The 282334-nt window shown below is 37.0% G+C and overlaps 27 protein-coding genes, 1 long non-coding RNA gene and 5 pseudogenes across 54 annotated transcripts in view; 17 read left to right on the top strand and 16 right to left on the bottom strand.

The window, feature by feature from the left end:
• LOC137715165 (uncharacterized protein At4g26450) overlaps positions 1-1715 on the bottom strand; it is a 4475-nt gene extending 2760 nt beyond the window's left edge. Inside the window, exon 1 of the mRNA XM_068454398.2 lies at positions 1-1715. This exon is cut by the window's left edge and continues 915 nt beyond it. Coding sequence (XP_068310499.2) covers positions 1-1010 — 1010 coding nt within the window. The 5' untranslated portion in view covers positions 1011-1715.
• A 5544-nt stretch (positions 1716-7259) lies between these two features.
• Positions 7260-10324, bottom strand: LOC137716413 (FH protein interacting protein FIP2). Its single transcript, XM_068455863.2, is given in 3 exon segments — positions 7260-8072; positions 8074-8235; positions 10177-10324. Coding segments are annotated over 2 exon segments (705 nt in total). The 5' UTR covers positions 8212-8235; positions 10177-10324; the 3' UTR covers positions 7260-7505.
• Positions 10325-20584: 10260 nt separating this feature from the next.
• On the bottom strand, positions 20585-27291 carry LOC137715983 (FH protein interacting protein FIP2). The gene is made up of 3 exons (XM_068455364.2): positions 27153-27291; positions 26989-27065; positions 20585-21433 (listed from the first exon to the last, which is right to left on the bottom strand). The coding sequence occupies exon 3, from the start codon at positions 21366-21368 to the stop codon at positions 20661-20663; it is 708 nt and encodes a 235-aa protein (XP_068311465.2). The 5' UTR covers positions 21369-21433; positions 26989-27065; positions 27153-27291; the 3' UTR covers positions 20585-20660.
• Positions 27292-42847: 15556 nt separating this feature from the next.
• On the top strand, positions 42848-48641 carry LOC137715734 (chloride channel protein CLC-f). The gene is made up of 9 exons (XM_068455077.2): positions 42848-43614; positions 44476-44878; positions 45433-45627; positions 46129-46580; positions 46678-46782; positions 46873-47106; positions 47310-47522; positions 47669-47901; positions 48244-48641. Exons 1-9 carry the CDS (start codon positions 43123-43125, stop codon positions 48314-48316), a joined length of 2400 nt encoding a protein of 799 aa, XP_068311178.2. The 5' UTR covers positions 42848-43122; the 3' UTR covers positions 48317-48641.
• Positions 48642-49182: 541 nt separating this feature from the next.
• On the bottom strand, positions 49183-54176 carry WRKY2 (WRKY DNA-binding protein 2). Of its 4 annotated transcripts, none has more exons than XM_068454401.2 (6): positions 53539-54176; positions 51891-52415; positions 51239-51415; positions 50210-51057; positions 49956-50114; positions 49183-49849 (listed from the first exon to the last, which is right to left on the bottom strand). In XM_068454401.2, exons 2-6 carry the CDS (start codon positions 52335-52337, stop codon positions 49282-49284), a joined length of 2199 nt encoding a protein of 732 aa, XP_068310502.1. In that variant the 5' UTR covers positions 52338-52415; positions 53539-54176; the 3' UTR covers positions 49183-49281. The 4 variants fall into 4 exon arrangements, with proteins under 4 accessions (XP_068310502.1, XP_068310503.1, XP_068310504.1 ...); XM_068454402.2 differs by having other exon boundaries at positions 51891-52422; positions 53539-54160; XM_068454403.2 differs by having other exon boundaries at positions 51891-52422; positions 53380-53548.
• Positions 54177-64773: 10597 nt separating this feature from the next.
• LOC137715638 (serine/threonine-protein kinase BRI1-like 1) lies at positions 64774-69809 on the bottom strand. Its single transcript, XM_088691621.1, has 2 exons — positions 69411-69809; positions 64774-68861 (listed from the first exon to the last, which is right to left on the bottom strand). The coding sequence occupies exon 2, from the start codon at positions 68813-68815 to the stop codon at positions 65189-65191; it is 3627 nt and encodes a 1208-aa protein (XP_088547747.1). The 5' UTR covers positions 68816-68861; positions 69411-69809; the 3' UTR covers positions 64774-65188.
• A 12992-nt stretch (positions 69810-82801) lies between these two features.
• Positions 82802-84824, top strand: LOC148698262 (uncharacterized). Its single transcript, XM_088690413.1, has 3 exons — positions 82802-83290; positions 83512-83577; positions 84440-84824. The coding sequence occupies exons 1-3, from the start codon at positions 82802-82804 to the stop codon at positions 84536-84538; spliced, it is 654 nt and encodes a 217-aa protein (XP_088546539.1). The 3' UTR covers positions 84539-84824.
• A 3081-nt stretch (positions 84825-87905) lies between these two features.
• LOC137716420 (putative 4-hydroxy-4-methyl-2-oxoglutarate aldolase 3) lies at positions 87906-90751 on the top strand. Its single transcript, XM_068455872.2, has 2 exons — positions 87906-88062; positions 90127-90751. Exon 2 carries the CDS (start codon positions 90135-90137, stop codon positions 90633-90635), a length of 501 nt encoding a protein of 166 aa, XP_068311973.2. The 5' UTR covers positions 87906-88062; positions 90127-90134; the 3' UTR covers positions 90636-90751.
• A 968-nt stretch (positions 90752-91719) lies between these two features.
• LOC148698261 (uncharacterized protein At5g19025-like) lies at positions 91720-92570 on the bottom strand (annotated as a pseudogene).
• Positions 92531-98009, bottom strand: LOC137714176 (ABC transporter C family member 10-like; annotated as a pseudogene). Its single transcript, XR_015961040.1, has 11 exons — positions 95942-98009; positions 95527-95847; positions 95359-95445; positions 94690-95280; positions 94427-94591; positions 94012-94306; positions 93714-93928; positions 93308-93613; positions 93137-93200; positions 92816-93055; positions 92531-92751 (listed from the first exon to the last, which is right to left on the bottom strand). The product of XR_015961040.1 is annotated as an ABC transporter C family member 10-like (transcript).
• Positions 98010-101065: 3056 nt separating this feature from the next.
• LOC137714118 (putative 4-hydroxy-4-methyl-2-oxoglutarate aldolase 3 pseudogene) lies at positions 101066-102181 on the top strand (annotated as a pseudogene). The gene has a single exon (XR_015961039.1). The product of XR_015961039.1 is annotated as a putative 4-hydroxy-4-methyl-2-oxoglutarate aldolase 3 pseudogene (transcript).
• A 20718-nt stretch (positions 102182-122899) lies between these two features.
• Positions 122900-126410, bottom strand: LOC137716583 (putative disease resistance protein RGA1). 2 transcript variants are annotated; one of them, XR_015961038.1, is made up of 3 exons: positions 123451-126410; positions 123280-123339; positions 122900-123169 (listed from the first exon to the last, which is right to left on the bottom strand). XR_015961038.1 is itself a non-coding variant. In XM_088691620.1 (2 exons), exons 1-2 carry the CDS (start codon positions 126276-126278, stop codon positions 123133-123135), a joined length of 2865 nt encoding a protein of 954 aa, XP_088547746.1. In that variant the 5' UTR covers positions 126279-126410; the 3' UTR covers positions 122900-123132. The 2 variants fall into 2 exon arrangements, 1 of the variants encoding a protein (XP_088547746.1); XM_088691620.1 differs by lacking the exon at positions 123280-123339.
• A 1197-nt stretch (positions 126411-127607) lies between these two features.
• LOC137715563 (COP9 signalosome complex subunit 6a) lies at positions 127608-131903 on the bottom strand. The gene is made up of 9 exons (XM_068454910.2): positions 130905-131903; positions 130725-130813; positions 130423-130516; positions 129604-129665; positions 129420-129498; positions 129213-129305; positions 128980-129080; positions 128448-128503; positions 127608-127879 (listed from the first exon to the last, which is right to left on the bottom strand). The coding sequence occupies exons 1-9, from the start codon at positions 131242-131244 to the stop codon at positions 127798-127800; spliced, it is 996 nt and encodes a 331-aa protein (XP_068311011.1). The 5' UTR covers positions 131245-131903; the 3' UTR covers positions 127608-127797.
• Positions 131904-132110: 207 nt separating this feature from the next.
• Positions 132111-140966, top strand: LOC137715855 (peroxisome biogenesis protein 5). Of its 4 annotated transcripts, none has more exons than XM_088691619.1 (16): positions 132123-132262; positions 132353-132509; positions 132628-132759; positions 132860-133016; positions 133717-133910; positions 134169-134420; positions 135014-135136; positions 135736-135897; positions 136698-136888; positions 138055-138301; positions 138562-138646; positions 138933-139042; positions 139220-139444; positions 139994-140059; positions 140347-140441; positions 140534-140966. In XM_088691619.1, exons 2-16 carry the CDS (start codon positions 132393-132395, stop codon positions 140610-140612), a joined length of 2235 nt encoding a protein of 744 aa, XP_088547745.1. In that variant the 5' UTR covers positions 132123-132262; positions 132353-132392; the 3' UTR covers positions 140613-140966. The 4 variants fall into 4 exon arrangements, with proteins under 4 accessions (XP_068311307.2, XP_088547745.1, XP_068311306.2 ...); XM_068455205.2 differs by having other exon boundaries at positions 132131-132262; positions 132625-132759; XM_068455206.2 differs by having other exon boundaries at positions 132111-132509.
• Positions 140967-149173: 8207 nt separating this feature from the next.
• On the bottom strand, positions 149174-151366 carry LOC137714861 (scarecrow-like protein 18 pseudogene; annotated as a pseudogene). The gene has a single exon (XR_015960367.1). The product of XR_015960367.1 is annotated as a scarecrow-like protein 18 pseudogene (transcript).
• Positions 151367-170010: 18644 nt separating this feature from the next.
• Positions 170011-174060, bottom strand: LOC137715411 (putative protein phosphatase 2C 6). The gene is made up of 5 exons (XM_068454735.2): positions 173605-174060; positions 172373-172762; positions 171338-171455; positions 171015-171238; positions 170011-170938 (listed from the first exon to the last, which is right to left on the bottom strand). The coding sequence occupies exons 1-5, from the start codon at positions 173884-173886 to the stop codon at positions 170324-170326; spliced, it is 1629 nt and encodes a 542-aa protein (XP_068310836.2). The 5' UTR covers positions 173887-174060; the 3' UTR covers positions 170011-170323.
• A 4767-nt stretch (positions 174061-178827) lies between these two features.
• On the top strand, positions 178828-181715 carry LOC137715040 (CBS domain-containing protein CBSX3, mitochondrial). 4 transcript variants are annotated; one of them, XM_068454255.2, is made up of 7 exons: positions 178828-178967; positions 179628-179672; positions 179935-180203; positions 180306-180387; positions 180968-181041; positions 181181-181241; positions 181359-181715. In XM_068454255.2, the coding sequence occupies exons 3-7, from the start codon at positions 179940-179942 to the stop codon at positions 181499-181501; spliced, it is 624 nt and encodes a 207-aa protein (XP_068310356.1). In that variant the 5' UTR covers positions 178828-178967; positions 179628-179672; positions 179935-179939; the 3' UTR covers positions 181502-181715. The 4 variants fall into 4 exon arrangements, with proteins under 4 accessions (XP_068310356.1, XP_068310354.1, XP_068310355.1 ...); XM_068454253.2 differs by having other exon boundaries at positions 179931-180203; XM_068454254.2 differs by lacking the exon at positions 179628-179672 and having other exon boundaries at positions 178834-178967; positions 179931-180203.
• A 2250-nt stretch (positions 181716-183965) lies between these two features.
• Positions 183966-190801, top strand: LOC137715189 (uncharacterized). Of its 10 annotated transcripts, XR_015961034.1 has the most exons (12): positions 183966-184089; positions 184216-184276; positions 184412-184442; positions 184605-184748; positions 185372-185460; positions 185593-185731; positions 186454-186528; positions 186795-186916; positions 186998-187073; positions 187251-187310; positions 187413-187601; positions 190661-190801. XR_015961034.1 is itself a non-coding variant. In XM_088691615.1 (11 exons), the coding sequence occupies exons 4-11, from the start codon at positions 184635-184637 to the stop codon at positions 187548-187550; spliced, it is 813 nt and encodes a 270-aa protein (XP_088547741.1). In that variant the 5' UTR covers positions 183966-184089; positions 184216-184276; positions 184412-184442; positions 184605-184634; the 3' UTR covers positions 187551-187680. The 10 variants fall into 10 exon arrangements, 9 of the variants coding, with proteins under 9 accessions (XP_088547741.1, XP_068310531.1, XP_088547744.1 ...); XM_088691615.1 differs by lacking the exon at positions 190661-190801 and having other exon boundaries at positions 187413-187680; XM_088691617.1 differs by lacking the exon at positions 190661-190801 and having other exon boundaries at positions 184055-184089; positions 184213-184276; positions 187413-187680.
• Positions 188845-191382, top strand: LOC137715188 (calcium uniporter protein 1, mitochondrial). The gene is made up of 2 exons (XM_068454427.2): positions 188845-189715; positions 190661-191382. The coding sequence occupies exons 1-2, from the start codon at positions 189239-189241 to the stop codon at positions 191144-191146; spliced, it is 963 nt and encodes a 320-aa protein (XP_068310528.2). The 5' UTR covers positions 188845-189238; the 3' UTR covers positions 191147-191382.
• Positions 191383-191691: 309 nt separating this feature from the next.
• LOC137715187 (uncharacterized) lies at positions 191692-199590 on the bottom strand. The gene is made up of 20 exons (XM_068454426.2): positions 199433-199590; positions 199217-199329; positions 199058-199133; positions 198752-198894; positions 198367-198453; positions 197873-197956; positions 197080-197287; positions 196810-196895; positions 196431-196662; positions 196224-196347; positions 195666-195802; positions 194997-195105; positions 194746-194788; positions 194361-194532; positions 194178-194248; positions 193951-194044; positions 192886-193101; positions 192585-192794; positions 192017-192409; positions 191692-191924 (listed from the first exon to the last, which is right to left on the bottom strand). Exons 1-20 carry the CDS (start codon positions 199448-199450, stop codon positions 191799-191801), a joined length of 2742 nt encoding a protein of 913 aa, XP_068310527.1. The 5' UTR covers positions 199451-199590; the 3' UTR covers positions 191692-191798.
• Positions 199591-200092: 502 nt separating this feature from the next.
• On the bottom strand, positions 200093-202235 carry LOC137715644 (bifunctional bis(5'-adenosyl)-triphosphatase/adenylylsulfatase FHIT). 2 transcript variants are annotated; one of them, XM_088691613.1, is made up of 4 exons: positions 202101-202235; positions 201147-201292; positions 200600-200698; positions 200093-200504 (listed from the first exon to the last, which is right to left on the bottom strand). In XM_088691613.1, exons 1-4 carry the CDS (start codon positions 202210-202212, stop codon positions 200391-200393), a joined length of 471 nt encoding a protein of 156 aa, XP_088547739.1. In that variant the 5' UTR covers positions 202213-202235; the 3' UTR covers positions 200093-200390. The 2 variants fall into 2 exon arrangements, with proteins under 2 accessions (XP_088547739.1, XP_088547740.1); XM_088691614.1 differs by having other exon boundaries at positions 201204-201292.
• Positions 202101-204809, top strand: LOC137716016 (protein YCF54, chloroplastic). The gene is made up of 4 exons (XM_068455402.2): positions 202101-202418; positions 203057-203412; positions 203511-203743; positions 204459-204809. The coding sequence occupies exons 2-4, from the start codon at positions 203158-203160 to the stop codon at positions 204652-204654; spliced, it is 684 nt and encodes a 227-aa protein (XP_068311503.2). The 5' UTR covers positions 202101-202418; positions 203057-203157; the 3' UTR covers positions 204655-204809.
• A 661-nt stretch (positions 204810-205470) lies between these two features.
• On the bottom strand, positions 205471-207043 carry LOC137716014 (reticulon-like protein B2). Its single transcript, XM_088691612.1, has 4 exons — positions 206728-207043; positions 206452-206632; positions 205855-205996; positions 205471-205754 (listed from the first exon to the last, which is right to left on the bottom strand). Exons 1-4 carry the CDS (start codon positions 206927-206929, stop codon positions 205620-205622), a joined length of 660 nt encoding a protein of 219 aa, XP_088547738.1. The 5' UTR covers positions 206930-207043; the 3' UTR covers positions 205471-205619.
• Positions 207044-209855: 2812 nt separating this feature from the next.
• LOC148698260 (uncharacterized) lies at positions 209856-210818 on the bottom strand. Its single transcript, XR_015960366.1, has 3 exons — positions 210454-210818; positions 210273-210326; positions 209856-210143 (listed from the first exon to the last, which is right to left on the bottom strand). It is a non-coding gene; the product is annotated as an uncharacterized LOC148698260 (long non-coding RNA).
• Positions 210819-213545: 2727 nt separating this feature from the next.
• Positions 213546-217789, top strand: LOC137715820 (cytochrome P450 714C2). Its single transcript, XM_068455166.2, has 5 exons — positions 213546-214134; positions 215272-215498; positions 215595-215845; positions 216371-216725; positions 217237-217789. The coding sequence occupies exons 1-5, from the start codon at positions 213846-213848 to the stop codon at positions 217660-217662; spliced, it is 1548 nt and encodes a 515-aa protein (XP_068311267.2). The 5' UTR covers positions 213546-213845; the 3' UTR covers positions 217663-217789.
• A 5283-nt stretch (positions 217790-223072) lies between these two features.
• On the top strand, positions 223073-227509 carry LOC137715646 (cytochrome P450 714C2-like). Its single transcript, XM_088691610.1, has 5 exons — positions 223073-223432; positions 224736-224962; positions 225214-225464; positions 226004-226358; positions 226903-227509. Exons 1-5 carry the CDS (start codon positions 223144-223146, stop codon positions 227326-227328), a joined length of 1548 nt encoding a protein of 515 aa, XP_088547736.1. The 5' UTR covers positions 223073-223143; the 3' UTR covers positions 227329-227509.
• A 2818-nt stretch (positions 227510-230327) lies between these two features.
• On the top strand, positions 230328-233340 carry LOC137715680 (cytochrome P450 714C2). Its single transcript, XM_068455013.2, has 5 exons — positions 230328-230827; positions 231173-231399; positions 231561-231811; positions 232014-232368; positions 232667-233340. Exons 1-5 carry the CDS (start codon positions 230542-230544, stop codon positions 233090-233092), a joined length of 1545 nt encoding a protein of 514 aa, XP_068311114.2. The 5' UTR covers positions 230328-230541; the 3' UTR covers positions 233093-233340.
• Positions 233341-238922: 5582 nt separating this feature from the next.
• Positions 238923-242433, top strand: LOC137715679 (cytochrome P450 714C2-like). Its single transcript, XM_088691609.1, has 5 exons — positions 238923-239349; positions 240268-240492; positions 240660-240907; positions 241280-241634; positions 241829-242433. Exons 1-5 carry the CDS (start codon positions 239041-239043, stop codon positions 242252-242254), a joined length of 1563 nt encoding a protein of 520 aa, XP_088547735.1. The 5' UTR covers positions 238923-239040; the 3' UTR covers positions 242255-242433.
• A 5652-nt stretch (positions 242434-248085) lies between these two features.
• Positions 248086-248864, top strand: LOC137714805 (FH protein interacting protein FIP2 pseudogene; annotated as a pseudogene).
• Positions 248865-260931: 12067 nt separating this feature from the next.
• LOC137715866 (Tetratricopeptide repeat (TPR)-like superfamily protein) lies at positions 260932-265826 on the top strand. Of its 2 annotated transcripts, XM_068455217.2 has the most exons (12): positions 260932-261579; positions 261765-261906; positions 261983-262099; positions 262227-262728; positions 262873-262911; positions 263010-263131; positions 263229-263375; positions 263596-263685; positions 263817-263941; positions 264542-264747; positions 265137-265261; positions 265341-265826. In XM_068455217.2, the coding sequence occupies exons 1-12, from the start codon at positions 261215-261217 to the stop codon at positions 265527-265529; spliced, it is 2169 nt and encodes a 722-aa protein (XP_068311318.2). In that variant the 5' UTR covers positions 260932-261214; the 3' UTR covers positions 265530-265826. The 2 variants fall into 2 exon arrangements, with proteins under 2 accessions (XP_068311318.2, XP_088547734.1); XM_088691608.1 differs by lacking the exons at positions 264542-264747; positions 265137-265261; positions 265341-265826 and adding an exon at positions 264325-264535 and having other exon boundaries at positions 260977-261579.
• Positions 265827-265864: 38 nt separating this feature from the next.
• Positions 265865-267685, bottom strand: LOC137715867 (NAD(P)H-quinone oxidoreductase subunit N, chloroplastic). Its single transcript, XM_068455219.2, has 4 exons — positions 266641-267685; positions 266428-266544; positions 266248-266333; positions 265865-266145 (listed from the first exon to the last, which is right to left on the bottom strand). The coding sequence occupies exons 1-4, from the start codon at positions 267070-267072 to the stop codon at positions 266085-266087; spliced, it is 696 nt and encodes a 231-aa protein (XP_068311320.1). The 5' UTR covers positions 267073-267685; the 3' UTR covers positions 265865-266084.
• Positions 267686-267839: 154 nt separating this feature from the next.
• On the top strand, positions 267840-275654 carry LOC137715939 (ABC transporter B family member 25, mitochondrial). Of its 2 annotated transcripts, none has more exons than XM_068455302.2 (18): positions 267840-268655; positions 268792-268853; positions 268985-269028; positions 269223-269325; positions 269496-269603; positions 270232-270315; positions 270408-270468; positions 270986-271131; positions 271284-271400; positions 271761-271846; positions 272193-272281; positions 272568-272623; positions 273173-273253; positions 273393-273458; positions 273561-273653; positions 273936-274000; positions 274113-274248; positions 274889-275654. In XM_068455302.2, exons 1-18 carry the CDS (start codon positions 268049-268051, stop codon positions 275030-275032), a joined length of 2148 nt encoding a protein of 715 aa, XP_068311403.2. In that variant the 5' UTR covers positions 267840-268048; the 3' UTR covers positions 275033-275654. The 2 variants fall into 2 exon arrangements, with proteins under 2 accessions (XP_068311403.2, XP_088547732.1); XM_088691606.1 differs by having other exon boundaries at positions 274113-274317.
• A 335-nt stretch (positions 275655-275989) lies between these two features.
• On the top strand, positions 275990-281982 carry LOC148698259 (uncharacterized). Of its 2 annotated transcripts, XM_088691604.1 has the most exons (10): positions 275990-276141; positions 278226-278449; positions 278680-278788; positions 278871-278937; positions 279062-279107; positions 279197-279295; positions 279505-279573; positions 279671-279908; positions 280049-280176; positions 280487-281982. In XM_088691604.1, the coding sequence occupies exons 2-10, from the start codon at positions 278228-278230 to the stop codon at positions 281744-281746; spliced, it is 2238 nt and encodes a 745-aa protein (XP_088547730.1). In that variant the 5' UTR covers positions 275990-276141; positions 278226-278227; the 3' UTR covers positions 281747-281982. The 2 variants fall into 2 exon arrangements, with proteins under 2 accessions (XP_088547730.1, XP_088547731.1); XM_088691605.1 differs by lacking the exon at positions 275990-276141 and having other exon boundaries at positions 278113-278449.
• Positions 281983-282334: the final 352 nt, after the last annotated feature.

Here is a 282334-nt window from a genome sequence, read left to right as displayed (position 1 = left end):
TTGGCAAATTTGCAGAGTGTCAGCAAATTAGTATCATTCTTTCCTGAAGAATCACCCTCACCCTCAGCCTCCAAAACGCTAAGCTGAATTGGTAAGTTCTCCGATACATTATTTTTTTCGGTTTCATCATTGGTGGTTTGATCCTTAATCTCTATATCAGATACCTTGGTGGTTTCCTGACCAACTTCATCTGTTTCAGTTGGACCATCTATCCAAGCTCCAGAACTTGGCTTTGAACTCATATCCTCATCAGGGTTTTGACCTTTGTCCAAGTTAGATTCTGAATCCACTGCGTCCTCGCTCTTCGGTCCCAACTCGCTTGGACTAGAATTCTGTTGCAATCCATTATTACCAACATCTTTACTGATCTTCTGCTCCTCATGCTGTCCAGATACCGAACCTTCATCACCCTCCATATAAAAGGTAGCCATACTGTGCCTATCAGTGAAGGAGCCACTCCTGCCAGACTCTCGACCCCAATCAGAGCCATAACCGCCCCTATTCGATCCAGTTGCATTTCTCCTCCTTCCCTTGAACTGATTCCTTGCATTGCTGCTGAATTCATCAACACCAAACCTTCCCCTTCTTGACCCTCCATCCGAAACCGAATTCCCCAACCGGGCAAGAGCCGAAGTCCGGCCCTCTTCAGCAATTTGCAACTGATCAGCCTCCTGAAACTCCCCCACTTGCTTCTTGGAGTTCTGCCATTTAGCAGACAGCACATTCGGAGGCAGCAGTCCCTGAGCTACCAAATATTCCGCCGCGAGGCGCCCCGCCTCCATAAAGATGTCGCCCTTGCGAGGTGGAGGAGGTGGTGGTGGTGGAGGAGCTGGTGGGGGTTGAAAAGACTTCGGGCGGCCAAAACCCCGATTGAAGTTGCGGTGTTCCGAGTTGTAAAAGCCATGCCCCCTCATAGAACCCTCTGGGGAGATTCGAGAGTTGGGAACCATGCCCATCCCCATGGAATTGGACCTGTACCCGTTTCCAGGATTCCGATTCCGGGCATGCATATTTTTATTGTGTTTAGACAAATCAAATACAAGTTACTTCTACAAATTAACCTACAGATATTCAGCGCATCGCTGAATTGGAGTTCTTGGAAGTTCCAGTACCTTGCAAATTCACAGAATTGAGCTCAAATGGCGGTTACCCACCAACCACCAACTGTTCATACAAATCGAAACACCCAAAAATCACCTCCCTTTGTTCTGATCCTCCCAAATTTCTCACACCCCAATATTCAGAGATTCAAAATTTACAACAAAAAAAAAAAAAAAACAGATTCGCTCTTTTGGGGAAGAACAGCTGAAATTCTGACCTTTACTTTCTGGAATTTGCGAATTTCGAATTCGATTCATTCCAACCCAGCTCCCAATTTGTGTAATCGGATTTTCAATTTTATTTGAGAACCCTAGCTCCTTCCAATTTTCCTCCCCCTTCTACCAAGAAATGGTGGCCGAGCTTGTTTTTCAGTCAATTTTTTGTGATCAGCAGCTCTGTAATTTTTTTTTTTTTTTGAAACTCAGAAGATTTGATTTTTTTGGTATTTACTTTTTGGGAAGAAGAGGAATAAATAAAGGCATGAAAATGAAATTATACAAAATCAGTAATGGCGTATACGTCACCTCCGCACTACATTCATTTTAAGTAATTTTCAACTCGGAATTTTATAAAATCTTGAGTTTGGTAAAACAAAAATGGCAAAACTACCACTCATAGAGTTAGGATCATCTTAGGGCGATCATTTTGTGAAGAATGTGAACCATCTAGTAATTAGGCCTAATTGAATTATTAGTTCTGTGATGATAGAGTTGTTAGAAGATAATCTTTATGATAAAAAAAATATTAGGATTTAAGTTTTCTAGTGAAGTCTATTAAGATTTAGGTTCAAAATTAAAATTTCTATCAAGACAAATTTTATTTGAACTCATCTAACATCTTTCTACAGCCAACTTACTCTGTTCACCCATATTTTTTTTATTAAAGAATTAATATCTCTTTAAACCCAAATTTATTACCTAAACTATCCTCTCAAATTCAATTCAAAATATAAAATTATCTTTACATCCATTCCCTTTATAAAATAACATCTCTAATTGAAAGTTTTGTTTTTTTTCTTTTCAAAGAGGCGTCCTTTGTCCCCCTATAATTACATATGCTGTATAGGACTAGCATTTCCATGTCTACTTTTTTTTCTTTTGGCTACCACAACCCTATCCAAGAGATCATTCCATAGACTTGAATTTGCCAAGAGAATGTTATGCAAGCTCCAATTCAGTCATTTTTAAATTGAACATATTCATGTACTTTTTAAGAAACTTTGAAGTGACATAGGGCTGTGTGTTTTGCTGCTATGTTAATAAACAAATAAACAAATTCGAGCTATTTCGAATAAAAAAGGTGCAAGACATGCCACCCGCTAGTTCGTGATTAAGGTTGAGCAATCTTTATTTGCACCAAGAATCAAGTTTTATGTCTTTGCAGTACTAATCAAAAGTCCTTGCATTGGTGTTTTAGGGCGTATACAGACGACAGAGAAAAAAAAAATACAATATAATATAGAAAGTATGAAATTTAATCCAAAGAAGAAGCAAACAAACAAAATATCTATAAATCGAGTCATAAACAAACAAAATATCTATAAATCGAGTCATACCTTAGTTGGAGGATTAAGACCATCTCCAAAGGAGTCCAAAGGAGATGTCAAATATGCCAAATAGGATTAAAAGACATTCAAGTGTTCTCCAATGGATGTGTCATATATGATGTGGCACGTGAGTCATTTGATTCCTTGCTTTCTAGGCGCCTTTTTTGACAGCAAACAAATGAGTCAAATATATTTAATTTAATTTTTAATGCATGAGTCCCATTAACAACCATTAGAATACAAACTAAAACTAATTTTGATTATTTTTTCATGGTTAATGTAACTCTAGGTCCAATAAAATAATAAAATAAATATTTGACACATCCATTGGAAAAGAAGAAGATTTAACACTTGTATTCAATTTGCCACATCAATCATCAAATAAAATGTTGACATACCATATTTGATATATCATTTGGAGATGCTCTAAAAAGGATAAACAAATGGCGATGCTAAGGTTTAATTATAGTATGTGGGTCTATTGATAAATTTTCATTATTAATTTCATTTTGTACTTAATAGTAATTATGCAATATAGGGTAAAATAGACAATTAAAATTTAAAACTTAAGTTGGGTGTAGAAAGAGGTTAAATGGGTTTAAATAAAATCTCCCTTCCATCAACTCTCCGTTAATTGCGTCAATTAGGATCTACACCCTAACAATTAATGGGGAGTTCTGTTTTAGTTTAAAATGTGTAGCTCATGTGCTAACAATTAACGGAGCCACACATATTAAGCTAAAACAGAACTCCTCATTAATTGTTAGGGTTTAGATCATAGTTGACGCAATTAACGGAGAGTTGACATAATTTTCAATTTTGAGTCTAAATCCTAACAGATTTCATCACAGGGGCTTAAATTCTAGTTTTTATTTATTTATTTTTATCATAGGGGCTATCTTACAACTACTCTATCACCACGTGACTAATAATCTAATTAGGCATAGTATTTATATCGAGAATTTAGGTATTGTAATTATTAATTTTAATAATTAAAAGGACAATGGAATCACATGTATTATAATATTGTGCTAAAAACATAAGACGACGAAAAATTTACGGTGTCTCAAGTCTCCTTAGCATTTTTCTAATATTAAGCAATATTATTTTATGTCTTTGCGGTAATAAGATCCTCGTAGAGCTGTTCATACAATATACAGTTAAAAATTTTAATAGTCCATATTCATTCTCGAGCACTGGTCATGATACGACGCATTAAATAAAAACAAAATAAAAGACCAAATTACAAAAAAAACAGACGTGAAAGTATTTTATTCTGCAAAACATAATCTACTAATCCTTAAGCCAAATTCCATCCACCAACAGCAGATACATACACCAACCCCTCTGCAATCTTCCACGCAAGATGCCCTAGTGAGATTGAAGTTTTTTACTTGTAGCACCCAGAAAAGAAGCTCCTCGCAGATTCACACCAACAAAAGTATAGATTCAAGCAAATCCGCATTGTCAAATGCAGCAATTCAGCATCCACATGGTTGAAACTAGCACGCTGAAGATTTGCACCTGAGAAACACACGTTTCTCAGACATGCATTGCTGAAGTCAACTACTGACAGATCGAGTTTAGAAAGATTAACCCCTTAAAAATAATGCTTGTTAGCCGAGTGTCGATACCACTTCTTTGAATGTGCCGGAAATGTTCGCCATCCCTATCGATGAAAATATATCCCTTCTCATCCTGGCTCAAAGTCTGTCGACTGCTAAATATTCCAGCAAGCATGGAGTCAAGTTTACTCTGTGTTAGTGTTCCAACGGTGGTGGAAAATGTTCTTCCTCCCACATTTGAGGTAAATTCAACAAAAGTATGACTTGAAACCTTCTACACTACAAAGAACAGCAACAAAAGAAAAGAACCTTTATGCAGCAAAACTAAGGGAGAAATATCAGTATTAAAGATCTCTTACAAAACTAAACCTACAGCACGCACTTGTATTTATACCAAGAACAGGATAATTAAAGACGATTTTATTAAGTAACGCACAGAGAAGCTCAGGGTTAGTGAACATATTAAATACAAGAGCGAAATGCGAAGAGTCGAAAATCGTATGCATTCTCTTGGTTATTGTCAGTAACAACACATGCAAAGGAATGTCAAAGGTCTCAGTAATGCCTACTACCATAATTATTATCATTAGATGAGTTTAAATATTCATATATGTATAATAAATAGACAAAAATCTTAAAATTTAAACTTACCTAATAATAATAAGTAAATTGATTAGTACTACCACCACTTATACCCTATTTTTGCAATCGTTCACCCCAGTTCGGATTGTGTAGTTCACCTTCAAATATAGGGTTGCCACGCACCAAATGCCTTTTCATTTTTTATTTGTTTTGATCAGTCCAATTCAGATCTCTATCTATCGTTGGATCCTTTGCCAAAAAAGTGTTGTCTGCGTCCGAGCCCGCCACGTCATGCTCTGCAATATATCATTCTTTCGTAATGAATATTGTCACTTAACAGAAAAATATCCGAAAACATTCCTGAAATCCTTTCCGCGCTCGACAATCATGTTTAATGAAAATTATAAATAAAAAATTGAAACTTGCAGTTGACATACAAGCTCTTATTCTCTTGACAGCATTATTGATCAGCGGTAAATGTATGACACATATTAACCAAATGCGAGTTAGTGCAGATCTATCAGGAAAAAAAACGTAATGGTAAATGACATTGCTAATTGAAGCTATATTATGAATCTTGGGTACTATTATTATGATAATCCTTTTAATTGCAATGGAACTCAGTTATTTGATGATATATTGGAATTCCTTACGACTCGAACTATCTGTAATAACTCATAAATTGAAAATTAGGTGAAAAGGAAAATCAGAAATCTAAAACTGAAGGGAATGATGAGAGAGAGAGAGAGAGAGAGAGAGAGAGAGAGAGAGAGAGAGATGGGTTCGCCAACTAGGGTTTCACTTGACCAAACTCTACGCAAAACTCTTTATAGCATTCTAATCTCAACTGTGCAGGTTTGACATAACAGTGAAATTATATAGCGCATCTAAGCACCGCACAAGAGCATTTGCGAAATAAAATAAGGAAGAAAAATGCTGACTTTGGGCCGGGGCTAAAACTTTCAAATCATCTTGATTAGGAGGTACAACTATGTAGCATTTATATCGAGAGTTAAGGTTTTGTATTCGTGAGAGTGATAGAGTTAGTGAGTTAATTAGTTAGTTATTAGGATAAAGGAGAATTGGGGATGAACCTGCACCATGGTGCGTAAACATGATTACTTTCTATCACTGCAATAAAGCGTCATATGCAATATTATATACGTTATTAGTATGATCCTTTCAAAGAATTATTGGTAATAACGAACTTGCAAAATAGAGACCAATGCATTGGAGGTACACCTATGTGGTCGGTCACAAATATAGGACATAAATATATCATACATTAGCTTAGGCATCCGAATAGTGGCGGATCCATAGAGGGACCTAGGAGGTCCCAAGACCCCTCAAAGACGCCTGAATGGTTGTTTGAAATTTTTCGGGGACCCCTCGTACTTGGACCAACTTTGTGCAGTTGCAGCAGCGGCGTCATGATGGGGAAGAAGACCGCCCAGAGGAAGAAAGAAAATTTTCCCATTTCAACCTTGGCCCAAAACGCACGTTTGCTTCCATTTTGTTTTAATTTCCCAAGGCCTCCGTCACTCTTCCTGAATCCCCATACCTTACCATCCATTCCCCCAACCAAAACCTGAAACCCCCAATTTTCACATATCCAATCCCCAATTTCCCAATTCTCATAATCCTAAAATCCCACCCAATCTCATATTTTAATTTTACTCCAATATCATATCTCAATTTGTTTTAAATCTCCACACCACCACCATTTGGTTCAAAATTCAAATAAGATTTTTTGGTATTCTAATCTAATCTCCACTAAATTATATTATATATTGATGGAGATTTTATAATCTATTATTGATATATTTTATTTTTGTATACTCATTTAATTATTGGAATTTTGTTTATTGATTCATTGGTATATGTTTTTGTGTTTTTTTTTTTATTAATATGTAGTGTATAGGTAAGAAATATGGAAAAAAAAATTCAAGCCAAAACCAATATCACAATCTATTTGTTTGGATAGTTCAAGTTCAAGACAAAATGAGTGTGATATTCATTTGAATAATCTTGAGAGAGACTCTGGAAAAAGAATTTGAATGAAGGATTATCCTCCTAATATTCAAGATGAGGTTCAAAGATCATATTTGCAAATGGAACATTTTTAGACTATGAAACTTTGTCGTAGATGCTTGAATTAGATTTTATAGCTTGTAATGTTGTTTTATGTATGATTCATCAATAAAGTGTATTATAGTTTAACTTTTAAATGTTATTTTAATCATAAATTTTTTTACCTTTGTTATTGGGACCCCTCAAGTTTAAAATTCTGAATCCGCTACTGCCTCCGAATCTCAGAAACTACCCTACCAAAGAACTACCTTGTAATAACAAACTTGCAATATAGAGACCAATGCATTGAAGGTACAACAATGTGGTCGGTCACAAATATAGGACATAAATAGATCATACATTAGCACAGGCCCTCGAAATATCAAAGATAGCCCTGGCAAAGAACTATGTGTAATAACGAACTTGCAAAATAGAGACCAATGTGGTTGGTCACAAATACAGGACATAAGTCATACATTAACCACTAAATGACTCGAGAGCTATTGAGAAATCAAATCTTGTAGAACCTGAAAGATGAAGTTGGCTTACGCCCTTGCATAATCCATCGGTCGCATTTGTATGTAATGTAAAGAGATTCCCAAAACCATTTCTAACATGATCAACACTGTCGAGGATAACGTTCAGAGCCTACAATATTCGACACCAGATGCCCCAGAGAGATCGTAGAGATCGAAGTTTTTTGCACCCACAAAAGACGCTCCTCGTAGATTTGCTCCATAAAAAGTAGAACCACACAAATTGGCATCGTCAAAAGTAGCACCTTCGGCATCCACATGCTTGAAATTAGTAAACTGAAGATTTGCACCTGAAAAACTCACATTTCTCAAACATGCAGAGCTGAAGTTAACTTCTGACAGGTCCAATTTTGAAAGATTATGGCCAGAAAGATTAACCCCTTGAAAATAATTCTTATTAGACGAGCATCTACACGACTTCTGTGAATGTATGTACTTGATAACGTCGGTGCGTGTAAAATCTGCATCCGACGCAGTATCTTCCTTACTATCAAGGACATCAAGTATTCCATCAACTAAATCAAGTAGTAGATAGTATTTTTCCTCCTTAACAAGTTCTGCATATTGAGAATCTTCTAATTTAGGAATCTCGCCGTCTCTTAACCAATTAAGAATGTGCCGGAAATGTTCGCCATCCCGATCGATGAAAACGTATCCCTTCTTATCTTTTGCGCAAAGTGTGTCGACTGCTGAACATTGCAGCAACCATGGAGTCGGGTTGACGCTGAGTTAGAGTACCAACGGTGGTGCATAACTTCTTTCCTCCCACATTGAGGTGAACCAAGGATGAAGAAGCATTGACCTCTGGCATGGCTTCAAAACTTTGACAGATGAACTGATGCAGGAAATTAAGAGTGAGAATTACAATATCAAAATCCCATACGAAAAATTGAAAAAATAAAAATAAAAATCGCCAAGAGTATAACTTGAAACCTTCTCTGCTGCAAAGAATAACAACAAAAGAAAAAGAAAATTTATGCAGCAACAACTAACGGAGAAATATCTGTACCGGAAAAGGATCTCTTATAAATCTAAACGTATTTATAAGTCGAAAATCGAAGCTCATAGGGTTAGTGATTCAATACAAGGGCGAAATACGAAGAGTCGAAAATCGTATGTATTCCCTCTTGATATGAACCTTTAATTATTTTTGCACTCGTTCACCACTTTGATATGAACATTTAAATGATACGACTTTTTTTTGGAAAATAAATGAAAAGAATACCTACGATTGAAAATATTTTTACCTTATAGCATCTCCGACACAGATTCAGTCACAAGGGCTACTGTTACTCTAAGATTCAGTCATGAAGAATGGTTAACATTAAATGATACACTCTGATCTGATGTCAAGATAGACACCGAAATCGAGATGTGTTGGTCGTCACCCAAAAGGTGACATAACCATAACCTGCATGCATATACATAAGGGAGTAGTCCTGCTCGATGGCAACTGATCATAGCTGTCGCAAGTTTGCCTCAACGTCAATATGATCTCTACCACTAAGTATTGAGGGGCAAAAAAAAAAAAGTGTATATGGACGAAGAATAAAGTTTTTTCAAACATTTTGTTTTCTAAACATATTAACCCTTCGTTTTGAAAACTAAGCATGTCATAGAAATTGAAATAACAATACATGCATATATACTAAATTGATACTTAGTGGTGGTATAACATATAATTCCATATACTAGTTGTAACATCAAATCAGGAGGAAAGAGCAGTTGTGATTTCAACTGGGCAAAAAGCTAACGGAAACGCATAATCTCCTGTCCCAAGGTAATCTCTTTTAAAATGCAATAGCAAAAAAAAAGCTTATAGCTAGAGTGCCTAAGCAAGTAACCCCAGAGTATCATGAACGCAGAGCGCCGACTGTAACAACCGTGATGCTGTTGCGTAGGTATAACATATAATTCCATAAACTAGTGGTAACCAATGTAAGCTGAAAATGTAGTCATACACTAGTTGTAACTAATGTAAGCTGAATAATATAGTCATACACTAGCTGCAAGAGCATCTCTAAAGGAGATGTCAAAAGATAAATGTCAAATTTTAATTTGACAGCTGATGTGGCAATGTCAGATTTTCTCTTTTTCCAACCGATACGTTTTTTTTTGTTATAAATGATATTTGTAGACTCATTTTAAAAAGAAATCAATTAAAATAAATTTTCAAGATTTATAATTGGTGTATTAATCATGTCTACATAATATAATAATTAAAAATGATTTCACATCACGTTTTCTGAAAACTCATATGTCAATCCACGTAGGATTGACATATTGGTTGAAGCTTACTCTTAGTTTCAAATTTGATTACATGACATTCCACTTAGGTTTGACATCAAAGATGATCTAACTAGCGTAACCAATCATGTCATCACCCTTGTTGTATCGGACCGCATTCCCGTAACATTGAAACATATAAACGAATTCAATTATTTTCCAGTCTTCCAAACTAAAAGAGAGACAATCCTTCATACACTTACTCACGTAACTTTCCCAATAAAATCCCATTTAGTTTTTGTTAAACCCAACAAGCATAATATTCACTTCAAGAACGTAAAAATTCAACATTTCAAAACTAACCCACCACAAATCTGCCCCTACTTCGAAAATTAACCAAACACCTCCAATTCCAATTAATTTTCACATGATCTTCAACGAAAACAGTTCACACAAATAACATGGCCTCATAAATTAGACGAGTCGGATTAAAAACAAGAATCTAAATTTAACCCAAATCTTTAATTGACAAATGTAAGGAACCACTTACGTAGAAATGAAGCCGAAGAGAAGAGGATTAAACTTCTCTCTTGGCTTAGGTCGAGTTCCGATGAGTTTGGCCGGACTTGAAGTTTTATCTTTTATGGCGAGATTTGCTCCCTTTCTCGCCCTTCTTCTGCCTTGTGTGGTGGTTTTTTGGGGGAAATCGAGGTTACAAAACGTGTTGGGCTCGACGAGGGCTTAGACTTTGATATAAGACTTGTCGAAAACGGTGACCAAATGAAGGAGATATGCAGATTTGGTTTGGGAGAGCAAAACGGAGAAGGAAATGAAGAAACAGCGGCTGTACTTCTGGGTACAGCTGGTTCTACCCGCAAGGAAGACGAAGATGCAAGTTGATAGGATTTAGAAGGTTTATTCGAAATTACTAAATTACCCTATGATTTGGAAAGTTTAAAAATTTCTCTTTCGAACTCCAAATTTTAATTCGTTTGCACTCATGCATTCATGACGAAAAGTACTACAGGAACAAGTTTACATAATAAGTTATAAGTGTCACACCACGATGGTCAATAAAAGTCAACATTCACCCAATCAAGGGCATTTTGTCATTTATCACATTTGGGATTTAAAATACCCTAAAATTAGGGATGGCTCGCAACGCTAAATGCCTATTAGTCATTATATGTGATGACACAAAAGATAGATGCGTTATATCTAAAATGATGTTGTGACTAAAAGTTTGAATTTCTAGTAATAAGGTGTATTAGAATCAAACCAGCACTATAATACACATGCATGATTACATTTTGGCCACTGCATTAAAGCGTCATTTGCAGTATTGTATACGTTAGTTGTAGAATCCTTCCAAAGACCTACTTGTAATAACGAAGTTGCAAAATAGAGACCAATGAATCAGAGGTACACCATTGTAGTAGGTCACATACATACATCAACCCTTTGCATGTAACATCCCGTCCCAAATTTCATTTTAACGTACGTGTGAATTTACGATTTTACCCCTTAGTTCGTTAAACTTACGGGTAGTTTTGTGTTGTATGGTGTGGTGTGTAGGACCACCCACACTCATACCCTTTCTTTTCTCCCGGGATTCCCTCCCTCTTTCCCTCACTTTCTGTCACTCTGTCTCTCAGTCTCTCTCTCTCTCTCCCCGAGCTCCATTTCCTCTTCTTCTTCATACAAACACACGGACTACACACAAACCCAATCAAATCTTCACCAAACAAGAAACCAATTATACCATTGAACTCGTGAGGTTGTGAGGAGCACAACCATACCAATTCCAGGTAAGAAATCTAACGTTTTCACGTCGTTTCAACAATGGCCGATTTGAAACACTGTTCATGCAAACCTAAACTAGTGTGTTTTTGGAATTTCTAAGCTTGTAGATGTGTTTGTGAGGTCCCAAGGAGCCTCGGAGTGGTTCGTTGGGTGAGTTTGGACGTCGGGATCGTCCTGTGCAAAGTTGGCCGAACTTGGATCGTTGTTGCAGGTAAGATTCCTTGATTTTTAGGCCTTAAAAGTAGTCCAACGTGATTCTACTAGTCCTAAGCTTCATTTTGGTATAAAGAACGTGAAATTTGGTTGAAAAACGAAGGAGAAAACTTAGTTTGAAAATTACCCAGTTTTCCGGCGCCGTCGCCGGCGCCGGAGGCTCGCCGGAGAAGAAAGGGGAATATTCCGTTAAGTCTAACGGAATATTCCTAATGGCAGTGACGGAATCTGGTTAGATTTAACGGAATATTCCGTCAGTTTGACGGAATATTCCTGACGGCGTCTGTTGACACCGTCAGTGTGCAGTGCACGTGGCCGCGCGTGGGGGCGCGTAGGTCCGTGCCTGTTCAGGCGCGTGGGGGCGCGTGCGTGGTCCAAAATTTTTTCTAAAAATATGGGTGTGATCCTGAGGTTGTGTAGGTCACGTTGGTATATTCAATTGTCCAATTTGAGCAATGTATGAGAAGTTATTACGAGAAGTTGCTTAGGTGCTTTTAAATTAACGTTTTCGTAACTTTGTCGCGTTTAGGTGATTCGTATTCCGAGGACGAGCGTACGCACTCGAGGCAGGGGGGCTACGACCCTTCTAATTATCAGTGAGTGGGCTTTTGTTTTCCGTATATACCTATATACATATTAATTCCCAGAAATAGATTAAAAAGAATAATTGTTTTATGCCATACATTTTATTATTAATACTTATGCATCATCACATGCATTAGTAATGGCATACATTTATATATGTGTATTGGTGCTGTGGACGCACAGGTAAGTGCCAGGTAAGTGGTATTTATGTTTGTATGCAATAGTAGTTTGAGATGCTTAGAGAGCTCATAATCTGCACCCCCGGTGTTAGTGCTCCCGCCCAGAGAGGGGCAGAGTCCTTCACGTGATGTTCACCAGCACCACACGCTCGCCTTGGATCCAAGTTAGGTGCAAGCCTTGTCGTGCAGACCACATTAGGTGGTTCCGACTCGTAGGTGACCCGCGATTATTCGCATAGTCTTCACGTGATCGTAGCACTAGAGCGTATATATTACACCCAGTCCTGTCGTACAGACCACGTTAGGTGGTTCCGACTCGTGTGCAGATTCAGATGTTGAGTTGAGATTGGAGCTCTATAGGCAGCGGTACATGTCACGTTAGGTGACTCCCGGCTGCCAGATTTTATGTTATTGATGTGAATTACGCTTGAGCATTTATATTTGATTATGAGATTCTGTTGTGGCATATTCTTAAGCATGAATGGCATATTGTGAGCATGAATGGCATATGGTGGAGCATGATTGACATATCTATACATACGTATATATGTTTATTTTCTGGGAAGTATACAGGTTTTACGGCGAGGGGTTAGAATGTATTTTGCTAAAGAGTTTTCAAAGAACTTTGTTTTTGCCCACTCACGCTTTTGTTTTTGCGCCCCTCCAGGTTCTAGTGGTCTAGCAAGTTCGGTGGTTTATCCCAGAGGGCGTCCCGGCATTTCTGACAGACATTCACCATTGTAGGGTCACCTTCGGGTGTACATATGTCGTATCTTTTCCTTTCGGACTGTTGTAGACTTGCTCTGAATTGTGTCTCACATACACTAGTACTTTGTATGCTATTAGGTTTTTAATTGTTAGTACTTTTATTTTACCTTCTCATTAGCTTCCGCACGCGCACATGGTTACGTCACCTTCGTGTGACGGCCAGCACGCCCTGATCTCGGTCGGGGTGTGTCAGCTTGGTATCAGAGCCTAGGTTTGGCAGTCCTGTGTCTTTGTGAGTATTCTAATAGTTGGTGTCTTCTGTTAGAATCATGCCGCCTCGTCGGGAACCACGTCGCTCAGATGAGTCTAGTTTCCCTGATCTTACTCAGTTGGGGGAAGTGATTGCCACAACCCTTCAAACAGTGATGCGCCCTCCCCAGAGGACTCCTCTGGAAACTATGTATAATTTGAAGTTGGAGAAGTTTAAAGGTAATGAGGGTCACGAAGGCGCAGAACGTTGGTTGGAACACATAGAGAAGACTTTCCGTGTGTTACATAACCAGGGGAACCTTCCTATGGAAAGGTGGGTTGAGACAACCTCTTGGTTTCTGGAGATGGAGTCTGCAGCTTGGTGGGAACAAGAGCTTCGTAGGTTGACTCCAGCTCAGAGGACCGATTGGAATGTTTTCAAGGATGTGTTTCAAAGGAGATTTGTACCCCCTGAGTATATTGACCGTAAGAAACAGGAATTCACTGAGTTGAAACAGCGAAAGATGACGGCTAACGAGTATTATCGTAAGTTCACTGATTTGTCTCGTTACTATCCTGATGTCGCTGGTAATCCGGCGGAGATGCTTCGTCTTTTTCGCTTAGGCACTAGGAAGAGATGGCGTTCTATGGCCACTACTACTCACTGTGAGTCCTACCAGGATTTCTATGAAATACTGTTGAGGATAGAGGACTCTGAGAATATGTCGAGTGACAGTGATGAAAAGAAAGATAACAAAGGAAAAAGTCAAGTGTCGCTTGGGCCTCGCCAAACTCAGAACTTTAAAAGGGGTGGTGCTAGTTCAAGTTCGTCTAGTGGTGGTTTCAGTGCCTCTGGACAAGGACGTGGAGGTAGGTTTTATGGAGGTGCTCGAGGCCAGAGACAAGGTGATGGTGGTCGAAACCGAGTTCCATTTTGCCGTAGATGTAATAACCGACATTTCGGCGAATGCAGGCGTGGCAGCGGTGTTTGTTTCACTTGTGGACAGGCGGGACATATAGCGGTGAATTGTCCCTAGGGTCAGCAGCAGAAGCCGCAGCAGACCTTTATGCCGCCACCTGCACCGATTCGGCAAATCCAAGGTCCGAGTAATTATGGTCAAGCAGGTAGAGGTGGTGCCTATCACTATCAAGGTGATGTTGTTCCCTATGCTCCGGGACCGTATCAGTACCCCCAGGACCTGTATTCACAAGGTGGTTATCCCCCGTATTCCAGCAACTACATGCCGTATCCTCCAGCTCCGACGGGTAGTTCTTAGTGGTACCAAGGAGGACAGTATCAGCAGGGTGAGATTGCCACTAGTAGTGCAGGGTCTTCGAGACAGATGGGTCAGCCCAGTCAGGGGCGTGGAGCTCAAGGTCGCGGTGTTCAAGCGAGCAGAGGTCGGGGTGGACGACAGCAGGGCCAGGGGCGTATTCACAATATTTCCCTGCAGGATGCTCAGAACAACCCGGACTTGATTATGGGTACGTTAAACATTATTGGTTATTTTGCTAGAGTCTTAATTGATTGTGGAGCTACACATTCCGTTATTTCTCATACATTTGCTCAAGTAACGCAACCTCGCCCCACACCTCTAGGGTACGATTTAGAATTCGCTATGCCTAGAGGAGAGAGATGTGTTGTAGATTGTATGTACCCAGGATGTCCAGTGATAGTAGAGGGTGTTGTTATGCCCGCGGATCTTATCCCGTTAGATATTGTCGATTTTGATGTGATTTTGGGCAACGATTGGTTGCACTTCTATCGTGCCAACATTGATTGTTACGGGAAAGTAGTTACGTTTCACCGTCCTGGATTACCTGAGGTTACTTTTGTGGGTGAGCAGAGTGGGGTAAGACATGGTGTTATTTCAGCTTTGCGAGCAAAGAAGTTGTTGTCTAAAGGTTGTCAGGGGTATCTAGCTCATGTGGTGTTAGAAGAGACTGTTCCTAGCAGAATTGAGGATGTGAGAGTGGTTAGACACTTCCCTGATGTTTTTCCTGAAGATTTACCTGGTTTACCCCCAGATCGAGATGTGGATTTCACTATTGAGTTACTTCCAGGTACTAATCCTATTTCATTAACTCCTTATCGTATGGCTCCTGCTGAGTTAAGGGAATTGAAAGTTCAGTTACAGGAATTAGTGGATAAGGGATTTATTCAGCCTAGTATTTCACCTTGGGGCGCTCCAGTGTTGTTTGTGAAAAAGAAAGATGGGACTTTGAGGCTATGTATCGACTACAGGCAATTGAATCGGGTGACGATTAAAAACCGTTATCCATTGCCTCGTATCGATGATTTGTTTGATCAGCTGAGAGGTGTTTGTGTATTTTCTAAAATAGACTTGAGGTCTGGGTACTATCAGCTGAAGATTAGTAGGGATGATGTTCCTAAGACGGCGTTCAGGACTCGTTACGGTCATTACGAGTTTTTGGTTATGCCGTTTGGGTTGACGAATGCACCAGCAGCTTTTATGGATTTGATGAACCGGGTATTCCAGCCTTACTTGGATAGATTTGTCATTGTCTTCATTGACGATATTCTGGTGTATTCTAAGTCCAAAGCAGAGCATGTTCGACATCTTACTTTGGTGTTGAAAAGGTTAAGGGAACACCAATTGTATGCTAAGTTTAGCAAGTGCCAGTTCTGGTTAGATCAAGTTTCATTTTTGGGGCACATCATTTCTGCTCAAGGTATTCTAGTTGATCCTCAAAAGGTTGCAGCTGTGGAGAGTTGGGAGCAACCACGAACCGTCACTGAGGTGAGAAGTTTCATTGGTTTGGCGGGATATTATCGGAGGTTCGTTAAGGATTTTTCGGTGATTGCCTTGCCACTGACGAGGTTAACAAGGAAAGATGTTAAGTTTGAGTGGAATGATAAGTGTGAGCAGAGTTTCCAGCAATTGAAGCATTGTCTCACTCATGCACCTGTTTTGGCACTCCCGGACGATAGTGGTGATTTCGAGGTTTATAGCGATGCTTCCTTGAATGGTCTGGGATGTGTATTGATGCAGCATGGTAGGGTGATTGCTTATGCTTCGCGGCAGTTGAAAACCCATGAGATGAATTACCCTACACATGATTTGGAGTTGGCTGCTATCATCTTTGCGTTAAAGTTGTGGAGACATTATCTTTACGGAGAGAAGTGTAGGATCTTCACAGATCACAAGAGTCTTCAGTATCTCTTCACCCAGAAGGAACTTAATCTTCGTCAACGGAGGTGGTTGGAGTTGCTCAGCGATTACGATTGCATGATTGACTATCATCCTGGTCGTGCGAACGTAGTAGCCGATGCACTTAGCAGGAAGTCACATGGCCGTATCAATGCGTTGTACGCTAGTCGTATTCCTCTTTTGGTGGACTTGCGTGCTACGGGAGTAAGGTTAGAAGCAGAAGATCGAGAAGTGGCATTGCTTGCTAATTTTCAAGTTAGGCCAATCTTAGTTGATCGGGTGCTTGAAGCTCAGGTAGCTGATGAACAGATTCAAGAACTAATTCGAGCTCGAGATCAAGGAAGGAGGCGAGATCTCAGAGTTCGTGATTCTGATGGTATGTTGATGTTAGAGGGTAGAATGTTCGTGCCTAGTAATGTGGAGTTGAAGAAGGAAATTCTTGATGAAGCACATATCTCGGCTTATGCCATGCACCCAGGGGCAACTAAAATGTATCATACCATTCGACCATTTTACTATTGGCCGGGTATAAAAAGGGAGATAGCTGAGTATGTGAGCAGATGTGCTGTTTGTCAGCAGGTTAAAGCAGAAAGAAAGAAACCGTTTGGGTTGTTGCAGCCGCTTCCCGTTCCAGAGTGGAAATGGGAAAATATCACTATGAATTTTGTGTACAAGTTGCCGCGTACACATAATGGCTTTGATGGCATTTGGGTGATCGTTGATCGGCTCACTAAATCGGCGCATTTCATTCCAGTGAGAGAGAAGTACTCTTTGAGCCGGTTAGCGGAATTGTTTATCTCAAAGGTTGTGAAATACCATGGTGTCCCTGTAAGTATCGTCTCAGATCGTGATCCACGGTTCACATCGAAGTTTTGGGTAGCTTTTCAGGAAGCTTTGGGTACGAGACTACTTTACAGTACAGCATATCATCCACAGACGGACGGACAGTCCGAGAGAACTATTCAGACCTTGGAAGATATGCTACGAGCATCAGTGTTACAGTTCAGTGATGCTTGGCACCAGCGGTTAGATTTGATGGAATTTGCTTACAACAACAGTTTCCATTCGAGTATTGGCATGGCGCCATTTGAGGCTTTGTATGGTAGATCTTGTCGCACTCCGTTATGTTGGTCAGAGGTTGGCGAAACAGTCTTAGTAGGTCCGGAGATTGTCGAGGAGACTACTCAAAATGTTCAGGTAATTAGGTCTAACCTGAAAGCAGCTCAGGACAGGCAGAAAAGTTTAGCAGATCGACATGCTACGGACAGAATGTATGAGGTCGGAGATTGGGTATTTCTAAAGCTTTCACCGTGGAGAGGTGTTGTACGGTTTGGAAAGAAAGGGAAGTTGAGTCCCAGGTATATCGGACCGTACATAGTCACAGAAAGAGTTGGGGAGGTAGCTTACAGGTTGGAGTTGCCTTCGGAGTTGGCTAAAGTGCATAACGTTTTTCACGTGTCTATGCTCCGACATTACGTTGCTGATCCATTGCACGTGATACCTCCTCAACCGTTAGAGATAATTCCAGATTTGACGTACGACGAGGAACCGTTAACGATCTTGGATTGGAAAGAAAAGGTTCTGAGGAACAAAACGGTGAATTTGGTGAAAGTCTTGTGGAGGAATCATTCGGTTGAAGAAGCGACATGGGAGACAGAAAATAGGATGAGGGATTTGTATCCTAGATTGTTTTTCGATCACTAGGGGTTAAATGAGGTTGTTTTGAATTTCGGGACGAAATTCTATTAAGGAGGGTAGGTTGTAACATCCCTTCCCAAATTTCATTTTAACGTACGTGTGAATTTACGATTTTACCCCTTAGTTCGTTAAACTTACGGGTAGTTTTGTGTTGTATGGTGTGGTGTGTAGGACCACCCACACTCATACCCTTTCTTTTCTCCCGGGATTCCCTCCCTCTTTCCCTCACTTTCTGTCACTCTGTCTCTCAGCCTCTCTCTCTCTCCCCGAGCTCCATTTCCTCTTCTTCTTCATACAAACACACGGACTACACACAAACCCAATCAAATCTTCACCAAACAAGAAACCAATTATACCATTGAACTCGTGAGGTTGTGAGGAGCACAACCATACCAATTCCAGGTAAGAAATCTAACGTTTTCACGTCGTTTCAACAATGGCCGATTTGAAACATTGTTCATGCAAACCTAAACTAGTGTGTTTTTGGAATTTCTAAGCTTGTAGATGTGTTTGTGAGGTCCCAAGGAGCCTCGGAGTGGTTCGTTGGGTGAGTTTGGACGTCGGGATCGTCCTGTGCAAAGTTGGCCGAACTTGGATCGTTGTTGCAGGTAAGATTCCTTGATTTTTAGGCCTTAAAAGTAGTCCAACGTGATTCTACTAGTCCTAAGCTTCATTTTGGTATAAAGAACGTGAAATTTGGTTGAAAAACGAAGGAGAAAACTTAGTTTGAAAATTACCCAGTTTTCCGGCGCCGTCGCCGGCGCCGGAGGCTCGCCGGAGAAGAAAGGGGAATATTCCGTTAAGTCTAACGGAATATTCCTAATGGCAGTGACGGAATCTGGTTAGATTTAACGGAATATTCCGTCAGTTTGACGGAATATTCCTGACGGCGTCTGTTGACACCGTCAGTGTGCAGTGCACGTGGCCGCGCGTGGGGGCGCGTAGGTCCGTGCCTGTTCAGGCGCGTGGGGGCGCGTGCGTGGTCCAAAATTTTTTCTAAAAATATGGGTGTGATCCTGAGGTTGTGTAGGTCACGTTGGTATATTCAATTGTCCAATTTGAGCAATGTATGAGAAGTTATTACGAGAAGTTGCTTAGGTGCTTTTAAATTAACGTTTTCGTAACTTTGTCGCGTTTAGGTGATTCGTATTCCGAGGACGAGCGTACGCACTCGAGGCAGGGGGGCTACGACCCTTCTAATTATCAGTGAGTGGGCTTTTGTTTTCCGTATATACCTATATACATATTAATTCCCAGAAATAGATTAAAAAGAATAATTGTTTTATGCCATACATTTTATTATTAATACTTATGCATCATCACATGCATTAGTAATGGCATACATTTATATATGTGTATTGGTGCTGTGGACGCACAGGTAAGTGCCAGGTAAGTGGTATTTATGTTTGTATGCAATAGTAGTTTGAGATGCTTAGAGAGCTCATAATCTGCACCCCCGGTGTTAGTGCTCCCGCCCAGAGAGGGGCAGAGTCCTTCACGTGATGTTCACCAGCACCACACGCTCGCCTTGGATCCAAGTTAGGTGCAAGCCTTGTCGTGCAGACCACATTAGGTGGTTCCGACTCGTAGGTGACCCGCGATTATTCGCATAGTCTTCACGTGATCGTAGCACTAGAGCGTATATATTACACCCAGTCCTGTCGTACAGACCACGTTAGGTGGTTCCGACTCGTGTGCAGATTCAGATGTTGAGTTGAGATTGGAGCTCTATAGGCAGCGGTACATGTCACGTTAGGTGACTCCCGGCTGCCAGATTTTATGTTATTGATGTGAATTACGCTTGAGCATTTATATTTGATTATGAGATTCTGTTGTGGCATATTCTTAAGCATGAATGGCATATTGTGAGCATGAATGGCATATGGTGGAGCATGATTGACATATCTATACATACGTATATATGTTCATTTTCTGGGAAGTATACAGGTTTTACGGCGAGTGGTTAGAATGTATTTTGCTAAAGAGTTTTCAAAGAACTTTGTTTTTGCCCACTCACGCTTTTGTTTTTGCGCCCCTCCAGGTTCTAGTGGTCTAGCAAGTTCGGTGGTTTATCCCAGAGGGCGTCCCGGCATTTCTGACAGACATTCACCATTGTAGGGTCACCTTCGGGTGTACATATGTCGTATCTTTTCCTTTCGGACTGTTGTAGACTTGCTCTGAATTGTGTCTCACATACACTAGTACTTTGTATGCTATTAGGTTTTTAATTGTTAGTACTTTTATTTTACCTTCTCATTAGCTTCCGCACGCGCACATGGTTACGTCACCTTCGTGTGACGGCCAGCACGCCCTGATCTCGGTCGAGGTGTGTCATTGCAAGTGGTTTAAATTAAAGAAATAAAAATTAGATTCATATAGCATCCCAAAAGCACTTCTAACATGATCAACATTGTCAAGGATAACTTTCAGTACCTACAATCTTCCACGCAAGATGCCCCAGCGAGATTGTAGTGTTCAACACCCACAAAAGAAGCTCCTCGAAGATTTTCTTCAGAAAAAGTAGAACCAACCAAACATGCATTGTCAAAGGTAGCACCTTCAGCATCAGCGTAGTTGAAATTAGAACATACAATATTTGCACCTGAGAAACACACGTGTCTCAGACATGCATAGCTGAAGTTGACATTGGACAGGTCCAGTTTTGAAAGATTAAGGCCAGAAAGATTAACCCCTCGAAAATAAAGCTTAAATGTGCCATTCTCCAAGCGTGTAGACCACTTCGTTGTTGAATATATGTGGTTGATAACCTCGGCACGGGTAAAATCTGCATCCAACTTCTTATCTTCCTTACTGTTCAGGACATCAAGTATTCCATCAACTAACCCTAGTAGTTGATAGTACTTTGCCTCCTTAACAAGTTCTGCATATTGGGAAGCTTCTAATTTAGGAATCTCACCGTCTCTTAACCAGTTAAGAATGTGCCGAAAATGTTCGCCATCCCTATCGATAAAAACATATCCCTTCTTATTTTGGCACAAAGTGTGTCGACCGCTAAACATTGCAGCAAGCATGGAGTCGGGTTGACGCTGAGTTAGAGTATCGACGGTGGTGGAAAACTTCTTCCCTCCCACATTGAGGTGAACCAAGGATGAAGAATCGCAGTCCTGTGCCATTGCTTGGAAACTTTGAGAGATGAACTGATACAGGAAATCAAGAGTATAACTGGAAAACTTCTCCACTGCAAAGAATAACAACAAAAGAGAGAGAACCATTACGAAGCAACAACTAACAGAGAAATATCAGGACTGGAAAAGGATCTCTTATAAAACTAAACGCATTTATAAGAGTTCAAAATCGAAGCTCATAGGGTTGGTGAACATATTCAATACAAGGGCGAAATACGAAGAGTCGAAAATCGTATGTATTTTCCCTTAGTTATGTCATAACATAATTGGGGAGAAGTTTAAATGTTTAAGCGTCCAACCGATTATGTCTTGACACTTGATGTGCTAGGCCGTGTTTCCAGTGCACTGAAAAATCTTTTGATCTACCCCTCACTTCTAAACCAATTCAATTATCTTCACTCTTTCAAACTAAAAAAAGCCACTGCTCCATGTATTTACTCACGTAACTTCCAAATAAAATCTCATTTAGTTTCTGTTAAACCCAACAAGTATAATAAGAACGAAAAAATTCACCATTTCAAAACCAACCCACCACAAATCTGTTGGAAATTCAAATCAAAACAGGTTGCTATTGTTGAAAATCAATGTCAAAGTTAGGCATGGAAAGTTAGGCAATGTTAGGTATGGTTGAATAAAAATTATTAGGTGCAATTAATGTGTTTTGTGTGGTAATAAATAATCTTAGTTTAATCATTTGGTTTGCTATAAATACCCAAGCTCTCAAGCATTGTAAATCATCCCATCCGAATCCCACTTCCAATTGTGAAGAAGCTTGTAAGCTTTCTTATTCCAACAGTTTGTAAACCTTTTCATATATCAAAGTCCAAGTGTTTTGCCAAAGCTTGTTGCTTCCCTCCTTTCTCTATTTCTTTCTTTGTCCAATTTTATTTGAGAGTGCAAAGTGAAAGAGGTGTGATAGAGTTTGTAAACTTATCACCCACATATTTTGGTATTGAGTTAGTAAACTGTAAAATACCAACAATTGGTATCAGAGCCAGAATACCATTCTGGCAGGTGCAGCAGTTATGGCGTCCAACTTAGTGCAACTCCAAGTTCCCACATTGAAGAAAGAAAATTATGAAAGATGGTGCATCCAATTCAAAGCATTGTTTGGATCACAGGAGCTATGGGAAGTTGTCAGTAGTGGGTATGTTGTACCCACTGCCGAGCAAGAAGCCGTATATACTGCGGATCAAAGGAACACTCTCAAGGACTTACGAAAGAAGGACCAAAAGGCGCTGTATCTTCTATACCAGGGTTTGGAAGATTCAACGTTCGAGAAGGTTGCAGAAGCAACAACGAGCAAGCAAGTATGGGATACACTCAGTACAATCTACAAAGGAGTAGATCGAGTCAAGAAAGTGAGGTTACAATCACTTCGAGCAGATTTTGAAACTGCTCATATGAATGAAGGGGAGAGCATCTCCGACTATCACTCAAGGCTCATTGTGATAGTAAATCAGATGAGGAGAAATGGCGAGAGACTCGATGAAGTACGAGTTGTGGAGAAGATACTCCGGTCACTCACATCTAAGTTTGAGCATGTGGTGACTGCCATTGAGGAATCCAAGGATTTGGAGGTGATGAGCGCAGAAGAGCTACTAGGATCCCTCCTAGTTCACGAGCAACGCATTCAGAAGAATGCAAGCCCCACAACGCTAGAGCAAGCTTTGGAGTCAAAGTTGAATATTGACAAACCAAATAAAGGTCGTGGGCAGTGGAACTAACGTCGTGGGAGCTCATCCAACCGTAGCCGAGGACGAGCCCGAGGAAGAGGTCGAGGCTATGCACAAAATCAAGGTCAGTCTCAGGAGTGGAGATCTACTCGAGGAAAGGCGCATATCCAGTGTCACAACTGTAAGCAATATGGACATTATGCCAATGAATGTTCACATAAAAATGGTGAGCATGTCAACATGGCAGAATCAAGTGGAAATACTGATGAAGAACTTACAGTCTTACTAGCACACCATGATTCCAGTAGCCAACAAGATGTTTGGTATTTGGACTCTGGTGCAAGCAATCACATGTGTGGAAAGAAGGAGTTTTTTGCCGAACTCAAAAAAGGGGCCTATGGATCTGTAAGTCTTGGTGACTCCTCAAAGTTGCCAGTTGAAGGCAAAAGGAAGATCAAGATCATCCAGAAGGATGGAAGAGAAGAATACATCTCCGATATCTACTACATACCAGGTATGAAGAGCAACATTCTGAGCATTGGTCAACTGCTCCAGAAAGGGTACATTATACATATGGAGAACATGCTTCTCACTCTCAGGAATGCAAGGAGAAAGCTTATTGCACGTGTTCGAATGTCAAAGAACCGGATGTTTCCGTTGAATTTGAACACAAAGATTGGAAGCTGCAACATCGGTGTAATGGAAGATGAGTCATGGAAATGGCATCTTCGATTTGGCCATCTTAATTTCAATGGCCTAAAGTTGCTGTCAAGTGGAGGAATGGTTCGTGGTCTACCCCAGATTGAAGCCACACGCCAAGTATGTGAAGGTTGTGTGCTTGGCAAGCAAGCACGACTATCGTTCCCTGTTGGTGATACATGGAGAGCAAAGGCACCACTGCAGTTGGTGCACACAGATATATGTGGTCCATTGGATCCCATGTCTTATGGAGGTAATAGGTATTTTATTACCTTCATTGATGATTTCAGTAGAAAGACTTGGGTCTATTTTCTCAAGGAGAAGTCAGCTGCCCTAAAAATTTTCAAGGAGTTCAAGGCACTCACAGAGGCAGAAAGTAACCACAAGCTTGTGGCTGTGAGATCAGATAGAGGTGGAGAGTACACCTCGAATGCTTTCCAAGCATACTGCAAGGAGCAAGGAATTAGGCATCAACTTACTGCTGCCTATACCCCACAGCAAAATGGGATAGCCGAAAGAAAGAATCGAACCATCCTTGACATGACAAGGTCCATGCTTAAGGAGAAGAATTTGCCAAAAGAGTTATGGGCAGAAGCTGTAGCTTGTTCGATTTATTTGTTGAATCGATGTCCAACAAAGAGTGTCAAGAGGATGACACCACAAGAGGCTTGGAGTGGATACAAGCCGAATGTTACACACCTAAGAATTTTTGGGTGTGTTGCATATGCTCAAGTTCCAGAAGCCAAGAGGAGGAAACTTGATGATAGAGGTGAGAAGTGTGTGTTTGTGGGCTATAGTGAAGAGTCCAAGGCATACAAGCTCTACAACCCACTAACTGGCAAACTAGTGGTTAGTAGAGATGTCATCTTCAGTGAGGAAGAGACATGGACGTGGAACAACAAAGAAGTCAGTAAAGAGAAGATCGTCTCCACTGATTTTGAAGAACCAGAAGTTGTACCACCGATTGAGCAACAGCCTGCTCAAACAATCACAACAACTCCAGTGCACAGAATTGCAAGGAGTGGTCCTACATCTAGTGAGGAAAGCAGCTCCTCAACTCCAGTGAGGTTAAGGAGTCTCACAGAGATTTATGGACAACAAGAAGAAGAAGAAACCAACATTTTCTGCTTGTATGCAGACCACGAGCCTTTCTCATTCAATGAAGCTGTGGAAGAAGATTGTTGGAAGAAAGCCATGGAAGAAGAGATCCATGCCATCGAGAAGAATGACACTTGGGAGCTGACAAAGCTCCCACCAAATCAGAAGGCTATTGGTGTCAAGTGGGTTTACAAGATCAAACGCACTGCAGATGGGAGTATGGATCGATACAAATCAAGGCTTGTAGCAAAGGGCTACAAACAGAAGTATGGAGTGGACTATGATGAAGTCTATGCTCCAGTTGCGAGACTTGACACGGTAAGATTGCTAATCTCTCTTGCCGCACATCATAAATGGAAAATTTATCAACTAGATGTCAAGTCAGCCTTCCTTAATGGAGTACTTGAGGAAGAAGTGTACGTGGAACAACCAGAAGGCTTCCAAGTACAAGGAGAAGAAGATAAGGTGTATCGTTTGAAGAAGGCTTTGTACGGCCTCAAGCAAGCACCACGAGCTTGGAACTCAAGGATCGACAACTACCTTCACCAAAATGGATTTCAGAAATGTCCATACGAGCATTCAGTTTACATGAAGAATGGTGAAAAATGGGAGTTCTTAATTATTTGTCTCTATGTAGATGATTTATTGTTTACAGGAAACAATGAGGCAATGTTCCATGAGTTCAAGCAATCCATGTTCAGTGAATTCGAGATGACTGACAATGGATTAATGTCATACTTTCTTGGCATAGAAGTGAAGCAAGAAAGTGATGGTATCTGCATCTCTCAACAAAGGTACATGAGAGACATATTGAAGAAGTTCAATATGGACAAGTGCAACACTGTCAATACCCCAGTCGCAACTGGATTGAAGCTGTCCAAAGGAGGAGAGGGTGAATTTGTAAACTCAACAGTGTACAAAAGCCTCGTTGGAAGCCTAAGGTACCTTACAATCACAAGACCTGATATAGTTTATGGTGTTGGACTCGTGAGTCGATACATGGAAACACCAAGTGAGTCTCATTGGCTGGCCGCCAAGAGAATTTTGAGGTACATAAGAGGTACTCTAAACTATGGTCTATTTTATAATTTTGGTGAAGATGCAAAATTATTTGGTTATTCAGATAGTGATTGGGGAGGTGACCAAGATGAAAGGAAAAGCACAACTGGCTATGTGTTTTTTCTAGGATCAACAGCTTTCTCATGGACTTCAAAGAAGCAATCAATTGTTGCTTTGTCATCATGTGAAGCCGAGTATGTTGCTGTAGCCTCAACCGTGTGTGAGGCAATTTGGTTAAGAAATCTGTTGAAGTCAGTGTGTCATCCACAAGTGGAATCGACTGTGATTCATGTAGATAACGTGTCTGCAATCAAACTTGCAAAGAATCCTGTTCAACATGGAAGGAGCAAGCACATTGATACCAGGTTCCATTTTCTAAGGGACCATGTGAAGCAAAAGACAATTGAACTTGTCTACTGTCACACCAAGGAACAAGTGGCAGACATCTTCACAAAGCCATTGCCAATTGAAACATTCCGGCTACTGCGTGAAATGCTAGGAATGAAGGCGTTTTGATTTGAGGAGGTGTGTTGGAAATTCAAATCAAAACAGGTTGCTATTGTTGAAAATCAATGTCAAAGTTAGGCATGGAAAGTTAGGCAATGTTAGGTATGGTTGAATAAAAATTATTAGGTGCAATTAATGTGTTTTGTGTGGTAATAAATAATCTTAGTTTAATCATTTGGTTTGCTATAAATACCCAAGCTCTCAAGCATTGTAAATCATCCCATCCGAATCCCACTTCCAATTGTGAAGAAGCTTGTAAGCTTTCTTATTCCAACAGTTTGTAAACCTTTTCATATATCAAAGTCCAAGTGTTTTGCCAAAGCTTGTTGCTTCCCTCCTTTCTCTATTTCTTTCTTTGTCCAATTTTATTTGAGAGTGCAAAGTGAAAGAGGTGTGATAGAGTTTGTAAACTTATCACCCACATATTTTGGTATTGAGTTAGTAAACTGTAAAATACCAACAAAATCTGCCCCTACTTCGAAAATTAACCAAAAAAACAGTTCACACAAATAGCATAGCCTCATAAAATCAAGAGGGAGTTAAATCAAGGTAGGGTTTTAGATTTTTACCCCAATACCTCCAAAACTGGTCTTCGACGCCTAAAATTTACCGCCACGATCTCAGTTCGACGCCATCAGCTCGAAACCTCGACATATATTACACGAATCGGATTACAAACAAGAATATAAAGTTAACCCAAATCTGTATGTGACGAATTCAAGGAACCACTTACATAGAAATGAAGCCCATGAGAAAACGATTAAACTTATCTCTTGGCTTAAGGTTGAATTCCGATGATTTTGGCCGGAATTTGGAGTTTCCCGGCGGGATTTGCTCTCCTTCTCGCCTTTCTTCAGCCTTGTGTGGTGATTTCTCCCAAACACAAATAAAGTGACCATGGGCTAGAATCTGCACTTTCTCTTTCCACTTTCCTTTCCTTCATGCTAAAACATGAAATTTTTAGTTATCACGAGAATATAAATGGTACATCACTTATTTTAATAGGAACGGTAGAAAATTTTATTTTTTAAGTTATTAACCTTTTAACATATATATCTCACAATTTGTATGGTAATACGTAGTAAACCACCTGTATACCGATCACATTGAAAAATCTCTCAACTTCTAAACCAATTCAATTGTCTTCCACTCTTCCAAACTAAAAGAAAGCCACTCCTTCGTATACTTGCACATGTAACATCCAAATAAAATCCCATGTAAAGCATCTCCAAAAGATGTGTCAAATTTTAAACATCAAAATGATATTTAATAGCTTATGTAAAAATTTGACATTTTATATAATATTTTGTTCCACCCAATATGTCAAATAATAATATTATTTATTAAATTTTTTAATCTTTTGTGGGGTTCAATGATTGGCACAACCAATCAAAAACTTGAAAAACACAACAACATTTATTATATATTATATTAATCTATTAAAAAATTATTTAATAAATTGGATATCTGCTGTCAAATTTAACAGTAAAAGGCTTTGCCTTTAATTGACTTAAGGCCACGTAGGAAATTGAAGGCTAAGTTGGAGAGAGTTTACTGTCATTTTTTACTGTTATATGTCTATGTAACTGTTTTGGCATCTCCTTTGGAGATGCTTTAGCTTCTGTTAAACCCAACAAGCATAATATTCACTTTAACAACGAAAGTCAAGCATCCCGCTCGAACGTCAAGAGTTCTGGGTGCAGGTAAAAGGGCTACCTCTTCCTTTCATGACTCGTCAGATGGGTCAATTTATTGGTAATCATATCGGAGATTACGTTGTGACTGATCAAAGTAGGAAGCAAGAGCTAAATGGTAGTATCCTTTGGATTCGTTCGGTGATCGATATTACTAAACCCCTCCGTAGAAGTCTTTTGATTAAGCTAGAGAATGAAGCTGTTGACGTTGCAGTGCGTTATGAAAAGCTTCCTTCCACATGCTTTCTGTGTGGTATGATGGATCATATGGAAGAGCTTTGTGAACTATGTAAAAAGGAGAACGCTGATGATCTTGCTAAGCCTTATGGTCGCTGGTTTCAGGAACATGTAAATGGGGAAGGTTATCGTAAACCACATGGCAAACGGTTTGGTTTGGAAGGTTCCCGACCCTGGAGGATGACGGCACCGTTGGCCGATGATGATGATGGGCTGACAGTTGGGGGGTTATGGAAGATCAGCATGGTGGCGAGAAGGCTAGGGCTGTTCCTAATGGTACGGAGGGAAGTTTGGAAGGAAACAATAATTTGGCTCCGATTGCAGAGGAAAATCAATCCCATATTTCCTTATTGCCTGATTTAAATGAATTACCACTTACAGATGAGATGATGGTTGACCAACAGGATTTGAACGCAATTACTGACGGTCTAATAATTTCTCCGGATCTAGTGACGTCGACTTTTAAAGAAGGGGTTGGTGTTGATGTGCTGACTAGTGATGTGGCCGTTCCGGCTAATTGTACCATCATGTCCCAGCATGTCTCAATGCCAGCTAGACTTAATGTAAATTCTCCGTCAGCTGCTGCTCCTTTTTCTTCGAGCTATGGAAGGTTTGGTTTTGGGGAGATGGAAGGCGGGCGGGCTTTGTCCGCATCTAGCATCATGAAGGACAAACAGATTGTTCTAGAGGGGGTTTTGGAAGATAGGTGGCAACCTCTGTCAGACTGTAGTGCAGCAGTGACGAATCACTGGGAGCTCACTCTGGGGCCGGACCCTTTCAATTTACTGCCAATAATTGAGGGTAATTTTCAGAAAAAGAGGAGGCCACGTAAAATTGTCAAAACCAAGTCGGCGTGAGGATGCATCTTTGGTGTCTAGGTCGAGACCGGCTTTGTTGGAGGCTACCCCAGGAGTTAGGAAAACGGTGTACTCCTGACGATGACGATGACGATGCTCTCCCTACATTTGTTTCAAGGCGCAAATTTGATTCGAATGGAGGTATTAGATCTTCATCGGCGGAGACTGACGAGCGTCAATCCCGCCGGTCTCAATGAGTTGCCTTAGTTGGAACTGCAGGGGGCTTGGGAAGCTCCGTGCAGTTCAGGCACTCCAAAGGTATATATACAGTGAAGATCCCGATATTGTTTTACTGTGCGAAACCAAAAGTAATGGTATAAGCATGGAAAAACATAGATTGAAACTATACTTTGATTTCGTCTTCTCCATTCCGAGTCGGCGACGAGGAGGGGGTTTATGTGTGTTGTGGAAACAGGAGATATTTGAGTCTGCGTTCCTACTGGCAGAATCATATTGATATGGATGTGGGAGGTATTGGTGATGTGAATTATTGGCGTGTGACCTTTCTTATGGCTTTCCGGTGGTTCGTGAGAGAGTTAAAACATGGAGTTTGATGGAAACGTTAGCGCGAAATGGGAATTTGTCGTGGCTCTGTTTGGGAGACTTCAATGAAGTTTTGTTTGAACATGAACAGGAGGGTGGCACAATCCGTTAGATGGAAGGCAAATTGCTGGGTTTCGGGATGCTCTTTTCAGCTTTTGTATTTGGGTTTCGTGGGAAATAAATTTACGTGGTTTAGGACGCGTGATGGCTGAATCAAAGTCAGGCTTGATAGGGCTGTAGCGAATCAATCTTGGATGGATCTTTTTCCAGGTTTTAAGGTTCACCATCTTAAGAAATCAACTTCGAATCATACACCGTTACTTGTTGGGTGGGATGGCAGAATTCGCATGAAAGGTAGGAAGAGCTTTCGTTATGAGAACGTTGGTCTGAGCAAGAGGGATGTCGTGAGGTGGTAAAGAGTGGTTGGGAGATTAATGTAACGGGAGTTTCGATGTTCATAGTGACGGAGATGTAAGAATATGAACATGAGTATTTGGTGAACTAGCATCAGCTATTTGGTCCGATTAATATAAGAAAGCCTTATAGGAAGATGAATGTAAGTTCTTGTTGATAGAGGAATCTGTCATGGAGAAGAACTGATATAGACTAGGAAACATGAGTTGTTTCCTAAGTGGATTGTAATAGGAAATCCTCATTGGATTAGGAGATGTATATATATATATATATGCTGCAATCTCTGCTCTCGGGGACGTGCGCTCAGTAAAGAACTAAGCCCTATTCTTAGTTAGAGCATTAAGAGTTCTGCCAGAGAGGAGAAGAGTTGCAGCATACAGAATCTGGACATCTGCTGCAATGGTATTTACCAATGGAGGTTCATCAGGTTAGTGTGATTATGATTGTTCATGTCTAAACAGTTTTGTGCTTTCTTGATTGTGTTTATTGTGACTTTAATCTGGTTGTTGTTAAGATTGTATATATGGATATTAGTTATAAAGCTTTGATGTGCAATAGACTGTGAAACGAAATCAGAACTTTGAATGTTCATATGGTGATTTCAGGTTCATCGATGTCTGCAATATCAATGAAGACCTTAAACTTAGCAAATATTCCGATCCTTACTGGCGGTAGTAATTACAAGAAGTGGAGGAGGGATATCAACTTGCTATTGACTCTCAATGAGTTTGATATAGCAATTGAAAATCCCAAGCCTGTTATGAGTGATCAAAGCACCAGAGCTGAGAAGTCAGATTCTGAGAGGTGGTCAAGAGCTAATAAGGTAGCACTTTCCATCATAGAAGCTGGAATGACTGACACTATCAGAGGGGGAATTAAGAAACCAGAGCTTGCTGTGGAATATTTGGCTGCAATTGAAATGAAATTTAAGGAGTCCGAGAAGGCAGAAGTAAGCCAGTATATGTCTGTGTTGACTCAGTACAAGATTGAAGGTACTGGTTCAATAAGGGACCATATAATGAAAATGTCAGATGCTGCCGAGAAGCTAAACTCTATGGACATAAACATTGGTGAAAAACAGCTTGTATTCATGATCCTTCAAGCTCTCCCTACCAAGTATAATCAATTAAAGGTCTCTTACAACACTCAGGACAAGAACTGGGGCATAGATGAATTGATTGCACAATGTGTGCAAGAGGAAACTCGGCAGAAGCAAGAGAAAGGCAAGGAGATCGAAGAAGCAAATTATGTGCAATCTGGTCGAGATAAGAGAGCATTCAATAATGGCAGCTCTTCAGGTCCTGGTAAGAATTCTAACAAATTCAATATGTCTGCTAAAGTAAATAACTCCCCTAGAAAATCTATCAACTTTAAACCTAGACCTAAAGATGTGTCTAAACTAAAATGTTTTTGGTGCAAGACTAAAGGGCATTTAAAAGTCAACTGTGAAATTTTCAAAGATTATGTGAAGAGTAAAGAAAAGGAACAAGTACTTGTCTGTGTTGAATCAAACCTTTGTGAAGTACCTGTTGATTCTTGGTGGTTTGACACTGGATGCTCAGTACATATAACTAACTCTTTAAATGGTTTTCAAAAACAAAAGGAAGTTGATGATACTTTATACAATGTTTATGTAGGGGAAGGGACAAGGGTTGCAGTTCATTCGATAGGGATTGTGAATTTAAAGTTAACTTCTGGTTTTGTTTTAAAATTAAAAGATGTGCTCTATGTGCCAAAGATGAGAAGAAACTTAATTTCTGCCTCTAAAATTGTCAAGGACGGTTTTGCTTTCTTTGCTAATGATGAGTGTTTGAAAATCTTTAAAAAGAACTATCTAGATTCTGTTTTAGGTACTGCCTTTCTATTTGACAATCTGTGGAGTTTAGAATGTTCAATAGAGTCAAATAATCACTCAATTTTGAATGTTGGTTTCAAAAGAACGCTAGGAACTGACACTTCTTATATTCTTTGGCATAAAAGGCTAGGGCACATTTCTAAAGAAAGAATAATGAAACTTTCAAAGGCAGAATTGATTCCAAAATTAGATTTTACTTCTGCAAATGAATGTGTTGACTGTTTAAAGGGAAAAATGACTAATTTCAGAAAAATGGATGCTAAGAGAAGTCAAGGGCTATTAGAGATCATACACACTGACATTTGTGGTCCTTTCCCAGTCAAAACAATTTGTGGTCATAGGTATTTTGTCAACTTCATTGATGATTTTTCTAGGCTCGGTTATACTTTTCTTATTACAGAGAAATCAGAAGCCCTTAGTTGTTTTGTCAAATATAGAACAGAAGTAGAAAAACAGTTAGGGAAGGTCATAAAAATTGTTAGATCAGATAGGGGAGGTGAATACTTTGGCAGGTACACTGAATCCGGGCAACAAAAGGGTCAATTTGCGCTCTATCTCGAGAAGAATGGGATTGTGGCGCACTACACCACACCTGGAACGCCTCAACAGAATGGTGTTTCTGAAAGAAGAAACATGACCCTCATTGGTATGGTGAGAAGTATGATGTCAAGATCAAAATTGCCAGGATTCCTGTGGGGAGAGGCTTTGAAAACAGCTAATCATATATTGAATCAAGTTCCAAGCACGGCAGTGTCTACCACACCTTATGAGTTATGGCATGGGAGAGTTCCCAGTTTTACTTATTTTCATGTTTGGGGTTGTAAAGCAGAAGCTAGGTTCTATAATCCTAATGAAAGAAAGCTGGATCCAAGGACTCAGTCATGTTACTTCATTGGTTATCCTGAGAAATCAAAAGGATACAGGTTCTATATCCCTCAAAGTCACACTCGGATCCAGGAAACAAATAATGCAGTTTTTTTGGAGGATCAAGATGTCTCACATTTGTCAAGGGAAACTTTTGTATTTAAAGAGATACATCAAGATGGTGATGACCATGTGGCAATGGACTACACTCAAGTTCCATTGTTTTCTAATCCATTAACGTCTGCTACAGAGGATATGAGTGAAGAATTAGGGGTTCAAGTTGACAACACTGCGGAGGTCGATCAATTAGCACAACCTGAAATATTGACTCCCTTTGAAGAATCACTAGCATCAGTTCCATCTCATATTGAAATCAGAAGATCCACAAGAGCTCGAAAATCCACTGAGACAAGTGATTATGTGTATCTGCAAAAGTGTGAGTTCGACATAGGTGACAGTGATGACCCTCTCATATATACTCAAGCAATTGAAGGTCCTCAATCAGTTCTATGGAATAATGCTATGAATGATGAGTTAGAATCTATGTTCAAAAATCAAGTATGGACACAGGTAGATTCAAACTCTGAAATTCGGCCAATAGGTTGCAAGTGGGTATATAAAACTAAAAGGGATGCTAATGGAAGAATTGAGAGATATAAAGCACGGTTGGTTGCTAAGGGGATTACTCAAAGAGAGGGAATCGACTATAATGACACTTTCTCTCCAGTTTCCTCTAAAGATTCTATGCGAGTTATAATGTCCTTGGCTGCTTATTTTGATCTTGAGTTACATCAAATGGATGTAAAAACAGCTTTTCTTAATGGCGATCTACAAGAAGACATTTATATGAAGCAACCTGTTGGATTTGTTGAAAGGGGGAAGGAAAGTATGGTATGCAAGCTCAATAAGTCAATATACGGCTTAAAACAAGCATCAAGGCAATGGTACATGAAATTCGATCAAATTGTCTCTGCACAAGGTTTTGTAGAAAACAAGTTGGATGATTGCATATATATTAAATTCTCAGGATCCAAATTCATTTTCTTGGTACTTTATGCTGATGACATCCTTCTTGCAAGCTCATGTCCTCAATTGCTTCAAAGTACTAAAAGAATGCTCAGTGACAACTTTGAGATGAAGGACCTTGGTAAAGCACATTATGTATTAGGAATAGAGATTGTTCGAGATAGGCAAAAGAGGCTTCTCGGTTTATCTCAAAAGGCATATATTGACAGAATCTTGATGAGATTTCATATGGAAAGTTGCAATAGTGGTCAAGTTCCGGTCAATAAAGGTGATAAGTTCTCGAAGAGTCAATGTCCAAAAACTGATTTGGAAGCAAAGAGAATGCAAGCTAAACCTTATGCTTCTTTAGTTGGAAGTCTCATGTATGCAACTATATGTACAAGGCCTGATATTGCATTTATTGTTGGCTTGCTAGGCAGATTTCAAGCAAATGCAGGTGAAGCACATTGGGTAGCAGCCAAGAAGGTTCTGCGATACTTGCAGAGAACCAAGAATCATATGTTAGTATATGGTAGAACAAATTCTTTGGAACTTATGGGATATACAGATTCGGATTTGGCTGGAGATGTGGATGATAGGAAGTCAACTGGGGGTTATATCTTCATGCTTAATGGAGGGGCAGTTTCATGGAAAAGTGCAAAACAAACTGTTATAGCTACATCTACTATGGAGGCTGAGTTTATAGCTTGCTTTGAAGGCATGAAGCAAGCAGCATGGTTAAATAATTTCTTAACAGATTTAAAGGTTGTAAACTCGATCCAGAAGCCTATTAAGATGTTTTGTGATAACAACTCGGCTGTATTCTTTGCCAAGAACAATAGGCGTACTTCAGCTTCACGCTTGATGGATGTCAAATTTCTTAAGGTCAGAGAGCAAGTCAAGAAAAGAACTATCGAAGTACAGTACATAAGCACGACAATGATGCTTGCTGATCCGTTAACTAAGGCACTGCCTGTTGGAGAATTTAGAAAGCATGTTTCTTTGATGGGAGTGCTAGAAAGTTTTGATCAGTGGGAGTAATCAAGCATGTTTTGAGGCTTTGTAGTTGCAGTTGTGAAGAATAGATGAATAAGTGCAGCTCTGACAAACTGAGGTTAAGTTATAGCTAGTTTGCTAGTTTAATTTTGTGTTTTAATAAGTGTCTTTGTCTCGAGACTGAATGCTTTAAGTTTTGAAAGTATTGTAGTATTGGGAATAGACTATGTTAGAAGTTTTGATTCATTTGATACTTTGAAAAAACAGTTTGTCTGTTTTAAAGTTTATAGTTAATGAATTTTATTTCAGTCTTTAAAATGTTGCTTTTCAATGAAGATTGTTATGTGTTGTGATCTTTTGAAAAGTGGGAGCATATTCTGGATTTGTATTGTTAATCATGAGTCTTGATTGCAGATTGGATACATGTGAGTCTTGAATCAATGATTGTTTTGAGTAGTAATCTGAGATTCTTGGCTTCTGTGTTTTGAAATGCAATGGGACATTGGTCATGATGATAAAATCTTGAATAAGGCTATGTGATCACTTCTTATAATTGGTGAAGGCTGTGCTCGTTCAATGTCTCATGTTCAAGTGGGAGAATGTAAGAATATGAACATGAGTATTTGGTGAACTAGCATCAGCTATTTGGTCCGATTAATATAAGAAAGCCTTATAGGAAGATGAATGTCAGTTCTTGTTGATAGAGGAATCTGTCATGGAGAAGAACTGATATAGACTAGGAAACATGAGTTGTTTCCTAAGTGGATTGTAATAGGAAATCCTCATTGGATTAGGAGATGTATATATATATATATATATATGCTGCAATCTCTGCTCTCGGGGACGTGCGCTCAGTAAAGAACTAAGCCCTATTCTTAGTTAGAGCATTAAGAGTTCTGCCAGAGAGGAGAAGAGTTGCAGCATACAGAATCTGGACATCTGCTGCAATGGTATTTACCAATGGAGGTTCATCAGGTTAGTGTGATTATGATTGTTCATGTCTAAACAGTTTTGTGCTTTCTTGATTGTGTTCATTGTGACTTTAATCTGGATCTTGGCTATGTCAATCTTACAGGAGAAACTTAAGGCGACAAGGATTCGGTTATCCAAATGGGCTCGAGACAATGCAAGACAGGGGCCAAAAGAGATTGCCTAGGTCGAAGAAAAACTCACGGTTTTGCTTGGGTTACCTTTCACGGAATCGTCGACTGTACAGAAAAAAATATTTGCTAGCTAAGTTAAACTCCCTATTGGAACAAGAGGAAGTTTTCTGGCGCCAGAGATCTAAGGAGAACTGGTTAAAGCTAGGGGATCGTAATACCAGGCATTTCCATCAGAAAGCTACTCGTAGGCACAGGAAAAATTGGATCCACAGGCTAAAGGATGAGAACGGGGATTGGCATGACAACAAACCTGATATGTAACGTGTGGTGGTGGATTATTTCACTAAGTTATTTGATTCAGATGGTGGGGAAAATTTAAATATGGTGTTGGACCACATTACACCCAGAGTTAACGATGTGATGAATGCTGATCTCCTTCGTATTGTCTCCAATGAGGAAGTTAAGGAAGCACTGTTTCAAATGCATCCGACCAAGTCCCCTGGTCCGGATGGCTTGTCTCATGGATTCTACCAGAAACATTGGGATGTGGTAGGCGCTGATGTTTGTGGTGGCGTTCGTTTGATGCTGCAGTCAGGTTGCATGCTCCGCAAAATTAATTGTACACATGTTACCCTGATTCCGAAAGTTTGTGCAATGTCGTTTACAAGATTGTTGCAAAGGTTCTCACAAATAGGCTTTAAGAGTATCATGCCGAAGATTATTCATCCCACTCAGAGTCCTTTCATACCGGGAAGAATAATTTCTGATAATACTTTAGTGGCGGCAGAAATAGCACATCACATGCATAAACGTAGCTCGGGCTGGAACGGAGTTGTGCTTTAAAGCTAGATATTAGTAAGGCATATGATAGGTTGGAATGGAACTTTTTGGAGTCTATAATGAAATGCATGGGTTTCTCTGAGGAGTGGATTCGATTGGCGATGATTTGTGTGTCCACGGTCACTTATTCTTTTAAAGTAAATGGTGAACCAGTGGGTTTTGTTTCTCCTAAACGTGGTATTCAACAAGGAGATCCGCTTTCTCCTTACTTATTTGTGTAGTGTGCCGAAGGTCTCTCGGCGGCCTTATGAAATGCGGAGAAAGGAGGACTTATGAAAGGTGTTGCGATTTGTAAAAACGCTCCAAGTATAAGCCATCTCTTGTTTGCATGTGATAGCTTTCTATTTGCTGGAGGCACTCTGGATGAATGTCAAAATATAAAATCAGTTTTGATGAAGTATGAGCTTGTATCAGGGCAAGCAGTTAATTTTATCTAGAGTTGTGTGGCTTTTAGCCCTAATCTCAGGGAGTGTGATCAACAGCTATTGGCAGATTGCTTGGGTGTTCGAAGGGTGCAGGCCCATGATAGGTATCTCGGGTTACTGGTTTTTGTGGGAAAATCTAAAATGGATGGAAAAACTGCAGGGGTGGCGTGGTGGCATTTTGTGCTGGTTTGATATTGCTGTGCTTTGAAAAAAAACTACTTCTGCTGTGTTGTGAAAATAAGCAGCAGAGTGTTTGGTAAACTTTTTTGTAAAAGTGCTTTTGAAAAAGAAAAGCAGTATTATAGTGTTTAGTAAACTTTTATGTAAAACAGATATTAAAAAAGTCGGTTTTTCAAAGCTGGATTTTGCAGCTTCTTGTTTTTGGTTTTTTTTCACCCAAAACTGTGAAAAAAAACTGAAGCTAAATGTTTTCCAAACACAAAAACAGCTCCAAGCTTTTTTCAGAATCACCTCATTACCAAACCAGGCCTTTGAGTAGTGCAGGGAAAGAATTACTAGTCAAGACCGTGGCTCAGGCATTACTAATGTATACTATGCAGTGCTTCCTTCTTCCAAAATGTTTCTGTGAGGAATTGAACATGATGATAGCCAAGTTTTGGTGGAGCAGAGAACCCGGGAAGCACAAAATTCATTGGGTGAACTGGCGAACCTTATGTAAATCAAAAGAAGAAAGGGGTTTGGGTTTCAGAGATCTCTATGCTTTTAACATCGCTCTTGCGAAACAGGGGTGGAGATTTATCATGCAGCCTCATTCGTTAGCTTTCACTCTTTTCAAAGCACGGTACTTTCCTTCCACAAATTTCTTGAGCGCACCAGTGAAGACAAACGCATCGTTTGTATGGCGTAGTATTGCAGCCACTCGTCCAGTGATCTCTAAAGGTCTACGTTGGCAAGTGGGAGGTGGTTCGTGTGTAAAAATTTGGTGCGATAATTGGTTGCCGAGAGAGAATTATTTCAAAGTTTTCACTCCCCCTCCATTGCTGCCACTACTTGAGGCCACGGTGGAGAGTTTGTTTTTGGATGGGACACGAACTTGGAACAAAAACATGCTTCATCGATTGTTTAGCTTAGAAGAAGTGGGAAGTTATTCAGAGCATCCCTCTCAGTATTCGACGTATGTTTGATAGACAAGTTTGGCATTACGAACGGAATGGTATTTTCTCAGTGAAGAGTGCTTCTTACTTGGCAAGGAGAGAGGTGGATGCTAGAACGTCGGGTTCGAATTCCCAAGATTCGATAATCTGGAAAAGACTATGGAATGCTTGTGTTTCTGGTAAGGTAAAAAAATGTGTTTGGATTCTCTACCGACTATAACAAAACTTGCTACAAAACGTATTGTCTAGGAAACAGAGTGTTTGTTTTGCTCCGGGCAGCCAGAAACTGTCGAGCATGTGTTGAGAGATTGCTCGATGGCTCGAGCAATATGGTTCGCGAGTTTGGGCATTAGAGGCCAAGTGATTCATCAGTATGTTTCAGAGATCGGGTAACTAAGCTTGTTCATGATTCCTCCAAGTTGACTTTTGACTTGGTGTTGACAACTGTATGGAGCCTTTGGAGAGCTCATAATGATCTTTTGTGGAAAGGTACAATCACTCACTTGCGTGATGTGGCTTTGAGAGCCGAGGAATGGATGCTTGCTTTTAGGCAATATCACTCTCCTAGCAAAATGGTATCGATACATACCATACAAAAGTGGTCTCCTCCTGACACAGGTTTCTTGAAGTGTAACTTCAATGGTGCTTGGGATGAGAGATTGAGGAAAGGTGGTGTTGGGGTGATTATTCGCAACTGTAGTGGTGAATTTTTTGCGGGTCTTGCGGCTGTGGAGGAAGATGTCGGTTCGGCTCTACAAGTAGAGCTCTTGGCAGCTCGGTGAGCCTTGCAATTTGCTCATGAAATAGTTTCATGCAGCTCAGGGATCATTTTCGAAGGGATTTCAGCTTGACCCTTGTGGCAATGAATGGGGAGGGCGATGATCACTCCATTTTGGGTCCTATCATCAGTGATAATTATATTCTCCTGCGAGGTTTTGTTCATGCAACGACAAGCTTCATTCGACGTGAGGGGAACAGTGATGCCCATCGTTTGGCTCGGGCGGGTTTGCAAGCAACAGGGGAGTTGATTTGGGTTGAGAACCCTCCTGATATGCTTGCTAATGTCCTGAGGAGAATTCTCAACGCAACCTTAGTTGATGTTGATGTAACTTTAATGCTTTCTGGGGATAGTTAACTATAGTTAAGTTGTTTTGTGCGGGACACTCTTTTTTCTTCAACCGAGTTGAAATTCTTGACAATGTTTTTTATCGAGGCCCTTTTATGCATATTATCCTCTTGCCTTGTATGTTTCCTCCTCGTTAATGAATATCGTACTTCTTTAAAAAAAGAACGAAAAAAAATCAACATTTCAAAACTAACCCACCGCAAATCTGCCCCTACTTCAAAAATTAACCACACACCTTCAATTCCAATTACTTTTCACTTACTCTTCAACGAAAACAGTTCGCACAAATAACATAGCCTCATAAAATCAAGAGGGATTAAAAACAAGAATCTAAAATTAGCGCAAATCTGCAAGTGACAAATTCAAGGAACCACTTACATAGAGATATGAAGATATGAGTTTGGGAGAGCAAAACGGAGAAGGAAATGAAGAAACAGCGACCGTACTTCTGGGTATAGCTGGTCCTACACGCAGGCGCAGGGAAGACGAAGATGCAAGTTGTTTAGCTTCAGAAAGTTTCGAAATTACTAAATTAGAAAATTTATAAATTTCTTATTCCCAACTCCAAATTTTAATCCTTTGAGCTCACGCGTTCATGACGAGGAGTACTACAATAATATGTTTAGAGAATAAGTCATACGTGTCACATTCCGCCAATGAAAACATTCACCCAATCAAGGACATTTTGATCATTTAACACATATTAAAATACTCTAAGATTAAGAACGAGTCGTAACACTAAATGCTTATTAGTCATTGTAGGACTGACACATAAGATATATACTAAAAGAATAATGTGTCTAAAAGTTAGGATTTGGTTTGATATTCTAGTAACAAGGTTTATTGTTTTTTTTTTATTTTTTTTTATTTTTTTTATTTCCTTTCTTGAAGTAACAAGGTTTAGTGTGACTAATACAATTTTCATCAATCAATGTATTTTTTCGATAACTAAATCAATTAGTCACATGATTTTCAATCACTAATCAATTTCAAATCTTTTTTATTGACTAATGTTTTAGTCACATACTTTTAGTCGCAACAAACTCTTATTTTTTGCTAACTAAATTTCTCAATGGAATCAGAGTTGTAGACAATATTGTCTGAATCACTATAAATTATTGTATTTTTATACCGACGTTGCGTGTGATATGATTGATCGTCGCCAAATCATAAAACATCTGAAGTCCACCAGAAAAAGAGAATCTCTCTGGTTTTATTAACAATATGGATAAGATTATAAACCATTGAAAACCTTCGAGGTTTCACAAGATTCCCAAACTTCAATATCAAGAAATGTTCTTGAGTAAAAAGTATGTCTCTCGTACTAGAAATAATAAAAATTCTCTCCCACGATGAGAGTCTTTCTCTCCATCCCCGTGAGAGTTTTTTTAGCCTGTGTACTGAGCCATCTTCAAACTTCATGTTCTTCCCCACCGGCTTTTGCCAAGGCCTGGGTCGGTGGCTCTTGGGTTTAGTTTCCCTGCAATTTTTCCATTGATCGTCTCTGATATGTGCTTAAATTATCAAAATCCTATGCCATCAATTCCATTTTATATTCATCATCTTTCCCATCCTCCACCTCCTTGGCTTTCCTTAAACCCATCTGATTTCAAATCTGCAGCCACTTACCTCAAACACGTTTTGACACGATTATTTCGGGATGTGCATAAAGCTCTGGTGCAGGTGTTCACACCACCACTTCTCGTGGATCGGGAAGTACATTTTGCTCCGACTCGGGTGTTTACACCACCACCTCCCATGGATTTGTCTTCGATGACTTTGTCGCTATGATGCTTTGTGAAGGTTGTTGGAGTCGTCTTTCTGTCATTTTTGAGGAATTGTTTGGCTGGATTTTGGCGTCTGTTGGACTGCAGTTTTTCGGCGATGCATCGGCAACAATCGCAGGGAATTTAGGGTTTTCTGTTTCTTTTGTTGTTTATGGTCTCAAACTTTTGTTTTGGGGGTCCATTCTTTCTTTTGAGCTTTTCTTGTAATTGGACCTCAACCATTTAGTATTCGGTATTAACTCTACCGCTTTTACCAAAAAAAAAAAAAATCAATAACAAGAAATAATAGAAAAGCTTAACCTAAATTAAATAAATAGATGGGAAGCAAGTTATCACATCGCCAGTCAGCCAAATATGGTTCGAACCTACTAGTACAAGGACTTTTTGGGAGCTTTCTCAAAAAGTCCAAAACATTATTTTTCAAGAAATGCCACTAACAAATAGTTTATAGAATACATCTTTTTCTTAAACAAATGATATTTCTACATTAAAGAAAAAGGGATGGACTTAGCCTCATAATGGACTAGCAATCATGTGATTCAAATTCATTTTTGGTAAGAATCGAACATAAACCTCCCACTTAGAAGTGAAGAGGATAAGAGGAATGTGTTGTCTACACACATCTTTTTACTTCTCACATACTCTTTTAATTTATGGACAACGAGTCGAATGAATTAAAGAAAATAAAAGGATACAAAAATTAATAAAGACTTTGTGATAAGTAAAAATGGCGATCTATAAACTCGCAAATTGCCAATTCTCTAAACGTTTTTTTTTCCTGTTCAAACGTCGTTTTCTTCATTTAATTTTACCCCAACACAAGTAGCCCAAATCATGCCCTACATCAAATTGTCACGTGAATAAATAAGTTTTAGTAAAAAAAACTATGAAAGTTTAGAATACACGTAAAGTTTTAAATCAGAATAACTTGAAAATTTCAAATAAAGTTTAATCGAAAATTCAGAATTTTCGAAATCTCAAACATTCTAATTTCATTACATTTTTTTACAATTACTTGACTTCGGTAATTTTTTGAATTTAGAAAACAAATATGTTAATGCATGTATCGAAAGACAAAGTTTAAAAAAAATTCAGTCAAGAATAATAATATGATACTCGCATCACATTTTTCATATCATATTGGTGGTTCTTCTTTAATAGAGATGATATCTATATATATTGGTGGATTTTATTTTTATTAAAAAGATGGTACAAATGTAATAAGTATAACATTACTTTAAGAATAAAAAATAATTCTTTAGTAAAAATCGAACTTACCATTCCAACTTGCAATTAGGAAGATATAATAGATTTTTCTATGTGTTCAAAACACGATCATATATATCATATGAAGAAACATTTAAAAGAAAATTCATATATAGTGTACTACCCGTATTACAACACGTAGAAATCCAACATGATCCTCTTCAGATCCTCTTTATGAGGATCCCAGAGATCTGAAAATCATGTTCGTTAGTCATATATCGTGCGGTCAGTTTTTGTCTAGTATTATTTAGATTCAGTTAAAAATTTTTAAAATAATTTATAACTAAATGTGAATGGTCACGGTTGACGAATCTTCAAATTCTGACTCGAACGGTTGAAAAAAAGTAAAAAAGCGTAGCACCAACGCCTAGCAAAAAACAAGAATGACAAATGAGAAAGGTAAAACTGAGATTGCAAGCTTTTGAAGCAAACAAGGAATGCGTGAGTGAATCAGAACAGGGAGAAGATGGAGAGGAACCAGAGGACTGTTGATTTTGCAGAATTGTAGAGAGAGAAAGCGGGGAGAGAGAGGGGGGATTGGGGTTTTAAGTTGTGGTCGTGGTGTTGGGGAAGAGGATGTCAGGCGAGGAATACAGCGATGAGACTCGTCTGCTGCGATCCTCCAACGACATTATCAAAGACGACAACGCCGGCCTTTCGGCAGAGAAAGACAGCGACTTGGAAGCTCAAGAGGGATTAATAAGCAGCAGGAGAAGCAGTATTAGTCCGACCGGTAGAAGAGGCGGAGTCGGAGGCTTCAAAGATCTGCTGATCAAGCATTTGGACGGCGTAGGAGGGCTTTCCGGCCGCCGTCTCAGTATCAAGCGCGGCCGAGATAATTCCCCAAATCACGGCGGCAGAGAGGTTAGAGAGCAGCGTTCCGCTGTAGATCACCACCACCATCACAATCAGCATCATCAGATTCAGCAGCAACATCATGAGTCTCCGGCCGGAAGCGACGGTAATGACGAGCTTGCCGATAGTGCCCCACCGGAGTGGGCGTTGCTTCTCCTTGGTTGCCTTCTTGGCCTCGCCACGGGTCTCTTTGTTGCCGCATTTAACAAAGGGGTAAGTTTTCGATCCTTCGGAGCCTCCGATCGTGTAATACCATTGATGTTTTGATGATCCAATTGTTGCCCATCATGACAAAACTTGTAAATTTTGTAAAGTTATGCAAAAGATGTGAACTTGTTGCTTAGGTTTTCGATACTAGTTATGGTTTGAAGCATTGTTGCTTAGCTTTTCAGCACTGTATGTTGTGTTCGATTTGTTACGTTTCTTAGAATGCTTTAAAACCTCCAATGCTTGAATCCATTGATGTTTCGGATATCCAATTGCTACCCATCATGAAAAAGCTTCTAATATTTGTAAATTTATGAAAAGATATGAATTTGCTGCTTAGTTTTACAGCACTGGTATTTGTGCTTGACACTTGTTGCGGTTCCTAGAACGCTGATTCTGCACCATTTCCAACCTCTATTCTCAGTTAGAATGTATTATGTTAGATCAAAAGTTGTTATTATTTGTAAACAATGTCAATGGTTTTGATGGGCTTGGTTCTTATGGTTGGCTATAAGGTATAAAAATGTTGTGCTTCTCTGAATGGTTTTTGGCTTGTAGAGTCTGTAAAAGTATATGTGTCAGTTTCAGTTAATTCTATTGTTTAGCTTCTAGAATCTGCCCATTGTGATTAAACTCACAGTGTTTCCAAGTTAAGAAAAAAAGAATGTGTGAACTTGTTGCTTGTTTCTGTGCCAGTGTCTGTATGATGCTTGGTGTGATTGAAAATGGTCTACATTTGGAAATGATACCAATAACAGATAAAAGAGGGTGCTTCTTGGTATGGTTGTTTAACTTGTAGTCTGTATAACAGTGTGTTTGTTTTAGTTTATTCTGTTCACATTGATTGACGCCCTAGTGCTCATCTAGGTACATGTTATACATGAATGGGCCTGGGCTGGTACTCCAAGTGAAGGTGCTGCATGGCTCCGTCTGCAGAGACTAGGCGATACTTGGCATCGAATTCTCCTAATACCGGTCACGGGTGGGGTTATTGTTGGCATGATGCATGGTTTACTTGAAATATTGGACCAGATAAGGCAGTCCAGTTCCTCTCAAAGGCAAGGATTTGATTTACTTGCTGCAGTCTTTCCCTCAATAAAGGCTGTCCAAGCAGCTGTCACTTTAGGTACCGGTTGTTCTTTGGGTCCTGAAGGCCCTAGTGTAGATATTGGAAAATCTTGTGCCAATGGATTCTCATTAATGATGGAAAACAACAGAGAAAGGAAGATTGCCCTTGTTGCAGCAGGTGCAGCGGCTGGAATTTCTTCAGGTACTACCTATATTTTCTTGTCCACAATTTGTTTGCATTTGTTTTTTCAGTTTTTCTTTTTTCGTTTCCTTTGTCTACTAGTGCTTTACGATATTTTACAGGAAACAACCTAATTTAGTATTGTCTTGAACAATTATTATATACTATATTCATAAGAAGAAAAAGAATCTATTCTTTATGACTAACAACTGTGGGAGATTGAAACTTATTTTGAATGTAATTATTTGATGTATAGTTCATTCATTTCTTTTGTTTTGCAACATCCAGCTGTCTTTGAGATCATGAAATACAAATTATGTTGGTAATGAGTGTGCTATTTATTGATGTTAATCTCGGAATTTGTTTGCAAATTAGAGTAACATTTCTGAGGAACTTTACCTTCGATCTGAGATGCACTCATATTTTTTTCATTCACAGTATGTTCATTTGTGTCCCTTAATCACAAATATGAACAAATTTAGTTTTTACTCCTAGCACAGTGAGGAACTTTATGAATTTCTGTTTTTACCAGTGAACAAGTCTGGTAGTAAACTTTTAGGATTTTTTCTCTTCAGGTTTCAATGCGGCAGTTGCTGGTTGTTTCTTTGCTATTGAAACGGTGTTAAGGCCTCTTCGAGCAGAAAACTCACCTCCATTCACAACTGCAATGATTATTTTGGCATCTGTTATATCATCCACTGTATCTAATGTTTTACAAGGGACTCAATCAGCGTTTACAGTGCCTACATATGATCTAAAATCTGCTGCTGGTACTTGATATTCTCCTCTCTTTTTTCTCAAATTACAATTTTTTTTTTCATTTTCTTCAATAAATATAATTGGTAATATTAATTAATTATATGCATGTATAATGTATGTATGTGTTTACCATGTTTTCAATTTATTTAGGCATATATGTATATATACATTTTCTGATTTTATGTGCACTCATGTGAAGTGTTCCTCAAACAACTATGGTTAAAAGTTGTGTGCTTGAGTGTTTGGTGAGATCCTTGTTGGAACGCTTTTGATCTGTTACTGACTTGATGGTGGGGAACAGTCACATTTCATATGATTTTTACCACATTTTCATTCCATCCGTTCCTTTTTTCTATTAATGAATTGTTCAAAGTGCAACTTGGTATGAAAATTTCCTAGGACATCTAAACTGCTGAATTTCTCTCTTGCATGCAATTTTCAATTTTAAGATAAATGATTCCGGTGCATCTGTTCTGAGACTTCTTTTTATATGTTTTGATGTTGCCTTGTAGAACTTCCTCTATACCTGATATTGGGAATGCTATGTGGTGCTGTAAGTGTAGCCTTGACTCGATTGGTTGCTTGGTTCACAAGGTTCTTTGATTTTATCAAGGAAAGATTTGGTCTTCCAGCTGTTGCCTGCCCAGCTTTAGGTGGTTTAGGAGCTGGGATTATTGCTCTTAAGTATCCTGGAATTCTGTACTGGGGTTTTACAAATGTTGAAGAAATTTTGCATACTGGGAATGCTTCGGCTCCTGGAATCTGGCTGTTAACTCAGTTAGCAGCAGCTAAAGTTGTGGCAACAGCTTTATGCAAGGGTTCTGGGTTGGTAGGTGGCCTATACGCACCAAGCTTGATGATTGGTGCTGCTGTTGGTGCTGTATTTGGGGGTTCGGCTGCAGAACTGATAAACTCAGCGATTCCAGGAAATGCTGCTGTTGCCCAACCACAGGCTTATGCACTGGTACAGTTCTTTACAAGGGGCTCATTTTGATTTCTGCAGTGGTAAATATATACTTTAGTCCATTCGATATGACTGAAATAGTTCTAAACTTTGGTAGGTTGGAATGGCTGCTACACTAGCTTCAGTTTGTTCAGTACCATTGACGTCAGTTCTGCTTCTGTTTGAGCTCACAAAAGATTACCGGATATTGCTCCCTCTCATGGTATTCTTCTGCTGATATAATTTCTTAATTCATGTATTTGGTGCACAAGTTTTTAATGCTTGGTGTTAATTTTTTGTTTCGTGCAAGTAGGGGGCTGTTGGATTGGCAATATGGGTGCCCTCTGTGGTAAACCAGGAAAAGGAGACTGAACCTTCTGAAACACGGAATTCAGCAAGAGTTTATTCTTATGTTTCGGCTGATGAAGAAAAAGACGAAGCTAATTGGAGACAACATGATGATGGAGATGATTTGGAACTCTCTGTTATTGGAAACTATTCTGACTCCGAATTAGTTAGTGAAGAATTGCTTCTGGAAGATCTAAAGGTTTCACATTTCTTCTTTAAAGTTGTTTATCAAGAGTTATTTTTCTCACTCACTCACACATGAACTGGCCCTCAATAAGTAATTTAAATTGTTATCGATTAATTTGATTTTGTTTCATTTTCTTTTGCAACTGCAGCATCTCTATTCATTTTTTGCTTTCATTCTACCTGACTTACTCACTTGTTTATCCCTTCTTATGTCAGGTTTCGCGAGCCATGTCAAAGAAATATGTGAAGGTTCCTGTGAGCTTGACTCTGAAAGAGGCAATAAAATGCATGCATGAGAATCATCAGAATTGTGTATTGGTGGTTGATGATGAAGATTTTCTGGAAGGAATATTAACATATGGTGATGTTAGACGGTTTCAATCAAAGAAGTCTAGCGATGCATCAAAGAGCGAATCTAGATTTTTGGATGTATGTGATAACATGCACACGTGTTGTCTTCCATAAGTTCTATTATTAGTTAATCCCTAGTTTCTTTATTTCATAATGTGTTGGTGTGATTTCTACTATAAAAGTTTGTAATCTTCTAATTATATCTGAATTTGGAATCTTTGCAGGCAAATACATGTCTTGTTTCATCTGTTTGTACTCGAGGAATTCGCTATAGAGGACGAGCGCGTGGTTTATGTACCTGTTATCCGGACACAGATTTAGCAATGGCCAAGGAGCTAATGGAGGCCAAGGATATAAGGCAGTTGCCTGTGGTTAAGCGTGTCAGGGAACCACCAAAAGAAATAAAGCGAAGAATTGTTGCTATTCTTCATTACGATTCAATCTTGAACTGCCTCAGGTTTCCATTACATTCTCACTTTACGGTTATATGATATGATACCTTGTTTCCTCTCCTATATTTGATGCCTGTGCTTAAACTACACCAGCACAAACAACCTTACCCTTCACCTCATATATTTTAATCTGATTGTTCTCTTTTACTTTCCACTCTTTCGTCCAAACCGCAAAATACATACCTTAATGGCTGTATTCGAATCCCGCTTCCCCTTTTTTCTTCATCTCCGCTTCGGTGTAACCAGAAATGTGAAATTGCCCATTCATTAGTTACAATTTATGCTTGCACTTGACTAAATTTTGATGCCACAAATTTTCTCATCTGGATGATATTGTGTTTATGCAGAGAGGAGATAAATCACAGGAAAACAGTTCAACATAGAAAAGAGAATCTCCACGAGATTACCAATGGCCTTTAGCTTTTAGTAACAGAGCCGATGCCAGACCTTAGTGTGAGACAGCCAACGTGAAAGAGAAGCTCAAAGCTCCGAGCAAAGTGAGGGAGACCAAAAGTTGATCTGTCAGATTGGTTTTTCCTTTTTCCTTTGCTTTTGTGGAATTTGGCTTCGGAACGAAGTATATATTTCCAGTTCCTTCGTTTGAGGCTTGAAATTTCTTACCGGGTTTTTATTTTTGATACCACATATTCTTTTTGTGTAACCTACTACTTTTGGTCATTGTACATGGAAAACACAAACCTTATAAATGAAATTCATAATGCAAGCTGAATGGTTGGATATGGTACTCCTTTTCTTTGGGAAAAGACCAAAACACCCTCGATGCGCAACGGTCGTCGTTTGTTTTTAAATAAATAATGCTTTTCTCGAAACTGATTTTTCTTCATTTTGTTGAAAGACGTCTCAAGTTTGAAACAATTCACGGTACTTACAAATGCTTAATACTATCACCGTATTACGATTAGATATACTGTAATGACGTGTAAAGAGTGCACATGATTGTTTGAGGAGGATAATACAAAGTACTTGTAAGTAGTGTCCCTAATAGTTGTGTTGTGCACAATATAACTCTAGTGCCCTAGCCCACCTTTTGCAAGGGCACCATCGTCGCACATATGAGACTAGGAGGCTTCTTAAAGACTTGATGGGGAAATTTTGCGGTCTCAAATTCAAAAGGAAATTACCCAAAACCAAAAGAAAATAATAAAAACAAAATATATATAATCTTGTGGTACTTCTCTTTCCAGAGTTAAAACGATCCTGAGTTCGAATTACCCTATCCTGATTGATCAAAAACGAAAATGATAAATAAATGAGTCGAGCTAAAATGGATCATAACCAACATTATATATATGTATATATGAATATAGAGAAAATTAAAGACATCTTTCCTCAAAAGATTAGAGAGTAAAACAAAAGGGGAAATTCTACATCTGTGGTCCAAGAGGAAGCCTACTCATAAGCTGTTGGTATACTGATGAGCCATTGGACATGATTAGTCCTGGTTCTGACATTGGCTCCACTTTTGGTTCTCCTTTTGGTAACATGAATGCCATTTCATTGACCTGATGGCGCTGTTGTGCAAAGTAAGGATGGTGAGAAGGCAGAACCGAAAGTTTCGGTTGGCCAGGACCTAACCCGGCCATTGACAGATTGGCGAAGCCAGGCTGGTTCATCCCGAAAGAGAAAGCGTGTGACGGGCCCATCTGCTGCCTTCCAGGTAGGTTGAATGAACCCATTGATGATGGCCTTTCAAATCTCCCCATGCTGTTGTGAACTTGTGGCTCTGGCCTGTGTGGGTGGGTTTGGATAGTGGAAGCTTGGCCAGGCATGTTGCTGGAAGGGCCGGAATTGACGTGGCTACTGTTTCGAGCAGCAGGAACATCATGATTGTGCTTCCCCTCGTAGGTGGTGATCACCGACTTGAGGTCATGGGATGCTCTCTCCACATGCTTTCTCACAGTGCAGCCAGCATTTGTGCACTTGTAGTAACTCCTGCAAAAAAAAAAAAAAAAAAGAACAAAGGAATTTTGTTTCATCCTCAGGCATGGTAACACAGAACAAACAAAGAAGAATTCAACGGTGATAATAAGGAACAAACCTTGGATTTGGATTTCCTTTCACAACCTTCTGCCCATACTTGCGCCAACGATATCCATCATCAAGGATGTCTACTTCACTGGTTGTCTGGACCACGACTCTAGGCTCGCGAATGGCTCTGGTAGCTCCACTCATTTCTGTTGCATAGGCTTCAATTTTCCTGAAACATCATAAATATAAAGATACTTTTATGGTGACCCCAATGTCTAATACCTTAGATCGTTCACCAAAAGCTAGAAAGAGGTGAGCAGTAACCTTCTTTTCGACTCAGATTCATCTCCTTCACCATCATAGGCCAATGAAACGCTGCCATGTGTCCCCCGATCATCTTCCTCTTCATCATTAGAAAAGGTAGATGATGCGTCCACCACATCACCTGATTTGTGGTGCGTACCATTCTGCGCCTGCATAGAGGATTGGTTGCAGTAGTCAGGGCCCACGGATGCTGACGAAGTCACCTCAAGGTTGTCATGCTTCCAATCGGGACCTCCAACATTCGCCTTTTGTGTATTTGCCCAAATTGAATCACCATCAGCTCCACCTTGTTCAGGGATGTCTGTTCGCATGTCAACAAGTGGGTTGGATGATCCCATGGCAGCTGATCGACGATTGGGAGGAGGTTTAGGGTGGTTATGGGCCCCTTTGTAGATGATCTCTGTTACATGACCCTCTTGAGATCGTTCAACCTTTTTCTTAACCTGACAATTTGGATGTGTGCACTTGTAATAACTCCGTGGATACTCACTACCTTTTACTTGTTTCTGTCCATATTTTCTCCAATTATATCCATCTTCAGATGCTGTACCACCACCAGCAGCCGCCATGGAATCACCACTGCCTCTTTCTTCGTCTGGTTGCTCATCAAGGGGTGGAGAATGTTCAGTACTGCCACCCACCGTATCGAAAGCCCTTGGGTCTGCAGAGATAGTATAAGCTCCATTGTCTTTTTCAGTAGACGTGCGAGAGAAGTCTGCCTGGTGCTGAAGATTGTTTGTATTCTGGTTTTGAACTTTGGTTGGTTCTATACTTTGAGAAGAATTTTCGGACTGGACTGAAACCTCCATGCTGGTAAAGGATTGCTGCTGAAAAGTACCTGAACCCATCTGTATATGGCAGAAAATTACTTACTAACCCATGTGGGAGACGATGAAGAAACATAATGCAATTTTGTCTTAAACAGAATACACTAGGACTCTCCAATAAACACATAAAATAACTAGCATGTGTGCATGCATGAATACTTGTGTGTTTTAAATTGGGGAAAAGAATCGAGAGTAAAATTACTTTTCCAGTCGGACCGAGAAAGAAGGAGCCTGATTCCGCAACAGGCTTGAAAGCGAAGGAAGCATTTATGTCCTCAAAGAAATTATTTTTGTCAGGGCTCTCTGGCATTAATGTGGAACTCCTGCCATGGCCATTTGAGATAAATGGAAATTTTCCGGTTGTTGGAGATGGCTGTGCCTGCAATGAAATCCAGAAGAAAAAAAAAAAAATTCAACATGTGTTGGGATGAACGTCGACAAGACTAAAACTTACTTTTACATTTAATTACAAGTGGAAGAAAACTTTGAAGTAGAGAAATAGCAAATTATCTCTCTAATAACTTTCACCTACACGCCCTATTTTAAACGAAAGCAACCCCGAAGTCAAACCACTTGATACAATGCGATATGAACTTCAACTTTTACACTATTTCTGTACACATGTAAATCATAAACTATCTTATAATTCAAAATTGGACCCAAAAAAATACAAATATTGGTTTTACGACATTTGTCCATGTTCTTACCATCGCATAAACAAATAATATTTCGACAGTTCAATATGTATGCCTCGAACTTGAAATCAATTTTCCGTTTTAGCCCATTAGATGCCCAGGACTTCACCAACTAAACTACAATTAAGCACTACAGATATTTCCAAAGTTGCATCTTACCAAAGAATTTGAAAGGAAAACAGGAGAATCTAGCAGTGTGGTTGGACTGAGACCAGGAGGTATTGTCAGATAAGGAGATCGAATGTCAGAAGTATGTGAAAGATCAGATGATCTAATGCTTTCAGTATTCAGCCGCGGAGCATTAAACCCAGCTCTGGCTGCAATCCTTTCCACAAGCCCTCCGCGTGAGTTTGACTTGTACTCCGGAAATGAACCCACTTCAGTTATATCCTCACCAGAAACATTGCATTGTGACAAATTTTTTCCGTTGTTTTCTCCTTCTCGAGCTCCCAGGAAGAAATCCTCTGTTCTATTGTTGCTGTGAGGTTCCAAGATTGATCTTGAACCAATGTCGTCAACTAACATTGACGAGAAGAAGGCTCTTGGGCTTGGACTTGGAGGCACCCAATCTCCAATTATGGCAATGTTATCATCAATGCCAGCCATCAAGCTTAAGCCGGTTCACTATTATCAGGACACAATAGGGACCACTAACAATCAAGGCGTTGCACCGAGATCCAACTCCTGAAAGCTTAGCAGTGAATGCACAAGAAAGGAAATCCATTTCAGAGCTACATAATACATAAATAGCAGATCAACAATTTTCTTGGGAAAAATCGTTATATCATAAATGCACATTGTTACATGAAGTTCTGTTAGCTTGCACAGAAATATCAGAGGAAAGAAAAAAGCTTCGAGTTTTAGCTTTTTAAACCATACAGCCATCTTGTTTGGTTAAAAATAGCATCTTTTTTTTTTTTTTTTTTTTTTTTTGGAGGTGGTGGAGGGACCGGAGAGGAAATCTAACGACCTGAAAACACAAACCAAGTTCCTTAAAAAACCAATAATTAAACATACAACCTTTTTTTGCTTTTACTTTTAATCAGCTGGGTGTTCTCAGAAGCAAAATCGAAGAAACAGGCATGAACTACGAGGTTTCCCCCGGGCTTCATATCAATTAAGATGTCATCACAAATAATTATCATTATAGTTATGATTGGAAGACATTAACACAATTTTTTTGTTATGATTGGATGATTTTTCAAAAGAAAAGGGAAAGAAATTTAGACAACCATATCCATAAAATTTCCAATCCAGAGTGCAGGTTCAGGTTGTTGCAGGACAAAAACGTTACAAAGTTGGCAAACATACATTTCAAATTTGAAGAATTATGAATACAACCAGTTTGCTAGATCCTGAAATCCATTGAAGATCTAAGCTTCAGAACACTGAAAACTATGAAAACTAAACAACCCATGTTGCAGAATTCAGAGAAAAAAATGGAAAAAGGTAGTGAATTTTGGTAAATTGTGACGAAGCAAAACAAACCCATGTTGCAGAATTCAGAGAAAAAGGGAAGAAAAAGGATATGAATTATGGAAATTTTTGATGAAGCAAAACAAACCCATGTTACAATATTCAAAGATAAATGGGGTCACTATTAATATCATTACCATTATTGATAGAGAACATAAAAAAGGTGAGGTACCTTATGTTTGCAGGGAAGGCATTGATGTCAGAGATACATAAGAATTTCTCAAAATTAAGAGACACAACACTGAAACAGTAATAAAAAGCAAACTGGATGTGGAAGGAGAGAGAGAGAGAGAGACAGAGAGAGAGAGAGAGAATGATTAAAGATGATTACCTGAGTGATTAAGAGTCAAGGCCCAGATGATGTTGAATAAGAGGCCAAAGACCAAAAACTCCTCCTTTGACCACCACCACCACTACCCACTAACCTCCCAACCACCCCTACCCCTCCAAACCCAAAATCTGTAAAAAATCCTTCCCTTCTCTTCAATTCAGAAGAAACCCAGAAAGCAAAACCCAATTCCAAAAAACACCAAAACAACAACCCTTCTTCCTTCCCTATTAAAAATCCTCAAAGCTTCTATCTCTACCTCTCTCTGGGCTACCCCAAATTGCTATAGATATTGATATGATTATGTTCTTTGACAAAATTACAAAAAGCAAAATCAATACTTTATTGTTTTAATTTTTCACATTAAAAAAAGGAGGGATTTGAAAAAAAAAGGAGATGGGGGTGAAGTTTTTGCAATGGTGGTGGACCAGAAAATGGATGGAATCTTTGAAGAAAGAGAGAGAAAACAACAACAGCAACAAAAAAAAAAAAAAAAGTGAACACCACAATCAACAGACACAAAGAAAAAGAAGCTCAAAATCTCAAACCATTTTTTTAAATTTTAATTTTTACATTTACAATTTTTTTTTTTTCACCTTTTGGTTCTCCTTGTTTTACTGTTCTTGTTTTTGAAGATTCCTAATTAGCCTGTGTATTATTCTCTTTTTTGTACTGGTCCTCCCAAAGGACCTGTTTGTCCCTCTGCAACTGTCCAATCACAGGCTGCCACCTGGAATTTGTCATGACATGCAAGGGCATTTTCGTCCTGGTAAAAATTCCATGATTTGAGCATGATGGAAGTAGGGTTAGAGTTGGTGGCAGGCGATTGCAGCCTGCTCGTAATTATTGGGGATTTTATTTTTTTATTTTTATTTATTTTAGTTAAAAATTAATTATTAGAAAATATGTGTAACGCTGGGGTGTCCAGAGTGTTTAGCTGCCTAACACCTGTTTAAGTATCCTTCAAATGTGAAGGGATGTTGTAACTGCCTGTTGCAGATTCGCACTTCAGCTTTTTTCGTAGTAATTAATGTATAATTAATATATTATTGCTATAATTAATAATATAATTATCATTACCTGCTAATATTAGCTTCAATATAGACCAAAAGTAAAAGCATCATGGTTATAACTCATACGTCCAACATGCATAGGTATTTTCTTGTCACTCGCTGTGTTAATATAAGACATTTATGTTGTCGGCCTGTAAATTTGCACATTAACCAATATTCTTAAAACGAGTTTAGGAGGTTTATTCAATCTAGAATACAAGCATGGTTTTATATCGAATATGTATAAGCATATTCGTTGGTCACACTCAACTCTAGTTAACATAAATGATCTTGCAAGATATTTTGATGTTTATTCAATTTGTTCGCGTCATTACATGTCGAATATAGACATCTTCTCATATTGCATTTGTGTTTTCAGATTATGAATCTAAACTGCAATATGATGGAGATTGTCTTACTTAGAGAGATTTATTATAACTATGAGCACAAAACTTGTGTTTATTGGACCACGAGACCACAAGACAAGGTTTGATGTTTATTAAACAAGATAGAAATGTAGTTGTGAACTTCTTAAAAAGAGACAAGCGGTTAAAAGACAATTGCATAGGGATGGTCGGAGCTCTCAAGGATGAAGAATGGTAAATAACATTTGACCCCCAACCCTATCTAACTTTTTGAGAACGATTCAACAACTTACGCAATATAAGTAAAACTGGTAAATGGGTCTTGTTTATCGTGTTCATGTCATATTTGTTGTCTTAACAGTCGTATCGTATCAAATCATTATCTTAACGGGTCGTGTCGTGTTCAACGTGTTATCCTAACGTGTCGTGTCGTGTTAAACTCGCTATCTTAACAGGTTCTTAATAAGTTACCGGATAACGACCCGATTCTTAACGAGTCGTGGCGTTTTTTATCGGGTTAACCGGATCGTGTAAAAAATTACCGTGTCTAATGTATACATTAGTATCGGGTTTTTAATTGGTGATCCAATAATGACTTGACTCGTTAACAGATGACCCGATAACGATCCGACTCGTCAACGGATTTTTAACTAACCTGATGACAACCCAACTCGTTAACAAATGACCTAAAACCTGTTATTTTTGTGTCGTTTTATGTAGAGTTAATAGGTCGTGCAAATTTTTTTTTTTTTATTGAAATGAAATATAAGACCTTTAAGCTAACTTATAATATTTTCAGGCGAAAAAAGGACAAGTTTAGAGTTTTTTTAAATAACAACTAGCATTTGCCTACACACTTTGTGTGTATGAACACATTTGTTTAGAAAATGAGAAGGAGAGAGGAAGAGAGAGAGAACGTGGGGGAAGTGAGAGGTTTTTGTTTTTGGTTATTTATTTATTTATTTTATAATTTTAAATATTAGACATATTTTAACATCACATGTAGGTGATGTAACATCCACATTATCCAGATGAGTGGATCCTCTAAACCTTATATGTACATGCTCACCTCCATATAGCACGAGGCCTTTTGGGAGCTCATTGACTTTGGGTTCCATCAGAACTCTGAAGTTAAGCGAGTTGGGGGCTAAAGCATTCCCAGGATAGGTGACCCACTAGGAAGTTCTCGTGTGAGTTCCTAGAAACAAAACCGTGAAGGCGTGGTCGGGGTCCAAAGCGAACAATATTGTGCTACGGTAGAGTCAAACTTAGGATGTGGTGGAGCTCGGGTCAGGATGTAGGTGAGGCTTCAATAAAAAACAGTAAAATTTAGACCTGTAAAATTACATTATTGCCCATCATTTTTTTTGTGTGATAGAAGATTCAGTTGTCTTTTCATCTCATTTTGATAGATAAAGAGGATTTCATTAATTAATAGAGATTTTTAAATATACAATTTACTCCCCACATGCTTAGGCAATACATATCCATTATAAAATAAGTAGAAACTTAAAACAAAAACCAGATTTTCATTCTCAATACTTTAATAATCCCAACAGTAATTTGCTTGTGAACCAAGGCAAAACAATGAAATAATAAACAGTTGGAATTATCAATGACATATTATCTTTTGGTTAACAAAGGAGGGAATGGAATATTAAGTCTATTCGGCTATCGGTTTTTTTTTTTTTTTTTTTTTAAATTTTTAAGTTAAAGTTTCTATTATACTCTAAAATTTAATGGAAAAAAGGGCGTTAGTGAAAATGAGAAATAGTGCAACACATTGCTAAGATTAAGTTAAACTATGGGTAAAGTTCATAAATTATTCTTATAATTAAGCCAATCTATTTTAATTATAATATTCCCTCATGACTTTATCATCCCTCGCCACTCGACGAATCATAAGAACTTTAGCTTTTAAGTGATATTGCTAAGAATATTTGGCAATAAAATTTTAATTAATTGATTACTTAAGGGGGAGGGGGGGGAGGAGATACATGATTCAGTATATCAAGTATCGTAATACAATTGATCGATTTTTTTGTTTGAGTTTTCAACTAATTGTATTATGATATTTGGTATACTAGGTCGTGTTTTCGGCACATTGAAAAATCTCTTGACAGGAGGAGTGGAACTATCTAAGCACACAGGAAATAGAGGTGAAAGGGTTGGGACCAATATTTAGGGTTTAATTCTATCTAGAGGATTAGCACAAAAATAATGATTGGTTTATAACTAAGTATTGTTGCTAATTTGATTCCAATTTTTGTCGTGCTTATATAGAATAATGATATATTATGAAGAATCTAATTCTAAATCTAATCTGACCATGCAATTTGTTATGTGATCAATATTTAAGGTATGGTTTTTGAGTTGTCCACTTTGCACAAAGTTATTCCAATCACTATAGTTTAATCATTTCAGTAATACTCATGACTCATGATTGTTCAAAAGACTATGGGGAATTACAAAAGAAAATACCAAAAGCTTAATAAACAACAAAAGTAGCAAGGCCATACCGTCAAATCCATTAAAAATTCTCTAAATCCACACATCTCCAATGAAATATGAATAGTGGATCATACTTTGCCCGATTATCTCACCAAAATCATGAATAAAATCTTACGCGTTTTCCTTTTCTCAAGTAATGAAATATTGTAAGATTCTACATCGTCTAGGAGAGTGGATTCTGTAAACTTTATATGTATATTCTCATCTCTACCTAGCACGAGGCCTTTTGAGAACTCATTGGCTTTGGGTTCCGTAGGAACTCTGAAGTTAAGCGAGTACGGGCCAAAGCATTCCCAAGAAGGGTGATCCACTGGGAAGTTCTGCTCATGTGAGTTCCTAGAAACAAAACCGTAAGAACGTGGTCAGGGCCCAAAGCAGACAATATTGTGCTACGGTGGAGTCGAGCCCAGGATGTGACAATTTGGTATCAGAGTCAATCCCTGGCCGGAAGTGTGGATCCTATAAACCTTATATGTTTATTCTCATCTCTACCTAGCACGAGACTTTTTGAAAACTCATTGACTTCGGGTTCCGTAGGAACTCCGAAGTTAAGCGAGTACGGGGTCAGAGCATTCTCAGAATGGGTGACCCACTGGGAAGTTCTACTCGCTTGAGTTTCCAGAAACAAAATCGTGAGGGCGTGGTCAGGGTCCAAATCGGACAATATCGTGCTACGGTGAAGTTGAGCCCGGGATGTGGTGGGGGCCCTGGCCAGGATGTGACAACTAATATGAGGTTTGGTTTGGTTTGATTTGGTTCAGTTCTGTTATAAAATATTACATCAAATCAACAATTGTCAGTCATTTACAATTTAGATCTGATTGTTTATTTCGTACTCTTTTGCCTATGATACAAAATCAAATGAGAGAGAATTTGAACCACGTGAACTAATGCAAGATTAAAATCAAAAGTAATATGGGAAGAAAGTTGAAGTTTTATCATAAAATCAATTAGCAATATGAAGAGCAGTTTAATATCTTCTAAGTCTTCGCAAGGTTTCTCATTTCACCGATGTGAGACTTTTTACTTTACATCCTCACACGCTCACTCACGTGTAAAGAATTTTCAAGCCAAATACGTTGACAACACAAATTGAGTGACGTGGAGCATGTGTGAGTATTGGGTTCATATGATGTGAGACTCTTTCACCTTCACTTTCTCAAACGTCCCCTCACGTATGACGAATTTTTAAGCCAAACACGTAGACAACACAAATTGAGTGACGTGAAGCACATGTGGCCGTTGAGCTTCATACATGGGCCTAGAGGTGGCAAATCAATCAATTGGGTTGTTAATGGGTACCCGTTAAGACCTGTTTAATTTGATATCATCATTATATAAAGGTGAGATTGGTAGTAGTGATAATGGTATAAGGTGAAATCAAACTAAATGAATCTTAATGGGTACCTGTTAACAATTCAATAAGGTGATTTACATCACTATGTGGCCCAACCTGCTTTAATACTATAAAGAAAATTAAGATTTTGCTATAAGACCAATTGACAATATAAATAGTAATACAATCTCTTATAAATCCTTGTAAGATTTTTCTTTCGCGCATATGTTATCCGATCCTCACAATTAGTGATAAGTAGATACGAGAATATAGGATTGAGCCAAAAATTGGCACCAATGGGTCTTAAGAGGAGATTTGGATATATTTTGTTGGGATGTGGTAAGCATATGCCAATTGGAAGGATGAGAATTGACAACAAACCTCCAACAAGACATGCAACACAAAATTGCCAACACAACACGTAAAGAAAATTTAGAAAATTGAGTCTTACAAAAAACAATACATCAATTTTTAAATGGCAAACAAACAGCACCTTGTCGATCCTCATCCTCCGTCAATCTTCCTCCCCCCCTCATGTGACAACATACAGTATATTTATTTATTTAAAAACAAAATTAAATATGTTACATAAAACTTTAAGGACGTGTCCCTATTTTCCCATTTCTACTGAGTCAAAAAGATACTTTGACTGAGTCCTTTTCTCATCAAACTCTCTCTCTCTCTCTCTCTCTCTCTCGTCACACTGCAGTTACCAATTTTTTTTTCCTTTCCGACATCAAACTCTCTTTAGTCCTCCCATGTGGCTTCTCATGGCAACTCTCTTTCTCTCTCGTCATACTTTGACTCGGTCTTTTTTCACATTTCAACTGTTTGCAGATACTCAACTAAGTTCTGAATTTTGTTAGGTATCGTAATGCATCAACGGTTTAAGAGATTTTTTTATGTAAGTAGTGAGATGAGATATCTTAATCATCGTGTGTAAAGTAGAAGTGATAAAGATCACATATGGATATCTTAAGGTTTCTTTTTATTGAGGTATTATACAAGTATGTGATGTTGGTCCCATTTGAGATATTTTTCCATCGAATTAAAATTGCATACATACACATACCTGATCGATTAAGCTTAATATTTGTCGAGAAAGAATCACACATTGATAGAATGAGAGATCTTGCATGAGCTTATAAGTAGAGTTACTTCCCATTGCTAGTTGGTTTTATGATGGAACCTCAACCTTTTATGATATCAGAATAGGTTGTCTCACGCATGAAACCCAACAACCATACATCACCACAAATGTGTTGAGCTACTTCTTATCTTGCCAATTTGTAATCTCAACTTTTTTTGCGGTACATAATCGTAAGTTTCGGACTGATTAACTATGAAGTTAGGTTTGTAATGGTGATTGCACAATTTGGATTATTCAGTCGATATACGCTACAGTTAATAGTCTTTGACTGAATAAGAGAGGTGGACCCATAAGGGGATTCACATCAACCAATCATGAAAATTACGACTCTTTTTGGTGAGGAATTTTGGAGTCTCAAAAATTGAGGTCAAGTATTTGAAAACTGATCACAAAAAGTTAGATATGAAGCATTAGAATTGTTGTTCATCAACATTGCAAGGGCAAGCGAGACGGATTTGCACGTTCTTAGAAATTTTGTTTTTTGTTTTGTTTTGTTTTTTTTCAGCTAAAAATTGTTATCATTTGGTATGAAAGCTCAGCTTGTGAGGATATAGTAACGATACAATCTTTTAGATCTGTGGTCGCTGATATCATTACTTCACTAACGCATACGATTGTCAAATATCACAAAATAGAACCTCTAAACATGAATGTTTGGAAGATAAGATTGCAGTTGCTTCTCAAAAAACAAGATTTTTTTTTTTTGATTCTTGAAAAAAGAGAGCAAATTCATACTTAGGATGGATCATTTAAAAATATCTCTCACGTCTTTATAATACTCATGAAGAGTTTTTCTAATTTGTTATTCTACATTATGCGACCAATCTCTTGGTAATTTTACCTCAATCACTTATGACTTGAAAATTCTTCAAACATAACCTACAAATCCAAATTGACCGACTGTGAAATGTACTTAAATCTTAATTAATTAACCATATTAAGAACTTAAAAGTTCTCTAAAATGCGGTGGGTGGGTGGTTTGGCTTGCATTGGAGTGGAAGGACATGCAAATAAAAAAGACAAGAGTCGTACATAAAGAGTTGCATTTTGATAAACAAATTGAGTGAAATCTTAGGTAACAAACTTGAGTCAGAAATTCAGAAAGTCAGTATTTATTATTGGAGGAAAACCTGTCACAATGCCAGTCTTTTTCTGTACTCACTCACTCAGTAGCCCAGTGGACAGTTGGGAGGAGTGGGGGGACCTTTATTTTGTAAGGATTGAGATCGTCTTCGGATCTCACACTTTGAAATCTATAAATCGAGTAATTTGGATCGTTTAAGATAGAGATATTTGAACGTTGGAGAGAAAGATTATGTGTGAGGTGGACCAATATGATGGGCTAATGGAAACTGCACGATTAAAACTGAACGATTCAAATTACTCAATCTGCGGGCTCCGAAGCATGAGATCCGGAGAGTATATCAATCCACTTTGTAATTCAGTTCCTCCTACCTAGCACTGGGCTGCTTGCAAGTTGCAGTGTCTAGCTTTCTAACTCAGACTATCATGAGATGGGCCTCACTTCGGCTTATTGGCACAGCTTCTTTGGTTTGGCTTTGCCACCGCTAGACCTTCTGAAATGGGATGAGAGGGGGAGAGAAACTTCCACTCACTTTATGAAAGTGGGAGAGAAACTACTCTGCCGTTGCTGCGTGGTTGCGGGCTGTCCGGCCAAAACAGAACGGGTGGGATGAAGAGAAGGGTGTGTCATGTGTGTGTGTGGGGTGGCCCGGGGACGGTTAGGTGGGTGGTCCGGATGGTAGACCCCAATTTTTTCCAAAAGGGCGAAGTTTCAAACTATAGTTATTGAGAAAATCTTATGTGTCTATTTCTTGTTGCGTGAGTAATGTGAGCAAAGAGACATGCATATAGTTAGAAGTGGTGGATTCGTGAATTTGTGGTGATTGACGAAGCGGAAAGGGATTTTTATACAAAAAGTTGTATGAGATATTTCGTCAAATACCTTTAACTCATAATGTTACGGCCAAATTAAATATCTAACTCCAAGTGTACACGATTTTCTCTTGATGTTCAGGATATTTGAAGCTTGTTTTGTGGACTTAAAAACACTATAAAGCTCTTACCCCACTAGAAGAAAAATCTTAAAAATTAAAGGCTTAAAGCACTTGAAGATAAAGGATGGAATCATATATAATACAAGAGGACTAGTTGTTGAGACTAGAGAATTCCCCTTTCAACTTATCCTGCAAGAAAAACAGGCAAGACTCAATGGAAGAGAATCATAACCTTGAGGTTGTTGTTTGGTGGTCCAGTTCACTAAGTAGTCTGACTTTTTAAGTAATTTTCATCATTCAATTATTAGAGTCAATCTTCTCCTTTTGATTTCCGGAACTACTCAGTAATCCCATACTATTGAAGAAAATTACGTAGTTTGATGATCAAAATCCGTGTTTGTAAGTCCACATTTCTCTTACTCTTAAGCAATTGCTACTCTTGAAAAATAAAAAGAAAATAAATACATCAAAGATAGACAAAGTCACTTAACATACACGTGAGCACGTGCCACAAGGCTAATGTTTATAACACTACTTATATGTTATATCAACGTCACTTATGGACTAATTGTGAGAAGCTGTCTTTGGACTAATCGGTAAAGAACCAATTCATGGAACGATAACCATTCATCTGCAGAAAAAAATTCAAAACATCCCCAATGGGCCAGTAGGAAAAACTTCCAAGTGCCCTTCACTTTCGGATGTGGGGCGACTCTCATATCTACTGCCATGCAAAAAGTTTGAATTCCACCTCAAAACTAATTGTCATAGTAGACTAACTTCACAACTTCTTATAAGTCTATGCAAGATTTTCTAACTTTCTGATATAATACAGCTCTCCACTTCCTCACATATAGAAATCACAATGGGAATAAGGTTTGATAAGACAAAGAGTAAATTTAAAACATCAGGCAATAACTTACCATCACAAAACAGAAAACCCTGTTTGAGGTCACCGTTTTTTAAGACTGTGTAATAAAAAACCAAAAGAAGTTCCAACTTGGTCATTTTCAAATGTGCAGGCCGACAAGAAAATCTGCACATAATCCTCAAGAAAATCCAACATTACCGAAAGAAAATGCTGATATTATGGAGGTAATGCAAAAAGCTTCATAAAGTAATCCAAATTCAGCCCTACGATTATTAGCCTAATTAATGACTTGTGTTCATAATTTCAACAGAAGAAAACGAGTCCACATGCTTTGTCATCATCATACAAGACAAATTACTACTAAAAACTTCAAAATCACGAGCAGAGCATCTCCAATGTTACTAGCTAATTTTTTGTTATTGTAACTAATCGGATAATCCAAATGTTAATTTGACTGACCAACATTTCCAACAATACTAGATATTTTAAGTTAACAACTCAAGCTCTTTTTATGCTCTTGAAGCCCACAAACAATGCAATTCATAGTTTGTAATGTTTAGAAAGAGAGAACTTTTTCTCTCCTCTGAGCTAAATTTAGCTAGTTAAGATAGCTAATAATTTAAGTAGTCTGTTGAAATTTGGTTTTTCTCCTTTTATTTATTTATTAAAGTAGCAAAAAAATCTCATTTAGTTAGGCTGTTGGAAGTGCCTTTAATAGGTTCACACTTAAGTTTACTTGCTGACTAAATTTGACCTACACCAATAATGGTCAGCTAAACTTAAATTAGTCCAAACCCCAATTGATAATCTCTCTTCCGAAGATGGGTCATGTGTGCGAACGGCCGTATACGGCATTTTTTCTATGGGGTGGGTGGGACCATATGTCGCTCGGGGTGTCGAGAAAATATATTGTGGTTCCAATTTATGTGTGTGACAGTATGAACACGTGATTTGACGGTTGTTCACCAAATTTAAATGAAAAGAATTTGAACTTGATAACACTAAAATTGCAACAAAAATTAAGAAACATTATATTAAAATGTATTTCAAATAATCAAAATCCTTTCATATCAAATCATCTATTTCCTGAATTTGAAATCATTTCATCCAAATGAAGTCCATGGTAGGCCTCACTATCTCATCATCGTGATCTGCTTTTCAGGATTAATCACCAATAAAACTAGAAACAATGTGGCAAAAGCCTTTTTTAATTTCTTCTACCAGTTAAATTTAGTCAGCCCACTTGCTCAGCTAACATTTCTGTTGAGAGCCGAGACCATTCGACAGCAGGAGAAATTCTAGCGTGCGGCTACCATATGCGGCAACACTCTCACAAAGGGTGGAATCAACGTGAATGTGCTGCCGCAGCCGCACTTCAGAGTTCATGCTGCTGTAGGTTTTGTAACCTCAACATGGGAAATGTTTTGGGCACAACAGACTGCTTTTTACCAGTAGTAATGCAGTAATTTGATGCTTTATCTTGATAGTTGGTGCATACGAAACCATGCATATCTTTCGAATTCAAGGTAAAATTGAAACACGAATTGCTTGCCTCAAAAGTAAATTTTATCCAAAAACATGTTGAACCAATCCATCAGGAGGATTTGAAAGTACATATTTCTTCAGGAGTTGAACAATAACAGTGTTTTCTGAGGCGCAGGTGTCGAGCAAAGCGTTTAGAGTCTCAGAAGGTGAGGCGTAAGCCTTCGGGTTTCTTATTTTTTCTCTAGTTATAATACCACAGAGGCAAAGGATGAGAGGATGAGAGGATGAGAGACTTCACTAGTACAATATCAACATTTTGTAGTCTGCTGTAGTGAGCTCAAAGAATGGTAGTTTAACTCGCGGTTTCGAGGGCCGAAGCAAGACACGATTAAATGATGAACAATGTATGAATTTTTACCTCAAAACTCTTGAAACAAATACAGAAACCTATTTAGAAAACTGCAAATGGTTTGAAATTTTGAATTACTCAAAGACTGCAACTACAACTTTACAAAATCACAGAAACCAATTGTGATGGACAATGGTAAAACAGTAGTTAGCAAAACTGTGAGAGAGGAAGGAACACAAGCCAAATAGAAAGAAACAAAGTCCTTTTCGAAGCCTTGGTTATACACACGATTTTTCGAATGAACGAATATACACTTTACCCCAACTTTGAGCTAACAAAAGACTTCATCATTTACTTTGTTCTCCCTATGCGTTTCTTCTACATCTCTCTCTGATTCACAGTTCTTTTATATACAGCGCGTGCATTGAGAAGGATAGAACCCCGGTCTTCGATTTGGGAAAATTTGATCCTTGGAACCACATCCGGATGCCATATGCTATGAATTAAGTATTTCTTTCATGGTTCTTCGACAACAGTCTCTTTCAGCGAAAAGTCATCAAGGACGTCATTCTGTGAATCAACCTGAAGCTCTTTAAACATAGCCATAACCTGAATCATGGTTGGCCTACGGAATGGCCTGTCATCAAGACACTCAAAGGCAATCCGCAGATACTGGTATAGTTCAGCCTCACCGGATATTTGTGTCAACAACTTGGTGTCCAGTATCTCACTCCATCTCTTCTCTCTCTGAAGCAGCTTTGCCCATCCAACCAGATTGTTGTCATCACCAAACGCTGATGGGTCTACAGGCCTTTTCCCAGAGAGAAGCTCTAGCAGAATAACGCCATAGCTGTAGACATCCCCTTTTGTTGTGCATCGAAAACTCTGGTAGTACTCAGGGGGAACATAACCTGGAGTGCCTGCAAGGGTGCTCACACTGAGATGAGTGTCGAGGGCGTTGACCAATCTTGCCATGCCAAAATCAGATACTCTGGCCTCAAAATTTTCATCCAGAAGAACATTGCTAGACTTCATGTCACGGTGGATAATATGAGGTGAGCAACTATGGTGAAGGAATGCTAGACCTCTTGCGGACCCTATGGCAATCTTCTTTCTTGCTGCCCAATCAAGCCTCAAAACCCCTGCCTTAGACTTGTCATGAAGAACAGCCTCCAGACTTCCCCATTTCATGTACTCATACACAAGAAGTCTCTCCTCACCAATCTTGCAGTACCCCAACAAAGGAACCAGGTTCCGGTGCTTGATTTTCCCAATGGTTTCCATTTCTGCCATAAATTCCCTGTCGCCTTGCCCTGTGACTTGAATAAGCTTCTTAATTGCAACAACACAGCCATCTCCCAGTTTTGCCTTGTAGACCTCGCCAAACCCTCCAGTGCCAATCAAGCTGTCTGCACTGAAACCATTGGTGGCTTCGAGCAGATGGGCGAATGTCAGTTTCCTCAAAGGTTTCTCGAATGTGGCTACGTTGATGCTCAGAGGCTCGGGAACACTGCAAAGTTTCCAGCTGCTGCTGCCGGAAGTTGGAAGGCTTTCAATATATTTATCTCTCTTTTCCTCCTTCTGCTGGCACTTCTTCACCCGATACAGCACTAGCGCTAGTATAAAGATACAGAAGAAAAAGACCGTGATGCCAATTACCATTCCTGAAGCCAAAGAATTCTTTTTCGCTCCATCTTTAGAATCTGATGAGTGCCTTTGAGAGCGACATGCCGCCAAGGGTACCCCACAAAGGCCGGAGTTGTTCTCATATCTGGATGCTGGGAAAGTGGTCAGCTGACCTCCGGAAGGGATGTTACCAGTGAGGTTGTTGTTGGACACATCAAGGTCATTCAGAAAAGAGAGAGTCCCCAACGATCCCGGGACATAACCCTGAAGATTGTTGTGAGAGAGATCAAGGACTCCAACTGCTTTCAATCCTCCAAAGCTATCAGGAATGTTTCCGCCTAGCATGTTGTGTCCTATGTTTAGGACCTGCAAATAGGACAGCGTACCTAAGTTTTCAGGAATGGTTCCGGACAAGGAATTATAAGACAGATCAAGGAAGATCATGCTTCCATTGCTAATGAATGTGTAAACTGTCAATCCAGAGTAAATTCTAGTCGACGAGCACGAGTGAACCATAGGAAACTTTTCTAGTGTCTCTGCCTGGATCCCCTCAAACTCAACTAGTCCTCCTGCACCTCTGCAAGATGTCCCACCCTCATTTCTTACGAATGCAAAATGCTTCCCGGAAACAATCCCGGGACGGACTAGGCCGGCTTGGTTGGAAAGCTCCGGAGGGATAGAACCGCTTAATTCATTGCTGTTTAAATCAAGCCAAATGAGGCTCTCACACTTGCCAAGCTCAGCTGGAATCTGTCCCGAGAGTGAATTGTTGCCCAACTGGAGTATAGCAAGCTTATGGAGGTTCCCAATTCCAGACGGGATATCTCCACTGAGGCGGTTGCTAGATAGTGACACCCAAATCATATTGGTGCAGTTGACAATCGACCGCGGAATGGTTCCAGAGATGAGATTGTTGTTGAGAATCAGAGTTTCCAGGTTTCCTCCGTTGATGCAAATGCCTTCTGGGATTTCGCCGGTGAGGTTGTTTGCCCACATAACCAAGTCAGAGAGCTTCGGCAAGCTCCAAATTTCTGAAGGAATTGGACCACTCAAGTGGTTGAAACTCAGATCAATAGCCTTCAGGTTCTTGCAGTTTCCAAGCTCCGAGGGCACATTCCCGGACAGAACATTGTTAGCTAAAAGCACCTTTTCTAAAACTGAAGCAGCATTGGAGGAGCAAAACCCTGAAGGAATGTTCCCAGTGAAGGCATTCGAACTGAGATCTAGCACTTGAAGTCGCGTGCCATTTGTAAGAGACAGCGGCACAGGACCAGTTATGTTGTTGAATGGCACATAGAGATATCTCAAGCTAGGAAGACGACTTACAACGGTATTGAGGAAATTCCCCGAGAGCTGATTGTGACTGAGATTGAGGCTAACCAGTGAAGTGCAGGACAAAAAACTCGAGGGCAACTCTCCAGAGAGAATGTTATCAGAGATATCGAGTTCCTCAAGAGTCCCACAAGCTTTTCCTAGTTCGGCTGGAATCGCACCAGAAAAATGATTATGACCAAGAAATAGTTGTCTCAATTTCTTCAGATTACCCAACAAAACACCCGGAATTTCATTCTCGAGCTTATTATTCGACAGGTCTAGCGTCTCTAGAGCCTGACAGCTTTCGAAACTCGGAGGAAACTGATCCCCAGAGAGTGCATTATGTGATAGCCTAAGCAAAGTGAGGCTGCTGCACTGCCCGAAATCAAGGGCGGAGAAATTCCCCGAAAGATTGTTGCGTGAGAGATCCAAATACTTGAGAGAAGCTGAAGCCTTTGCAATGAAGCTGTTTGGCAATTCCCCGGAAAAATTGTTGTACGAAAGGTCAATGGTTGATACATTCTTGCAAGACAAGAAAGAATCGCTCAGCTTTCCTGTGAGCTTGTTGTGTGAAACATTGAGCAGGTTCAGATTGTTGCAAGTCAACCAATCCGCATTCGAAATCAGATTGTGAGAGATGTCAAGCTGAAGCAGAGAAGCACCAAACCCTAGACCGCCTCCGGGGATTGAATTTCGCGACAAGTTAGCGAAAACAAGGCGGCCGCAGCCCTGAAGAAACGATCGGACTGGAAGCGGTTGGGAGATGTTGTTGGAGGACAAGTCAACAGTTTCAAGCCTGCATGATGTTAAATTGGACACAGAGAGATCAGCACCAGAGAATGAATTGCCCTGCAGGTGGAGTTGCTGGAGGTTCGGCAGGGCCGCGAGATGCGGAAGGTGGAGGCCGCCAATGAGACCGGCGTTGGAGAGGTTGAGGGAGGTGACTGCGCCGTCAGAGGAGCAGGTGATGCCTTTCCATGAGCAGAGAGGAGTGGAGGAATCAGGTTTCCAATCAGATAAGAAGCCCTGGGGATCAGATACAACAGAGGATTCTTTGAATGCATACAACAGCTCCACCACATCACCGCCGCCGCCGCCACCGCCACCGCCGCTTGAAGACAAAATTCTGGCGCCTGAGGTCAAACTTAGGTGCAGGTGGAAATGAAAAACAAACATCAACAGAAAGCAAAAGAATCCCATCATCCTTTGTCGTGATCTGAACTTCTAATCTCTCTCCAACATCATCAACCTTTCAGAATTTCATGAAAAAAAAAAAAAAATCGGTTTAGCATATGGAGAAAATAAAAAAACTATACAATTTCAAATTTTCAACACCTAAAACTCAACCAGTTTCTTCGTTACAGATCTGAGCTGAAAATCTGAACCCTCCATTTTTTTTCCACACATTTTCTCTAGTGGGGCTTGCTTGGAAGCTGCTTAATGAAAAATTTTAAAATTGGAAAAATAAAATAAAACTCAGAAGAAGAAAAAAATTAAAATAAACAAAAGGGTTGGTGGGATTGGTGGTGGAAATCACCGTCAAGCATAAAAAATATATGAAAGCATCAAACTTTGAAAAAAAAACCCATCAGAAAACACAACAATTAAGACTTAAGAGCTCGAAAATACCATGAAAAAATAACATGAATGAATAATGATAGAGAAAGATGATGATATTAATGGAAAAAAGAAAAGTAGGGCTTCAACTTAAAGGGCAAGTGCTCAGCTATAATGGTCAGTCAAAGATTGTGAAGAAAAGAAAGGAGAGAGAGAGAGTAAGAGAGAGAGAGAGAGATACCTTGGAGCAGACAGAGTCTCTGGGTACGATGTTCAGATATGTCGGGTCTCTGATAAACATCAAACCAAAGTACAGTAGTGGTACATCCTACAGCATTTCAAATGATAAACCTTAATAATAATTTCTTCTGTTTTCTTTTTCTTTGGTGTTTGACTGATGATTTTTAGAACCCAGAAGAAGAAGCAGAAACACCCCAAAAATGTTTTCTGTGAATGTGACACTCAGAAGTGTCATACGATGAACAAAGGATGAATGGTTCTGTTTGGAAGGCGAGAAAAAGAAAAAGAAAAAGAAAAAGAAAGATAAATTGGTTTTGGAAAGGGGAGGGAGGGAGGAAAGGGGGAGAGGGAGGAGTTTTTGATGCTTTGGAGGAGGTAAAGTGAGACAGAAAACAAGAATAGAATACAAGACAAGTTGGTGGGCTTAAGGGGGCAGAGGAGAGAGAAAGTCTAGAGAGAGAGAGAGAGAGAGTAAATTGTGGCAGTAATGCCACCCCAGCATTTTTCTCTAGTTCTGGGTCCAGTCAAACTTTGGATACGGTTCCTCCTCCTCTCTCTCTCTCTGGTGTCAATTTTCTGACAATTTCGGGCCTCTTGGGAGAGTTGGAAAATTGGACGGATTCCCCCGCACGTACGTCTCTAAAATGTGATCGTGATTTTTTTTCCTTTTTTAATGTAGAATTAAATTTGTATGTGCAAATATCTGAATAAATTTATTAATGTTTACAATTATGTTACTTGCCCAAAAGGAAATGTTTGCAAATGTTTGCATATGTAAAGCTTTAGGATAAAGAGTATTAGAGTAATGCTAGCTAGCTTTCTCTTTGTTTTACTTTTTTTTTTAATTATTTATTTTATGTTTTGTTCTTATTCTTATATTGTAATGGAGTAGGTTGATTAAAAATATTTATTTTTGTACAGACGACCGAGTAGATTGAAGTCGATATGGACTAACAAAGACAAAAATGACGCTATGGGGATTCATAGATTTGACGTTTGAGCTCCATGTTGGGTGCATAATACCTTCCCAAAAAAAGCACGACATCCTGGTTGAAACTGTGACATCCCACATCGCACAGAAGAGTGATCCTTATATGTATATTCTCATCTCTACCTAGCACGAGGCCTTTTGGGAGCTCACTGGCTTCGGGTTCCATCGGAACTCCGAAGTTAAGCGAGTAGCGCGCGAGAGCATTCCCAGGATGGGTGACCCATCGGGAAGTTCTCGTGTGAGTTCCTAAAAACAAAATCGTGAGGGCGTGGTTGGGGCCCAAAGCAGACAATATTATGCTACGGTGGAGTCAGGCCCGGGAAGTGGTCCCGCCCGGGCCGTGATGTGACAATTTGGTATCAGAGCCTAACCCTGGCCATGGTGTGCCGACGAGGACGTCGGACCCCTAAGGGGGGTGGATTGTGACATCCCACATCACCCAGGGGAGTGATCCTTATATGTATATTCTCATCTCTACCTAGCACGAGACCTTTTGGGAGCTCACTGGCTTCGGGTTCCATCAGAACTCCGAAGTTAAAGCGAGTAGCGCGCGAGAGCATTCCCAGGATGGGTGATCCATCGGAAAGTTCTTGTGTGAGTTCCTAAAAACAAAATCGTGAGGGCGTGGTTGGGGCCCAAAACGGACAATATCATGTTACAGTGGAGTTGGGCCCAGGAAGTGGTCTCGCCCGGACCGGGATATGACAGAAACTCACTGCTTTGCCGTGATGTATGATAGATTAAAATCATCTGAAATCGTTTAGACTTGTAAGACTGCATTTTAAAGTTTGTAATAAAAATCGAACTTTTCGTTTTACGTCCAATTTACTTCTTTTACATTATGTATGACTTCCCTGGACTTCCCAAGATTCGACTAAAGTCTATTTAAACTTTAAGGCTACTATTATAATCACCATTCAAGAATTATTCAAATAAACCGTTCGGTTTTCTCCCAAAATCTGATGGATTCCAAAACATTGTTCTTCAAGGGCTTATGTTGATATGCATTCTTCACTCGTGTTGCGCCACATTATTCAAGATTATCACTACAAAATATGAAATACAACAAAGTTGGAAAGTGTTTAACCATTTGTTTAACGTTGTGATAACAGCAATAGTCAAAATAGTGAACAGACTTTTTATTTCATAACAGTTACATAAGTTAACCGTTTTTCAGTTGGTTGATTTGTTGGATTGATATATTTACTTGATAACAATTATATGGGTATATAATTTTTTTAGTTTGTCGATTTTTTTTTTTAATGATTAATTGAAACATTCACTTTATCTATTTATTTAGTAACAGTTAGATAACTAGATGATTTTTGAGTTTGTTTAATTTGTTTCTTAGATGAACATTTAAAGGGGCCTATAAAATGGGCACTTTACAATGTTTTCATGATCAGATTAGGAGGGAAAAAAAAATATCGGAGGACAAATAAAAATGGACCTAGCGTTCATCTAATGTAATATCACATCTACCACATTTATTAAATGTGACCATGTTTTTTATACTCTTGTTACTTTTTGTCTATTGATATTCTTTAATTTATTTGATTCGACGATAAAAAATTAAGAGGAACATGTGAGAAGTAAAAATGGGTATGTGGATAGCACCACCCTTTATATATATGTAGGACTCAATCTATACATAAATGAGTCTACTATGTATTTACAAGAGACGTAATGTAGTGTAATTAGTTTTGTTTCATCACTATCACCTTTGTATGTACTATGTACTAATGTAAGCATATTAAGCACCAAGTACAAAGTAGGTTAACATTCCTTGGTAGTTTTGGGAACAGAATCTTTAAATGCCAACACAAATAGATTAAAAATAAAGTTGAAACACTGAATTTACTTATTAAATTTATAACAGTCAGATGACTAAATAATTTTTTATTGGGTTTTGTTTTTAGATGAATTTTAGAAAGTGACTTGTAGAATAGACAATTTTGTTGATCAAATTACATTGCTAAATGAAAAAGATAAGGATGAAGATTGGTGGTTCCCTTTTCGGATTAGTTAGTTTTGTTTAATGTTTTGTGTTGCGTGGCTTCGGCGAGTGTTGTGGCCTTGTTGTTTCAGCTATGGCTATTTTAGCAGTGGCTTATGTGTGCATATGGTGCTTGATTTATCGCGTTTATCGTCTTTTTCAACAAATTATACTTTTTGCATCTAGTTTTTGTGTGTGGTAGCATGTAGAGGTTTTATTTCATTTGTTGATTGTGCGAATTTTTCTTCATATCAAGAAATTGATCACTGCAAAATAGGTATATATTTGCGACCTCTTGTAAATTTAGTTTGCGTGAAATCTTTTTGTAGTTGCTTGTCAAAAAAGAAGAAGAAAGAATGAAGATGGCATGAGTAAAAAAAGGAGCTAGCATTCGTCACTGTCATTTTTGTATGTGCTATTGTAAGCATATTAGATACCCAATACAAAGTGGGATACATTCCTTGGTAGTTTTGGAAACACAATCTTCAAATCCCAACGCAAATAGATTAAAAATAAAATTTAGATCGACCCAAAATATATCAACAAGGTTATACATTTACCAAATCAAAAGACAATTGAGTTGTATTAATCAATGTTGAATAAAGAGGATTTGTCTGTTGTACCTCTCTTTATATTGTTATAGCTTCTTACAAGTTTTTTTCTTGTCTCGAACATGTATGCGAATCTAGTGTATTTAAATCTTTATCAATACAGAAACCTTTAGTTTTCACATGGAAACAAAATATATATGAAACATTTCGAGTTCAATTGGAGTTTAAATAGCTGAAACCGTTTTTTGTGAAAATATTTTTGGAACCAATCGTTAGGAAACACTTCAAGTGCTTATTATGAAACTCAAAAATATTTTATTTTCAAAAACGTTTTTAGTCATTCTAAAAATGCTAGTTCATGATTTACTCGACCTGCGTGATTACTAAGGCCTCTTCATACATTGACTGTGTCACATCCCGACCCGGGAGGGACCACATCCCGAACCCGCTCCACCATCGTAGCACGATATTGTCTGCTTTGGGCTTACCATTCCTTCACAGTTTTGTTTTTGGGAACTCACGAGCAACTTCCCAGTGGGTCACCCATCATGGGATTGCTCTAATCCCCTTCTCGCTTAACTTCGGAGTTTCGACATAGCCCGAAGCCAGTGAGCTCCCAAAAGGCCTCGTGCTAGGTAGAGATGTGAATATACATATAAGGATCACTCCCCTGGACGATGTGGGATGCTACAGACTGTCATATAAATCTAAGTTATGTTGAATAATACTCTACTATTTACGTAGAAAAAGAGGAGCAAGAAAATAAGCATGAAATCAAGCAAGTGTTTCATACGTAATAACATTGAATAAAATGGTCTTAAAAAAACTATTTTTAAGACTCAAAAAGTTAATAAAATACCAAGCAAGGACTTTAGGTTTAAAGTTGTGGACGTTCATTGCATGAGTGAAAGGAGGGAACTAATATATCGTTAAAATAATTTCGTGATTGAGTAAGTGAATTGGTCACCGATAAACTGCTCTCCAAATCCACAATTTATGACTAAAAACTAAATTATTGCTTAACAAGGTGCCAGCCAGTTAAGATTTTCTTGCTAGGTGTCAATATTTTAATATTATTAAGTGGAACTGTCATTCAAATATGAGGGTGCCATATAGTCAAATATCCTAATGAAGGAGGATATTTTTCTTGGAATTCCGTGATCGTGACCGTTTATCTTATATCGTGCGGTCAGTTTTCGTTAGTACCTATTTATATTTAATTTAAAATTTAAAATTTAAAATGATTTATGACCGTACGATATAACAGTCAAGATCACGGGATCTCCAAGACCTCTAGGAAAAGGATCCTCGCCGGATCCTTTTCCCCTAATGAATAGGGTGTAAGATTTCCACCGTGCGCTACTTCTCTTTTATAAATGGGGGAACTTGATATAAGTCCAATTTTTTGAGCCAATAATAGAAATAGTCCGGTTTTTAAAAATAAGTCAAATTTGTTATATTTAATTATTTAATTATCAATAGTTATCTCTTCCATAATAAGATTTATTATAAAAATTAAATTTCTTCACAATTATCTCTTTGCTTATTTCTTTTTATTTATCTTTTTGTTATTTCTTATTCTTCCTCTTGCTTTAAACCCTATTTATAGATTTTATTTTTAATTTTTATAATCAACCTATATCATAGGTTAATTATATTTATCTACCTATATGACATATTCTTTTTTTATAATCAACCTGTCACAAATTAATGTGTCTTGCTTGTAGGTATGTTATGTTTTTTTCTACCTTTTAATTAGGTTTCATATCTCACGTATAGGTATTATATACATTCATATATTTGTTACTTGAGTTAGGATAGAATGTTTTGTAGATAAATTTATGTTAGTATATTAATTTTTTTGTTATAAGATATTAAATATATTTTTTTGGAGTTGGAAAATGCATAATATTAGAAGATTTTAATTGATTTTTAATATTTTTAGAAAATATAAAATGAGTATAAAAGAAATAAAAACATATAATTAAATAATTTGACTCACTCCTAAAAACACTCTACGTTTTTGGAATTGGATCTAAAATTGTCACATCCCGGCCCGGGAGGGACCACTTCCCCAACCCGCTCCACCACCGTAGCACGATATTGTTCGCCCCGACCACGCCCTCACCGTTTTTATTTTGGAAACTCACACGAGAACTTCCCAATGGGTCACCCATCCTGGGAGTGCTCTCGCGCGCTACTCGCTTAACTTCGGAGTTCCCATGGAACCTGAAACCAGTGAGCTCCCAAAAAGCCTCGTGCTAGGTAGGGATGAGAATATACATTTAAGGATCATTCCCCTGGGCAATGTGGGATGTCACAAAAAGCCCCTTTATAAATTATTATAATAATTTTGAACTCTTTTATCTTTTTAATAGTAATAAAATTATAAAAAAAAACTAATAAATACAAAACTAAAATATCATTCAAATTTCTAAAAAAGGAAATACATTGATAAATATGGATGATTTTGGGCAAAACTATAAACCAAAAACATCAAACTTCTACTCCACGGACAAAATCTGTGCAATGTAATACTAACTCAACTCTTTTACTGTTTAAACGTCTTTTCACATTAAAAAGAGAAAAATATCAGTTAATTTTTATAAATGTTGATGATGAAGGATTTGCCTTACTCTTTAATATACACAAAGCGATTAGAAAGAATCAAGATCCGAAATTTAGCTATCAGCTACAAAAATAAGCTACTTCTATCCCGTTCATAGCAATTAGAAAATGCTAACTTCTCGATAAAACAACCCTTATGTCCCCCATCTCCAAAATTTTATTTAAATAAAAAAACAAAGAGATGCAAACGGGAAAGAAACTAAGACCCGCAAATAGAACAAAAAAATTCAATGATAACGAAAACAAGATGAAAAATATCACTTGATTAAAAGCGAATAGGGCTACTATTTTTTATTAACGCGTCTCTCGTGCGTATACGGGCGACTTCGAGTCACTAAAATAATGTGGTGGTGGTGTTGTTTGATGGTATAAAAATAGAAAATTTCGAAAAGCCGAGAGAAGGCGCGGGGCGCGGGACATAGGGTTTGGCGGATCTCTCTCGGTCTGGGGTCTCTCGCTCAAAACTCCAAAAACCTAAAACTCCAAGTCTGCCAGAATATTTGTAGTTGTTGAGAGGTTGTAGCTGAGTGGGGGTGCATTTTGTCAGTATGCTTTAGACACGAGTGCATCGATTTCTTAGCAAAGAATAAGGCAAAGAAAATAGGTCCCAAACCCCATCAGCAGCTCCGCTAGATTCGCACTTTGCACGTAAACCAACAAAATAAATACAATTATTAAATAATATAATAAGAGAAATGTTAATGGAACTTTTAAAAGTGAAATTCTTTGCCGCTTATTTTTTAGCATAATATTTTATAACGTTGACATGAGAATTGTGTCAAAAAGTTGAGATGACGGAGAATCTATAGAAAATCCCACTTTGAGAATCTTCTTAGCATTTCTCATATAATAAAGTAACTAAGACTATCATGAATAAAATCTTTAGTCATCTTAATTTATTTGTTATTTATCATATGAGTTAAGTTACAAATTTGCTCCTTAAATTTTAGTCGTCGTTATGCTTTGGTCCTTATGTTTGTTTTTGTTTGAAGTTGGCCTTTAAACTTTTAAAAACCTATTAAGTGAGGACAATAGTGACGTCAATTACAAAAGTTGATAAAATTAGTAGTAGGCACAATTCAATTTGGTTAGTTTTTGGTTCAAACATACCACGCAGTTCAATTTCCTCATAATCATTTTTCTTGAGGTGAAAACTATTTTTTTTTTTACTCGTTAGTTTTTGTGGCGTTTAAACATCTCCAAACAAAACTAATCGCATTGGTTTTGACCATTTCTTAGCTTAGAAGCTTCCTTCGATACAAAAGTGGTCAAGTGCTAATCTATAGAAGACATTTTGAGCAAGTAGGTAAGTTAAAATGTCCTTCAAATTGAGTTCATGTGCTATTTAGTGAACTTCTGTAACAAAAATCACTTTCCGTCTTTATTACACATACTTTCAAATGTTTAAGAATCAATAAAGTTGGTGGATTAAAGTGGAAAATTCCAATAGTTTAGGAAGCAAATATGAAATTAACCTTTATAAATCATTGGCAACATTGTCAATGTCATAACACGTATGATTGAGAAATATAACAAATAAACCAAAACGAAAATGTTGTTGCTTTAGCTAAAAACAGCGGAATCCTCGCAAAGAAAGCAGACTGATTTATGGACCGTCCCTTTTATTAAGCAGACTGATTTATGGACCGTCCCTTTTATTTATTTATATAAAGTTGGTAATGAATAAAGTGCCAAAATCCACCCTACTCCATGGTTTCCCTCCATGCCAAAAGCTATATAAAATTTCAGTGAGAGAATTTTACCACATAAGACTTCCTAGAGTTAAGATCCTTTCGGGTTTTCGCTATCCGGAAACTAATGATAAAAAAATCCGGATAGTTCAAAAGAAAGAAAGATTCGGGCTCTTGTTTTATATGAGGTGAATTAGTGTAATAAGTTAATAAGATGTGCAAAATTTAATTTATGTGGTTTAGATTTCTTGGTGAATCCGAACAAAATTTGGAGATGATCTCAACTCGACTTCCGAGTTCCTCTCCCCTCCCTTGGGACCAAACTCAACTGCTTTTTGACTCAAGAGCTAAAGCTATTAGCCATACCTCCTTCCCTTTTCACGGGTTCTTCAACCTTACTCCTCCTCTATACTATTTCTGTCCATTTATGGATACCATTTATTATTTGTTAGGTAGGTATTCATTGGTGCATAAATGCCAACGTAAATATTGTTCACGCAAAGGTCGTTTTTTCCCTTCCCCTCTTGGTATGGAAATGATAAAACTCTTTGCACTATTCGTTGTTGATCCTTATATATCTCGTATAAGTTGATCTAATTATATAAGTGAATTTCACATTCACGATGATTAACAATGTGATTAGTGTATAATAACAAAATCATTTTATTCATATTTATCAATTACATTGTTGATTACATATAATACAAGGCAAGACTTATGTAGAACTTAATTATTCAAGTAGGTTTGATTTCCGTTAAGATGTAGTTAGCAAATAAGCTACGTACGTATAACAATACTCAATTAGTAGGTGGCATTGCTACATGTTTTGCTCATTTGCTAGCAATTTTGTATTCACTATTTTTCTTAGTTATTAGTCTATTGTAATCGTATAATATTGGCTCCCTAATAATTGGGACGTAATTTGCTCCAATTTGTCTGAAGACGGTTTTTGTTAGTGTCTTTGTTTGTTTCTGCTCGTTTTTCAAATTGAGTGAATTCGTCTGCTATCGTATTCTCATAGTTTCTATTTGTTTTGTGTCGTGTGATCTACACATGTTTGTTTGACGACGATTATGCAAGAATTTTTGTTTTTTCTCGTTGCTCTAAACCCTAGACCACCCGTTTAAGGGAACAAGTAAAATAAAAAATTCTTACATAAGTTCTTGTATTGTTGATTACCTGTAATGAGACCGAAGTTTCACTTTGGTTTCAATAGTTTCAAAATTGACATGAGTCCTATAGTTTGTTAGAGATTGAAAACAATTGTTAGAGATTGAAAACAAGGACGATAATTAAATCTGTCAATTCTTTTAATAGAATTACCACATTAGGGGGTACATTTGAAGTCAAAGGGAAAGTCATTACTAAAACAAGTTCGATACAGAAATATAATTTAGTGAGCATAAAGGCCCTTCGTCCAATTTAATCTCACATTTTTCACTCATAGTAATTTTGTCGATTTTTTCTTATGAAATTAAGATATTGTCCTTGAATTGCCACAATTAATATGTATACTTAAAATCACAAAATAGTTAATGAAACTCCGCTCAAACTACAAAAATCAAAACCATTTTTTAGCATAAGGAAAAAAACATTTTTCTCTTTTCATTTTTCCCTTTTCATTTTTCCCGTATACAAGAGATTATGTAGCCAGTAACGTGACTGAGTCTCACCTGTGCAAAAGGATGTTATAAACAATCTGATTAGATATACATGTGATTAAGTTTGATTAATCAAACGAATAGAAAGCTTGGAGTGTTCCAAAAGGGAGAAGCAACAAAACGTGCCATGACTCTTCCGGTGGCCAGGAACTTTGGTCTGCCCAAAGTAGGGACGTCTAAGGAAGAACCGAAAAAGTGGAGCCAGGTCGATTGCTGGTGGAACCCTCCGAAATATTTGACTTTATTTGTGAGTTGGTACATTGCGTTTTCCATGGGAGATTCTAAAATTTAAAACGTGTCATTGAGACCCTAGCTAGGGTTAGTTGAAATATTGGTTAGCATGTAAATAGATGTCTCAATTGCTTTTTCCACACCAGCACGAAAGTTCTATTGACGTTATCCTATTTTGTTGTTTCGGATTTTTCTTTTTCTATACAAGCGATATTAAAGCCCATAAAACTAACATAAGACGTCATATATATCACTCAAGTTACAAACTTATTGTTTTACTCACAAAATATAATGAACGTATTTGAATACGATAAATTAATGCTCTTTAACTGCATGTGACAAATTGATGAGAACCTGAAGCAAATATGAAATATTAACAAAAGCGCTTTAGCTCGTGAAATACACCCGTCCTTAGCTATATAATCATTACTTGGGTGATACTGTTTACAAGAGATGGAAAAAAGTTTGATTGACACGAATAGTATTTTCGCTTTTCTTTTCAAAAGATTATGAAAGATGTTGATATTAATTATGAGATTTTTGTCTCTAATACTAAGAAAAAAAAGCTTTGTCTGCTCGTACTTTTTCTAATGTTGGACCAACGTCGATCACTTTGATGATGAGGAGATCAAGCAATTTTAGCTTTGTGGATGTGAGTCAAGTGAGCAAATAAGAACAATAGTAAGAATTAAATATAAATAATCAAAACCATGACTTTGATTTCTCTAAAAAGTAAATGAAACTAGAGCTTTACTAATCGTGAGATTTTTTTAGTATGCCAGAAATACGGTTTGATACATCAAATATCATTATACAAGCGGTTGATACTTGAAAAGGAAATTTCAACCACTTTTATAATAACACTTTGTATACCAAATCATGTTCCTGACACACTCTGATGGTCTATGTTAATAGTCATTGATGGAAGTTAACTTTGTAGGGCTTACGTGCGTTAATATTCGTTAATTGATGGATACTATCTTTGGTAGGGTTACGTTTATAGTCGTTAATGGATGAATGCAATCCTTGCAAGGTTTATGTTAATGGCAATGTACGTCAGCAACTCACTCATTTAGATTTTTTTATATATTTAATTTTATTAGCTTTTCATCATGCGAGTGTTGCACAATGATATTGATAACTGAATAGTGAATTGTTTACTTAGCTTTAAAAATCATTTCAAGAAAAATAACTAAATATAAAAATGCTTATACATATACCGTAATGCAAGGGTAATACTCTTCTTCACTGCTATAATAGAGGGTCACTTGCGTAAAACAGAGAGTTAGAGAAAATAAAATAAATATGCACGAGTGAAAGACTACTAACATCTCCCTTTAATAGTTTTTACTCATCCTTCATCCTTGCGTGAACATGCTTGGCTCTATTAAAATCTTTAAAAATTGTTAGAATAATGTCACCAAATTTGTACATTAAATTATGTGGCACCAATCAAATTTGTGCTTTAACTCAAGCTGAAATTTTATTAATAAATTATAATAAAAAGGTTAAGATTTGGCTATAATACTTACATGCAGTTAATACAATCATCATCTCAACAATCATATGGTGATAGTACTAAATACATATATTCACATGAATTATATCTAATCATCAGATGGTGATTGTATTAAATACATGTATGTATTGTAACTAATTCCAAAAATTTATATGATATAGAATGTGTCATATTATTTAATGCATGAATTTGATGTATGTAGCACCACCCAATTCGTTTTCCTTATGAATTAACATGTTACATGTTTCTAACCAACTAAAATATCAATGGATAAAATTGTAACTTTCGAGCTATGTGAGGGCATTGAGTAACTCATGTCGCCATTTTGGCCTCGACTAGATCAAATCAAATAGAGTATATCTAGCTAAAGACTTTTACGTGATATGGATTATGGAAGATTAAAGGGATCCATATTTCTTACCTGTAAATCATGAAATATAATCATGGGTTGGGAAGGTTAATTTTCTTCAAAAGTTATAAATCGTGGGTACCACGTTTATTTCTTAAATATTTTTCTTCAGACCTACCATACCATTAGTTGTCTTCAAATTTTCTTTTCTTCCCCTAATAACCTATTTGCTTTGACATTTTGGGCCGACCAAATTAATAAGTGAAAGCAATAGATAAGAACCAAGCTCGTGTGACGACATAGTCATATGCCATATCAGTTCATGATATTGATATAAACATCTGTTCTCTTTTCTTCATGAACGGTTGAATATTCGAGAAAGAGAAATATGCATGTGTCTTAAAATTTCTATTACTTTGTTTTTGGTAAGGTCAATTAGGAGTTGTTTGTGATTGTGTCATAGAAATTCTTTCTTAATAAGAGTTTGCTATGTACTTCTTTAAAAAGTACTTCTAAGTAGAAGTGTATTTTAGCAGAAATGCTTATGAGTAGAAATGTTTTTTACAAAAACAATCTTGTACAAGTTCTTACTTGTTAGTATTTTTCTTAAAAACTAACAATATTGAGTAAGGAAAAATCCGAACACAACCTCAGACAAAACCTGATCGCTAATACCTTGCTTTCTTACTTGTAATAAGAAGGGGAAAAAAAATGGAACAAAATGTATTAACCAGAAAGGGTCAGCTGCTACTATTTCTTAGCAACAAAAGCTGCTGCAGATATAAACTTTGCAGCTGCTCCCTGCCCGTGAGAAGCAAACGCGGCTGGAACTGATGTTTAAATGGTACAATAAAGAGTTGTGCTACATTTAGTCGCCTACATGTAAATGCTTCACAAAATCAGGAAAGGGAAGTTATCGTTTGTTTTTTCAACTTCCACTCTTTTGCATTTGTCTTTCAGGGTATCATAATTTTGAGTGTCAAAATTGCCACTTAGTACTACAGTCTAATGATAATCCTTTTCATTTGTAAGTGAGAGGTCTGAGGTTCGATTCTCGTCAAAAACGAATTTGAACCACATTATTGTTAGCCCATTGTGAGGCTTAGGGCCTGTTTGGGATTGAGGTGCTTAAAAAAAAAGCTCCTATGAAAAAAAGTTATGAAAATTTTTGATGTTTGGTAAACTTTAAAAAACAGCTTTTTTTCAAAGTTGAGGGTGAAAAAAAGCCCAAAACCAAGAGATGACAAGAAGCTGCAATTTGTAGCTTCCAAAAGCAGCTTATTTTCACCCACACACGGATGAACAGTGTCCAGGTTTAATGAAATATACCATAACCCAAAACTGCCCTCGGCTTTCCCTTCACCGACACTCTCGCCTTTCTCCAGAACTCTCTCGCACGCTCTTCACCTCAGAGCTCTCTCGCATAACCCGAACCTCAGGCTCTCTCTCGTTCTCTCGTTCTCTCGTTCCGTCGTTCCAAAAACTAGCGAACTCGTTCTCTCGTTCTCCAGGTTTCTCCAGGTAAGCTTCTCATTTATTTGTTTGGATTTTTCAAATTAGGGATGGGGAGATTAGGGAAAGAGGGGTGGGAAGAGCAAAGGGATGAGGGAATGGGTGTCGGGAAAAACAATTGGGGATGGAGGGTGGGGAAAAATTAATTGGGGAAGGGTGATATGGTTTGTGGAAAAAATTAATTGGGAAAAAATTAATTGGGGAAAAAATTAGGGTTTGTGGAGGAAATAAAAAAGGTCTGCTTCTGATTCTGATTTGGGTATATGTCAGGCCTGATTAGCGTAGACGTTCCTCAAAATCCCCCGTCTGTTCCGTCTCCTGAGCCGTCCGTTGTTGAAATCCTTGATTGGATTGGGACACTCGGCCCCGCCGTGCTCGATGAGATTCAGCAATTCGACCCCGCCTTCCTCGATGAGGATCGGAGCTTCGATCCTTCCATTGTTGATGGGATTCGGAAATTGAGTTTGAAGGAAAAGGAGGAAAAAGAAGAAGAGAAGGAGAGAGAGACTGAAAAAGAAAAGGAAAATGAGAAGGAGAGAGAGAGCGAAAAGAGTGAAAGCAGCAGCGGCAGCGGCAGCAGAGGAGGGAATGAGAATGGTGGTGAGGTGGAGGAGGAGGTTGTTGAGGAGAGTAGCAGAAGGGATCAGTACCCATTGAGGCATGGAGACTGTTGGTACTATCTGAGGACTGGCAATTGTAAGTTCGGATCGAATTGCAAGTATAATCACCCTCGGATAACGAAAAACAAGCAGGTATATCTCCCTTGTTCCGCATTTATTTGTTAAAGATGATGTTATTCTTTCACGTGCATCTTTGTGGTGAAATGTATCCGAAACAAATCGGGACTTTGGGCCTGCATTTAGTATTTGAGACATTAATGCATCTGGCCTCGTATGATTACAGGAAATAATTGTGTCGTTGGTGCTCACTTTGTGTTTCTTCGTGTTTTGAACTTTATCATATTGATTTGAAGGTGTCTAAGGACAAGGCAAAGCTGAGGGAAGAGTTGGAAGAGAAGCAAGACCAGACCGAAAGCAAGGTTATTATCTATCCGAAGTTCTGGTTTTTACTGCAACTGGTTGGTTTTCATGTTTTACATCATTAAGTTTTGTTTTACTTCGCATATTTGATTTCAAGTACTATGTTGTGTTTTGACGATGGGGTTTCTCGATATGGTTATCTGAAAGCTAGTAGGTTAGAATGCACTAGTGAATATACAAGCTTAAACCTTTTTCATCTTGTAGCTAACTATAGAATGATGAGGGTCTTGAACGTGATCAACTCATAGTCGATGTGTTTCGACAGTTGTATGCTGTTACATTACAATTACATTTTCCTTTTTATACAGGATTACAATTATGTTTTTAAATGTCAATGACATTTCTTTCCCTTTGTACCCGTGTATTCAAATCTGTGCAACGTACATGGTGGCCTAGTAACAGATTCACAATCTTAATATAACAGTTAAGCTTGTGATACAAGTAGGTTGGTTTTTAAGTTCTAAGTTATTCTCTTTTGGGCCAATGAGTTGACCGTTTGCCAATGTGCATATTTTTTCACCCTTGACAGCATTAATAACTAACCACTACTTGTTATTCAAACATTTTTTTATATTTAGTAATGGAATAATATTGGAATTGAAATCTTTTTGCAAGTTTTAGTGTACCTTGGATAATTAGCAATGTACCACGAAAATGTATATTACTGAGACTCATTTGACCTTGCGAAAGATAATTTGTAATGAAAGTTATGGATGTCTCTTTCAACATAGAAGGATTCTTAACTCACAGTTCCTCTCTTGCCTCTCCTATATGAAATACTCGGTTTGATCAGTTATTGTGCTTCGTTATTGCATGCCATCAATTGCACAAACTTTCATCCTAAATTTGTTTCCAATCCAGGGTCAGAAGATTTGCACAGACTACAGCCACTTTGGCGTTTGCAGTTCTGGGCCAACCTGTAGATTTGACCATCCGTCATTATCAGATTCCTTTCTGTGACTCGGAAACTGCAAATAGGGTACGATCATATGGAAGTAGAAGTGGAACTGATGCTACAATTCCGCAACGGCCTGAGTAATGCGTTTTGCACGAAATGCCAACTAGAGCAGTGGATTCTTGTCGCCAAGGACATGAAATCGCTTTGTTATTGAGTCTTGGAAATGTATCAAACCTTCTCCCCTAGCTGCCACCGGCTTTTCAGATGTGAGAACTTAATGGAAGCCGGAAATGTAAATGTTTCGTGTTTGATGTAATTTTACTGGAAAATAAACGTTGAATTCAGTGAGTATCCTCTCAACTCTGCTTTTGTGGTTATGGTCACGTCCCAATTATCTTCGATTTCCTTGTTGGATAATCCTTACCTAACAAAAGTGATTATGTTTTAACTTTTGACCTCCAAAAACAAACCCCAATTATGTTTAACTTTCTCTCAAGGGAAAACTGTTGGATGAACTTGGAACATTTTTTTAAACAAATGAGAACACACCAAGAATTAACAAGGTTTGACTGCACATGATACAAGGGTTTTTCTATCCGTGCTACGAACTTTTGGGGTATGGAAGAAAAGATGGGCAATTTTAAGGGATATGCCTAATTACCCGTTCAATAAGCAAGTGAAGATTGTCATTGCTACAATGGCTCTTCATAACTACATACGGAGGTATTCTGAACGTGATCGTCATTTTGATGACCCCAGGGACTTTTGTGAAGAAAGCGATAGTAGTGATGATGATGATGATGAATATCAAAATTATCAAGCTGAAGGATCACATGAGATAGAGGCATTAAGAAATAGAATAGCAACAAGTTTGATGAATGCATCTAATTAGACTACTTTCAAGTACATTAACAATATTGTACTAATGAATCCTAGCTATTCACTCTAAAATATTTCTATTAAAGTAGTTTGTCATACTATTTAAGATGAAGTTTATAAATATTTTTCTTCTAAAAATAAAATATATTTAGTAATTCACTTTTATTTGTTAAGAAAATTAAATTAATAGCACATCTAGTAATATACCCTTTTTGGTCATTTCACACAGTCACAGCTGTTTTACAAAAAAGTTTACCAAACACTATGATACTGCTTTTTTTTTCCAAAAGCACTTTTACAAAAAAGTTTACCAAACACTTTGCTGGCTTTATTTCACAGCCGCTTATTCTCACAGCACAGCCGCTTATTCTCACAGCAGCTTTTTTTCAAAGCACAGCAATACCAAACCAAGCCTTAGCCTACTCTCCCACCGCATTAGTATGGATAATATTGTCTGTTAAAAAAAAAAAAAAAAAAAAAAAAGAGTGTGAATCAAGGCTTAATTGGTGGTTGGGTGTGGACTAAACTATTTTAGTTAAATGTGAGTGATATTTTAGCCCTTACTAGCAAAAATGCCCGTGCTCCGCTGTGGGTTTTGAAACCTTAACCACAATTTAACACATCAATTTCTAAATAATTCAAAAAACAACCAAAGTAGATGAATCCACATGGTAGAATAAGTCTTTAAATTTGCATCTATATTCTATTGAATTTACATTAAGAGCCTATGTACAACAAAAATGTGGATTTCTACATATTTAGCTATATACAGTTTACATGATGAGTTTTTCATGCAAATTTGTGAGTGATGGTTGTTTAATTGGTATCTAAGGTGCAATAGTAGTTGGTGGTGATGTGGCTAAGTATCTAAGGTGCAATAGTAGTTGGTGGTGATGTGGCTAAAATGAGAGACTCAAAATTGAGTACGATTCCTTGTAGCATAAGTAGAAAAAGAGGTGGCGCAACACAATCTGTCAGTGTAAAGTTACTTTTATCAAAGCTAAACTCAAAATTTTCTATAAGTATCAACAATAACTTTATGCATATTTGAGATAAAGTTGAACCTGATTTAGAGAATTGTCTAAAGCACATGTCACCACCATTGGCTTGAATGCTACATTTGAACCGCTGATTTATTAAATAGCCTGAATGTTGCATTGGAACCGTTGATTCCCATCACAAAGAACTTAGGATTCTACATTGTCATCGCCACTGATCTAAGAATATGCTCAAAAGGTTAAAAAAAAACAAAATATCATCCTACAATACATAAGTCAAGGCACAAATCTATCTGCAATTAATTGAAAATGGTCTAATTATATTGCAATCATGTTTGAAGCAGGATTAGCACTTCACTCCCGCTACTTCGCCCACCACTCTTTAAAAACCAAAAACATCAATTCGATGCTATTCCAACTTCGTCATCCACCATTCTAAAGTTTCCTATTTGTTATTCGATTCTACCTTCAATTTTTTTAAGGGAGTCGTAGTGAGACACTCATGGTACTGTTCACTTTTAACGTTAAAAACATTTTTAGCCTAAAAAATCACTCATGATACTATTCACTTACACTTTTATTTTGTTATTTTGATTAAAACTAAAGTTTTTGAAGACTTTTCGTTAGTTTTTTTTTTTTTTTTTTAACCGCTGCTCGAGCAATCAATCCACATTCAAATTTTTAACTGCTGCTCAAGAAGACTTTTGATGGATTGCCTTGCATGAAGGAAACTTTAGAACCAGAAAAGAAAAAAAAAGGTAGACTATTCGATTGAATCAAAATCGAATTCTAATCCAAACTCAAATGACAAAATAACCAGAATACTAAACTGACTCTTCCCCCTCCAATAGCCACAATACCAAAGCATACAAAATTCAATAAGCCCAAATTTCCTGAAATCAAACCCATTATAACTTCAAAATATTACAGAATACCAATTTCAATGACCCCCAACAGTTATTCAAATTCAATAACCCAGAATACTAAATTCAACTCGAACATAATCCATAACAGCCCCAGAAGTCTAAATTCAGGGCTTTAGTATATAATAATTTGGAGAACTCATAGTAATTTAGATTCAAATCCAATTTTGTCTGTCCCATAAGCCGATTGCTTTCGGCCCTACTTAAATTCGAGTCTCGTTCGAACTGAGTACTTTTTTTTGAGTCACTCCTATATTGGGCCGGACCGACCCCAAATTATTGTGACAAAACTAACCGGTTGCCTTCTAAAATAGATAAACTGACTTAAACCGGCTCTATAGTTGCGGGTCGACTTGGCTCGATGCATTTACAGGGCTGGGTCGGCCTATGTACCTAGTTTATGTGTAGCATTTGAGCCACATTTTCCGGTTCAGCGTAGGGTTAGTGACTAGTCCACAACATGACCCATGAAACCTCAGGAAATTAGTAGCCCAACCCTTCCTTAACTTGGACTAGCCCAAGGATATTCATAGAGGGAGGGAAAGGCTATTAAACTAACATTGGCGGGTACTGCAACTTCAAGGAAATTTCAGGGGGCACAGAACCCTACAGGATAATCTGTTGCCAAATTGGTAACTACAACTGAGACTCTTCAAGGCTGATATCGGCTGCTTTTGACCATCTTTTAACTATTTTATGTAAAAAGAATGAAAGACTTGACCGACTGAGCAAACATAGAAGAAGAACAAGAAGAAGAGTAAACACTGTCATCTCGTTCTCTTCTGGGTAAGCTTCAATTCCCTGTTTTCAGCTTTCCTTATGTAAATTTGTCTCTGTTAGATGCTACGGCATGTTATTGGCTTGAAATACTGTCACTGTTCTCGATAAGTTTGCGTGGCATTCCAGGTATAAATAAGTTTACGTTGGAATTTGGTATTTTAGAAAATGATTTTTGCATTCTCATTTTCTCATCTGCTCTCCTCGCTAGAATCAATGGACCAAAACGAGGAGAGGAGTGCAGACGGGAAACTTGGTACTGGGGGAAACTACCCTTTAGCATCTTGTCAGATGTCACTGATCAATCCATTATACAATTAGATGAGTGCTAATGGATCAAAGATGTTAGATGCATGGCTTTTTTGTTCTATTTTATTTGAATTCCTCATGTTTTATTGGTTTTTTTGTCCCTAAGTAAAACTTTGTGAGTTTATGCCTCTAGTAATTCACTTAATCAAACTATTCATCCCTCTGTCCGCTCCTCTTTCCTTTTGCTAACTAAAAGACTGTTTAATCTCCTGCTGCTCATTCAACTTTTGGGGCATTTAGGAAGATTTAAGCTTGTCCTCATTAGGTTTCTCTAGATTTCCATCTGAAGATGTGGGATTTCGTTTTCCATTAGTTTAGTTCGTGCTGCTAACCTTGATACATACTTTGGAAAGTAAATTTTTTGAAGGAGGGGGGGGGGGGGGGGGTGGGGTTTGTGTTTGTGATTGTCACTCTGTCTCTCTTGAATCTCGGTGTTGTTGACTGGAACTTGCCTCAAAAATCCGGCTTGTAGGAACCAAGGAAGCGTGCTCAAGAGCTCTTAAACTGCTCCAAGATACACTATTTTTCAGATTGTGGGACAAATTGGATCCTAGCAAACTGTGTCCTAGTATACTTTTTCACTTAATTGGTTATATCGAATGCAAATATGGTCGATGAATTTACCGAGCTTGCTTTTATATAAATCAGTACTCTGCAGTATACACAATGCTGGCGCCGTACTCGTCTAAACACTAAGGCCTCATTTGGCAGCTTGTATAATAAATCGGATAAGATTAATTATACGGACTCTGGTGTTTGGTGCACTTGGGTATAAAATAGTTGGCCTCTTTTATACGGTCAGCACCCACTTACTAATAATCTCGAAAGGCTAAGGATAATTAGTCCGGACACTGAATCAAAAACACGCTGTGCATTCTCTCTTCCCTCTTTCGATCAGAAACACACTGCCGTCTGGTTCCTCATCTTCTTCTCCAACCCAACAACCTCTTTCTAGGTTCTCAAAGCTTCAAACCATAATCTCTCTGTCTCTCTCCTCTCGATCTGGAAATTTCAGCAAATTTAGAAATTCTCAAAGTTGTCTAACTCCTTGGAAATCCTCTCGAACCATAATCTCTCTCTCCCCACTCTATCTGGAAATTTCAATAAATTAGGAGATATTTCATCTTATTTTTCGGTTTCAAGGGATTAGAAGCCATGGAGATCATGGTTTGTAGTTGGTGGTGAGAAGCACAATGGTGGCGATGCTACGCCATGCTGTTTTTTTATTTTTTTGCTGATTTTTTTTTTTTTAATTTTTCTTATGTGTAGTTACCTTTTTTCTTCATTTTACCATTAATCATTATTTAAAAATTATTAAAAAATAATAATTATAATCTAAAGTTCTGTTAATCCAACACACAATCAAACATAGTTGAAATTAGGTTTTGCTCAAATATGGGGGATTTTTTTATTTGCTTCTTGTTTTGAATATAGGATTTGAAAGTCTTTCGGTTTCTAGATAATAACAAACACAGTATAAATAATACGACTATTAGTCCGATGTTACACCAAACGCCCGACTAATTTAGTCAGTATTATCCGATGATTATTATCTTATCCGACTGAAATAGTCAGTACAGTCCAACCTGCCAAACGAGGCCTAAGGTTCTTTTGATCCCTCTATTTTCTCGAGTATACTAGAATTCTAGGAATATTTAAGTGCGACGAGAAATTATTGTTTGTTTTGCTTGAGCTTATTCTTAGGCAGTTTTTATTTGCATTACCACATTTTAATAACGATATGCCGATTGTATGTATCTGCAGGCAAAAATATGGCTACGTTGGCAACTGCTGAAATTTGTGATTCGAATACCACTCTTTTGGAAAGTGGATGTTTGCGTGTGCTGCCACCAATTTTCCACACATACGGACAATCTCGAGCATTCTCAGGCCCCATTACCACACTTAAGGTGTTTGAGGACAGTGTCTTGGTCAGACAGCTTCTCGAGACCAAAGGCGAGGGAAGAGTTCTGGTTATTGACGGCGGAGGAAGCATGAGATGTTCTTTGGTTGGAGGGAACTTGGGACAGTTGGCTCAAAACATGGGATGGACAGGTATTGTGGTGAATGGCTGCATTAGAGATGTAGACGAGATCAATGAGTGTGACATTGGGGTGAGGGCTTTGGCATCTCATCCGGTGAAATCGAACAAAAAAGGCGTCGGAGAAAAGCATGTTCTGATCAACATTGCGGGAACCTTGATTCGTGAAGGGGAATGGTTGTATGCAGATAATGATGGCATCCTTATTTCAGCATCTGAATTGTCTGTTTGAATAAGCATTGTTGATTGATTCCCATTTTATTCTTGTCCTACCAATAAGAGGGATTGAGTTCTTAAATTCAGTTGTACTTGGAATTTCTTGTTTAAGTAGTTTTGTTAGCATATCAAGTAACCTTGTTTTTGTTATATTGCTTGACATTGGTGATGGGTTTGTAGATGTGTGTGGTCAGTTAGCCAAGGTTGTGTGCTTGCTACCTTGCACCAAATTTCAAGTTACCATCACCCTTAATTTTTTAACAAATATAAAATTGATAGACGAGTTCTTGAGTTTGTTCACCATAAATTATTTTGGTCATTTTGTGAAAAAACTCTGATAAGTAAGACTAAAATGACCAAAATACCCTCAATTTAATAAACAATGAGCCAAAATGATTGGAAAAAAATTGAGGGTATTTTTGTCATTTTTTGTCTTACTTAATAGAGATTTTTCACGAAATGACCAAAATGATTGATGATGGACAAACTTAGGAACCATTCCTATTGATTTTAAATCTCAGGAACCAAAATGAGGAGTTATGAAAATCTTAAAGACCATTTTGGCTAAAATGCCAATTTTCTAATATATATACTTGCCTCATTCTCAACCAGATAATTAAGGATTCATGTCACTCACAATTAAATTTTATATCAAACGTTGACATTAAAATGTCAAAAACACATTCATTTATTTAATAAACATGTATTCCTTGTGTAAACAGATGACCAATATAACATTTAGGGTAAATTACATAAAACTGTCTTAACTATTAGTCAATTACAGTTTTATATTCTATCTTTAAAATATGTCAATGTCATACCTCATCTTACGAATTTGTTACAATTTCATACATTCCGTCAGTTTGTCTGTCAATTCTTCTGTTAAATAGTGACGTGGCTTGAGATAGAGCCCACTCCCTATTATAAAAATTAATAAAATATTAAAATTTTAATTAAATATTAAAAATAATAATAATTTACCCTTAAAAAATAATAAATAAATAAAACCCATCTTCCCCGACCCCTTCTCCTTCCCTGCAACCCAAATCCAAAACCACCCCAAACCCAGATCCCACCCACGCCAACATCGCCCCTCAGACCTACCTTCTTTTTCTTTGTTGCTGCCATGTCATCGTCCTCCTACCCAACCCCAAGCCTTTGAGCTTGGCCACTGGGCATCTGCATCACTCCTGAAACAGCAGCACGGCATGGCCATTCGTCGGTGCCATCCACCTAAGCTCGGTCATGAGGCACTCGTAATCAAGATTGCCCTCACTGAAGCAACATAACTTGACTACGAACAGCGTGGCAGCGAACAAGGCGACGAAGCCGATGACATAGGGGACGGGAATGTGGTGGAGGTGGAGGGTGGAGTGAGAGAGGAGGAGCGAGAGGGAGTTGAAGATGTAGGAAAAGTAGGAGGTGATGAGGAAGGTCCCAGAGAAGAGGACGAGAATGAGGATAAGGAGGTCGAGGGTGGCTGACGGCGAGTGCTTGTAGAGGAGGGTGCAATTAGGCTTTGAGGATTTGGGTATGGGGGTTAGATAGAAGAAGGATGAGGATGACGTGGCAGCGGTAGAGAAGGAGAATGTGGGTCTAGGGGGGAGATGTTAGCGTGGGTGGGATCTGGGTTTGGGGTGGTTTTGGATTTGGGTTGCAGGGAAGGGGAAGGGGTCGAGGAAGATGGGTTTTTTAATTATTATGTTATTATTTTTATTTTTTAAGGGTAAATTATTATTTTTTAATATTTAATTAATTTTTTAATAAGGAGTGGGTCCCATCTCAAACCACGTTACTATTTAACAGAAGAATTGATAGACAAACTGATAGAAGGTATGAAATTGTAACAAATTCGTAAAATGAGGTATGACATTGACATATTTTAAAGATGGAGTATGAAATTGTGACTGATCCAATAGTTGAAGTAGTTTTATATATTTTACCCTAACATTTATATCAACAAAAGTTCACAGGCAAATGAGCTTGTATGATCTGCAACCCGTTTCCTTATCAATCGTCTGAGTGGATGCTGGCATTGGCAGCACGCGACCAATATTCTTTGACAAGCTGCTTAAATAATGAGCCTTCATTCTTCATCAGCTTCATTGGTTCATCATACTCTACTAATCTCCCTGTCATGGTAAATTTCGTTAATTACCATCACTAATATATATATTGCAATGTTTAATTGCTTACCATCACTAATAGTTAGCACTTTAGTGCAGTCCATCACGGTTGGTATTCTATGAGCTACTGTTATTACAGTGCAGTCTGCGAATTCGGTTCTTATAGTTTTCTGCAGAATAGAGTCTGTTGCGTTGTCCATTGATGCAGTGGCTTCATCGAGGACTAGTATCCGGCTCCTCTTCAACAAAGCGCGTCCCAGACAAAATAGTTGCCGCTGTCCCATGCTCCAGTTTGTTCCATCTTGTACAACTGAAATCCAGGCATTAGCTCTTGTCTTACATACATGGCCGAAAAACAGATTTCTTAGTCCTAGATACACAATTTGCTTACCTAAAGAATCCAGGCCCTCTACTTTTTCTTGAATGGCCTCTCGTAATTGACATTTCTCGAGAACCTTGTCCACATTGATAGAAAATAATGTTAAGTTAGAAAATGGAATGTATATAGAGCATGAATTCATTTACAATTCAACAGTAGTATACAAATAATCAAAAACCTCACCTCCCATATTTGACGATCTGTATGCTCTGATAAGGGGTCTAGATTGAATCTCACAGACCCGTTAAATAGTGTAGGATCTTGCGGGATGATCCCGAAACGCGATCTTAAATCATGAAGTCCAATTCTAGAGATGTCATAGTCATCTACAATGACTTTTCCGTCTGAAGGGTCTACCAGACGAAACAAAACGCTGATAAGAGTAGTCTTTCCACTCCCAGTCCGGCCAACAATCCCAATTTTGTTCCCTCCTTCAATTGTGCAACTTATTCGATGAAGAACTAGCGGAGAATCTTGCCTATATCTTACCTGCATAAGTTTCATTCCGTATATATCAGTATATCACACACAAGTCCCATTGTTCTTAGAGTTTGCATTTTTTTTTGGGTACATCGTTGTCATTACTGACCTTTGAATTGCAAATTTCTACTTTGCCAACAGTAGGCCAAGTGCGTGCAGGTCGGTTCTCCTCTTTTACTTCTGGAGCCTCACTGGGAATATGCATGTATTGTTCTACCCTTTCTACAGAAATGATTGAGTTTGCTAGCAGGCCCTGAAATTGGACTGACATTACGAGAAAGGCATTCAATGAGAGTCCGTATGACAGTGTCATCCCGATAAGGCCTGCCAAAAGATTAATCAACAATGTTAGAAGATATACGAGATAGATGGTGTTACATAGACGATGGAAGCTGATGTTTACTAACCAGAAGAAGAAGAGTCAAACTGAATCAAAATAATGAAAAATGCAGAGGCTGAGAGAACAATAGCACATAGCAATTCCAGATGTTCAATCAACCACTCATTTGCTGAAAAGTCGTGGAAGTCAACACTAGCATTTGCATCAATCAAGTCCAAGTTTTTTTACCAGAACCGATCCTCCTCTCCAAAAGCTCGGATTGTCAGGGCTCCGGTGATAGATTCAGCAAGGTGGCTTGCAAGTGCAGACTTCGTCGTGCCATTCATTCGTATCAACTCTTTTGCAGAAGCAAAGTAGTAATTCTATTTGCAGGAAAAAGAGAATCAAGCAGAAGATTTTCAGTTTAGAGAAGGCAAGATGTTAATGCGGACGAATTCAATGATTGAAGTAAACAAGGAGGATGGATTTTGTTAGTGTAATACCTGAAACAGTATAGTAGCATAAATTGTCGGGGCAATCAGAAACATGATTGGCCAAGTACGATACACCAGTACCAACAATATGCTGTACATGTTAAGAGTTCCCCCAACAGCAGTTAGAAACTTGAAAGCGACTTCAAGGTCGATGATGTTCATATCAGTAGATACCTGCACAAAATATTAGATGCCTTCCAGTGTGAGCGTCATTCGTTAAATGTAAAGCATTCTATTGACGTTTTTTTTTCTTTGAAGCTCGAAAGTATTACCCGACTAAGTATCCTTCCCACTGGTGTTGAATCATAAAACAGCATCGGAGCTCGGAACAGAGAGTTCAGTAGTGTATCAAAAATAGATTTTGATGCTCCACACCCTAAATCGACTAGAGATAAAGATCGAAAAAGAACGGACAGTATCATGACACACATAACCCCGGAATAAACTACAAGGAGTTTGACTCTGGATACTCCATTATCCTGAAGATTGGAAGCCAACCAAAGCACTTGAATGAATTGCCCAACTAAGAACATCACATGGAAAAAAAGTGACAAGGAGAAGTAGAAAAACCCTTTGCCCTGCTTCAAATACTGAATGTATGGCTTGAAACCCATGTCTCCGATTTCTCTCTCTTCTTGCTTAATAAATTGATCGCTGCCCGAAATTTCGTTCGGCTGTGACTCCGTTTCAAGTTTCTCAATCTCCTTTATAGATGCTTTGTGTTTTCTGGTGGAAGCATGTTCAGCTTGCCTTTCAGAATTTGCAGTGTCATTGTGTGCATTGACAAGGTCTTGGAACTCTTTACAAGAAGCTAGCAATTCTTGGTACGGAGCTTCTCTTAAAATTTTCCCTGAAGACATCAACTGTGAAGCAAAAAAAGTTAAATTTCGTGAACAGATTGCTTAAAGTATGAGTAATATTTAGCAGTTCTTGTAAATTACCAGTACTAAATTGAATGCCGGAAGGAAGTCTACTTGGTGTGTCACAAGCAGAACCGTCTTCTCCAACAGAGCTCCCATGACATATTCCTGGCAAACTTTCATGTCATACTTTATTAGAAAAAATGAGACCATATTGTTAATTGCTTTGAGCAAAAAAGTACGAATTACATTGAATCGGCTAGTCGCAGTATGGGTGTCAACTGCGCTGAAAGGGTCATCCAAGAGGTAGACATCGGCATTTTGATAGAGTGCACGAGCGAGTTGAATGCGCTGCTTCTGCCCTCCACTTAGACTGACACCTCTTTCTCCTATCTGAGTGAGATCACAGAACGGAAGCATCTCAAGGTCCTTCACTAGAGAACACTTCCCAAGTGTTTCTTGGTACCTAACATGATCCATAAGAGATCCAAACAGAATATTTTCTTGAATAGTTCCGGTTTGAATCCACAGAGACTGAGAAACATAAGCTATCTTCCCATATACCTGAACCTGCAATGTAAGGAAGACGTCAATCAGCTTACTAGTTAGACTCTCCCACCTATAATAATTCAATGAATAGTTTAGAAGATAAATTATTACATACAATGCCATTCATGTGTGGGACTTCTCCGAGAATTGCAGCTAAAAGGGTTGATTTCCCCGAGCCAACCTCTACACAAATAGCTACTTTTTCACCTGGTTTAACTACCAAATTGATGTTCCTCAATGTGGCCTTTGTATCATTAATATTATCCCATGAAATTTCGGAGGACCTAAAGTAAACGGAATGATCCACCTCTTTACCACTGCTCTCTTTCCTTGTCTGTCTGTTTTCCAACTCTGGTGCATCAAGAAACTTTACAATCCGAGAGAACGAAACCTTTGCTTCAATAAATGCTCCAAATATATCTGGAATCAACTTAATAGGCTCCTGAACTATGCGCAAAGTTGCAAGAAATGTAAAAACATTACTAGCAGACAGTGTAAATCCAATGACATAGCATGTCCAGAAAGTAACAGTTGATACCAACATAGGGGATGACCAGAACAAAACATTATAGTATCTTTTTTGTGACAATAATTTAGATATCCATTTCAGTTCTTCCGTTCTTAAGCCTTCGATGACATGTTTGAAATTTTTCACCCAAGAATACAGCTTCAATATCTTCATATTCGAAAGTGCTTCTGTGATGGCCTTCAGCCGCCTATTTTGCGCTGCCATGAACTTAGATTGATACTCATGCTGCAACTTTGCCATTGGAGAACTTGCCAGCAACGTCACTAGTAGTACCGTCAAAGCTGCAACGGTTGCCAGCCCCACACAGTAGTAAACAATGAGCAATGAAAGGCACAGCTGAAGGCTTGTGGACCAAATCTGATGAAACCAGTATGGAAACTCGCCAATTCTGTAAGCATCCACCGCTACATAATTCACTATCTCACCAGGAGAATGTTCCAGCTTGGCAGAATTTGAGAGTCGTAGTGGCTTCTGATATATTGCTGCAGATATCAATGATCTTACTTGGGGTCCTATCAGTCTAGTTTTAAAGCACCATTGCCTCTCTGACAGTGACTCCAAGATTTTCATGATAAAGAGACCAAGAGTCAGCGCATAAGCCTCGTATTTAAAAGATGAATCGCCTTGAGCAACCTTAATGAAGGCCAGGAGAAACAGTGGATTACTTGTCAGCGTGACAACCTTGATCAATGCAAATAACCCCGAAATCAAAATAGCTCTCCTCTGGCAATAAAAGATAATGGATACAACAGACGGGGAATGAGATGAACCTCCTTCCTTCCTTTTCCTCAATTGCTCCGTAAATATTAGGTACCAAGTTCTTGCTCGATCAGCCTGTCGCAATTGTGGAATATCTTCACTTCCAAGATCTTTTGCTTGCCTTTCCTCATTAGTGGATTCAACCACCAAAATGACATTTTACTAATTAAGCCTGCTTTTTTAAAGGAGTTACATTATCATTCGAACAGATTTCACCTTCGATACCAGATTCCGCCCCTTGCAAAGGAGTGTAGAAAGCACCATCATGCATTTCTGGATCACCTTTTGCAAAGATATTGCTTCCCTGAAAGGCACTAAATATCAAAAGGATTGATCCGGGGAAATATAAAATGTTTAAAACAACCTTAACCGATACTGCCTCATCAGTAACAGCTTCCCAAATTGATGAACTGCAAAGGAAAACTGCAAGCAAGAAGGCAAGAACTGAAACTGTTATTGCAATATTTGGGGGGTGCAGCTTCTGTAGGCTTATGGTTAAACTGAGAACCAACCACGTGAACCCTTGGAAAAGCAAGACAAGCCATCTATGGAGAGGTAAGGCAGTCTGCTCTGCAATTACTTTGTCGATGATTGTCCATATTCCAAACCCCAAGTAGGCCAAAGCCAAACCAGCATTTAAGCTCACTGATGCAATTGACACTGCAGAGAAGGTGTACTGAGACTCTGGTGGTGCTATAATCTTCTTTGATGATATTCTATACACGAAGAAGCACAACAAGATGAGTAGGAGCAAGATATCAACCGAAATGATCAAAATATTGTTGATACATGAATCTGGATTGATAATTGATAAAATTCCAGAACTGCATTCATTTCCAGATTCGGTTGAACAGTCTGAACTAGTGCAGAATAAGGTCCAGAAACCCTTCCCCATGTTTTCTCGTTGGTAGAGAAAATCTGCAGAATCACAGTGACAAAGGTTTTAAAGCAGAAAAGGAGCTCTATCTTAACTTAATTGTTTCACGCAGAAATATGGTACGTAGTATAGAACGGCACTGAATTAATTAAGGGGACAAATCTGCAGTGCATGAAATAAATAAGGCGAAGCAAAAACATGAAATTGCAATTCTTCGTGTTGTTCAAAAATTGTGGTGGCATGTTTCAATGTAGTCAGCCAAGTTCTGTTTCTACTCAAATGCAGCTAGAACTTCAAAGGTATACCGTTTCTCATGAGTTTACTTGCACCTTTACTTCCACTAGAATCAACAAGTAAAAAGAAACCGACCACCGACAAATCTCTCCATTCAATCAAAGAGCTCGAGAGAGATCAATCATCAACCTAATGTAAGGAATAATCATGCCACTGTCACGGCTTAGCAAGACATGTCATGGCATAACTTAACAAGACACAGAAAAGCCAAGGCAAGCCGTGGCCTAGACAACCCAAGACATGTCACGGTCTAGCACAGCATCACTCAGCAAGTGTAAGTTGTAGTCCAAACAAAATACATAGATACAAAAATGAACTGATTGACATTTGAACTTCAAAACGTGATTACATGGCTAAGAGCCTTCCTCTTCACCAATTTAAACAGAGCAGCATAGGAATTGGCTGTCGATGAAGCTATCATCAAGTTGGAAAGTAAATTATACTATTCAAAAACCAAACATATGTATGGTGAATCAACAGCATGAAAAGTACTCGGAAATGAAAGATTGCAATACCGTTCTATATCATGGACGTAAATGCACTTGGCCTTCGGAACAAACCCAGAAGGCAGAAAATCTCAGTATTTAACTCACTAGCATATCATCCCTCCTGGTGTAACTTGCTCTTGAGGGAAAAAACAGATCCTCATATGCTTGCATAATCTCACTAACTAAGATCAGCACACTAATTCTCCTTAATTTACGGATCTCTTGATTCGTTAGTCATTTTCTTATTCTTAAACTACCAGCTGCAACTTGTGTGTATGTATATAATTCTTAATCATTAATGTGAAACACGATGAGAGCTTGTCCTCCTCCTATTTAGTTCTTTTTTACTTCTTTTAAGCAGTTTTTTTTCTTGTACGCAGGAGACCTTTTATTTTATACAACAATTATCGCTCATGAGATTTGAACTAAGGATCTCCTTTCACACATGGCCTAGACCAATTTTAAAGGTTTCGTTTGACAACTATGCAAGTATTTACAATGTAGTTGTATTATGTATTCATCAACTGTTGTTTATAAAATTGGAACTTACGATCTCTTCCAGCATTATTCTTAATAACCTATGATATAATGTGTAATTAACCATCAATTCTAGCATCGGATTATAAAATAAAACGTTAAAATACATATGAGCACACCACCTGGTTAATTATAAGCATATGCCAGCATTTGAAGAAAAGAAAAATGTCCAAAACCTGCCAAAGTACTATGTTCAGGATCTCATGTTCTATTCTGCTTCAGCAAGCATATGGCCAATCCGTGGCCTACCCTCAATGGCCACATGTCGTCCATCAATAGCCACGGCAAAATCCATGGCCATTGCTAAAATTTCTAGTAATGTAGACCGCAATGTTGTCGTGGAAAATTAATGAGGCACCTCACAATTTTTTATACAAACGGAAAAAAAAAAATTAAAATCATAACCAGAAACATAAAGATCTATTTATAGCAAAATAAAAACAATTGTTCGTTCAACAAATAACTCCCAACTCACTAAGATTATAAAAAAAATCTCTAAAATTATTAATAATATGCATTTTAACCAAAATGTTACTTGAGATTGACATGATTTATTTTTGTTTGGTGGGCTACATTTGTCGTTAGCACAATGTAGATGATCTCATCAATTCACTAGGGTTCCATTAATTTTCACAAGAATGAACCTCACCCTCAGCCTCAAGAACGACCTAAAGAATAGACGTTTTTTATTAGTAAATTGCAGTGCATAATTGTGTGAAAGAAGAGAAGATGTTGGTGTGAGAATTCAAAAACTACAGAAAGAGAGTGAAAGCACAGAGAGAAGAGTTTATAGAATCGCAAGAAATGTACTACTTATATTGGTAGATATAACGCTGCGGGGACTACCCGAACTCAGTAAGTTAATCTTATAGGGTAAAGATCCTATGTAAGATTCTCATCTGAACTAACTCATAACAGCTCATAACCAACTTGTCTAATAACTCCATTGATCTTCTGACAAGTGGGAATCTGTCATCCTTTGATGTCATAATTCTTACAGTTGGCATGTATCTTAAAATATGAAAACACCCTTCTCTCCGGAAGTTGATCGGATAGCATGTGATACATATAAAAACCATGGCAATTACCTTCCCAAGAGAAAGCTGTGGCATGCATCACGCGAATCTTGTATTTTATTTCATTAATTTTGTCATCGTTGTCAATGCACGAAACACGTTTCCAATAAAAAAATAATGAGAAACGTGGCTGGTTGTAATGTTGTATCGCTCCAAATTATAATATTATTAAATAAAAACTCAAATTTTGTCCCTGATTCGTCTCATTAAACCAACTTCAACCCTTGAAGTAAGTTCTAAATTTTCCCTTCTATTCCCCCATTTAATTCCAACCCTTATTCTAAAATGGGGTTAAGTCTTAAAACTAAAAAAAAAAAAGCCAGATTCCAACCAAGATTAATGGTAAAGCCCACATGTGAGAGTGGAACATATGAAATTGGACGACAAGCGCCCAAATTCACGTGCACCACTCAAGGCACGCTCTTTAGCCAACTTCAAAGCTGCAAAGTGCAGCCCTTGCGGCCCCCACTCACATGGGTATGTCTCCCACTTGTCTGCCAATAAAATTGAGTCCAACGACTCTTTTGGTTGATCAACGGCTCACATTTAAATGGACTGTTGGTTATCCAACAGTCCATATTTATTAAATCTCATTATCACGAGTATCACGCTAAAAGATTTTAAGTTCACTTTTGTTAATTAATTAATAATGCAAAACACGTGATCACAGCTCTTGATTAAAACCCCATGATGTTATAGCCATCAGTTTATATAACTTGAGTTTTTCTTACCCATTTTCTAGCCAAACAAACCACAGTTTTGTAGCTAGTCCCAACTTAAACAAATTCAAATTACAATGACCGTACCACACCCTAGTACTCCCGCAATCCAAGGGTCTAACAGTTCTATCGCCATACAGAAAATAGACAGTATAGTACCAATAAAGCTGCAGCGTGAGAATTACCTCTTCTGGAAGTTGCTGTTAGAGGCTATCTTTAAGCGCTACATGCTCACCGGCATTGTTGATGGAAGTGAACCTTGTCCCTCAACTTTCTTGGCCGACGAGAAAGGAAATGATCGTGCGAATCCGGCCTTCGACATTTGGCACGAGAAGGATCAGAGCATCATAGCCTTGATGAAAGCAACCATCTCTGAAGATGTTCTACCACTGACAGTTGGATTAACTTCTTCACGCGATCTTTGGCTGAACTTGGAGAAAAGATTTGGAGTTGCAGGTGTGTCTTCAGAGTACCGGAGAAAACTGGCTGCTGCTTCTTTGGCCACTACTGATGTTTGTGATGCAAATGCTGTTCTTTTGGAGAGTGGAGAGTTGCGCCTTGTGCCGCCGATATTCCAGAAATATGGAAAACGTGAAGCATTTTCAGGCCCCATTGTGACGGTCAAGGTGTTTGAAGACAATACTCTGATAGTGGAGCTTCTCGCAACGAAAGGCGAGGGAAGGGTTTTGGTTGTTGATGGTGAAGGAAGCTTGAGGCGTGCCGTTACCGGAGGAATGTTGGCAAAGTGTGCCGAAATTATGGGATGGTCTGGGATTGTGATAAATGGGTGCATCAGAGATGTTGATGAGGTAAATGGATGTGAGATTGGTGTAAGAGCTTTGGCAACTTGTCCTGTGAGACCAGTCAAAAGTGATGGTGGCCAAAAGCATGTTCCTATCAACATTGGAGGAGTCTGGATTCATGAAGGAGAATGGTTGTATGCAGATGGTGATGGCATCCTCATCTCCACATCCCAATTGTCTATTTGAATCCTCATAGATGTTTGTTTGCTTCGTATCTTAAATTTTTAAGCCCGGCCAATAAGACTAATCAAGGGAAAATGCACTTCTTTTCTCTCTTACAGTGCTCATATTTATTTATAGATCTAAACTTCCCAATAAATATTTATTTAATTTGAAAGGAATGAGAGCAAGTTTTCATCTTTTATAATCATATTAATTAATAAAAATCCATCTTTCCGAAGAAAAAAAATCATTTTAATTAATCACATAATCGTAAAGTATTTATAATTATATTTATATGAATTAAACTCACGCATCCTCAACAAAAAAAAAAAAAAAACAAAACAAAAACAAAAACAAAAACAAAAACAAAAACAAAACAAAACTCACGTATCTACTATGTCAGGCCTTAGCTCTAACAACCTCAATCTCTTAAGTGGCTACAACATAAGTTCTCTAACCATATTTTTTTGGGTAAATTATAAAAAATCACCTCAACTATTGGGTCATTAACAATTTCATACATCGTTTTTAAAAAGTTTCAATGTCATACTTATCTTCGAAATTTGTTGCAATGTCATACCTTCCGTCAGTCGTCTGTCAATTCCTCTATTAAATGCTGATGTGACATGAGACTAGCCCATTTTTTATTAAAATATTATTGAAATATTATTAAAAACTAAAAAAATATTAATTAAATATTAACTAAATATATATAAATTAAAATTATAAATAAATTTAAAAAAAAAATCTAAACTAAACCCAGATCCCATCAACACCCCCCCGGGCGGCCGCATCATCTTCCCCATCCATCGTCCCTCCCTGCACCCATCCTGCACTTCCTCCACACACCCATTTCCCATCCTCCCCTTTCCCCCCCCTAAACCCGAGCCCAACCTGCAACCCAAAAGAAAAAAAAAAAAAAAAATCCCCATCTTCATCCCCCCTTTCCTTACAACCCAGATCTCGTCTTCTCCAATGGGTGTGGATTTAAGGAGTGAAGTGTGTAGAGGAGGGAAGAGTGTGGGTGCGCTTTTTTTCTTCTTCTTGGTTACAGGTTTTTTCTTTTTGTGTTTTAGGGGGGGGGGGAATTGGTTTTTTTTTTTTTTTTGTCTCTCTTCTTCTTCTGGGTTGCAGGTTAGGTGAAGGGGGGACGAATTGGGTTGCCTTTTTTTTTTTTCCTCTTCTTCTTCTTTTGGGTTGTAGGTTGGGTTGGGGGGGGGGGGGGGACAAACTGGGTTTGTTTTTTTTTTTTTTTTTTTTTTTTTGTCTCTCTCTCTCTTCTTCTTTTTCTTCTTCTTCTTTTGGGTTGCAAGTTGGGGTTGGGGGGGGGGGGGGGGGTTGGGAACGAACTGGGTTTGCTTCTTTTTTTTTTTTTTTTTTTCTTCTTCTTCTTCTTCTTCTGGGTTGTAAGTTGGGTAGGGGGACGAACTGGGTTTGCTTTTTTTTTTTTTTTTTTTTTTCTTCTTCTTATTCTTCTAGGTTGCAGGTTGGGTGGGGGGTGATGCGTAAATATATTAAGCACACAAATTAAACCCTCTTCTGACAATTGTAGCAAAGTATGTAAGTAGGGATCGTTCAAAACCGGGGATTAGGAGGGATTGCTAAACTCTTGAAAACTGACCTAAGAAGTCCAAAACAAAGTTAAAAACACTAATTTGGACTCAAAGAATGAAAAACCAAAGTTAAAACACTAAAACAAAACAAAAACTCAAAACAGCAACTAGAAGACTCAAAACTGCCTAAAAACCACTTTCTGGGCAGTTTTGAGCACCTACACTAATTTGGACGAAATTGGTTGAAAACATGACTCAAAACACTTAAAAACATGAACCAAAACAATTTCTAACTAAATTGAGACTTCAAAGTAAAGGGGGATTTGATTTGGACGAAATTAAAGTTGAGAAAACAGATTGCAAAGTAAAACTGATCTTGAAACGTTTTTGGGGTTTTTAATGGATGATGGACTAGTTAGGGGTTCTTTCTCCACACATGACAAGTATGCAAATGACTCGATTTCCAGTTATTCCTTCATAGAATTATGAATGACAATGCCCCAAATTAACCGTGACATCACTAGTTAATTCTCAAGTTTTCCTTGTGTTATTGAATTGGATGACATCATACGACAACCCAAAGCATTCTTCAAAAGTTCCTTACATGACATCATAATAAAGATACAATCAAAGATCATTACGTTCAATGAAAACTATAAGCATTAACAAAGCACTTGTGACTATGACATCATGACACTTATGCTAGGAATTGAACTTAACGCGATTGTGACTAGCAATCTTCACTACTTGTGCATATAAGTGTGTGACAATTATGTGAAACAAACTTATATTCTAGCATCATATTCATGCAAGCCAATTAAGTGTCGACCCCTAATTAACAAACACAAATACGTTATTACTCGCACAGTTAAGCCAATTGCATTCACGATTCAAGAACTCATAACTGGAATTTATCAAATCAACTTGCACACATAGTTATGGCTTTGAAATCACCCCTAACCAATAGGGGTTTAGCCACTCATGTTCATAGCAAAATGAAAGGAAAATAAATTAAACATTGAAATCATAAAACGAATTACACCTAGAATGCACCAACGACGAAGCTTGAGCATCCAAGAGTCCTTCCTTCTTTCTCCTTGCTACGGCACAAAGGTGGATGGGATGGTTGGGATGTGTTTTAGGATCAGGGATTATGGAATTGGATGGAGGATAGGCACGGCAAGGTGTAGTGTTTGGTTGGAATTGTGTTTCTAGGATTTTAGGATGTGAAGAGTGGTGTGGCTAGATGAATGGACGAAAATTGGGTGAATGAGTGATCCCCTTAGTGCCTTGCTGCAAAGCCTTATTTATAGGGCTAGGAAAGGTTTTGAACTTAGTTGAAACCAAAAGGTTTTTTTGTACCAGAAATTCTATACATGAAACACTTAAAGGATATGTGTGTGTAGCTTGGACAAGGTAGGACGGCTAGTGACAAGCTAGGACGGCTAGGAGACAAGCTAGGACGGCTAGGAGACAAGCTAGGACGGCTAGTGACAAGCTAGGACGGCTAGTGACAAGCTAGGACGGCTAGGAGACAAGGTAGGACGGCTAGTGACAAGCTAGGATGGCTAGGAGACAAGGTAGGACGGCTAGTGACAAGCTAGGACGGCTAGGAGACAAGGTAGGACGGCTAGTGACAAGCTAGGACGGCTAGGAGACAAGCTAGGACGGCTAGGAGACAAGCTAGGACGGCTAGTGACAAGCTAGGACGGCTTGTTCTTCCAATACAGAAATTAGGCACCATGTGTGAATAGATAAAGCCTTCTAGAAATAAGGTTTTTAGGCCCCCTTGCAGCTCCCTAACTGAATTCAAGCCTTCAAATTCGTCCATCCTCATGCCTCCATGCTTGCACTATCCAATCTTGGCCCAAAAATGCTCTAGAATGCTCCAAATTGCTTCTTTTTGCATACTTTGACACTAAAACCTGAAATTGCACGAAAATGACTTTAAACACTAAACTAACTAAGGAAAAACAACATAAATGCATGAGAACAAGCCAATTAAGTCACATAAAAATGCTCCTATCAAATTCCCCCACACTTAGCTTTTGCTAGTCCTCGAGCAAAACAAAGAAATAAAACAAGACAAAACAAACAAACATAATCTAAACCTTCCAACGTTTGCCTCAGGGATTTCCAATGCACATGACATGTTAAAGATTATCATTCCCACAGATTTGAGTCAATTTAACACTTAAGCACATGCTTAATCATAGTCACTACTTACTAGTTCACAATTAACCAATTAAAACAATGTTTTGAATGTAGTAACATGCCTTAGAGAATTCCCTCAATCCTTAATAGATTTGCACTCTATTTTCACTCAGATTTTCTAACTACACACCCTATACTAGTTATATGTGAGAGAATTGATGTAGATATAAAAACGAATGCTCACATATATGTATCACAAAGAACGCAATTTCCGGACTTAATAGGCATGTTTAGATATGATCTCATGAATGGAATGCTACTACTTAGATGCGAGAACCAGTGACACCATATGCTCATACCAAATTCAAACTCAACAAATTGAAACACATAACACTCAAGATAGAAGTTTAAGGGTTGCAACGAGGCTTGGGGTATTGGTTAACAAAGAAAGGATAGGGAAAACAAACGTTCTTCAAGCATTAGTAAGCAAAGTAATGAAATTAAGACTTAAAATTCACTTAGTTTGCAGAAATTAACTTAAAAATACAAGGGGAAGACTTTAAACAACTTCTTGGGGCCGAATTCAACTTTTTGGACCCTTTCTTCAACAAACAACACCTTGGAACTCTTTTTCTCATATTGTTCAACTCTTTTCATACTTTATTTATTTATTTTTTTTCACGAATTTTTCTTTTCTTTTCTTTCTACCCGTGCTTATGGCACATAATTCTCAAAATAAAAACTTCCCCCACACTTGGTTTCTGTCATAAAGGAATTCCATTTGAATCATGCTTACTATACTTTAAGAACGAGGGTATGGATAGTCCTAATCTAGGCTAGGTGAGGGTAATGTGGGTTAACAAAGAAAAGGCTAAACAAGGCTCAATGGGGTTAACACCTAAACATATAATGGAGTAGGGCACACGGCTTTTTGGCTAAAGTGGTGGTCACTACACAACTTCATCTTGAATATGTGTTATGCTAATCAATACCATGCTTTGAATGAAATGGGCATGACTTCTAGTGTTTGGAACTAAATGATGAAACGCCTTCTAAGTAGCAACCAAGCAAAGAATAATGAGATCATGCAACGATTTTAGAAAACAAAGAATGCACAGATTTGAACTCTCCAAATAAACGTTTAGGTTCAAGTCTCACAAGGTTGTAGCGTTAATTTGAGTTCCTTCCTTCAAGCATGTTACAAAAACTGATTTTTTTTTATTTTTTTATTTTTATTTTTTATGATTGCATGTGAATTCATAAGTTATAACCACAACCAAGCATAAACATAGAGTAAATCAAACTTTCATCCATGTTAATCACTCTCTTTAACAGCCATGTATTTAAAAACCAAATCCTCATCATTGTGTTGGAAGGTACCCTAAGACACAAACAAACACACAAAAACAACTCTTTTTTGGGTTTTTTAAAACAAATTTTTCAAATTTTTCTTTGATTTTCGGATTTTTACTTCAAAACATACTAAAACACACCAAAACTGCTTAAAAACACTTAAAAACAGCAAGGAACAAGTTTTGAAATAATGGGTGATAAAATCCCACGAATTTGAATGAAAAACACTTAGTTACCCCCCCACACTTAAATCAAACATTGTCCTCAATGTTTTAAGCATAGAATCACACAAAGAAACACACAAACAGCAAGTAAAACAACTAAATAGGCAGATTAGAAGGAATCAACAAAGAGAAGGGTTTAGGAACGCAAATCTGGAATTGGAGTGCTTTCTAGGTCTTCCTTTGTTGAATGGCATGGGTTGCCTCCCAAGTAGCGCTTTCTTTAACGTCTTGCAGCCGGACGAAGAACACGTTCAGGCACCATTGGTGCCCACGGCATGGAGTGAGATCTCCTCCACAACCTGCCCCATGGCATTCTCATAGTATGGCTTCAATCTATGTCCGTTGACCTTGAATTCCACCCCATTCCTTAAGCTTTGGACTTGAACTGCACCATGTGGAAAAACATTAGTAACAACAAAAGGTCCAATCCATTTAGAACGTAACTTTCCGGGAAATAAACGTAAACGAGAATTAAAAAGTAAAACTTTCTGCCCAATTGTGAAGGTTTTGCCCCTAATCATCTTGTCATGAAACGCCTTCGTCTTTTCCTTGTAAATGCGGGCATTCTCGTAGGCTTCATTCCTTAGTTCCTCAAGCTCATTCAATTGGAGCTTCCGATGCATTCCAGCAGCATCTAAGTCCAAATTGAACGTTTTGATGGCCCAATGTGCCTTATGCTCTAGCTCCACGGGTAAGTGACAAGGTTTTCCATAAACTAGCCGAAATGGAGACATCCCTAGGGGTGTTTTGTAGGCAGTGCGATATGCCCATAGTGCATCGTCTAAACGCATGCTCCAATCCTTCCGGTTAGGCCCCACGGTCTTCTCCAAGATTTGCTTGACCTCTCTATTTGATACTTCGGCTTGGCCACTTGTTTGTGGGTGATAAGGTGTTGAAACCTTATGCTTGACATTGTACTTCTTGAAGAGTGCCTCAATGGTCCTATTGCAGAAATGTGAACCTCCATCACTTATAAATACCCGCGGCATCCCAAATCTAGAGAAAATGTTAGTCTTGATGAAATCTGAAACCACTCTAGAATCGTTAGTACGGGTAGCTTTTGCTTCTACCCATTTAGAAACATAATCAACCGCAAGCAAAATATAAGTGAAACCAAATGAAGAAGGAAAAGGACCCATGAAATCAATACCCCAAACATCAAAGATTTCAACATTGAAGATGGGTGTTTGCGGCATTTGGTCTTTTGCACCAATAGAACCTGTTCTTTGACATCTATCACATGTTAAGCAAAACATTCTAGCATCTTTGAACAATGTAGGCCAATAAAAACCAGATTCTAACACTTTACGAGCTGTCCTTTGGGTACCAAAATGGCCTCCACATGCATAAGAATGACAAAATGCTAGAATTGAGTTAAAATCAGAAGTTGGCACACATCTTCTAATAATCTGATCTGGGCAATATTTCCATAGATATGGATCATCCCACACATAAAATCTTGCATCATGTATCAATTTATCACGTTGGACCTTGCTTAGGGTGTTAGGAACTTGCTTAGTCACCAAGAAATTGACCAAATCGGCATACCAAGGGGTACTTACCTCAATGGACAGAAGTTGTTCATCCGGAAACATCTCAGAAATGGGGAGGGACTCTTCTTCACGCACCAATCTACTCAAGTGGTCAGCCACCACGTTTTCACAACCTTTCTTGTCCCTAATTTCAATATCGAACTCTTGAAGTAGGAGCATCCAACGAATGAGCCTTGGTTTGGCCTCCTTTTTGGTGAAAAGATACTTCAAGGCTGCATGGTCAGTGAAAACAATTACTTTAGTGCCAATAAGATATGATCTAAACTTATCTAAAGCAAATACAACCGCCAAGAGTTCTTTTTCGGTTGTAGAATAATTCAATTGAGCATCATTTAAAGTGCGGGAAGCATAATAAATAACATGTGACTGTTTATTTTTCCTTTGACCCAAAACAGCCCCAAGTGCATAATCCGAGGCATCACACATCAATTCAAATGGAATGGACCAATCCGGGGGAGTTATGATGGGTGCCGTGGTTAGGAGCTCTTTGAGATGCTTGAATGACTTCTCGCATGCCTCGTTGAACTCAAAAGACACATCTTTTTGGAGGAGGCGGCATAGGGGTTGTGCAATCTTGGAAAAGTCCTTGATAAATCGTCTATAGAATCCTGCATGACCAAGAAAAGAACGAACCTCTCTAACCGAAGTAGGAGAGGGTAAGTAGCGTACAAGATCTACTTTAGACTTATCAACTTCAATTCCTTTTTCAGAGATTATATGACCCAAAACAATACCTTGTTTAACCATAAAATGGCATTTTTCCCAATTTAAAACAAGGTTTGTTTCAACACAACGTTTCAAGATTAACGTGAGATTATCCAAGCATTTATCAAAAGAATCACCAAAAACACTAAAGTCATCCATGAATATTTCAATAATCCTTTCAACATAATCAGAAAATATGCTTACCATACACCTTTGAAACGTGGCAGGGGCATTGCACAAACCAAATGGCATGCGTCGATATGCAAATGTTCCAAAGGGACAAGTAAAAGTGGTCTTTTCTTGATCATCCGGGGCAATGACAATTTGATTATAACCTGAATATCCATCAAGAAAGCAATAAAAAGAATGACCCGCTAACCTTTCCAACATTTGATCTAGGAACGGCAATGGGAAGTGGTCCTTCCTTGTGGTGGCATTTATCTTCCTATAATCGATGCATACACGCCAACCGGTTTGGATTCTCATGGGTACAAGCTCATTCTCGGCATTCTCCACAACCGTCACTCCGGATTTCTTAGGCACACATTGGATAGGTGAAACCCAACGACTATCGGAGATAGGATAAATGACTCCACAATCAAGAAGTTTGATTATCTCTTTTTTCACAACTTCCATCATTGGAGGGTTAAGACGGCGTTGAGCCTCTCTAGTTGGTTTGGTCCCCTCCTCAAGAAATATGTGATGCATACAAGTTGTGGGGCTTATACCTTTGATATCGGCCAATGTCCATCCTAGGGCAGATTTGTACTCCTTCAACACATGCATGAGTTTTTCCTCCTCTTGTGCCGTGAGGGATGATGATATGATGGCAGGCAGTGTCTCATTTTTTCCCAAGAAAATGTACTTCAAATGGCTTGGCAAAGGTTTGAGTTCAAGGATAGGTGCCTGAATTATGGATGGAAGCAACTTGTTAGTCGAAATGGGAATGGACTCTTTGTTAGGAAACTTACCATCATGTATTGGTGATGACTCAAGGGCAGCAACTACTTCAAGAAAATCCTCACTAGGAGGCACGGCATAGGATAGTGTATTTGTGCCGTGGGGTTGCATGGATGTTGCTCCCTTGGTTTTGACTTCTACACCACTTGTAATGACTTTTTCAAGCATATCATCATTCAAATCTTCAAGGTATCCCTGCGCCAAAGAGTCAACAGTATCAATAGAGAAACATGAATGATCTTCACTAGGATACTTAATAGAATCGGAAAGATTGAAATTAACAACTTCCCCATCAAATTCCATGGACAAAGTTCCATTAAACATGTCAATCTTAGTCCGGGCCGTTTTCATGAATGGCCTTCCAAGTAGAATGGGCAGCGAGGTTGCATGATCCGATTCATCCATCTCAAGGACATAGAAATCCGCCGGAAAGATCAAATGATTAACCTGCACCAAAACATCTTCCAAAACTCCCTTTGGATAGGCATTAGATCTATCGGCCAATTGTATGATAACACCATCCTTTTTCAATGCTCCTAGGTTCATAGATGCATATATGGAATATGGCATAACATTTATAGAAGCACCTAAGTCAAGCATGGCAGATTCAAATCTAGTGTTACCTATGACACAAGGAATGGTGAAACTACCCGGATCTTTGCATTTGGGAGGTAGTTTGCGTTGCAAGATGGCGGACACATTCTCACCTACTTTTACCACTTCCTTGGTCGACATCCTCTTCCTAGTGGTGCACAACTCCTTCAAAAACTTGGCGTATCTAGGGACTTGCTTGATTGCATCCAACAAGGGTATGTTCACTTGAACTTTCCTAAATGTCTCAAGGATGTCCTTTTCAGCTTCTTCCTTCCTTGTTTGCATAAACCTACTAGGAAAAGGAGCATTCGAAGGAAAAGCATTAGTAGAAACTGAATTTGACACATTCTTACCCTTTTTGGCCGAATTTGACAGTTTTGGGGCACTAGGAACTTGCGGCAAAGACTTTCCCGCCTTTGCCGTGGGTTTGCTTGATTCTTCCTCTTCAATTTGCAAGTTTTCATCACCTTTGGGACCTGATTGTGATGGTGTAGGATCTGCCCCAATCTCTTCTCCACTTCTCAAGGTTATGGCCTTTGCACTTTCGAAGCTTCCCTTTGGATTTGGAACGGTGGAACTAGGGAGCTTTCCTTGTTCACGAAACTGCCCCATAAACTCGGCAATTTGCCCCATTTGTTTCTCCAATTGATCCACCCTTTTGTCTTGGTTTTGCATAGCCTTAGCTTGATCGTCCTGCCCATTAGACAACTTAGTTAGTATCTTAAGAAGTGCATCATTGTCAAGGGACGTACCTGAGGCACTTGGGCCGGATTGGGCTTGATTTTGGGGTGGGCCGTAGGTTTTGGGAAAGAACCCAGGGGGTTGTTGCCTAAAGCCTCCTTGGTTTTGAGATTGTTGGGGCTCCCTCCATTTGAAATTTGGGTGGTCTCTCCAACCGGGATTATATGTGTTGGAATAAGGATCGTTCCTTGGTTGGTTTTGGCCTTGAAACCCAATTGCATTGGCGCTTTCCCATCCACCATTTTCAATCAACTGTGGACATTTTTCAGAGGCATGTCCATGCATAGAACATACGCCACATACAATTGGTCCTTGCATCTTCATGCCCTCGGCCAACTGAGACACAATAGAAGTAAGATTAGCCAATTGTGAATTAATGTCGGAAGTAGAACTTACCTCATGAACATGTTGCCGTGGGGGTCCTCTTTGGCCTACTCCTTCGTATTGTTGATCGTTCAACGCTCGATTAGAAATCAAGGTCTTGGCAGCCATAGGTGTTTTGTCCACTAATGCTCCACCTGCCGAGGCATCGAGCATTTGACGTTCTAATGGTAGGAGGCCCTCGTAGAAGTATTGCAAAAGTAGCTCCTCCTTCATCTGATGCTGTGGACAAGAAGCAACAAGTGATTTAAAACGTTCATAGTATGCAGGAAAAGACTCACCTTCATCTTGTTGAATTCCACTTATTTTTTTACGAAGAAGAATGATGCGAGAAGTTGGGAAAAACTTCTCCAAAAACGCTCTTTTCATACTCTCCCATGAAGTGACAGTGCCAGGAGCCAACTCGTATAACCAATCCTTAGCTTTATCCATTAAAGAGAACGGAAAAGCTTTCATCTTCAAAATACTTCCGTCAACATTGACGGGAGTCATGCTTGAACAAACTACTTCAAACTCTTTAAGATGCTTGTTTGGATCTTCCATGGAAAACCCATGGTATTTAGGAATGTGGTGCAACAAGCTTGACTTCAACTCGAATTCATCGGTCTTGCCTTGGGCAGCCGCGGGGTATTGAATGCATAATGGTGCGGCATTGGCCAACCCTGAGGCCGAAAGCTCTTTAATGGTCTGATTGTCCGCTGCCATAACTTCTTCTTCCACTTCTTCAAACTCAGATTCGGCCTCTGAACTTGAACTAGGTTCACTATGTTTGGGATGCCTCCTCTTTCTTCTCAAATCACGTTCAAAATCGTCGTTAAAGTCTAAGATATGTGCATGCACAGTTTGAGAACTCCGCGTCATGCACTAGTACCTAAAAAAAAACAAGAAACAAAAATAGGTCAGAAACTAAAACAAAATCAGAAACAAAGTGAAATAAATGAAACAAAAACAATCCAAGGGATTTAGCAAAGTTGCTAATCCCCGGCAACGGCGCCAAAAATTTGATGCGTAAATATATTAAGCACACAAATTAAACCCTCTTCTGACAATTGTAGCAAAGTATGTAAGTAGGGATCGTTCAAAACCGGGGATTAGGAGGGATTGCTAAACTCTTGAAAACTGACCTAAGAAGTCCAAAACAAAGTTAAAAACACTAATTTGGACTCAAAGAATGAAAAACCAAAGTTAAAACACTAAAACAAAACAAAAACTCAACACAGCAACTAGAAGACTCAAAACTGCCTAAAAACCACTTTCTGGGCAGTTTTGAGCACCTACACTAATTTGGACGAAATTGGTTGAAAACATGACTCAAAACACTTAAAAACATGAACCAAAACAATTTCTAACTAAATTGAGACTTCAAAGTAAAGGGGGATTTGATTTGGACGAAATTAAAGTTGAGAAAACAGATTGCAAAGTAAAACTGATCTTGAAACGTTTTTGGGGTTTTTAATGGATGATGGACTAGTTAGGGGTTCTTTCTCCACACATGACAAGTATGCAAATGACTCGATTTCCAGTTATTCCTTCATAGAATTATGAATGACAATGCCCCAAATTAACCGTGACATCACTAGTTAATTCTCAAGTTTTCCTTGTGTTATTGAATTGGATGACATCATACGACAACCCAAAGCATTCTTCAAAAGTTCCTTACATGACATCATAATAAAGATACAATCAAAGATCATTACGTTCAATGAAAACTATAAGCATTAACAAAGCACTTGTGACTATGACATCATGACACTTATGCTAGGAATTGAACTTAACGCGATTGTGACTAGCAATCTTCACTACTTGTGCATATAAGTGTGTGACAATTATGTGAAACAAACTTATATTCTAGCATCATATTCATGCAAGCCAATTAAGTGTCGACCCCTAATTAACAAACACAAATACGTTATTACTCGCACAGTTAAGCCAATTGCATTCACGATTCAAGAACTCATAACTGGAATTTATCAAATCAACTTGCACACATAGTTATGGCTTCGAAATCACCCCTAACCAATAGGGGTTTAGCCACTCATGTTCATAGCAAAATGAAAGGAAAATAAATTAAACATTGAAATCATAAAACGAATTACACCTAGAATGCACCAACGACGAAGCTTGAGCATCCAAGAGTCCTTCCTTCTTTCTCCTTGCTACGGCACAAAGGTGGATGGGATGGTTGGGATGTGTTTTAGGATCAGGGATTATGGAATTGGATGGAGGATAGGCACGGCAAGGTGTAGTGTTTGGTTGGAATTGTGTTTCTAGGATTTTAGGATGTGAAGAGTGGTGTGGCTAGATGAATGGATGAAAATTGGGTGAATGAGTGATCCCCTTAGTGCCTTGCTGCAAAGCCTTATTTATAGGGCTAGGAAAGGTTTTGAACTTAGTTGAAACCAAAAGGTTTTTTTGTACCAGAAATTCTATACATGAAACACTTAAAGGATATGTGTGTGTAGCTTGGACAAGGTAGGACGGCTAGTGACAAGCTAGGACGGCTAGGAGACAAGCTAGGACGGCTAGGAGACAAGCTAGGACGGCTAGTGACAAGCTAGGACGGCTAGTGACAAGCTAGGACGGCTAGGAGACAAGGTAGGACGGCTAGTGACAAGCTAGGATGGCTAGGAGACAAGGTAGGACGGCTAGTGACAAGCTAGGACGGCTAGGAGACAAGGTAGGACGGCTAGTGACAAGCTAGGACGGCTAGGAGACAAGCTAGGACGGCTAGGAGACAAGCTAGGACGGCTAGTGACAAGCTAGGACGGCTTGTTCTTCCAATACAGAAATTAGGCACCATGTGTGAATAGATAAAGCCTTCTAGAAATAAGGTTTTTAGGCCCCCTTGCAGCTCCCTAACTGAATTCAAGCCTTCAAATTCGTCCATCCTCATGCCTCCATGCTTGCACTATCCAATCTTGGCCCAAAAATGCTCTAGAATGCTCCAAATTGCTTCTTTTTGCATACTTTGACACTAAAACCTGAAATTGCACGAAAATGACTTTAAACACTAAACTAACTAAGGAAAAACAACATAAATGCATGAGAACAAGCCAATTAAGTCACATAAAAATGCTCCTATCAGGGGGAGGGGGGACGAGCTGGGTTTGCTTTTGTTTTGTTTTTTTTTTTTCTTTTCTTCTTCTTCTTCTTCTTCTTCTGGGTTGCAGGTTGGGTAAGGGAGAAGGGGTTGGGGTTTCGCGCCAGGGGGGTGTTTGATGGGATCCGGGTTTAGTTTTTTTTTTTTTTTTTTTTTTATTTAATTTTTTAATATTTAATTAATAGTTTTAATCTTTTTTTAATTAATTTTTTATTAATTTTTTAATAAAAGTGGACCCCGCCTCATGCCACGTCAGCATTTAACAGAGGAACTAACAGTCAAATGACGGAAGGTATGACATTAAAACTTTTTAAAGACGAGGTATGAAACTATTAATGACCCAATAGTTGAGGTAGTTTTTTGTAATTTACCCTTATTTTTTTTTACAACGTCAGTTCACCTACATACAACTATACAATTTTATTATTTTGATTTCTTTTTATAACTCAAACATAGAGTGCACTCAATCGGAATATGACAACTAAATTTCCTCAACATAAAAGCATTTGAAAATTAATTTCCATTGTTGATATTTGAACGTAAAAGCCATTTCAATTTCCTTTAAGAATAATTTCAATCATAATTTGTACCTATGGCCACAACACATCAAAAACTACTTCTTGAAATTCATATCAATCTACTAATTTATCCAATTCATTGAAAAGCAGGAACATTGAAACCAAACTATAGAAAAACTTGATTAAATCTATGAATAGAAACTAACATTCATCAATCACGATTCACGAAATTAGATAATAATGAATAAAGTTTCATTAAACATCCACAACGTAAAATTCACATCAAAACTCTAGAATTAGAAACCAAATAATAAAATTCACAGTTACACTTTATATAGGTAAAATTCACTTTTTTTTCCTGATAAAACTACAAAATCAATCTCACTCCGACATTTTCCACGAGTAGGGAAATGAGTGGATCAGCCATTTTCAGCTAGTGTTAGAGATTTGGTCGACAGCCAATAAGGAAAATAAAAAGGAAAGTATGTATGAAATAAATGCAGGATGGTTGTGGTATTATTGCTTTTATCCTACCACACCCATTAGGAGGCATATTCTTTGCCCTCCTATTTTCCATGCTCTTCCGTACTCTTCTATTTTGTGTGGTTATAGTTAAGTCACGTTAATATTTTATATTGTTTTTTTTAATAGAGATAATAAGACAAAAATGAATAGTAATATAAAATATTAACATGGCTTAACCGTGATCACACAAACAGGAAGGCACTGAAAGTGGAAGGGCAGATAATCTACTTCCCACCCTTTAGATAGCCAATAGGATCCTCATTCATAAGACAGGGACACCCCTTTCTTCTTGTGGTCCACCCACGTGGGTGCATTTAAACAAATTAATTAAATTAAATTAAGGCTAATTTTATAACTCAGTATTATGGTCTAGTGATTTTTCTCTTCACTTGAAAGTGAGAGGTTTTAGGTTTGAATTTCATTGATGGCGAATTTGATAGCAAATTATGTTAAATTTACAAACTATAGGAATGAATATATTTATCAACACTTAAGAATTACCCTTAAATTAACACACATATATAGAACCACCGACATAATAATTAAATTAAATTAAATTAAACACACTTAAATAAATAAACACGTTTTTTAATTAATTATGTTTGTTTATAATGCTATATTTGTTTTGTATTTAAAATTAAATTATAGAGATAAACAAAGAATTTTATTTTCAAAAAACAAACCTACTAAGTACACGCTTACAAGGTATACAAAATAAAAATATATATTTGTAAATAGTAATTGTCATTTTCCTTGCCCTCCCTCTTTCCAAACGGGTAGATTTGTACAAAAACAATTACTATTTAAAATTAATAACGGTTCGTTTAGATGTGTTTTTAAAATAATTAAAAACACTTTTAGAGAAAATGTTTTTGGGTTCCAAAAACATTTTAAGTGCTTTCTACAAGAAGTATCAGTTATGTATTTCTTTCAAGAAACACTTTAAGTGATTTTTCAGGATTTATTAGTATTTTTATTAAGGATTGTTTTCAAAAATATTTGCACCAAAAACATTTCAGTCATTTTAAAAGTATCTCCAAACGAGTTCTAATAAGACCAACTTCATTGCCCTTACTCTTACCTTACCCTTGTCCTCCTAATATTGGTGGAGATGCTCTTATAAAAAAAGGAAATGGGAATAATAATGTTTTGCCAAAGAAAGAAAGGAAAAAAAAAAAAAAAACTAGATGGTGTAGATAGGAAGGTGATTTTTGCACCATTACTGGAAAACATAATACCGGAAAGCAAACGGTTTCCAAAAAAAAAAAAAAAAAAATACCGGAAAGCAACTTTTGTTGCGGATGTAATTGTCATATTCGGTTGATGATTTGTAATTTTGGGATAAAAACTTTACTCAATTCAGGTAGGACTAGTTTTATTTTTCAACTCGATTGGAATGGTTTTTTTTTTTTTTTTTTTTTTTGGACAAGGAAACTTTATAAACCACAAAGAAACATATTTACAAACGAAAGGCCCAGAAACAGAAAAACATAAACAAGCAATAGACGGACCAAACACCAAACGAGCAAGAGCCCAGCCAAACAGTTGAGGCTGAAAAACAGAAAAATACAAAAATATCGAGAAATCCGCTGCTACCGTCTCCGCCAGAACAGTGCATCTCGACCTACAAATCCATGCTGACCACTAAACATCGCCTCACCGATCCCATCATCCAACACCGATATGCTCCCCGAGCATAACCATTAAGTAAAGATAACCACAAACTGAAAAAGATCAGTTGGCTATCGAAGGACAGAAGCCCATGGAACACCATGAGCAACACTGCCACACATGGCAGACAACAGAAAGAAGGTGGTGGTGTTGGGAACACCAGAGTCGGTCGAAACACCGAAACTCGAAGCACCATCTCGGAAAGTATGGCCAAAGATCGAAACTTAAATGATGGAAGAAAAGGGATGTTAGCAAGGTAAGAATAGGAGAGCAAATCAAGAGGAGGAGGAGGGGGGAAAAGCAGCAGAGAAGGGGAAAAGAGGAGAGAACAAAAGAAAGGGAAAAGTGGCAACCGACCCCAGTCGGAACTAGAGTCGGTGCTAAAGATCTGATGAAACAAGATTAAAACCCTCACCAAAAAGGGGGAGAACTCTCATGCTGGGAGAGAAGCTCTCTCACAGAAGGAGAGAAATGATTGGAACGGTTTTTAAGGGGATTCAATTTGTTATGTCATGTTTTTTATTTCTCGAGTCATGTAGCGCATGAGAGATTTTTTTGTGCGTCAGGAGCACAACTCGTTACATCAAGTAGAATATACAATTGGTTAGAAATTTAAAAAATAAATAAATTTTAATCAATTGTATTATGACAGTTGGTGTACCCAATTGTATTTCTGATACATTAAAAAATTTCTTGTAGCACACCCCTTCACAATACATTCATTCACATCCCCCACACAATATATTCATTCACATCCCCCAAATTCCTTACATGTGAGACTTCCCCGAAGGTTCTTCAAGATTCTCATATCCCCAAATTTTATTGCTTCTTGATTGCGACCGAAAAAACAAGACACTCATCTAGGGTTTATGTGACCGGTTTAAATATTTTTAATTTCAGAATCTAGCGTGGCATATGTTGCATATGTTACTTATTAATATGACATCAATGAGTTTTGTCTTCTTTCGATACGAGATTTCATCATATGATCGATTGGATATCATCTCTCATCACTGGTAGCTTAACTTCATGAAATTATCGAAACAGAGGTCTGGGATCGCGCAAGAGACCGAGGAAAGTGATACTCTTCGGATTGACTTTGTGGGGATTATAGAAATTTTCATATTTTAACCGTTCATTATATATCGTGTGATCAATTTTCGTTAGATATTATTTGTGTTTAATTTTAAATAATAAAAATCAAATTATTTCTGATCGCATAATACACGATAAATAGTTAAAATATGAGAATCCTTAAGATTCTTACAAAATGGATCCAAATAAGATCCACAGTTTTGGACTCAGGAGAATAGGAGATCCGGAGATAATCTCATTTTAAGTTGCAGGATCATAGGAGCTCGAAGCTGTTGAAGATCTCGATAGTGCGGCCCCTCCGAACCCTAATAACGCAGCCGAAGACCCACGTGCACGAGCCCGAGGAGGAAGAAGAGGAAATTGTGGCATGTGTCACACGAGACTTGATTGAACATCCAAACCAAACTATATAAAAAATTGATTATATCTATTAATAGAAACTAACATTCATCAATCACGAAATTAAATAATAATGAAAAATTATTAAACATCCACAACGTAAAATTCATGCTCAAACTCTGAAATTGGAATCCAAATAATAAAATTCACACAGTTATAATATATATAGATAAAATTCACATTTTTTTTTGCTGTAAAATCACAAAGTCAATTCCATTCCAACATTGATATTATGGGAAGTGAAGAAAGTTGAGGTTCCCCTTAAAATCAATTAGTAATTATATAGTGAATATCTCAACTTACTTATAAGTTCATGTAAGGTATTTCCTATCATCAATGTGAGATTCATTTTCAATACGTCTCTTCACGTGTGACGAATTTTCAAGCCTAAGACAACACAAATTGAGTGACATGGAACATGTGTGGCCGTTGAGTTTCACACAAGGAACAACCTGCTTTAATACCGTAAAGAAAGTTGAAGTTCTACCATAAAACTAACATAATATTAATTTTCAATAGGTAGATTTATTAAAAAAGAAGAAAAGTATAATTTGCCAAGGGGACCATAAAAAACTGACATTGACCATAACAACATCCATAACAAACAAAACTCCAACAACCAATACAAAACATAAAAAATTCACATTGAACCTCTTTTTTTCTTTAATTAAAACAACATCAGTTACACTCCAACATTACTATCATGAAAAAAGACATTATTATGAACTCACATTGAAACCCTGAATTGATGAATCCAAATAATAAAATTCACTGAGCCATAATATACATATACACATGTAGGTTTTCCTCCTAGGGAGAGTTGTTCTCCATGTGCAACAGCAAAGCTTCAAGGCAATATAAAGATCCCAGGCCTCGGGAGGCATTTTAGTTCTTAGTCCAATATTATACCAAATGTTTTACTAAGTCAGTCTAACTTAGTCTAGTCTAAAACAGTCCAACTTAGTCCTTAAAGCTAGTCTAATCTGAGATTGTTCGGTGCAACAAACGCACCCTAAAAATGTCATTTGCTAACCCATTGAGAAGTTGTGGTTTTTTTTTTTTTTTTTTTTGGTAAAATTTTTTCGAAGAAATGAGATAATTTTATTACAAACACTAGATTACAAAGAGAGGCTCACATACAAAAAAGTACCAAACGCACAAATGAACCTCCCAACAAACCCAACAAAGCTCAACAAAAAGAGCCCAGCACTGTAGACAAAACAAAAGAAGTTTCTTGACCCTAGCGTCTACCGTCTTCAAAGTTTTCCCGATCAACCTAGAACCAATCCTCCAGCCAACGCCAAATCCAAACAAGCATCTCCGCAGAACCCAGCCACGAAAGCCGTCCCGATCGCCCCCGATCTCAGCCAGAAAGTGGAAGAAGTTCGTGGGAACACCCCAAAGACATTGCCATCGAAGGCAGACATAGATAAGGAGGTGGTGTTTTAAACACTCGACCTGATGAGTCCACCAGAGCTCTACGCACCCTCTCAAATGATCGCAATAATTTGCGTTAAAATCTAAATGCAGATCGAATTGAAAGTATTTGGGGAAGACAGGCTTCGGGTAGAGACATTTTGGTTGAATCAGGAATAACTAGGGGGAAAGTTAACCCAAAAACTAAGTAACAGATGGCAAAATGAAAAGCTTTCCTCCGACCCCCACTACAGCGAGGGCTGTCAACAACGATTTTATACGGTGGGGAAATCACTCAAACAGATGGTAGAAAAGACTCTCGAGAAGAGAGAAGGAACTCTCACACGGGGAGAAGATACGATGATGAAAGATTAAATTGTGGCATGGTTCACACGAGACTTTTATTGTACATTGAAACCAAACTATAAAAAACGTGATTAAATCTATGAATAGAAACTAACATTTATCAATCATGAAATTAAATAATAATGAAAAAAAATTTCATTACATCCACGATGTCAAATTTACAATAAAACTCTCAATAGGTAGATTTATTAAAATAGAAGAAAAATACAATCTGTCAAGGAGGATATAAAGCCTAACATTGATCATGACAATATCAGTTCCATAACGAACAAATCTCCAACAACCACTACAAGATATAACAAATTCACATTGAAACTCTGTTTTTTAATTAAAACAACAATATCAGTTCCACTCCAATATTGCTATCATGAAAAGAGACATTATTGTGAATTCAACTTTGAAATCGATGGAATCCAAATAGTAAAATTCAGAGTTATAATATACACATATATATACGCATAGGTAGACTCCTTGAAACGATATGAATTTGGTTCTAAATTTCAGGAATCGGCGTAGGAAACAAGATGCGGTGCAATGGAACTGAGTTGCTGCTGAACCTCCACCAGATGGTTTAAGATGGGCAACATGATCAACTGATATGCGCTCAACTTCCACCGTCTTTGAAAAGTTAACACTCAGAAGGCAACAAATAATTTAAACAGACAAATGATAAACCACAATAAATGCTTCTAATAGGAACCAAGAAAACTGTACGAATCCCACAAGTTTTCCATAAGATATGAACGTAGAATATCTGGCCAACAGAAAAATAATTAGAAAGCCCCTTGACCTACAAATATTGAGACCCTAAAACTCATTGCACAAAGATTTCACTAGGGGCCATGATTTCATGAGACAAATAAGAGTTGCAGGAACTAGTAATTTATTAGACGAAACATATCAAAGAGATAGTGAGCATCGTATACAATGTCATCACACATAATTAATTGTAAATCGCTAAATTAGCCACCTGAAATCGGCCGGAGAACCCACCCGGAAACCCAACTTTTTCTGGGTTTTAAATTTTCTTCCAATCCGAAACGGATTCGTGCATGAAAAGCTCGGATTTTGGCGGAAAGGATTATGGCTCGGTGCCTCAAGTGTGGCCTCGGTCCACCATCAACCACCAGGACGCGACGATCTCGAATTCCGATTCGATTCAGCCATCATAGGCTTCTTTGTCAGCAATGGTTTACTCGGCCTCATTAATCACCGTCCTCCACCACCGAGGACGAGTCGCAGTTGTTGTAGAAGAGAGGGAATAGAGGTTTGGGACGCCGGAGAAGGGAAGGAATTGTGCCATTGGTGTCGCCGGAGAAGACAAGCCATGGCTGCCATGGTTGGAAGATGCGCAGATTTGTTGGAGAGAAGACGAAGGGATATGTTCGGTCACAGGATTAAACAATAATGAAGAAAAACTCATTAAACATCCACAATGTCATATTCACATTAAAATTCTCAGATTTATTAAAAAACAAAAAATACAATCCTTCAAAGAGGACATAAAGCCCGACATTGACTATGACAACAATCATAACAAAAAAATCTCAAACAACCAATACAAGATGTAACAAATTCACACTGAAACTCTTTTTTAAATTAAAACAACAATGTCACTTCCACTCTAGCATAGTTATCATAAAAAAATACATTATTGTGAATTCACATTGAAACCCTGAAATCGACGGAATCCAAATAATAAAATTCACACAGTGCAACAGCCCGAGAACTCGGGAGGCATACTTCGGTGGTATCTACATGATCACCCTTTTAGCTTCATCACTAGAATACCTGAAACGATATGAACAAATATTTTTACTAAAATATGTTTGTCTAATATAGCAACACACAACAGATTACATGAATTTAGTTGCAGGAAACAAACATGCACAGAACAATACCTTTTCAAATAGGATTACCCACAGAAGATGCCTTTGCGAGCCACCACTAGTAATCAATAACTAAAGATTCAGCGGCCAAATAAACCAAAAAAAATGATGATGTTAAGCCACAGTCGATACATAAATGTATATCTAAAAATCAAATAAAATAAAATAGACGATCCAAATTACCGGATGATGTTTGGGATGTGAGAAATTTTAGGCCACTCCTCTCCACTGGCTTCTGTACAGCGACGGATAAGTTTCGGACATCTCCTGATGGTAAGATTCTGAATTGGTATTTTGCAGAGGAAGTCTGGCAGTGTTTCTAGGTTTGGACATAACTGAATAGTCAAGGAAGAAAGACAAGGCATGATTGTAGGAAATTTAGAATCCTCTTTCTTCCACCCTCTCACGCCTTCCCACTCTTTCCAATCCGACATCCACTTAAAGCAGAGGTCTTTCAGTTTTGGGAATATCGAGGAGGATGATTTGAATGCTGCTTGGTCGTCTTCTAGTCCCAAAAATTCACCACCAACCTTTTCTATGAACCTCATCTCCGATAACTTCAGTCTTTCAAGGAAGGGAAATTTACCAAGAGGAGGCAAAGTTTCCCAATTTAGACAATAACCAAGAGTAAGGAATCTCAACTTGTTTAAATCCGTCAACCATCTCGGCCAGGTGGGAGCCACAACCCATTTAATGCCTAAAGATTCCTGATCTTCTTGCGGTTGTAAGACATTCAGTATTTGAAGACTACTCTCTGGAGTGGGCGGAACCGGTGTATGAAATTGAATTTGGAGATTAAAAATTTGTTTTTTGTCAACCAATTGTAGTTCCACAACCTCGCTTACATCAATCATAATCCCCGTAAGTAATATTGTGAGACTGCCCCGAAGGTTGTTCAAGCTTCTCAGATCCCCAAATTTGAATGCTTCGTCATTGCGACCAAAAAAAACACGAAATTCATCTAGTGTTTGCAAACTTGTTAATCTCCCTATCCCTTTTGGCAAGTACTTCAGACCAGATTCCATCACATAAAGGTGCCTTAAATTAATCAACTTGCTCATGTTACGAGGCAAATTTGAAAGTGAAATGCAATACCGAATGACCAAGGTATACAAATTGTATAAATTACAAATAGAGTCTGGTAATTTCTTCAAATCAAGATTCATAGACAAATCAAGATGCTTCAAATGTACCAATTGACCAATCTCCTCTGGGAGTTCTTTAACGGAACTACTGATCAAATTTAATGTCCTAAGACATTTCAATTGCAAAACAAAACCTACGTCTATGCGTGCCCGATATGCAAAAACTGCGAGGGTACGTAGTTTTTTGCAATTGTAACATGAGGTAGGAAGTGAATCTGAACCGTCGGCAACATATGTTAAGGTTAAATGGCGAAGCTTGCCACCCAATGCCTCTATCGCACTATTAGCACCTTGATCAGCATCCGTAATCAAACATTCATTCTTGGTGAGAAAGTGCACAAAGTCATGTACAATATCATGCATTTTGCAACCTAGAATCTTACCACTATCATCATCTTTCTTAAAATCTTGGAAAAACGACCGTGCAACTAAGTTATCAAAAACAATGTTACCAATTACGCCCTTATCTTTATTCCGGTCCGAATCAAGATAATCTTGTGCCATCCAAAGATTTATCAATATATCCCTCTCTAACTTATAATCTTTGGGAAAAATTCCACAATATAAAAGGCAACATTTATCTACAGGGGTCAAATCATAATAACTTAGAAGCAATGGTCGGAAAACTTCTTCCTCCACTTCTTTCCAATCCCATATCTTATTATCCAAAACATCTTTCCATTCCTTCATTGTTTTCTTATGACGCATGAGACTACCCAAAGTCTTTGCAACAAGAGGCAAACCCTTACACTTCTTTACAATTTTCCTACTAATATCTCCAAACACCCCATCCTCATCTGCTTTCCTATTACGAAATGCCATGTGTTTGAAGATTGACAAACAATGTGATTCACTCAACACTTCAAGATTTATCATGAAATTGGTTGATCTCACCATACTAGCAACCCTTTCTTTTCTTGTGGTGACCAATATTCTACTGCCTTCAGCACTATTTCGCATCAGTGGTACCTTTAACTGGTCCCACTGTGTATTGTCTTCAGTCCACACATCATCCAATACTAAGAGAAACTTTTTTCCCTTAATAGAGCTAGTCATACATTGTAAGACGTGATCCAACTCATTTGAACTTATGGACTCATCACTAGTAATGGCTTTTGCAATCTTGATCACATCAAAAGGGTCTGACACACAAACCCATATTCTTTTGTGAAAATGGGCTTCGACAGCGGCATCATTATAGGCTTGTTGGGCTAAAGTTGTCTTTCCCATTCCCCCCATCCCTAGAATAGGAATGATGAGGAGCCCCCTCCCTTCTTCGTCACTCACCAACTTACTTACCAAACTACCCTTTTCTTCTTCTCGGCCAAATATCTTAGATTCATCGACAAAAGACGAGGTTTGAGGGGTTTGAGGTTTTTGAATGGCTTTTTCTATAAGTTGAAAATTATACATTTCTCCTTGCTTATAGATCACAGTTAACCTCTTATTCAGATCTTTAATCTCTTTAGCAATTTTATGTTTCGTAAATACCCGCTCAACATGGCCACAACAAAAGCAACGGCGGACAACAGAGAAACATACCTTTTTCTTAGGAAAAACAGCACTTGCACCTTCCCTTTCTTGCTTCTCAACTTGTTGTCTCAAAATCTCACCGTTCCAGTCATCCAGCACATCTACCATGCCGTAGGATATTTGCTTGAGATTATCCAACCAGTCTCTCACGCTGGCATCTTTCACTTGCCTTTGCTCTGCATCCTCAAGCACAGCCCGAATTGCTTTTAGATTGCGAGCAAAGTCTTCAGCTTCTTTCTCAACGTTCAAAACAAGTTTCACCTCTTCGGCTGTGTATTCATAAGCCATTGAAGCTAACTTTTCTAGTAGCGTGGAGATAAGGGCATCAGCCATTTTTAGGGTAAGGAACTTAGAAATTGGTTGACAGAGGATAAAAAGAAAATAGTTGGAAAAAGGAAAGTGTATAGGAATTAGAGAAATGCAGGATGTGGTTGTGTGCTATTGCTTTTCTTCTACCTAGTTTATATAGACAACGGATATATATATATAAACCGCGTAGGTCTTTTTCCCGTTTGCATTCTGTAAAGCAAGATTCTTTGCGTTAATTACCAAAACGAAGATGGGAATATGGTACCAAAGAAAAAAAAAGGACGAATGTGAAAGATAGCGGCCTAAGCACCTCTCTTTTCTCTCTGTACCCGTCTCCCTCTTCTGCGGTTTACTCTCCGTGGAGAGAAAGGAATAACAGCAACTTTTATGAGTGAATTTATTATTGCTACTGTCAGCAAGCAAGCTCATTTCCTTAGAGCATAATTAACCATGTTACAGAATCTGAATGTATTTCTTGTGCAAAGATCGACTTCCTACATGGAATTATGCCTTTCGTTTGGGTGGCTGTTTGTTCGATTGGCATTCGTGCCTCTGTTAGCAAGCAAGCTCATTTCCTTAGAGCCTAATTAACCTTGTTACAGAATATGAATGTCTTTCTTGAGTGAAGATCGACTTCCTACATGGAATTACGCCTTCCGTTTGGGTGGCTGTTTGTTCGAATGGCGTTCGTGACTTTGTCAGCAAGCAAGTTCATCTCCTTAGAGCCAAGTAACCTTGTCGCAGCATCTGAATGTCTTTTCTTGAGTGAAGATCGAGCTCCTAATTCCTACATGGGATTACGCCTTCCGTTTGGGTGGCTGTTTGTTCGATTGACATTCGTTTGTGCCTCTTCGTTTAGTGTGGCTCTTGGGCCTTTGTTCATTAGTCCTTCTCGGGTGGAGAATTTGTATGGTGATTAGTTTTTTTTATTTGTTGCTTGCGGTTTTCACTTCTGCGGAACTGGTCTACTTCGATATAATTTTTTTTTTTTGTTTTTTTTTTCCTTCGATATCATATTTGAACTTTGAGAAAAAACAAGGGCCGTTTTTAACAATTTTTCAGCCAATCAAAATGGCCGTTAAACTGAGCGGAAAATTATTTTTGTATTTCAATAAACAATGAATGAAAATATAAATTATTTGGATCACAGAAAAATATTATAAAATAGGCTCTTAGAAAGTGGGTTAAAATGTATGTCAAAAAAATAGGCTCTCCGATCGTAACCCTAATTTAATTAGAGTGGCTTTTACTTTCGAGTTTTTATTTAGTACATTCTCCTTCACTTCCCTCAATCTTTCTCCACTTCCGTCAATCTGTAGCAGAAAATAATAATAAATAACAAAAACAAAATGATTATCAAACGACTCATATATTACCTTTTAAAAACTACAACCTAAAACGAAACAATCATGGGCATTGACAGTTGGGGAAACTGAAATTCATATTTCATTCCGTATGGTCTAGGTCTCGTTAAGATTTCAATTTCTACGCCTCTATGCTGTCAAACGAAACAGCAGCACCCAAAAAGTTGTCAAAGAAACTTTCAGAAATAAGCAGTCCGTCCACCTCTTCGACTGTGCCTATCATATGCGGTGTTGAACTTGTCCACTAGCTCATTCGTTGTACTGAGCAAAAAAGAAATAAAGGAAGTGAGAATACAATTGTCATATTCAGCTATGTACTGCTTTAGTATCATTGAAATTTTGATACAATGCCACATTCAACTACTCTACTGTTTTACCCCAACAAAAATATACGCACGCTGCAGAGTACAGAGCTACGCAAACTTGGTAACTGCATTAGTATCACACAGAGGTTTGGATTACGATCCTAACTGTGAATGTAATTCGTAAATTCAACTTACGACAACACCAGTATTATAAACAACTTTATTCTAGGCGTAGGAACAAAATTCGTTACCACACATCAACTGAAAAAGATAGTAAAATCACCCCCACCCCGAACCCTACAATCGTTCAGGGCAGGAAAGACCAATTTCTAGATAGGTAGCCTCGGGTTTCAAACAGGAGAATACATGGGTATCAAACCCATGTGCCTAAGCTGCTCTCACTGAGCCCCCATTTGATCTTCACATCAAAGTCATTGACGTGGAAAAGTTTATGTTAACATTCAGTTCATAAGAATCACATGCAAGGAAAAACATATTAGTGCAAGATATGCCACATCTCATACCTTGAGCAGTTGGTCAGCACAGCCAAATATGTAATCAACAAAGTGTCATTGTATTCCTACCAAAAATAAAAAAAAGAGGTCAGCAACAATAGTGATTCACAGGATATAGATGTCAGCTTAATCAGCAGCCACTATCCACAATCATACATTATGTGAAAAGAGAGGAAAAAATCTCAGCAAAGAGGCCTTGCTTCCAGTTATGGATCACAAAATCTTCCAATCCAAATAAACGACAAGATAAAATTGATAATTGGAACTATGAAGCTTAAATTAAGAGCTTTTCTGAACCATGAAGCATAAGTAATGAGCTCTACCGAATACAGCTCTTACCAATAATATAACAAGTTTATTCTGATGAAACATATATAACCGGGAAGGGAAGGACCAAATCTTCTACGATTTTCCCAGCACTATCCAAAATTATTATGCCATCTTCCCATTTTTAATTAATGTTTATTTCTCTAATAGTACAATCAAGTGCATAACAAATGCCTCTACTAGTGAATTCGGAATTGAAACGAGGAACACTCACCATCAAGAAATCATCTTGAAATTTCCCTGATTCTATGGCAGGCAACCTTCTCAAAAGACTTGATACTTGTCTTAACAGTGAATTTTCACAAGGTATATCACCTGCAAGTAGAAAAACAAGAGCAATTATTATCAGTTCTGGACCTTTCTAAAACATGGCTCCCAGCAGTATGTATACACAAAGTGCCAACACAAAAGCAAGTACTTGTACTTAAACTAAAAGTACGTGCGTACCTTTCTGCATAGCAAGAAGATAGTGATGAAGCACTCTAATTCTGCTATTTAGCATCTTGATAGCACTGTGGATACCTGTAAGATGAGCAGCCACTGCACACAACCGAGGTTGTATTAGTTTGTATCAGAAATAGATGAGTACGTCCAGTTATCTTTTGTGGGGAAGAACTGGTGTGAGATAAGCAACATGATCAACTGAGGACCCACATTGAGTTGCTGCTGAACCTCCATCAGATGGTTTAAGATGGGCAACATGATCAACTGAAATGCGCTCAGCTTCCACCGTCTTTGAACACACACACACACACAAAATAAGAACAAAAACGTCTCCGTAAACCCTGGTTGATAATAATAAATAACTTTAAAGTAGAAAATAATGAATAAGCCTAACCTCAATGGTATAGCTTGAGCTGACAAAGATTAGCTGTGGAATCCCATCAATGACATGCATCTCTACGGTTGTAAAGTTAACACTCATAAGACGACGAAGTTTAAAAAGATAAACGATAAACGGCAATTCAAATAGGAACCAAGAAAACTGTCCAAATCCCACAAGTTTTCCATAAGACTCTGGCCAATAGAAATAATTTGCAAGCCAGTCCAGTTACAAATATTGCGACCCTAAAAGTCATTGCACAATAGATTTCACTAGGGACCATGATTTCATCAGACAAATAAGAGTTGCAGGAACTATTAATTGTACAGTAGAAGACAAAGAAAAAAGAAACACTACAATCTTAACTAAAACTAAGAAAATGGCAGCAAACAACAGATAACGCTGTGGTACAACACCATCAATGTGGGGTTGTTAAGAAGCTTAAACAACCACCTACTAAATTTTAGACAGCTTTATGTTCGACAGAGTATTGAAAGAACTGGAACCGGCACTGGGGCACTTTTAGTTTGTTTGCCACAGTTCTCAAGGATGGCTTCCTAAGAAACACCAAACGTGGCCGAATTCCAATACAATATCTCAAGCAAACAACCACCAACCAGCACAAGCTAAAATAAGCAACATGGTATATACAAGAACGAGAAAGCACTACATGCACATGCTGCCATGATAAAAATACAAATTCATGCTTCAGCCGTAGATATGACACCACATAGCATACAAATTCACAAAATTAGAAATGCATAGGTTCACATTTAACTGGAAATGCCCACAAAAGCTCACGTACACAACAAGATAACAATGCAGCTAACGTACCACTTTCGTAAATAGTGATTGGGAGATCCTTTTGAGCAGCATTGATCATAGGGTTGAGAATAACATAAACAGGGCTTTCATTGATATCCATCAGCTGCGACATTAGAAAGTAGAAACACACATTCTTATCATGGGAAAACCGAAAACCAAATGCAGTATAAACATCATGCCGAAAAACTAGACTCTCGAATTCAAGAATCATTCATAATTCGTAGTCGACATGATTCGGTCGCTAACAGTACAGTATCACGTAATGCAAGTATCTACGGGTTCGAATAATAAGAAAAGAGCAGAAAAATTACAGCTTTGTGGATGTTCATGTCAGATTCCTGAGCATCTGTTCCAGTAGAGTACCACCCCAGTATGTAAAAGTGCGGGAACACCTTCTTATCTGCAAAAGCAAAATACTGCCACTGATTAAAACCACAAAAATGAAAAATAAAATAACAAAAAATAAAAGCTATGAGAAACGAGAACGCAACAGAGCTCTTGCTTCTTCTCGAGGAAGGCGCGGTCGAGGGAGTGAGTTGCAGGATCGTAGAGGAGCTCGAAGCTGTTGAAGATCTCGACCGTGCGGCCCCTCTGAACCCCGATAACGCAGCCGAAGACCCGCGGACACGAGGCGGAGGCGGGGTCGGAGAAGGAAGAAGAGGATGCTGCTTCTACTGCTCCGTCGGCGCCGTTGTTGGGCGGTGGTGGTGTCGAAGTGTTGGTGACGGGCGGGTGCATCTGGGACTTAACCCTAGAGTAGTGGTCGGAGATGTTGACGATCACCAGTGGGTGGAGCTTGAACGTCAGCCCGCTGCTGGAGGATTCCGCCATTTTTCCCGATTTCGAGATTTGGTGGTTTTGGTTGTTTGGCTCTTCGGAGCTCCGGTTTCGGTTTTTGCTTTTGCTCTTCTCTGCCTTCTCTTTTCTTTTTATTTTATTTGTGATTTCATGGCAGTTTAATTTCCGAGTTGGTGACTTCACTCCGTTCGTTCAGTATTTGGGCCTGAGTCTGGTGGGTTTTGGAACCATGAAATGGCATCTGGCCCAGCCCATATTTTACAAACTTCAGACCTTGGGCCCGTTTAGTAGAGGACGTGCTGATTTTTTTTTTTTAACAAACAATATTATCACTATTTAGTATTATAGTCCAATGGTATTTCTTTTTCTTGTAAGTTAGAGGTCTTAGGTTCGGTTCATTTTTATAATGCGATTCAAATTTGTGGATATTTCACTTATCAATGAAGATGAATACTGCTAAATAGAAGAAGACGTGTCGATTTGAATAAAACCCATCGCCTGAAATGCTTTTCCCATGTGACACGACCCATGAGGAAGACGAACCAAACAAATAAAATAAAACTTTTTAGTTAAAATGATATATGAGATTGACATAACTTTTTACTTTGATATCTGAGATTTGAAATTAACATAATTAGTTTCTGAGTTTGTTCGTTATGAATCATTTTTGTGAAAAATTTCTTTTAATAAGAATAAAAATGATAAAAATACTTTTAAATTAATAAAGTCAAAATGATTTGACAAAAATTCATAATGTTTTTATCGTTTTATTTTTATTTAACGGAAATTTTTACAAAATAACCAAAATGATTAGTGTACCACAATTTCATAGACCAATTTTATCGACACGAAAGTAAAGATTTATGCTAATTTCACGTTGCATTTTAAGCTAAAAAGCCATAAAATTAAATAAAATAAATTAATCTGATAACTTTGACAGACGTCACAGACCAAGAAGAGGAACTGAAACGGCCATCAAGGCTCTGTCTCTGCTGTAATCCCCTCAATCCAAATCCCAACAAACACACTCGTCATTTCTTCATATTTTCCGGTTGGTCTTTCTAAAATTATTATTTAAATAATTCACAGAGAAGAAAAATACGCACAGATATTTACACAGTGGGTGGCGGTTGTTTTGTAGTTCTGGTGTGGATTGAAGAGGAAGAAGAACATCGGCCGCCATGGCGATGCGCGAGCTCGTGACCGGCGGAGCAGCTTGTGCGGTTCCGGGCCAATCTTCTTCCTCCAATCCTTTCGGTGCCCTCGCCAACGCCCTCATCGGCTCCTCCTCCAAGCAGGTTCGTCTTCTCTTCCTCCTTTCAATCTCTCTGTATTTCATTCGTTTCGATCAGCAATTTAGTCGGAAACGGCGGCGACGGCGTCGTTTTGTTGAAATTCGGTTTAATTTGTCAGCAGGAGAGGTTGAAGGAGATACCTTCGTCGACGCCCACTGCTTCCGAGCCGCAGTTTTATCCCGACGGCCATGGACACCTGCAACAGCTCCCCGGCTCCGAGCTCGACCGGCCGTTTATGCAGCCCCGCACTCAGGTTAGACTTCCAAAGCTCCAATCTTTCCCCACTGATTTTACTCTAGTATTAGAATTTACTTACCTTTAATTTTGCTTAATTAGCATTCGTTTTGTGTCAGAGCTCGGAGTTTCTTCGAAACTTCAACTCGGTTGATGGCAACAGACTGCTTGACAATGCATGGGACGAGGTACAGAGTTCTCAGCCCGAGCCTATGCATATGCCTCAACACGACCGCATTTATGATATGAGACCTCAGCTTCAAACGACTTTGGATGGTAAATTTCTCAAAGTGCTTGTTATTTACCTCTTGATTGTTGCACTTCATTCACAACCTGCTAGGCTTTCCGCTTCGTCCATGTTATTTCGCCTTCTTAAGTAAGTAACGAGTGAACGACATAAATGGCAAGATTACTTGATCAAGAATGGATATTGGTTTCTGTGTTTATCAACATTGGAGAATGGTACAGTTGCTTGTGGATGAGTGTTTGTCAGAGGCTTTTATGCCCAAAACTGGCATTTGAATAAGAAAAAAACACATAATAGGCGATACTTTGGAGTTTTGGATTTCGGTGCTGCTACTTTTAATTATTTTATATCTTGAAACGTTTAACTTTGAAGTGAGGTAGAAGCTTGAAGTTTTAGTTAATTTTTTTTTCTTTTCAATTTCCAGTTAATGTACGAAACAGTTTATTGGCTCAAGTGAACCCTCGAACTGATCAATATGCATTTTTTAAATTTTTATTGAGATTTTATAGTTCAACCAGAAAAAAGGAAAAGCTCTTTTGTGTTATTTCTCTTTTTGGATGAGTTGTAGGTTGTTATCTTCCCGCTTTGTGTAGTACTTTATGCTTAGCCTAAACTTCTGGTCGTTGCTTCTGATCAAATAACCAGGAGTAGTGTCTATCCTCAGCATAAAGGATTATTAATTTATTTTGAGATTTATCTATATTTTTCCCTTCTAAATATGTTTTGCAGGGCCACCACAAAGGGTGTTGTCAAGCTTTTTGCACTCATTTGTTGAAAGTAGTCGTGGTGGAATGCCTTTTCATCCCACTCCACTTCCAGTGTTAGGATTGTCTGCTGGTGACAAACAATGTATACGTGATCGCACCAGCATCATGGCCCGGCACTTCTTTGCTGATAAAAGTGAAGATTTTATTAATGGGCAGGTTTGAAATTTCTCTTACCTATGTTATATTGGAATTTGTCTGTCATAAATCAAAATTAATCTTCATTTCTAGTAGTAGCTGTCAGCTTGGTTTTTTTTATGAGCATTCGATAGCACATTTTCTGTTTCCTCATTGTCAGGTTTTTGCTTGTCTTTGGGGTTTGTTTCAGAAGTTTGTATCTTGAGTTGTTCCTTTTCTTTCCAACGAGAATCATAGTCTCAAGAGTTTAGGTTAATTTTCTATTTTCTATTTTTCCAGGTAAATGCACTTTTATCTTCTTTAGATATTGACAGTGATGTCAACAGTAAAGGACCTCTGCCTGCAAGGTTTCGGGAACTGGACGATTATTGGAATGAATCCCAAGCTATAACAAAACCTGGTGCTCACGCTGTGCAAGGATGGGTCACTGAATTTAGCCAACATAGGTTAGATCATGGTGATCCCAATGCGTGGGCTCACTCATTTGAGCGACAACATGGTGCCAATGGTTGGGCTTCTGAATTTGAGCAGGTAAAGGAGTATTGTAGCTTGTATGTCAATTGCATTCACTGATTCTATACTCACTTGCTATTGATCAATCATTGACCTTCATAATGTGATGGAGAATGACGCTAGCAATTATTTATTGTTATCATCGATTTACCAACCAAGGAGGTTGGAAAATGTGTGCTTGAGTTAAAATTTGGTGGTGACAATATATTAGGTTTTTTTAGGGTAAGTTACAATATTCTGGGGTTTGGGGATTATTCCTGTGCAGTGTATTGGCCTAGAACCAGGGGCTTCTTCAAGATGAAGCACGTAGTACATGGTGGAGTATGCTTGTAATATAGAAGCACCGAAAAGTTTTTTAACCTAAGGAAAATAGAAAAGAAAAGAAGAAGAATATATAAGTTCTGGCCCCTTGATTAAAAACTAGGCGTACCACCTTAGTTTGGGTGCATCACACTATTGTATGTGAGTTGACCTTGAACTGAAAATGTAAGACTGTGTATATGCTGCTTGATACCCCGTTGTAATAGGATTTGGATTTTAAAACTATAATCAATACAAATTTTATATGAGAGCTATATTGATGCATAATTTTCCGTTTCCCGTGGTTACAGGAACAGTCCCAGTTGATGTCTGCAGATCATATGAGAGGTGTAAATATGGCAAGCTTAGCTGCAATGGAGCAAACTCGTATGCTTGCAAATACGCTAGCTCAGAATGAAGAACCAAAGTTTCAGGTTTATACACGTTCTTCACACTGTTTCCAAGACTGAATTTTGGGACATTTTTTTTTATTGAATATCACATCAGCAAATGACTTTTGGAATCAAGCACTCTTTCCGAGCTTTTGCACGCCTTGTAATTGACTTATCGTTTTTGGCTGAACCTTTTGGACTGCAATAGTCACTAGTCATAGAATCTATTATAAATGATGCTAATGTTTGTAACATGTCATTTTTACACCATTTTTTACATTAGTGCTTCCAAGTATAACAAACATGGAATTACTAAAGATGAATTCCTGTAAAAATTCTCATGAAATGCTCCAATTGCTGTTAACTGTATTCACTTTTAGGTGTCCTTGTTAGCTTGTGTCAACTTTTTGATTTTGTAAGCAGACGCTTACATGAATTAATCTCTGGATGTTTTGGCATTATATAGCTCGGGGGCTGTTAATTATCATGACATGTAGTCAGAACATTGTTCTTAAACAAATGATGGCCCCAATTACATGTGATGTGTTATGATGGGTATTAACGATGCAATGTAATTGCATTCTTGTTTTTTGGAATTATTACTATCGTCATTCATATATTTTACTTTTCGGGGTATGTAGAAGTCAAGGTTTCTCCAGTTTGTGTCAAAAATGAATCGTGGTGAACTCATTATCGATGATAATCAAGTCAAGCCGGCAACATCATCTGGGGACTGGGCATCGGAATATCAACAGCAGTATAATGCGGGTCCTAGTTGGGCTGACGAATATGCACGTGGCGAGGTAGGAATCTGGTCTGAATATGAATATTTGTTCCCTAGTTTTATATTTACTTTCAGCATCTGAAATATACCAACCAATTTTGAACCCATTTTGCGATACTTTTCCTATTTGTACAAGCGATTCTGCCTAATTACTTATTTTGGGGTGTTGAGGTGAGGTGTTCATGTTCTGGTTTATGAATGGTATGAAGAAAGGGTGGGATGAGTTAGTTTCTGGGATGACTTGTGGTGCGGGATGACACATAAAAGACAAGGGGAAGTGGTTTCCTCACACCCTTTTTCTCCCATGCACAACCCTTTTTAGATCGTAGGAGAATCAAGGGACGAAAATAAAGAGTGGTGTCCGAGAATCATTTCACAAGAAAAACCTTATACATAAAAAAACCAATGTAATTGAATTGGTAATTATAATGCATCTAACTTTTTGTACATATACTTCAACAAAGTTTAACATACATAATACTACAAAATTAAGAATACGCTTCTATATGTTGGAGCAATCGAGCTTGTTTTGAAGCGGAAGAAACCAAAGATGCTTAACAAAAGTATAAAAGAAAATATCCTATTGTAAATTTGTGTTGCGACAAGGCTAGAAGTTCATACTTAAAGGAAAATGAAACCCATTTATAAACTTTTTTGTGGGTAAGTTGTTGTCACAAATGGAGAATGATAGTGATTTACATGATCCTTCTATAAGGTGGCAAACTCATACACAAGGTTTTATTTTTAGTTCCTTGATTTGTTATGCAATGAGTTCACTCCAGTTCCAATTTCTGCTGTCTGATTCTGATGGTTTTCCAGCTATCTCATGGACCCAATCAATGGGCAAATGAGTTTAATTCTGAACAAGAGCATGGGTCAGTTGATGATCAGTGGGTCAATCAGTTTACTAAGTTGCATGTGGATGACTGGGCAGAGGATTTTGGAAATCAGGTTGGTGAAGGACTCCTGGGGGACAGTTCTGCTGATAGCTGGGCTAATGCATACAATGAGTAAGTCAAATCGTTCTTTTTTGAAAAAAAATGTTTTTCTACTTTATCAGCTTTATATTCTACTTTGGGGAAGTTGGTCTGATGTATAATCCAATAGCTAATGAATGTGTCATATATTTGCAAAGTTACGGCAACAGTAACGTCTTGGCCATGTTTGTTGGCTAGGATTGGACTAAATCAGATAACTTACTAGATTTAAGGTACGTTGAAGTAAGAAATGAAGGCAAACTTCTAAATTTTTTCCAAGGTGAAAAAAATAGATGAATTAGTTACATGGTGTTAATATCCTACCATTTTGTGGGGTATTGGAAGGGATAAGTTTCCTTTAATGACTATTCCCTCGACCTTCAACTTGGACAAAAGTTGGAAGTTGGCCTCCATTTCTTCCTTCCATACCTTGAATCCAATGAGTTATTCAATCCAATCCTAGGCACTAAACGTGTGCCTTAAGTTTGCAGTGATTTCAATTAAGTGAATCATGCATTTCTGTTGGTGGTTTTGGTCTGGACATTGACACCTAGTGCTGAAATGAATGCATCTCATGGCTAAACCGCTAAAGTACTGGAAATTCAAGTGATTTAATGTTCAAATATTGGTCCCCTTTAAACATCACTCAACTTTCTTTATTTCAAAAGAGGGAACTTGAGTAATGAAGAGTGGATTTTGCAGTTCATGAGCATGGGCTTTGTGAGATTCCTCCCTCTCTTGTTTCTACTTGTATAGTTATCAACTTTTTATCCTATCTTTCAGACCAAAAAAAAAAAAAAAAAATTATAAGATACTTAATGACAAGAGTTGTTGGTCTGGCTGTCAGGTCCTTGGTTTGCTCCCAAGTGGTCTAGGATTCGACTCTCTCCCACGGTACCCACCTAGTAAAATGCTAGAGTTTCTCACTTCCCAAATGTTGTGGGGTCCGGTGGGGGGACCTAGTGATTAGTCAGGTCAAAGACTCGGATACACTAGTTTCAAAAAAAAAAAAGAAAAAAAAGATACTTAATGGGTTTGTTAACTTATATGTCTGTCTGTTTAAGATATTTCGAGTAATAAATGTTGATTCCATTCCTCGTTCATTAAACGGGCTTGGAGGACGTTGTGTTATTACTCACCTTCTATGGTATTCATTATTTCATCCTTAAAGAAAACTTATCTTCCTTCTCAACAAGCAGGTACATGAATGAGCAAGCAGCTACGAAACAGCGTAATGATGCTGCAAGGGGAGTTTATGTATTTTCCGATATGAATCCTTATGTTGGTCACCCAAACCCACTAAAAGTAGGCCAGGAAATGTTCCACAAGGGTCTTTTGAGTGAAGCAGTGCTGGCATTAGAAGCCGAAGTTCTCAAAAACCCTGACAATGCTGAAGGTTGGAGGCTACTTGGAATAGCGCATGCAGAAAATGATGATGATCAACAGGTAATCCTACTATGTTAATATTTACCATCTAGCATTTACAAATTGTATACTTTTGGCATATTCCTTGTTTTTAACCCTTAGCATAGGGGGTCTCCATATAGTTGTACTATATGAACTCCTGAAAATTTCATATAGCCGTACAACATGCTTTAAGTCAAAGAATGACCTTATTTCTACCCTATGTCTAACTTATACATGTGTTTCAGTGTGTTTTAACTCCATCGAATGACAATTAATGTCCTGAAATGTAATCTTTGCAGGCTATAGCAGGTATGATGCGTGCACAGGAGGCTGATCCAACAAACCTCGAAGTGCTTCTTGCTCTTGGAGTGAGTCATACAAATGGTCAGTCATTCTTTCTCCATTTATAAGTAAAACAGTTGAACCTCATTTGAGTAATCATTAAAGTTCCAAGCAACTGATCATACATCATAGTATCCAGTCAATGACACCCCTGAAGCACACTAGTTGTGTGAATATTTATGGTCTTTTTCTGTTTGCCAAAAAAAATCTGGCCTTTTTCAGTTTGTAAAAAAAAAATGTGATTTTTTATTTTTTCAGAAACAAACTCTAGGAAGCAGATACTTCTCTAAAGTACTTAAAAACTGATAAAGACTCTTCAAATTTGCAGAACTGGAGCAGGCGGCTGCTTTGAAATATTTATATGGATGGTTACGCCATCACCAAAAGTATGGGGTACTTACCAAACCAGAGCTGTCTGATTCCTTGTACTATGCTGATGTAAGTGTTCACCTTTAGAACCCTTATGGTTTTGTGGGTCTTAATATTCCAAATATATTCAGCAGAGGATTTTTTTCCCCAAAATTGTTTTTAGCGCATATTAGTTTCAGGTTTGAATTGCTTAGTGTTACCCCTAAACCTATAATGTATGAATAAACCTTATTTCTAAATGCACAGGTTGCTAGATTATTCAATGAAGCTGCTCAGATGTCACCTGATGATGCTGATGTGCACATAGTACTTGGTGTCCTTTACAATTTGTCAAGAGAATATGACAAAGCTATCGATTCCTTCCGGACAGCTTTGAAACTAAAGCCACAAGATTACTCGTTGTGGAACAAGCTTGGAGCAACACAAGCAAACAGTGTTCAGAGTGCTGATGCGATATTCGCTTATCAACAGGTAATTTGGGTAATCAACCCTTGTAGGGTTTCTTCTTTCTAACTTACCTTATATGTAAAATGCATATGAATCCTTTCATTCTGAAAGACTAAATGTAGGATGAAATAGTCACCTTAGCCACTGTAGCGTATAAGAAATTGACTGCAATTTATAATCCTAAGATAAACTTTTGTTAGTGAGTGTTAAGGAAAATTGTTACTCGGATGCTTCTTGAACTAGCGGCTTTCCAAAATTGTTCAAAGACGAGTTTACAATTTTCCTGCAACCCTTATTGTCATCGGTTGGGGATTCTCCGTCAACAATAGTTTTATCTTTATCTTTCCTTATTAACAAAATAAACAATTCCATAATTTTTGTTTATAGTTGTTACTTTTGTTTTGTTCCTTTCAATGGGCTTCGGTGCCTTTAAGTACATTATGTGATAGATGTACAGCTTTATTTAATACAGAGTGCATGTTTGTATTTCTGTGTTTAATTGACTTTCGTGAATATTTTATACTATCTACTTTGGACTAACTTTTGTTTTTGGTTCTTTCTCTGGGTATACAGGCACTAGATTTGAAGCCAAATTATGTTCGTGCATGGGCAAATATGGGTATCAGTTATGCCAACCAGGTTTATTCCTACGCTTAATTCATGCTCACTATCAATTTGAAAATTTAGACGGGTAATGAATTTTATTATTTCCTACCTTGTTTCGAGTTTGAACAATGTTTTGGTTTCAAACTTCGATGCTGAGAGAGAGCGCTCAGTCCATGAATTTTGACTAGTTATTACTTGTTATTTGACTTTGTTATAAGTAATCAAACTGTTAGGATAGTGTCTCCCAGTGTCTTAAATTTGGGATCCGCAACATTGTCTGACCGGTTATTTTCTTTCTTCCCTTCTGGTTTTGCATCTAGGGTATGTATGAGGATTCCATACGTTACTATGTCCGAGCACTGACCATGAATCCAAAGGCAGACAACGGTTGGCAATATTTGAGAATTTCGTTGAGGTATGTTAAGTATCAAAGGTGGGAAAAAATCTTTTAAGCCTCTCTTTGCAAGATACCTATTAAATACGTTACTATTCTCGTCTTTGTTGCAGCTGTGCTTCTAGGAACGATATGTTGGAAGCTTGCGATTCTCGGAATCTAGATGTTCTCCAGAAAGAGTTTCCGTTATAGAACATATATCCATTTCGGGTTGCTGGAATGAAAAACCAAAATATGCATCCTCTGGTGCTCCCGTCGGAACTCTGATTTTAGAGAACATTCACCTTTACGGTTCATCCTCCGGTGCTTCTTAGCAAAGTCTGCCGGTTTTGGTAAACATTATCCGACGGAGGCGTAACTCGAAAGAACGAGCGGGCCATTAAAAATTCATCGAAATGAAATAAGTCTTGGCACTTCAAAAATAAATCGTCGATGTGTAACGCTTCTTATGTATAACAGAAATCAGAATCATAGCTTACATTGAAAAAGGATGTAAATTGTAATGGAGTTCGGGTTTGTTCATATCTGCTATAGTTGTTTTGGTCATACTGTTGGTGCTCATGATTTTTTGTCAAATTTTTAAGAATTTTCAAAGTATGAAGTTTGAAGTACGCTAATTTCGCCGGTTTAAGAGTTTTTGTCTTTGATTGCGAAGGTCTCATGTTCGAATCTCCTTTCCTCTAGGTTTTCTTGTATGTAAAAATAAATAAATAAAAATTGAGATTACTCATATAAGTAAACAGAAAGAGTTTGATATGGCAAGCCATTGATATGCCCTACATTCTTTTTGCTGATTTTAAAAAATGGGTACCTAACTTCTTGGAGTAATTTCAAAATCGTTGTAACCTCTTTAACACATTTCAAATGACTATCTAAAGTTTTGTAAAGTGGACATCTATTAGGTTCAGTAGCGTTCAATGATAACATGGACAAATATTAAGCGTGCTTTAATTCTCAACTCTCAAGTCATCAATGGAGACTTGAATCTTCAAATTGACGCCATTTAGCTAAGCAAATTTATGGTTTAACTTGGCTAAAATCGGTCAATTTGGGAGAGTAGGACTCCAAAAACGTCAATTAGTGAAAACCAACTTTAGATTTTGCCATCTCATCATTTAATGCTAATAACGTCATCACTTAATTTTAATAAAATTCCCGGTGACCTACCAGATGTCTAATTTTCAAAACGTTAGGTAGTTATTTATAATGTTTTAATATGTAAAGTTTAATTTTTTTATACCCTAAAAGTTAAAAGTGGAGGACAAGGATCCTCTCCGGATCCTCTTTGTGGGGATCCGGGATTAATCTATCGTGTCCATTCATCGTACATCTACGGCCAGTTTTCGTTAAATACTATTTATATTCAATTTTAAATTTTAAATAATTTCTAACCACAACCAGTTTTCGTTAAATACTATTTATATTCAATTTAAAATTTAAAATTTAAAATAATTTCTAACCTCACGATTTATGATGAACAAGTACGATTGATTGATCATCCAAATCTCCACAAAGAAGATCCGAGGAAGATCCTATTCCAAAACTAGAGTCTGGAATTATTCACGGCACATCCAGTGGTTAAAGTCAACCATTAATGCTTGTCAAAATTGACCATGTGAATTCTGAGAAGGTCTCCATACACGGATCTTTGTATCTTAATAAAGTGATAGAACCATCAGATACTCAAAGGGCCATTTTGTCCACAAATTCCCAATTATTCCTGCAGCTGCAACAAAATAATGTTGGGGAACTCATGATTGTAGTAAATTTGTAAAGAATCTCAAGGGCGGGATTGTTCATAAATTATTCACATTTTAACGTGAATTTTGATGTGAATATTATAAAACATGAAAAATACTAAGGAGACTTTCAAAAGTGAGATTCTCTGACATCTTATATTTTTTACATAATATTTTATAATGTTAGCACGAAAATGAACTTTAAACTGTGAGGTGATATACAATCCATGAAGAACTCCACTTTTGGAGAGTCCCTTTAGCATTTTTCATAAAATATTGCGACAAAAAATGCATTGAAAGTTGCACATTTAAAAGATTCTTCTTAGCATTTTTCATTTGTAAAATCCCAAAAAAATGTCATTTTTTTCTTTTGAATCTTGTAATCATAAGATAACACATAATTCACTGTTTCATGAGTTCCCCCTATAAGGCTCCACAGCCTATAGACAAAAATTAACTGCCATGGTCTAATGATCCATTGTTCCCCTTGCGTGTGTGCTGAACCCAATGCCAACCCAATGCCAGAGTGGTCTCTCTCACTCTAAATCAATCATTTGTGTTGGATAATGCAAGAGGTTCTGAATATCAATAAGGGAAGAGAGGAGTCCATGGTAGCATACGAACATCCACAAATTCGTTTGAGACTGCTTTTGTTTAAAATGCTTAAAACATTATTAATATAAGCAAGTTGAAATTTTTATTAAAAAAATTGAGTTCTTTCTGCAAAAGCACCTAACAGGTTTTCACCGAAAAATGCTTATATGATAAAAATTGTAGTTGAAATTTTTCTATCAAACGTATTCAAAAAGTATTTTTATTTGTCATATAATAATACACTCAGTTATTCTAAAAACAATGTGGTTAGATGCACTAAAGTCAAGATTACCTACAACATATCGTAAATTATAAAGTCAAAACTATGGACAACTTATAAATCATGTATCAGTATAAAAGTACAGTTAACCGGTTGATTTAATAAAGAAAAAAGTAGAAACCAACCACACACACATGCACTGAAAACTCAACGCAGAGAGTGTCTGGTCTCTGCTCTTGCTTTAACTTGCAGTGCACGGCCAGCCACAATATCCATCCCTACCCCCCTTTGGCATATATAGAATTAACCCCACCTACGTCCATCCCCATCCCACCATTCATTATTTTCTGCACTCCATCCACATATAATATGAATGTAGTTTTTATATATATGAATGTATGTGTGTGTGTGTGTGTGTAAACTGATAGCTCTGGTTGTAGTAATATTAATCCATTTATATACATACGTACTACAAACCCTATATATACACTGATAGCTCTGGTTGTGGTAATATTAATCGATTTCTATACATACGTACTACAGATCCTAAAGCAAATTAGTTACACACGCGCGCGCGCGCACACATATATATATAACACGATTAGGGAGAATCTTGTCTGTCCCTCTCCTCTAGCTGATCCTCGTCTCTTTCAGTGGTCATACCTTGTATATACTTTCACTAGCATCATTCCCCCCACGCTTCATTGATTCATTACCATCCAAACTCTCTCTCTCTCTCTCTCTCTCTCTCTCTCTCTCGTTGTAGGAAGTTTGATGTGAGAGAAGATATGATCAGATAACCATTGATTTCCTGAGCTTCAACAGTTACTATATAGAGTTATTCAAGGGAGACCAAATTTTTTAAACTAATTTTACAGACTAAATAATGTGATTGTAGATGATTGGATTATTAATTAAATGTCAATTAACGTATTTGTTTCTTATTGATGACATATTATTTGGTTTGAAAAATTTTATCTCCCTAATATTACTACTCTACTTTATGTTATTGTGTGTGATCTCCATGGACAAGTATTCGCTAGGGTTAATATTACTAATAGTGATAAAGAAGGCCTGACAATAGTGTGTTGTTCTTGTAGATTAGCCAGCTACTTATACATCAACATCCAAATACTCACAACTGATGCACACCCTGACGGTCCCCAATCTTCTGTGTGTGTGTATAACACACACACACACACACACACACACACACACACACACATATATATATATATATATATATATATATATATATCTCTGATCGACAACTTGAATTATTGTACCATCTGTCCTTGGAGAAAATAAAACAAAATAAATTTCTACAATGCATGGTGTGTGTCTCTTCAATGCACATCATATTACGACTTCCCTACCCAACACAAAAGAAGAATTAAATTAAGGGAGATGATTTGCACAGGTCTTTCACAAACTAATTTTTATTTTTAACCATTAAATTGAATAAAATAAGTAAAAACAATGATCAAGACTAAATAGAGATGTGTAGAAGGTTGGAATAACGTGTATTTATCATTTATCTAAAAAAAAAACCCTAAATCACTGGGAATAGTGGGAAAAAATAGCGTGTGCATGCTGTGGAAGAATCAGGTATGTATTCAGTGGACGGTGAGGTTGGGGACGATTTGACTATTTTCCTCAAGTTAATTAGTGTAAGAAGTAGGTCAATATGCCTCGAAAATTGAAAACAGATTCTTAAAAAAAAATTGAATCATGGAAGAAGAAAGGTAAAGAGCAGCTAGCCGGTAAATGCTGTGAATAAGTTGAAGTTATCCTTTCTTTCCGCTCTCAGCTTTCTCTCTCCGAATCACTTAACAGACACATGCATAGAATTGCTAATAAAACATATGCATAGGATAAGTGGCATACAATTTCAAGGCAAATTGGACGCTTAATTTCGATTTGTGCAAAGTGTTTTGTAGGTAGCTATTCCATAAAGAAGATGCCCACTAACCAGAGACTTGTATATAAAAATACGGAATATGCAATGCTCCACGAATAAGAGGCATTTTGTCTTCTGACGAATTTTCAAAATTGGTTATAAATTTTGAATTGTGTAATGACTTCTTTTTTTTTTAAGAATAAATTCGATTTTGATAAGAGAACGGATTTTGTACGTAACTATAAGTAATTGGACCACTCATCATATATTAAATGATTTATAGTGGAATTTCAACTTCTTTCATGATATCAGAGCAGGTTGTCTTATGTGTGAGCCAACGGCAACACGTGACAGCTCCACGTCACCAAATTTGTGCGTATACTAGGCTTGAAAATTCGTTACACGTGAGAATGTTGTAAAGGTATATAAAAGCTCAAGATGTCTCAAATATTGCCACTTGTCAACAGATTAGGCAAACAGTTGTTAAGTCTGTTATACATGGTTGCTTAGTCTGTAAGCAATGTAGCTTGTATAAATAGGATCCTTGTAATGAACTGTGAGTTAATGAAGGGGATATAACAGAAAGCTGATTCTCTCTCTCTCTCTCTCTCTCTCTCTCTCTCTCTCTCTCTCTCTCTCTCTCTCTCATTTCTCTCTCTCTCTCTAAATCTCCATTGCTGCACTGCACACACTTCCTTCTTCTACTTCATATCTATAAGAATGTGTTAAGAATGAAGCATTGATAAGAAAATGGATCTTGCATGTGCTTATATGTATATATGTAATTAGATTACTCTCCAAAATGAGGAATTATTTTTGTCTATTTTGTATATTAAAAGCCTTTGAATTGGTTACATGTGTTATATTTGAATTCCTCTCACTAATCAGCATGTTCACGAGTAATGCTACACTTATCACTTAATTATACCATCATTTATATCATCTCAAATAGAGAGGGCCCGCCAAAGCATGTGGGTCCCATCTCTATTAGCTAGAGAAATGGTACAACTAGATAGTAAAAGTAGCATTTTTGTATGTTATAGTAATACTACTGTATCACCAAAATTTGCATTTCCTTGCAACCCACGGGAAAAAAAACATTTTCTAGCGTTTTTGTTTTAAAACAATACTAAATGTTTAGCTTTTTTGTTTTAAAACAATACTCTTAAATGTTTTAGTTATAAAAGTTATATCTTCTAATTATTCACTAAAAATATAAAAATGGTTACGGTTATTAATTAACTAAGCATATGATTATGTAACTTCAGTAGATTGTATTTAGAATTCTTATGTGATCTAGAAGATCTTATTCCCATAGATTTGTATTACTTGTGAGGCAAGCAAGCTTACTATGTTTACTATAAATAAATACAAAAATGATGAAAATCAACATCACATAAATTACCCAAACTCTCTCTTATGTCGCTGCCCTTCTCTCTCTACCTTTAGTTACATTTAGGCCACAACAAAAATAACTTATTTTTGGTTAGTTATTAGGGAATCAATATCATTCTTATGGAAACAAGTTAAGGACGTCGTGCCTTTCACACTCGTTTTTATGCATGTACACTTCTAATGTATTTATAATTTTTGTGTTGAATAAATCAAAAGAGAATAGAAGAACGAAAATAAACATGAATTTGTATGAAACCTAAAAAGGATGTTTGTGTTTATTTTTTTTATGACAACAATATCATTAGTGAGTTAAATTATTAGTTGTTAGGGAAAAAGAAAATCGGTAAGGATCAAACCCGCACTAGAATACATAAACATCAATCATTTCTTTACAAGCAAGAAAACAAAAACACTGGCTTTTATAGCAAAACCCAATATAAAAAAGGAATACATAGATTTTTTTTAAAATAATTAATAATATCTATGTAAAAAATTTATAATGCTCCGAAATATAGAATACTATTTAACTGTTGAATTTTTGTATTTCTAACCAAAAATCTAATAGTAAAGCAATCCAAAATCTATATCCGATACTATTTTTTTTTTAGTGGAGAGAATAATTGAGAGACGTGTGATAGGGCCAGGCATCAACTCCCAAACATGTCAAGAGCTAGCAATGGCTAAAAAAAAGGTTGAGTTTTGTTTTGTCCAAACAAACTGAACACATTGGCCAAAAGGTTAGTCTGAATCAGATGGAAATTAAAGATGGATGGATGGATGTCAATGCCATGTTGCCACCAACCCTAGCTATAGCCCTGAACCTGAACCTGAACCTGATTCCTCATCACTCAGTCATGCATATATGCGCCAACACGCAAGCCCAACCTTAAGGGAAGAAGCTCTTTGCGTTATTGCCATGCCTTGTAACCATCGTATCACTCATGTCAGTACGCAACCAACCAAACTAGACATAGAACTTTTCCGTATAATTAACATACCTAGCTAGAGCTTCTATATCAGCAAACCATAGTTTTCATATCTAATTTAATTTTTTTAGTTAAATGGATGGTCTATTACATTTCCATTATTTACATAAATTCTTAAATTATGTGTGTGTGTGTGTGTTTGTGTGCGTGTGTGCACATTCTTTCTGAACCAATATTACCTACAGACATGTATGTAAGCAACATTAGGGCAAGGTTGACGACAAGCAACGTTAGGGCAACGTCTTTCTTACTAAGCAACATTAGGGCAAGGTTGACGACTAAAGAAAGCCATATATTAGGGAAAGGTGGATATAGAAGGCTAGATAGCTCGAAGGTATCATTGTAAGTAGCTAAAAGATTAATATATATCCCTAAATTTACTTTAAGTTGAAGGTTCATTAAATCTAATTTCCCTTTTGGAAAGATATACAGGCGCGCGTGTGTGTGCAAGGAGATAGTGAGAATTAATTTCAGGGTTAGGTTAATTGAAGTGTGTGTTGTGTGTGTGTGTGTGTGTGTATATATATATTAATAAAATGGGCAAGTTTGACAAAAAAAAATAATAATAACAAGGGCAGGCTAGGTAGAGGAGATCATATATTTTTGTGTAAATAATTTAGAGTAATGCTAAAGAGACTAAATTTGCAAACTAAATGATATGTCACCAATAAACACATCAATCAACATTAAAGTAATAATCTGATCATTAACAACATTATTTAGTTTACAAAATTTAATTTAAAAATTTAGTTTTCTTAGCATTACCCAGTAATTTATAAAGAGATTAATTAAGTGGTCCTTAATAACAAGGAGAGGACAGGAGAGATCCCTAGCTAGGCAGGTTTTGGGACGTATGGTGATAGGGGAGGCAAAGGAGAGCATGATATGGTCTGTTTTGAGAAATTTGATGGTGTTGTTGAGGGGACAGACGGCATAAATTAGGGCAAAAAATAGTGCAAAATCAAAAGACATCGACAGGCATATACGGCTACTTAGTGCTATGTATATGCTCTCATGCACTTCCACGCCTCTTTAATCAATCTCGTGAAAGCACAACAACATTCATTGGAGGAAGGGAGACAAAGGAATTTTGGGGAACAAGGAGTGGTTATTTGCAATATTTTTACTACTTTAATTAAACAATGCCCCTCTTTTTTTATAATTTATGTTAACAAAAGAGAGAGATGATCTTTAGGTGTCCAAGGTGGGAGTGCATGATAGATAACTGATCAAATCAAAGTCTTTGGCATTTCATCCAAAAGTGAAGTACATAATTATTAATTAATTAGCATTAAAAAGAAGGCATCTAACGAAGTAGCATATGTATAAATTAGTGGCCAAAATACTGAGTGATTTTTTTTATTTTTTGAATAAATGATATTATCTTTGACAATAATCAAATTTAAGATCTCTCACTTACAAATGAAGATGAATATCACTAGATCATAGTACTAAATGACTAAATACGAGTGATTCTTTGATTTGAAGTTTTAGAAGGACGTGCATCATTTAATTGTAGCCCGGAGTGAAAATGCATTTAGCTAAAAATTAGTCCTATCCTTCGAGACTCAAACTTCGGAGAAAAGTAGCATATAAACTAGCTATATAGGGTTATATATACAGGGAGACAAACAACCCCCTAGAAGAAAATGATGCTTAAAGGAGTTCAGATATTGAAACTAGCTGATATATCATAAAAGTCAATACTCAATAAAAAGAGGGAATTAGATGTGCTCCCGTTAACCCTTTAATTTGTTTGCTTCCAAATTAATGGCCAGAGAGGAATTGGTTACACAATTGATTACATAATTACGCATTAACCCTTTAATTTGTTTGCTTCCAAATTAATGGCCAGAGAGGAATTGGTTACACAATTGATTACATAATTACGCACATAAGGAAAAAGAGGATCTTAATTAAGGGGATAAATCCCAAAAAATATAATAAATTAAATAAAAACCCAATATTTATGAGATTCATATCAAACAATAATTCATGATCAATTTCAGTCTCTAAAGAAAGAACAAACTGTGATATTGGAAAAACTGATCAGGAGCTCCCTCTAGCTGTGTGTCTTCAGTTCACATGCAACGTCCACAAAGATTCACCCTACTCTTTGCATGGCTGATCAGCTGAGTAACTAGTTAGGAATTTTAGGAATGTTTAGAGATAGGCAGAAGAATAAGGGAAAAAGAAAGAGTACTACTCTTCTCTTTGAGTAGAACAATTCAGTGAGTTCTTGAAAATACTTTAATGGCAGCTCTTGCTTCATAAATGCAGCTTTTTGTACATATAAAATCCTCTCTATATATGTATATATAGATATAAAAATATGATAAAAAGACAGCGGTGGATTGCCCTGGTAGAAACGGTTTTTCTCTTTAACTTACTTTCCAGCCCGATTCAAACCCTCCCTCTCCTTAATCTGGCTAATAAGAGTAGTAATATAGAGATGAAACAAGAGGGAAAAGCTCAAACCTAGCTGGCAATATAGCTGAAGAATCAATCAGACACATACATTATGTGTATATATATTTGTAATTAGTGCCAAGAAGAAACAGAGAAAAGGGGACGATTCTGCCAACCTAAGAAAAAAGAGTCATTGAGAATCCTCAGCTGGTAACCCTCAGAAGGATAATGAAGCCGCAGCAGAAGCTTCGCCTGCGAAAGCGCAAACGGACTCAAAGCCACATTCTCAAACCCCGCCCTCCGCAGCACCACCTCCCAAAACGTCTCGTACCTCTCGTGCCGCTGCTTCCTCTTCTCTCCTTCGACTCCCACCACGTCCTTAACCTCCCTCCCGAACCACTCCTCCACCGCCAGCCTCTCCCGGCTGTTGGGCGGCAGCGTAGCCTCGAGGGACTCAAAGACAGCGCCGTAGTGGTCGAGAGCCTCCACGAAGCGGTTAAAAAAGAGGGGGTTGTTGTGGTTGGCTTCTTTGTTGGCGACGGTGAAGACTTTTGGGTTCAATGACTTGATCTTCTGGAGGAAGAGGAGGAGGTCACGTGAGTCGTCCGTGACTAGGGTGTGGAGGTAGAGGACGCAGTTGACGGCTAGGGCTTCGTTTTGGTGGAGGCCGAGGGTTGAGGGGGAGATTAAGTCCGACGGCCGGGCTGCATTGTTTAGGACAAGGGGGTGGAATTGGAAGGCAAGGCCGAGTGACTGAGCGAATCTAAAGAGACGCTCACCGGTTCGGAGGAGGAGGGTGAGGTCGCGGCCGGTGGCTGTGATTCGAAGCGTGGGAGGTGGGTGGAGTGGTGAGTTGTAGGAACGCTCGACGAGGGCCTGCATAAGTGGGGGCCACTGGACGCCGTGCATGATGTCGAAGTCAAGGATGTGGATTGAGAGATGAGATGAGTCTATGGATTCGAGGATGGCTTGATTGGCCGTCAAGTGGCTAAACCGGATGAATGGGGTTATCTGGTTTAGGGTTAGGTAACACGAGTGGAGTGTCTCCTCGTTGTCGTCCTCCTCCTCGAGTAACATCGGCGGAAACAAGTAGTTGGAGGAGGAGGACGCGGACGCACTGGCGGCAGTTGTGAGCGCTGTCATTGGGCCGATAGTAGTGGGAGAGTAATTAGGGTTTGTATTGAGGCGGAAAGAGAGGGCTTTGACAAAATAGTGGGTTAATCTTTCGGTGGAGTCTCCGAAGGGAGAGGAGTTTGAGGATAAGAGAGAAATGAGGCGGTTGGCGGAAGGGAAGTCAAGGTGGGAAATGAGCTCGGCGCAGGTAATGAGTAAGTGGCGGAGGTGGGTTTGTGAAATGTCTGGAGATGTTGACATAATCAATGGAGGCTGATCAGAAACGTGGTGGTGGTGGTATAGTTGTAGATCTGAGATATTGTTGTTGTTTGGGTGGTTTTGATGATCTTCTTTTTCTTCTTGTTGGATATGGGAAGAATTGAATGAGCCCATGAGCAATCAGTTGTCGGTGATGAGATCTTCACGCGAATGATCACTAATTATATATATTCTGATTGATCAGATGAGCTTTGAGCTTAGGTAGCTAGCTGCTGCTTTCTTTAATAACTTGTGATCTGCAGGCGCAATCATATATAGCTGTGGCAATAAGTAGCAGCAGCAAACTGTGATACCAGGTATATTTGGGGAAACTGGTCTCTCTTCCCTCCTCTCCCTCTCCTTGCCTACACAAATTAATATATATAATACTAGTTAAATAGTTACGTAAGAAATTAATTGCACTCTGGAAACCTGGAGCCTGCTCACAAGGGTTTGAAGAGAGATATCATTTGTGATTATGGTTTGGAGAGAGTTATCATGCTCAGTTTACAACGAGATTAAGTAATAATCTAAATTGGTAGACTAAATTAGCAAACTAAATAAGGAGTCACCAATAAAATGAGCACATTTATTAACGATTAAGTAATAATTCAATTATCAACTTCTATGTCATTTAGTTTACAAAATTTAGTCTACAAATTGAGTCTCTCTAACATTACTCATGCGCTAATCATTCGTTTGAACTCGCTTCACAAAATATATGAAAAATATATATCATACGATCAGATCTACTCTAGGAGATATTTTTCAATGTGACCGTCACACGAGATGGTACACCACGTGTTCCTATCAAAGGGATTTTAATAAGATGTGATCTCATTATATGTTATGCTGCTGGGAGCAGCTTTCTATGAGGAGGATTATCTACCAGAAGCTGAAATGCTTGCAGTATACAGTAACAGTGTCATTGTACACTGCATTACCCTCTCTCTTACAATTATTGCATAAACTTATTTCTGTTCTTGATACTTTTTATAATGATTTCACGATATATATTGTACTTGCATATTACTAACAAGCCCAATATTGTTCTAGTTCCTGATAAATCCGATGACTGCAGAGTACCTACATTATGATACCTTAATTGTACACTTCCATATAATCCCATATTGCAGCCTACTTAGAGTAACAATACGTGCAACAATATATATAAACACGTAGTGCTATCTACACATTTATTTTTTACTTTACACACACTCATCTTAATTTCTAGCTGCAGATCAAATGAATTGAAGAAGATTAATGATAAAAAATAATAAAAGTGTATGAGAAGTAAAAATAAGTGTGTGAATAGCACTATCCTATATGTGTGTATATATATGTAATCTGTTTCTCTCTGAGCAACAACAATGTACAAGATGTCTCTCTCAATTTTTATCTATATGACTTAGCATTGTTGATCACATTGAGTACTCCATCCAACAATGGTGGGACATCCACAATATACTTAGAAAGTTAAAATATTATTAGAGGATGCATGCACATGATGTTCTTTTGATTAGATATTTGGCATTATGTAAATGTTATCTAATGAACATTCATATTTAAATAAACTTCATTTGATTAAACTGATCAATAGGTTAATAATCTAATTATAATGTAATACTATGTTTATCCATAATTAATCAACGATTCAGATGTTTAAACATGTGCACAATATTCATAAATAAAGGACATGTGAAATGGAGAAAAATACTCTTTTCTCAAACGTACATTGTCCAAATTGATTCTGGGTCAAGGAATCAATCGTTGACTTGGGAAGTCAGTTTATTCACTTGGATTATTAAATAAACACTCATGCTCCACAGTAGTTGCTAGCTAGCTCACTGTTGTGTTATGGTGAATATAAAAAAAAAAAAAAAATCCATGTATGAAATTGGGAATACAAAATACGTGAATAAATGTTTTTTTAATAACAATGGATAATTCGCTCTATGTAAAAGTGAGATTTTTTATATTAAAAAATCTCGTACTGATGTATCAGTGTAAACCCTCAAAACTAATCCTGCATTGACAAATAGTACGTATGTGGTAAAAAACGAAAATTAGTAACAATGTTTGGATGATTAGTAGTGAGCCGCTAATTCGTTTCTCGAAAATCAGTTTATTTAACGAGGTTTCTTGCATCTAAATTAAATTGAATTCAAAGTTAATACACCGAATAAGATAGAATCCTTGGCAATAGTTTCCTAAAAAAATATGCACACACATTGATCAACATGGAGTTTCTAATTTCATTGAATCTGTCAAATTCGCACATGAGATTTCAACTTAAGCTTGCATTCATGAAAGCTGAACAAATTAATTGTGATTTTCTTTTCTAAAATGAACAAAAAAAATCTACAAAGCAAAGTCGTTGAATTTCCCCTCGTGGGTTTGCGGATATCCTTGTTAAAATCGGCCATTAAATTAACTGAAACCTTTGTGTTGTCATTTGTCACATACCATTTGATTTGTTTGGGAAACACACACCTTGGGATTTGGGGAGCTTGAAATACAAGTTGCTTCCTCCCTGAATAGTAATTGGATTGCAAAAATGGAAATTAAACCCTCGTTATATAAATTTCGGTAATTAACCGTATTCACTGCTCATGATCAAATATATAAATTAAAGGAGTTTTAACAAAAAATCCGTTGTACTGTTCATTTTAACGAAAAAATACATTTTTACACTAAAAAGTCGATCCTGATACTATTCACTTTACCTTTTATTTTATTCTTATCATTAAAACTCAAAATTTTCAGATCATTTTCATTAGTTTTCCATCAATTTGCGTGCGGAGAAGAATCAGTCTAGGTTTTGGAAGATAATGTCTTCCATTCATGGTAGGAGTAGTTGGACTGTCAGTAGGAGCATGGCTTTCATTCAGGTTTTGAATCTTGACGAATTCTTCTTCTACTAGGTTGTCCATTTGTGAATTATACATATGCAACAAGAAAATCATATTTAAAGAATTCTTTTTATTTAAAAATTTAGATACGTGATTTGAAGTCTCTTTAAATTAAGTTAATGGTAACATTTGTTTTTATAAAATTATTAGCGGATGTCATCACGTTATTCATTTTCAAAGTCCCTATCTTCATTTCTCCGAAAAAAAAAAAAACAAAAAAAAACAAAAAAGAGGTCCTTATCTTCATTTTTAATTGTGTTACATATGACATTAACATTCGACAGCTGACTGACGAGCAATGTAAGTAATAACTAAAATAATTGTAATGACACTTGGCATTGTTTTAGTGAAATAGTTTTTTAATATAGTGGTGGTTGTTAGAAGGGTATTGTAGTAATTGTGACATGTAATGATTTGGCTATATAAGGAATTGGTAGCCTTAACTGTAAAACAAGGTTGTAATACATTCAATCAAAAGAATCAGTTGCTTTCTCTTCTTCTCTCTTTTCTTCGCTCTCAAGCTTTATCTTCAACTGTCAATATGTATCATCGCCGGTGATGGCTTGTCGCCAACTTCAATCCTGAATGGGCTTTCTCTGTTGTTCTGTCTCTGATTCCGACAGAGTTTTCTTCGATTAACGCTCGTGAGAGTTGAAAGTTCTGAGAATCTTGAACTGCGATTGATGCGTATGGAGAATCAAGTGATTTCGTCTCTGTGAATTTGTGTTTCTATATGTTTTTTGCAATCTTGAAGTTGTGATCATTGGTATTGATTCGATATGCTAAAAACGGTTCGTATGAGTTGAAGATTTGAGAATTTTTTATTAGAAATTGAATTCAAGAAAGTGTTGTTCTTTCTGGGTTTTTGTCTTGGAGTATCATTCTCTAGGATTTGTGAATTTGTTGAAGGTTCATTCTGTTAATTCGTAGAGAAAGGGTTATTCTTTCTGGGGATTTTGTTGAAGATTAAAGATTGTTGATTGGTAGAGAAAGTGTCATTCTTTCTAGTGATTTTGTTGAAGATTGAAGTTTGTTTGATTGATAAATAAAGTGTCATTCTTTCTGGGAGTAATAGTGTTTTCTTGGAGTAGTAGTATTTCTGGTTTTAAATCTTGGAGTATTATTCTCTCAAGATTGTCTATGTGAACTCAAGCTTTGGTTTGTTTAATTGTTTTCGATGGCATCTTCATCATTCAAAGTAGAGAACTTGTTGGGTATGCTTACTATAAAACTCAGAGATGATAATTTTGCTAAGTGGGCGTTTTAGTTTCAATTTGTCCTTAAGGGATACAAACTATTTGGTCATTTTGATGGTACCACTGTGTGTCCACCTAAATTTGTTGTTACTATGGAAGCTGGTATTACAAAGGAAATTACATATGAGTTTCTTGAATGCGAATCTACTGATATGGCTCTCATTAGTTTGTTGTTAGCTACACTAACAGATGAAGTAATATAGTATGTTATAGGATGTAGAACAACTTTCGAGGCCTAATCCAATCTTATTGAAAAATATGCCTCATTTTCTAAATCTCGAGTGACTTACTTGAAGACTGAATTGCGTATGATTCAGAAGGGTACGGATAGTATTGATAAGTACTTGTTGCGATTGAAAAACATTAAGGATCAATTAATTGCTGCAGGGGAAGTAATTTCTAAGAATGATATCATGACTGTTGGTTTGGCTAGTTTACCAAATGAGTATGATGTTATTAGAACTGTTATATTGGCAAGGGAATCATCTATTACCTTGAGGGAATTTCATGCTCAACTACTTGGTGCTGAAAAGGAAATTGAAAGAGAAATGAATTTGTTGTCTCAAAGTATGTTTACTCTCTATGTTCAAGGTGCTAGTTCTAGTACTACTACTGGTATGGGTTATGGTTCTAACATGGACAGTCAAGGGTATCATCTGGTGCATCTTCTTCTAATCCTTAGGGACATAATCACATTCCTGCTACCACATGGGGAATTATTGTACAACCATATGGTTCATCTACTCATCCATCTATTGGCCCTTGTGATTCTCAGACATTCTATCTGGATACATCATTATCTCATGTCCCAGGTCAAAATGCTCAATCTTTTCGTTATGGTCTTGTGAGTCATTCAAATTCTGGAAATCAACAAGGTTTCAGACCTCGATCTTCTAATAATGGATATAGATCTTATAATGAGGGTCAATACAAAGGTAATGGAAGCACCTATAGAAACAGCAATGGCTTTAGAGAAAGGGGATGCAGCAATGGTAATTCTTACTACTCAGGTGGATCGAGACAAGCTCATAATGGAAATGGTTCTTGGACAGGCAACACTGAAACAAGAACAACTATTGTAATTGAATGCCAAATCTGTAATAAGAAGGGTCACACAGCTGCCAATTGTTTTCACAGAAATACAAACACTCCCACTACTGGTTTTGTGGTTGAATGCCAAATTTGTGGCAAGATGGGACATTCTACACTTGATTGTTTTCATAGAAAGAATTACTCTTTTCGAGGATAGACATCTCCACCATCCTTATTAGCTATGAATGCACAACAAGTAACTCAATTTGTTCCTGAGGATTCATGGATTGTAGATTTAGGTGTCTCCCATCATATGACTGCTGATATATCTTCTTTGACTTAAGTTGCTCATTTCCAAGGATCTGAGAAAATATTGGTAATGGTTCCAGTTTACCAATTCAACATACTGGTTCAACTATAATTCAAACTGATAATTATTCCATTAATCTTAGCAAAGTTCTTCACGTTCTGCACATTGCAAGGAGTCTTCTTCAATTAAACAATTGTTTACGGATAATAAAATTTGGTTTATATGTGATGAATCTAATTTTTATGCGTAGGACAAGAAGACAAGGGATGTAGTGTATCATGTAAAGAGTAAGCCAAAAAAGTTGTTTCATATACCTGTGATTCACAAGTCAAGAGGTGTACAATCTGTTACAAAGGAACATGTTGCTTGCTTGGGAAAATTGGTGAAATCAAGTGTTTGGCATCAAAGGTTGGGGCATTCTACTTATGATATTATGTCTGTAATGTTGAAATAATCTAGGGTAATACATAGTTTAGATGATAAACACACTACTTGTACTTTTTGTATTCAAGGGAAAATGTCAAGAATTCCACTCCTTATTAGAAATGACAGATGCTTAGTTCCTTTTGAGAAGGTACACACTGATATTTGGGGTCCATCTCTTATAAAATCCTTAAAAGGATATCAATACTATGTACTTTTTGTGGATGAATATACAAGATTTGTTTATATATTTCCCATGTGCAATAACTCAGATGTGTATGCAATCTTTGTTAAATTCTACAATTTTGTTCATACTCAATTTCGGATGTCAATCAAAGGACTTGAAACAGATGGTGGAGGTGAATGCACCAGCAAGTGTTTTACATCCTTTTTGGTTGATAAAGGTATTATGCAGTTTATTTCTTGTCCCTACACTCCTTAACATAATGGAGTATCTGAGAGGAAACACATACACATAGTAGAGGCTGCATTAACTCTTCTCAATGTTGTTAGTCTATCCACAGAGTTTTGGTATTTTGCCTGTTCTTATGCAGTTTTTCTAATCAATAAAATGCCATGTAAAACTCTGTCATTTAAGTCACCATATATGATGTTATATAACAAGGTTCCTGAGTTGCAATCTTTGAAGATTTTTGGGACAACAGTTTTTCCTTGGATAAGACCTTATAATGTCAATAAGCTACAATTCAGATCGAAAATGTGTATTGTCTTAGGCTATGCAATGGGATACAAGGGGGTCATATGTTATGATATGCAGATTAAGAAATGCATTATATCAAGGCATGTTATATTTGAAGAGTCATTGTTTCTTGCAAAATTGGGTTTATCTCATAGAAATGATTAGTCTGTGAACGATGGTTCTCAACCTTCACATGTCATTGTGCCAGTTCCAATACCATTGCAAAATTCAAGTCATCAATCTGGGAATAGGAATAGTGCAGCCTCACATCCAAATGCAATTCATACTACTATTTTTGGAACATCACTGAATGATACATCATCTAGTAATTGTGCAACTCATCATACACCACAGTCTCAAAGCTTTAATTCTTCATCAACATTAGCAAATAGTCTTACTCTTTCCCTTTCCAATGATACACCTCATTTGCTTCATGTCTTCAATCTAGCATAACTCCAGGTAATACTACCATTCTCTAAATCATCTTTTGGAACTGATTATTCTACTATTCCAGTGCATCATAATAGGCAACATGGTATCCAAACTCGATTACAAACAGGAGCAATTTCTAGAAAAAATTATGCAGCTTATCTTACTACATTGCCTGAGTTGAGTTCATTACAACTTATGAACTATTGTTCTAGAGAAACCTGGTGTGATACATTTTCTGGTGGATTCTCATTTATAGCTGATATACAAGAAGTTGAGGAACCAAAAATGTTTCGAGCTGCATCAACCAAATCTGAGTGTCAATTAGCCATGCAAGAATAATATAATGCTTTAAAAACTCAGGGGACATGGGTTTTGGTTCCACCTCCATCTCACAGAACTATAATTGGAAGCAAATGGATGTACAAAGTAAAGAAGAACCCTTGTGGCTCAATTTCAAGATACAAAGCGAGGTTAGTTGCACAAGGCTACACACAAGAACAATGATTGGACTATTCTGAAACATTCAGTCCAGTTATAAGACACACTTCAGTGAGGATTATTCTTACTCTTATTGTTCAATATGGATGGAACATGAGACAGTTGGATGTTAAAAACACCTTTTTACATGGTAATCTTGAGGAAGAAATATATATGATGCAGCCTCAAGGATTTGTGGATTCCTCTTATCCAGATTATGTGTGTAAGCTTGTCAAGTCTCTCTATGTGCTAAAACAAGCCCCGAGAGCATGGAATTCGAAGTTCACTAGCTATCTTCCATCTTTGGGATTCAAAACCTCATTGTATGATACTAGCCTGTTTGTGAAAGTTGATGAATGTGATATTATTCTCCTCTTATTATATGTTGATGATATAATACTCACAGGGTCTAGTCCTGCAAAAATTCAAGCAGTTATACAAGGTCTTGCAACAGTTTTTGATCTCAAAGACATGGGAAGATTAACTTTCTTCCTTGGTCTACATATTCAATACAAAGAAGATGGTTCACTGGTTATCAGTCAGTTTAAATATGTAAAAGATTTATTGAAGAAAGCATGAATGGAGACTTGTAAGCCCACATCCACACCATCGAAGCCTCATACACAACTATTCGAGAAATAGGACTCTTTAATATTTGACCTTTACTAGGCCTGATATTGCACATGCTGTCGACATGGTGTGCCAATTCATGACATTTCCAACTGATCTTCATATGCATTTTTTCAAATGCATCTTACAATACTTGAAAGGCACACTTAACTGTGGCTTACATTATAAAAAGAGTTCAGAGTTCAATCTTACAACTTATTTTGACTCGGATTGGGTCGCAGATATTAATACTCGAAGGTTGATTACCGGTTTTGTGATTTACTTGGGATGTAATCCTATCTCATGGCAATCTAAAAAACAGTCTACAGTTTCATGCAGTTCCACAGAGGCTGAGTATAAAGCCTTAGCACACTCTGCTGTTGATCTGTTCTAGATTCGATCTTTGTTTAAAGACATGAATTAGGTACTTTCAGTTCCTTCAGTGTTACACTGTGACAATTTGAGTGCCTTAGCTTTAAGCTCCAATCTAGTTTTTCACTCTAATATCAAACACCTTGATACTAATTATTATTTTGTTCGAGAGAAAGTGCAAAAAGGAGATCTTGTTATTCAATATATACCTACCGAGGATCAAGTTGCGAATGTGTTTACAAAAGGGCTCCATAGTCCAATATTCTTGAGGCATTGCAAAAATCTTGGCCTTGGCATTTCAAAACAGCTTCAGGAACATGGTTAATTCAAACTTCACTTGGTTGCTCCAAGCTCAGTTTGAGGGGGTAGTAATAACTGATACAATTGTAATGACACTTGGCATTGTTTTTATGAAATAGTTTGTTAATATAGTTGTGGTTGTTAGAAGGGTATTATAGTAATTGTCACATGTAATGGTTTGGCCATATAAGGAATTGGTAGCCTTTACTATAAAACAAGGTTGTAATACATTCAATCAAAAGAATAAGTTGCTCTCTCTTCTTCTCTCTTTTCTTCGCTCTCAAGCTTTATCTTCAACTGTCAATAGTAAAGTTATATATAATTGTCAAAATTATAATCATAATGATAAGCTTACTGTTAAAATACAGAATGATATTCTTATTGTTACTATAGACTTACCCATTGATATAGGACATATCCTAATACTTCATTTTTCATATAGGGAATGGATCATCAACAACAGTCCTTGGCAAGATAGCTAGCTAGAGATTAATTTGTTATATATAATTTCCACAAGTTGATGAAACCTTGCCAGCATCTTGGAAATGTTCCCTTGGCTTTCCAAACTTACATAACTCTTGCAAGAAAAGGAAAAGAAAAGTGTTTTTAATTGATTCCAGTTTGTGCATTTTCACCTGGTAATACTCGGTGGACCCCTGGAAATATATATGCATGTAGCGTGATCAATTGCACGATTGGCATCTTGAAAAAAAAAATAATTAAAATTTCAATAGCAGCATAAACAGGGAGATGGCTTCACCAGGATTCAAGGGGAGACACAAAACAAAAAGCCTCTTCTCTCGATCTCCTTATATTCCTCTTACTTTTAGTGGTTTCAATCAAGTGTGTTTCCACATTAGATCTATGCATATTTCCCAAAGCGTTAATTTCTTGGATGGAGAAACACTTGAAGGCTTGTCAAAAAAGAAAATACTATCTCATATATACTTTTTTCTTTGACGTAGCTAGTTCAGCCCCACGCACCACCACAAGAAATGTCAGTGTGTTTGTACGAAAGACTTGCAAAATATCTTTACTTCTTATTTCTTACCCTCCGTTTACTCAAAAATCAACTCTATAAATGCTGTGGCTAAAAGGACTGGAACATTAGGGTAAACTTTAGAGTTTGTCTATCACACCACATATATATTTTCATGTTATTGTTATTTATAGATATGTACGTGTTTTAATAGTATGAAGTTTAATAGTATCACGTAATTGTGTGATGTGACATGCTAAAGAGCATATCTAAGGGGTAGCCATTGCTTAACAAAGTTACATTATTCCACGTAGGAAAACTGTATCACTAACCGAGCTAGCAACTAGCAATACAAGGTTAGTTGTTACTTCTTCAAGTTAGCAAATTGAGTCCCGTAATATATTATATTCAAAAGTATTTGTTTAGTAAAGAGTTTGGAAATAAAATTTGAGCTCCAAGATGAAGTTAAGATGTTAATATTTGAAAGTGAAAGACAAAATTTGAAGAATTGGTTGAAGAGTGGATTGGAGTGACAAATATATTTTTTATTTATTTATTTATTTTATTTTTTTATAAACAAAGGATCGATTGGAGTGACAAATTTAAAAATTAATATAAAAATGCCAAATGGATTAGTAAATGACACCTTTAAATAAAAAAAATTCTAACACTCTTCTGGAGATACGCTAATGTCAATATAATCTCTATGCCCTGTATGCCGGGATTGACCTAATAATTAGCTAGGCCATCTGGGTGTACATAATAAATTCTATATTTGACGACTGTTGTGAAAATTAAACGAAGGTTGGTGTTCAACTAGCAAGTCGCTTATATACATCCTATCATTATTCTAAAACGAGCCATAAGAATAATTCATCTCTGGTGGTACTACTAATAACTTATAATAAACAAACCGAAATGGAGATGCAGGAGATTCAAGAACAAGGTGTTTTCTGGACATATTTGTTTCAAAGTTATTACATGCGACTTATAATTGAATCAGAATAAAAAGAAAATTAATTACACAAGTACAAGAGAAAGACTGTTGATCCTGTTGCTGCAAGTAAATACTGCAGTTGTATGTGAAATCAATAGTGCTAATGCATAATAATGTGTACCGGTTCTGCAGGCCAATTGCGATATGAAAGAGCTAGAAATTTAATTCAGCAGAGGAAACAAAAGAAAAAAGCATCAGCCATCAGTAATGAATGAAGTAGAAAGTCGGAGGAAGGAGGAGAGAACCTTGCATGGCACAAGGATTATGCAATTATCGAGATATTTCGTGTCAATTAATGAAGAGAAATTTACACATAATATTATATAATTAGTATAAAACGTCACAATTATAATATTTATGTCATGTAAGTACTTAAAAATGAGAGGTAGGAATTTGCAGAGAGGTGGGAAATGGAATTTTAGGGCAAAATAAATGGATGGATAGCCGTACATTTGGGACTATAATTATCTCCTTTCCTATTTCTATCCCCTTTCACCTCTTTCTTTCAATAAAAAATAAAAAAGAACAGAAAATCCTTCTATGTATATTTGTTACTTTTTTATTTCTTCTGTATCGATCTCCTTTCTGTAATTTCAACAACGAACAACAACAAAGATTACACGCAAAGCCTTAAATGTGGAATAATATTATTGTTTTTACATGCTTTGCCCTTGCTGCACATGTCACCAGCGTTGGCTAAACCCTGATCTTCGCTCATCGCTGACATCTGTGTTTTCCTTGTTTGTCTCTCTTTGTTGGATTCGCTGGGTCTTCGGCATCATCATGCATGCCCCATGTGGATAGATGTGGTTGTGGCTGCCTTTTCACTTTTCAATATTATTCACTTTGTAAATAGTAAATATATATACTATTAAACACACACATGTGGATAAAAAGATCTTGATAGACAGGTCAACAGAATGAAATGGCATCCTCTTTTTAATGTTAGGGTTAAAGAATTTTGAGGCTCAAAGTATAGTTGGCACTTGGCAAGGTTCTTTTAGATTTATGTACAGGAATGTTTAGGTGAGAATCGGAATGACCAATGTGTCGTAATCAAAGCCTTGCTAACATATAAGCATCTTACGTTACTGAACACCTATAGATAACATTCTCAAAATTTAACATCTTTACTAAACCGCACTAGTAAGTTGTATCTTTTTAGATAGAAGAAATTAATGGAGATGCAGATATGCTAATATACGTAGCCAACATGTGAGTATTGCCCCTAGGAATTCTTTAGCCTTAACGAGAGAGACTTCCACTAAACGAGGTCACCATCACTGGACTTTCCAGCCCCAAACACCACGAACTGATCTTGTTCCATATCTCTTTCTCCCCAACGAGTGACTATATGAAATTTAACCAGGTATTGAGAGAGACATTTAAAAGTCTCACCCACTCAACTACTCTTTGGTGTAGGGATGTCTGTTATTAACTATTTTATATAAATGCTTAAGATAAAAGGAATTTTAACGAAAAACTCCTGGTACTGTTCACTTTAACGAAAAACCATATTTTTACACTAAAAAGTCAATCTTGGTACTATTCACTTTACCTTTTATTTTGTCCTTATTGTTAAAACTCAAAACTTTCAAACCTTTTTTATTAGTTTTTCTTAAGATAAAAGGAAAACACAAATAATGTAGAAGCCAGAAGGAGAAAACCCCACATATACACAGATTGTGAATTTATGCAAGAATCAACAGTATAATGGGAAACAGTGAAATATTTGAAGAGAACATCCAAAATTTACCATCCAAAATAATTGAAGAGAATATCTCACATCAGATAAAAGGAAAACGCAAAGTTTCTACAAGCCAAAAGGAGAAAACCCCCACATAGCAAAAATGTTCTGTCGAGTCCATCCCTACAGGTGATGCAATCAATGCTCAAATTACTTGCTGGAGCTTGGAAGCCCATATATGCACCTATATATATATATATATATATTTTCTGTCAGCAGTATCAACATGTACAGGGAGGCACAGAATCAGAAATGATCGATGATTTACACAAGCAATCCTTTCAACTCTTCTGTCCTATTGTACCTTGTGTGGTCCTACTACAAACCCTAGCACGTGTGTGGGTATACATATGGCTGTTTTCTTCTTTTATTCATTTAGATTAAGCAGCTCTGCTAACTTAAGTCGTCATTAGATTAGATGGATCATCAAAATCTGCGCATGCAATAACAGTAGTGCTCAATCATGTTAACAAATTAAATAAAAAGAAAATTAGAAAGAATGATCCCAGTACGTTTGCGTATTGTCTTACGTACTTGCGTATTGTCCCAACTACACATCAAACAAGAACATATCTAATTGTATCAACAGATTTATAACCTACTTGGTTAAAAATATTTATTTTTATACCCGAGGATATAAGTGTGATTTCTCATATAAGTGTGATTTTCTCTCCCATTATCGCTGGTAAAGAAACAATATCCTGGTAATGGGCGCGTTTTAGTAGTTTACACATTTATATTCATGTTGTCTTTACGTTAACTTACAAGTTGATCAAATACAAAACGATGCAAAAGTAATAAGGGTAAACTACATTTTGCACCATCAAGTTTGGTTTAATTGCATCATCTTACCTATTTTTAAAATATTGCAATGTCATATACAAATTTATGTTTTAGTTGCAAGGTCATGCATCCGTTAGTTAATCTATTAAATTGACGGCTAAGTGATGGCGTGACAAGGACGGAGCTCAGAAGAAGAATTCGTGCCATGTTGCTAAAGCGAAGATAGTGTAGGTATTGATCTGGGTGGGATGGTGTTTTAAGCGGATTCTGGCAGCAGAGGAGCGAAGCGGATTTGCAGCAGTATACTGCGGTGGGGTTTGCAACAATCAAGTAGCGCTTCGGCTTGCGGCAATCAGGTGCGGGCAAGGAGAACTGACGGCAGAGTGTAGTCATCAGATCTGAAATGAAGAAACCCTTATCGTAAGTTGTGAAATTTTTAGGACTGGGGATTTTCATTCATGGTCGACTAAAAATTCAAACCCTAAATATGATTTGTGATTTGGTGGTGAAGGGTTTTAGGTCTGCCCTTAAATCATAACGACACATCAAATAAAAATACATATTATGCATGGATAAGGCTGTATACTAGTGATATAAATATTATGTATGTTGTCAAACTATGAATCACAACGACAAATTAAATAAAAATATACTTTGATCAGTCACTCACAAGTGAAATATCATATCAAGTAGTCAATCCCTCGCAAGAAAAAAGATTCTATTTCGTTCATGGCTTCACCAGTATACTATTATTCACTTTGCATCATGCTTTGCAGCATGAAATGCCAGCTGAGGTGAAAAGGCATCTAGGTTAGAAACAAATCACTAGAAAACAATAGTATTTAATATGCAGGCCAAAGATAGAAACACTAGCCCCCGGCCCCTGTATGCACTATTTAGCTCTATGTGGAAATCAGTGTGAAAAAAAATGAATGAAGAGGCCCTGGAGATCCTTTGTCTGCTCGCACAAGACGAGAAAATACTTCACAATTTGCAGCTTTTTTCTCTCCAAATTTCATTCCCAGATATCTGCGGAAATCACACATACAGAACTTTTCTATCCACAATTTCTCTTGCCTTCATTTGTTATAATGTTCTATTGATCAACAACAATCGGTAACTCCTCGAGTTCTGATATTGATAAAATGGTGAGTAACCATAAATATTTAGTCATCAAGTAATCAAAAGAACGAGACTGATGTATTGGTATCTTTTGATTATCAACGATTGGTCACCTATTCTTTTATTCTTGAGTCTTGTTACCAAATAAAACGGTGATTAACCATAAATATTTAATTATCAAGTGACCAAAAGAACGAGCATGATGCATTATAATACCAAGTACAATTTTTCTTCCAACTTTGTGCTTCAGAGAAGGGCGGGGTGGGGTGTTGGGTGTGCGTTTGTTACAAGAGCATGCCTTTACCTGATTAATGAGTATATAGCATACAATCATGCTCCTGCCTGCAGAGGAATCTTCCGTCTTTAACACTGTTGAGCACAGTTACAAACAGTAATAAACAAAGGATAAAACGAAGGTGGCAGCAGTGAAAAAACAAAAGAGCATAAGGTTTAAAAATGCAAAGAAGAAAGAAGAAAAAAGTCACAGAAACCAACATATGGATCATCAACTACATTCAGAGACCTTGTCTCTCTCTTTCTTGATGACTAATCATTGTTGTTTCCATGAGAAATGCTAAGGAGATTATCTTAAGGTAAGGCTTTTCATGGATTCTCCTGCCACTAGGGATGGGCACGGTTCGGTTTGATGCGGTTTTAAGTGAAACCGAAATTTTTTGCAGTTCGGTGCGGTTTTGGAGCCAAAACCGAAATGAAACCAAACCGTTTGATTTAGTTCGGTGGGTTTCAAATGGTTACGGTTTGGTTTCAAACCATTTACATACAAAATGCAACACTATTAGTAAATACACAGTTTAAAACCTTATTTCAAACATTGTTAATTAAACATTTCCTGGATGTAAACTATCAAATATTCACATTCACAATTGAGCAGTTTCAAAGAATCAAAGGAAGAAGTAGAAGAGGAAATTTAAAATCACGAGTTCAACAAGCAAAGCTATTTCTAGGTGTGTACAAGTGCAGCAAATGTAGAAACACTGCTGTAAGTTTACAGCAAGAAACGTAGAAAACTAATGCAGAGATATTTGTGGAAGTGACAATCTTTCATTCCGTCATTTGTTGTATATATAGATGCATGTCTATCAACTATACAAAGAGTCGTAACGGGATTATAAAACACCCATCATAATCTGATAATTACAACATAAGTGAGTAAATCAAATATGTAACAACCTAAGATAAGGTTGTTAAGTACTACGCTAACAAGGTGAATAGTAATTGCTGCTTCAGCTTTGGCAATGAGAATTACATTGCTCCCCATTCTTATGTGGCAAATTAAGTTGATAGGGAATGAGCAGTTACTTCCGAAATGTAAGTTTTAAACTTCGACTTGATCATTTCATTGGACTGTTTTGTAGCTTTACTCTTGCAATTATATTTTGCAGATCGAATGCTAATGTTTGGTTTAACCAGAAACAATATTCGTCTCGTCTGGATATTTAATAAAATGTCTTTTAATATTTGTGGTGTTGTTCGGTTTCAGTGCGGTTTTCAAAAGTCAAAACTGAAACCAAACTGTTTTCTTACACTGCGGTTTGGTTTCAAACCGAAATCATTTCAAAACCGCAAAACCAAACCGTTCGGTGCGGTTTGATTTGGTTCGTGTTTCGGTTTTTGGTTCCAAGTACTCACCCCTACCCACCACCTTATGTTTTTGGCATAATTCCCATACCAACATTATAAAATATTTTGCCAAAAACATGAGGTGACAGAAAGTTCCGCTTTTGAAATAGTCACCTTAGCATTTTCCTATTTGCATACGTGGACATAGCCACATTAGTTAGAGCAAATGTGTTCTTCTTTATATATGAGTTTGAATTATTATTTTTTCCTTTTAGATTAATTTAAAGTAAAAGATTACTTGTACCGAATGTAAAAAAATATAAAGTTATTGTTACTCTTGTTAGTTCCTTTCAAATCACAAAGGGTTTTGTCCAAGCTGTCATAAATATGTTATTTTGGCTAAGTTTATATGAAATATACACAAATGGACCGTTTTCAAACTTTTAACAGAAAATGGAATGTAAAGTACACTAAATTGACCCTAATTTATATAGGATTCGTTGTCGGTTTAATATTTATCTTGTTCTATTCTCGATTGAAAGTTTGTAATCGGTTGTATTTGTATGTTTTACTCAAGTTTAAATGACTCCACCCAATTCCATCAGAGTATGAATCAAAATTGCAAATGAGTGAATTATTCTCTTCAGCACAAAGGAGATGGACCATGGAATAAAACCCATAATTGTGCCTAAATCCATTATGGTATCAGCATCTTTGCTTCATTTGAGAGGCCTTTACTACCCCATTACAAAAAGGGGTGGTGAGGAATGATGTCTCGACTAGGGGTGATTTGGTTCGGATCAGATCGGAAACAAACATTTCAGTGCCAATTCAAATATAGAATCAAATATTAGTTTCATTTCAGAATTTTAGATTATCATAAGTTATCGGAAATTTTGGAATCGGTTTTATATTGGAATTTTCGAACATAATTTGGAAATTCTACAGTTTTCAAGACTTTGAAAAAAATTCAAACTTTTATGTATCCACCATTCAATTTTTTTATTTTTTTATTTTTGTTATATTTGTAGCCGTTAAATGTATGTATGATATAAAATCATATTAGATAAGATAATAATAATAATACATTTTATTATACTCTTCATTTGTAATATATGATAGTATGATTAAATATACAAAATACTAAATAAAGCATAACATGATAAAATAAGAATATGCATCATTTTTTTATAATACTAAGTTTGAGAAATTTTGGATCAGAATTTTGAAATTCTCAGATCGATAGTTACACCATACAAATTTTTCGGAAATGTTCGGACTCTGGATGGAAATTTTTGGTACGGATTGGAATGTCCAATCCAACATGCAACCCGTAACAGTTATGGCAACAAAAATCAACATTTGACCTACCCTACCAAATAATCTTTCAGCCAAATAAATAGCACCTATTCCCCCAGCAAATATGGACGGTGAGGTGCTTCAATAGAATCAATACTCTCCAAGTGTATTAATGAATTCACCCAAAGAAACATACAATTAAAGAAATTGTTATTAACACTTCAAAATTTTCATTATACATTCCAAACTTTCTATATTAGGAAAAAAAAATATGCTTGTGAGAAGTGTAAAATGATTTTTGGAGTACCAATAACACTTCCCTATAATTAATAGAAAATTTCATTCTAATCCTTGGCAAAGATGACTTGACTAAAACCATGAGTAAGATCAAAATATAATTTTAGTCCCTTGGTACATTACATTTTGATTTTTAATTGGGAAGTGTTATTGGCACTAAAAAAATCTCATTCTACACCCCACACAAGTGTATTTTTCTTTCTTAATATAGAAAGTTTGGAGTGTAGAATGAGATTTTTGGAGTGCTAATAACAATTCCCTTTTAATTATTTCTCTTTTTCTTCATAATTTTAATGTATTAATTTTATTTCATTTTCATTTTCATTTTCATTTTATTTATCTTAATATATTTTGTTGTAAACATTTAAATAAACTAATTTTTGTTATACACTAAATTTCGATGCACTTTGTCTTCTTTATTTGTTATACTCCAAAAATCTTATTCTACACTCTTCACTAGTGTATTTTTCTTTCTAATTATAAAAAGTTTGGAGTGCCAAATGAGATTTTAGAAGTGCTAATAACAATTCCTTATTCAATATACTACATTTTGGTACACACATTTAGGTACATTAATTTAATATAATACATTTCGATGCATATATTTCATTACATACATTTCTATACTAACATTTAAATACATTAGTTCAATGTAATAAATTTTGGTACTAACATTTAGGTACATTGATTGAGTCTTTCAAGTTTGAATAATGTTAAATAAAATTAATAAATTAAAATAAAAATAAAAACTTTTTTTGGTCAAAAAATAAATTAAAATTTGTTTATTAATAAATTTAAATATTTAATGAGAGACATTAAATAAAATGCATATTGATCATTTTAAATTAAGGACACATCAAGAAACTGTAATATATATGTAGTCTAATACCAGGTTTATTTTAAATTTTAATCTTCTTAAAGGATTAAAGTTAAAAAATCCCAATAATTAATTGATTAAAAAATTCTACCATGCTTCGTATAGCATGTTCGCGATGAATGTAGGGTTGGATGCACGGCCCAAGATCTAATTGCCCAAAGATCCCAGTGTATAATGCATACTAGAAAACTCTGTTAAATTATGAAAATTCTACTATGCTTCGATGAATGGCATGCGCCGAATATCAACAAGCTGATTGTTGGGCGGTGCATTTAAAAGCATGAAAATTGTACTATGCTCCGGTGAGTTTCATAGTCCAAAGTCCAGTATTGGTTTAGGTCTAAATATGCAAGGAAGCAACAGGGGGCAAAGATTAAAGAGCCAATGAAGGAGAAAAATAGGGATACAAATAATCACGAAAACAAACGAGGAAAGCGTTGTGGTTCGCTATCTGTAGACAAGGTTTCAAAGTGAAAAATAACACAAAACGACGGCTCGATTTCACTAGACTACAATATAGTTGTTCATCCATATTCCAAAAAGCAATCTGCATGGCCACTAGTCAACAAAAATAGAGGCTGCTTAACATATGACGGCTTACTGATACATCTAGGAAGTGTGTGATACCTGTGTGAACACCGTATCTGGCAACCTGAAAGTGCCCGATTCTCTTAACTGTGAATCTGAATGATCAATTTTTGAGAACGGAAATGTAGCTGTGTAACAGGTATCATTTATGAACTTTTTTGCTGAGATTGAAACCGAAGGAGATCCCTTCGATGTTTCATAGCCACTTTTTTCTCCAACTGGCAGCTCTTTTATCACCGGATAAGAGTCTGGGAATGCTTAACAGACTGTTAACGCGGGTAATACCTTCCAAGGCCGACCAGTCCTCGTCCTCTTTTGTTGAAATGCATTCTGCTAAACTTCTTTTAGACTGGCCCTCGAACTTCGTTGGAAGCTTTTGTTCTGTTGAATCAGATACGGGCACAATCTCATCAGAGCTTCGTATGGTACCCGAATGCTCAAGAACAACAGCATGAGAACTACCAGTTTCTGAATCCTCAGTATTCTCTTCTGTTATTGCCATCCTCTCCATTGCCTCTCCGTTAATCTTCGTCTCTTCATTACTCTTTGTCTTGTCATTAATCTTCATCATTTCATTAACCTTCGTCTCTTCATTAATCTTCATCATATCATTCTCTGTCACAGCCTCACCAGCTTCAGACAACTTTTCTAGAAAAAGGCATACAACAGCACAATCATCATTCTTGGAAGTAGGGTATTTGAGCCTCCAGGCTCTAACGGCACAGTCCACTAGAGCCCTGGCTGCTGTTGTATGACCGGGGGCAGAAGCTACAATTTCAACAGCCTCCTTGTTTGAAAGGACGTCCCAGACCTGTATGATGTGCAATTTATTGAGCACTTTTAGGCTGCAAGAAACCAAAAATATAAAAAGGAAAGAAGAAAGATACCCCATCGGTGGCAAGAATTATGAACTCATCTCTTTCAGTAAGATGGCGATAGAAAACATCAGGCACAGAAATTAAACCAAAATCCTTCAGACAGAAATCTCCAAAGGCTCTAGCCATTGCCAAACCAGGAGAATCATTATTCGGCAACCATACACGAGCAACCTCTGGCTCATCCTGCAAAGCAAATACCCTTCCCTTGCATTGCTGGATCCTAGCAGATTCCGCTAAAAACAGAAGAGTCAATAAATTTTCATCAACGGATTTTGTTTTTCTTTGCAGTCAAGTATCAGGTTTTGTACATGAGATTTGTGAGAGAGAGATACCAGGAAGATCTGGCTTTAAATCAACTGTCAATTGTACAGCAATCAGAGAGTTGTCTTGGTCTCTCGTTGCTAGCACAGCCCTTGAATCCCCAACATTTCCAATTACAAGATTCTGACCCTAAAACACCGTAAACCTCGAGATTAGTTTTCTCAACAGTGATAGGAAATTTCATCATACTGAGAATGTCTAGTTCAGCCTTCAACCAAGACAGCTTCCAAGAAATGCCATTATGATAAGAATTCCCGTAACTAAAAATAAATTAATTAATTTCAAAGAAAAGAAGAATAGAACAGACTCATAATAACGATAAAAAACTAAAAGCACTTACCAAAGGATCAGATTTCTTGTTATTATAGTAAAGAAAACAGATTATGAACAAATAAAAAAGAAAATTTTGTGTAAAAAAACTGTATAATCTCAAAGTTTCCAGAAACCTTTGGTTAGAGAATGATCACTTATATGAATGATATGAAAATACAAATCATTTTTAAACTTATTTTCCAACATATTTTACCAATTTAGTTGATCATAATGTTAATGTTTAAATGACAAACAACATTTAAATTTTTTCCCCCAAAGCTCTTGATGTTTCCCTTGATGACAAAAAGCATCAGCACATAAGCTGCTTAAAACTTATGGGCCGTTTGGTATCCTTCTTCGATCCAAATATTTGTTTTTGAAACTTTTGAGTACTAGGTAATTTAGCTACATTCATCATTTTTGAAAACTATAAATTGCTTTCAAATTGAGTACCAAACAACCCCTAACTTTTCAGACGTTTTTTTTCCTTTTAGAAGGGGATGTGAGGCTTTTAAGTTATCCTCAACACAGTACCTATCCAAGTTTTTTTACTATCATATACTCATGTATATATGTACATACATACGCATGCATGCATGTAAGCATATGCACGTATGCATGTAAGCACATGTACGTACCCATGTAAGCACACAAACACCATGTCACATACAAATACAAAATTATGCATAGAAATACACGCACACACACTTTCAGGATGTTTCATGAACAATCACCTGCTTTACCAATGTAACAGCAGTCGTGCCACTGCAGAAGCAATCGATGGTTGGATGCAATTTTAGTTCCTTGTCCATTAACTTGAAAGCCTTTAAGAATGACTTTTTTAGTGGGAGATACATGTCAGGTAGTTTTTCATTTGCCTGAACCTCCAATGATTCGCACCATTCATCATCAATGCTTGGCGATGCAGGTTCCTCCAAATTAGAGCTCCCATTCGCATTCTCAGCCTTATTGAGATTGCTCAGATCACTGTTTGAATTAGCTTTCCACTGAGTACATAGTATAAGAGGAAGAGAATCCCGAACTTTCTTGGCGACCACGTGACCAAATGGACCGTGGCCATCAAACACCCCACAAAATGTTGTATCACTTCTTGTGGCAAAATTCTACAGCAGAAACTTGCAAACAAATCAGCACAAATTGATCCCAAAAAATGAACAAGAGAAATAGAGAACATTTCATATAAAGGAACAACCTTCCAAAAAGCTTTGTAATTTGACTATACTAATTCAATGACGTAGGGGAAATCAACATTTTACTGACAAATCATTATGCCGTAAAATGTAACAAATTTCAAGTATATTCTTTATCTTTTAATTGATAAAAAAAAACGTCTCCTTAGCCTCACAGAGGTATGGAAGATTGAAGAAGGGTCCTTCCCAAGACCAGCTAAAAAGAACGTAAAACGGGCAACTGAGTACGGTATGCTTACATGCAGGGCATTCATGCCGAAATTCCTCGCAAGGGTCATTCCAAAATCACACAAAGGTCAAATATATTAGTACAGGAGCTCAACTGGATTCGCAAAATCTTTGCTCTGAAGTGTGAACAAAGTTATAAATAGACTAATGTAACTCACAATTCAAGTAATCCCTGAATAAAATAGTACCAACAAAAAGTGACCTAGCAACTGTGCAATTGAAGCAACACCACCAATCCATTTCTATCTTTCTTCCCCATTTCCATAAAACCCTTTACTATTAATACCATCCTGCCAAAATATGAACCCACATTTTCCAGTTTCCACAGATTTTTTTCCAAAAAAATAGCTGCAAAAAGGTCCATTTTTCGACTCAATCTTCCAAACCCAACTGCAAAAATACAGTAAATATGCAGAAATGGGTTTTGACATCGGGGTCAGATCACGGTCAAACATGTGGTCACAGCTGATGATAAAGCAGCAAAACAGCAGTAAAAGTTAGAGAGAGAAAGTCAAGAGCAAACCAACCTCCCAGACAAGCATGGCGTCCTGATTGGTCCCTTTCTTTCCCTGCTGGGTATACAAGCAGGCGACTTTGCTGCCTCCATTGCCGATCAATCTGCCCGGAATACCAATCTGATGGCCCAAATCTCCGCAACCCGCTTGCTCAGCTCTCGGCTTCTTCCTCTTCCACCGTTTCGAGCCGCCTTTGGCCTTCGGAGAAGCGTCGTCGGCGTAGTCCACTTTGCTCTGCTCCACCATATCACTCCTCTGCCCCAAGCTTTTCTGAGTCGAACAACACGAACCCATTTGGTATTCGAATTTATGCGGTGCTCCGGAAAAAAAAAAACCAATTCGCCAAATCGGATCCGGAGATTCTTTTGTCGCAGAGATTCAATTCAAAAAATGGAGCACAGTGGAGGACGATGGGTAGGTGCACGCTTTGTCACATGGTCACAGAGCCATATAATTTTCAAATAAATTAAAACAGATATTAATAACATTAATACTAATATTAAATTAATTAATTTTTTTTAAATTAAAATGGTTCTTGAAATTGTCATAACCTTTTACTTTGATATCTGAAATTTAAAATCGATAAAAATTAATATTGAGATTATTCATCGTCAATCATTTGATCATTATGTAAAAAAACGATGTTGAATTAAAAAAAAAAAAAACACTCTCAGTTTAAGGGAATTAATAATAAAAAAACCCTCAATCTAATAGACATTTCTCACTAAAAGACTATAACGATTGACGGTGAACAATCTCAAAGACCAATTTTTTTTTATTTTAAATCTTAAAAACCAAATAAAAACCCTATACATTTAATAAAGATTCTTGACAACAATGACCCATCTGCAAGAATTTGTTGACCTTCTTCAATCTTCATCCACCTTCTTTCTGTTTTTAAATCAAAGTGGTTTCATTTTTTAATTTGTGCCCAAAAAGATAGTCTTTTTTTTCCATTTCTTTAATTTCCACCTTTGGGAAGAACAAAAAAAAAAAAATGAAGGAAATAAAATAAAGCTTTTGTATAAATATTTCAACCACTTCAACTGGTCCATTGCTCAACATTTAATAATCGGTTGAATCATGTGACATGCACGAGAAAGACACCATGGAATTGTTAATACCCCCACGGCAAAATTGAAAGACACCGTCACTTGCTTGCGTTCATTTTCAGGATTTAATTTTATGTTTCGTATCATTCAATGTTTAGGTTATCGATTAAGTTCTTTTTAACAACAATAATTAAGCTTTGTTCCAATAAGTGATGTCAGTTGTATGAATTCTAAAAAGCTGTTGTGCTCGATTTTGCATCGAGTATTTCGTTAACTCCAAGTATTCCATATCTATTCTTGAACTCTCTTTTCAAGTTTTCTAGGTCTTCCTCTACTTCTTTTGCTCTGCAACTTTTGACTGGAGCATATGTAGATTTTCAGTTCATGTTTCTAAATCACCTTAACCAATTTTATCTCATCTTATCTTCAATTACGACCATTCATACTTTACCTCGAATATTCTCATTCTCAATCCTATCATTTCTTGTGTGCCAAATTCATCAAAATCAAAATTCATTTTAGCCATTTGATTAGCGGTGTAACCAGTTTATTGTTAATTGACAACCTTTTTTTGTTCGTTTGTCTATGTGGTCACAGTTACCTAACAAAACGGTTTTTCTTTTTTTCAAGAGATTAGCTAGTGCATTTGTCATGACAATCTATCCTTTTTTGGATCATAAAAACTCAGAGAGGTATTTCAATTTCTTTTAACCACCATTATATAACAAAATACTTTTGATTTAAACAAATTCGTGCAAAGATGATCTTTTAATGATGGCTTTTGAAACTACCGGTTCATATAAACATAAGTATTATAAAACGAGTAATTAACTTTATATTAATTTACTAACTAATTAGCGTTTAAGCATTACTAAAGAAAAGTAACAAGATAAAATAGAATCCACTGACTCCGATGTAGTCGAAGAAATAACTAGTTGACTTTTGTTGTAAACGATATATGGAACTCTGAACTGTCACTGTGCAAAGTGAAGTCTTTGAGATTCCACATTTTGGCATTGTCATCTCCGTCGCAACCGGAAGAGTTAAACTCTCTTCTTTCATGTCTAATCTGGTAGTGGGTAGTGACTAGTGAGGGTTGATAATATGACACGCTTTTTGTTTCATTGGACATGGATTTTGTCGTGTGCTTTTGTGGAGCAAATCACTTTGACAGTGAAGGCAGCTAGATGCCGGACAGGAACTTGCAGTCTTTTCTCGAGACTTTGATCATGCAACAAGAGAGATAACAAAATGTTATAAAGCAAGTAAATTATTACTAATGTAAAAAAATTACGTGATAAAAGACACACAAGTGAGTTGTATGTAACTGTTGTGAGAATGTGAAGAATAAAGTTTTACATGGGATGGTGGAACACACCTTGTAAATAGGGCTCACAATTTCTTATATGACCTGTTAATCTGACATGAAACGACATAAAAATAACGAGTTTCGGGTCAACTTATTAATAAGTCGAGTCATTATCTTGTAACCCGTTAATAATCTGTTAATGCATCGGATCGTTATCAGGTCACCCATTAAGAACCTGATGAAATATCATTTGCCAAATATAGATATTAGGCATAACAATTCTTGCATAACCGTTAACCCAACACGAAACGACACGACTGGTTAACGAATCAGGTCCTTATTGGGTCACTTATTAAGAACCCGTTAAAGTAACGTGTTTGACATAACATGACTCGTTAAGATAAAGGATACAACACGAAAATGACAAGATTACGACAAACACAGCCTGTTTGCTAGACACATTTCGAAGGGCTTATAAAGAGTAATTGTCAATTTTTTTTATGGTAGAACTTCAACTTATGCATGGTATCAAAGCGTAAGTTGGCCAACATGTTAAGCCAATGTGTGAAACCCTACAGTTATACAAGATTTCACGTCATCCAATTCGTGTTGTCCACGTGCTCGTGTAGGGGAATATTTTATGCTTGGTAAGATATACTTGCACGTACTTAGACCATCTCCAACATAATGAGGGTCAGATGGCTTGTTTTAGCCCTCTGGCCCTCCAAGAAATTAATATTTTAATGAACAGTGCATAGTCATATTTCTTATCATCTCCAACCGAGGGCCATAGGGCTCGTTTTAAACTTTATCACAAAAAACCGTCTCCAACCAAGGGCCAAGGGGCTATAATATGGAATGTAAATAATTGAAATAAAATAAGGTAAGATAGTATAGAATAGTGAAAAGTATGTGAGAAATGATGTAGGAAACAATTAGAAAAAAAAAAAATGGGCTGGGCAAATGGAAAAGAACAAAAAATAAAATAATAATAAGTGGGCTAGCCAGCAGGCTGGCTGAAGATGGCCAACCAGTTGGCCCTTTGACCCTTTTTTGTCCCGTGGGGCCATAAGCCCTTTAGCCTAGTTTTTTATTGGAGACGATTTTTGAATTATTTTTGGCCTTCTGACCTTCTGCACCCGTCGGTTAGAGATGGTCTTATGAGTTGGGATATTCTATAACGCATGGGTTGAAGCTCCCAAGTCTCTACCAAATAAGCACAACGCAAAGAGACAAATGGTAGCTACATGAAAACAAATGGAATCCTTTACACTAAAGCATTGCCCTTACACTTCATCTAGGTTTTGGTTTCATTTGTGCAAGGTGGTGTGTTTGGTCGTTGGAGTGGAATAAAATCAATGTGAATAAGAATGGGAATATAATCGATTCCATTGTTTGGTTGATAGTGAGAACTAGTAAAAGCACCAATGCTCAATTTCATTCCATTACCATTCTCACTTTATTACTTTTAAATATTGTAAAATTCGCATTTTACCTTTTGTTTTTTTTGCCACACTTTCATACCTAATTTTTTTTTTTTTTCACAAATTCATAATTCTGTAAGTCTTTTCGTCAAGTGCTTGTTAATGGATGACATGGCATTGTGGGTCCCACAAGGACATGTGAAACAATTTAGTTTAATTTTTTTTTTAGGGGAAAATTAAAAAAAATGTTAATATCCCACCTCCAAAAGCGAAGTCCCCAAAATCAACCTCCATCTCTATCTATCTTCACACCCCCACACCAGATTAGTAATCATGGTTGTCGACTCGTCGTCGGAGAGAATAAACACTGATTCCTTCAACTTGTAGTAATTATTGGTCAAGAAATCGAATTGAATCGATCGAATTGAGTTGGAATCGAAAATCTAACTGACTGAATCGTAGTCGACAAATCAAATCGATATGATTCTTCGATTCAAACAGTCGACCACAAGAATCCAATTTCGATAATATATTTTCCTTTTCCGTTGACGAGGTTGAAGAGACAAAATAGAGAGAGGAGGCTTGTCAGCGGCGATAATGGTGGTTTCTGCATCTGCTAATGGAGGTGAGGCAGCCAACGGCTCGTGAGCATTGCAGAGTCGAAGAAGGAAGGGAGAGCATTATTCTTTGTTTTAAATTTCCATTAATGAATTAATTTTTAATATTATTTAATTTGTCACGTCTGTAAATTTTGATTGGTTAGTGACATGTCACGTCATCAGTTACAACGCACTTAATTAAAAGGCTAACATAAGTATAAACTTATGAGAAATTGTAATTTTAGGAGTGGAAGTGAGATGAAAGAACTCAGGATAGCAAAGTGTGAATTTCATGATACTTGAGTTGAGAGTAGTAAAATAAGAATGTTTCACATGTCCACGTTGAGCCCACAATGCCACATCATCAGTTGTGCTTGATGGGAAAATTAATAAAAATATGAATCTGTAACAAAAAAGTAACTTTATGTATGAAAGTTAGAAGAAAAAAGTAAGAGTATTAAAGTGCGAATTTCACAAGTTTAGTAAGGTGAGAACTATGTTTTGGTTGAAAAAAACAAAAACAAATAAGTTTAAAAAGCCACTTAATACTACAGTCTCGTGATATTCTTTTTCACTCGTAAACAAAAAGTCTTAAGTTCAATTTTTCGCTAAAGACGAATCACATTATTACAATCTCATTATTATTATCAGATTAAACTTCTCTCTTATTTAGTTTAGATAAGATCGTTAAAAAAAAAAAAAAGTAAAAAAAAAAGAATTTAAAAAAAGACAGTAACCGTTAGTTTCGTCCTAAAAAAGAACCACCGTTAGATGATTTCGGATTTGCGTCTTTTCAGACGCGTGTCGGAGAGATCTTTTAATTTATCCATTACAAACGCCGTTAAAATACCCATTACCCAGCACCCAATGCCTGAGCAGCTTCAGGTGGCATAAGAAGTCAAAAAACTAGGTCTTGAGATGGGTCTCTTCATCTCTATCTGAAAGCCCGAAGAAAATTTGCAGCTGCCCCTCTCTCTCATTCTCCTCTTTGGTAATTTTCTCTCTCTAACTCCACCTTCTTCTTCTTCTTCTTCTTCTTCAAGCTTTTGCTAGCTTACCAAATCTTATCGTTAACTTCCATGGCTGAAATAAATGATTGATTGATCATTTCTGTAGTTCTTTTCACTCAGTCAAGACTGAAACTTTACTGTGATAGATCAAAAGATTTCAAGTTTCTTTTCATTTTTTATATTTTTTGAAGGAAATTAAATTTTGGGTTCTGAAGTGAGTGACTTAATTTGATCGAATCAAGTGTGTATTTGATATATACATATACATAATATATATATATATGTATATGAACTCTTGTGCACTTTGTACTGCAAGCTGGTATTTTTTAGGGGAAACTTCTATCATGGGATTTATTCATTTATTAATTTGGAGATGGAAAATTTTGGATCTCTCTTTTTATCAGTTTGTCAAAAGCACTTTGTGAAGATTTTGACTTTGTCAAGTCTTTCTATTGAAAAAAGAAAGTCTTGATTGAATTGAGTTCTTATGGGAGTTTTAGAAATTTGTTTTTAAAAGTAAAGCTTGCTTCTAACCAAATTCATCAAACTATAGACTTTAGATTAACTACTACAACCTTGAAACTGTAAAGTGCTTAATAAATAAGTAATTTGAAAAGTGCTTATTTTGGTATATGTTGCAGGACGCAGTTCCATTTGTGGTGTGTTTGGCTTCCAAGAAAACTACCGTATGTTATTATAATTTTCCTTGAATATTTTGTTCATGAAGGGTTAGCTGTAGCTGTATCATGGGAGTATGAGATCTTAAGTGTTTTATGTATTACGATGCAAAGCTGAGAAAGTAAGGCCAATAGACGAATATAAAACGAACCAAATACTATGCTGATTGATACTAATTAAATAGAGTACTTCATTATGACGGAAATCATTCATCCGTTGAGGCAAATTAATGTTATGTTGTTTATGAATGTAACCTGTCTCTTCAGACAGGTAAAATGCAAGGGGTACTCAAAACTTTTACATCACACGGAAGCATTGTGAAAAATGGAGTTTTGAGACACATCCGTCTTGTGAATCCCCTGCTCCAGCCTGTTGCGTTTTCACGTTTTGAGTCTGCTACGCCTGCCAGTACCCGCATAGAAGAGCATGGTTTTGAAAGCACCAGAATTGCAGATGTCTTGAATGCAAAAGGTAAAGGTGCTGATGGTTCCTGGCTCTGGTGCACAACCGATGACTCTGTTTATGATGCTGTTAAGTCGGTAAGCATATTCGAGCTTTATGAAAGTTCGTGTTCGTGCAATGATTTTACAATCTTTGGCATGAAGGATTTAAGTCATAAATAATTAAGAATTCCCTTGCAGATGACCCAGCACAATGTTGGAGCCTTAGTTGTTGTGAAATCCGGAGAGCAAAAATCTCCTGCAGGAATCATAACGGAGAGAGGTAGGCTTATGTAATGTACTGATATATACCGTGCTGCACTTGTTTGAGATCATGATGTGAATGGTCTTTGCATTGGGAGCTGGATTATTCTAGTCTGAAATTTGTTAGGGGAACATGCCAGCTGTGAGAAATTTATGCATTTCAATTTCAAGTGTTTCAGCAGCTCCTTAGGGAAGCTTGTTTAGATTCGATTTCGTTTTTCTGAGAATTATTTTTGGAAACAATGGTCTAGATCACTTTGAGTAAGGATAACACCAATAGAAATTCATTATTAATCTATTCTACAATCGGTATCGAGCTTTACTCTTGAAAGTAGGAACAAATTCGTAAGTTAAAGGTTGAAGAAAAGCACCGGGCAGAATGAATGAGCTCATACATGCACTTGTTGCTGAACAATAAGCTAAAATAGAATGGTAAATTTGGCGAGCATAAATAGTTGGGCAAACATTTGGGAAAGTTTGAAGGGATAATCACTGTCTATAATTTTGATTACATGAAATGCGTTGCACTAACAATGATCGGAAGGTACATTTGGGTTCTCCATAATTAATTGTATATCTGTTTGGCGGATAATTTTCAGATTATCTCAGGAAGATCATAGTTCAGGGAAGATCATCCAAGTCAACAAAAGTTGGGGATATCATGACTGAGGAGGTATAACTTGTTATACCTAATTCGTACTCCTTTTACAGGAAACTTTGTACTCTTACTAGGATTTACATCCCTTTACATTTGTTGAAGTTTCATGAATGTTTAACATCTGATCGAAAATGTAAAAACGCGGTGCCTGCAGAACAAGCTTATCACTGTCACCCCTGACACCAAAGTTTTGCGGGCAATGCAACTCATGACAGGTATTATCTTCTGCTTCTTGTTACAGAAGTTTCCAACTTAAACGTTCCTTTACGTTATATTTTCCTTCCATGCAAGGAAGCTGTTTTAAACTTGAAATTTGTATGTATTATGCGTAGAAAACCGAATCAGGCACATTCCAGTAATGGACAACGGGAAAATGGTTGGAATGGTGTCCATTGGTGACGTGGTTCGTGCTGTGGTGAGTGAGCACCGGGAGGAGCTGAACCGCTTGAATGCTTTTATTCAAGGTGGTTACTAGATAATGATGATGACGAAGAAGTGAGACGCTGCTTTAGTTGACATGCCGGAATGACAAACAGTAATAACCCTCGCTCGAGTGCTTGTATATATCGTGTGTGTTCGTTTGTGCACCTCCGGTTGTTGTTTGGTTCTGTACTTCCAGTTACTGTCTAATTACAAACCTGTGGGACTATCAAGTACTTAACAATAAGCAATGTTATGTTTTGCTTAAATCGTCCTTCTTTCTCCGGTCGATGGTAGCTTGTGCGTACCTTGTATTTGACGTCGCACACGTTTATGTCGAAACCATAATCTTGAATGTCGTTTGGTGTTTAAACATGTAAATCAAGCTAGTGTTCAAATATACTCGTTTGAAATGTTTTTAAAATGATTGAAAACGCTTTTTATGAGAGTGCTTGTGAAACCAATTCTTAATAAAAATGTACGTGAATCTTGATCTCAAAGTATTTTCACAAAAAACGTTTTCAGTTATTTGAAAAGACTTAAATTTTAATTTTTACTTTAATTTTTTCACATGGGAAACCTTATGTTTCTTTAATCACGTGATCCATTACCTTTACATGTGAATATATTCACGTGACTCGTGAGTGAGTAAAAGCTTAGAGTAACATTTACTCATGTAAAATGTTGAGCTTATAAATGGCTTAAAGGAAATAAGTTTTCTCATGAAATTACCGAAAATGAATTTTACTTCGGAAACAAAGGTTGCTAGTTGCAGTCGTCCACGCAAGTATTAGTGACTGCTAATTGTTAATGCATAATTAAACTCGTCCGCATTAATTGATGACAATAGAAGTATGTGTTAGAGCGATCATTCTTAGACTTTCTTATTTCAAAATGAAAAACTGAATATATGTTTTTGAGTAACAATTTAATAATCATTTTTTCACATGAAATATGACATGGCGACGTGATACAAAAATTCAATAATCATTTTTCACATGAAATATGACATGACGACATGGGGCTCATTTTTTAGTAGAATAATGCTAGGAAGACTAAATTTTGTAAACTAAATGATATGAAAGTTGATAATTAGATTATTACTTAAACGTTGATAAGCGTGCTCATTTCTTATTGGTCACATCATTTAGTTTGCAAATTTAGTCTCTCTAGCATTACTCTTTCTAAAATAGCCTATTGTGTTGTAATTTGAATGATTAGAGTATCTTCAAATGATACATCAAATTCAAAACATTAAATTTTAATTTGATGATTGACTTGACAATTTGACATATTGTCAATATTTTACTGCCACCCGATATGCCAAAATTTATTTCTTCATTTATGTTTTTTTTAAACAAAAATAATAAAAGTTGGATTGTTGTTGGTTTAAAAATAATAAAATAATACCTAAATATGCTAGCATTTAAGGTAAAGCAAGTGGAATGCATTTGGAAATAGCAAAAATCAAATTACTAGGTTTGAATGACAATTTTTTAACAGTTACGTCAACAGTTAATGGTTGACTAGACGATCAATCTAATAAAAGCCGTAAATTATTCAAATGTCAAAAACACCAAAGTGTAATGTAAGACAAATTGATGACATGGTGACGTCAGGCTCACTAACAAAATAGCCTCCTTGTGTTATATTTTGAATAGTTAGTAAGTGTGTGTTGTGGTTTTCTAACAGTTACGTCAACAACTAATGGTTAACTAAATAATCAATCTAACAAAAGACGTAAACTGATTGAACATCAAAATACCTACGTGTAAAACTAAAACTTCATTACTCATTTCGAAAATGATCCAAACCTAATATCGTGAAATAAGCTTGGCCCTAAAAGTAACAAACAGGAAACAAAGACAAATACTTTTCTAGCGACGAAGACAATAATGTCAATAAATGTAATAAACCCTGCATTACAAATTTCCAATCCATCAACGTCAAAAGACTCAAAACTCAAAAGAGGAGAATTCTCTACCCTTCAATGCTCATCTCATCCGCTTATACATTGTTTTTGTCTCATTATCTTTATAAAAAATCAATATAAAATATTGACGTGGCTTAACTGTAACCGTTTATGTTGCTTGCTACTTTGGATGTGGACAACCAAATTATATATATATATATATATATATATAGAGTTTTATGCTTTGAGAATCAAACCCCACCACAGGTGACGAAACTACACAAAACTAGAAAATATTGCATAAAATTCCAAAAGGAAGTGATATATATAGAGTTTTACGCTTTGAGAATCAAACCCCACCACAGGTGACGAAACTACCCCACCACAGGTGACGAAACTACACAAAACTAGAAAATATTGCATAAAATTCCAAAAGGAAGTGATATATATAGAGTTTTACGCTTTGAGAATCAAACCCCACCACAGGTGACGAAACTACACAAAACTAGAAAATATTGCATAAAATTCCAAAAGAAGTGTTATTAGCACTAAAAAAATCTCATTTTACATTCCTCACAAATATTTTTTTTTCTTCTTCTAATATATAAAATTTAAAAAGTAGAATAAGATTTTTAGAGTGGTAATAACAATTCCATTCCAAAATAAAATATCCATTTGCTCATCTCTTTGCTCTTCCCCGCCCGCAATCAAGACTCTTCGGCCAATCTCTGGTATCCTTTAATCCTTAGTTCCTTACTCAATGAATATTATATGGTTCTTTTACATATACTTTTTGATTTTGTGATCCTTGTTTGACTGGCTGGTCCTTCCTCTTCATTTTTATCTGGACAAAGCAGAAGAAGGTTTTTCTGCTTCTGAGTTCTAAAAAGCGCTTACTAACTTGGAATTGGAGTTAATGTAAGTTGTTTTGAAAGTTGAAAGCTTTTTGAGGCTGCTTGCATTTTTGTTGTTATTGATCTTTGTTTGACTGGCTGGTCTTTCCTCTTGATTTCTATCTGGAAAATCTGCTGCTTCTTTTGCTTCTGAGTTCAGAAGCGCTTATAAACTTGGAATTGGAGTTAATGTAAGTTGCTTTCAAAAGGGTTCTTTTCTTTTTGTCCAATCTTTTGAAATTTGAAATCTTTCGAGTCAAATTGGTTTCTTTGTTATCAAGAAAAAGGAGTCTGCTTGCATTTTTATTGTGTATGCGGAACAGGGTTTGATCTGGAATATATTTTTTGAACAGTCTGAGCGTTTAATCCAACAAGGAAGAAGTATGGTGGGATTTTCTTTTCCCTTTGGTTTAGTATCCACATCTGGCCATCTTGTTCCTGAGAAAGAATTTCACTTGCTGGCATCTGTCCTCTTTGGCATCTTTCTCTGCAATATTGTAAGTTCCAATCTCTAATTTAGTTGTTTATTGTGGGGCTGAAACTTTTCTTTGAACCTCTTTGCTTGATAGCTGACGGAGTTGCTGAACTATATTCTCCGTGGTCGAAAGGAAACTAATATTTGGGTTTCAAATTTTCTATTATTGCCTTCAACTCCATTTGCACTAGTAGTTTTCTGAACAAGTTCCTAAATTTGGCGTTTGATCGAATGATTCAACTAACTTTTCCCGAAGTTGATAGTGTCATTGTTTGGCTGTTAAATTAAACTTTGGTTGCATTTATTCAAGGATTATGTAAGAAATCAGGATTCATGAACATGCACCTTTGAATACATTTAAAGAGACCAAGTAGCCATTTGCGGTTTCAATATTTGGAATGGAGAATGAAAATAAAAACAAGTTTTGGATGAGTCTTTTAGATAGGAAGTCTGAATCTGAGTGTTCTAATAATGGATAGATTAATACCGGTTGTTCTCTGTTGATGGCTCCAAATCTAGGTTCTTTTTGTTACGCTGTAGTTTTCTTGGTCTATTCTGTGTTCTCAAAATGAATATTCTGAACTATGAAAAGTTATAATCTTTCTTTTTGGTAGTTTTGAATTTGATGAGAATTCAATCTTGAAGGTTTACAGATTAGCGCGCCTTATTAGCCTTCTCAGCGTTGAGGGATATGACGAACTCAGCAAAGCAGAAAAAGTTGAATGGAATAACCGGTGAATATCTTCTGCGAGTCCAAGATTGAGTTTCTTGATTTTGATTTTGTTTTTTACTTTTTGGGATAAGAATTCTCTTGAATTTCGTCAAGAATACTAGTATTGATTCTTTTTTCCTCCTTTCCTGTACAGGGGGTTCTCAACTGTACATGCTATCGCCGTAGCATTTGCATCTTTTTACCTTGTAGTGTTGTCAGATACTTTTCATGAGGATCATCGTGATGAGCCAATCGTTAGTAGAAGATCTACCTTTTCAGATACAACATTGGGGGTAAGCAAATGCAGAAAGAAGCATTCATTCATGGCTTAATTTCTATCCACTCCCAGAAAATTTTATGTCTCTTCGCTTATGAATTTTGAATCAATTTGACTGTGCTGCAACATGTCAATTACTCTTCTGATACAGTTGGTTTCATTGACTGTCAAACATGTTCTGCAGCACATCAAAACAAATGAGCTAAATTATCTCTTACGTTTTGCATCTGCGACTCTGTGTCTACCCATACCATCCTTGTGTGAAGTTTTCTTCACATCCTTTTACAACCCGAATTGATTACTTTGAGCTAAATTAAACTGATAATTGTAAACCAAAAAAACTTGTACTTTATTGTTTTCACTAATGCAGAAATTTTTTACATTTTGATCTGCATATGCATGTTTTTGCAAATGCGCAAGTGCACACCTACATGCACTTGGGTTAGGCAACTGAGCATTAACATCTTATGTCAATTACATCTGCCGGGTTGTTTGACCCAAGTTAAGCCTAAATGCAATCAATCTGACATGAACCTGTTAATGGAAGATTGGTTTGAGTGTAGTATTCAGTTCGTATGAAAAACTGCAGCTCCTATTCTTCATGTTTCATGTTCAGTTCTATGCACGATGACAGTTTCTCAATCAATAAGCGACTTTCAAATGCCCCTACTGTAATTTACAATTTTCTGGGTGCAGACACTTACTATTGTAACTAATTTTATTGGGTACTTATTGCAGATCTCCTTCGGATATTTTCTGTCAGACTTGGGAATGATTTTTTGGTATTTTCCTGCTTTAGGTGGACTGGAGTATGTGAGTGCATAGATGAAGGATATTGCCTGTTTGATATACATAACAATCTCTTCTAGGCTATTTTTATTAAAACCTTAAACCATATATTTTGGTTCTAAAATTAACTCGGTGAAGTTTGGTAAAGATAAAAGTTGTATTTAACGCCTCAGTTGAATCAGTATCGTGGTTTAATAATTTCAGGTGGTTATCTTACCGTTCAAGTTTGAATGCAAGTCAAATTCTGTATTAACTGGTACGATGATGTTCATCTGTTTTATCTTGTTTAGGTTTTGCATCATGCACTATCTATGTACTCGATCTTTCTCGCCCTTTTAAGTGGAAAAGGCCAGATTTACATACTAATGGTTCTGTTCTCTGAGAGCACGACTCCTTTTGTAAACATGAGATGGTGAGTGTAACATTTGGTAATCCCTTAAATCTCATGTTCTTGGTTGTCGTTATTTGATGATTCATGCGATTGCATACTCAGGTACTTGGATGTTGCTGGTAGGAAGAACTCTAACCTGTACGTCTTCAATGGCGCAGTATTGTTCCTGGGGTGGCTGGTAATGTCTAACTAACTCAATACGTTTGGTTCCTTTTAATCTTCGTGCGTTGTTATATGAGTTAATGTCTTTCAATTGCCTTCTGGTGTAGAACTGCTGTTTAACTTAATTTACCTCATTTCCCTCAAGTGACATAATTTGTTACGTCTAACGGTTTATTTCCACCAATTCATTCAGGTTGCAAGAATTCTTTTGTTCATTTACTTTTTCGTCCACATGTTTATCCATTTCGATCAAGTGAGTTCGTTCTGCATACCCATTCATCTTCCTTGTTAACAGAACAACTTAAGATTCTGACCTGCAAAAAGTTCGGTACTTACAATCTCGGCATTCTTTCAGGTCAAGACAATGTTCCCTCTGGTATTTTACAGCTTGCTCCCGGTGCCTCCAATGCTGGCTACAATGAATCTCATTTGGTTTTGGAAGATCACCAAAGGTTTGATCAAAACTGTTTCCAAGGCCAAACACAGTCAGTGATCCTTCGATCTCGAGAGTCGGGAATTCGATGTACCCCAATGTACATTAGTCGTACGTCTTCTTCCCTTTTGATGGTACATAAAATTCTGTCACAAAGTTCAGTGAAATTCCAAAAGCCTTGGTTCTCAAATCAACTTTTATGTCATTTTTTGGTTAGTATTGGAGATTAAACTCGAAAACTAGACCCGACGAAATCATATACTGCACCATTTTTCACGAAGAGTTCGGGACCTTCGGGTCAAATATCGAGTGATTTTCAGACACCAATTTTCTCTCAATTTACAACTTGTTTACTTTTAACATTTGAATTGAATAAAACTAAGAAAACTCAATTGATAGATATAAATAGACGTGTGCAGAAATTATTTTCCGTTCGTTTCCTGGTCAAATGTTAATTTAATTTAGGATTACGCATGCTTTTTTTATAGAACTACCTTCTTACTCATCCATAAAGCAAAAGTCCACTAGGTTGAGATACTATTCGGATTCCCCTTCCCCAATATTCCCCAATATATATATAGAAAGAACCTACAAAAGTAACAAAACTCTTACCTTAATAAACAATGTGATTCGGATAATACACCTCCAGTATATATGCCACCACATCTGTTCTTTTGGTTAGAAAGAGAATATTAGGAATAAAAAAGTTAGCAATAAACTACCGAAAACGAAAAGAGCAAGTCATTGCCCGGAAGAGAAAGCCGGTTCCTTGCATCATGCGCTAATGAAATAAAAAATTACATAAATTTTTGTTCATGTATCATTATTTTATTTGCACAACGTAACTAAAATAGTGTACTCAAATTTTTATTCCGGTAATGACGAAACTTCTGGGCAAATAAGTGAGAGAGAAAGGCTAAAAGCTCCCAACTTTCCACCTTGACCCACTCCTTGTTAACTCCCAAATTCCCAACTCGATTCGGGTCAGTCAAAAGTCAAACTGTTTCAGTGTGCCATGTGTGTGTGAGGAGAATGGTGGCCGAGGAGACTACTAGTTGGAATAGGAACGTTGAATCTTTAGAGAGAAAGAGGGGTAGAGAGAGGGATTCGGACTCTTTCCTCTTCTATTTTTGGTCCGTATAGTCTCTTTTTATTTTAAAATTCGTGATTAAGTCAAGTCAGTTGATTTTTTTTACAATCTCTTATTCGAATGTTCGTGCCGACGTCTGTTGAATTTTATTTTATTTTTTTGTAAAAAGAGAGAGATAATAAAATCCAACCCGAGAATCTGAGAGAGAGAGAGAGAGAGCCCCATTGGCCAGTGCTATATTTATCCACAACGACCAAGGACAGAGAAAATGAAGAGGAAACCAACTTTTAAGTAATTTTCTTTTCTTCTGCTTTTTGGTATTGGGAGAGACATATGAACCAACGGAGTTGGCGGTCCGTTTTTGCTTCTTTGCCCTGTAAACTGCAGCGTTTCTGCCTCCTGTCCTCCTATTATTTATTCAAGTTTCCCTCTTTTTCTTCTGATATCCTCCCATGGCTTAAAGATTGCTCCTTTCTTTCCCCGTTCGATTCCAAATCGCTCGTTTCCCAAAACCCATTTCTTCAGTTCCCTAAAGGATTCATGGGTAGCGTAAGTTTGAGTTTTGAATAGGAAATAGGATTATACAGAGAGATAGAGAGGGGGAGCTGTGAGTCACGGACAGGTGAGGTGAGTGGGAAGTTTTGAAGGTGTGGGCAGAATGTGGAGGTGGTGCAGTGGTGTGTTGGTGAGACATTTGGGGGTGGGGAAGCCCAACGGCGCCAACCCCTGTTTTGGATTCAAGGATTTTGCTAACCTGGAATGTGGGTTGTTGAATTTTCCTGCAACTTCGTCTCTGGCGCTGATTCCGAGGAGAAGAATGTCGTCTTCTAGTGATTTCAGCGGCGTTGGGGGTGGCGGAGTAGGAGGAGGAGGAGCAGATCTGAGTAGAGGAGTAGGAGAGACGATATCGTCTTCGGAGGCCAAGAGGATGATGAGGCTGGTGAATGTGGAGGCTTTGAAGGCAAAGCTTGGGACAGAAGGGAAAGAGGCAATACCGTATTCTGATCTTCTGGAGGCGTGCCAGAGCATTGGGGTTGCCAGATCTCCGGAGGAGGCTGCGGCTTTTGCTCGGGTTCTCGACGAGGCCGGCGTCATCATCCTCTTCCGGGACAAGGTTCTCCTCCATCCTAATAGGGTATGAAACCTCCTCCCCTCAACTTCTTATTGTTCTTCTAGCGTGTATCAGAATGAAATATTGACGATATTCTAAAGTACTCTAATTTACGCGGAAGAGGGAGGTTTGAACTCGGGTGCAAAAGGGTTTGTTTTTGGGACATGTTTATCTTCAATTGTTATTCTAATTCCCTTAACTTTTTCTGCTGTTTGTTTTTCACTGCCTGCTTTAAATACTAATTCTAATCACGGGATTAATAAGTAGTGTGGATCGCATGTTTTCTTGGCTTCCAAATTGAAGGGAGAGGAAATTAAGTTTAGATTATCTTCCGAGATGGGAACTTTAGTAAGTTTCAAGTAATTATGTATCATCTGTAGGAGGAGATACACTGGATTTCGTGTTATTTACTTCCCTGTTAGGTCTTCATTACGCCATCAAACAGCTCAAATAAGTTAGCTACTACATGGAACCGAGCGCAATGGCGTTCTAGGTTTCATATAGCCGACCCCACTTAGTGGGAAAAGGCTTTGTTGTTGTTGTTGTTGTTGTTTGTGCTTCAGAATTGGTTATATCCCATAAACCTGCCTTTTTTGACTGCTTGCTGCGTTTTACATGGCGGTGAAGGTTTCCAGTTCTTCCAAAATTACCGATCCAAACACAGCATAGGATTTCGATATTCTGTTGGGGTTGAATCTAGTTGCTTTTAGCTTCTGTTGTTTGTTCGTGATTGCAAGTGTGATTGTTTGAGTTTTTATGTTAATACTTGGCAGTTGTGTGGACATCTCATCTTTCACGTGTAATGCAGAGATTTGGAATTGATCAAGTATAGGATTTGATATGTGATTCTTGCATTGGATATGAATTAAGAATCTGAGCTGGTTACGAGAGCTTTCTCGAACACAATATCTGTTTAGAAGCCTTACATTACCTTGACTCACACCGCTGCATTTCATTCTTAACTTCCAGGTTGTGGAGCTAGTTCGAAAAGCAGTACCCCTTTCTTTGACTCCGGAAGATGACCCCTTGTGGGAGGAGTTAAAGCAGCTGCAGAAGAAGAAGGAAGAAATTGATGTACTTGCACATAAGCATGTCCGGCGCATTCTCTGGTTTGGCCTGGGGGTTGTCCTGACACAGCTCGGGCTCTTTTTCAGGCTAACATATTGGGACTTCTCATGGGACGTAGTGGAACCACTCGCGTACTTCACAACAACTTCTTGCATTGGCATAGGCTATGCCTACTTCTTGATCACGTCAAGAGATCCGACTTACCAAGATCTGATGAAGAGGCTCTTTATCAGGAGGCAGAGGAAACTGATCAAGAGTCATAATTTTGATGTCAAAAAGTTCAAGGAGATCCAGAGAAAATGCGGCATACCTCTACACGCTAGTGCCTCGATTAAGAACCGGGTAGGCCTGGAAATAGAGCTCGACGACTCTTTACATAGAGATTAACACTTACAATTTTATACTTTTGGCCGGGGTAGGTAAAAGGCCGGATGTTAACTCAAGACTCTTCTATTTTGTTACAATCTGGCCCCTCCTGGTTTTATGTAGGCAGGGGCCAGAAATTTTGATTTTAACATGTTGCTTCTTACCTACCTTTCAAATTTTTTGGCACAAATACTTAATTTCAGCAGAGCTTCTGCTTTTAACTTAAGCAAATTGCAATGGATACTGCTTTTGGCTCATCGCTTTCTATCATTATATCTCTAATTCACATCTTTTCCGAGAGTAACAGAGGGATCGCATTATGTACCACGTCTCTAACAGAGGTCCGGCCGCTTGTGCCGGATGAGCTATGGAGGTGTGGTTTCATAATGTGAGCCAGAAGTGCCTTTCGTCTGGCCACCCTAGGCAGAAGGCATTTCAGTTTGGAAGTAGAACAAGAATCGCACATCATAGGCAACTGAAACCAATCCATTCAAAATTTACCTTACTGTCTCTCGATCAGGCGGGTTAGTTGTTGATCGGTCCTAAAATTTTAGGGATTCACAAACGCTGTACGAACAGTTTACTCTTTTCCGACAGCCGGTAGTAAACTTCAGATCAACCATGTTTAACATACTAAGTCTATTCAGCAACTAGACGGCCTGTTCTTTTACAGTTAGATAATCATATACAAGTTGGTCTTTTTATATATTAGAAAGTCAACTTCAAGGGAGCTAAGTATATCGATCACAGATTGTTCTTCAGATCCGCTGAAGTGCTCCAAAATCTCAGAGAGAGAGACCTGCAAACATCCAAGTTTTTAAACTTGTTAGTTTTACCTTCGCTTGAAAAGTGAGGATAATATCACCTACCATTTCGCGACACTATACTTACCCCGTCTTGGTTCTTAAGCCAATCGTATATGGAACTCTCCGTTGCCTTCAATGCAAGGGAACTTTCATCATCTGGACTACCAAGTTTTTGGCGTTTTGTTGGGAGTAAATCCTCTAAATGTGCTTTGGGTTGGTTTACTGCTTGTCCCCTGGTCAAGGGAAGAGAAGTGGTCTCTTCAACTTTACCCGAGCTTGCAACTGAATCTTGGGCCAATGCCTTATCTTCAAGAGGTTCTTCCGTGGGGGATTTACGAGCAGAACATGGTGACGATTCTGTTTCCTTGCTTGGAAGTTGACCAGCTTCTTGTGCATCATGGGGGCTAGATGGAGTCCCTTCCAGAGACACTCCAAGCCTTTGCATTGCCAGGCAAGTCTTGATGTGTGCGTAACTTATCTGGCATTGTAAAACATTCAAACAGATAAAAGAAAATGCACGTAAATGGCCCATCTATATGAGTATGAAGCACATATAAAACATAAATTTGCGTACATATACACAATTAGACAGTCACATTAATAGCATAACTGAAAATGAACTCCAAAATCAAGGCAAAGGTTTTGAGGCTCACATCTTCTGGCAATTCGTCTTTGATAGGCTTTAACCTTTCCGTAGGGCCAACCTTTGAAATGGCACACTGTATATCGGAGAGAACTTTATGCGTTAGTCCAACCTCGTTGCATAGCCTGATCCAATCAATTTCGCATCCTTCTTGAGCAGCTTCTACCAGATAATCAAGAACAGTCTGCTCTTTAATAGGAGCAGATCTACCAGGGAAGTTCTGTGATTAAAAAGATTTAAGGTATGTAAGAATTGGAAGTACAAGGAAAAGATAATAATCCATAGTAAATACTGAATATTGGAAAACATACAGCAATTTTCTGAATCGACAAACCCTCAACATGCCACAATTTCCAGGCTTCAAACTTTGCTGGCGTTAACTTTCTTGGTTGGTTGGGTACTGGATAGACTTTTCTCGTAATAGCAGTAGTTTGTACGGTTGCCTCTCCATCCAATGAAAGATTTAGTCCTTGTGATAGATCCCGAATGATCCGAAGAAAATTGTTTCCATGAGTCACTACAAGGTGCTGCATGTATAAAGAATTAAAGATGACATTTAGCCTTCTTATTTAGAAAAGTTAAAAAGAGCAGGAAAACTTATATGAAACAACGAAAAATATCATTTACTTTGCTAGGATAATTCATTGAAGCTTCAGTAGGATAATTCATTGAAGCTTCAGTTAGATAAAAAAAAATCGCTGAATGTGCTATTTGTGACTTGGTGGAATTAGAACCCCGGCCAACTGTTTGTTCAGTGCAGGAAGCAGATCCGGGACATTGTTAAGGACGAGATAAAGGTAGTATAGATTATATGCTATCTTGGATAATTTTTTAATTTTTTTTTTTTTTTTTTCTAGATTTGAATTTTGATCTCCCTTGAGGCATTTGACAAGCATTCAGCCATTATAAAATCAACTTTTACGAAAAGTGCTTCTATTGTCGTGAATTATGGCGTGTGGAAAGGCATTGTCATGTTCAATCCTGCAACGAATTTTTTACCAGTTACTCGTGCCTATGTCCAGTATTCTCAATACTTGGAAGCCATCAGAAAAGTGTGCTTGAGAATAGTGAACCAAGTATTGATCTGTACATATTCGAGTCCTTTGCCAGCCAAAGGACACGATTAGTACAAACAGATTACATTCAGTCGGAAAAACACAAAACATGTATCTGCATCAAAACTTGTTTAACACAAATGCAATGTATCAAATCCTTGTCGTTAAGAACTAAAGATTTTGAGAGGAAATTTTTTTATTAGTTAAACTACGAGGGTTTAGTTGGTTTGCCAATTATGATTTAGATCCTGGTTAACTATCACACTGGAGAATGGAGATATACATACAGAAAACTTTGCTATTGCTCTCTGCAAGACATACCTGGTTGACACCATCGATGTTTGCTAGTCTTGCTTTGGTAGATGGTCTTGCTAAAGCAATTTTTTTAATCGTTTGATCACCACAAATAGCATATCTGCAAAGAGTAAAATTTGGATGAACTCAATGTTTTCGGTAAAAAAAAAAAAAATGAAAATTGCTTTTAAGACATTAAGAGAGAAAATATTTGGAATTTGTGGTCTTGACTATATAATTAAAAAGAGATCTACGGAGCGGTTCCAAGGCTTCTTGCGAGCTTCCTTCTCTCTTCTAAAAGCATGTGGTAGAGTTGTTTCTCTGCCTGAGAGAAAACGAAAATGCGTAAAAAAGGTACCATTGTAAATGTGTATAACATACGGATAAAATATTGAGTAACTGAGGTGAATAAACACAATAACAATTAAGTTGCCAACCTCTGAGAATCCTTCACATTCCAGAGTAGCCAAACTCTTAATTTCTCCAACTTCGCCTGATGCATGTTTATTGTCTTCATCATTGACCATTTCACTGGTCAACGGCAAGAATAGGGGTGGTTGATGATCCGGTCCAGCAGAACTAAGAAATTGGTAAGCTTTTGGACTAAGACTGATGCATGAAAAAAGAAAATTCAAATTCAATCATTTTCTTTTCGAGTTTTGCAATTGAAATTCAAGAAAAAGAAGAAGACCTATTATTAATGACAGAGAAGGGTCATTTCTGGTGGCATTTAGTATCATATAAAAACTAAATAGACGTCGAAAAAGAGATTCATTATTAAGTTTTACCTTCGCAAAAGTAGAATAAATGAAAAGAGTATACCTTACAGTTCGGTATATGTCCTTTACTGTCTCCCTCAAATAACCTGTATTAAAAAGAGCATTTTAACTCATGCACAGACCAATTATCAGTTAATAACTCAAATGCAAGTATATCAGCTTATGTGAACAAAGATACAAGTATAACATGTAAGCGTTGGTGAATGTCTTAAGCATTCATATGCCTCCGGTATTAAAATGTCAAAAGTAATACTCAGAGCAAGGAGACCAGGATAGAAAGTGTCCCTTATATACCAGAAGAGATTAATTGGTAACCAAGGGCTTTCCACCAATTCGAAGAATAGTCTTTCCCAAGCCCATGCAGTGGAAGCTTGTCATATTGGGCATCAATAATTTTTTTAGCCTGTATGCCACATGGAAAGATCACCATGAGTAACCCAACGATGTAAAAGTTGAAAGGAAAAAAAAAAAAAAAAAAAAAAAAAAAAGCTGAAAATGACACTTTAAAGAACTTTAGGACCAGGACCTTTCAGAAAGAACAGCGTTTAACAGAAGCTAACCGTATAAAACAATTAGCTTCTAGGAATTCTTAATAATTTTTTCGTTACAACTTTCAGCTTGTATCACTCACATGTTGTTTATAACCTTATATCATTAAGTTAATTTGAATTTTATTCCTTCAATGTTAGCAAGAACATAACTGTCTTTTGAAAACCGCAAACAGAGATATCACTAAAGCTAAAACACAAGGCTAAAGATTCACATTTTTTCCCTTGAACATCACCTAATGTAGAAGAGAGAAGAATGAATCCACGGAAAACCAACTTTTATTCATACACTTCAACTCTTTGGACCTCCAGATCATCAAATGCTAAACATTCTCGTAGTAATTACTTGTGCACCTTTTTATCGATGATAAACATGGTATACTGTGTTTCAAAATCAAAATGCATTAAAACTCACTCGAGAGCCACGAAGAATGTCTACAGGCATACTGAGACCCCATTTACCCCTACATGATTGAATGCAAGCCATTAGAAGAAATGCTTCTTTAGACATGTCTCGCTCCCTCTTTGTGGAAGTGCAGTTATCACAATTACCTACAAACACAATTTTAAGCCACCGCATAATAATTGGTTCAGTTTAAGTTGAAAGATTATCTACCATGGAATACTGATGCAGGTGAATTGATGCTAAAGCGATAAAACAATTATGTTTCATTTTAATATTATAATCTAAAAACATTTAATGAAACAACTCCAACTGTCATAAAAACTTTCAATCTATCTAATCTAAGTAGTCCCTTGAATATTAACATGAAATTATATCATCTCTGTCAAGTTCAGTTCCAATATTTTATTGAAACAAAAAGCACTGAATTTAAATCCTAGCATCAAAAGCTAGCAGTGAGTAAATAAGGCAGATGATTGAACTATAGTACATGGATGCAGTTTGAAACTTCAACACTAAAATTAGGGGGGTCTGAACTCAGGAATTCCAATAAAGAAAGAAGATCCATACCGCATTTATCAGTTGGAAACTTTTCCCCAAAATGACCAAGCAAAGCCTTCCTTCTGCAAGTTGTCAGTAAGCAGTACCGTTGTGCTGCCATCAACGACTCTACAACAGCTTTACGTTGACTTTCCTGGTGATTAGAAGCCCACAATAACTCATGAGGCAGAAAAATATTTAGCCACATCCTAGAACAGAAACAAAATAAGCACTTACAGAATGTAGCTCTCCAATGTAAAAGTCAGCTTTTGCAAAGTCACTTCTAGTGTAATAAAGCCAGCAGACAGATGCAATACCATCTCTACCGCATCGTCCACTTTCCTGGTAATAAGACTCCAAGCTCTTTGGGCAACCATAATGTATCACTTGCCTTATGTTTGGCTTGTCAATACCCATTCCAAAAGCAATTGTAGCAACCATGACATCGAGTTCATCTCGTACAAACAATCTGATGAAAAAGAATGACAAGCATCATGTAAAATCCGATGCAATGCAAGGTTAAGAAATGGAAGGGTGCTGTACTCAACAATTACATTGATAGCACAAGGAGCAACTATAAATTCTACTTTAAATACACATGGAATACGATGAGAACCTATGGGACTCTGCACGAGCTTTATTGTCCATTTGACCATGATAGATTCCAGCCTTAATACCTACCTCCTTGAGTGACTCGAATACCTAGGGAAGGTAATGAAAAACATTAAAAGAATGTAAGCCAGGTTCTTCAGAAAATTCATTCATGAATAAAACAAGACATTGATAAAAACTATCATATACATGATATAATGCAGACAGTAAGTTACACAGATACAGTGCATGCACAAAAATACATATGTTAAGAAAACGAAATTAAAGAACGTACCTGCTCAACATCTTTAATTGTCGTACAGTAAATGATAGTTGAACCATCTGAACGCACAAATTTTGAAACTTCTTGAACGAGCTCCTGAACAAATGATTGACCACGATTGAATGACTTGACACCATAGAACAGATTTGTCCGGTCAAATGAGCCTATGGCAACATATGGGTTTTGCATCTTCAAGGAATTAACAATGTCCATCCGAACCCTGGAATATGAATACAAGAAAAGATAAATATTGAAGTTTTCATAACATTAAAAAATAAAAATAAAAAATAAAAAAAATAAAAAAAATAAAACAAATAAAAAAAAACCTTAAAAGTAAATCAAAGTAAATAATGCAGGGTCTCCAAGTGCATCACAATTTTCACCAAGTGTGTTACAGTTTTCACCTATTTGAAAGAGAATTATAGTCCTATACGTTAAGTTACAAAAATCATAAGAGTATGGGTCAAGTAAGGTATAGTTTTGTGCCACCGTTCTCTAGGATCTAGCAAACATAAAAAATATTAGATGACAATAGCTCACTTCCTAGTTCCCACGGTTGTTCTGCCAAGTTATGAAGTTCCAGGGGTAAGCAGAATTAGAGAAACTAGTACAAGAAACGAAAATATTTCTGTTGTAATATAAGGCACCAAAAGCGGATAATACAAGCGGCTTACAGAAATAAAGAATGTTTGTAAATATTATCAGTTGAATTCTGAGGATTTTAAATAAACGGAAGCAATATCCGAATAGAAATGCAACAGCTGATAAGAACATCAAAGTCAGAGAGAGAGAGAGAGAGAGATACTTTTCAGTAGCAGTTGCAGTTAAGGCAATAAATGGAACATCAACAAGAAGGCCACGTAACTTGTCTAGTTTCTTGTATTCTACCCTGTAAAGTCCACAACGAGAAATGCTTTGATGATGAAGATTAGTGATTACAAGTAACATTAAGATAATTATAGGCATAAAACAAGGTGAGAAATAGATATACAAGGAACAAAATCGACACATGAAGCTCTGACTGAAAAAACACTTGTGGACGAATATGCATTAAATAGTAATTTGGAAAACAAGAAACTAACCATAGTACCACCACCCAAAGACTAGGCAACTTTGTTTTAAAACTGAAGTAGGATCAGTAAAGGAACTTAAGCTTTAGAGATTTTGTTGATCTCAATCCCATTCTAGCCAGAAATTGGAGAATGATGCCAAAATAAATGTCACAACATTTCAAAAACAAAGACTATGAAATCAAGTCATTACGATTTACGTTAGAAAGAACCACTAAATATCAGTAACCTGAAATCATGGCCCCACTCCGATATGCAATGTGCTTCATCAACAGCAAACAAACAGAGTCCAACACTTAGCAAATTGGACCAGAAACTGCAAATAGGCATAGAGTCAGGATACCAATTTCTGTGAGATACATAAATAATCTAGAATATAATACTGACATTGAAAAATCCACTAAACTCCTTCCATATGCCAACAAAATCTTGATAATGGCAGACACTACAATATAAAGTTCTCATCTACAATCATCGTACGTCCATGACCACAGTAGTCCTAGTTCACTAGTCCAAACTCCGAGCTCATGTTTGTAATTGTAATATAGCACACAAAGTGCAAAACAGAACAGAAACTTGAAACTGATATATGGCAAATAAAACTAGCAATGTACCTTGAAGGAACCAAACATGCCTTTTCCGGGGTCATGTACAAGATATCAAATTGACCACTTTCAGCTCTGCTCTGGACAGTGGAATCAGTTTGGCTACTTCCCATAAACTCGGCTCTAATTCCGCGTTGCTTCAAAGACATTACCTTTAAACAAACATCAAATATTTCATTTAACTTCCAACGACACGCAATTACTGATTACTAATCTTCAACAGAAACAGAATTAAATTACATGATTATATACCATTATTCAACCAAAACAAAAAACAAAAACCAACCCAACAAAAAGAAACAATCTTTGGTTCACCTGATCTTGCATTAGGGATATAAGAGGGCTCACAACAACACCAGTCTTTCCGACAACCAACGGAGGGACCTGATAGCTGTCAACAAAAACAACCCAGTAAATCAAACACTTCTAAAACCCTACTCAAACGACAGAGAAAGGAAAGGAAGAAGCTTTTACCACAACGACTTGCCGCTTCCGGTGGCCATCACAATCAATGAGTCGTTTCCTTCTATGATTTTCTCAATCACTTCCTTCTGGTACGGTCGAAACGAAGAAAACCCAAAATATTTCTACACCCAAAAATTCAACAAAACTAAAATTTTAAAAAAAAAAAAAAAAAGACTAAAAATGAAGAAAAGAAAACAAGAAGCAGAAGAAGATAAGGTCCTTCACCTTGAGAATGGACTGCATTTCTGCTGAGACGATCAGTCGGCAAGGATTTTTCGGAGGAAAGAAAAGCACTTTTGAGTTTTTAGCTGCTTTTTTTAGGAGTTTTGAGAAATGTTTTTTCGCTTTTCATTAAGCAGATAATAATACATATATATATATATATTAGCGTCAGAAATCCCCAACTTCTCCCGCCATTTCTTTGAGGAAGAAACTTCGGAACCCCAGGCCCACAGAAACCAACCACCGCAGCCCAATACCCATATATGCGCCATATTCTACTTTAAACTAACATAACGTGCGAAAACACCGGAAAAGAGGTCTTTGGACTTGGGGTTTTTGACAATGTGGCTAGGCGCACATCTGCAAGTTTCTTCCTTATCTTTGGTTGTTAAAACAGTTGTCTTATAACTTGGTCGGTAACATACCATTGGAGAAGCAGAACCTATCGATCCCGCGTCATTTTTTTTAAGGAAAACTAATAAAAATAGTTTTAAAACTTTGAGTTTTGATGATAAGGACAAAATAAAGGGTCAAGTGAATAGTACCAGATTTGACTTTTTAATGTAAAAATATGATTTTTCGTTAAAATGAACAGTACCGTGAGTTTTTCATTAAAACTCCCTTTTTTTTACAATGTAAATTGAAATTTTCTCCAAAAGCATGTTGTATAATGGTACATTTTTGAAATTTAGAAAACTTGTGGTTGAATCTGTTTGGAATGTATGATGAAACTGTCGTCAGATAACATATACAAATGAGCATAAACCGGGAGCCGACGGACGTCAACAACTTAACACAACTATCAAGCTCCGACTCTAATCTGGCTACAACTATCAAGCTCCGACTCAAATCCAGCTACGACTCAAATCCAGCTACAATTGTAGTAAACCATCCAAACACAATGGAAACATCCGGCGAGAAAAAAATTACATATTGTGCTGCATATCGGAACATCTACATTCTAAAACAACTTTTTGTACTCTTCGGCTTCTTGTGCCATTTCCTCGAGGCTTTTGTCCTTCCTTTCCTTGTCTAAATCAAGCTTTTGCGTTAATTCCTTCTCCTTTTCATCTAGCTATAGCATTGAACAAAGAAAAAGTAAATACTTGAGGCTAAAATATACGAATTAGTAAGTGTTAATAAAACCTGAAACAGATGTTCTATTCTTACTGCATCATAAATCTCATCATTCTTCTCAAAGTCGCCACCTTTCCGTGGGATGATATGAATATGAACATGGGGTACAGTCTGTCCCGCTTCGGGTCCATCCTAAGGTTCCAACAAGAGGACAAAGTTAGCTTCGGGGGACATGAAACCATTACAATGTGCAGTAACGAAAATTTCAGATTCAAAGATATGAACTTCAGCATTAAGGACCTTCTCCCAACAAACATCACAAAGTAAAATTGTCGCCATTGAATACCACACGAAAAGTGGGTAACCTGCTCTGCCTCAAATAACGAGTTCAAAGCATAATTGCTGGGTGATATGGAAGTGAAAAGGAACCTAAAAGCTTGGAGCAAGTTTCGAAGTATGACCAATGTACGCTTTATGTGTCGATAAACAAGAATGATTGACAAATATAAGGCATTAAGCGATCACTTTGTTATTAGTAATATCATTAACAGACCTCAAGGGCAAAATAACTGTCTGAAAACCAGGCCAAACACAGAAATACTGTTCACTAATATAAAAAAGTTAGTCTAAAAATTCTTACTTGAATAGCAAATGTGAGAGATGATGCTTTGTGGTAACTCTCAAGCCGGCTACCAACCTTTTGTGCTGTGATCCAAAGATCACTTGTCTCATCAGCAGTGAGATCAACAAAGCGCTTCACTTCACGCCTTGGGCAGACAAGCACATGTACATGATGTCAAGTCAAGCAAGATTGAATCGAGCATATTATAATTCCACAATAAAATGGGTATAATTTGCACGCACAGTTACACACAATGCTTGGTCATCCTTCTGCCGGTGTCTTTCAACACATGCAGATGAGAAAGGAAGTAAGGCACACATATCAGTCCATGATAAACTATATACAGAGTCGTGGTCCGAAAGAGACCAGTCAATATCTACTAAAAAAAAGGGATGCACTTAGTAGCATGTTCTTAAGACTCAAGCATTGCAACCAGCTGAATCTACTATCTGCTGCTTACATTTTGGTGCCACAGAAAACATTTTCGGACCCAAAATCAAGCTGGATAAAAGACTCTTCCTTTTCGAGTCCAGAACGAAAAACCAACACCCTTTCCTTTGACATCCATATTCATTACTCACTAGCATGATCCAATCAATCAGTAATAAAACTCATATACTGCCTTAATTCTCCAAGCAAGAAAAAGGGCACAAAAACAAGGAAATTTCCCACAGATAGCTCTTTACCGTAGTGGCGAACAACAATCATACCTATGCAACTGGTGCTGGTTCGAACTAACTATTTAACCCACTAAGGCTATTGCCACTAAAAACAGAAAATTTCCCAACTTTTTTTTTTCTTATATAACATATTAACAATGCATTTATTCACCGATCCCAACACAAAATTTAATTTCAAAGCAAATAAAAGGATATGACCTGCAAAGAAAAAGGAGAATTGGGTCATCAAAATTGCAATTTCTACATCCAATTTTCATGCTTTGATTATTCAGTGTTAAGAGTAAGAGAAAAGTACCAGGAACAAGAGGGCGCATGTTAACCAGGGCGTAGGATAGCTTGGTGGAGTAGAACACTTCCCTCCTGTCGATATTGTACGGCCCGAACTTGAAGCTCTCCGAAGCCATCTGTCTGCGTTTTATAAACAAAATATAATGAATGGTGCCGGCGGCGGAGGTTAAGGAAAAGGAAAGGGCTGGAATTGGTGGTTTCTTGGCGGGGGTGGAGAAGTAGGAAGGACGAAGGAAGGCGGTTCTGGCGACGGAGGACGATCGTGTAATGAGAGATCTGACAGTGGAAGCCACCGTTGGGAATAGAATTTTACGCTTTTGAGGTGAGCTAATGCTTTTTTTTATTTTTATTTTTTATTTTTTATTTTTTATTTTTTAACTTGCCAAACAGTTTTTTTTTTTTTTTTTTTTTTTTTTTTTTTAATATTCCTCGAATGTTAGAATCTCAAGAATTAGAAATTTTCGTTTCCTAAAAAGTAAAATGTTAAACGACTCAAGTATGTCTTTATTGACTGAAAAATAAACTTGTTTACTCCTTTTGTCATACTACAGATTATCATACATCTAACCTAAACGGCTAAACTCTTTTGTGTTTGTCGCATTTCCTCAACAAACATCAAATCATAAACACACTAATTTATTTTAGAGCCCCGCTTCGAAGGTTTGTTTAGAGCCTTCAAATTCTCAAGGTTAGTACAGTGTCAGATCAAATAATTGAAGAAAATCAAATAAATAAAAATTAATAAAAAATATGTATGAAGTAAAAATGATTATACGAATTGCACCACAATTCGTTTTAGGTTTCAACTTTCCCTTTAGGCCTATGTTTTTTTTTTGTTCGCACAACGTTATATTATTAAGATGAAACATTACAATAGCGGTGTCCATATACCATATAAGTTGCTTCCTATGTCTAATTTTCTTGAAAGTTAAAAACATATATAATATGTATTTGTATCAGGAAAAAGATAAGTAATGTAGATAAACACTGGATAAGGCTGGCTCAGCTTGTTATATCGAAGCAAGGAAGACACAGCTGAAGAAGAAGAACCAGAAGGAGAAATGTCAGCCATGACAACTCTCAGTCAGGCATGCTGGGCTGCCGCCGTCGTGAAGCCGAAATCAAACACCGCCATTTCCCATATCCAAAACCCAAAGCCCAAATCTTTAGCTCTTCCTCTCTCGGCCAATTCCAGCTGCGGTCACTTCTTCTCCTTCAATCCCAAAGCCGCCCTCAAATCCTCCTCCTCCTCCGTCCGTACATTCGTTGCCGCCGTTGAATCCGACCAGCTCAGCTCCTCCGACTCCGCTGACAAGGTCCAATTCTCTCTTCAACCCATAAAAAGTTTTCCTTTTAATTTTTCATTTTCTCATCCGAGACCGTAAATTTTGAAACTTTTTGTTTCTGAATGCAGGAAAAGCCGAGCAGGTACTATTTCGTGGTTGCAAATGCGAAGTTTATGCTCGATGACGAGGAGCATTTCCAGGAGCAGTTGTGTGAGAGGCTTCGATACTATGGAGAGAAGAACAAAGAGCAGGACTTTTGGCTTGTGATCGAGCCTAAGTTCTTGGATAAGTTTCCTAACATTACTAAGAGATTAGGAAGGCCTTCCGTGGCTCTGGTTTCGACCAACGGTCCTTGGATTACGTAAGTTTTTTATTGCGAACTTGCTCGGTTGCAATTTGTTGTTTTCTGACTGCTGTTTTGTTTCAGATTCATATGTTTTGTTAGTTAAGTAGTGATGTAGCAGAATCAGAGGTTCAATTGGGAATTTCTGTTGTGTGTTAGTGTCCAATTCTCTTGTGACAAAGTTTGATGATGCTAAGTTTCTAGACTCGATCGATCTTTATGGTAGAACGCGGACAACTGCAAGAATCCGAAAGTTTAAGTTGTTGAAGATGAGTCGAGAATTGTGTATCTAGCTAACACTGTCTCTAGTTTGCAGCCTTATCCTGCGCGTGGAGAGGTGGATGTAGATATTCATACATGTGCATCTTCACCTTGCATCTTTTAAGTTTAGAAATAAGTGGTGGAAAGGGGGTTTAGAGTGATGTTTGAATCCAGTATCTCCTGCAACTAGAGCTACGATATGATTTTAGAAAACCAATAATCCTCGAAAGTCGAAGTCCTTGAGAAGGATTACATTGTAACAACCATGTAAAGATGAGATTCTACATGATTGAAGCGTATACTTACACCCTTAAATATGCTAGCAACAACTCCTCAGCTAAACAAACTACATGACCTGATGTTTCGATATAAGAAATATCTTCATGTGTTTGTACATAAGTAGAAATATGAAAGTTGTGACCCTTACAATGGGGGCAATGTCTCTGAATCTGATCATGTTTTGCGGCTGCAGGTTTATGAAGCTGAGACTGGACAGAGTGTTAGCAGAAAGTTTTGAAGCCGAGAGTCTAGAAGAAGCGTTAGCCTCCAATCCAACCACTATCGAGTTTGAGAAGCCACAGAAATGGGTAGCACCTTATTCCAAGTATGAATCCGGGTGGTGGGGGTCCTTCTTGCCGCCAAGAACGAAAGAGGGGAGCAAAGCGTAAATCACTTTTTTTCTTTCTCAACGTGGATTTCGTCATCTGTTACTAACTAGAGCTGAAGTTGATGCATGTAGGTAATGTGATGTTTTGCAAGGTTAGCACCTCATGTAATAAACTTGTGTAGTTGCCTATTAATGTGTGAAGAGAGTATTGAAGAAGTTGTCTGTCCAAAAGGATGAAGAAATTTGCTTGTGTGATGCGCGATTAATGTAATAGCTTTCGACATTGCATTCACATCAGAAAACCGAAATATGAACGAATACATTTTCTTCAATCGAGCAAGGAAGATGAATGATTACTTTTCTTGATCAATACTCCTCGAGGAAAACTAATTAAACAAGACTACTAGTGAAACACATAGAAAGCAACATATTTTCTACATCATCATTACAGCCTTGATCAGAAAAAACCCGAGGGAACAAAACCAGCAAGAACGGAATATGAACTGTACCGACTATATGAAGAGGAAGAGTCCAGCAGAACTTCAAAAATAGTCAGGCAGGCAAATAATTTTGGTTGCTTTCTGTTCTTGTTAGAAATTACTTTCTTTCTGAGTTTCTGAAGGACTGTTTCATCCAACACTGCATACTGCTTCTTTATTACAATCAGCGCTTTCTCTGCAATGCTGTCCACGCTATCCTCAAGATTATCGTACAACGCGGCACTATCATCAGTATGACAAACACTGACCAACCAAAACGAAAAATTCAGTACTCGTCTTGGTAACATAATTAGCAGACAACGACCAATTAGCTATTAGTCGAATGATACTTTTCATTTTACAAAATGCAATGTTAGTAGATTAGTCGACATTTATAGTTTTCGATGCAAGAACAAGATGTTATTTATAACAATTAGTCGAAACATGAATCGTGGATCAACAAAGGCCTCTCAGGAACTTCTTTAAGAATAAGAAAGAGGAATCTCATGTAAACATTGCAAACAACATCAACGTTTGTAAATGTTGATCATAGAGATTTCCAAGGACTAAAAGCTCTATGGCAGAGACGAAACAGTTGGAGCTGATTTAAACCTAAGTAAAGAAAGCTTAAGAAAGTGCACCGACTTCCGATGACAGAGAGAACCCACAAAGTCGACGCCACCTGCAAACGAGTTCATCACGTTAAAGTTTCATGTTCAATCAAAACCTACTATTCTTGCAGCATAAACAAAACCTAGAGGTGTATGAAAAAATGTTGGTACCGCGAGGAAATCTCTTATGTCTCTCCCAAAAACTACATGCCCAAATGATCTTAACGCTTGATTATATGTAGTTGTCAAGGAAATAGCAGTCCTCATAAACAGGTGCTGTGGTACTACAATCTCTGGAATTTCTGGTGCAGACCTGTTTCATCATCATATTCTATCCAGAAATCATAACACAGACACATGAAAAAACCAATTAAAAAAAGGGAACCTTAACGAAAAGCTCCCGGTACTGTTCACTTTAACGAAAAACCACATTTTTACACTAAAAAGTCAATCCTAGTACTACTCACTTTACCCTTTATTTCGTTCTTATCGTTAAAACTAAAAATTTTCAAGCCCTTTTCATTAGTTTTCCTTTAAAAAAAAGGAAATATGGGCAGATAGAAGAACCACTAAGGCGCTTATAAATTCATAAAACTAGAGGAACCCTAAATATACAATAAAGGGGCATTAAAACGTGGTTAATGCACAGCGTATTGTGTGTTCAGTGTCTTCCGAGCTCTATTTTGTATAGTTTGTAATTAACCGTTTGTTTTTTTTGTGCATATTAGCCTAAACAAAAATTAAATTAGACAAAATTAAGGAGCTCACACATGGATGAAGGAACCAAAGTTGGACCACAAGAACAAGGCTGTCAAGGAAAGCAATGAAGCATGGCAAAGAAACACAACCAAATTATATCCTAATCTCTCAAAGAGAAGCCATGTGAGTGTTGCACCCATAAAAATGTAGGCTGAGATCTGCTTGTTTCTCCAAAGTATAATATCAGCAGCTGAAAGAATTAATTAATTTCACTTTAAGGTTAATAAAAGCATGAAATTTACAGCAAGCAGAAGAAAAAAACATTTACAATTACAGCTTACGTACATACACCAGCGCCGAGGACAACATGAAGAGGCTTCTGGCGACCAAACAATCGGTTCTTGCATGTAAAAGCCAAGCAGTAATTATCAATGTCGGAGTCGGAAGAGTCATCTGGATCTGATTGGTTGGTGAGAAATTCAGAATCTGCAATATCCACGTCCACCGGATCCAACATTTTATGTGTACGTTTAATGTTTGTATGCATGTAAATTGTAATTACATTAATCACTCTCTTAATCACTTAACCTGCAATGCATGTCACCAACAAAACAGATTACGAATTGCATGCAAAAATCACGTCAAACAACCTCCATTCCACTCATTCTTTCTTCTGAATCCCAACTTAAATATGAGGAACAGGAAGGCTTTGATCTTCTGGCGTGGTGCATGTTTCTCTACCCTCCACAACACCCCTTGTCTTGTGGCCACGTGTTTCTGGAAAGGGGTAATTGAAGTTCGGGTGAAAGAAAAAGAATATGATGGTGTTATTCACATTGGCCTATTTTTATTTTTCATACTCTCTTGCTAATTTTTTGCCAGTAATCTTTTTCAGTTTATTTTATATGACAGTCGAAAATTTAGAGGGTGTGTAAAAATTAAAAACGAGTGTGTGGATAACACTACTCTAAGAATATCATATATTTGGACTAGAAATTTCTTTGTAGTTACATTTTTTTATATATTAAACTGCAGAACAAAATAATTCTTCGATAATAGTTGTATGCGAAGCACCTACATCTCTAAATGCAGGGAGACCTATTATACTAAAAAGATCCCCCTGGTCCCTCGTGTAAATTTGTGTCATTGAGAATAGAAAGGTAAGGATAAAACAACAATTGGGACATCATTTACCAAAACCTTGCAAAATGAAGTAATAAAGAACCATTAATTTGAAAATCAGAAACCCGTCAAGATTAGAAATTCAAATGCGAACTAGCAAAAGCACGCCTAAGATGAAGAAGACAAGCTCAGATTTACCAAAACAATCCGCAAACACACCTTTCTCAATAAATGTAGGAACAAAAAAAAGTCAGGATCAAAATAAAAAATTAAAAAAAAAAAAAAAAAAAGTCGATGTCAACCGTGTTGAAAATGAACAAAATCAACACCAATAATAATTGTAAAGAATTACGCAAATTATGAACTGTGATGGCCAATAAATGTATGAAAATGTGTCAAGCATTTATTCTGTGTTGATGTGATCTGAAATGACTACTAGTTTTAAGATATTGTTATAAAGTAATTAAAGGCCTAACTGAAGTGATTGAAAGTATTTGTTCTAAAACTCAATGTTTGCTCAAATATCTCTCCCAATATAGTATAAATGATAAATTGTTATAAATTTGTAATATTTATCATTCTTCCTAGACTATATAGTTTTTTTACATTTAATATTGATTCAAAGATATTCAACACCAAAAAGTGGGCATTTGGGCTCAACCATACAATTAATGGGGCTAATCATAATATTTAGGAATCAAACTTGTCATTCAAGTGATTCAAATTTTAGACTTTTTATTTATAAAGTTATAATTAAAGAGAAATAGTAAATATGTAAATAACACTAGACCGTAATAATAGTGACACTTATGATATGGGTTAGGGGTGTCTATATTAATTGTTCTTGAGTTTCAAGAAATTAGCGATTCATATTTTGCAAACACATCGACATGCCCTATTGCAATAAATAAATCAAAAGAAGAGAACGAGTTGTATCTATAGTAATGTTACATTAATTATTGTGACCTGGTAAGAAAAAACAATATCTTATCGGATGACCTGATAACGTCCTGACACATTAACGGGTAACCTTATAACTACTCAACTCGTTAACATGTTGATCCGAAACTTATTATTTTTCATGTCATTTATGTTGGATTAAAATTTAACCGGTCGTGCAATAAATTATCTGCCCTCGTTTAGTCCATCCATTCTATAATTATAATCCTTTCATCAATAAAATTGCACATAAAAAAATTAAGAAAGTAAGCTATTCTATTGAAGCCTTCCTTTTTTTTTTTTTTTGTCAAACATTGTATTGAGGCCTAGGGCCTAGGGCCTAGGGTTTGGTATTTCTTTGAGCCTTCCCTTACAACTCCATCTTCACATCACTGTCTCAATAGATTTGTAAATTAATAATCTCAAAATTTAGAATATTGGAATTCTAGGTAATCTAATTTTTAAACTATGAATTTAGTTTTTATTTGAAGTTGATCAAATAGTGTTATGCCTTCTATAGAGATTGAGTGACTTAGTTATCTATTGAAAAAATTAGGAAGGAATCTTGATAGTGTGATGTTTTGATGTAGTTATAAGTTTCTGAGTTGATTATGTATTTCATTTTTTTTTTTTGTCGTGACCAACTTGTGCTCATCAAACTGTTTAATTTGACTTGAGACTCCTAGTGTATTAGATTTCCTAGAGGTTTTTTTCTCTTTTATTATGTTTGTTTCAAAAAACAAAAGTAAAAAACTAAATAAATGTGTGACACATTGGAGGACTTGAAAACTCAAGGGCACCCTCTTAGAGGCTCGCCTAGGATTCCCAAGATCTGAGGGCTGGCCCTGCCTCCTCGGCCAGATCAAGCAACAAGGTTGCTTTAGAAGCAAGTAAAGGCTCAAGGCTCCAACGGCATGTACAACCGAGGAAGCTTGCAAACACCTGCAATTCCATTCGCAATTCTCTCCGGGTTGAATGTATAAAAATAATGTCCAAACATTGACACCCTTTCGAACGATAATGTCCCCACATTTCACGTCCGCAAAAGCCTCCCTTGATGCTACAATAGTCGAGGGATAAAGGCGCATCGATTCATGAATCACCATTGTTAGCGGAACATTGCAAAAATTAGATAATGATTTAGACATGACGAGCTGGAGAAACAACAATATTCATAGAGAAACTGTACTATTTCTCCCTTACTAATGCATAGACAAAAGTACCCACTATTAGAATTTTGGTTATAGGACACCTTTTTCATTGGTGTCTATTATGGAGAATGGGCATTGGCTTCGGTGGCAACTATCAATTGCCACCGAACAGCCACTAAATAAGAGACCACGTCCCATGTAAAGATTTCTACCGTGACAAACACCACCATTCTCTATCAGTGTCCAAAGGAATAGTACAAGTCCCATAAATTCAATCTTTTTATTTATTATTTATTATTAAAAATGGTAAGTAAAGATTGTGTCAAAGAAAATATCTTTTTATCGGTGTCCAAATTGCTATTTATGGTTTTAAAAAAGGGAAGCCCCCTGAGCACCCATTCTATGGTCTAATACCATTATTAATGTCACGTGCTTTGGATAAAATTTAATCTTTTTGCGAACAAGTCCTTCAAGACAAACTTGCAATCAAATCCTCCAGATCAAGAATATGCTTCCATTCATCTTCCATCGGCTGTGTTCTTGAACAACCTATTGGCATACAATGCAAAATTTAAATTGAAAAAAAAAACTTGTAAGATACTAGCACATTGATCAACTAAGTTGAAATAATAAAACAACTAACACTAATTAAAATCTATATCCATCAGAACTTCATGCCTGAATAAATCATTTAGGTCTGATTGTTAAACCATCTTTAGCGCTCTTTTCGTTCTGCAAAAAAGGTAACAACGCATAAAACCCACAAATAAACATAAGAAATTACTTACAAGAGCAACGAAAATGAAATTTTTATTCAGCATAAAAATGAACACAGAGAAAGGGGGAATAATTATTATACCTCTATGTGCATCATCCTCACTGCAAAACCTTGTTGTACTCAACACTTCCACTGCAGAACAACAATCCATAGTAAGAATTAACAAAAACGTTGCATGCAGGAGACAAGAATTAACAACAACAAAAACAAAACACAAAAAAAAAAAAAAAAAAAAAAAAATCAGAACTCTAATCCATTAACACCCATGCCAGATCTGAAAATATACAATTTAGATCTTAGAAAATATGAACTCAGATCAGGAAAAAAAAACTCGTATCTGATACAAAGAGAAGAGAGAGAGAGAGAGAGAGGTGAAATAGACCATTCGCGAGGGAGAGAGCGAGTCAGAGAGATACATAACTGCAGGCTTTTATCAAAGGGGAAGATAGGAGGTGAGTGGAAGAGATCGAGAGATTTTTCAATGTGATCATCATATATGATGGTACATCATGTGTTTTTATATAAATTATGAAATATATGTGTTAAAAAGTTAATAATTTAAAAAATAAAATTTCTCACCATCTACATAAAAATAAATGATGTATCATTCATATTTATATCGTAATTAAAAATTCCTCGAAAAGAGCGAGTGAGAGAGATAATTGCAAGATTTTATCAGAAAGGGAAAGAGAGGAGGTGAGTCGGTGACCGTGAAACAATGTATGGGTGAATAAATAGGAGCATTTTTGCTTGTTCAAAAAAATAAAAAAAAGGAGCACTTTTGCTAGCCGGTATTAACCCTGGTATGCTACCCGTTCCAAAAAATGACACATGTTCATTTGGTAACTCTGGTTAAATATATTATTTAATATTTTGAATATAATAAAGAGGAAAAAGAAAGAAGAATTTGACCATGACTCTTCCCCTAAAAAATAAAGAAAAAAATATTGAAAAGAAAAAACCTTGAAGGATACTTGGAAAAATAAAGCAAAAGAATAAAACAATATTTGTATAGTAAAAGTTAGCAACAGTGCACAAACTTCGATGCAGAAAATTGCAAGTTGCCACCAAAATAATATGTAAAATATGTAAAAATTCAATTGAAAAATTATAATTTGGCTAGCCACACTGTTTTTCCGTGTCCGCGTACCAATGGCCACGGATAATATATGTCAGTGAATACAAAGTGAGGAAGGCACTGATATTTCCTAGTGTGTAAAAAAGTGTGTTCTATAGATAGAATTCTAGTAGTGACCGTGGCTAATGTCACTTTAACTGAGTTTTTATTTGTTAGGCACAGTTTCCTGTCCTACTTAACATCCACCTACGGAAAAGTAGTACCATTCTTTCGTGGCGATTGTTGTTTTTTGTGCAGTGACTTCGATAAGTTCATATAATTGAATGACATGACATTTTGGAACTACATGTTCTAACTACTTAATAAAAAAATAGAGAAATACTAAAGAGATTCTATCAAAAGTGCAACTCGCTATGAACTTTCTGTCGCTCATGTTTATGGCACAATGTCTTACAATGTTGACACGAGAATTAACGTTAAATTGTGAGGTGACAGAAATGCTATAAAAATTGAATGACATGACATTTTGTGCAGTGACTTCGAAAAAGTAGTACCATTCTTTCGTGGCGATTGCTGTTTTTTGTGCAGTGACTTCGATAAGTTCATATAATTGAATGACATGACATTTTGGAGCTACATGTTCTAACTACTTAATAAAAAAATAGAGAAATACTAAAGAGATTATATCAAAAGTGCAACTCGCTATGGACTTTCTGTCGCTCATGTTTATGGCACAATGTCTTACAATGTTGACACAAGAATTAACGTTAAATTGTGAGGTGACAAAAAGGCTATAAAAAGTCACATTTTAAGATAATCTTCTTAGTATTAATCTAAAAAGTATATACCTGTTTCATCTTCAGAAGCAAGGAATCATTTTGATTTGAATTTTAAAATTTTGTCCCATCGTAATTAAATTGCATTCTCAAACAATTTAAAGAAAAAAAGAGGATAGTTTTTGGTATTATAAAAGTTTCACCCAGTTCTTTCTGACTTTATATATGAACGCTTTATAAACATTTTGAAAATGTCTGCGGGAGGTATATCAAAAACATTTTGGCTTTGAGGTCTTGGAGGCAAGTGATAACATGTGAATACATAATTGGCAGTTTCATGGGAGCCCTTGACTGTCTATCTCCTTTCACAACACGACACCCATGTGCTCATATATACACAAAAGTGTGAACCTAGCTCGCCAGATATGATCAAAGTCGGCTATGATACTATAATCTGTAACATTGGATAGTGAGGTTCAACACATGAAATCAAAGAGAAAGTCGTATAACTAAGAATTAAGGTCCCATAATTTGCGGGAACAATTGGGTACATATTGGCAACCAACATTAGGTGGAGATACCTAACACTTTGACTAAAAACTATGTTTTGTATATACGATCTGAACGGGATTGAAGATTTGGCATGTTACATTTGCTTCATGCACCAACACATTTAGGTTCTATTTTTATTAAAGAGATAGTACAAATATGGTATGTATAAATAAATGCATATATATATGTTTTTTTTTTTTTTGAATACATCGATATTTTTACACTAAGAGGAGAGAGAATTCGGCTAAGCCACACAATGGGTAACCTAATTTGGTGTCGAATTCGCCATCCACGAGATTCGAATCTAAGACCTTTTACTTCCAAGTGAAGATGAATACCACCAAACCGTAGTACTGAGTGGGCGTGCATGTATTTTAATATAAATAAAATTAGAAAACCACAATAAGGATAAGTGGAATGCTCTTTTCTTTTATGACTTATATTTTCGAATTGAACAACAAACACGATAAAAAAACTCACTAGAAACTAGAAATATTGAAAAGAGAACGAGAGAGCACGTAGTTATTAATTCATATGTTGATATATGTTCATTCGCTCTTCTTGCGGAGCGGTGTACTGATATATATATATATATATATATATATATGATTTTTTATTCCCAAATTTGAACATACATACTCGAGCTAAGTTCTAAGTGGAACCCACAGGACCGACTGCTGCAACCTCAAATTTTCCCTTTAACTAAAAATTTTAAGAGTATCGCTAGGGAAACTAAATTTATAAACTAAATAACATCGAAGTTAATTATTGAATTATTATTTAAACGTTCATTTACGTGCTTATTTCTTATTTCTAAACCAAACCCCAACACAACCCCACCACCACCCAAACCCCAACACAACCCCACCACCACCGCCCCCGCCGTCCACACCACCACCCCCCCCCCCCCCCCCCCCCCCCCCCCGCGTCCTAGAAGAAATTATGCTTGCCAAATTTAGTGGCCTACCTTGTTCCCTATATATATACATGGGCAATCTGCTAACTACCAAGAAAATAAAATTAACCTACGGTCTCCTATTGCATGTGAGAGTTGGCAAGTTTTTCTTATGGAGCTTCTTCAGTTTGATGCGAAAATGTTGATGTCCCTTGTGTTTCTAGGGTTTGTAGGGTTGTTTGTGCGGTGGTATGATAGGCTTGTTGCGAAGCCGAAGAGGCTGAGGTCCTTGCTAACTAAGCAAGGCATCAATGGACCTCCACCTACACTTCTTCTGGGAAATATTATGGAGATAAAGAAGGCTCGAGGCTCCAGCAATCCTACCAGTGGATTAATCCCCAGCTCCCACAATTGCGCTGCTCTTGTCTTTCCATTTTTTGATAAGTGGAGGAAACAATATGGTATGCCTACGTACATTTATATAGAGTATACCATGTTTATGACCATGATCTCCTCAACACATATAGGAGGAGCATTTACATGTAACGGGACCTATATATCCCTTATATTTCTTTCTTACTCATTACGTTTCAAAAATATAAAGGGATACATACCATCTCCGTATAGGAAAGTGTTTTTCTTCATATGCATACACCACATACACGCATTTTTTTAGCAAAATATACGTACATACATTATGTTACTTACGAGAAATGCTAGAGGGACTTATTGGCACCTTATGTTTTTCACAAGGATAATGCTAGAGAGACTAAAATTTTAAACTAAATAATGTGTCGTTAATAAGAAATAAGCACGTTAATCAATAATTAAGTGATAATCTAATAATCAATAATATTTTATAATTATTGACACGTAAATTGACGTTAAACTGTGAAATAACAGAAAATTCATAAAGAGCCACTTTTGAGAAAGTCCCATAGCATTTCTTGTTACAAAATCTTAGTTAACACAACACAACTAGACAATCATGTAAAACAACCTTTTACTGGCTAGGAATATGTAAAGGGGTGTGCTGTCCACATACCATATTTTACTTCTTACACACCCTTTGATAATTTTTGTCCAGTCATCTTCTTCAATTCATCCGATCCGACGGGCGAAAATTAAAAAAGTGTGTGAGAAGTAAAATGAGATGTGTGGATATCACACCCCATATGTAAACTTTTCGCTTTGGGAAACAGACCTAGTTGGGCCAAAGGCTTTGACTTGCATACAGTTAATTACCTTCTTTATTGGAAAGGGTACTTTAGATTTTGGCTCTCACGCTTATGATTTCTAGATAAAAACTCATCTATTTCTTAATGTTCAATAAAAGCTCAAATTTAAATTCTGCACTCACATTGGAACAATATTAACCTACTAATACAATTTATTTACATCCATGCCATTTTTCCAAATTCCTAAATTTATGCCAAATTAAAAGAAGTAGAATATTATGCCAGGGTTTTCTATGGAGAAAATTGAATTTAAAGAGTTAAAGTCATATTTTCAATAGTGAAAAATGATTTTTTTTCACATCCATTTTCTACACCCTTGTTTATTTCTGTCTCACTCGATGTTAAATTAATTATCCGCAGGTGAAGTATTTGCGTTTGCACTTGGCAACACACAAATATTGTGTGTGAACCAACCAGATGTAGTACGAGAGATAACAACATGCACGTCCTTAGACTTGGGGAAGCCAACATATCAATTTAAAGAGCGAGGTCCTCTGCTAGGTCAAGGTATTTTAACCTCAAATGGCCCCTCATGGGTTCACCAACGCAAAGTGATTGCTCCTGAACTATCCATGGACAAAGTCAAGGTATTTCTATAATTACATAATAATCATGGAAAATTAATATCACCATGCAGAAATGATCGTTATCTTGTGATTGAGTTGTGGTAACTGATCGTGCAGGGAATGATTAACCTAATCACAGAGTCTACAACTACTCTGGTAAATTCTTGGAACAGTAAAATTGAGACAGCTGAAGGAGGAATTGCTGAGATAAAAATTGACAGCTACATGAGAAGCTTCTCTGGTGATGTTATCTCAAGAGCTTGTTTTGGAAGCAACTATTGCAAAGGGGAAGACATATTTCATAAACTAAGAAATCTCGAGGAGGCTATGTCCAAGAAAGTCTTTTCCACCGGAGTTCCTGGGATGAGGTACTTCGCGTTGGGTTTTTTTATTTACATAATTATATTTATTAGAGCAAATTGAAGTGTTATTAGTTTGGAAAGTAGAGTTTAGTAATTGAACAAACAAATAGTATTTACATAATCATATCCGAGTTTCAATTTTTTTCGTAATATAATATTCAATTCGTTAGTCCTTAATTTTAAAGAAGGTAGCTATAGCTTTATACAAGACAAGGGTAGACAATGTCTTTTTAAAAACCTAATTACAGTGTTATGGGAATTGATAAGGTTTATTAAAGACTCAGTTCCGCTTCTTATGAAAACAGAAATTGTTGTTTGGAGACCATTGTTGTTTAAATAATCTAAACATCTTTTGGTGAAAAAACCAATACAAAACGAGGCCTTCAATAGTCCTAGATGTAGTCACCCTAAGCATTTTGTTAAAGTGCTACCGCAGACCCCTTAAGCATTGCCATACGTGTAACATTATATTGATCTTAAAATTAGTGCATTTAGTTCCCATAATCTTAAATAATTGCTATACTTTTGAAGACATCTTCCCACAAAGAGCAACAGGGAAGCTTGGGCATTGGAAAAGGAGGCCAGCACTTTAATACTTCAAGTAGTGAAGGAAAGGCAGGCAGCAGGATATGAGAAAGACCTATTGCAAATGATTCTTGAGGGTGCTATAAACAGTGACCTCAGCCAAGAGGCTACAAACCGATTCATTGTTGATAACTGCAAAAACATATACTTGGCCGGCTATGAGACCACGGCGGTCTCCGCCACTTGGTGTCTCATGTTGTTGGCTTCAAACCCAAAATGGCAAGAACGTGTGAGAACAGAGGCCCTTCAAGTTTGCCAAGGCTGTATTCTGGATACTAATATGATTCGTAAGATGAAACAGGTATGGTTTTTTACATGATTAAGATATAGCCACTACAGGAAAAATGGGAAAAAACCACAGAGGAAAAATGGGAAACAACCTCTAAGAAAACTTAATTGTTGCTGTTGGGGGTAGCCAATACAAAAAGCACAACAAAAGGTAAAAAGTGATGCAAAAAGTGTGCTAATACAGAACAAGTCACACTTTTGTAATTTATCACGTTTTTTTGTATAGCAACCTTAATAAACACCACGAGTGCTTTGTAACTCGTGCCCCTTTTATTGTAATCAGTTTTCAAGAGTAATTAATAATTATTAGTTAACTATTTGTACTCAATATATGTGACATATTATCAAATTTCTTTTAATCGTTAGTTTGTGAATAATGATTATATTAACTTGATTAACTTTTTAAATCTGTGCAGCTAACAGTGATGATTAACTTTTAACTATATGTGTAGTCAATGACTCAATATATATGCACTTCTTAGTGTTACCATGCAAAACTGATTAACCCATTTAACTCTGTGCAGCTAAATATGGTGATTCATGAATCACTGCGCCTATATCCACCAGTTGCCGTGGTATCAAGGGAGGCCTTTAAGGACATGAAATTTGGGGACATTAACATCCCGAAGGGTGTCAATGTTTGGACCACAGTGGCAACCTTACACACTGATCCAGAAATATGGGGCCCAGATGCCTATATGTTCAACCCAGATAGGTTTGCAAATGGGGTTGCAGGCGCTTGCAAGCTTCCACACTTGTACATGCCATTTGGGATGGGACCCCGAGTGTGTCTTGGACAGAACTTGGCCATGGTTGAACTCAAGATTCTAATAGCTCTTTTAGTTTCCAACTTCTCCTTCTCACTCTCTCCCAAGTACAGACATGGACCTGCTCTTAGATTGGTTATAGAGCCTGAGCATGGAGTCGATCTCCTAGTGAGGAAGCTGTGAACTTATAAAAGATAATGAGCAACTTATTATTTCTGTTAGGGTTTTAGTTTGCTCACTTGTTTAAGTCTATATGTTTTAACTTTGTTTTCTCAAATAATATATGCATATTTGTTTCATTTTTGGTCAAGGTGAAACTTTCAGCAAACCCAAATTTACAAGCAAACCAAAGGCTTAATTTACACCTAGGGCCTAAACCAACACAAAAACATAAAGAGGACCCAACAACAGTGAAGCCCAAAAAAACACACAGCAGTCGTGAAGCTTCCATTGAAATCTTCTCCACCGATAGAAATCCAGGCCAACCAACTGAAACGTCATCCACCGCCGAGAACCGCCTCCACAAACACCACCTCTGACCCTGAACAACAACCCGATCACAGTCATTAACAAGAGATAGTTGGCAACAAAGAAGGATTAGCCAACTACAAGTAGGAAGCACGTGAAAACCCGCGAGCAACACTACCAGAAACAGCAGACAGCAAGGAGAACGTGGTGGTGGTGGAAACACCCGAGCCGGTAAAAATACCGAAACTCTATACACGAACTCAACAGGAAATGTGACTGAAGATTGGACCAAGGAAGAGATGGAAAGAGGTATACCGACGGGACAAACATGCCGGAGAGAAAAATAGGGAGAAACATCAGTAGAGGCAAAGAGAAAAGAAGGAGAAGAGAGGAAAGAGGACACGGCAACTGACCCCAGCCGAAGCTAGGGCCGGTGCCATTGGAGAAACTGAGAAAAGGCAACTGAAACCCTTACCAAAAGGAAGGAAAGAACTCTCACAGAAGAAGATAAGCTCCCTCACGGAAGGAGAGAAGAGGAACTTTTCCGTTGGAATTTCACAAAAATATTTTACGAGAACGTAATGTTAAATTAATTCAAAAAATGTTAACAGAAACAAAAAAATGTACACCTAATTAAATAATCACATAAAATTGTAAAAACATCAAATTTAAGAATTCTACTATAAGAACTCTCTTATTGAAGACAATATTCTTTTAGGGACTCAAAAATTTCCTTTAAATTTTTATTGGAGATGCTCGGCATGCAAAAATCACGTCAAACAACTTCCACTCCAGTCATTCTTTCTTCTGAATCTCAACTTCAATATGAGGAACAGGAAGGCTTTGATCTTCTGGCGTGGTGCATGTTTCTCTATCCTCCACAACACCTGTTGTCTTGTGACCACGTGTTTCTGAAAAGGGGCAATTGAAGTTCGGGTTTAAAAACAAGAATAGAATAAAAATGGGTGTGTAAATAAAACTACTTTAAGAATATCATTTTGGCTACAAAATTATTGTAGTTACATTTTGGGTAGAGTACAAAAAACTACTTCAACTATTGGTGTCACGACACTTTCATACCTTATCTTTTAAAATTCACAATGTCATACTCATCTTTAGAATTTGATCCAATGTTATACCTTCCGTTACTTGGCCGTTTAATTTTCAGTTAAATGCTGACGTTACTTGATTCGGGGCTCATTTTCTATTAAAAAATCATTACAATATTATTAAAAACTAAAAAAATTTATTTAATATTTTTTAAATATTAAAATAATAATAAAAAGTAAAAACAAAAAACAAAAAAGAAAAGAAAATAACCCTCAGTTCCTCCCCCTCCCTCGTCTCTCTTCTCCCCATCTTCATCTTCTCTCCCCCACCTGCAAACCCCCAAAAAAAAAAATTCCAATTCTTCTTCCTCCTTCTCCTTCTCCTTCTTCTTCTTCCGCAGGGCGGGGGGATTGATGGGTTTTCAAAATTTTTTTTTTTTTTTCTTCCTCCTTTTTTTCCTCTTCTTCTTCCCCCTTCTCCTTCTACTTCTTCCGCAGGGGGGATTGATGGGTTTTCAAAATTTTTTTTTTTTTTGATTGAAGATTAAGAAGGGAAGAAGATGAAGATGGGGAGAGAGAGAGAGAAGGGGGGAACGGACGAACAAAGGGACATTTTTCTTTTCTTCTTTTTTTTTTTTTTACTTTTCTTTATTATTTAAAAAAAATATTAAATAATTTTTATTTTGTTTTTAATAATATTTTATTAATTTTTTAATAGAAAATGGTTCTCGAATCAAGCCACGTCAACATTTAACTGAAAAGTAAATGGCCAAGTAACGGAATGTATAACATTTGACCAAATTCTAAAGATGAGGTATGACATTATCAATTTTAAAAGATGAGGTATGAAAGTGTCATGACACCAATAATTGAGGTAGTTTTTGTATTTTACCCTTACATTTTTTATATGCTCTGTAGAATTACAATATAATACTTCAATAATAGTTTTGTGCGCGGCACTCTCTGAATGTAACGAGGCCTATTACGCCAAAAAAATCCCCCTGCTCCCTCGTGTTTTTGTTATTGAAAATAGAAAGGTAAAAAGTAAAACAACAATTGGGACATCATCAACCAAAACCTTGCAAAATGAAGTAATCAAGAACCATTAATTTGAAAATCAAAACCAGTCAAGATTAGGAAACTCAAATGCAAACTAGCAAAAAGCACGCAAAAGATGAAGAAGACATGCTCAGATTACCAAAACTAACCGCAAACACACCTTTCTCAATAAAAGTATGAACAAAGAAATGTCTGGAATAAAAAAATTGGTCAATATCAACCGTGTTGAAAATAAACAAAATCAAAGAATGTTTTTTTTTTTTTTTTTGAACAAAATTCAACACTAACAATAAATGCAAAGAATTACGCAAATTATGAATTGTGATGATCAATAAATGTATGAAATGTGTGTTGATGTGATCTACAATATTGTTGCCCATCTACTAGTTTTAAGTCATTATTATAAAGGAATTAGAGGCTTATAACTCAATGAATACCACAAGGTCATAGTAATAGTGACAATATTAAAAGGGAACAAACAATACAAGCTAAAACGAGGAACATCTACTGCTTAGTACTACAGTCTAGAGATATTTCTCTTCATTTTGTAATTAACTGAGAGATCTTAGGTTTGATTCTCATCGAATGCGAATTTAAACCACATTATTGTTAGCCTATTGTGAGGCTTAGCCTACTCTCTCACCCCTTAATATACATACTATTGTTTGTTAAAAAAAGTGAGCAATATCTGTTTTTTCATTGTCCATAAAAGGAAATTGATTAGACATTGTTCTATACAGCTTCTTGAACAAAAAACGTGAAGAAAGTTAAGGTTCCACCATAAAACCAATTGGCAATATAGGGAGTAGCCCAACCTCTTATAAGCTTTTGCAATGTTTCTCTTTTCACCAATGTGAGACTATTTTACCTCACATTCTCACAAGACGAACGCCATGTTCTGCCTCTATAGCCAATCTAAGAGAAGGTTTGTGTATGTAATTTGGAGAAAGTGAGAAGAGAAACTTGGACAATATGAGAGATATGAGAACCTTGAGTTCAACCATAGCAAATTTCTGTCTAATACACATTCGTGGTCCGACCCCGAACGGCATGTACAACTGAGGAAGCTTGCAAGCACCTGTAAATCTCTCCGGGTTGAATGTATACGAATCTGGTTCCCAAATTCCCCAATCAGTATGTTGCGTCAGTATCACAGTCCGAATATAGACACGCTTTCGAACAATAATATCCCCAAATTTCATGTCCGCGAAAACCTCTCTTGATACCACACCAGTCGGGGGATAAAGGTGCAGCGATTCATGAATCATCATTGTTACCTGAACATTTGCAAAAATTAGATAATGATTAAGACATGACGAGCTGGTGAAAAGAACAGCAATACTCACTGAACAACTGTACTATTGCTCCCTTACGAATGCGCACAAAAGCCCCATGGCTAATATCACTTCAACTGACCTTTTGAGTATTAGGCACGGTTTCCAGTCCTAATTAATATCTACCGACGGAAAAGTAGTAACATTCTTTTGTGGCGATTGCTGTTTTTTGTGCAGTGACTTCAATAAGTTCATATGATTGAATGACATTTCATTTTAGAATTACATGTTAAAACTAGTTAATAAAAAATAGAGAAATCATAAATGTTAAGGATACTCCATCAGAAGTGAGGTTCTTTATAGACTCTCTAATGCCTCATATTTTTGGCACAATGTTTTATTATATTGGTATAAGAATTAACTTTAAACCGTGAGGTGTCAGAGATTACTTGGAAAGTCTCACTTTGAGAAAGCCCTTAAAATTATACCTTTTTCATATGAAGAAGCAGATGAGGTAATTTTGATTTGAATTTTACAATTCTGTCCCTTTATAATTAAATTGTATTCTTTAAATTTAAAGAAAAGAGAGATATGTTTTGGTATTTTAAAAGTTTCACCTTTTTTTTTAAGGTAAAATTGATTTCATAATGTTATTCATACCATGTTTTTGTACCACATTTTCATACCACCTTGGTAGCATTTGATATGAACAACCACATCATTTGAATTAATCATATTTTTAAATTTAGTTTATTATTTAATAAACTAATAATTAAGAAAAATTAGTTAATTAAATGATGATTGTGGTATACGATGAGTCATTCTCCTTCATTTCCTTGAGTTTTACAAATTTTTCAAATGATATGACTGTCCACATCAGAAATCATCTAAGATGACATAAAAATATAATATAAAAATATGGTATGAATAACAATACCCTTTAAATGAATAACGTCAAACATTTCAAAATTGCCTGCGGTAGGCTTTGAGGTCTTGGAAATTGGCAGTTTCCTGGGAACCCTTGACTGTCTGTCTCCTAGCTGACTTGAGCTAGGCTGACACCTGTGTGGTGTTGTGACGTCTGTAACAACGTGTAGCGAGGTTCAAAGCATGAAATCAAAGACAAAGACGTAAAAGAAAGAAATAAGGTCGCATCATTTGTGTGAACCATGGGGTACACGTTTTCAACAAGTGAAGATGCCTGACACTTTGATTAAAATCTAGGGAATCTTAATAGAACGCTACTGTTGTTATTTATTTTTAATTTTAAGAATAATTTTATCTTGAAAAGTTACTTATGATACTATTTATTTACATTTCTATTTTGTTATTTTGATTAAAACTAAATTTTTTTAAAGATTTTTCGTTAGTTTTCCTTAAAATATATGTTCTGTATTATACGATCCGAACGGAATTGAAGATTTGACATGTGCCATTTGCTTCATGCACCAACACATCTTGATTCTATTTTTTTTAGAAAGGTAGTAAAAATATGGTGTCTATAAATAAATGCATGTATTTTAATAGAAATAAATTTACAACACCATATATATATATATATATGAATTTTAATTCCCAAGTTTGAACATACATACTCGAGCTAGGTCTTGAGTGGAACCCACAGGAGCTGCCGCAAACTCAAATTTTTTCTCTTGACTAAAAATTTTGAAGTTTCCACTTTGATGCGGGACTACAAAGTGACCAGCTAGCATAACACTATATATATGGGCAATCTGCTGGCTACCAAGAAAATAAAAATAACCAAAAGTCTCCTATTGCATGTGAGAGTTCCGAGAATTAGGGCAAGTTTTCTTATGGAGCTTCTTCAGTTTGATGCGAAAATGTTGATGTCCCTTGTGTTTCTAGGGTTTGTAGGGTTGTTTGTGCAGTTGTATGATGGGCTTGTTGCGAAGCCCAAGAGGCTGAGGTCCTTGCTAACTAAGCAAGGCATCAGTGGACCTCCACCAACTCTTCTTCTGGGAAATATTATGGAGATACAGAAGGCTCGAGGCTCCAGCAATTCTACCAGTGGACTAATCCCCAGCTCTCACAATTGCGCTGCTCTTGTCTTCCCATTTTTTGAGAAGTGGAGGAAGCAATACGGTATGTACACGTAAATTTATATAGAGTAACCATGTTTATGACCAAGATCTCCTCAACATATATACGAGGAACATTTACATGTAACAAGATCTATAAATCCCTTTCATCTCTGTCTTACTTCCAATCCGACTTTAAACCCGAACAAACGGGCTTTTTTTTTTTAGTTATAACCCGTCAGAATCCAATCCGATTTCAACCCGTTCATTAAATAGGTTGGGTTGATCATTTTCCCGTTCATCCCCAACCCAACCCGATTAACCAAACCTGATCACTATCTCCTTTTCTTTTACAACACCACTTGTTTCCTCCTCAGTTTTTGCGGCTTCTGCTGGCGGTGGCGGCGGCTCTGCCGTTTCCTCAGTCACAATGAATGTTGAAACCTTCTCGAACAGAAAGAAAACTGGACCTGTAACATATGCTGGCCCATATTTTGAAGAGGCTTCTGCTACTGTTTTGGATCTTGGGAACTCTGTTCGTGCAAATATAGATTCAACCCAATTAATTAAATAATTAAAAACACAAGAATTTTTTAAGAATTAAACCTTAAAATTGTTGAATATGATTTAAATAATTTACATACCAATTTTAGCCAACCCTTCAAGGAACTTGTGGACTGCAGCTGAGTACTTCTTCAACCCTGACTCCTTGCTGTCCTTAACCAAAATCTGTTAAAAGAAAAAGTTGGGCAACCCAAACCCAACCCAAGTAAATCCGAACCTGATTAAACCCAAACCCAAATAAACCCAATTAAAATCCAACCCAAACCCGATCCTAAATTGTAAAAGTTGAATTAGGATTAGATTGATTTTCCAACCCGTCCAACCCATCTGAGTTGCACCCTAGCCAAGAATATGTAAACTTTTTGCTTTGGGAAAGAGTCCTTGTTGGGTCAAAGGCTTTGACATGTCACATGCATACAGTTAATTACATTCTTTATTGGACCTAATCCGTCCGAGTTGCACCTAACTAAGAATATGTAAACTTCACGCTTTGGGAAAGAGTCCTTGTTGGGTCAAAGGCTTTGACATGTCACATGCATACAATTAATTACTTTCTTTATTGGGAAATGATGTTTTCACATCCATTTTCTACACCTGTCTATTTATGTCTCATTCTATGTTAAATTAATTATAATAATATTAAGAAAAATAAATTTTGAAAACTAATAGATATGAATTTTGATGATTAGTTTATAACTTAAGCGTTGATGGACATGCTCATTTCTATTAATGACATATCATTTAGTTTTTAAATTTAGTCTCAAATTTAACATTCTTAACATTACTCAATTAATTATTCTCAGGTGAAGTATTTGCGTTTGCACTTGGCAACACACAAATATTGTGTGTGAACCAACCAGATATAGTGCGAGAGATAACAACATGCACGTCCTTAGACTTGGGGAAGCCAACATATCAATTTAAAGAGCGAGGTCCTCTGCTAGGTCAAGGTATTTTAACCTCAAATGGTGCCTCATGGGCTCACCAACGCAAACTGATTGCTCCTGAACTATACATGGACAAAGTCAAGGTATTTCTAAGAGAGTTTTAACGAAAAGTCCACAGTACTGTTCATTTTAACGAAAAATCATATTTTTACACTAAAAAGTTAATCCTAGTACTACTCACTTTATCCTTTATTTTTTCCTTATCATTAAAACTCAAAGTTTTCAAGGCTTTTTCATTAATTTTCCTTATATAATATTCATGGCAAACTAATAGCACCATGCACAGATAATCGTTGCCTTGTTTTGATTCTGATTGTGTTAACTGATCGTGCAGGGAATGATTAACCTAATCACAGAGTCTACAACCACTCTGGTAAATTCTTGGAACAGTAAGATTGAAACAGCCGAAGGAGGAATTGCTGAGATAAAAATTGATAGCTACATGAGAAGCTTCTCTGGTGATGTTATCTCTAGAGCTTGTTTTGGAAGCAACTATTCCAAAGGAGAGGAGATATTTCATAAACTAAGAAATCTCCAGGAGGCTATGTCCAAGAAACTCTTTTTTACCGGAGTTCCTGGGATGAGGTACTTGGGCTAAGGCTTTCTTATTTATATAATTATATTTAGAGCAAATTGAAGTGTTATTAGTCTCGGAAAGTAGGGTTTTTTCCTTGAACAAACATATAGTGTTTACATAATTATACCTGAGTTTCAATTTTTCTTATAATATAACGTTCAATTCGTTAGTCCTAAATTTTAAAGAAAGTACAATGGGCTGTTTGCTATAGTTTTTCACAAGAGAAGGGTAGACAATGTCTTTTTCAAACCCAAATTACAGTGTTATGGGAATTGATAAGGTTTATTAAAGACTCAGTTCCACTTCTTATGAAAACAGAAGTTGTTGCTTTGAAGCCATTGTTTTTTAAATAACCTAAACATTTTTTCGGTGAAAAAAAAAAAGTACAAAACGAGGCCTTCAATAGTCCTAGGTGTACTCACCCTAAGCATTGTGTTAACGTGCTAAGGCAGACCCCTTAAGCATTGCTATACGTGTAACATTATATTGATCTTAAATTAGTACATTTAGATCCTCATAATCTTAAATGATTGCTATATTTTTGAAGACATCTTCCCACAAAGAGCAACAGGGAAGCTTGGGCATTGGAAAAGGAGGCCAGCACTTTAATACTTCAAGTGGTGAAGGAAAGGCAGGCAGCAGGATATGAGAAAGACCTGTTGCAAATGATCCTTGAGGGTGCTATAAACAGTGACCTCAGCCAAGAGGCTACAGACCGATTCATTGTTGATAACTGCAAAAACATATTCTTGGCCGGCTATGAAACCACGGCGGTCTCCGCCACGTGGTGCCTCATGTTGTTGGCTTCAAACCCAAAATGGCAAGAACGTGTGAGAACAGAGGCCCTTCAAGTTTGCCAAGGCTGCATTCCGGATAATGATATGATTCGTAAGATGAAACAGGTATATATGGTGTTTCACATGATTAAAAAAAAAAAAAATATATATATATATATATATATATGTATATGTATGCATGCATGTATATCATATAAGCACTTAAGGATATATATATATGTATATGTATGCATGCATGTATATCATATAAGCACTTAAGGAAAAATGAGAAATAACCACGAAGAAAGCACGTAATTGTTGCTGAGGTAGCTAATACTAAAAGTGTGCTATTACAAATCAAGTTACACTTTTGTACTTTTGTCACTTTTTTGTATCAATTATCATGTGCTTTGTAACTAGTGCCCTTTTTGTTGTAATCAGTTTTGAAGAGTAATTAATAATTATTAGTTAACTATCTACACTTAATATGGGACATATTATGGAATTTCTGTTAGTTGTTAGTTTGTGAATCATGATTGTATTAACTTGATTAAATTTTCAACCTGTACAGCTCACAATTGTGATTAACTTTAACTACATGTGTAGTCAACATATATGCACTACTTAGTGTTGTCATGCAAATTAGATTAACACATTTAAACCTGTGCAGCTAACTATGGTGATTCATGAATCACTGCGCCTATATCCTCCGGTTACCGTCATATCAAGGGAGGCCTTTAAGGACATGAAATTTGGGGACATTAACATCCCAAAGGGTGTCAATGTTTGGACCACAGTGGCAACCCTACACACTGATCCAGAAATATGGGGCCCAGACGCCTACGTGTTCAATCCAGATAGGTTTGCAAATGGGATTACGGGCGCTTGCAAGCTTCCACACTTGTACATGCCATTTGGGATGGGACCCCGAGTGTGCCTTGGACAGAACTTGGCCATGGTTGAACTCAAGATTCTGATAGCTCTCTTAGTTTCCAACTTCTCCTTCTCACTCTCTCCCAAGTACAGACATGGACCTGCTCTTAGATTGGTTATAGAGCCTGAGCATGGAGTCGATCTCCTAGTGAGAAAGCTGTGAACTTAAAAAGATAATGAGCAACTTATTATTTCTTTTTGGGTTTTAGTTTGCTCACTTGTTTAAGCCTATATTTGTTTTCCCAAATAATACATCCATGATTGGCCCAAATGGTGAGGGCCAATTTCAAGCTATGTGTAAGTTTGATTTTCAAATTTCAATAAAGTATTTTATGTTGCCTTTATATTTTGGCTACTCTTTTTAGGGTTTGTTTGAAAGTATTTTAATAAAGAGTTGAGATAATAAAAAATGCTTTGACAAAGTAAGTAGAAACTGGTTATGAATTATAGAAGCATATTTTAGTGCCGATGAAAGCAAAAGCTTCATAGTGAGCTTAATTCATGATATAACATCGATTTCTAGTTAATTATTTGACATGCTTCTAATAAAAGTGTTTTCAACTAAAACACATATGAGCTTTTTCACTACGACATTTGGTATCTTATTTAACAAATTTCTCATACTACTATTGTTCACACACATCTGGAAACAAATTAATACGGAGAGTAACCAAAATTTGAAACTTGAGTGAGTTGGATTTTAAGCTAACTTTTTGCTTATGTCAACGGAAAGTGTTGCAGAAATTTTGGCACAATATAAGTTGTTTTCACACCTTTGCGAAGTTACCAACCTAATCAAATTTAAAATTTTCAAGAAAACTTGACGGTACAAGTGAATTTTATTAATAAACAAAAACATATACGACTTGGGGGATGTAGTCAGCCTTACCCCTCAAAATACATACCTATACATAAACAACCACCAAAAGAATAAAAAAAAAAAAAGATAACCAACTCGCATACCAAACAACAAAATATCAATACAACAAACTGAAGAGGAGAAGGTTGAAGTAGCTGTGAACTGAAGGAGGAGCTGACTGGTTACACCCCAGCAAATATGACTACTGAGTTTTGCTAATGTTGTTTAAAAAAAATTAAAAAAAAAAAAAAAAAAAGATCAACTAGTGGTTTCGCTACGGCAGTCAATCTTTTTGGGAATGAAAATACTTACAGAGGCATTTTAGCCTCTCCTCAATTATTGAACCCAGAACATGCCGTGTAAAATATGGATTTGAAATTCGTCTCAACCACTGTGCCACTATTGGTCAACCTTGTATATATTTTTATAAATTTCCCAATTCAGTTGTTTACTTGTAATTTATTTTGGTTATGTTGTCCATACACTCATTTTTAATTCTTACACACCCGTTATTTTCTGTCATTTGATTTCTTTCAATTCATTTCTGACCATCGAAAATTGAAAAGGGTATATAAAAGGTAAAAATGAGCCCTTTATTTTCTGTTCGTCCCAAAAAAAAAATAGGAAAAAGGTAGTGTCTCATTTAGTTGGGGTCTCTTCCTCTTTTGGATAACGATCGAGGTAGAACCCTCTTCTTTCAATTGTACAAGGCCTGAAGGCCACAAGCTCCAGCTGATTCTATTACTTCGTTCTCAATTCTACACGTATCTTTAGCTCCTTGCTTTCGACTAGAGAAGTTTTTTGGTGTAATCATCACACTGTCGCCTAGTATTATGTTAATTACACACGAACACTAGATGATGCCGTGATTGTCGCTCAAAAGTTTTCTCCTCCTACCAAGTTCAATCCACTCTTTCCACTCTGCCGCTTTTTCTGGTACTATTTTGTAACCAAATAGAACATAATTTAGTGTCTAGATACATAAGTTTCTCCTTGTAAAAGAGTTGTTGCCAGGCTTTGTGAAGAAAAGAAAACCGACGAACATGGATAAGAGGCCTCAAGGCAGAAAAATGGCGCACAACAAACGTGTGAGGTTTTTATTTTATGAAATTTGCTATTAAAATTTTATCGACTATGCATGTATTATAGTTTGGGAGTGCGAGTGCTCCTTTTTGTCCAAAAAGTAACGAGTTAGGTTGTGAAAATAGTTTATTTGCAATATAAATATGTGGTTGCGTACAATAAGATGTTTCTTTTTTATTCCTTGCAAAACGAAGAGGCTTGTTGTATGTAAGGCAGTCTTATTCAAATATTAACATTTGTATTAATATTAATATAAATCTCCAAGACAAGATATTGTTTTGATTACTGACTAGTCGGTATTCAATTTCACTGACCACCAATAAAAATTTGACATCTGTTCATGTTAAATTATTTCGGACTATTACAATCTTCGTAAGCAAACACCTCTTATTCCCCCTAAGCTTCTGCAATGGAGATTCGGAGAAATTCGTGGCCAAACACCTCCGTCGACCGCATCCACCCATCCTCCTCCTTCATCTCTCTTCCGTCGAATCCGCCCCAAATCGACCACCTTTTTCCCGACGCAACCATGGCGGCAAGGAGAGTAAGCAGCGCCAAGTCGCGACCAGCGAGTGAGCAGATGCATAAGTGCTGCCATGGCGAATGAGAAGGTTAGGTGTGATTGGGCAGGGTTCAGTTCGATGGAGGAGAGAGATTGATTGAGAAATTCGAGTTGGATTTGATGTACATGAGATCTACGGCATGGGCTGAGGAGGACAAAGGAACAGAGGAGAGACTGGTTGTTTGGTTACAAGAGCAATCTTAGAGATGGTTGTTTGGTTGTTTGATTAGACCACATGGTAATTTCAGTATATTGGGTTCTCACCGGTGAGGAGGCAAGTATTATCCCCAAGACAAATGCTTGGTGTAGAAGCGGCCGCATTTGCCAGCTTTAGTTGAGAAGAGGGAGAGTAAATCACCTCTAAGCAAAGGAGCCGTCTAAAAGAAGAGTGTTTGAAAAAGTACAATACTTGGCTGCTGAAAGTTCGGTAATCGTTGAAATTCAATAACATTTCATGTTCATTTTGTAATTACAATTTTAATTACTTGGGCACGTATTTAAAATGTGATTAGATATCATTAGAGGCTGCTGAAAGTTCAATAGTCACTGAAATTATAATTTTAATTACTTGGCCACGTATTTAAAATGTGATTGGATATCAATAGGGGTGATGACTGAACTTTCAACAGTCAAGTAGCGTCGTATTTTCAACCATATCCTTTCAGCAGCCAAGCCATTTGCTTTCTCTATATATGAGAGAGAGTGTAGAAATGTAAAATGGTGTGGAGCTGAAGGCAACAACCAAATCATCAGACAAATAAAAGCAAGTCTGACTTTCAAAGTCAATATTTTTTTAATTCTTCTCTTCCTTGTAAAAATTCCAACAAATCTGCTACGGTTTCCCAGCCGCACGAACAAGTCTAATTGCATCAATGCAGCTCCTCCAATTTGATGCAAAAGTGTTACTGTCCCTTTTGTTGCTAGGGTTTATAGGATTGGTGGCACGTCTCTACAACGGGCTTGTTGCGAAACCAAAGAGGCTTCGATCCTTGCTAACCAAGCAAGGAATCAATGGACCTCCACCTACTATTCTCCTGGGAAATATTTTGGAAATAAAGAAGGCTCGAGGCTCCAGCAATTCCACCAGTGAACGCCCGACCTCTCACAACTGTGCTGCTCTTCTCTTTCCATTTACTGAGAAGTGGAGGAAGCTATATGGTAACTATATACATATAATTATACATTTAGTATTATGCTTGTGTCATGATCCTCCTCAACACATATGAGGACAACTTCCACGTTGAGGGAAGTCGAGGTTCAATCATAAGCAATATTAGGAGTAGCCTAACCCCTTATAAGCCTTGCAAGATTTTTCCTTTCTATTACGTGAGACTTTTAGGTCGCCTACAAAAGTAATTTGAGAAGTACTTGAGGAAGCTATGTGGTATATGCATATATAATTATATATTCAGATTTTATGGACATTAGGATGCAAAATTAAGTTGCTTTCTTCTCAATGATGAAATTTATGTCTGCTAAAGGGCAGTGGAAAATTTTCTACAGGTGAAGCATTTGTGTTTGCACTTGGAAACACACAGATATTATGTGTGCACCAACCTGATGCAGTGAGGGACATTACAACATGCACATCCTTGGACTTGGGGAAACCAACGTATCAATTTAAAGAGCGCGGTCCTTTGCTTGGTCAAGGTATTTTAACCTCAAACGGCTCCTCGTGGGTGCATCAGCGCAAAATCATTGCTCCTGAACTATACATGGAGAAAGTTAAGGTGTATTCTCTTAAGCAGTCATTATTTAACGATCAAGGGTGTAGTAATATTTCTAGTGGCGGTCCTTTGGTATCATATTTGAAATCAAAACATGGTCGAAAGACAAAATCTATAGGCCACCTTCTTTGTTTTGATTGTAATTATATATGGTCACCCTGCAGGGAATGATTAATTTAATTACGGAGTCTACAATTACTCTGATAAATTCGTGGAACAGTAGAATCGAGACAGCTGAAGGAGGAATTGCTGAGATAAAAATTGACAGCTACATGGGAAGCTTCTCTGGCGATGCTATCTCAAGAGCTTGTTTTGGAAGCAACTATTCCAAAGGGGAGGAGATATTTCAGAAACTAAGGCAACTCCAGGAGGCTATGGGCAGGAAAGCTTTTCTGGCCGGAATTCCTGGAATGAGGTACTTACCATTGGGAAAACGTACCTACAACTGGGATGCCGTTGTGGTGGCATCCCGAACCAATCATGTGCTACCATACGTTTTAACATTCCCACATAACAATAGTTGATTGGCTTTACTGTCATGGCATCCTCGTTGTGGAGATGTTACATGCACCATTATTCTAAAAATCAATACTTGTTCACCCGTAATCTTGTTGCAGGCACCTTCCCACGAAGAGCAATAGGGAAGTTTGGGCCTTAGAAAAGGAGGCTAGCTCTTTGATACTTCAGGTAGTGAAGGAAAGACGGGCAGCAGAATATGAGAAAGACTTGTTGCAAATTGTTCTTGAGGGTGCTAAAAACAGTAACCTTAGCCAAGAGGCAACAGACCGCTTCATCGTTGATAACTGCAAGAACATATACTTGGCCGGGTATGAAACCACGGCAGTTTCAGCCACATGGTGCCTCATGCTGTTGGCTTCGAACCAAGAATGGCAAGAACGTGTGAGAGCAGAGGCCCTTCAAGTTTGCCAGGGCCACATTCCAGATGCTGAAATGGTTCGCAACATGAAACAGGTATATGATCTTAATAAAGGTGTGTGGGAGGTGAAAAAGTGTGTGTGAATAGCACTACCCATGTTTTATTATTAAGACATAGTACTATATAACTCCCTGATTAAGATATACGTTTTAAATGATCAGCGTCTAGAATTTTCCATGTTCGAAAACTACATGTTTTGAGATAATCTCAAGTCGGTTATTAAAGTCTTGCATAGTAGAATACAACGCCCAGTCTTTAATCTCATTTACATTAAAATTTTTGGGTTGCACGTATCAGTTACCATAAACTTGACTGTTTGAATGATGTGTGCAGCTAACAATGGTGATTCATGAATCATTGCGCCTATATCCCCCAGTTAGTGTGGTGTCAAGGGAGGCTTTCAAGGACATGAAGTTCGGGGACATTCAGGTTCCAAAGGGTATCAATGTTTGGATAATGGTGATAACATTGCACACTGATCCGGAATTATGGGGACCAGATTCGTATGCGTTCAATCCCAACAGGTTTGCGAATGGGATCACAGGCGCTTGCAAGCTTCCACACTTGTACATGCCATTCGGAGTTGGTCCTCGAGTGTGTCTGGGACAGAACTTTGCCATGGTTGAACTCAAGGTTCTGATAGCTCTCATTGTATCCAACTTCTCCTTCTCACTTTCTCCCAAGTACCGCCATGCGCCTACTCTTAGATTGGTCGTAGAGCCAGAACATGGTGTTGATCTCTTGGTGAAGAAGTTATGAAAAGGAGCGGCTAAAATTTTGCTGGAAAATAAGAGGGGTTAGTTGGGTTCCCTGCTCTCTAGAGTTTAGTTTGTTCGCTTGTAAGCTTTTTATTTATTTGTTTCCAATTCAGCTTGTTTATTTGTATTGTTTGTAACTAAAAAATGGCGACCCTAAGCCAATAAGGCTCTTCACTTTGCGAGGACCATAGTTGTACCGCTTGTAACTATATACTGAAATTTCATAATAAAACGTTTGCTTTTCTTCTATTTAAGATAGCTATGTTTGTCCTCTATGATAACATGTTCGGTTTTCATAATATCAGAGATAACCCACCTGCAACATGTCAAAGTTGCCAAATCCGGTCTGAACTTAATATTCTTGCAGCATGAGCGAAGCCTATACAGGTGGGGTTGAAAATGTCGGTGGGAGGAACTCTCTTTGGTCTCTCCCAGAAACTATCATGCCCAAATGATCTTGATGCTTGATTATAAGTAGTTGTCATGGAAATAGCAGGGAAAGTTTAGAAAAATAATCAAAATTTGGTTGATGTATAGAATTATAATCATCCTTTTAAGTTGTTGATAATTATAATAAAAAAATTAATATGAAAGTACTAATATATCCTTAATTACTAAAGTCCTCCTCTTTTGGTCAACGGTTTAAGAACTAGCAATGCTAGCTTTAGTTTTTCCACAATCCTCGCATCCCCAAATTCCATTGTGTTTCTCCTCCAGCATACTTGCCACACAATTCATGTACCATTTGACCAATATCACTAAAGCATGAATACTTTTCCTTATCTTTTAATTTCTTCTCCTGAGATAAGATTCTGGTCTTGCGTCTTCCAATACAACTTGCCGAACCATGCCTTTCATATCCTTCCCAAAAAAAAAAAAACAAAAAACTAATGAAATTAGGGTAAAAACTTTGAATTTTAATCAAAAGGATAAAAATGTAAAAATCAATGAAAAAGCTTAAAAAAGTATTTTTTGAGTAATAAAAGGATAAAAATTTGTTGTAAGTGAATAGTACCAAGAGTGACTTTTTAAAGTAAAAATGTATTTTTCATTAAAAATAAACAGTACTGGAAGTGTTTCGTTAAAATTCTCTAAAAAAAATTGCCAGATCCATACCTTTTACATTCTTGATCCATAAAAAGAACAAATTAATTAAGCAATTCATACAATACTACTTAATAACATTTCCTTTCATGACAACAAAAATTATAACTAAAGCGGTGAAGTAGGTCTTTCACGGTAATTTGACTAAGTGTGATATCAATGTATAGAAATCAGTCGGTCTAAGTTTGATATTTGTAACAATATTGCTACAGTAAATTCTAAAATATAAAAAAGATAAAATTTAAATATATGAAAACGACACATAAATTCTAAAATATAAAAAAAATAAAATTACCTTCGAAACACACCAAAACTTCTACATCCCCCCTTCCCCCAACAAACCTAGGTTCAAACCCCGCACCTGTCAAAGTCCACACCACAAACCCAGGTTCAAATCCCGAACCTGTCAAAGTGGCCAGGCACTACCAGGCACTATGCTGCAATGCAGGAACCTGTCAAAGTGGCCACACCTGTCAAAGTGGCCAGGCACTGTGCTGCAATACAGGAACATGTCAAAGTGGCGCACTGTGCTGCAGTGCACAGTTGGAGCATTTCGCATGCGCCGGAGGGATTAAGTCCATAGACCTAGGAAGCCATTGGATACTCATGACTAAATAAATAAATAAACAAAGCGAAAAATGAGAAAAAGTAAAAACTGAAAACGGATCTCTTCTACTGTACATGAGTTAGGCGAGCCTTTGAGCTCTGCCTGATTATAGCATGGTGAAATCAGGAGTTTGGATAGAGTGGGGTGCTGTGTTTTGATGTCATTTGAAATGAATAAACTTTTGAATTTTCTTTAACTTTTGCGGGCTGCAGCTTCTCTTGGGGTTTGGATGAGGAAAAAAATGTTTAGAAGACTTTTCATTATTTTTGCTGACGAAAAATAATATCACAATCATGAGTTTATGAGGAAATTGTGGCAATGGTTCTTTAATTGTAGCTTAATTAGAGTAATGGTCATGGTCATGATCAGTTTCTTCAACTCTATTAGAATTTCGGTTAAAATGAGTCATGTGCCTTGCACATGAGGTTGAATCGATGAGCAAATATAAAAAATCCAAATGAGAAAAATTGTAGTAATGGTCCGTCAACTTTAACACAACTAGAGAAATGATATATCAACTTTAACTCGATTAAAGCAATGATCCCTTAATTTTAACCCAATTGTACTAATGGTCCTTCCAACATAACTCATTTTGATAGAATTCTGACGGAGTTAACGAAAATGATCATACATGCACGTTTTGATGAGTTAAGAGACCAATGATCATTAATTTTTAGTTAAGAAATCATTATTTCAATTAAATTAAAGTTGTGAAATCATTATTATAATTTTCTTTGAGTTTAACATACGTCATTTGCCGGGAATAAGCTTTTGAATTTTCTTTTAACTTTCGCGGGCTGCAGCCTTTCTTGGTTTGGATCGATGAAGACGGAATGTTTTGAAGACTTTACATGTATTTGCTGACAAATCTGTCATTTGAAAGTTATAAGCTTTTGAATTTTCTTCAACTTTTGCTGGCTGCTGTCTCTCTTGGTTTGGCTGAAGAAGGAAGGTTTCGAAGACTTTATTTTTGCTGACAAAAGGAGCAATGGACCACATTTAATTGACCGGTTCAACACCATTTGCACGACACCCTCTCTGCCGTTTTGTTGACATTGGCCCTCCTGCATTTTATCTTTTCCGGTTTTTTTCTTAGACCTACTTCATTCGTTGACGTAAAACTTAAATTTGAAGTTCTAAATTTACCTCAACTTGCTTCAACCATTGGGCCAAATATAAGCTTTAACTAAAAACTTATTTTTGAGACAAATTTAGGCCAAAATTATCTCTGGTTTAGTAGCTGGCTCATTATATATGTGTATTTTTTTTAGTTTTATATTTATGAATTTATTGAATTCAACGACTAAGACTTAATATGATCAAATCTAATGGGAAAAAAAAAGATCTAACGGTCCAAATTAAATCCAACGGTTAAAATAATTATAAAAAAAATCCTTCATGTGTTTCACATTCTTTCATAGTGTTCCATGAGTTTCATGGTGTCAGTTTAACAATTTTTTAATCAGAGTCTAAATATTTATTTTTGAACAAAAGAGTCTAAATATTTTTAGATTAAAATGTTCATAAAATTAAATTATGATAGTCTACATATTTTTTTTAAAGTTACTTTAAGAAAAAATTATCCTAAATTCATTATTTGATCGTCTCGGGCTAAAAACTTAACCCATAAGGGTTGTAGCAGAAAAATTGTTTCTGAATTAAAACCTAAATTTTATGGGTTAAAATTTGTAAGTTTTAACTTCAGAGTTGGAGATGATCTTAGTGTCTAAAGCTCAAATGAATAAAAGCAATTTTCTTGTTCTCCATGTTTGGTTACTGAGAAAATGTAACTTTACTGATTCATTAATCTTCAAAATTATTAACTGAAAAGCTAATTGGGCTCTACCAATTTGATCACTCTATAGGAAACTAAACAGACAATGGCTTCAACGGAACAATCACTAACAGCTAAATACGTAACTAATAAAAGGGTTTCGAACAGACCAAAAATACATAAAAGAATCAGAAAAATTATTGTAAAATACTAAAATTAGATCCAAGAAGAACTTGTTATTTTGCACCTGAAGCTTCTTAAAACATATAAAACACCGCAGTACTTTGTCTTTTTTTTTTTTTTTTTTTTTTATGGAAATTTAAGAAATAGTCAGTATTTAGTTTTAAAAATAATCAGTGCTAAGTTTAAGAAAAAATGATAATACAGTGTTCAGTTTAAGAAATAGTGAGAGTACCCGTTTTAGTTTTAGAAATACAGTGTTCAGTTAAGTCTTTTTTAGTTTTTTTGAGAGTACGAGACGTCAATTTTTGTTTTTATAATTATTATATTAAACTTTTGTCCTTTTTATTAAAATTTAAGTTTTTTTAATTAAAGTTGGTCAACTTTATTAAATAAAGTTATTATGATGTTTGGTCACTAAAAAGTTGGAGAAATCATTTTCATTAAGGTTCACTTAAAATTATTGATACCACAAACACAACGTGATATTGTTTACTTCTAGAGTACAGTAATAAAAAATAAATCTCATAAGATTTTCAGTGAAATAGCAACACCGAATACGGTTGTGTTCCAGATACTTACTTGTGTCTGGATAGGTTGATCTCGTTTTGAGGCCAATTTGAACTTTAACTACAAAGAGAATAAATTATAATTATTTTTTAATACAAGCGATATTAAATCATAAAAAAAAAAATTATAACAATGGTACCTCAACTTTAACCTAATTGGATTAATGGTTTATCAACTAAAAATCCATGAACATTAGTCTCTTAACTCTTTAAAACGTTCAACTATAGTCCTTTTTTATCAACTCTGTCATAATTCGATTAAAGTGAGTCGTGTTAGAAAGATCATTTCTACAATTAGGTTAAAATTGAAGAGTCATTGCTCTAATTGAGTTAAAGTTGATGAACTATTTCTCTAATTGGGTTAAAATTGAGGGACCATTTCCACAATTTTTATTATTTGGTTTTCTATATTTGCTCCTTGATTCAGCTTTATGTGCGTGACACGTGGTTCGTTTTGACAGAAGTTCTAACAGAGTTGACGAAAATGATTATAGATACATGTTTTGATGAGTTGAGGGACCAATGATCATGAATTTTTAGTTAAGAGACCATTACTCTAATTAAGTTAAAGTTGAAAAATCATTGATACAATTTCTTCTTAATCATACTATCAACGAATACAAACAACAATCGACGAATACAAAAGATATTGACTGAAAAACAATAGGACGAAAATACAAAGGAAATGGACGGATTATTGAACAAACAACAATCGACGAATACAAAAGATATTGACTGAAAAACAATGGGACGAAAATACCAAGACATTGACTGAAAAACAATGGGACGGAAATACCAAGGAAATGGAGGGATTATTGAACAAACAACAATCGACGACTACCAACAAAAGACTTTAATATTGACTGAAAAGCAATAGGACGAAAATACTAACAAAGGACTTCACTAAAATGCCGGCCAACAAAACTAAACTAGTTTATATTTTATATTTTAATGTTAAATTTATTTTTAACAACTCCTAAAAAAAATTTACAAGTGCCAGAAAATGTATTTTTCCGCAACCCTACATAAGAGCATTTTCAAGATGTAAATTCTATTTTTATATTTTCGAGAAAATATAAATGTGAGTTTGTTATAAGGAGAAAGAGGTAAATTAGGTTTTTATTACATTTCTTGGCCAAGAGGGATATTTTCCACTCTTCATTTGAAAGTTTTCCGCCAACTAATAATGTAAAATAATCATTCCCAGGCATCTTGCATTCCATTAGAGATGCTCTTAGTTGATCAATTTTCTGGATAAGCACAACACTACTTCCAGAAAACCAGTTTCTTTTTTGTTCTTGGTTCTTAGAAATATCTTTATATTTTGCCCGTCATACAAATATAAAATGCAAATATTTGTAAGGCCAAATTACGTACTTTGATAAATACCAATCCAAGTTGGAAACTTGGCACACACGCACTACACACAGAAAAATATAAAAGCAAAGACTCGGTCACCAAAAGACTTCAATAGCATCAATGCCGTCCAGCTGAACTAGACAAGTTTTTATTTTATATTTACTTTGTCAACAGCTCCTCAATAAATTATATAAGCGCCAGCCAATGTAATCTTCCGCAACCCGAAATTTATAAGAGCATCTCCAAGATGCAAATTGGAGATGGACAGAACCGTGACTTGACAACCTTAAATGAATTAGTCCTTCTTGACTACTATATATTATATGTAAGGCAGTCTGCTTGGGTTTCCCAGCTGCATGAATAACATAATTGCATCAATGCAGCTCCTCCAATTTGATGCAAAAGTGTTACTGTCCCTTGTGTTGCTAGGGTTTATAGGATTGGTGGCAGGTCTCTACAACGGGCTTGTTGCGAAGCCAAGGAGGCTTCGATCCTTGCTAACCAAGCAAGGAATCAATGGACCTCCACATACTATTCTCCTGGGAAATATTTTGGAAATAAAGAAGGCTCGAGGCTCCAGCAATCCTACAAGTGAATCCCCGACCTCTCACAACTGTGCTGCTCTTCTCTTTCCATTCTTTGAGAAGTGGAGGAAGCTATATGGTATCTATATGCCTATAATTATACATTTAGTATTATGTTTGTGTCATAATCCTCCTCATCACATATGAGGACAACTTCCATGTTGAGGGAAGTTGAGGTTCAATCATAAGCAATATTAGGCGTAACCTAACCCCTTATAATTTTATAAACTCTTACAAGGTTTTTCCTTTATTTGATGTGAGACTTCTACTCCACATCCTCACACATGTAACGGGTCCGACATATGTTTCTGTCTTATTCCCGGATACACTACAAAAATTTTCCACGTACTAGAGGAAGCTATATTTTGTATATGCATATATAATATAGGGTGAATTGCCAATTTAGTCCCTAAATTATCACCTAAGTGAAAATTAGGTCTCTAAACTTTTTTTTTCCCTTCAGAAAAATTAGTCCTTGAATTATAAAATCTACCAATTACATCCCTAATATAAGATTTGAAGCTACTATATTCAATTTTCTGTCAATTTAAGTCACGTTACTTGCATGTGATACATATTAGAGGGTAGATTGGTAATTTTACATAAAGAAATAGTGTATGGAGTTAACTTTGGAGGGTAAATTAGACATTTGATTCGCAACCTATATGAAGCGTTAAGGGCTTATAGGCGAGAAAAAGACAGTATTACACACTAAAGTGTGTCAAGTGACTTAAGTTGACGAAAAATTGGATAAAATAACTTTAAATATAATAGTAGGGATGAAATTAGCAACTTTTAATGAATTTAGGGACTTATTTTATGGAAAAAATAATTCAGAGACTTAATTTTCTCTGCGGTGATAGTCCAGGAACTAAATCGATATTTCACCCTATATATATGCAGATTTATGAACATTAGCTAGGATGCAAAATTAATTTTCTTTCTTCTGAATAATGAGGTTCATGTCTGCTAAAGGGTAGTGGAAAACATTCTACACGTGAAGTATTTGTGTTTGCACTTGGAAACACACAAATATTATATGTGAACCAGCCTGACGCAGTGAGGGACATTACAACGTGCACATCATTGGACTTGGGGAAACCAACGTATCAATTTAAAGAGCGCGGTCCTTTGCTTGGTCAAGGTATTTTAACCTCAAATGGCACCTCGTGGGTGCATCAGCGCAAAATCATTGCTCCTGAACTATACATGGAGAAAGTTAAGGTATATATGCTCTTAAGCAGTCGTTATTTAACGATAAAGGGTGCTGTAATATTTGTAGTGATGGTCCTTTGGTATCATATTAGAAATAAAAAAAAGGTAGGAAAAAAAAAAAAATCTCTAGGCCACATTCTTTGTTTTGATTGTGGTTATATATGGTCACCCTGCAGGGAATGGTTAACTTAATCACGGAGTCTACAATTACTCTGATAAATTCGTGGAACAGTAGAATCGAGGCAGAGGGAGGAATTTCTGACATGAAAATAGACAGCTACATTGGAAGCTTCTCTGGCGATGCTATCTCAAGAGCTTGTTTTGGAAGCAACTATTCCAAAGGGGAGGAGATATTTCAGAAACTAAAGCAAATCCAGGAGGCAATGGGGAGGAAAGCTTTTCTGGCCGGAATTCCTGGAATGAGGTACTCACTTGGGAAAACATACCCACAAGTGGGATGCTGTTGTAGCGGTATCTTAAGCTAATCATGTGCTACCAAACATTTTAACATTCCCATATAACAATAGTTGATTGGCTTTACTGTCATGGCATCCCCATTGCGGAGAAGTTCTCCTATGCCATTTGGTCTTCCTTATATAAATCCATAACCAACTATAAAAAATTTGGACAAATCTATGTTTATCACATTTATGTACATTTGCGGTAACATCTTTGGTAGGTATACAGGTAATCTGGCATATGTGACACATGATCTGCAAATGTTTTACATATAACATTATTCTATAGCTCAACACTTGTTTACCAGTTATCTTAATTAATTGCAATCTTGTTGCAGGCACCTTCCCACTAAGAGCAATAGGGAAGTTTGGGCCTTCGAAAAGGAGGCTAGCGCTTTGATACTGCAGGTAGTGAAGGAAAGGCGGGCAGCAGAAAATGAGAAAGACTTATTGCAAATTATTCTTGAGAGTGCTAAAAACAGTAACCTTAGCCAAGAGGCAACAGACCGCTTCATCGTTGATAACTGCAAGAACATATACTTGGCCGGGTATGAAACCACAGCGGTCGCAGCCACATGGTGCCTCATGTTGTTGGCTTCGAACCAAGAATGGCAAGAACGTGTGAGAGCAGAGGCCCTTCAAGTTTGCCAGGGCCACATTCCAGATGCTGATATGGTTCGCAACATGAAACAGGTATATGATCTTTGCATGATTACTGCATATGTTTTCTTATTAAGACATAGTAGTATATAACTCCCTGATTAAGATATATGTTTTACATGATCAACCTCTAGAATTTTTCATGTTCGAAAACTACATTGTTTTGAGATAATCTCAAGTTGGGAACATAAACTTGACTGTTTGAATGATCGATGTGTGGTGTGCAGCTAACAATGGTCATTCATGAATCATTGCGCCTATATCCCCCGGTTAGTGTGGTGTCAAGGGAGGCTTTCAAGGACATGAAGTTCGGGGACATTCATGTTCCAAAGGGTATCAATGTTTGGACAATGGTGATAACATTGCACACTGATCCGAAACTATGGGGACCAGATTCGTATGCTTTCAACCCCAATAGGTTTGCAAATGGAATCACAGGTGCTTGCAAGCTTCCACAGTTGTACATGCCATTCGGAGTTGGTCCTCGAGTGTGTCTTGGACAGTACTTTGCCATGGTTGAACTCAAGGTTCTGATAGCTCTCATTGTATCCAACTTCTCCTTCTCACTTTCTCCCAAGTACCGCCATGCGCCTACTCTTAGATTGGTCTTAGAGCCGGAACATGGTGTTGATCTCTTGGTGAAGAAGTTATGACTAGGAGAAGCTAAAATTGAATAAAAGAGGTTGGTTGGGTTCCCTCCTCTCTAGAGTTTAGTTTGTTCACTTGTAAGCTTTTTATTGACATCGCTGATGCCAATTGGGTTTTGTTTATTTGCACTACTGCTTGTAACTATATACTGAAATTTCATAATAACATGTTCGCTCTTCTTCTATCCACCGTCAATTTTTTTTAAAATTTTTTTTTTTTTTTTTTTGAGAAAATCCCCTGTCAATTTAAAATAGCTATATTGGTCGTCTATTCCATCAATTCAAAAATAACTATTGGACATCTCCAGTTTCTTGTCCATACACAACTCTAAACTCTAGATCCAAATAGGAAATTGCCCACGTGCTGCTGCAAATTTTGAAACTGCAATACAGGACATATATGAATCATTTTGACATAAAGAAACCAACTTCTCCCTCCAACGATATTCCAAATTCCTGAAATTCCCAAACATAATAAATCCATTAGCAATTTGTTGATGTTTCTTTGTTTTATTTAGTCTAAAGATTGAAATATATAAGGATGTACATTTATATGGAGTAAAGAAGTGTGCAACCATTAGCAATGGAGTAAAGATTGTGTTTTGTGTGTGATTATGTGAGAATTTTAATTCAATTTCTGAATTTTCATTGTTTTTCCTATTAATTGAGGAGGGTGGTTAAGTTATTTGAATCTGTGGAAGTATCAATACGAACCAAAATGGAAAACAACAAAAAAAACATAGGATTGAGTGCTTCCAGAGAATCAGCTTGAATATAAGGCCAGAAAGTATGAACAAGAGTGCTAGGTTCCCTAATAGACTAGTGAGACAGTTGGGTGGCTGCATGCGAAAGGCACGAGCATATAATAGCTTGGACGCAGTGTGTAGAGTTTGCAAACTTGTCTTAAAAATTGGCAAACAAATCAAAGCATGAAAAATTTAGACGAAGTAAGGCATTTGATTTAAAATCACAATAAACATAACCTGAATTACATCACTACAAACACAAACAAAAGAAAATGAAATATTCCCCATTTGGTGGGTAAGAAAACCAAAAAAAGTGAAGTAGTTTTTGTCCCTTAAGAAAATACACACAAAAATACAACCAGAAATTACAATTCCCACGCATCCAACAACAAATCAAGAAACCCCATGACCCCATTTTCCTTCCCAAATTTTCTAGGAGACCAAACAGACCCCAACCCAACCCTAATCCCCAAATTTCTCAATCAAACACCCATCAAAAACCAAAGAAATTCAAGAAAACGAAGAATGCAACAGTTTGTTTCTTATCAAAATCGATCCCTCTTAAGAAAGGGACTTATATGCACTAAATTTGAATACTAATTAGGAGGTAAACCCACAAATTTCTAATAAAAAAATTCCTAATCAATCAAGTTACCAACGTCCTAAATTCCTAATTAACCACAAAAAATTACACTGATCAAATTAAAACCCCGAATTAAAACGCACCTAATTATAAAACTATATTAAAAATGAATATTTCATCATTTTGGTATAGCAGCGTAAAGCCTCATTAAAACTATGTTTGGTTAAATGATTTATAAATGCAAAAACTATGTTTGGTTAAACATTTTCAAACACAAAAATGTATGACAATCAATTAGAAAAGTAACTGAACAAAAGAAGATACATATAGAGATTTGTATGATGAAATAGAAAATGGTTGGATTTTCTTTAGGGTCAAGTGCCAATTTAGTTCCTGAACTATCACCTCAGTGAAAATTAGGTCTCTAAATTATATTTTTTATATAATGAGTCCCTAAATTCATTAAAAATTGCTAATTTCATCCCTACTATTCTATTCAAAGATATTTTATCCAATCTTTCGTCAACTTAAGTCACTTGACATATTTTAGAGTGTAATACTGTCATTTTCTCACCTATGGGACCTTAATATTTCATATAGATTGCGAATCTAAGGTCTAATTTACCCTCCAAAGTTAACTTCATACACTATTTCTTTATGAAAAATTACCAATTACCCTCCAATGTGTATCACATGCAAGTAACGTGACTTAAATTGACGGAAAATTGAATATAGTAGCTTCAAATCTAATATTAGGGATGTAATTGACAGATTTTTATAATTCAACGACTAATTTTTCTAAAAAAAATAGTTTAGGGATCTAATTTTCACTCAGGTGATAATTCAGGGACTAAATTGACAGTTCACCATTTTCTTTAACAAAAGAAGACACACGAGATTCAGTTTATAATCATGAAACCAAATAGAGATTTAGGTTCGAGGAAAAACTACATACCCCGCTGCAAAGTGATACATTTTACTACCCTCTATTTGTGATATACCACCAACCAAAGTATTAAGAAATTCCAACTCACCAGCCCCAACATGAACAAAAACCACATCATACTGGCTCCACTCCGCTGTCTTCCCTTCTTGAAAACCAAGCAGCTTAAGTAACTCAGATGCCCCAAAATCAACTAGTTGTTCAGCGTCGCCTGGACCGTTTTTATGAAAACCGTCAATTGTGAACACGCTGAAACTAAGTTTGGTACCAAAAGATTTCAAACTTGAATTGTTTGTAAATGTAGCAGCTTTCATCCCCTTGAACCTGAAGCGTTATAAAAAAACACAACTTATTAACTATTTGACATTGATATGTTTTCATAGAAATTCCTTCTGCAAGCATCCTACAAAAACTCTACTGCATTAGCGCAATCATTTCAGGCAAATACATATTATAGTTAATCCAAAAAGAAGAAATAATCACAAAGATTCTTAACAAATTAGCCATCAAGAGAAGGTTACACATTAAACAAAAGAGCGAAACTCGAAAGTATACACGATACATAAAATGAAGATCAAATTACCTATGAGCTCCTTCAACACAAAAACCAAGCAACCTCACTAGATTCTTACGGCGAACACCGCCAATCGCTTCCATGTTGACCTTAAACTCCTTCCCGGCTTGTCCCCTGAACGAAGCAAAGTAAAATCATCAAGCTGTCTCACTCCAAATTCCCCACTACAAAGCTCATGCAGCAGTTAGAACAAATTTAACTAACACCCCCAAACAACTTTTAGGAACAAGAATCATCAAATGTCTTATAAAATGTGTTGCAGTTAATCACCCTCAATTGCTTAATTAAATACAATGAATTTGAAAATTTTGACGTTTCAATCAGCAATATATGTACAATGAACTTTTATAAATAACCAATTTCCCCCTGACGCTAGATTTTAAAAATTTTCATCCAATTTTTTTACCCATTTTGATCATGCGGATAACACATAACAATTGTATAGGGACAAAAAGAATGGAAAATTGGCTGGTTGAAAATTGAATGAAAATTTTTAAATCTAATGCTAGGGGGGAATTGACTATTTATAAAATTTTAGGAGGATAATCGGCTAAAGTTAAAGTTTAGGGGGAAATTAACTAATTATAAAAGTTCAAGGGTAATTGGTTAACATTAAAGCTCAGGGGAATAATTGGCACCTCAATACAAGTTTAGGGGGCAAACCGACAAATAGCTCAAAAAATACAGATGAACTTCATCACTTCCGATGGGACCAGAGGGCCGGAACCACTACTCCTGGGCTTGATTTCCGACGAGGGGAAGGGCGGCCGACACTATGTAGCTTCGCCATAAGTCATTCTGACTTGAGGTTGTGAGTATATCCTAGCGTTGGTGGTGAGAGCAACCAATCTTCTCCTAAACTTTTTCGAATAAAAAATATACAGCTTCAAAAGTTAAGATGGAAATTTGATAAAAGAACGACCATGGGGTTCTGCTCTTTAGATTTTACTTTGTTCTCTTGTTTTAAGCCTGTATTACCTTGGTTGTTCCAATTCCGTTTAGGCTTGTGCATAATTTATGTTTTAAGCCTACGACAGTTTTCTCGTTGGATGTTTATCCTACTAGCCAGGGTTTTGGTGCTTTAGCTAGGGTTTAGGATCTCCACCAAGAGAGGCTACAGGAATTCTAAAACCATATGGATTTGAAGTCTTGTTAGACGGCATCAAGAAAGATTTGGGAGGTTTATTATCGACAGGACTCTAGCTAGGACCTCCAACGTGTATAAATATACAAGGGTCTCTCTGCACATGCTAACACACTCAACAAAAGGCTTTCTATTCTCCATCCACCTTGGTGCTTAAGCAATCTTTTCTCGTGATCAGTGGCTGCTCTAGGTTTGTCAATTTATCATTAGTGTTTTAATTAAATATTCGATTGTCACTTACTACTACGGTTTAGTGGTACTCCTCTTCACTTGTAAGTGAGAGTTTTTAGGTTCGATTCTTGCGAATTTGAACCACATTATTGTTAATTCATTGTGATGCTAAGCTCACCTCATCCCCTTAGTGTAAATAAAATCGTTTGTTGAGAATTAATTATTAGATTAAGTATATTAGTTTAACATCCCTATGAATTAAATGTTGGCAATTAGTATTATTATTATTATTATTATTATTATTATTATTATTATTATTATTATTGTTATTTTATTTTTTTTCTTGTGGGCCAAGGATTAGGATTCCTTACCGGTTTAGTTTATGAATTCTTACTCGTTAGGTATTAGGGTTTGTTTTAGTTTTCTTTATAAATAAGTTACCTTATAACTCATAGAATAATAAGCCATGACAAGATATACTCATCTCGGCATATTTATAGTCTTTGTTTTTGTGGTAATAAAGTAATATTCGTAGTATTGTAATCAATTTGTTTGTTGTTTGTCTGATGTTTAACGTTACATCACGCAATTCTCATATGATGTATTCTAAATTGAGGATAAAGACAAAACCAAATGAACACAATTCTACTAGTAGATTTCCTATCCAACATATGCATTACCACAGGTAAATATATAAATAAATTAAAACGAATTTTGCAATTTAAATAGCGTTTTTTATGCCACTTAGTACTATGGTTTAGTGATATTACTATTCACTTGTAAGTAAGACATCTTAGATCCGATTCTCGCTAAAGGCGAATTTGAACCTCATTATTGCTAGCCCATTATGAAGATAAGCCTTATCACTTAAAAGATTGGATTTTCGCCGAGAAGCGGTTAATGCACAAGGAGATAACATATTTTTGAATCCATGATTTAGCTTTCATTTAAGGGTTTCGACCCCCTCCCCCTTAATGTATATAAATATCGTTTGTTCAAATTATATACATACACACACAAGATAGTAATGCATTTATTCATCAGAATGAATAGATATAACTAAAATTTGGAACAATAATACAAGAATATTCATCATGTTGCAATCATGTTTAGAATAGGAATGTGATTGTGTAAATCCTAGGAAATCTGGGAATGTATCTTATATTCATATTAGGAGTAGATTACCTATTAAATGTTGTAATCCTAGCTAAAGGGAAAGGTTTTACCTATCGTACTATTATAAATAAAGGCACAGTGGGTGTGAATCAAACACACCTCACAATTAAATCACTCTCTCTTCTCCCTCAATATTGTCCGCCCCCTCTCTCTCCCTCTAAACCCTAGATCATTCAATCAAATAGGTCTACAACACATCAATGTTAGAATACCAAAAAAAGGAACACCTTTTAGGATTGGGAAATTAAACATTAGATTTTTATAAAATTTACTTGGATGTTGATGATTGGATTATTATTAAGTATCTATTAAGCTGCTTCTTTCCTATTGGTGACACCGAATTGTGATCAATTACAAATCTTTGTGATTAATTTATGCCTACTGCATTTACTTAAGGGAGTGTCCGCGGCCCATAAAAACAGAATGCTCTAGAGATTTCAAAGTTACACGATCGATCATCAGCGTATCAAAAAGTTATATGATCGGAAAGTTTCAAGGCAATGGCGAAGGACCTTAACATCTTTTCTATGGTTCATCTCAAGATCGGAGTAAAAGAGTTTTGTACAACGGTTGATACTCTAACTCGGCGTGAGCCTAATTCAATGCTTGCTGCAATGTTTAGCGGACGTCATGTTGTCCATCAGGTCCCGGAAACGGGATATGTTTTCATCGACAGGGATGGCGAACATTTTCGGCACATCCTTAACTGGTTAAGGGATGGAGTTGTTCCCTCGCCGGAAGAATTTTCCAAATATTCGGAACTTGTAAGAGAGGCGGAGTATTATCAACTACTTGGTCTAAGAGATAATATACAGGCTTTTCTAAACAAGAGGAAGGATGATGATCAAAACACTGAAAAGTTGGGTGCTGAACTAACGCGCATTGATATCATCAAATCATGTATAAAATCAAATGAGAGAATCCGGCTTCGAGGCGTTAACCTCTCCGGCCTTAACCTTTCGAACTTGGACTTGACAAACTTTGACTTCAGTTATGCATGTCTGAGAAATGTGTGTTTCAAGGGTTGTGATCTTCGAGGTGTAAATTTTAATCACGCGGATGCTGAGGGTGCCATCTTTCAACATGCTAGTCTGCAAAGTTCTGAATTTATTGGGGCGAATCTCCGCAACGTTTTATTTGTTGGTGCTAACCTTTACAACGCAAATTTGATATCTGCAGAGCTCCATGGTGCTGATCTTACAAATGCAAATTTAGAGGCGGCCAGTCTGGATGAGGCTTACTTGATGAGTCTTTAGATGATGTCCAATACATATTTTAAGAATGCAAATCTTGAAGGAGCTTGTGGAGAAAATGTGAATTGGCAACATTTCGAGGATGCACAATTTTCTGGTGTTATTCATTGACGCGTTTAAATTTTCTTGGTACTCTCATTAGGCTTGTTTTTCTTTACCTATATATGTCTCGTTGGAGCCACAAACCTAAATTTCGTATGAACTTTTATTCAGCCCTTTGAATTGAATACGCTGATTTAGGGGTGTATTCAATTGGAAATTTGAGAGATTTCAATAAATTTGTAGAGATTTCATGTAAAATTTTGATTCAATTCGCTCGAAATCTCATAAAAAGAGGAGAGATTTGTGAATGCTTAAAATACACTACAAAATCTCTCAAATTCCTCAACTTTTTCAAATTCTTTAAAATAAAATTCTAATTGATACACCCGGATTTATGAGGATTTTAATAAACTATGTTAAAATCCTGATCAAATACACATTGAATTTTAGAGAATCACTTAAAATCTTGATTGAATACCCTTAGATTCATTAAAAGAATTGAAATCCCTTAAAATCTTAATTGAATACACCTCCTTAATAACTACTAGTGACACACGTTGTTATTTGCATGAACTTGTAACACCACGTCGTCGGACAAACTGAGAGATGACACTAGTTTCACTCAGCTATATCTGTTGGAGACGAAGGTGCAGTTTAATCATATCATTTATAACATTAAAGAGAACTTGGCTCTCTAGAATTTAGTTTTGTTAACTTGTTCCAATTCCGTTTAGGATTTGATCATATATGTTATAGGGTGCCTTCGATCTGTATCCAGTTCATCAACCCTTTCACGTTTTCATAAACAGACCGTAGAATTCTTACATAGAAAGAGAAAGCTATGAACATGGAGAAGAAAGCATCATCTTCATTTATCGGGGCAAGTCTCCGTTTAGGCATAATTCAATACTTGCTGCAATGCTGCAACGTTTAGTGGACGTCGTGTTGTCTCGTCCATCAGGACCCTGAAAAGGGATATGGTTTCATTCGAAGGGATGGCATACTTGTTTCTCTACACAAGATGGAGGAGGATGATCAAAACACTGAAAAGTTGGAATTTATGCGCTTTGATATCATCAAGTCATGTATCAATCAAATGGGAGAATCCGGCTTCGAGGCGTTAACCTCTCTGGCCTTCACCTTTCGAAACTGGACTTGGCAAACGCTGACTTCAGTTTTGCGTGTCTGAGAAATGTTTGTTTCTCATGGTGTGATCTCGAGGTGCAAAATCCAGTTATGTGGACGCTGAGGGTGAGGGTGCAGTCGTTGAAGATGCTTTGCTTGGAAGTAGGGGTGGGTTCGGTTCCGTTCGGTTCGGTTTTTGGCGAAAACCAGAAATCGAACCGAAATTACTGTTCGGTTCGGTTTGGTTCGGTTTTCTATCGATTTGTGTTCGGTTCGGTTTCGGCCTGGTTCGGTTTTTTTTTTTTTTTTTTTTTTTCCAAGTAGCTTAAAAAAAGTATATGAAAACAACTTGTAGCCATTTTGTAATAAGTCATATTTCAACATAATCGTCAAGACTCAAAATAAGCATTCCAAATTTCTAATATAATCATAGTCTCAAAGACAATGAAAATAAACAATCAATTCAAAGTTCAATTATAATCAAGTGTTCCAAAGTCCAAAGTTAAATAAACATCAAAGTTTAAATCTTCCAAAAGTCCAAACTTAAAATAAACATCAAAGTTCAAGTATTCCACATCTAAAAGACTAAAATAAACATTCCAAATTTCAAGTCTTCCACACCTAAAATAGCATTCTTTATGTGCTGAAGTGATTTTGGAAGGTGCCCCACAATGAGAGTGATCCACGTACTTTTTCAATGACAATTTGCTTGCTAACGTTTGGGTGGCCTAGGGGGCAACATATCACCTTTTTTTGAACTTCCACTTGCCATGTCTACATACAAATAATAAAAGAAAAGATACTAATTAAAATGTTATTTAAAATAATCTAACAAAATCAAATGCAATAAATAAAATTACCTTTCTCAACTTCTTCACAAAACTCTATCTCCTCAATGGTTGGCTCATGATGTAATGCAACATGAATGGACCTAAGCCAATTTTGAGTACATATCAAAGCCTCCACCATTTTTGGACTTAAAGAACTACGATATGGATCAATTATCCGTCCACTTGTACTAAACGAGGATTCCGAAGCAATGGTTGATACGAGAATAGCTAAGATCTCTCTTGCAACATGTGCCAAAATTGGGTACTTAGAAACCCCATTCACTCTCCACCAATTCAATACATCAAAGTTCTCCTCTTCTTCTCCTTCATTAGGATCGGAAAGATACTTGTCTACATCATTATGCACAACCCGGGCTCTCTTTGCTTTTCTCATTTCACTTTTTTCTTTCAACTTTCTTTCTATTTCGGTCATGCTTGATGAAGAGTCTCCTATTGTCGTTTGAGAACTACCACCACCACTTATACTTTGTTGTGTACTCAAAGATATATCTTCATGAATCTTGTAAAGATCAATCAACAAGTCCTTCACCCCATTTGTGGCACTTTCAACCTTTTCTTCATCCTCACCAAATTGTATCTCAAAATAATCAACGACTTTCTCTAATTTGTGGCGAGGATCAAGCACAAGTGCTATAAAAAGATATTGATTCATGTCCTCAAGTGAACCCCAATACTTGTCATATTTTTCTTGCATCAACTTGGAGATCATAGACAAAAGTTCATCATCTTTGTTTTCATGCAAGAGACTTTTGATCTTAAACAAATCACCAAAAGTAGTATGAACGGTTGGAGTATTAAAACAACATACTTTTAAAGTGACTTCATAAAAAGGTCTCAAAAAGATTGCAAATATCCCCGCCTCACTCCAATCATCCATCGAATGTGGCCCCTCCCTCATATTATCATGATTGTCTTTAACAAAGTATGGAAGGTGATGACCATCATCTACTTTTAATCTATCAAAAGCCATCTTGAACTTTAAAGCCGATTCCAACATTAAAAATGTGGAATTCCACCTAGTAGGGACATCCAAAATCACAAGCCATTTGCTCTCTATTCTTACTTTCTCAACACACCTTTTAAAGCTTTCTAACCTTTGAGGGGAAGATCTTACGTACCTAACCGCATTTCGAATGCTTTGTATAGCCGTATTCAACAATTTTATCCCATCATTCACAACCAAATTGAGAATATGAGCAACACACCTCATATGCAAATATTTTCCATCATGCAAGAGTGCATTAGGAATCCTCCACCCACTTTTTCGGTGCACCAAGCCCCTTAAACCAGAATCATTTGCGGAAGCATTGTCAACCGTAATGGTTAACACCTTCTCTATACCCCACTCCACTAAGCATTCCTCCAAAAGTTGAGCGATGGATTCTCCTTTATGATTTGGAATGACAAAAAAATTCAAAATCTTTTTATGTAACATCCAATCATCATCAATAAAATTGGCAGTGAAAACCATATAATTGGTTTGTTGAATAGAAGTCCATGTGTCCGTTGTTAGACACACCCTAAATGTCTTCAATTGACTCTTCAATTTATCCTTTTCGGAATAAAACAAGCTAAGTACATCCTTAGCAATTGTCTTACGACTAGGCACTCTCCACATAGGACATGCTTGCATGCAAAAACGGCGAAAACCTTCTCCTTCAACAAAAGTAAAAGGCAACTCATCTATTATTATCATCTCAACACAAGCCTTAGTTAGTTCCTCTTGAGAAAATCCTATAGCTTCCAACTTATCTTTCGTGCCGGCAAAGGTTAAGATTTTTTGCCTATTTGCGGCAAATATTTCCTTATTAGGACCGTAGCTTCTACATCTTGCTATATGGTTTCTTAAATTAGTTGTACCATTTTTATTAGGGTCGGCCATATATGATTGAGCGCAATACTTGCACAACCCCTTAACTCTACCACCCTCAATTTTTCTTTCAAAATGCTTCCAAACTGTAGACCTTTCATGACTTTTTAATGATTCCAAAAGAGCTTCTTCTTTACTTACTTGGTCATGTTGATCACCTTCTTTTGGAGTTGCATCGGCGGGATTTCCGGATCCACCAAGAGAACTAGGAGTTTGTCGAGGTGCCACCATGGTGTTTTGAGGCGGAGTTGATCCACCAACAATGTCCATCTAAAATAAGAGAATCATACAATTAATTTTTCAAATAAGAGATTCATCACAATTAATGAATTAATTATTAAACACAAGGGCAAAAGTAATAGAAAGATATGAATACTTACTTCCGATGGTATACTCGAAGATGAGTTTGTTTGATCCTGAGGGCTATTTGATTTTGATCTCATTGAGTTTGAACTTGAGCTTAAGACCCTTGAGACCTTTGACGCCTTTGACTTCATCTAATTCACACAAAATAATAAGAGGATAGTAGTTAGTACTACAAACTTATGAGGTGTATACCGTGATAAACCAAATGAAATCAAGCATATATCAAATGATATGTAAAATCCACTTAACACTAAAATTGCCTCACAAAATCTGACCGTTGACCATTATTCAAAACCTCGTGGTTTACATTTATGTTCTTTTTAATTTTCTATGTGGAATTTGTAATATCCACTATCCACTTATCCAGTTTGTTTTACATGAAGAGGAAAGAACCATTCAGAATTTCAGATGCAGGCTTGCAGCAAAGAACCATTTAGATCCACTGATCCAGTTTGTTTTAACTTCAATCACCATTCAGATGCACAGTTTTACAACAAGCACAGTTTTACTGATGCAATTAATGACTTAGTTTATCCCAAACCAACCATTCATTCTAACTTAGTTTACAACAAGCACAGTTTTACAACATTCATTCTGATGTTAAAGTCTTTAACATTAATTATCAAATCAAAATCAACATGTATAACCAATTACAATTTCTGAAAGGTTCTCAAAACTAACAGGTTCTCAAAACCAACAGGTTCTCAACATGTATAACCAATTACAATTTCTGAAAGGTTCTCAAAACCAACATATCGAAATCGAATATTACAGTATAACCAACAGGTTCTCAAAATCCCAGAAAACCATCGAAATCTTCAATCACGATTCACGACAAAGAATAATTAATCAAATATTACAAATTTACAATTTCTGAATTCTGAAACATGGGTATTCTACTATTCTCAGATTCTGCATGCAATTTTAATGATTGGTAATTTGGTAAGCAGAAGCAGAAGCCCAGAAGGCCATAATCGGTAAGTAGAAGCAGTTAAGCAGAAGCCCAGAATCGATAAGCAGAAGCAGAAGCCCAGATATGAGTGTATGAGACCAACCTTTTGCAGTCTCGAGACTCGAAGTCGACACGGCAAGAAGAAGCTCACGGCGAGATCAAAGACTGGCGCTGGCGGCGAGGGCAAGGTGTGACTGTGTAAGAGATTGAGACAATTTGAGAGTGAGAAAGGTCTGCCGGTCGCGAACTCGCGGTCGCTTGGGATTCAAGACTGAGAGAGACAGAGAGTTTGATAGAGACACACTACTACAAAAGGGGGCTATAGTGTCGGAGGGTGGTGTCGCTTTAATCTAATATAGTGGCGGATTAGGCAGTTGCGACACTAACTGAACATGACGTCGGATTTACTGTCGCTTATAAGCGTTATTAAATATTTATGTCGCTTTTAAACCGACGTAAACATATATTTTAATAATTTTTAAATACTAGTGTCGCTTTTAAACCGACGTAAACATTATTGTAATAATTTTTAAATACTAGCGTCGCTTTTAAGCGACATAAAGTGTGTATATATATATATATATATTAAATTATATATATATTAAATTAAATTTTATATCCCTAAAAACTATAATAATTATATATATATATATATATTAAATTAAATTTTAAAAAATTGGTGATCATTGGATTGGCTTAAATATACATACGATTCAATTTCTTAAGTGTTATACATACAAAATAAATCAATTTAAATCTACTTAATATATATATATAGTCACACACCATTGAACTTGATTGGATACGAATTCTATGAAACTAATTTCGACAGTTATAAACGAAGAATCACGATTTAACGGTTATTTTAACTCCGATTTTGATGATTTTTTACAGCTACACTCCTGACCCTATATGAATACAATGAATGGATTCGATCTTCAAATTAAAATATTTACACAAGTGGATACCACAAAATCTTATGTTATACTTAATGAAAGTATAAATAAACTCTAAGTGTTAGTCAATCTATTGTTTTGATGGGATACAAATTCTCCGAAACTAATTTCAACGATCCCAACCGTCAAACTTGTTTGCATATGCTTCGAGATCACATCAGCAAAAAATCACAAAAAACAAACATTCAGAGATCAAGTAACGGGACAAAGCTTTTCGACGGTTATAAACGAAAAATCACGATTTAACGGTTATTTTAACTCCGATTTTGATGATTTTTTACAGCTACATTCCTTGACCCTATATGAATAGAATGAATGAATTCGATCTTCAATTTAAAATATTTACACAAGTGGATACCACAAAATCTTATGTTATACTTAATGAAAGTATAAATAAACTCCAAGTGTTAGTCAATCTATTGTTTTGATGGGATACGAATTCTCCGAAACTAATTTCAACGATCCCAACCGTCAAACTTGTTTGCATATGCTTCGAGATCACGTCAGCAAAAAATCACAAAAAACAAACATTCAGAGATCAAGTAACGGGACAAAGCTTTTCGACGGTTATAAACGAAAAATCACGATTTAACGGTTATTTTAACTCCGATTTTGATGATTTTTTACAGCTACACTCCTTGACCCTATATGAATACAATGAATGAATTCGATCTTCAAATTAAAATATTTACGCAAGTAGATACCACAAAATCTTATGTTATACTTAATGAAAGTATAAATAAACTCTAAGTATTAGTCAATCTATTGTTTTGATGGGATACGAATTCTCCGAAACTAATTTCAACGATCCCAACCGTCAAACTTGTTTGCATATGCTTCCAGATCACATCAACAAAAAATCACAAAAAACAAACATTCAGAGATCAAGTAACGGGACAAAGCTTTTCGACGGTTATAAACGAAAAATCACGATTTAACGGTTATTTTAACTCCGATTTTGATGATTTTTTACAGCTACATTCCTTGACCCTATATGAATAGAATGAATGAATTCGATCTTCAATTTAAAATATTTACACAAGTGGATACCACAAAATCTTATGTTATACTTAATGAAAGTATAAATAAACTCTAAGTATTAGTCAATCTATTGTTTTGATGGGATACGAATTCTCCGAAACTAATTTCAACGATTCCAACCGTCAAACTTGTTTGCATATGCTTCGAGATCACATCAGCAAAAAATCACGATTTAACGGTTATTTTAACTCCGATTTTGATGATTTTTTACAGCTACACTCCTTGACCCTATATGAATACAATGAATGAATTCGATCTTCAAATTAAAATATTTACACAAGTAGATACCACAAAATCTTATGTTATACTTAATGAAAGTATAAATAAACTCTAAGTATTAGTCAATCTATTGTTTTGATGGGATACGAATTCTCCGAAACTAATTTCAACGATCCCAACCGTCAAACTTGTTTGCATATGCTTCCAGATCACATCAACAAAAAATCACAAAAAACAAACATTCAGAGATCAAGTAACGGGACAAAGCTTTTCGACGGTTATAAACGAAAAATCACGATTTAACGGTTATTTTAACTCCGATTTTGAGGATTTTTTACAGCTACATTCCTTGACCCTATATGAATAGAATGAATGAATTCGATCTTCAATTTAAAATATTTACACAAGTGGATACCACAAAATCTTATGTTATACTTAATGAAAGTATAAATAAACTCTAAGTGTTAGTCAATCTATTGTTTTGATGGGATACGAATTCTCCGAAACTAATTTCAACGATCCCAACCGTCAAACTTGTTTGCATATGCTTCGAGATCACATCAGCAAAAAATCACAAAAAACAAACATTCAGAGATCAAGTAACGGGACAAAGCTTTTCGACGGTTATAAACGAAAAATCACGATTTAACGGTTATTTTAACTCCGATTTTGATGATTTTTTACAGCTACACTCATTGACCCTTTATGAATAGAATGAATGAATTCGATCTTCAAATTAAAATATTTACACAAGTGGATACCACAAAATCTTATGTTATACTTAATGAAAGTATAAATAAACTCTAAGTGTTAGTCAATCTATTGTTTTGATGGGATATGAATTCTCCGAAACTAATTTCAACGATCTCAACCGTCAAACTAATTTCACTATCAATTGATGGACAGAGTGTGGAGTGTGTGTGCTGTATAGCGCACAAATATGGCCCTCAACTTTTATTATTTTTTTGCTCTTGTGTAATACAAATTCTCAGAAGTATCCTTCCAATTAATTGAAGAGATCTTATTTTGGGACCAGGAGGTATTATACGGAATATATGTTTTCTTTTTTAGAAGAAAAAACCAGGTGGTTTGACTTGTGCAAAAATGGTGCTTTGCACACCCAAAAACCTACCCTTATATGAGTGTCGCTTATAACCGACACTAAATTATTTTTTTAAATATTTTGAAATCCAATGTCGCTTTAAATTAGTTTTTTTAAATATTTTGAAACCCAGTGTCGCTTTTAAGCGACATATTGATTTAAATTAGTTTTTCGTTTTATAACCATCGAAAAGTTCCATAGAATTTGTATCCCATCAAGTTCAATGGTGTGTGTATATATATATATATATTTATTAAGTAGATTTAAATTTATTTATTTTGTATGTATAACACTTAAAGAAATTGAATGGTATGTATATTGAAACTGATCCAACGGTCACCAATTTTTAAAATTTAATTTAATATATATATAATTATTATAGTTTTTAGGGGTATAAAATTGTTACATTAATATATATAATTATTATAGTATTTTTTAGGGTTATAAAATTAATATATATAAAATTATAGTATTTGAAATATTAGGCGGGAAATTTCCCGCTTGTTTGAATGGATGGAGAGACTTAGTGTCGGTTTTAACCGACGCTAGTGTCATTAAAGCGACGCTATGTGAATTTCAAAAAGTGTGTCAGAAGTTGGCGTCGGTTAAAAGCGACGCTAGTTTCATTAAAGCGACGCTAGTTTCATTAAAGCGACGCAAGTTTCATTAAAGCGACGCTATGTGAATTTCAAAAAGTGTGTCAGAAGTTGGCGTCGGTTAAAAGCGACGCTAGTTTCATTAAAGCGACGCTAGTTTCATTAAAGCGACGCAAGTTTCATTAAAGCGACGCTATGTGAATTTCAAAAAGTGTCAGAAGTTTGTGTCGGTTTAAAGCGACGCTAGTTTCATTAAAGCGACGCGAGTTTCATTAAAGCGACGCTATGTGAATTTCAAAAAAAGTGTCAGACGTTTGCGTCGGTTTTAACGGACGCAAACTAAGTACCCATATTTAAACCCCTCTCTTTCCTATTTCAACCGTGCTTTCATTTCTCCCCCAATTTCAGACTTTCTTCTTCTCCTTCCCCATTTCATCTGTGCGTCCCCTTCTTCCTCCTTTTCATTTTTTCCTCAACTCCTTCCCCGTTTGCTTTGGATCACCAGTTTGAAGATCAACATTCTGAAGAACTCCAATTCGAGGAGGAAGAGCTTGAAGGTGGTTCATTTTTAAATTATTATGATTATTAATTTTAGTTTCTATTTTGTATTCTAAATAATTTTATGCTTAAATTGAAAATTTATTTTTGTTTCTTGGTTTTTAATTGTTTTTTTTTGTATTTATGCATGTTGGATCTGAAGAGCAAGGACACTGGAAATCGCAAATCCATAATTTTTTAAAGGTATAAAACCTGAGTTTAATCTATAGAGATTAGAGCCTTAATGTTGAAGTAGTAAAGTATTGGAGCACTGATCTAATGGCAAGCATGGCAGCATGAAGTTGCTAGTATTATATATGGCACTATGGAGCTACAAAATATGTGGTCTTCGACAAAGGCAAGCACAGGAAAGCATGGAGGATGAATTTTTGTAAATTATATGGAATGTTAGATGTAAAACATTTGTATATTATGGCACTATTTTTCTTTTGAGTTATTTTTATTATTGTTTGTTTTGGCCTAAAATTGAAATTTATTATTTCGATTATATAATTTTTTTGAGTTATAATTATTTGAGAACGAATACAGAAACAGATTTCGACTTTTTTTTAAATTATTATTATCAAAGGTGGTGTCGCTTTAAATCGTCACTAGTTTGCATATTTTATTTATTTAATTGTTCTCTAACGTCGCTTTAAACCGTCACTAGTTTGCATATTTTATTTAGTTAATTGTTGACTAGCGTCGCTTTAAACCGACGTTAACATCAGCGTCGCTTTAAACCGACGCTGCGTAGTGGCGGATTAAGCGAACAAAGCGACGCTGAAGCCCTTTAGTGACGGTAGCAATGGCGTCGCTATTCCAATCCGACATTGCAGTGTTTTATGTCGGATTTTTGCCAAATTTCCGACAGAAATCGGGGTTTCTTGTCGGTTTTTGGTCCGCCGGTGATAGCCTATATTGTAGTAGTGACAGAGAGTGATTGAAGTTGAAGTCTTGAAGACCGAGAGAGAGAGAGAGAGAGAGGAGGCTAACCTTTTGATGTCGACTGTCGAGACTTGAAAACGGCAAGCAAAATCTGACGGCGAGATGAGAGAGAGAGACTGACGACGAGGGCAAGGTGTGAGAGATTGAGAGTGAAAAGGGTCGCGCCGTCGCGAGTCGCCTGAGAGATTGAGAGAGACAGAGCGAGAGAGCGAGGAGGCTCAGGGCCTCAGGCTGCGCGAGACTGCGAGAGGGTTACTACTGGGTTTAGGCCCCTAGGCATAGGGTTCATGAAAGAACTCTGAAGAAGAAGAACTGATTCACTGAAGGCAGGGAAGGGAACGAGAGAGAAGAGGCCAGGCCAGGGGAATGAAAAATAAGGAGGAGGAAGGTTAAGGTTACAACTTACACCGGCAGCGTTGTTAAGGGTTTTGTTAAAAAGATTAAAAAATTAAAAATAATCTCACAAATCCTGGAGGCATGAGGGTTCAAACCCATGCCTCCAGCTTGTAAAGTTTCACTGAAACCAACTTAGCAACAGGTCTGTTTTGTTATGATTGTATGACTAAACTATTTATAAATATTCAAAAAAATTATATATATATATATATATATATATCGGTTCGGTTCGGTTTTCGAGCCTCAAAAACTGAAACCGAACTGGTCAGATTCGGTTCGGTTCGGTTTGACAATTTCGGTTCGGGTTTTTTGCGGTTCGGTCCGGTTCGGTTATCGATTTTTTTCAGTTTTCGGTTTTTTGAACCCACCCCTACTTGGAAGGTTGTGAATTTGGAGGTGCAAATCTCCGTGACGCTTTATTTGTTGATCTGCTAACCTTGACAATGCATATTTGATACCTTAACTAACTGATACCTAAAGCCTAAAGAGTTACAGATGTGAGCGTAGCCAAGTTAAATAAAGTAGATATACCTTTTTGATATATTAGGAAGACCAAAATTTTAAATTAAATTTGCAAATCAAATGATGTGTTACCAATAAGAAATAAGCACGGTAATCATCGCTTGAGTAATAATTCAATCATCAACAACTATATCATTTGGTTTGCTTATTTGGATTAAAAAATCTGGTCTCACTGACATTATCCATACTTTTTTTTATGCATTGAGTTTGAATTCCTTGTCACCTCACCCAACCCCTCCCACAACCGAAAACAACTTAATACATTGAGATGTGGAGAAAAAAATTTCAATGATAATGTATTACTGAATAGGAGACACTACGTGTTAGTGAACTGATTTCATATAAGTCATTCTCCCCCCACCCACTAGGGTATTCATTCCACTTTGTGAGGAGATTATATTTTACACACAATTTATCTAGCTTTTGAGAAAATTTTGAAAATGTGCGCACATGGATAAACACACTTGTATAGCCAAACTTTACAAAGCCCAGGTAAGACAGTATCATTCAATGCTACAAATATTTTAACTATTAAATTTGATTTTTACTATCATACAAACTTTTTATTTTGAATCTGATTCATTCATTTTTCGTATTATCCATTATCGAATCTTCATAGATGGGACGGAATGCTCCGCAATGTAAACGACCTGCCGTATGCTTCAGATACGCACCAAAAAAAGCGAGGGACTCTGGACCGCCGGATTGGTAATGTCGTTTGACTTCTGAACGCAAACTGTCCATAACTCTGCAACTCCGTGCTTCTCGCTCCCAAATTCCCAGCAAATTCCCGATCTTCTCCATGAAATTACTCAATTAGTTAAAATTAAGAGAGAGAGAGAGAGAGAGAGATATGGAAGCGGTGGCGGAGGGGCTGTGGGCGTTGGCGGACCACCAGGAGCAGAAAGGGGAGATCGGGAAGGCGGTGAAGTGCCTGGAAGCCATATGCCAAAGCGACGTGTCGTTTTTCCCCATCGTCGAAGTCAAAACGCGCCTCCGTATCGCCACCCTGCTCCTGAAGCACTCGCACAACGTCAACCACGCCAAGTCGCACCTGGAGCGAGCTCAACTGCTCCTCAAGTCCATCCCTTCCTGCTTCGACCTCAAGTGCCGCGCCTACAGCCTCCTCAGCCAGTGCTACCACCTCGTCGGCGCCATTCCGCCTCAGAAGCAGATCCTCCACAAAGCCCTCGAGCTTTCCGCTTCCGCCGGCCACGAGTATGTAGTAGCAGTGCCAGTAGCCTTCAATTTCGCTACTTTTAATGCTTAATTTTCCGACCCCTTTTGATACCCATTTCGTTTTTAGTTTTTGACGTTTCGTTTTTGTAATTGTTGTTTTTGTTCAAGTATTTGGAACTTAAAATCTCATATTGGTGTTGTTATGATTGGTGTTGTTGTTGAAGAATTACGGTCAAGTTATGGTCTTGCAACTTCAATTCTCAGCTTGCAAATGCTCTGATCATCGAAGGGGATTACCGGAGTTCTATCTCCGCCTTGGAGGCCGGTTTTGTTTGCGCTGCCGAAATATATTATCCCGAGTTACAGGTAAACGAAACTGTCTGACAAGATAACATTACTTGTAGGTTAATTTCATGGCTTAATTTACTCATTTTGGATTTAGATGTTCTTTGCAACTTCTATCCTTCATGTACACCTAATGCAATGGGATGATGAGAGTACCGTTGAGCGAGCTGTTACCAAATGCAATGAAGTGTGGGAGTCCTTAGACCCGCAGAAAGTATGTTCCCATCTTGCCGTCTTAATAGTTTTCTACATTGCTTGTTCTAATTCATACTTTCCATAATGCTGATAACGGTTGCTTGTTTTACTTTTACCTCGTTCTTGCTTGGTTACACCCATAAAAGAGGCAACAATGCCTTGGTTTACTCTTCTATAATGAACTGCTGCACATATTTTATCGACTCCGGATATGTGACTACAAGAATGCTGGAGCACATGTAGAAAGATTGGATGCTGCTATGAAGGCTGATTTGCAGCAAATGCAGCATGTGCAGCAGCTGGGAAGGGAACTCAATGCTGTAAATCAGAGTCTTTCCCGGTTTGATCTACACCACAGGGAGAGGTCAGCATTGTCTGAAAAACAGGCTCGGCTTCAACACCAGCTCTCTAGTCTTTCAACATGGAGTTCAACTGCCCCAGGTTCCCTGGAACCAGCGTATTTTGGAAATATGAAACGAACATATGGAGATAAGCTTGAGCTAGCACCGCCTCCTCTTGATGGGGAATGGCTACCAAAAAGTGCGGTTTATGCTCTTGTTGATCTTATGGTGGTTGCGTTGAGTCGTCCAAAAGGAAATTTTAAGGACTCTGGAAAGCGTATACAATCCGGAATTCAAACCATCCAAGGTTTTCTTTTTACTCCTTTTATTTTTGTGGGAAGGGAGGGCGGGAGGGGGATTAACATGTCATTCTATGAGCCTCTGACTGATGGTGATACACACTTTAACTTGAATTATTTTGGTTTTTTATTCCTTTCCTTTTTCTTTTCAGAGGAACTTGTGAAGCTTGGAATAACTGATGGTGTGAGAGGTAAGTTCACTTTGAGGTGGCTATAATAACATGGTTACGTTGCTTTTATTTTTGTTTGAACATTGTTAAAGCAACCTTTCGTAAAATTTTCTGAGCAGAGGTGAATTTGCAACACTCTGCTATCTGGATGGCTGGTGTGTATTTGACGCTACTAATGCAGTTTCTTGAAAACAAAGTGGCTATGGAGTTGACGCGATCCGAATTTGTAGAAGCACAAGAGGTAAGTGCATGTCTCAAGACATACTTGTGTGTATTCTTAATCTCAAGGTGACTGCATGTAATGAGTATGGTCAAATCAATGTACGTGCACCTTGCAGGCATTGGTACAGATGAAAAATTGGTTTATGCGCTTCCCAACAATTTTACAGACATGTGAGAGCATCATCGAAATGCTCAGGGGGCAGTATGCTCATGCTGTTGGCTGTTATCATGAAGCAGCTTTCCATTACATTGAAGCTGCAAAGGTAAATATTTCTTGAACTTCAGTATCTGCCATATATCACTAGCCAAAAATTAAAGGTTTTATTGTTTTTACAATGAGAGAGCAATATGCTAATTTGTGTCCTCTACCATGTTTGTTAGATTTCATTCTGTTTGGTAAAAGGTAAACAAAACAAATGAGACATATGGACGTAATTTCCCTTGGCATCTAAACTATGTGTTACATGTGTTGTGTATGAGCAGCTGACAGAGAGCAAATCAATGCAAGCTATCTGCCAAATTTATGCAGCTGTCTCCTACATCTGCATTGGTGATTCGGAATCATCTACACAGGTGAAAGGTTTTCTGTAATTTCTGTTCTGTTGCTTTTATATTTTTTTTTAAATTTAGTATTTGATTGCACGTAGTTTTCATTTTTTTTTTTCTTTGGATTTTCCCATTGCTGAACAGATGTTTGGATGCAGGCACTTGACTTGATTGGACCTGTTTACAGAATGATGGACTCATTTGTTGGAGTTCGAGAGAAAACCAGTGCTCTTTTTGCCTATGGTCTTTTATTGATGAAGCAACAAGATCTACAGGAAGCAAGGTACATTCAAGTCCTTTATCATCTTCTGCGGTTGGCATTATAGATTTTAAACTGTTGTTTTAAAGTCGGAAAAGTTTTGAATTTGACTGCTGTGTGGAGATTAATCTGTCTACTCTGTTTCCTTAGTCATTTAGACCGAGTCCATTTTATTTCCTAAAGCATTTATACGAGTTGAACATGTCATATTTATAATGTTATTGATGTTTCAATTGTTTCTATCTTAATATTGGATAATATTTTCAAGTGATGTATCAAATTTTTCTTCAACTCTATATATTGTTAATTAATTCACTCCTTGAAATGCTATCTAAGAAAAGTGCACCATTATCCTTCAAACTATGAAGTGATGAATATTTGCTGTCTAGCTGAATCCTGGTTTCTAGGAGACCCACAGGGTTAACCCTGCAGATCCAACCATACGGACAAAGAGGAGCACAAACTACTACTATGGAAACCAAGTCCTCCAGGCTCTGCTTTTTGCTTACTCTTTGTTTTAGTTCTTGTGTACATAAACTTATAAATCCAGCTAATCGTGATAACGGATATGATACTTGAATTTTTTACAATATTGACTCTCTACTAAATCTCATTTTGGTGCAGAAATCAACTTGCCAAAGGTTTGCAGTTGACACATACACATTTGGGGAACCTTCAGCTTGTTTCACAGTATTTGACCATCCTTGGGAGTTTGGCACTAGCTCTTCATGATCCTGGACAAGCCAGAGAGATCTTGAGATCATCCTTAACATTGGCAAAGAAACTTTCCGATATCCCAGCACAGATATCAGTGCTCTCTATTCTGACAGGTATATATGTTCCTTTTGGCTCATTATATAGAACAGACAATCTAGTTTCTCCATTAGTGCAACAGAGAGCCCTGCCACACTCTAGGTTGTGGTATGCACTGACTGGACTGATCAAATTCACGTTTATCCTTTTACTTGCAATGCTATGTGATATTTTCTAATGGTTCCAAATTTGTATACATGACCATGTTCTGCATTCATGTATCAGAGTTTTGGAACAAATATTTTGTAACCGGAAGAAATTTAATGTTTACGGTTGTATTTTAGGTCATTCTTCTGCATATTAGTAAAGCATGTCAGATTTCATCATTTAACTAACTCAATTGAGTAGATTTTAACTGGAATCTTCATTGGATTTATTCTGCTGATACATGCTATTTTTATGGTAGCTTTGTATCAAGAGTTAGGCGAAAAGGGACATGAATTGGAGAATCTTGAGTTCCAGAAGAAAAGGGCGGATGAACTGCAAAAGAGACTTGCAGATGCACATTCATCCATTTACCATATTGAACTAGTGAGGGCATCTGAACGATGATTTAATCTTTCAATACGGGGCACTCGCTGATCATTTCTCTTGTACATATAACTTGCAGATTGAACAAGTGAAGGTTGAAGTACAACAATTTCATGGGTTTGACATCAATCGTGCAAACATGGGCCCATCCATGAGTGACAGTCTTGACATTCCAGAATCTATTGGTCTATCTGCCCAGTTGCCTACTCATTCATCATCAAGGCTAGTTGATTTAGACTCAGGAAGACGTGGGAAGAGGAGAATTTAGATTCTGACTTGTACAGTTCGAAACATCCTCTATTTTTCCCTTCTTAGGGAAAATGGGAGACTGATAACTTAGAGGAGATTGAAGTTGAGCACTTTGAAATCTATGTATAGTGTTGTGAAGTAGGTTAACTCCAGCGACAGAGTAGCGTTTGTTAGCGCTGGTATGAGAAATGCTGTATATGTTTTGGTGAATGTAATGTTATCGGGCAACGTTACCATATTTACTTGATTCCTTGATCCTTGGGAAACATAGTTTATGTCATCAGTGCAATGCAATACAGATGCTTGTTTGGTTTCACTTTCATGTCATGCGGTAGACTGATTACATGGTCAAAATTGTATGTCGGATGAACGCGGATTGATTACAATGTTTGGATGAAACGATGTACACTTTGACATGTGATCGGGGAAAAAGCAGCGCCGATAAACAACGGCAATAGTGAAAACTCTTAGCGTATTTCTTGTTCCATGGATAAACAAAATGCAGCGCTGCTAAACAACGGTAAGTGCAGGATGAGAGCGACTTGAATTCATCGATTGTCTTTTGCTCTTGTTCTCATGCCTCGTTAGCAGTTAGTCCCGAAATTTCTTTGAGTGGCTTCCACACAAATTTCCTCCTGCCAATGTATCGGTTTTTTGACATAATCGTAAGATGATCTATGCTATGAAAGTAGGCATGAACACCTAAACATCCAGGACAAAAGGGCATTTGGCATTACCAGTTTCCACACTCGGCGATGACCCTCACTTTGGGACGTAGCGTGGGAAGCAGAGCAAGAAACTGCAATTCAGCCTTCGACAGAACCTGAAGTACATGGGACAACATTAGAGTGATTATATTCCGATTTTTCTTTGGAAAGTGATTTTCGCACTCTGCTTTTATCTGCAAGAGTAAATACCTTGGCTTCAATGATCCAGACTACAAGGCCTTTGGCTTTTGGAGGCAGAGCGGCAAGCCTGTAATCCACCTCTGGTGGAAAGTACCATCTTGATATGGGCTGCTTCCCTAGATGAGGCTACTTTCCAACAACAGTTGAATAAGAAAAACAAAATGAAAGGCTAGATGACGACTAACAATTTGATAACATAACATATTAGATATCTGAACTCACCGGACAAACAGGGTGAACCTTGGTGAGGGTGGTCTCAGGATCACCAAGCCCTCGCGCGCTAAGGTCGAGGAAATAGTAACCTTGGTAAGTCAGGCGGTTAAGGTAGCGGCCCTCGTACCCTCCCTCGTGGGGAGAGTAGACGGCGAGGGCCTTGTGCTCTTCCACGTCAGAAAGCCAACGGCCAAGATCAAACCTCACCAAGTCCCCTCCTATGAAGTCCTCTATCCCTCTCCCACACCTTATCATCCCAGCCCTCTTGGATCCCTTACCATTTCCATGTCCCCCACTCAATCCCATCAATAGCATCATGCTTATGTTTCCCTTCAGCTCATTGTTTCCGATGAAGCTGCTTCGAGGCGGTGGCTGCTTGTGCCGGAGATTCGCGGAGACGGGAAGTATTGTTCCATGCTTGAAGCAGCTTGCAGCTGCCATATTCTAACTTGAAAGAAAGGTAGTGATGGTGTGGGAGATAATGCCAATAGCGGGAAGTAATGCGAAGACAATGCGTTTGTATGGTGGACAACAAAGATAAGAATTCACAACTCTTTCTTCTATTATGTTTGACAAAAATTAAAATAAAAAGAAAAAATACTTGGTTACTTAAAAATGAGTAAAATGTAAGTTATTGTAACATACAATAAAATATTGATTTCATGAACTTCAGAAGCAAGATCCATTCCATCAATGTTTCACTATAAAATTATTAATTTGTTGAATCTCAAGATCAACTAAGATAATCTTATTTGGTAAAGTTCAGATTTTAGATTTTATCTTAAATCAATTTATAATATAGAGAGTAGCTTAACCCGTTATAATCACATGCAAGATATTTTGATTCGCTATGGTTATCAAACAATCCCTACTGACTTATTTGAAATTTCTTTTAAAATGACTAAAAATACTTTTAATGAAAATGGTTTTTGAATCAATCATCACTAAAAATGCAAGTGTGAATCTTGAAAATACAATTGGAAGTGATTCATACAAGAAGCATATAACTGACATTTCTTATCAGAAACATTTACATCTTTTTAAAACTTAAAAATATTTTCTTTAGAAATACTTCTTGGATCATTTCAAAAATACTTACAAACGAGACTGATTCCTTGATGCTTTCTAACATGTGCACCCCCAATCGCCATGGGGCTCACACCACTTTCCTTGGCCCGGCAACCACACCATACCCAAATACTCCCAGCAAGTAAAAATTTTAGAACATTGGCTTATAACACAGAGAATCATTAAGGAATCAACCTTGACTTCCTCCCTCCTTCCCTTCTTTTCCGTCCTGATTCATCCTTCCCTCCCTCCGTAAATCCCCTCCCAATTCAAAGTTTTCCCAATTTAGGGTTTTCAGATTGTCCCAATGAAATAACCTTGTTGGGTCCAAGCAACAACAAGAAGAAGAATGCTGGGTTCCACCGCGTCGAAGTGGTACAGAGTCGGCGGGCTTCTCCTCCACCACAAACCCCACCGGAGCTTCAATTCAACCGCCTTCCCCGCCAGAACCGCCTTCCACGGCAGCCCAATTCGTCTCCCAAAGCCTTTGACTTCGAACCCCGTCCGCACAGCATCAATATTCCCTTTCCGCATCAACGCCTTCATCGCCGATGCCACATCCACCCCTTCTCCGCCGGACGGGCGGTCATTGTTCTCCACTTTGCCGGACAAGAACAACCCGACTCCTAGAGTTTCTAAAGGGAATTCCGTCGAACAGATTACGAATGTGCAGATTTTCCGAACTCTAGCCAGTTACTTGTGGATGAAAGACAACTATGAGTTCCGCCTCAGGGTCATTGCTGCGTTGGGGTTCTTGGTTGGAGCGAAGGTCCTCAATGTGCAGGTGCCCTTCCTTTTCAAGCTTGCTGTTGATTGGTTGAGCTCGGCTACTGGCAATGCCACTGCTCTGGCTTCTTTCACAGCAGCCAATTCGACCCAGTTGGCGCTTTTTGCAACCCCGGCTTCCGTTTTGATTGGATATGGGATTGCACGTACTTGTGCTTCTGCTTTCAACGGTACTACTACGCATGAAGTAATTGCTTGCTCATACCATTTTCTTTGGATATTCATGCTTCAGTAACATGTTTATATACGTGAATTTGGAACTGGGTTGTTGTTTATATCTAAAATTTTGCGCAAATATCGTTGCAGAATTGCGGACTGCCGTGTTTTCTAAGGTAGCGCTGCGAACAATCCGATCGGTATCTAGGAAGGTATGAAAGTAGCGTTCTCCAAAATGTATCCTTTGTTGGTTACATATATAGCATGCTTGGATTACTCTAAGAAGTTAGATGCTTTATATCCTAAAATTTTCCGTGACAAATGCAATTTAAACATTTTGCAGGTCTTTTCTCATCTGCACGACCTTGGTCTTCGATATCATCTTAGGTATCCATATCTATTACTTTCCATGTTTTTTTAAGAATGTATGAATTAGTTGTAGAGGTGGGGTGAGAATTTAGTTGTCCTTAGGGGAGATATTGTGCTTTAGTTTATAATAACAGCTTTTCAATAAAGTTGATATTTTGAGCTATTAGTTGCATGCTTACAATTGCGTTATCCCTTGTCTAATGTAATTTCAGTCGAGAAACCGGTGCACTAAATAGAATAATTGACCGTGGTAGCCGTGCAATAAATTTTATTCTCTCGTCTATGGTGTTCAACGTTGTACCTACCATCTTAGAGGTATGATCTGTACCTTTGGTTATTGTCAAGCTTGTTGACATGTATAAAGACACTGGAGTTTGTGCTGTTATTTGTACGAAGGTTGAGGTTCCACTCGCTTTGTATATATGACAGAACTACATTACTAAGTTTCTGAACAAATTCAACTGATTTGACATGTACCCTTCCAGATATCTATGGTTTCAGGTATACTGGCTTACAAATTTGGAGCACCTTTTGCATGGATAACTTCACTATCAGTTGCTGCATATGTCGCATTTACATTGACTGTCACACAGGTATTGTGTCTCTTGTCAATCGTTTGCTTAGAGTCTCTGGAATGAATTGTGGAATTTTTTCCAGTCTCTTAGAGCATCTACAAAGGACTAGCTAATGAAATTTCCATAGCTAAAATATAGAGCAGTTTCATAAAAGATGCCCCCATCATACTACTGGCTATTTGCCCCTAAAAATTACTCAACCTCTACGATCTTATAAATATGAGGGAGAGAAAGTGATTCCTAGTGACTTGCTATCTAATATTTTAATAATAATTAGCAAGCAAACTTCTTCGTTTTGAATATTCTGGAGAGAGAAAAAATTTAGAAACATTCATGACTACTTAAAGTCGGGAGCAGGGTTGGAGTAACAATACAAAAGTGGCTAGCTAAAATGACTTTTTAGTTATTTTAACTAAATATGAAGAGTCCCCTTGGGGATGCTCTAATTTCCGTTCCTTGTTGGTCACACCTTTTTTCTCTTATTAGTGGTCTGTATTGGTATGTACTTTTCTATTCATACATGCATATAATGCCATATTGATATATTTCTAGAATATCTTGCACTTCATCGCCTTATCCTGTCTATCGATATGCTGATAGCTTTTGGTTTATGAACTTTTTGTAAATGATTTTCTTGCCTTTACAGTGGAGGACTAAGTTTAGAAAGGCCATGAATAAGGCTGATAATGATGCTAGTACAAGGGCAATCGATTCACTTATAAATTATGAGGTAACATGATGTACTTTGTATGGCTTCTACTCACTTTATGCACAAGTTGATGTTCTGTGGTTTCATCATCTGAAGCTGTTTTCTTTCTACAGACCGTGAAATATTTCAATAATGAATCTTTTGAAGCCACCAAATATGATGAGTACTTAAAGAGTAAGTTTTTTTTTTTTTTTTCCTGAATTAGCATTGGTCTGGAAACTAATATGAATTAAACCCACTAGTTCATGGTACACAAAATGTAAAAGCTGCTATTAGTCTTTCTGATAAACTTAAAGTCATAAAATGTCAAATTATTTTGAAGTTAGGCATAAACATGTACTTATTCACGACATACATATGCGCTGCTTGCTTCCTTATCAAGAAAATTATTTCCTGAACCAACCTTGATGCTTCCTTCTGTTTCATGCATTTATGGGTTTGCATGGTAATCTCAGGTGGCATTCCACCAAGCCGACTTTTATTTTGCTTTTACTGAATGTGCTTTGTGGGGTATTTGTTCACATGGTATTGGACATGTTTGTTCCTCCCTGAAATATTTTTGGTTTGCTTGCACTAATAATAGTAGGTTTTTTTCTGAGTTTAAATTGAGCTCGCACTCATATACCCTAAAATCTTATTTTCATGGTTTCTTAATGCTTCTTCTGTTGCTTGCCGTTATTTTATCTTTCAGGGTATGAGGATGCTGCTTTAAAAACACAACGCAGTCTGGCTTTTCTGAATTTCGGCCAAAATATTATATTTAGCACGGCTCTATCAACTGCTATGGTGTTATGTTCAAATGGTATTATGAGTGGCAATATGACAGTTGGTGATTTGGTAATTTTCCTTGAGATGCCGACTTAGATTTTGAAATTTTTTTGTTGCGAAGTGATTCTCTAATGGTAATTCAAATTATTGTTAAAAAAAATGGTAATTCAAATTATTGTTAAAAAAAAGGTAATTCAAATTATGGTTGAATCAATATACAGGTCATGGTGAATGGACTTCTATTCCAGCTCTCGCTTCCACTCAATTTCCTTGGTAGTGTTTATCGTGAGACTATACAGAGTCTGGTTGACATGAAATCTATGTTTCAGTTACTGGAGGTAAATGAAGGAACTTCACAGTTTACTTGCAAGTTGGCTTTTAGTTGATGTATAGAGTGTTTCTCTTTTTCTTTAATTTTATTCACTTTTTCACTATAAGAAAATCTATCTTATAATGGACAAAATCTATGCTCTTTCTATTTTCAAGCCTTGTTAATGAAGAAAAAAGAAGGAAATATATACAACTCTTATTTTTTTAATTTTGGAACTTAAAACTTTTATAAGAATGAGAGAGATTTTGTTTGCCGTTAACGTTATTTTGAGATTTGTTATCCTGTACATTGGTGAGATGGCAATTTTTCAGTTTCTAATACCTTTTTCTTGTTTTAACTCGTACTTTTGTTTTCATTACTACCGTAGGAAAAGGCTGAAATTGGTGACAAAGCTGATGCAAAGCCTCTGGAGTTACGCGGGGGAAGCATTCAGTTTGACAATGTACACTTCAGGTGGTGTATGCTTCTCCTTCTATCTTTCTATCCTTCTATTATTATAATTTTGGGTGTTTAAAAGAATTGGATCTCAGAAGAAGGCTTAAATTGGGTGGGAGTGAAGGCTTTGCTTGCCTTTTCTCTGAGCCGGCATTTCTCTCTCTGGCTGTTCTGTCATTGATATATCATCCTGTACATGTAGAGTAGTCGAAATAGTTAGCGACCAAGCATGATGATGTAAAGGGTTCCTTGGAAGATAGACGTGATCTTTATGTCCCAGATTTGCGTGTGATATTATTATAAGTGTATTGTTTATATGATCCGTTGCTGATGCACTATATTTCCTTTTTTTCCATTTATGCAGTTACCTGACAGAAAGAAAGATTCTTGATGGAATATCATTTGTTGTACCTGCTGGAAAGAGTGTGGCCATCGTTGGAACCAGCGGAAGTGGTAAGGGGATAATCTCTTGATACAATGTTCCTTTCCTCATTGATATAATTTAATGTTCAACATGAAATTCTATATGTTTATGGTTTGTGTGCTTCCTTTGTGACATGGTTCTACGATAGTTCTGCTGCTATTGCTTGATGTTAGCCTGGCAATTATTAGGATAAGCAAGTGATGCCCATGCATATTTATTTCTTTTATTTTTATCACTTTTGCATGGTACAGCGTATTTTTGTTTTTACTCAATAGCATGGGTTCATGTATGTATTGAATTTGCATTTGCTTGCAGGCAAGTCCACCATTCTCAGATTGCTCTTCAGGTTCTTTGACACCCATTCTGGAAGTGTAAGCAAACTAATTCTGTTTTCTGTTAGATTTTCCTGTTGGTACAATATGGACTTTATTTACAAAGCATGCGGTGTTATCTTAGTGGTGGAGTCTGATGCTGATGGTTCAAGTAGCGAGTGGTTGCCACTTGTTAGATTTTGCCTTGCTTATTGTCATTGCTGAAAGTTTTTATGCTGTTTGCAATTTCTAATCATTTAGACAAAGTTTATGATGATGATAGTACTAGTAAGAACTTGCCATCAATCTACTCGTAAGCTCAAAACATGCTTTAAGCTGTTTAAAATTTTTAATCTGCTAGGTATCAGGAAACAGCTTGGTGTAACACACCTAGGGATGACTAAGGATTGAATTATTAAAGGGAAGAACATAAATATTCCCTGAAAAATAACAATCTATGTAACTAAACAAGGAATTGAATTGAATTATGACTTGATTAGAGATGACCAAGCAAGGGTTGAGTTAAGAGGTTTTAATAAATTGTATTTCACAATTCAAATGGACATTGTCACATTCCTCCCTTTCTCATAACAAGTTTGCCATTGACAGATAAAGATAGATGGTCAAGATATTCAGGATGTAACACTTGAGAGTCTACGGAAGTCCATTGGTGTTGTGCCCCAAGATACAGTAAGTCCAAATAAGCAACTTCAATTTTGTTTTGTTTCTGGTTTTAGTAGGTACTACAGAAAACTCTGAGGTGGCTATGCAGGATCTTGCTGGTCTTAAGTAGTAACAACCTAATAAGGAAATATTTTGTGTTTGGCAGGTACTATTCAATGACACAATATTTCACAACATTCATTATGGTAATCTTTCAGCACCAAAAGAAGAGGTATAAGATGGATGATTATCTCTTTTATTTTATTTTTCTTTGAAAAGCTTATCGTTTAATCTACGGTGCTATTTCTTGGCCTAAATAATTATTTTTGTTTAGGTTTATGATGCAGCTCGACGTGCAGCAATACATGACACTATCATGAAGTTCCCTGACAAGTATTCTACTGTCGTAGGGGAACGAGGGCTCAAGGTGAGAAGACTGATGCTATCTAATTTGTTTGCTGTAGTCATGGAATAAACATCCCTCTCTGAGGGTTAGGTTGGGTTAGGGTACTACATGAGTTTACTTTTCTGCAGTACATCTACCTCCTGCAAAGTCAGTTTTTTGTAGTTTTTTTTTTAAATTGCTTATTATTGTTGACTTTGTAACATGCTGACAGAAAAAGGGGGGGAAAAGGAATACACAGCTGTTTGTTAATCCTTCTTGGTGGAACTATTGAATTCTGAAAATTTTGATAATAATTCTGTGCAGTTAAGTGGTGGTGAGAAACAGCGTGTGGCACTGGCTCGTGCATTCTTGAAAGCACCTCCAATTCTGTAACCATTCTTTTTTATCCATAATTTTTTGTTCTTTTTATTCTTGCTCTAATCCTTTAAGGAGAAAGTAGGCTGACTATTTTATGATGTTCTTTTTATTTGACATCCACAGTTTATGTGATGAAGCTACAAGTGCACTAGATAGCACCACAGAAGCAGAAATATTAACCGCATTGAAGTCCTTGGCAACTAATCGAACATCAGTTTTCATTGCCCATAGGCTAACCACTGCAATGCAGTGCAATGAGGTAAGCATAACTAATCGAACATCAGTTTTCATTGCCCATAGGCTAACCACTGCAATGCAGTGCGATGAGGTAAGCATTCTTTCACCTATGTGTGGATTCTCCTGCATTTTTATATCTTTTTCACCTTAACATCTTAGACTCTGTAATTCATACTTAAGTTTGGTTCGTGGGCATGAAAGAGTGTTATATGAGTTGCAGTTTTGTCATACCTTTTAAACTATTGAACTCTTAAGCTATTAAGGCCTCGTTTGATGTCTACAACTGGCTTGCATTGGATAACTCGCTAGATTTGATGAATGTTGAATGAAAAAGCATTCAACAGTAGATGCTCACTTGAATAGTTTGTCCAAGTGCAGGTAGAAGATGGATTAGGAGGAATAAGTTTTCACAATTAATCCTTCTCTTACCTTCAATTTGAAAAACTATGCAAGTGGGCATCCACTTCATTCAACATTTATTGAAATCTAGTGAGCTTCCCAATCCTAGTCACCAAACAAGGCATAAATGTCTTGTTATCAAAGTCATTGTTGCGCTACCCTCTGTCCTACAATTCCTTTATATTTTCATATTCCTTTTGTACATTGCTATATCTTTCCGTATTCCTTTTATCTTACTCCTCTCTTTTCGAACAAAATCTCAGATAATAGTTCTGGAGAACGGGAAAGTAGTTGAGCAGGGATCCCATGATGTTCTATTGTCTAAGGCAGGACGATATGCACAGCTCTGGGGACAGCAAAATAACACAATTGATGCACTTGATTCCACCGTTAAATTGGGGGCATGACCTTGTTCCTATTCCTCCGCCCCTCTCTCCCTACCAAAATAAGAAAGAGTGGCTTAAGTAGCTGTATTTTTTTTGTCAGTCTTGCAGTACTTTCTTAGCCACCTTGGATAACCAACTTATAGATACGTTGGATTAGTATACATGAGGATGCACTTGGGTTTAAGCAAGGATCTCGCGCACGCTTGAAAAATCAATAAATGGCATTTGTATTTTGCCATACGGTTCTTCTTTGGTCTTCACTTGACAATAAGTTTCAAGCACAATGTAAGGTATGTAGTACTGCTTGGTTCCTTCTGATAAATTGTACAGTAGCCAGTTTAGCTTTGAGAAGCATGCGCTGTTACCTTTGCAGCCTATGATCATCGGAAGAAATTTTGTGTAAATTAGCTTAGTGATACCCGAAACAGCTTCTTAACTATATCCTTGCTGCTCAGGATTGAATTCAGTTCACTTGTATACATCATTTTAGGAAGGATTGTGGAATTTTTTCCGTTCCATTTGTTAGTCAGAGTTCTCCATTGTATCACTTGTGCACTATTTGTAAACAATAGAGTTTGGCTTTGTGCTTTTAGTTCTATCCATCCATGCACAAGATGTAAATCATTTTGGCAATTTGTGTTTACACATGTATCTTCTTCTTTTTCGCGCAAATTGCGCCTAGCATTGTGCGAATTTATGGTTCTTTATTGCGTTTGTGGAGTGAAAGGTAATTTTGCTTACGTTATTCTTTTGTCGTATCAATAGCGACATTGTGTAACGTAAATAGTGTTTTGCCAAATCTGGCGTAACAATTGCATGTTGAACAGATTAGGAAGATACTGGCACTTGTAGAAGTCGAGTTTGTTCATCGCACAGTTGTCAAAATAATCGTTGCATGTAACGCTTGCCTGACCACCTACCCCGAGCACAGACAAAAGTGCCCGGTGTATAAATTCATCTGTATAGAAGTTCTTGATCACTTGAGTCTGAGAGTGGTTTGAATGCATGTTATGTGATGAGAATTTTGCCAGATTTGAAAGAGTTCTAGGGCTGTGAGTGTTCATTTGGTAATTTTACCTGCACTTTCCCATTTGCTGTTATCTCAAGTGCTGCATTGGCTCTCTCATAAGGTTTGTTCTCTTTTCTTTGCTCCAATCTACCTTTCCTTCTATACAGATTCTGTACATAGCTGCATTTTTACCCGGTTGTTCGTAACATCTTTGTTTCGAGCTTCTAAGGTTCGGTTGGCGGGGTTTTCCGGTCCCGTGTTATTTTTCTTACTTTAATTTCAGTAATTTTTCATTTTCCTGTATCCTTTAACCATTCTTGCTTCAAATTTGGAAGATACAAAAATGTACTTGTGCTGCAAAAGGAGGAAAAGGGGAGGAAAAGGAAGACTTCCATTTGGCCTGTGTAGCTTTCATCCTTATTCTCCTCTCCTTTCGCATGTACATGTTAACAATGGATCCTCAATGTAGGAGTTTGAAAACGAGCTTACAATTGAGGAAGTGCTTCTTCATGAAGCACTTCTAAGAACAAGCATTTTTGCTAGATGCACGTTCAAATTTGAATTAAAGTCTTAAATGTTATTTTAAAAGTGCTTTTATTATTCGGAAACACTGGACTTTTTCTATCAAAAGTTGTCTGAGATTTTTTTTTTTATTTTTAATTTTTTTCTGTAATTTCAAGGCGTTTTTAGCTTTTCTGAAAACACTTCCAAGCAGATACCTCTAGAAATCAAGAGTTGCGGTTGTTTCAATAAATTATCATGGTAAAAATTTCAAGTTCTACTTTTCATGACAAGGAAATTTGCTTCAAGCCGTTATTGTTTTGGCAAAAAAAATAATAACAGAAATAGTTTTACCTTGCAAACCTTCTCTCTTTGTTTAGGGGGCAATTTTCCAAAACTTACTATTATGTCTAAACGCTTTTGTTGGAAGTACGTTGAAATTTAATTAAAATCTGAAAAGGACTTTTACAATCTAAATGTATGTCAAACACTGACGAAATGCTTTTTGTCAATAAAACATCGCGGTAAAAATTTCTATTTCTACTTTTCATCAAAAGGAAGTTTGTTTCAAGACATTGTTTTAAAAAAGCAAAATATTTTCACCTTGCCAACCTTCTCTTTGTGGTAAAACTAGCAACGAAAGTGACATCATCGGTGATGAGCTGTAAAATATTTTGGTAAAATATCTTGGTGCTGATGCTGATGTGGGAGCGTCCGTTACAAATGAATTGGTATTTTGCACTTAGGTACGGTTTTATAGTTAAAATAGTTTTTGAGATTGATATAATTCTTCATTTTGGTCCCTAAGATTCGATAAAAGTGATCCCTGAGTTTGTACACCATAAATTATTTTGGTCATTCCGAAAAAATTTATCAATATCTTTGTCGAATTGTCACGTGAATGACCACATGACCACCTTTTTATGGATATTTTTGTCAAATCAACGCCTCTACTTAACGAGGAGAATAAAATATTTTTCACGGAAGAAACAAAATGATTTACGGTGGACAAATTCAGAGATCACTTCTATCGATTTTTAATGTTATTGATCAAAATGAGAAGTTATGTCAATCTCAGAGAACTAAAATGTCCCAAAATATTCATTTGTTGTTTTCCTCCCTCCATTCCACACAACAACGGTAAAAAAAAAAAAAAAAAAAAAAAAAAAAAAAAACTAATAAAAAAAGCTTGAAAACTTTTAGTTTTAACGGTAAGGACAAAATAAAGGGTAAAGTGAATAGTAACATGATTGACTTCTTAGTGTAAAAATGTAGTTTGTCGTTAAAGTGAATAGTACCGCGGGCTTTTCGTTAAAACTCCCTAAAAAAATTTCCTTTTCTATTACGTCCTAATTTACTTTTGCTTCAAACTTTACTTCAGGTAAGTTTTCATGTTCTTTCTTTGTTCCTTTTTTATAGATTTATTTTAAAGAGAGTAACATAGAAAGTAAAATTTCTTATAAAAGCTGATATGGGAATAGTAACAGAAAATTAGAAGCGTATTACATACATAAACTAATTACAAACCTTTAATCAAAAATGAAACTCGAGAACACTGAATCGTGGATTATGTCCGACATTATTATAAGTTTAGTGAGCCTCCGGTTCTATTTTTGATTAAAAGTTTGTAACCGACCCTTTTTTGTGTGCATTTTCTATATTACAAACGTGGGTTGAAATTAAAATGTATATGGTGCAATCCAGAGATGGAAATATGGGAGGGAAGTGAACTAGTTGAAGGGAGAAGGAAGAGTGCCCGAATATTGGCATTGAAGGAGGTTAAGAAGAACAAGGAAATCTCCAAATCCAAAGACAAAGTCCGTAGAGAGAATGGTCAGACACCCGTTGCAGCAAAAACAGCAGCTTCTGGTGCCAAGAGGGGCCGAAAGCGCAAAAAACTTGACGATGTAGTTCTATCCTCTCAACAGGTCGTTCTGTCCCTGCCCTACTCTTGCATTATGTATTTACATATATTCTTCGTATTGATATTGTCGATAGTGTATCAATAACATGTTGGTACTTATTGCCAACGATATCGACACCTTAACAATATAATACGGATAGTTAGAGAGGAACAATGTCCGTTTAAGTGAAAAACTAATGTATATATGTGCATATGTAAATTGAAACTCTAGTTTATCTTTGATGCTTCTTTCAGCTGCAGGGTCCTTACCATAAGTTGCAGCTCGGTAATCCTTCCCTTCTCATTTGCCGTTGCATGCGGGATTTTGAAGACCGAATACATGATGTCGATGCAATCAAGATCAGTGAGCCTCTTATTTCTAACATAGATGTTTGTTTAATTCAAGATTTCCGAATGCAGTAACGTAGTTATTGTTCATGTTGCAGAACAACTGTTATCTACGCCATTGTCGGTGAAACAAGTCTGCGAGTACATCCTTAATACATTACAGAGGTGTGTGCACAATTTTTTTTCCCTCTTCTGCAATGCTTGAATTACTACTTGAAAAATTACTCAAGGACGTCGATTATTTACATACGATATGTTTTTTTTATCCTAATCTTTCTGCTTTACATAGGAGGGACACACATGATGCATTTGCTCAGCCTGTTGACCCTAACAAGGTTAGTTCTATACTTGTTGCCAAATTTTTCTCACATTTTTTTTTCATCTTTCTAATCAGAAAACAACAATATGTTTCTTGGTTTCCAAGGTAAAAACCTATTACGCAATCATAAAAAATCCAATGGATTTTGGCACCGTGAGAGATAAACTTCATGCAGAAATGTATGCAACCCTGCAACAATTCAAGGTTCGTGCCGAAACAAACACTCTTCCTCCTTTCATATTCTTTCCTCTTCTTCTTCTTGTTGCAGTTTGTGTTGCACCATTTTCAACTCTCCTTAGTATCCGGTGTCTTTCAGAAACCGGAAAAAATTACCACATCATCTTATGTTTTGAATTGCACCGAGTTGCATGTGTAATTGGCGAAATTATGAACTTTTTCCTTTGAATTAACAGCGTGATGTGCTGCTGATACCCAAAAATGCAATTCACTTTAACGCAGAAGCCACCATATATTACCAAGAGGTAGGTTAATTTATTTACTTCTTCCTTTTCATCGTTTTTTTTTTTTTTTTTTTTTTGGTAATATAAACTACCATGAAAATCTTATTTTTCTTACCAGGCTCAAGGTATAAAAGATCTAGCCGACGAACTTTTCAGAACTCTGAGATGTGATCGAATACGTTTTCTGTTAAAATATTACTTCCATGAAATACTCTGCCCTCATGGGCATGGTGGAGATATACGCTCAAAGTTTCTTGAACCAACTGGGAAGCCAAAGTTTCTTGAACCAACTGGCAAACCATGGCGCTTGTGTGGCTCATCCCTCAGAAGAGAAAAACAAGCAGATCCAAATCCTGGTAAGTATTGCAATGGCTTAGAGACTACTGATTAGAAGATAACTAGAACAGGCAGAATTCGAAGAATGTTTCTACCTTCATGCATTTTTATGGATGGAAAAGGAAGCTAACCTGGTTTTCTTTTCCCTTGCTTTGGACAGGATTGAGAGATGGTATGGACTCAAATTTAGCCGGAGCGCAGAGGCGTTACACTTATTGTACGCCTTCCAAAGAGAATGAATCTTTAATCTCAGCTGTCTACAATGCACCCAACAAATCACTTGTTCATGTAAGTTACTATGATATAACCTCACCTGCATAAGGAAGTACAGCAAGTTAGTTTTTTACACACAAGATTTTTCGTAACTTCTGCACGATATGTTTCATATGCACACAGAAAAGGACTTTTATTTGGCATGCAATTTGTTCCATGACCGAAGATTGTGATAGCCTGTCTGTATTCAGTTGTTCTCATAGAACTTTATGGAAGTGTTTGAAAAATGTTTTTACTTTGAGATTATATACTGGTTTGGGCAAAGTTGATATATAAGTATAAATAATTATATATATAACTTGGTTGCTTCTTCTTGACAATGTAGATTGATGCTGGATTAGGATACAAAGAAAGTCTCATGCGGTTTATTAAAAATTTGGGGCCAACAGCTCAAATGGTTGCTAAGAAGAAATTAGAAAGTCTAGTTGCAGCTCAGAATTGTCAGCCTCAGGCAACCCCTCCATTTCAGAACCAAAATTATCCTGCTTTTGCCCTATCTGCATCACCGGCACTTGGCCATCCTATTGGTGTTAATAGTTCTCAAATGACTCAAATGCAACATAATTCCCTGTATAACTTGCCAAAGGAAGTGAATGTTCCTTATTTTCTTGGTGATGCTTCTGCACAAGGATATGCCCCGGTTAGAGCCAGCCTAAGCATCAATGAGGGTGCTTACAAGGGAAACATGAATGCACCCGACACATCCAGAATAGACATGAAGGGTAATCTCATTGACCCGAAAGGGAAGGCACATGAGGAAGGACGTACTTACAAAAAAGCTTTCCCGGAACGGATAGGTATTGATATAAACAAAATCATGGACTCCCCTAGCCTTACCAATGGTATAAGACTTCACGAGAGCAAAATGGAAGGCAGGCCTCATCAAAATCAGAACAGCAACGTTCAGTTGGAGTCGCACATTCGCGTTGTTAGAGATTTGGGTGGTCCTGAGGGAAACAGCACAAAGTTTAGGACTCTGGATATGCTAGCAGAACGTAACAATGTAGGAAACCTGCAGCAGCTTCCGCAAGCTCGGATGTCTAGGACTGCATTGAATCAGTCGAGGCTGCAAGAGATCATGTCAAATACCAACACCTACCTCAGGACATCATCTTACTTGCCTTCACCCACTCCAGAGCTGTCAAGTTTGATCCAGACAACAACTTCCTTCAATGGTTTCGACACGCAACTGAGTAGCAACTATGCAGCTAACTCTTTTCATGCAGGTCAGCTTCCTCAAAAGAATAACTATATGGCTAACCCTACACAGGCAGGTCAGCTCATGCCTCAAATTAACAGTCCCAATGCGGCGCAAGGTGTGCAAGAAATGAGTAGCTTTCCCAGCATGAAACTGAAGCTTGGTGAGGATCATAGTGCATTGGCAAAGAGTGACATGTTTATGAGGAGAGAACAAGGGGTGGAGTCACTGGCGGTTCAGGGAATAGTGAAGCCTCCTCCCTTGTACAATGCATTTGGTAGCCATGAAAGAGCTTCAACTCAATGGTACCAAAAGGAGCCTACTCCTGAACCTCTTCTGCCCTGGCTGGTGGACTCTCAGCAGCCTAACTTGTCTCTTCAGCTGTGAGTTGAGCTATTTGAGGGGCTCCTTTGAACTATCATCCTATGAATGTGGATCAAAACTTGTTTTGTATTTCTCTTTTGAATGTCCTTTGCCTTGTCGTAAGTTAGAGATAATTTTATGTTTTATGTTCTAGTGCATGATGTCTTTCTTAGCGTTGTTCATCTATGTCGTCCTTGAACTGCTTTCGTAGCACCCCAGACTTATGTTTTATATTCTAGTAATGTCTTCATTTGTGTTCATCTATGTCCATCCCTTAGGGCTTCAATTTTTTATTTATTTAACTGCAATACTCTATTTAATTTAATTTAAACTACGAGAAGGGGGATTCAAATTTGCAAGCATAGGTGAGTACACTACTCTAGCCAACTTGACTAAACAAAATTTGCTAGGACTTCAATTTAAGTGCTCTTTTAACCGGCTGAGCTTCAAATTGAATTTTTTCTTCACTCGCAGCTATAGTTCAAGAGTCTAAAAAATGAACGTTAAAATGAAGAATTCTCGCAATGTGGCATCAAAAGACGCATAAGTTCTCAAAGAGGGCAAGTGAAAAGACAAAAAGCACTTATTCCTAGTGAAAGCCACTTCGCCTGT

This window comes from Pyrus communis, chromosome 3, assembly GCF_041283825.1.
Source record: "Pyrus communis isolate YQ-2024b chromosome 3, ASM4128382v1, whole genome shotgun sequence".
Taxonomy (NCBI): domain Eukaryota; kingdom Viridiplantae; phylum Streptophyta; class Magnoliopsida; order Rosales; family Rosaceae; genus Pyrus; species Pyrus communis.
The sequence above is the reverse complement of the archived record's forward strand: the minus strand, read 5'-3'. Positions and strand labels throughout refer to the sequence as shown.

Excerpts from the sequence above, each read along its gene's own strand:
- LOC137716016 (XM_068455402.2), top strand. The coding sequence starts at position 203,158 with ATGTCAGCCATGACAACTCTCAGTCAGGCATGCTGGGCTGCCGCCGTC. Across the intron at positions 203,413-203,510 it reads CCTCCGACTCCGCTGACAAG|GAAAAGCCGAGCAGGTACTA; the intron begins GTCCAATTCTCT and ends TTCTGAATGCAG. Across the intron at positions 203,744-204,458 it reads ACCAACGGTCCTTGGATTAC|GTTTATGAAGCTGAGACTGG; the intron begins GTAAGTTTTTTA and ends TTGCGGCTGCAG.
- LOC137715187 (XM_068454426.2), bottom strand. Across the intron at positions 199,134-199,216 it reads GGAAGCGGCAAGTCGTTGTG|CTATCAGGTCCCTCCGTTGG; the intron begins GTAAAAGCTTCT and ends TTTTGTTGACAG. Across the intron at positions 195,803-196,223 it reads GTTTCCAACTGATAAATGCG|GTAATTGTGATAACTGCACT; the intron begins GTATGGATCTTC and ends TTGTGTTTGTAG.
- WRKY2 (XM_068454401.2), bottom strand. The coding sequence starts at position 52,337 with ATGGCTGGCATTGATGATAACATTGCCATAATTGGAGATTGGGTGCCT. Across the intron at positions 51,416-51,890 it reads TTTTCCTTTCAAATTCTTTG|GCACAGCCATCTCCAACAAC; the intron begins GTAAGATGCAAC and ends ATTTCATTGCAG. Across the intron at positions 51,058-51,238 it reads TTCTCGGTCCGACTGGAAAA|ATGGGTTCAGGTACTTTTCA; the intron begins GTAATTTTACTC and ends TGCCATATACAG.
- LOC137715820 (XM_068455166.2), top strand. The coding sequence starts at position 213,846 with ATGGAGCTTCTTCAGTTTGATGCGAAAATGTTGATGTCCCTTGTGTTT. Across the intron at positions 215,846-216,370 it reads ACCGGAGTTCCTGGGATGAG|ACATCTTCCCACAAAGAGCA; the intron begins GTACTTCGCGTT and ends ATACTTTTGAAG. Across the intron at positions 216,726-217,236 it reads TGATTCGTAAGATGAAACAG|CTAAATATGGTGATTCATGA; the intron begins GTATGGTTTTTT and ends AACTCTGTGCAG.
- LOC137715638 (XM_088691621.1), bottom strand. The coding sequence starts at position 68,815 with ATGATGGGATTCTTTTGCTTTCTGTTGATGTTTGTTTTTCATTTCCAC.
- LOC137715188 (XM_068454427.2), top strand. The coding sequence starts at position 189,239 with ATGTGGAGGTGGTGCAGTGGTGTGTTGGTGAGACATTTGGGGGTGGGG. Across the intron at positions 189,716-190,660 it reads TTCTCCTCCATCCTAATAGG|GTTGTGGAGCTAGTTCGAAA; the intron begins GTATGAAACCTC and ends CTTAACTTCCAG.
- LOC137715734 (XM_068455077.2), top strand. The coding sequence starts at position 43,123 with ATGTCAGGCGAGGAATACAGCGATGAGACTCGTCTGCTGCGATCCTCC. Across the intron at positions 46,783-46,872 it reads GGATATTGCTCCCTCTCATG|GGGGCTGTTGGATTGGCAAT; the intron begins GTATTCTTCTGC and ends TCGTGCAAGTAG. Across the intron at positions 47,523-47,668 it reads GCGAATCTAGATTTTTGGAT|GCAAATACATGTCTTGTTTC; the intron begins GTATGTGATAAC and ends GAATCTTTGCAG.
- LOC137715411 (XM_068454735.2), bottom strand. The coding sequence starts at position 173,886 with ATGGGTTCGTGTTGTTCGACTCAGAAAAGCTTGGGGCAGAGGAGTGAT. Across the intron at positions 171,456-172,372 it reads CTGTTACATTGGTAAAGCAG|GGTCAGAATCTTGTAATTGG; the intron begins GTGATTGTTCAT and ends ACGGTGTTTTAG. Across the intron at positions 170,939-171,014 it reads TAATTCTTGCCACCGATGGG|GTCTGGGACGTCCTTTCAAA; the intron begins GTATCTTTCTTC and ends CACATCATACAG.
- LOC137715189 (XM_068454430.2), top strand. The coding sequence starts at position 184,635 with ATGGTGGGATTTTCTTTTCCCTTTGGTTTAGTATCCACATCTGGCCAT. Across the intron at positions 186,529-186,794 it reads CTTTAGGTGGACTGGAGTAT|GTTTTGCATCATGCACTATC; the intron begins GTGAGTGCATAG and ends TATCTTGTTTAG. Across the intron at positions 187,074-187,250 it reads TATTGTTCCTGGGGTGGCTG|GTTGCAAGAATTCTTTTGTT; the intron begins GTAATGTCTAAC and ends CAATTCATTCAG.
- LOC137715867 (XM_068455219.2), bottom strand. The coding sequence starts at position 267,072 with ATGGCAGCTGCAAGCTGCTTCAAGCATGGAACAATACTTCCCGTCTCC. Across the intron at positions 266,545-266,640 it reads AGGTTCACCCTGTTTGTCCG|CCTCATCTAGGGAAGCAGCC; the intron begins GTGAGTTCAGAT and ends GTTGGAAAGTAG. Across the intron at positions 266,334-266,427 it reads TCTGGATCATTGAAGCCAAG|GTTCTGTCGAAGGCTGAATT; the intron begins GTATTTACTCTT and ends CATGTACTTCAG.
- LOC137715679 (XM_088691609.1), top strand. The coding sequence starts at position 239,041 with ATGAATAACATAATTGCATCAATGCAGCTCCTCCAATTTGATGCAAAA. Across the intron at positions 240,493-240,659 it reads TATACATGGAGAAAGTTAAG|GGAATGGTTAACTTAATCAC; the intron begins GTATATATGCTC and ends GTCACCCTGCAG. Across the intron at positions 240,908-241,279 it reads GCCGGAATTCCTGGAATGAG|GCACCTTCCCACTAAGAGCA; the intron begins GTACTCACTTGG and ends ATCTTGTTGCAG.
- LOC137716583 (XM_088691620.1), bottom strand. The coding sequence starts at position 126,278 with ATGGCTGATGCCCTTATCTCCACGCTACTAGAAAAGTTAGCTTCAATG. Across the intron at positions 123,170-123,450 it reads CACATCCCAAACATCATCCG|GTATTCTAGTGATGAAGCTA; the intron begins GTAATTTGGATC and ends ATATCGTTTCAG.
- LOC137715939 (XM_088691606.1), top strand. The coding sequence starts at position 268,049 with ATGCTGGGTTCCACCGCGTCGAAGTGGTACAGAGTCGGCGGGCTTCTC. Across the intron at positions 270,469-270,985 it reads ATATGATGAGTACTTAAAGA|GGTATGAGGATGCTGCTTTA; the intron begins GTAAGTTTTTTT and ends TTTATCTTTCAG. Across the intron at positions 272,282-272,567 it reads CGTTGGAACCAGCGGAAGTG|GCAAGTCCACCATTCTCAGA; the intron begins GTAAGGGGATAA and ends ATTTGCTTGCAG.
- LOC148698262 (XM_088690413.1), top strand. The coding sequence starts at position 82,802 with ATGTCAGGCCTGATTAGCGTAGACGTTCCTCAAAATCCCCCGTCTGTT. Across the intron at positions 83,291-83,511 it reads GGATAACGAAAAACAAGCAG|GTGTCTAAGGACAAGGCAAA; the intron begins GTATATCTCCCT and ends ATTGATTTGAAG. Across the intron at positions 83,578-84,439 it reads AAGACCAGACCGAAAGCAAG|GGTCAGAAGATTTGCACAGA; the intron begins GTTATTATCTAT and ends TTTCCAATCCAG.
- LOC137716420 (XM_068455872.2), top strand. The coding sequence starts at position 90,135 with ATGGCTACGTTGGCAACTGCTGAAATTTGTGATTCGAATACCACTCTT.
- LOC137715646 (XM_088691610.1), top strand. The coding sequence starts at position 223,144 with ATGGAGCTTCTTCAGTTTGATGCGAAAATGTTGATGTCCCTTGTGTTT. Across the intron at positions 224,963-225,213 it reads TATACATGGACAAAGTCAAG|GGAATGATTAACCTAATCAC; the intron begins GTATTTCTAAGA and ends CTGATCGTGCAG. Across the intron at positions 225,465-226,003 it reads ACCGGAGTTCCTGGGATGAG|ACATCTTCCCACAAAGAGCA; the intron begins GTACTTGGGCTA and ends ATATTTTTGAAG.
- LOC137715644 (XM_088691613.1), bottom strand. The coding sequence starts at position 202,212 with ATGGCTTCGGAGAGCTTCAAGTTCGGGCCGTACAATATCGACAGGAGG. Across the intron at positions 201,293-202,100 it reads GCGCCCTCTTGTTCCTGGTA|ATGTGCTTGTCTGCCCAAGG; the intron begins CTTTTCTCTTAC and ends GACATCATGTAC. Across the intron at positions 200,699-201,146 it reads CTCTCACATTTGCTATTCAA|GATGGACCCGAAGCGGGACA; the intron begins GTAAGAATTTTT and ends TTGGAACCTTAG.
- LOC137715680 (XM_068455013.2), top strand. The coding sequence starts at position 230,542 with ATGCAGCTCCTCCAATTTGATGCAAAAGTGTTACTGTCCCTTTTGTTG. Across the intron at positions 231,812-232,013 it reads GCCGGAATTCCTGGAATGAG|GCACCTTCCCACGAAGAGCA; the intron begins GTACTTACCATT and ends ATCTTGTTGCAG. Across the intron at positions 232,369-232,666 it reads TGGTTCGCAACATGAAACAG|CTAACAATGGTGATTCATGA; the intron begins GTATATGATCTT and ends TGATGTGTGCAG.
- LOC137715563 (XM_068454910.2), bottom strand. The coding sequence starts at position 131,244 with ATGGCGGAATCCTCCAGCAGCGGGCTGACGTTCAAGCTCCACCCACTG. Across the intron at positions 130,517-130,724 it reads ACATGAACATCCACAAAGCT|CTGATGGATATCAATGAAAG; the intron begins GTAATTTTTCTG and ends CTAATGTCGCAG. Across the intron at positions 129,081-129,212 it reads TCTTCTTGCTATGCAGAAAG|GTGATATACCTTGTGAAAAT; the intron begins GTACGCACGTAC and ends TTCTACTTGCAG.
- LOC137716014 (XM_088691612.1), bottom strand. The coding sequence starts at position 206,929 with ATGCATACAAACATTAAACGTACACATAAAATGTTGGATCCGGTGGAC. Across the intron at positions 206,633-206,727 it reads TGTCCTCGGCGCTGGTGTAT|CTGCTGATATTATACTTTGG; the intron begins GTACGTAAGCTG and ends TAATTCTTTCAG. Across the intron at positions 205,997-206,451 it reads TTTGGTTCCTTCATCCATGT|GTCTGCACCAGAAATTCCAG; the intron begins GTGAGCTCCTTA and ends ATGATGAAACAG.
- LOC148698259 (XM_088691604.1), top strand. The coding sequence starts at position 278,228 with ATGGAAATATGGGAGGGAAGTGAACTAGTTGAAGGGAGAAGGAAGAGT. Across the intron at positions 278,789-278,870 it reads TGTCGATGCAATCAAGATCA|AACAACTGTTATCTACGCCA; the intron begins GTGAGCCTCTTA and ends TTCATGTTGCAG. Across the intron at positions 279,108-279,196 it reads AGCCTGTTGACCCTAACAAG|GTAAAAACCTATTACGCAAT; the intron begins GTTAGTTCTATA and ends TTGGTTTCCAAG.
- LOC137715855 (XM_068455205.2), top strand. The coding sequence starts at position 132,393 with ATGGCGATGCGCGAGCTCGTGACCGGCGGAGCAGCTTGTGCGGTTCCG. Across the intron at positions 132,510-132,624 it reads TCGGCTCCTCCTCCAAGCAG|CAGGAGAGGTTGAAGGAGAT; the intron begins GTTCGTCTTCTC and ends TTAATTTGTCAG. Across the intron at positions 134,421-135,013 it reads GGGCTTCTGAATTTGAGCAG|GAACAGTCCCAGTTGATGTC; the intron begins GTAAAGGAGTAT and ends CCGTGGTTACAG.
- LOC137715866 (XM_068455217.2), top strand. The coding sequence starts at position 261,215 with ATGGAAGCGGTGGCGGAGGGGCTGTGGGCGTTGGCGGACCACCAGGAG. Across the intron at positions 261,907-261,982 it reads TATATTATCCCGAGTTACAG|ATGTTCTTTGCAACTTCTAT; the intron begins GTAAACGAAACT and ends TTTTGGATTTAG. Across the intron at positions 262,729-262,872 it reads CGGAATTCAAACCATCCAAG|AGGAACTTGTGAAGCTTGGA; the intron begins GTTTTCTTTTTA and ends TTTTCTTTTCAG.
- LOC137715983 (XM_068455364.2), bottom strand. The coding sequence starts at position 21,368 with ATGGCACAGGACTGCGATTCTTCATCCTTGGTTCACCTCAATGTGGGA.
- LOC137715040 (XM_068454255.2), top strand. The coding sequence starts at position 179,940 with ATGCAAGGGGTACTCAAAACTTTTACATCACACGGAAGCATTGTGAAA. Across the intron at positions 180,388-180,967 it reads AGGAATCATAACGGAGAGAG|ATTATCTCAGGAAGATCATA; the intron begins GTAGGCTTATGT and ends GATAATTTTCAG. Across the intron at positions 181,042-181,180 it reads GGGATATCATGACTGAGGAG|AACAAGCTTATCACTGTCAC; the intron begins GTATAACTTGTT and ends CGGTGCCTGCAG.